The 288,358-nt window shown below is 46.4% G+C and overlaps 4 protein-coding genes across 8 annotated transcripts; 3 read left to right on the top strand and 1 right to left on the bottom strand.

The window, feature by feature from the left end:
- Nucleotides 1-11,852: 11,852 nt before the first annotated feature.
- Nucleotides 11,853-12,680, top strand: LOC119179590 (uncharacterized). The gene has a single exon (XM_037430707.2). It carries the CDS (start codon nt 11,853-11,855, stop codon nt 12,234-12,236), a length of 384 nt encoding a protein of 127 aa, XP_037286604.2. The 3' UTR covers nt 12,237-12,680.
- A 48,757-nt stretch (nt 12,681-61,437) lies between these two features.
- Nucleotides 61,438-66,480, top strand: LOC142767003 (uncharacterized). Its single transcript, XM_075868216.1, has 3 exons — nt 61,438-63,105; nt 64,767-65,039; nt 65,975-66,480. The coding sequence occupies exons 1-3, from the start codon at nt 61,547-61,549 to the stop codon at nt 66,396-66,398; spliced, it is 2,256 nt and encodes a 751-aa protein (XP_075724331.1). The 5' UTR covers nt 61,438-61,546; the 3' UTR covers nt 66,399-66,480.
- A 19,668-nt stretch (nt 66,481-86,148) lies between these two features.
- On the top strand, nt 86,149-231,621 carry LOC119180216 (globin). 3 transcript variants are annotated; one of them, XM_075869410.1, is made up of 3 exons: nt 86,149-86,531; nt 210,267-210,492; nt 217,293-217,921. In XM_075869410.1, the coding sequence occupies exons 1-3, from the start codon at nt 86,383-86,385 to the stop codon at nt 217,656-217,658; spliced, it is 741 nt and encodes a 246-aa protein (XP_075725525.1). In that variant the 5' UTR covers nt 86,149-86,382; the 3' UTR covers nt 217,659-217,921. The 3 variants fall into 3 exon arrangements, with proteins under 3 accessions (XP_075725525.1, XP_037287257.2, XP_075725526.1); XM_037431360.2 differs by lacking the exon at nt 217,293-217,921 and adding an exon at nt 223,091-231,621 and having other exon boundaries at nt 86,260-86,531; XM_075869411.1 differs by lacking the exon at nt 86,149-86,531 and adding an exon at nt 207,630-207,894.
- A 27,283-nt stretch (nt 231,622-258,904) lies between these two features.
- On the bottom strand, nt 258,905-288,050 carry lic (dual specificity mitogen-activated protein kinase kinase lic). Of its 3 annotated transcripts, none has more exons than XM_075869406.1 (9): nt 287,661-288,050; nt 280,305-280,368; nt 278,023-278,188; nt 276,995-277,114; nt 275,287-275,403; nt 274,661-274,840; nt 272,473-272,550; nt 262,592-262,731; nt 258,905-261,688 (listed from the first exon to the last, which is right to left on the bottom strand). In XM_075869406.1, exons 1-9 carry the CDS (start codon nt 287,677-287,679, stop codon nt 261,526-261,528), a joined length of 1,047 nt encoding a protein of 348 aa, XP_075725521.1. In that variant the 5' UTR covers nt 287,680-288,050; the 3' UTR covers nt 258,905-261,525. The 3 variants fall into 3 exon arrangements, with proteins under 3 accessions (XP_075725521.1, XP_037287331.1, XP_075725524.1); XM_037431434.2 differs by lacking the exon at nt 287,661-288,050 and adding an exon at nt 283,623-287,646; XM_075869409.1 differs by lacking the exon at nt 287,661-288,050 and adding an exon at nt 283,374-283,392.
- Between the last annotated feature and the right edge of the window lie 308 nt (nt 288,051-288,358).

The raw sequence follows: 288,358 nt of genomic DNA, 5'->3' as shown, positions 1-288,358 counted from the left end.
AGTGGGTATGCTGTAAATGTCAAAGTGCGACACCCCATAACAATCTGGTAGAAATAACTGCTCTTTAGTCGGTGATTGAACGAGTCTATTAACGAGTGTTTCCTAATTATTCATTACAGTTGCACTTTAACTGTTACGAATTTAGTAAGCTTCATTGTAAAGTTTGTGTGCGAACACGACAGGAGCCCGATAATCACAGAATTTTTATATAAAAAACTCTTATTGTCTAGAAAAGCAAATACCCTGCGTAGTTCACGTTGTGCTGATGGACGCACTGTATAATTTAGCAATGCGGTTGAACTAGCACACTACTCGATTAAGCGCGTGAATGTGTAAGCGCTTCGGGTGCTTTTTTTATATCTGTGTCCAGTGTGCACCTTTTTGGTGGTGTAACAATGCTGTAAATGAAAAATGATGAACCATTTCCATGAAGGAAACCCCGATGGAATGCGAAGCAGTAACAGTGCGCGCGGTGTTGATCCTGTTGAAACGGGCATCGGCGCGGGTGCTGGAAGAATGGTTTGAAGCAAAATTCGATGCAGTGTTTACTCGAGTGAACGTTTGTTTGAAACGCAGACACGAGAGGTGGATTGGGTTTCCTGTAAGTTTCATCGCAGAAAGACTGTTCGCTCGATGTGCTCTCGAACGTTGCGAGTGCTGGAGAGGGGGAAGCGAGAGCGATGACACGCAGCGACATGCTAGGGAGAGAGTGACGTCAACGCGCGTGCACTGTGAGGGAAGGCGTGACCTACTTGGCACCACCCCAACACCTGCGGCCAGGGGAGTGCGGATGGAGGGACAGCGTTACATAGGCTAGTCAAAAAGCTGCTTTGCATCTAAAAAGCTATACCATGTACTCCACCCCTCTCACCCAAATGCATCACGTACTATATTATGCGATGTCCACCCTGGTGACGTATCGATTAAGGTACTTGTTTGCGGACCCGAAGACTACGGGTGCGATGCCGGCCGCGGTGGTCGCATTTCGATGGAGGCGAAATGCTAGCCTATAGGCCCGTGTACTGGGCGATGTCAGCGCAAGCTAAAGAAACCAGATGGTCGAAATTCCTGGGACCTTCTATGTCGCCCTCATATCGTGGTTTCGGGACGCAAACCCCAATTATTATTATTATTATTATTATTATTATTATTATTATTATTATTATTATTATTATTATTAGCTTATGTGCTGTGCTGCTAGTCATCCACGTAGGAAGCTTCAGCCGACTCAACAGCGCAGACAACAGCAAACATGAAGATGACAGCCCTAGTGATAGCGGCTTAATTTGAGAAACGGAAACGAGATAACAAGGAGAAGGCGGCAACTCTAATAAATATATGTCCAACAAATCAAGCATATCTCCCTCTGATAAGACGGCAATTCAGACCAAACCTTCTGCCACCCAGGAAGCCGATTTCACTTAGTGTATTTGTATATCACATGGCTTAAACCAAAGACACCTCTAAGCAACTAGATGAGCATGCTCCAGTAAATGATCAGACAAAAAAAGAGGGGGGGGGGGGGGGGACAAAAATAAGGGTATTGGTACCACATGTTAAGATTTTAATCACAAAAGAGAAAACGAAAACGAGAAGCACAGTAGACAGTGGCAAAAAAGAGCGTCTTGAGTAATAATCATTCTGTGTAGAGAGAGATGTAATGAAAATAAACATTGGTATTGGATATACATTCAGCGGTAATTGCCGGTGAAGTCATGGCTATTTTTTCACGCCTTATAACTCGTAGTAGGACATAAGAATTTCGATCTCAGGTCCACATCTTAGCTTTTCTATATTGCATACTTTGAGAGTTTTTGACCACCTTGGGAGGTATTTGAATCTGAACTTGGCTACCTTCAACGCTAGAACGCTATTTAGTGAAGCTAGTCTAGCTGTCCTATTCGAGGAATCAGAGGGTGTTCAATGGGATATGATAGGGCTCAGCGAAGTTGGGAGGACACGTGAAAGGTACACAGTGCTGAAAAACGGACACGTACTATGCTACCGTGGATTAATTGACAGAAAAGAACCAGGGGTACGGTTTCTTATACACAAGAATATTGCTGGCAACAAAGAGGAATACTATAGCATAGCATCGGTGGGAGGGTGGCAAGTGTCATAATTAAGTTTAACAAAAGTACAAGATGAAGCTGGTACAAGCCTGCGCGCCTACATATCGCCATGATGATCATTTGCTTGAACGCTTTTATGAAGACGTACAGTCATTCATAATTAAACTAAGGTCACAGTATACTCTTCTGAAGGGCAACTTTAATGGCCAAGTAGCCAAGAAACAGGCCAGAGACCATGCAGTGGGGGAGTATGGCATTGGCTCTAAAAATGCCAGAGGCGAGGTATTAGTAGAGTCTGCAGAATGTAATAATTTAGGAATCTTGAATTTTTTTTTCACAAAATGGGCTAACCTTAAGTGGATGTGGCACGGTCCTCATGGCAAAACTAAAAACGGAATAGACTTCATTCTTTGTGTACACCCAGGCATTGTGCATGATGTACAAGTTCTTAGCAAGACCCGTTCCAGTGACCATAGAATGGTAAGCGCTCGTACTCACCTAGATTAAAAAAAACAAACACAAAAACTGATACGCAAAAAGCCAGATAGTGAACTAGGGGTGAGAGCGAAAGTACAGGAATTCAGAGTTTCACTTAAGAATAGATTCGAGGCACTAAATGAGGTAGCCGACATTAGCATTGACACAATGAACGATAACCTTACTAGTATCATCAAAAAGTGTGCTATGAAAGTCGGAGGTACAGTCACTAGACAGGAAATTGGCAAACTATCTCAGGAGACGAAAAATCTTATCAAGAGACGACAAGCCATGAAAGCCTCAAATGCAACCGACAAAATAGAGCTAGTGAAGCTTTCGTTGTTAATAAGCGTAAGGTAGCTGACATCAGAAGGAATAACATGGAGAAAATTGAGCAGGCTGTAAAAAGCGGCAGAAGCCTAAAAGCTGCAAAGGCAAACTTTTCCATCGGCAAAAATCGGATGTATGTGTTACGTAATAAGGAATAAAGCCAATGTCATAAATTCATAACCAATATGGATAGGATAGTCGAGATGGCAGAAGAGTTCTACAGAGAGCTCTACAGAAGTCAAAACAACCAGGCTGATATCGTCAGAAACAATATAGTCCAGAGGGATTCGACATCCTACCAGTACCAACAGGGTAAGTAAGAGCCCTACAAGGAATGCTAAGAGGCAAAGCCACTGGTGACGATCAGGTAACAACGGACCTCCTAAAAGATGGGGGAGAAATTGTGTTAGAAAAAATGGCCACCTTATATACGAAGTGTCTCTTAACGGGAAGGGTACGAGAATCTTGAAAGAATGCCAACATCATCCTAATTCATAAAAAGGAGACGCCAAGAACTTGAAAAATTGCAGGCCGATCAGCTTACTGTCTGTTCTCTACAAACTATTTACATAAAATAATAGCTAATAAAATTAAGATGACAAAGTTCAGTCACCCAAAAAACCAAGCAGGAATTCATACAGGCTACTCCACAATAGACCATATTCATACTATCAATCAGGTAATAGAGAAATGCGTGGAATACAACCAACCCCTACGGCAGTACAACCCAAATGCAGTTCCTACAATATATAAGATAATAGTCACAAAGTATCACAAATCATTATTATTTGTATTCGCTGCTAGTATTTGGGAAAACAAATCACTGCTGTTGTTCGCTCGAGCTGTGTTTGTACTTTGCTATGTACAAGTTTGTAGATGAGTGCTTCGCCCGTGTGGAGTCACTTTAAGGTCAGCGAAAGAAAAAGCAGGAACTTGTTGAAGAATATTTTTTATTTGTCACTAAAGCTCATCATTGGATTTTGTATAGCATCACATGATCGGGTCAGGCCATTTATTGCGAAGGACAGACTGTGGTTATCGGAGTGTCATGAGGCATGCCAAGATATAGAGAACCTGGCCTTGGACAATAATGGGTCAAGAGCAGGTACATGCTCAAGAAATTACAAGGCGCTCACTGGACAGAGCGAATCAGAGATAATTCAAAAAGGTTTTCGTCTTGCAGTGCACACAAGACGTAAACTCATGATCCAAATGTGGACAACGGTAGCCATATTTTACATTCATATTAGCTGTTATCTCTCTATTTAAACAAAATTATGTGTATCCAATGAGACATGCGTGTTTCAAGCAAACAAGCTTCAGCAGCACTAGCGTCATCTGTTTCCACATAAATCCAAATATATGCAAGTTCAGTTTTTAAATAGTTATTTCCGATTTCAAGAACGAATGAATATCATCTGTTGGTCACCATCGTTCTCACTGGGCTGAGCAGACGACTGTGAACGGCTCAGCGAATGAGCAGCTGAATGCCGTATGCTGAGCAGACGACATGAGTCTCTGCATATGCGATGGTGTAGGTGATTAGTCGGTATGATGCAGTAGTTATAAAGCATAGACTAATATGGTCTCTACGAGCAAATACATTTAGTACCCGTAAATGCAATTAAGGTGCACTGTTTTTATCATTTGAAGCTATCACACCAAAACCTCAGGCGGAAATAGCGCTGCACCTCATTTCATAAGTGCTAGCATGTATAGGTGAGCAAAAGGAGTTTCCTGTCGCTCCTTGTTTACATTATTCCGACATTTAGACTGCATAAAGTGGCAAACTATGTGTTTCTGGTGCATGGACTAAACTGACTGGCACCTGAATTAAAGTCATGAGCACTTGGATTAAACTCACTGGCAAGTGACCTAACCGAGTTGGTGCTTGGATTAAATATCTTGGCTCTTCGATCATAAGTTTGGCACATGTTAATTAGCTTGGCGCTTAGATTATTTCAATGACGTGTGGATTATTTAAGCTTGCAATTGGATTAAAGTCAGCAGGAAAAACCTGTAGTGTGTTCATAATTTATGATATCATGAATGAGTCACCTCCTATGCCATCGTGAGTCAAATACTCGACATTTGTGAAACGTATGCTTATAGACTCTAGGGGATCATTTATTCTCATTATGCAGCCGACTCTCCAACGTTTCTATCCACTTATACAAAAAATTACCCTAAGTACCGCTTCAGACATTCTTCATACATTATGCCGATGACCAGAACGAATGAATTATGGACAACAATTAAACTGGCGAATTCCAAGCCTCTAGAATACCCACAAAGATTTATTATCCTGTATCACTACACATCCCGCGATGGCAACATTCCACAAGCAATCCAAAAAATATTTTTTTTTACTGTGATGCTCGTGAACTTTCATGAATACGTTTTTGAATGTTTAGAGCTTCATTTAGTTATGTATTTCTTCGATAATTCTTTGTAATTTGTGCATTGCAATGCTATTATTGTCTCCAAGTCCATTTTCCTAGCATTCCTCCCGTATTAATTGTGTATATCATGTATCTTGTACTAAGTTACAGCCGTATTTTTGTTTCATGATATTTCACCGCTGTTCACAAGTCATTTTTACGGTTTATTTATGCATGCTAGTACTGTTTGATAACTATTTACCACAAGCATGTGATTATTCTGTGCAGTGAGTGCATGTATGGAGCTGGAGGCTTAGTCAGGTGACATTTCTTTCAACGTCGCCTTTCGCCACCAGCACCATGACACTCTTGTGTTGTTGCAAAAATCAAGAAATTAAATAAAAATAAAGAAATTGAAGCTTTATTCCTTCTTTTCCAGTGGCACATCTCTTACAAAAAATTTAAGAGGCGTGACCACGTCTTATCCGTCACCATCACAACACAAGTTACCAACGTCTGATACCAGTAATCTGTGTCGGAATGTTATACGAAGCTACTGTTCCAATAAGGTCAGGACCACCGTGGGCCATCGAGGGCACATCGCGCAGTTCAGAAGCACTGTTTGGTAACTACAGTGGCCACGTAACGCCCTTGGCTTTTCCATGCCATGTACCCAGTCTGCAGCAACAGCCAGGGTCAGTTAGAGGGTGGGGCTTCCCCGTCTTCCGAAGAGTCATTCAGGTCGCCACTGCTGGCGTTCCCAGTTTCCTGGTGAGGCGTGACTTCGTGGGGCTCATTAGCAGCTGCCTCTTCGGCGACCGGCGCAAGTTCTTGGTGGCTCACATTTCGCTCTTCCCCGTCGCCCTCCGCAGCCGGGGCCACTTGGCTGTCCCCGGGTTCCACTGGCACCTCCTGGCTCTCCTCGACATCGCTGGTTGGAAGCGCAACATTATGAACCTAATGCCTGCACTTTCTTTGGCAGTACATCTTGCACCAGCGACATGGCGGAACCGTACAGAAATGCTTTAAATGACCTATGTTATAGCATTTAAAACAGAGTGGCGGTCGCTTTCGAATGTAGACTGGAAACTCTATACGAGTGTCGTGCCTGAGCACGTACGGGAGGTCGGACAAGCTCAGTCCTTTCTTCAGGTACACGTAAGCGTCACGGATAGTGTTCGCGTAGTCACTGTCGTCTTTGTCCGTCTTGTGACACACCACATTCGTTACAACGCCGTACTTTTGAAGCTCCGACCACACGAACATATCCGACACATGGAATGGCACCCGGTGAACAACAACCTTAGTCTTGCGTGGATTGGTTTCAAAGACTGTGCAACGCACTCCTTTCACAGTGATCGCGCCGTCATTTACCAGGTCTTCCTTGGCAGCAGTGGCAAATGGCCTTAGCTTCACGACCCAGGCGTGAGAGTGTGGCACTTGTGTAATGGAAGTAAACAGATCGGAAAGTCCGCGTCGCTGCAGAGCTTCTCCAATATCTAAGTCGTCGGGGTACTCCGGCTGCCAACGGGGGTCGCACCGTAAAACAAGGCACATTTCCCAGTTGTTCGCTTCCACTGGGCCGAAGCACTTTCTCTGACGAGACCACAAAACACCTACGAGACCTTCAAGCAATGTTCAAACTTCAAACCGTTCAAACGTGGGATGATGATGATCTCTGCTGCCCTTTCTTTTTTAGGAGGCGATCAACGCTGTTTCGGATCTTGACCAATAAAAATATTATAATAATAAATAAAAACTCTGTTTAAAGTGACTAAAATGTTCGGTTCTACGGTAGCCACTGTCAAGTCTCGTATAACGCTCTCTAAGGGCCAGCCAACGGGTTCCAAAGCCGGAACCGAAACTCCGATACTGCAGTTCCTTAGTTAGAGTAGTACCTAGAACCGTGGTCACATACGTCACCCATTGTTCGCATAAGGCATAGCCTGCTAGATTTTCTTTGACTGCCGGATTACCGGTGGCCAGCGGTGGTCGTCGGAACTATGGTGGTGGCGTCACTTGAGTAGGAGTGTCTTCAAATAACTTTGGCAGCGTCTCGTGCGCTGGAAAGAAGGCAGGGTGCCAGAGCAGTTGAAGCTGGCCAGCACGATCCTTATTCCTAAGCCAGGAAAGCCCCCTAACTTGGACAACATGAGGCCAATATCCTTGACATCATGTATCGGCAAGGTCGCAGAACATGCGATACTGCACAGGATAAACAAGTACTTGGAAGATAACAACGTATATACACACAATATGGTGGGATTCAGGGCAGGGCTATCCACACAAGATGCATTGAAGCTTATCAAACACCAGGTCATTGACAATGAAACCAGAGACGTGAGAGCCATTCTGTGCCTAGATCTAGAAAAAGTGTTTGACAACATCCACCACTCATTCATACTCGAAGCAATTTCCAAGCTTGGTCTAGGGAAAGCCTTCTATGACTACGTATGGTCCTTACTTACAGATCGCAAAGCCGTGATGAAGATTGCAGATATCGAGACCGCAGCAATCGAACTAGAAGCAAGGGGCACGTTACAAGGGGCAGTGATTTCACCAATGCTGTTCAACATTGCCATGATTGGACTGTCAAAGAAATTATCGAGCATTGAAGGATCGAAGCACAGCATCTACGCAGATGACATTACCGTCTGGTGCACAGGTGGAAGCGAGGGGCAGATTGAGAGCGCTCTGCAAGAGGCGATTGACACCGTAGAAGACTACCTTCGCCCTTCCGGGCTCAAGTGCTCCTCGAGTAAGTCAGAACTTTTGCTTTATCGGACTGCACGCCGGGGACCGAAGCCCAGGGGATGGAAGCCGTTAAACCAGATAAACATCCATCTCCGTACAAATCAAGGGGATGCCATCCAGAGGGTCGACTCCATCAAAGTCCTGGGAATGCTGATAGAGTCTACCGGCGCCAGCAGCAAATCTATAGCCAAGTTAACTCGGAAAACAGGCAGTGCGGTGCACCTCATACGCAGAGTGGCCAACAAAAGAAATGGGATCAAGGAAGACAACCTCATCAGGTTGATGCATGCGTTTGTTCTAAGTCACTTCACATACGAGGCAGCAATGCACAACTGGTCAAGAGCAGAGTCCGAGACACTGAATGTGCTCCTCAGGAAAGTTATCAAGAAGGTCCTGGGCCTACCCATACATACCAGCACCGAGCGTCTGCTTGAGCTTGGCATACACAACACGCTCGAAGAAATAGCAGAAGCCCAAGAGAGAGCACAGTTTGCAAGGTTATCTACTACAAGGTCGGGGAGAATGATCCTGCAGGAGCTGGGCCAACACCCAATAGCAATCAGACGCAATTATAATGATATCCCTGACAACGTCAGGGAGACTATCACGGTATCTCCTATACCGAGAAACATGCATCCAGAACACAATGTCGGAAGAAGAGTAGCGAGGGCCAGGACTATACTTCGTCAAGTCTCAAACGAGGAACGAGGGGTCGTATTTGTTGACGCGGCTTCCTACGCCAATGGGAAAGCGTTTATGGCAGTGGTAGTCGATGGGGCTGGCCATGTCGTCAACTCAGCGACGGTCAGGACGAAAGACCCAATCATTGCGGAACAAGTGGCCATCGCCTTAGCACTCAAGATGGATAACATTGAAGTCGTCTACAGTGATTCCATGGCAGCACTACGGGCGTTCGCCAAGGGGACGGTCTGTGAACAAACGCTGAAAATACTGCAAGGCAAGAACATAACACATCATCTTCTGAGTTGGTTCCCAGCTCACCTTGGACAAATCAACGATTCCACTCCCAATCTCAACGAAGCAGCACACGAGGCGGCGCGAGAACTCTCCAACCGCGCCTCCCCGGGGATGCGTTCTACCGGTGAAGGGGATAACCGGGAAATTCTTACAACATATAACGAGCTCACTAAACATTTCTACCTGTCTAGAAGGATTTTCCCTCCACCTCACAAAAATCTAACCCGGCCCCAAGCACTTACATTAAGGCTTTTGCAAACGCGGATGTACCCTACTTTGAAAATGTTACACATCATGTACCCTGACCTATACCCAAGTAATCTTTGTCCACATTGTGGGGAAATAGCTTCATTAGAACACATGCTCTGGCAGTGCACCAAATTCGCTCATTTATCGCACATCACCTCTGCCAGATGGGAGGCGGCAATCCGCAGCTCGTCCTCGGCAGATCAGCTCTGGGCTGTCCACCAAGCCCGCGAGGCGGCTGAGGAGCTTGGCATCTCAGTCCCCACGTGTGAGCTGCCCGCAACACAGTGATCTGTGTTTTGGAGGACCAAATAAAAGTTTATCCAATCCAATCCAATCTCGTGCACCGCGCGGTGCAGCAGCCATTCCCACACAGGAATGGCTTCTGCACCGCACAAAAGTGACGTCACTTAAAAAAATATTACCTAAAGCTAGTTAAACGTGTAAATTATTCGTGCGTAATGCGTTAAACCTACAAAATTATTACTAAACATGTGTTTAACGAGTTAATTAGCTTAGGTTTGTTATTTAAATACATAATACAAGTATTTTGAATACAGGGGGCGCCATGGGCATTGCGGCTGCTAGAGTGCCTCGATGCATCAAGGCACCCTATGCGGCTGCGAAAGGTGAACACAGCGAGATGGTAGCCGCCTGCGATGTGTTGATGGTGAAAACTCCGATGAAATCGTGGCCATGGCCTAGGCTACTCCCAAGGAGTACTGGAGTGTCGTCGCTGCTTCATGTGATTGCTGGATGCTTAGTTGAACCTGGTGGTTGGAGCTAGCGCGGCCATCCACCGCGCCGCAGCTTCATCTGAGTGTGTGCGCCATAAAGTTTCTCAGTATGATGTGCGGATTACAGTCGTTGGACGTACTGCATTTTCTAGACTGCAATGCCAAGCGTGGTGTTGTCAAAGGAGAAAGTGTTCTTGCTGCCGAGTTTTGCTTGTCGCGAAGGACAAGGTCGACGATGAAATAAATGCTTTCGTAGGGTTCACGTGTGACTGACCGGACGCACATGCATGAAACCCCAGTGCGTCGGCGAAGTGTTCATACGATGAATGAAAACAACTTTATTGTAATGTTCTTACGAAGCCTGTGATCTCCGAAGGCCAGAGCTACTGCATTGCTGTCTGTTTTGTCAAGTGCGAACACGTACGGCCGTTCTCCTCCGTTGCTACGTGAATGCTCCCGTGCTGTCACAGGCCGCGCGGGTTATTGAGCAAGGCAGACAAGCTGTTTTGTAGTTGGATGGGCTAACGCCGTCGGCACTTGCCCTTGGGCATTGTTTATCAAGTGCTGATCGCCTAGAGCATTGCGGTGACACGTCAGTATTTTTAAAGAAAGAGGCTTGCCGGTTACCGTGTTAGGTGATGGTACACTGAGCGACATAAAAAAAGTTGCCCGAGACTACGTTGCAGTGCACCTTTCTGTCATCAAAACTTTGATAAACCGTGGAAATCCACATTCCTGTGCCCAAGAAACCAATGCAGCCAGCTGCATTTGATTTTTTCGAGTTTTTTTTTGCATCTCGCCGATTAAGAGCACTAATTTGCAAAACACTTTATCATAATAAATATAGTCAATCCTGCAAAAGTCATCGAAGATCCAATATTAAAGGGCTTGTGGACGGGACCACCACCACCAGCAGCAGAAGTCGGGCTGATGAGGAGGCGCAAATGTTAAAACATTACATGCGTGAACAAAAAAAAAAAAAGAAAAAGCATCGATAACTGCAAAGGGACTTAAGCCACCGACCTCACCAGTTCATGTGCTGCTTTAACCAACTACGCCACAGCTGCCGATCTGCTCGTGATGACAAACAAGCCGGTTTTGTATTGTTGTCACGCTAAACCTGAATGACATTTTTGTTCAGTTTTTTGTATGAACGTAATTTTAATGGCTTTTATCGTTATGTCTAGACGTACCGCTAGACACTCCCGACTATTCAAACAAAGCGCCTAACCAGAAAATGCACACGTCACTTCCGTGCGGCGCAGCAGCCGTTTTTGTGTGGGAATGGCTCGTGCGCCGCGCGGCGCAGCAGTCTCTGCCAATAACACTTTTTACGTTTGAGAAGCTTATATGCAACAAACATACGGTAGAATAGTTTTTGAAAGGCGTAACCTAAATATAATTATCCCATGTAAGTGCCACTGTTATAAATGACGGGCGTTTTGCGCTCATTCAGCAGGCAACCCCTTTATTACATGGCATAGCATGCAAATCAGCAAACGCCAAAATTGCCAATCTCAAAGGCCACGTACAAAGACCCTTATGTACGTAGCGCTGCCATAGATGACGGGCTTTTCGCGCTCATCCGGCAGGCAAGGGAAATCTAGGAGGCTATGGTGAGGGTGCCAGACTACGGGGATATAATTCTCTCTGTACGGGGCTGCAGTTTCGGTACGGCACGGGCGCGCCGTAAGTTTGACGGCAGCACTGGTAGGTGTTCTGTGACGGCATTCTCACGCAGTGAAGATTTGGAAGCTGAACGAAGGAACGAAACAACTGAAGCCACTAAGCTTTGCTTACTGGAACGAATTTGAACAAACCCGTTGTGGGTGACTACTGGCGGCGACCGGTCGTTGGGTGGATAAGCAGCACAGAACATGGCAGCGCCCGAAGGGGAGTGCAGCACAAGCAGCAGCAGCGGGAACAGTGGCGTCGTAGTGACCGATGTACCGCCCAACGAAAGTGAGACACTGGAGGGTCGAGCTACGGCCATTCAAGGCAAACTGGACAACACTTACCGTCAGATAATGCTCCTCGACCAGCGAATCCGCGACCTCAAACGCCTGTACAAGCGTGCCGAGAAGAACAACAAGTATGCTTTTCGCTACAACATCCGCATGAATGTGTCCATCGCATGCAGCATAAAGATGATGTACTACCACTACGCCAACACCAAAGTGGCTGAGCTGGAGCGCATCACCACACAATTGGAAGAGGCGCGTTCAACGGCCAGTGACACCTCGGATGGCGACAGAGTGTAGTTTTGGTGTGTGGCATGTTTTAAACGTTTCCATTATTGATGTCACGTGTTGCTGAGCAGTGCTGCGCTGGCAAGTGTTGTGTAGACTTCCTGAACTGTAGTTGTTCGTGGGTGTCTTGTGCAGTGTCGATTTCTTTTTCTTTTTTACCGTTTCTGCAAGAGAGCCGAGCCCAGGAAACTTCTTCGGCAACGACGCCACCTGCCTGCTTAATACAACTGGTGACTTACAGGTTAAGCGCACGTGTCGGTGTCTAGGCTGCGTCTACGCATGCTTTTCTCTCGAAGCCTGCTTTATCATGAGCAAGGACAGACCTCGTTATGAACGGCACTGTTTGTGCCACGAGAAGGAGAATCCAGACGAAGCTGTGTGAGCGATCCGAACACCACGCCATTGACCTAGGCATACCGAAGCAGTGTGGTAAAACAGTGACAAAAGTCCATCTGATTTTGTTTGTTTGTCTATTTTATCCTGGCGCAACCCACCACAGGGGATCGGCCATGAAACGAACGGTGCCTTGCTGTTTAAAAGGAAATGTTCCTAATTCCGAAATTATAAATGTTTAATGAATATGCTTGATTTTAGAATTTTTTCAATTATTCTTGTCTACAGAAGGAAATCGCAAGCGCCCCTGTGACTAAAACCCAGCACGGTAGCCCCAAAGAAAAGAAGAACCGGGAGGGATAAATTTAATTTCAACCTACGGAGCGGTTTGTCTAGAAGTCTTTTCGTCTGATTGGTGAATGATCTGCACATTAGAAAGAAATTATCAAGAGATTCACACTCATTGCAATGGAGGCATAAAGGTGACTGTACCAGACCAGGCCTGTGTGGGTAAAAATTCAGTGGGGGGACTCTGCATTGTATTTTGATAACTGCAATCTCTGTCCTCGCAGCAGGGGAGTTTATGACAGACGCCAACAGTTATATATACGAGGCATGAGGTAAATGATGCTAAGCAGACACTACCTACCAAAGCTTCTTTACTGTAGTCAATCGGCAAAGAGCCTCATCACATTGCTTCGGCTCTCATTTGTTATTCGGAGACATCCCATTGTGCAATGTCAACCTTTATATTATTGGCATTTGCTCTTTCAAACGGCCGGCTCGTTATGCTGCAACTTGTTACGCTCGTTATGCAGCGTGCTGGCGGCGGGGTAGTCATTTTTTTTTCTTTTTCTCTCTCGCTCTCGAGCGCAGTTCGTTTGCTTCGTTCGCAGCGTGCGCTGGGGACTATCTGCTCGGTTCACGGCGGGCGTGCAGTGTGCGTTATCTCTTTTGCTTGTTGCCCGAGGGTCAATATGACGATGCACGAGCCTTTTGAACGGCAGAATGTGATCGAGAAGTACCTCCAAGGGTTATATCATCATGAAGACGGCTACCTGAAGTCAGACGATGAGCTTGAGCTTTTCGAGAGTTCACTGGCTGCCGTCAACGAGAGGTATGCTGTGCGGACATCAAGAGACTTTATCAAGTCGTCTAAATGCAAGAATATATCGATTGCTACTTTTTTTTTTTTTAATTCGAAAGGCTATTTTTTGAAATATCAAGCATAGATAAGAATGTCACAAGTTCATTACGCATAAATTTGCTCATACATGAAGTTCAAGGATCGGTGGAAAGGTCCTCTTATCTGCTCTTGTAAGTCCGGAGGGCGACCGGGACGGTGACCCGTTGCTTCTTAATGTATCGCTATGCACTTCGACTCAGCATTCAAAAGCGCAGTAGTAATTTCAACCCGCCATACAAATGTTTACTTAGGGTTGGTGCAACAATAGAGTTGAGGTTAGTGCAACAATTTGGCCTTTTGGAAGATAGGGTTATCGTTATTCTGGTTACGGTTCAGAGTTTTCCTGGCACCTATTTATTTAGGGTTGAGTGCAGAGTTGTTCAGGGTGCAGGTCAATGACCCGAAATTCAAAAATGATGATAAACGTAATTGGAACTTAACTAATGAGTCTATCCATGGGATGTTTACACAAATGCTTTGAATTCTGCGAAGCATGGTCGTTTGTTGTGTATAGGCACCTGTAAATTTTTTTCTTTGCACATTGAAATAGCAATCCTGCGCAACACGGCACACTCTCTGCAGTTGGGCTCAACTTCATGTCGGGCCATGGCCGTGTGTGCCATTGGTCGTCTTGCTTGAAGTGTGAATTAGGCGTCGAGAGCGATGCATAGGCCTGGTGACTATGTATATGAGATGCTGATGTACATGTCACCGACAAGCTTTTTGTTGTATTATGAAGTTCCAAGGCCCAACCAAACTGTAGCATGTTGATGCTGTTTACAAGATGTTCCATCATAAAACCACGCAAAAAAGTTAGCGTGATTTGTAAATATAATGATCAGCCCAGTTGTCGCGTCTCCGCAGGATTCTCAACACACGCGCATGCCAACAATGACTTAAACTCAGATGGGGGCTCTGGCCTGCTTCTTGCCAGACACTCTTCCGGTTAGCCTTCCCTTCTAGTCCCAAACGGGGGCGACCTTGAGGGCTCCGCTCGTGAACCATGTGATTGAAGGAGTCTCCTTTATTTCCCGTGCGCAGGTCTCCGGTGTTCGACATTGTGCAACCGATCGGCTTCGTTAGTTGATGAGTCGGGATCTGGCTCCGCGCTTTGCATCAGCCACAATTATTGCGCTACACACAACACGCCGCTAATGGTTACCTCATACTAACTGCTCCTATGACCATTCGCATGCTGATACCTTCCTCACTGTTTAAAAAAACCTTGGCGAGTTTCCTGGAATTAACCAAACCATGCAAGCTCACTTAGCCAGCAGAATGAAGAATTCGAAAGTTGGTGTGGATGGAAACTTGCCCCTTGAATTAAAAAAAAAATCTGTCTTCCGTAAGTGCGCCACAGTTAACGTGGTAGCAACTTGTCTTAATGGTATTTGTTTAAGAATACTGCTGTCTCAGTTTTCGAGATATTGCAGGTGTAAATACAAATGTTTGGCACCTTTATAATGATGCACATCAACAAAATACACGTTTACGCAATTCTTTCTTCGATTTGCTCAGCATCGAGTCTGCGCAGACACCGTGTGATCAAGCTCACTCCGAAAATGCGCGTTCTGAAAAAACAAAAGAAAATGGAAAGAAATCTGAATTGATCTAACTGGCACGATATTTAGAGAATCAAACTACCGGATACGGTGTGAAGAAGATGCAATGAAGGGTATGGGTGCTAGAACACTTGAACTAGTGTGCCATATCCTGGCACGGTTTTAAGAGCGCCGATGTTCGAGAGGGGCTGCAGTGATAAAACATGCGCGTGCGAAGTAGGCAAGCAACGCTGGTCATAGCGATGAAATGCAAGCAGTATTGCTTAAAAAAACAGATTCTATCATAGGTATGTCACGTTTGTGGTGAGGGAACCAAACAGCCAATGGGTATTCCTGTCTGACCAAAATCTTATGTGCTGTCAGCCAGCATTTTTCTTTTTTTTTTGTGTCGTTTAACATGCTTTGGAGACACCATAGTTATCGAAGTGCTTGTTGCAGATTGTTTCAGCGAGTGTGTTCCATTATAAATTTGTTGTAAGAGTTACGTCAGTCTACTTAAACTACATAACACCTACTGCGCTTACACCGTCATCATTATATGTAAAGTCAAAAGTCTGTTTTCTATTTGAAAATATCGTCATTGCAGTCTTTCAGATGTTTGTAATGTTTCACTCCTGCTTCATACAAGCAAAAAAAAAAAAACTATTCAGTGCATCCTGGCCTTCAGTATTAGAGATAGTTCAACAATGACGCATTCGCCTGCATGTATACATTCTAAGTTTAATTTGAGTATCACCGATAATTTCTTCTCAGTCGTTTATATAACTAGTAATAACCAAAACAGACTAAATAAAAAGCCTTGAGGCCCCTTCCTGATGTGATATTATGTCAGACGACTTCGCCTGATTTAATGCGACAAATTGTGAGTGCGATAGCAAGTAATCTCCTCTGATAAACTAGCTTGTTGTTGCCAAAACAATTTGTGAAAGAGCTAGAAGTTCTGCATGGCAAACCATGTCAAAAAACTTCCAATAGTCAATAAATATGACATCAACCTATATTTAGTCGTTAAGGAAAGAAGCAATGTCGTGCGTAAACTGAAGAAACTGTGTAACAGTAGAATAGTCGGCACGAAAGCCGTGCTGTGATCATGAGAAAGTATGTTGAGAGCATTTAGGTATTTACTATGCACTTGTGAATGATATGCCTCAAAAGTATGGTGCTGGCAGAAAGCAAAAGTATTGACCATAATTTGGTATTATTTGCTTATTCTGGACTTGAATGGGGGCACGACATTTCTTAATTTCCAGAGCTGGGGAACTACTGCAGAGAAAATTGATTGTTTAGAATATTACAATAAGGTAGTCAGAATACCATTCTGAATTGCACTTTAAAAACATATTTGGAAACATATTTGGGCCAGATTGTTTTGACACCTCAACATTTAGTACAAGTTTATCTACTCCAGAGAAGCTCAATTCATGATTACAAAGAGCAGGTAGGTTGCTACATGAGTAAAATGAATTGATGCCGTTATGTGTAGAGAAAGACAGATTTGAAGTAATTATTAAAGGCATTTCATATACGTAGCATTGTGATTTGAGGATTGGTGATCAAGAAGAAATGATGAGACTATAGATGATGCAGGACTATTCAACCACTAGAACCCGAATCAATTTTGTCATAAATTTAGTGAACGCACTGCTAAAGTAGCGCTTCTTGGCCTCTTTAATTTAGCTTCTAAATGAGTTTCTAATTCATTAAATAATAGGCTTTATCAATACTGTTTGAATGGCAATTCTTGCATAAGTGCTTTATTAGACGCTTGAGATGAATTATATTTTTATGGCACTATGGATATTTTGAGTTTCATTTAATATATTTTCGAGGTGCACAGTGTGATTGGCATTCACGCACAATGTTACAAAACTTAATATGAAGCACATCTACATTGCAAAATTTGCTAAAACATTCAAATTTCTCAAAAGATGAGGCTAAAGTACCCAGTACGGAATACTCATCAACTTTAGGAAAGATCGAACCAGTTTTCATTTTGGATCTTTAAAGAGAACACGCTAAGTCTGAGGCGACTTCAACAGTTTTATGTTCAGAAAACCCTTCAACGACTTTGCATTTTACATTGTGCGATAGGAGCACGCAGCCCCATAGCGAACTCGGGATGCAGCTTTTTCTATCTGATCTCGCTAAACTACAAAACGCTGGTGTTTGAGGATATGGCCGCTGTCGGGAAAAGAGCAGTGTTTGTGCAGTGATATCATATCGCGCAGAAGAGTACATGAGCCTCCGACCTGTGTATTTCTTCATCCTCTTTCGTCTTGCAAAAGATTGACAGGGCTTACTTTCCGGTTGAGCAGCAATCGATGACGGGCATCGCGCACGGAGTGATGCTATCGCATGGGTTGTTCGTGCCGTGAATATGGGTAACTTGTTTCATCTATATGCTTCAGGAGTGTTCCTCACTGGCAATCGCGAGATTTCATGCAGGTTTAGCATGCAGTGTGGGGACAAAAGTTATCGATTTGTTCTTTGCACGGAACAAGACAGTGACGATAAAAGCCGGTAGAGAGTGTCCATGTAATTTTTCTCGCAATTAAATTACCTACAAAAACCATTGAAGCGGGCTGGCCTTTTTATAGAGAGCTGCGTCTTCTTCTAACAAATTCGTTGAGATTGAGAATGAAATAATCCGGAGCCTCTTTCTGTGATTTTGTAATACATTACACGCCACTGCACTACCTTCACTACATTTCTTACAGGCTATATCTCTTCCAAATATTATGTCTTCACAAAGAATGTGTGCAGTATGGGTACTAAGCTCAGAGCCATAGAAGGGTAGTTGAGCCGATCAGGATTTTGAGGTTGTGCGCTACTATCTATCATTTCCACTTGTGCAATCGGAAACTCGCAACATACAGTGAAATCAAAAGTTCATCGCGCATGTTATTCACGCGAGACGCGAAAAAAAAATGGGGGGGAGGGGGGGCAATGCATTGCCAATCGGGGTACAAACATTTTACAATTGAAATTACTTATATGTGATTTATTCGAGAGTATGTGCCCTAATAAAACGTAAATTACGGTCTGTTGTCACGAAGAGCTCTAAAAGAATGAAAAACGCCAAAAGGGAATCACACGCTTGATTGCGTATCTTCAAAAGCCGTTCTAGGGTGCTTATTAGACAGGGCATGCAAACACGGAAACAAGTGAGCAGGCAAGAGACCTCAACTGCCACTCCCAGAAGTCTTAAAGCTGCAGAAACTAAGGTGAAGTGATTTAATTTGTGCCCAGATTCCCCGCCCAGGTTAAAGTAAGACAAACGGCGGCGTGCCAGGATCATTGCGCGGCAACGGCGTGGTCTCTCTCGAAACATTGGCGGCGGCGCGAACGGTGTGAGCAAAAATGGGCAGTGGCGCACAGCTCTACTCCATACACGACATCTGCCACCCTGGCATTTGAACTACTCGGTGTCTTCTTACCCAGCGCTATGTGTGGCCGGGTATCAACGGTGATGCGCGTGCTTGGACGCAAACGTGCCTCCCCAAACTTTCCTTCCACCCAGCTGTCGTTTCGACCATGTACATGTAGACATTGTGGGCCCTCTACCAATGTCTCAGGGATACCGTTACATACTTACCATGGTCGATCGTTTCACACGCTGGCCAGAGGCTGTTCTTATTCAAGACATAACAGCCGAGACAGGGGCCCGCGCTTTAATTTCCGTGTGGGTATCTTGTTTTGGATGTCCTCGCATCGTGACAACAGACCGTGGATGTCAATTTGAGTCTACGCTGTTTCGTTGCCTTAATCGCATCCTCGGAGCCAGACATTGCCGTACCACTGCGTATCATCCCTGCGCCAACAGCATTGTGGAACGTGTTCACTGGCAACTAAAGACCGCCCTGACCACACGCATGAATAGGATCACCCGGGTTGATGCCTTGCTAATGGTGCTTGTAGGCGGACCTACAGTGCTCAGCCGCAGAGCTGGTGTATGGTAGTTCTCTGAGACTTCATGGAGATTTCTTCATATCAGCACAGCTACCAGCCCAACCGCAAGAATTTCTACACGGCCTCCTGGACTGCATGCAAAATTTCTGGCCCACACCACCCTGACCTTCTGACAACAAGACAATATTTGTCCATCCAGATCTGGCCACAGCAACACACATTTTCGTGCACCTCGACAAGGTCAAACCTCCTTAAACACCAGTCTACGACAGACCATTCCGCGTCCTTAACCGCACTGAAAAAACCGCCACTCTTCTTCAGAATGGTGGCGGAGAGACGGTTAATTAGCTTGAACGAACTTAAGCCAGCATACCTGGAAACTGTCATAGAAAGTCTTTCATCTACGTCTGGTCTCCCTTTGGACTGCCAAAAGCATGAGACATTTCGATTTCCAGTGTACATGGGGTAAAGCCCCTTGATCTTGGGAAAGTAACGACACTCTCCTCCACAAGCGTGTTTCCTCCTCGGTTCTCCTCACCCGCTTGCCGTACGCGCAGCGCACAACTCCATTTTTCGCCGACGCTCCCGCGGGCAGGTCGCAGAATTCAATGGAGGTGGTTTGTTTGTGGCAACTTGCACGCCACAGTAGTGATGAAATTTTTTAAAATGGTGATAATAAAATTAAGAATGCTGAGGCAACCATTTAATAAAGGACGAGCTTCTTCCAAAGGTCGTATCAGTGGGGCATGCTAATTAAATAAAAAATTTTATGGGGAGCTCTACGATGGGGATGTTTTCTGCCATATGATAAGATGCTGTGCGTTTGCATCTGATGTAGCTTCGCTTGTGGCATGTTCAACTGTGTTCGAAATAATTTTTTTTCGTGCTTGTGCGCCAGTATACAACACATATTGATATCACTTCGCGGATGATGGATCGTTTAGCAATGTGTTTTTCTTCTCGGCGTGAAAGTAGCTTTGCGCTGTGGTCTCCAAGCTGAAGAAGGCCTTTAACCAATGTCAGTACAATTGAGAGTCGCCAACAGTGACTCATCTACTACCACAATAACAGAATTATAAGAAAATGATTAATTAGAACTGTATTTTCACGTTTTTTCAAGCAAACTAGCTATCTGGTTTCCTGTGAGAGGAGAAACACTGCACCAGGATTGTCATCATAATATGCGCGTCCATAGTGACCAAAACATCCTGTTGTCACAGAACGAGCGCTAAAAATGGGCGCGCCGCCAAATTCTTGCGGTAACGCGCGGAAGAGACGCCGGGAGGTCAAAAGAAAAAAAAAGGAAAACAAACATCCAAGGCTCCCCGGACGCGCGCTCTCCCCTTGGAAGCGTGGCTTCGCCGACGAACCTCCTCACCCCACATCGGCGGCCGAGATAGCCCGCGAAAGTTCTAGAAAGAAAGGGGCGTGGTCATACCGAGTTGAGTCATCGGCCGCGGAGGGCATTCCAACCGTCTCGCCCTCTTCCCAGCCTTCGCTGCGTATCGCGCCGACGAAATGACGAGAACCTTCTGGAATGTCGCGCGCAAGGTATTTAACCGAGCAGCCGAGATGAGAGATCAGGAGAAGACGGAATTTAGCGCCAGAGTGCGTAGGGATCCCGCCGTGTAGTCGGCGAAGGTTTTGTCCGTAGGGACGAAGCAGGAGATGAAGAGGATTTCCACCTGAGGGGTGAAGGCTCGAGCTACAGGCAAGAGCGTGTGTCTACCGCTATCGAGCGAGGACGCGTGGCAACAGCTGCGTGTGTGAAGCCGACGTGTTCGGGCGAAGAAGTTTGAAGCTTGGAGAGTGGCCAATTGAAGACGCGAGGTTTCCTGGAAGAGAAACTTCGAGGGCGCGGAACGACAACAACGCTGGACTTTGAGTGAGTGATTCTCGGAAGAGTACCATCCAGACTTTTGATCCAAGAACTTTGGACTGGATAGGTTTTCTATCTCTTTAGTCTTTAAGTGTCTTGGTTGTTCAATGCATGCGACAGCATTGTAGTGCGTATCGTTGTCTGTGTCCGTTGTTTTGAGTGTGGCTGATTGTACTGTGTAGTACGTTGTTTGATTGGTGACGTATTGTATGTAACTATTGTGGAGTGTACATTTTTGTGTATGGTTTTCGATCTGCCATTGTTGAGAATATTATTTTGTTTGTTTATCGACTGTCGGCTCTGACTTGTTCTTTGGGCCACAGCCGGCGTCCGCTGGCGCGCCAAAAAGGACCACTTCTAAATTGTCCACGCTTTCGTGGTGCGGTTTGGGGGGCCGATACTTCGGCCCTTGGAATTAGCCCGGCGATCGCCTCCCTAATTAACGGGACCAGTGTGACAATTAATCTGGCGTCCGCGACACAGGACTTTTTGGTGCACAGTGTGTCCAAGGTAGTGAGAAAGAGCCTCGAGTTGTTGATAGTGCTATCGGAACGATTTTGTGTGTTGTTCAGTGTTCTCGTTAATGAGTGCAGGGGAGTGTTCTGATAGACTGATTTAGGCAGATACTTTTTGCACGCGGCAAGGTTTTATTTGCGAGTTGCGAGACACCATGGATCTCGAAAAGTTAGTCGCCCTTGGTGAGAAGATAGGTCTTTCTGGCGCCGAACTACGGAAGTGGGTCACCCAGAAGGAAAAAGAAGAAAAAGAGAGGGTCAAAGAAGAAAAGGCAGCTGAGCTGGAAAAAGAAAGGCTGGCGGTCGAAAGAGCCAAAGCGGAAAAAGAAGCTGAGTTGGAACGAGAGAGGTTGGCAGCTGAGAGAGCCAAGGAAGAAAGAGAGCAACAATTGAAGTTGGAGTTGGAGAGAGAAAAGCTGGCAGCTGAAAGGGCGAAAGAAGAAAGAGAGGCAAAGGAGCGACAGCTGAAAGAAGAAAGAGAGCAGCAGTTGAAGTTGGAGCTGGAGAGAGAAAAGCTGGCCGCTGAGAGGGCGAGAGAAGAAAGAGAGGCAAAGGAGCGACAGCTGAAAGAAGAAAGAGAGGAAAGGGAACGGCAGCGGCAGCACGAGATGGAACTCGAGCGGCTCCGGTTGCAACAGCGAAGTGAAACTTCCGTCCAACCTAGAGTTGGAAGCAGCGAACGGGAAGATCATGGCTTCCGCTTGAACCCAAGCAAGCTGCTCGTGGCGTTTGATGAAAGGAAGGACGACCTTGACGCGTACCTTCACCGATTCGAGACGATTGCGAAGAGCCAGAATTGGCCGGAACATCAATGGGCAACTGCTTTGAGTACTTGCTTGAGTGGTGAAGCGCTCAGTGTGTATGGTAGGCTGACGCCGACCGATGCAGCCAACTATGCAAAGGTGAAAGCTGCTTTGCTGAAGCGATTTAGATTTACTGTAGAAGGTTTCCGGGACAGATTTCGGACAGGAAAGCCAGCTGATGGTGAGACGGCTACGCAGTATGCCGCCCGACTTTGTCATTATTTCGACAGATGGATTGAACTTTCAGGGACAGCGCAGGAGTACGATGAACTTAGAGAGCTCCTAATTAGAGAACAATTTCTTACTAGTTGCCACCCAAGCCTGTCGCTGTAATTGAAAGAGAGGAAGGCTGAGTCACTTGAAGGAATGCTTGAATTGGCTGATCAATTCTTGGAAGCGCAAGGTGGAACTAATTTGGCCAAAGTCAAGAAGGATTGTCCCGAAGATTCAAAGAAATTGGCTCCCGAAGAAAAGAAGCGTGCACCAGAGAGCATTCGACGATGTTTTCTGTGCAACCGAGTGGGTCATCGCGCGAAAAACTGTCGAACGATCTTTACGAGCCCTACAGCAGTAAAATGTTTCAAGTGTGGTCAGACTGGGCACAAAGCAGACGCATGTCGAAACGGAGCGAGTCAAACTCACCAGGTATCCTGTGTGCTAGCAGCACCGAAATCCGATGATAATGCCGTCACCGACGGATTTGTAGAGTTGAAAAATGGGGAGAAAATTCCTATTGTGAGAGCTGTAATGTCAAAACGGCCAACCGGTGTTACGAAGGGAATGCCAACGCTGCCTGGAAAGGTTGCGGGGAAGAAGATTACGGTTCTTAGAGATACCGGTAGCTCCACGGTTATCGTGCGGAGAAATTTGGTACGGGAAAGTGAGTTGACCGGCAAAACGAAACCGGTTTGCTTAATTGACCGTACAGTTCGGATGCTTCCCGAAGCAGAGATTGAGGTGGAAACCCCGTACTTCAGCGGGAAGGTTACTGCTTTATGCATGACGACCCCCCTTTACGACCTTGTCATCGGAAACATCAACGGGGCGCGAGGGCCGAATGATCCAGAACGTTTGGGGGAAGACCCGAAGATAGAGCCCTCGCCAACCCAGCGGCCGCGAGATACAGTGGAGGAGCATCCCGTGACGGATCTCACTAGAGCCCAAGGTGAAGCCGCGGCGCAAGAGACAGCGAATGAGAAGATGATCGAGTTGAATGAGTTCACGTGCTGGGCAGCTGGACGTACGTCGGCACGACCCCAACCGACAGACAGTGTAAAGGTGACGGAGTCGGCCAGCCAGGTCCAATATCGTGACATGAACAAGCGGGTGACAGGATCTGTTGAGCGTTATGACCCGTTAACGGTGTCGGAAGTGACAACGATGGCTGAGACGCCGCCTCAGATACCGTCGTTGGAAAAGGCTCGCCGAAAAAGAACAAGGAAACACAAGAAGAGATCGAGCGAGCACCGCAAGAAAGGACGCAAGCGCAGCTCGAAATACACAGGATAGGTGCTGAGGTCGAATCAGAATGTGTTTGGCAGTGCTGAGTGCCATATGTTATGTTAATGTTGTGTTATCCTGTGTCACAAGTGTCGAAGTGTTTGTGCTGTGATGTGATGTATAGTGTTGTATAATTGTTGTAATGAGAGAACTTTGTACATTTGTATTATTGGGAATGTGCGGTGGAGTGTTGTACTCATGTGCCTGTGGTTATATTTCATGTGTTGTGTAATTGAATTACAATGTACAATTGTATTGAGTGAACTATTGCGAATGTGACGTGTCATGAGCGACGGACTATGTTACAGTCTTTGAGTGTGTGGGGACTGTTCGCGCTCGTTTGTGTGGTTCTGAATATTATGAGATAATATTCTTAAAGTGGGGGGCAGTGTCACAGAACGAGCGCTAAAAATGGGCGCGCCGCCAAATTCTTGCGGTAACGCGCGGAAGAGACGCCGGGAGGTCAAAAGAAAAAAAAAGGAAAACAAACATCCAACGCTCCCCGGACGCGCGCTCTCCCCTTGGAAGCGTGGCTTCGCCGACGAACCTCCTCACCCCACATCGGCGGCCGAGATAGCCCGCGAAAGTTCTAGAACGAAAGGGGCGTGGTCATACCGAGTTGAGTCATCGGCCGCGGAGGGCATTCCAACCGTCTCGCCCTCTTCCCAGCCTTCGCTGCGTATCGCGCCGACGAAATGACGAGAACCTTCTGGAATGTCGCGCGCAAGGTATTTAACCGAGCAGCCGAGATGAGAGATCAGGAGAAGACGGAATTTAGCGCCAGAGTGCGTAGGGATCCCGCCGTGTAGTCGGCGAAGGTTTTGTCCGTAGGGACGAAGCAGGAGATGAAGAGGATTTCCACCTGAGGGGTGAAGGCTCGAGCTACAGACAAGAGCGTGTGTCTACCGCTATCGAGCGAGGACGCGTGGCAACAGCTACGTGTGTGAAGCCGACGTGTTCGGGCGAAGAAGTTTGAAGCTTGGAGAGTGGCCAATTGAAGACGCGAGGTTTCCTGGAAGAGAAACTTCGAGGGCGCGGAACGACAACAACGCTGGACTTTGAGTGAGTGATTCTCGGAAGAGTATCATCCAGACTTTTGATCCAAGAACTTTGGACTGGATAGGTTTTCTATCTCTTTAGTCTTTAAGTGTCTTGGTTGTTCAATGCATGCGACAGCATTGTAGTGCGTATCGTTGTCCTTGTCCGTTGTTTTGAGTGTGGCTGATTGTACTGTGTAGTACGTTGTTTGATTGGTGACGTATTGTATGTAACTATTGTGGAGTGTGCATTTTTGTGTATGGTTTTCGATCTGCCATTGTTGAGAATATAATTTTGTTTGTTTATCAACTCTCGGCTCTGACTTGTTCTTTGGGCCACAGCCGGCGTCCGCTGGCGCGCCAAAAAGGACCACTTCTAAATTGTCCACGCTTTCGTCGTGCCGTTCGGGGGGCCGATACTTCGGCCCTTGGAATTAGCCCGGCGATCGCCTCCCTAATTAACGGGACCAGTGTGACACCTGTCCAGACTGACAGGATGTTTTGACAGGATGATCCCGGTCAGACGTATCCATGTGACACTGGTATAAAAGATAATATAGTTTTTATTGGCGAATGGAAGACATCCTAATGCAGGCATGACCGAAACGATTGCGGCCACGGTCTCCTTGAAAATGGCTAACTCGCTATCACCGTGCTATACCTTTTTTCTTTTTTGTTGCACCTCTGTATCTCTTAACTTTTTTTTTCGATGAACCGCATCTTTCTCATAGTTTTTGCGTGTTAATTCAACCCTTAAAATTGAATAACAAGATAAATACCCTTATAGAAACGAGCACCAATTAGTGTCATCTCTATTTATCCATTCATTTGTTTTCTCCAACAAACGTTCTTGTAAACGAATCCTAACAGTCACAAAAAGCGCGACCGAGAAGCTGTGTCAATCCACGTAATTGTTCGCAGTGAAACCAGACTTTAGTTGTGCATTTTCAATGATTTGCGAGGTGCGTGCGAGGTGAAGAAGTATGAGGTGAATATTTTTATTTATTTTATTCATTTACCTATTCATACTGAAGACCAGCATTTTGGTCCAGGCAGGAGGGGCATAATAAACATCAAGTGATTTGTAACAGCAAAAACAGAGCATGTATTCATACCCTAACAGAGGTCACATGTCTGTGAAACAGCAACAAAGTTTATAATACATTTGAACATTATAATCACCAAGTAGATAACGTTCAAGCGACATAGCGAAATTGTCAGCCGAAAAATTTTTATGAGGCAGTGTATTGCATTCGTCAAGTGTTCTGGGAAAATAACTGTACTTGAAAGGATTAGTTCGTGAAATTATGGGTAGCAAGAATCGATCACGTTTACGGCAGGTATTCCAAGCAGTGGCTGGCTGAACACAACACGGTACATTTAGGGCAACCTTCCTTGACGTAATTTTGTATAAAAACGTTAAACGATTCAATTTTCTTCTTGTTTATAACAAAAAAATTTAGCATTTTGATGACAACTCAATGCTGAAGCAACACACGAATAGCTGAGAAAAAAATCACAGCATATCCACGGTGGATGATGACGAGTGGGGCGAAGAATGCGGACGGACGGACGAATGGATGTGCACATGGATGCACGGAAGTATAGACGGACTGATGGACGCTTTGTCCCACTCATCACAATTCACTCTGTGGATAACACCGTTTTTATTGACATCCAATGCAATGCAACTGGCTACTACGACGACACGGGACATACGGCCCACGGTGTAAGGAGCTCCGCCCCTAAAAAAATTTATGCTAATGAGCAGGCCGAAAGAATCGTTCAACAATGCTTTGATACAAGCAATAAAAAAGGCGCATTACCTCGCAAGGTACACTGTTCTTTGTCGGAATGAAGTTTTTCAGGCAAGTTGTGCAGCAACTGCTGCTTGCGCAAGCCATCGTGTTCATCTTGGGGTATTATAAAAACTGCGTAACCACTTTCACAATGGTTGTTGCAGTCATAGGTGCTACGAGCGCGCAACGTGGTGGGCGTGCGCCCGCAAATGGCGCAGTAAAATAAAAACGGCGCTTGGCAGTGGCACATGAGGCGAAAGCTCGTTTAGCCTGCTGGCGTCGATTGTCATTCAGGCGCCTCTTTCCTTCGCTCCTGCGGCGTAAGTCTACAGCATAAAGGCACGCCGGGCGTCGCCATTGCTCAAAGCTCCTCTTCGTACACCCGGGTGTAATTGATCATGGCCAACACCATTATCCCTAGGTACTTATAGGTCCCTACCCAAGCAATGATATTGCCCTGCAGCTGCACGGGGGGAATCTGCTTTGCCTCTCCAGATGGGAAATGCATAGCTCCCTACTTCTTTCCACTGAATCTCAGCCCCAGTCTGTTGCCTTCCTCTGTGCATATGTTCAGCAGGGATTGAAGCTGCCATGCTCCCAGCCATTAGCACTATAACATCCGCATAGAAGAGGCCAGGCTGTCTTCTATTGCACGACACCTCCTGTTTCATGTAACTGAGGTTGAAGCCTACGCTGTCCTCTGTGAGACGCTTTTCCATTCCAATTAATTATATCATGAAATGGAGTGGTGACATTGAACAGCCTTGCCATAACCCCAGAGAATCGGTTGGGTGGTCAGGTTCCCCCAGTGAATGACTGCTGTTGTGTCTGCATATAGCCTCTGGAGCAGGCTCAACCATTCTGCTGGCATCATCAGTTCCTGTAGGACATGCCACAGCTTGGCCTGGTCGATGCTGTCATAAGCCTGGCTGATATCCAAGAAGGCTAGCATTAGCGGGTGGTGCTCTTTGCGTGCAATCTCTATCGCTTGTAGAAGCGCGAAAAGGTTGTCCTCGAGGTAGCAGCCGAGTCTGAAGCCGTTTCATAGCTCACAGAGAACTTCCTTTTCGTCCACCTCATCAGTCGTGCCTGCAAGATATGGTCAAATAGCCTATATAAGGCTGATGCGACTGCCATGGGTCAATAGTTGTCCTGTGATGAGCTGTCAGTTCGAGGTTTCTCAATCATTCTCACTCGTGTACATTTCCACATTCATGGTATTGTCGCCATTATCATCACCTCCTTGAGAACCTCGAGTAATATCTGATTTGTGTGCTTTCTTGCACACTTTGGTATGACTGGGTGGACGCCGTCTAATCCAGCAGCCGTGTTGGACAGGTGCTTTAATGCTCGGTCTAGTTCCCTTGGTGTTATGTGCTCACAGTGCGGAAGGGAAATATCTGTTGCTATTGGTCTGCTCTCGACATGGGGTAGTTGCCTCGCCTGCAACTTCTCAGCCATATACTTCTTGATGTAAGGTGTACATTGCCCTGCCTCATTCATATACGACGCCGGTGCTGGGGTCCTGTAGGAAAGTGCTAGCTTGGCTGGCTCCCCTCTGCTGTGCCTTCACATGTCTCCAAAATTTCTTGGCTGCATCTCTTCCTGCCTCCGTGATAGGCCGGAGCAGTTTTTTTGTGCCATTTTTTGTTGCACCATCCCCGCCATTCCTCTCTTGGCCCAAAATCACAGCACCAAAGTCTCTTTTGCATCTGCTTCTTGAGATAGGGCATGGCAATGTTCTCGGTGGCATTGTTTGCAGGCTGCCAAAGTGACTGCCAGCTCAGTGTTCCACAATGCCTTAGGCCACCGTCTTGCCCTACTGCTTGTTGAGTGCGTTCTTCCCGGAGCGCAGCTGTTCAGAGTGCTGCCAGATGGCCCTAAGACGAAATCCATAGCTGGACCCACTACAAATCAGCAGATTAGTAAAAAAGCTGCAGATTCATCAAAAATCAATTTAAGTATGTAAATTCAATTACTTTCGTGTGTTAGCAAAAATTGTAGTAACTTTTATTTATTAATAAAGATTAAGCACTCACAAGAATGTTGCATAAAATAAATATAATGCACCTTGGCACAGAGTGCTGAGGCGCAGTAGCCAGCGCTACACAGAAGTAGCTAGTGCATCGCACGAAAGTTACATCACAAATTACGTCGTTCGGGTCGACCGAATCGGCACATCACTTTCAACTGGCCAACAGACCTACTGTGACGTTCACTTGCTGCTGCTGTTGGAGTATGGCTGGCTACTGCTCATGTGACCTGTGTACAGGCCTTGTTCTGCTACATAATCGCAAGCCTCGGGCATCATCTCCCTCTAAGCTCAACCGCTCATTTGCAATGCTATTTTATACCTACTAGCGTATATTCATCTCAATGCATTTTTTTCTTCGGATCTTTCGCATATAGGCTGATTTAGCAGTATTTGTACGTGGCCCCTTCTTTGGTCATCTGTATTAATGTGTTTTTTATCTGTGGTGTAGTGCATTTGTGCAATTAGCTGCAGTGCCTTAGATTAATTATTTAGTTGTGCATTTCTTTTTTTCATAGTGTAATTCTAGATTGAAAGTGCGCAACATGACGAGTGCATTGGTTGCTGGTGATTCGATGGTGAAATACGTGGACTAGTATTTCCCATCATGCCGTAGCTTGTCTGTCAACGTTGCCACACACAGGGGAATAAGGATCGAGCACTTGCTTTCAATGATTGCTGACTAGCTGGCTAGTTTAGATGTTGTCATTGTATATGTTGGCACGAACAACACTGTTGACAGTGTCGACATGTGCATAGACAAATATCAGCAGCTCGCTTAGGGAATCGCTGAAAGCAACCTTATGTGGCATGTAGCTTTTTCTGCCATTCTTGCTTGGTGGCAGAATCAGTACCGCCCAAAGGAAGAACAGCTGTCTCATGTTGGCCATTTTGATGACGATTACAGGAATGTGAATGCCGCACTGACACAGCTTTGCCTGGAGAGGAGCTTCACTTTCCTGGTTAGTATTGTGGACAGCTGGCCTGGATTCCTGAGCAGGGATGGTGTCCACACCAGCCGTTTCGGCAACAAGGTGCTGGCGGACTTCCAGCACTGGGAGGCTTATGCTTTGTTTATTCATATGAAGATGAGAGGCATCCAGCAGTCCTACAAGGAGTCCAAGGCATCTGCATGGGGTGGGTGGGCTCGACAGGAGAGCTTTGCCATCAACTTGGAAGCAGATTTTCTTGCACTTGGTATTGATGCAGTCCACTGTTCTCCAGCAGCAGATGGACTTTTCACTGCACCAGCTCCTGTCTGGGAAACCAGGATTGTTCTCATGCAGAGACATGACACTGACCAAGTACCTAGAACCTTTCACGGTATTGGCTTTAACGCTCGTTGGCGGTGTCGGCTTCCGCTGCAAGGAAAGCAAGGCTTGGTGGACATGGGACAGCTTTTCTTCCCCTATTTTTCATGTCACAAGTGTACAAAGCAGGGGAAACACTGAGAGGAGGCCTGTTCAGCCAATGGTCCCTGGCTGAGGTGCAAGCACCACTTGTGACAGAAAAATAAGAACCTCACAGGAGCATGACAGTGCTCTTTTTGTGCACTCTTCTCGGGGTGGGGGGGGGGTGGGGGGAAAGAAGCCCGTGCTGGATGAGCAGCTGTGCCACAGGCTGTCGACCAGTGTGGCGACTGTGAGTGGAAACTGGTGCAGTCAAAGAAGAGCTGGCGGAAGGCTGGAGCACTGCGCAAGCAAGAACAGAGCTGTAAACTGTGTGCAGATACTGAAAAGAGGTTCTTAATGTGACAGCTGCCAAGTCCATCATGTCCACTTCACCTATAACAGCAGTAGTAAGCCAGAAAGAGATTCAGTCTGCTTCTTCTGCTGTCTCCGATAGAAAGCCTGAAGGACGAGCCAGTGCCTCGCACAATGTCGTTCGTGATAGTTTTAAAAAGGTGCAGCGAGTTCTTAGCAAGCAATTAAAAGACTGCTCAGTTTCATGACTCACTGTGAATCTTGCATGAATTACGCTGCGATAGAGGTTTCAGTCTGCAAAAGCCATCAACCAGCAGTTACTCAGGATTTAATGCTAATTGAGCGAGATCTTGCAAGGTACAGAGGCTGGTGACCTTAGGGAAGCTGGGTGCACTGCAGCTGTGCAGTACAAGTATTGTGAGGCTGCTTTGACATCCAGCACCACCTGCCATGCCTGGTGTCCGGGAAATTTGTGTAGACACTGGTGCCAACCCAACTGTTTGCAATAACCCTGTAAATATACTTCATGGTGTTTCTTTTAAAGTTCATTTAAATGCAACATTTGAAAACTCTCCTTCTTTTAAGCAAAGCTTTAATGAATTGTTCAGGGAGGGCAGGCATGCAGTCATGATAAACAAGAGTAATAAAAGCTCATTTACGTCAAAAGATAAATATGATGAGTATATTAGGATTAAATATAGCTGCATTCATGGTCGCACTATAAAGTCCAAGGGGTTAGGAAAGCGACCGAAGCAAGTGTACAATGGTACTGAATGTGAAATGACAGTTCTGGTTAGCCTGTTTAAATTGCCTACTCTGCACAGCAAGATAACTAAATTACAAGCTAAGCATAACCATTACACAAATTATGATTTGTATCCTCAAAACAGGCTCCTGAATGATGGGGAAAGAGAAGCATTCTTTCACTTAGCTAATTGTAATATCACGCAAAGGTTTTAAAGACTTTGTCGAGCAGAAAACGGGTAAAAAGTTAAGTACACAGGGCATTAACAACTACAAGCAAATATTTTCTATTCCTAGCCACAATGAGGGAGCTCATAAGGGAATTGTTTTAGAAAAGGTAGAATCGTTGATAAAAAATAATACAAACTGGGTCATTCACTATGAAATCAAAATAGCCTGCAATTCATACTTCTTCAAACAACGCACATGTGCAAGATTTTGTAAAAGTATTCAGAGATTCTATTTTTTGATGGAATCTAAAAGTGAATATTGAAAGCTATGTTATTTACTCTATATTTGTTCAAGATGACCCTGAGAGGCCTGTGTGTTATGCTTTCCTACGAAATAAGATGACTGAAGTTGTTGAGCCCATGTTCACGAAGTTTGTAGATTTTAACCCATTTGTTGTCTGCTTTCAAAGTATGATTGATAAAGATGTGAATCAACTATGCATTTTAACCAGGATTCTTCTCCATTATCACAAATTGTTTTTTGTTGCACGATTTCCAGCAAAAGGTAGATTAAAAAGCTAACCAGCAACGTGATTAGTTGCTTCCTCTCTGAAAAAGTTTAGTTTAATCCCCCACTGCGCAAGGCTGCTCTGACAAGCTTGCTAACCTCCAAGCTATGACTTGCACAGATTTCATTTTTCGCTATATGCCTAACTGGCACTTGTGTATCAAAATACGGGTACATGCATATCGGCAAGCCCTTTCTACATTTGGGTATAATACGAATAAACTCGAGTGTTACAATCGAAAGATTAAAAATTATCTTTCTTCAAGCATGTATTTGGTTCAAGCATAGAAGCATTGTTTGGTTACATTGAATATGATTCTCTTTCTCTACAGTTCTCGAAGCTTAAGAAATGAAGCTGAGTTTTGATGACCGATTTCAGCTAGATTTTATCCGTAATTGCACTTATGAGGCTACAAGTAAAGTACTAGAGCAGTATGAGAAGTTTAAGAATGTAAGCTATCAAGTCACTTCCACTCTTAATTCTTACGTACTAGTTTCAGCAAGATTACAGTACAGTACAGTGTTTCATTATGCTCGACTTCTTGCACATGTGCAACCAATGTAACCAGTACCCAGCCTGTTTTAGCAGTGCGTGACTTTACCAAGCAAGATCTTTTCGGCAAGGCTTGCATACTGGACAGATGGTGCACGGATCATTTCCTGAGTGACAGCTGCACAACGACTAAAGTCACACCAGTGGTAACAAGCAGCATTCAATCGCCACCCTGTGTCAAGTTTGACCCAGCATAAGGGAAGTGTACTTATGCTTATAAGAGTCTTAGTGAAATGTCCAAAACTATAGATAATGTATTATATAATTGTGGTGAGAAGGTGTTAATGAAAAAACTTTCATCCTGCAAGGCTTTCCTCAGAAATTCAACCACATTTCCTTGTAACCAAACTCCAGCACGCGTAAAAGCAGCACCAGCTCAATGAGCACAAACTACAGCCACAAGCTGTCTCGGGCATTCTAACAGTGCAAAACTTGTCCTACCTTTGGTTAAAGCAAGAAGGGGGAGGCCAAAAAAAAGTGAAAGCTGTCAAGCGTAAAGTTTTGTCAAATCAAGTAAATAAGGTAAGCCTTGCGACGGGTAAAGCAGACATGCTGAATGTCTAAAAACTGTATTCTCTTTCAGGTGCAGATTTAAATGTTTCGGTACAGGGCACCTCTATATCAGATAGCGTCATCAATGTCACACAGGGTTTATTTCTGAAAAAAATATCCTACTTGTGTCGGCTTTCAATATGTCTTCCTAGGCCAACATTTACAATTCACTCATATCAATGGCCCTTTCGTTCAAATTTTTTGCCTGTTCGGAACCCGAATCATTAGCATCCAGTTAACAAATGTTGGTGCCGACAAAAACACAGTCTTCATATATGATTCGATTGATCAAGGTACCCCTCCAAATGCTTACAGGTAAATCTATCATATTCTAAAATTACAATCACCAATATTACCTATTCAAACAATAAAGGCACAAAACCAGTGTAACACACCTGACTGTGGCTTGTTTGCAATTGCAAACATGTATTGAAGTGGTCTGCAATAAGCGCAGGAAAGAGGATGAAGTGGAATGAGGAAGTAGTGAAGGAAGAAGTTAGAATAAAATGACAGATGACACCCGTATATCGGGGATTATAGGTGTTTAATGTGTAAGAATGCTACATGTATTCTGTAGCATCAGACAGAAAACCAGAAAGTTTGCTGCTATGCATACAAAATGGTATGATCGAAGACTTTCCTCACATAAACTCTATGGCTGCTCGCCTACAGCCAAGAGATAGTATTTACTAGTTACATTGTGTCTGCCGGAAACCGCTATGTGTTAGCATTGGGCATTACTTGTGCAGATTGTTCAAGAGGATTTCATAGAGCTTGTTTCGACTCTTTAGCAGCCAACTTGGACAAAAAAGTATTCGTGTATTCTAAATCATGTTTTCTGGTTGCCAAGGAAAAGATACATTCTCTTAATAGCATTCCCTTTTCATGTAGAAATGCGGCAACATTTATGACCACCCTCTTGTCTGCTCTTCTAATTTTTGCTGTTCTTTAAGGACTGACTTCAGGTATCGCAAGTATGAAGTTGGGCATGTTGGTCATGCATAAGTGATCACATACGGCAAAAATTTGACCCAGGACAAGAGAAGGAGCAAAGACGAGTGCTCACTTCCAACAAGATTTATTTTGAGGACCGAACACATAGATACTCTTGAAATGGTAAAAACGAACAATTCAAGAAGCCCACAACTGCCATGCGCGAAAATCTTACATTCTCTGGAAAGACAACTTGTTTTGACAAAGCCTGAGAGAGAGTGCTGAAGCAGTTCAGCTCTAGTCTACAAATCCTCTTTGCCTCGGTAATTTTTCTTGTCATTTTCTTTCTGTTTTTTTTCGCCAACAATAATGGTGTCATGCAAAAGCAGTTCGAAACCACACGTGCTGCAATGGATACGTTTGTAACCTCAAGAATGGTTGCGATGGTTTCGTGGCGATAATTGATGGGAAAGCATTTCGGTTCCATGCTCTTCTCATTTTGTGATTTTTAATGCTCAGCCTCTACCTTGCCTTGGAACAAAAACAATGCGAAAATTCTGTCTCCTATGTTAAATAATTGATATATATATATATATATATATATATATATATATATATATATATATATATATATATATATATATATATATATATATATATATATATATATATATATATATATATATATATATATATATATATATATATATATATATATATATATATATATATATATATATATATATATATATATATATATATATATATATATATATATATATATATATATATATAACTCATCCCCTGATGGAGAACCCCTCCCGAAATTGTTGGGAAATAAATATATTTATCCTTGTTGACAACGCTCCCGTTGTGCCATTTCCCAAATATATATATATATATATATATATATATATATATATATATATATATATATATATATATATATATATATATATATATATATATATATATATATATATATATATATATATATATATATATGGACCGCTTGTTCCAAAACAAAAACAAGCATAAACAAGCACGATAAATAAATCTGTAGTGAATTATGATTACCTGCATTTCTATTTCTGTCTATTATAACTTAGTCGAAATAAAAATTATGCCATGACCACAATTCAAATAAACAATTTTGAGCTAGACATAATTGCGAATCGCTAAATCTAAACACTAAGTCGAAACGCCTTGCCTTTTGGGCAGAGAAAAGTGGTCTGAAACCATTAAACTTTGTTTAGCCAAACCTCGGTTGCGCACAACAGTCTGAAATTCACTCCTGTGAAACCGAAATGGGTCACATGCCAGTTGCTGTTGCCAACCACCAGGTGCGCTAGGACCGATTGGGCCGCCGAGTTATGGTGGCTAGAACTTCGGGCACCCTGGCATTCTACCCTAGCAGAGGTCTATTGGAGTGTCTACCCTTAACATGTTTTATTTCTCTATGAGAGAAATGCACAGGGCGTCGACGCGACGGCAACGTTGTTACGCCCCGTGTTCGTGGGCATTTCAGGCAATGAAGTACGGACAGCAGCAGAGAGACTTGATAAAAGATGTGCGATAACGTGCCCCGCATGCGTCGGAGTCTTCGCTTGTTTCATCTGCCTCTCAGCTTGGCTGCTGCTAGGCACGAACGCCATTATTACTTTGTATTGTGTGTATTGCATTCGTCATTGAAGTCTTAAACTAACGTTTCTCGCATTCTGCTGTTCGGCGCAGTGAGCTTTTTTGTGTTCTTCACTTCGCGTATTATTTTGGGAATTTCTTCACAGGGACTCTAACTCTAACCCCCGAATGCAGAGATGTTACTTGACTCGTACTTGACTCGTTCTTGACTCAAGACAGTCTTCCCGGTCACCATAAATCGTTCTCGAACTTGCGGATGACTTGAAGGCGACTTAGCTCGGTCGAAGTCAGGACAAGTTTCAAGTCAGCTGCGGGGCTAGCTTGAAAGCGACTTCACGCGTTATTCCAACATGGCCACCTCTCGAATGGACGTCGCGTGAAAGGTGGCCGCTTTTGAGATTGCTTGCCTCGCCATAAGCGTAGCATTTTTTGAGGCGCACTGCCTGCCGAAGATTCTTGAAACCGCTTTACGTGACCAAGGAAATCCGATGGAGTTGTACTACGAGCAACAATTCCACGCTAGGTACGGATTCATAAAGAACGCCGTGGGGCAGCTGCTCGTTATGTTGCCGCTCCGTGAAAGTGGGGACGACCGAAGACAGCCCGTGCATCCAGTGTTACAGCTACTGATGGCTCTCAGGTTTTACAGCGCTGGCACATAGCAACCAGTCACCGGAAATTTCGTCCGCATTCCGTAGTCGACAGTGTGCCGTGCAGTCGGAAAAGTTACGCTACTCATCGCAAAGCACCTGTACGCGATGCTGGTGTGCTTTCCGCAGCCGGCGGACTGTTATGAAGTGGCTGAGATCCCTTGCGTTACAGGTTGTGTCGACTACCCACACGTGCGTATTAATAGCCCCAGTGTCGACAACGCCGAAGTGTTCCGTAACCGCAAAGGCTATTTCTGTTTTTCTATAACACGACGACATTTTCCGTCTCTTTCGGTAAAAAAAAAAAATTGACTCGGTGCTGTGTCCGTGTGCCTCGTCTATCCTTTCGTCCCGTCTAGGGCACTGTTTCTCGCTCAGAAAGGCATCGCTTGTAGCACAACGCTACGTAAAATTACACACACAAAAAAAAGAGGTGCCCCTATCACGGGTTTTTTTATCCGCATCACCATCATGCAGCGATACATTGCTGCACCCCGCGAGACAGAATTTTGCTGAGGGCAATGTCCTGGCCCCCGCTTTTTCTCTTGTTTACCAAGCTCAACAAAAAGATACGAATCACATTTGTTCCCAGAACTTGTTTTTTTTTTCATATTAACTGCGACCTAGCCCATTACAGGCATGCACACAGGCGAACAGAAAGCCAAATACCGTTAAAATCGCGTCACCTCGTGAGCCAGGTCAGCACAAATACATGCCATGGCGTTCGATTGAGGAAAAAAAAAAAACGACGAAAGAACCCAACGCGATGCTTGTTTCGCCTCCAAACAAGCAACCATGGAGAAACGCACCGCATTTGGGTGGCCACTAAAACCAGCGGACAACGAACGCTTTACAGAAGCAACACTGCGCATCCCTGTGGTGGCAGGCACCACGTGCCGCTCGTTAGCCGTAAAATGGCAAGAATATGCTTGTGGCCCTTCGTTTTTATAGTTATTTTAAAACGTATGGTCTTTTTTGGTGTAATGCATGCCTTACGCGAACAACTTCATTATTACCCTCGTTAGCAGGCAAGCAGCGTGTTTCTGCTTTCAAGCTCGTTCTTGACTTGACCAAGCAAGACAGCCTGAGCATCTATGAAACGCGAAGGCTGACTTGGGCGTTTTGAAGTCCGCTGCTTGCTTCGCGCTGACTTGCTCAAGTTAAGTTGAAGTCGCGAGCCAAGTAACATCTCTGCATTCTTACTTACCCCCGAATGCAGAGATGTTACTTGACTCGTACTTGACTCGTTCTTAACTCAAGACAGTCTTGCCGGTCACCATAAATCGTTCTCGAACTTGCGGATGACTTGAAGGCGACTTGGCTCGGTTAGGGTGGCTAGAATGGGGAGGTGTGATGAGCGGGGCGCCTTTCGCTTGGCGGAGAGGGTCCTTCGGCGCGCCGATGCCGCTAGGGGCGCTGATGGCAGCGGCGCGGGTAGTGAGCGGCGCACTTCGCTGGGTTTGCTTCAGTCGCGCCATAATTTTTTTCGTTAGCAGTCGCACTGTCTTACAAGTATGTCGTCGATCGGTGATTGCGTTGAGTCTCTCTGAAATGTCCGAAGATGTCAACGACAAAAAAGAAGACGCAACGTTGGTGCTTTGTGCCTGGCTGCAACACTGGATATTATAATTCTTCAGGAGAGAAAGTTTCCCTTTTCCGAGCTCCCACGTGTAGTGTGCTGTTCGACAAATGGATTCGTGCTATTCCAAGAGCGGACAAACAGCTTGACGAGAACTCCGCAGTGTGCGAGAAGCACTTCGACCCAAGGTATGTACAAAAAATAGAAGGCACGGTGTTCGCACACCCGAGCAAGAGACCAATTTTGCTTACTTGCGTTCCACGTGTCACATGCTGCATTGCAACATAACCAATTGGCTGTCCTTTTCTCTTTTCTTTTTCACAGATTTGTCGTGCGTACGTTCAAACATAGGATTAATGGTGAAGATGTATACATGCCGCGCGCTGTGCCGACCTTAACAAATGACGCCGTGCCGACGATTTTTCCTAATTTGCCTAAATACTTGACGAAAGCTCTGCCCAAGGAGAGAAAGAGACGGAAAAGCGTGGCTGAAAGTGCTGTTTCGAGTAAAAGAATTAGTGTGAACCACGACAATGTCGAAGAAGGCTCAGCGATTGACCATGACGTGATCGTTTCAGAACAGAACGTCATGTTGACCGAACAGCTGCATTCCTTAAGTGCTATGCTTCACCGTCCTAGCGAGTTGTGGTCGATGCAGAAGTTCGAGCAAACGAATGCATTATGCTACCAGACCGCTAAATTGGACAGAGATTTAACACCTCCTGTTATTCACAACAAGATAGTGTTGTTTGAAGCTGAGGAAGGAGCAGCTGCTCAGTGCAGCATCTTTCTGAACGGGTTCCTATTCAAAAAAAGTGGCTGTCAGACAGTGAGCCAAGCACAGGATCTTCTCAAGTATGCAGACACATTGACACCCTGCGTAGGAATTGGGACAATGGAAGAGTTCCAACCACTGAATTTGGAAAGCAAGGCGAAGCTATCTCAAAATCGTGTCTTCTCCCTTTCTTGCGATGGTTCCTCATCGATTTCGCTACAAGGTATTATGAGATATCGCAGTTGCGCAAACCCTGCCTAAAATATTTTATTTGAGCCTGTAGATACCTGTCCCTGCTTTGGTTAGACTTATCCACCGATTATGGTACACTTTACAGATGGCTCATCTGGACGTTGTACTGCCTGCAGAAAATGCAGAAACCTTCTGAAGGCTCGTCTGCTCCGTCTAAAAAAAAAAAAGACTAAGCGGCCACTTGCAAGAACAGCTGCACAACGACTGAAATGGGCTGTTCGTACGTTGAAGAAAAAGAAAATGAAGCTGCTTACCTTGCAGGATGCCCTGAAGAAGATGCGAGAAAAGACTTCACAAATCATTGCATCTGTGTTAGAGGAAAAGGTACACTGTCCCATTAAGTTGTTATAGATTCATTACTAATAGCTTCTTAATTATTTCAGCTGAAACTTCTTCCAAAAAAGCAACGGGCTGCGGTGCAGGCTTGTTTTGACGCTGCCAAACGAAGGTCCTTGCGCGGATATAACTACAATAAAGAATGGCTCCTTGAGTGCATCATCCTCAGAATGAAAAGTGCACGACTGTATGAGCATCTTAGAGCACACAGAATTCTTGTCCTGCCAAGCCGTGCTTGCCTTCAAAAATACATCAAGGTATGTGATTGCATATGGTGTGCAGTATAGAGATGGTTCCTAATGTTTTTATCTACAGGGATTCGCTGCTGCTTATGGGTTTAATACCAAACTCCTGAGCTGTCTGAAGAAAAAAGTTAAAGACATGGATGAAATGGAGAGGCATGGGGGCATAGTAGTGGATGAAATGAAACTCTCTGCTCATCTGGACTTGCAGTCGTCCAGCAATATTGAAGGCTTTGTCGACCTCGGCAAGTTTACCGATGCCAATGAAAGACACCGCAAAGCTGACCATGGGCTTGTCATAATGTTCCAACCATTTGTGGGGAAATGGACACAAATCATTGGTAATATATTTTTTGCACTGTTAAGGCACATATGCCGAAGCGTTTTGTAATGCTCTATTTCTCTTCAGGTGTGTTTTCATCCAGCGGGAACGTAAAAGCCAGGCTGTTGACAAAACTTTTGGTAGAAGCTACAATTTTGTGTGAGCAAGCCGGCCTCTACGTGGATTACATTTGCTGTGATGGTGCGCCCTGGAACAGATCTATGTGGAACATCCTGGGGATACGCGCCACCCTCAATGACATTCAGTGCAGAGTTGTTCATCCGTGCAACAAACACCGATTTTTGTACTTTATATCGGACTTCCCTCACCTCATGAAGTGCGTGAGAAACACAATGATGAAGCAGGGCTTCAACACCCACAACGGAAGGGCAAGTTGGCTCTAATATTTCTGTGGAATTTTTATGCATAATGCGTACTTCTCAATGCTAATTTGAATCCTTAACAGTTCCTGATGCAATGTGGAAATTTTACAGGCCCACTGGGATCATGTGTCAACCATGTGGAAACTTGACAGCAGTGCCATCACCTTGAAAGTGGCACCAAAGCTGACTCGATCACATATCTTTCCAAATGGATTCGAGAAAATGCGTGTGGACTTAACATTTCATGTTTTCAGTGCCCAAGTGACTCGGTGCTTAGATTTTTACAAAGATCAGATCGAGGAGCAATACACAAATGTTGAGCCAACAAGACTCGTTATTGGTCTCATGGCGGAACTAATCGAGGTGATGACATCCAGGTTTCCAGCAGAAGCTTTACGGTAAGAGTGAAATATTTACCCTGTCGATAATTAGTCCAGACAAAGTTTCTACGCTTCATACATAAACATTATTTCAGGCTTCACAGCCGAAAGGAAGCTGTGCTTGACCAGGCACTAAAGTTCCTCGATTTGTGGGAAGCTCACGCAAGAGGACTTGGCTTTCTAAGCAAAAGTACCGCAGTGGGTTTGCGTGTGACGTTGAAAAGTACGAAGCACCTCCTGGAGTACCTGTGTGAGGAAGTACATTTCAAGTATCTCATGACGGCTCGCCTAAGCCAAGACTGCCTTGAGCGCTGTTTCGGAATCGTGCGGCAGGCAGGTGGTGGCAATGATCACCCAACCCCTGCACAGTTTGTTGTTATCACGAGGTATTTTATTATCAAATTTTACGCCTTATGTTGCATGTCGTATAAACTTGTTACGCATCTGATTATGTTTGACTGCTGTTGTGAGTAAAATATGCATTGTTTATTTATAGATGCCTCAGCTTCTATAGCCTGGCAAAGAGTCCGAAGGGTGGCAATGTAGCTGACGGAGTGGTGGAATCTCTTCTCTCTCTGGAAGAAATGCTGCACGAGGTGGAAGATCACAACGAAGACAACGAAAGACTTTCATCTGACGTGCTAGAAGTGTCTGTAGATCATGCGTCATACACTGTTGAGCGAAGTGACGCCCGCCTTGTGTATTATGTCGCAGGTTATGTCGCAAGAAAGCGTGTACTTCGTAGTAATTGTGATGATTGCAAGAACGCCTGCCTTGCTTCTAAAGAAAATGTGCCAGGAAATCTCCCAGCCCAGGCAAGCAAGCTGTGGGATCTCGGAGGACTTTTGTATCCGTCGAATTCCTTCTATAACCTGATATTATCCCTTGAGAACAAAATCACTCGCTTCTTGAGCACATCACGTCTTCATGCCAAATCGGCCGTTGAGATGATGAAGGGGATAGGCGAGACGCAACAAATTGGTTGCGCAAAGCATGCTGCTTTTTTGACGAAAAGTGTGGTGCGATTTTATTGCCTCACTCGTGTCCACTTTTTTTTGAAAGGGATGAACCAAAAGGAAGACGAAAAGAAAGGGCGGAGAGTAAAGCCATGCGTACTCTAGTGGCAGTGCATGAATGGCATGCGTGGAAATAAAGTTGTGTTTTTGTGAAAAAGTGTCTGCTAAATTTATGCTGCTGGGAACAATTCTCAAGTCACACGCTTAGCGGTATAGGTAAATTTTGGCGCTCTTAATGCGTGACTCATCTGAGTTAATGTATACATTAACTCAGATGAGTTTTAGCTGCCTATAGGCAGCTAAAACTGCTTCGTTTTTCTGCGGCGAGCAGCGCGCTGCGGCGAGCAGCGCGCGCTCATTCGTACATCGCCTGCGAAAGGCTACCCGCGCCGGTGCGTGCAGCGCCCCAAGCGGCATCGGCGCGCCTTGGGGACCGGTTTCTGCGGCCGCTTTTCACACCTCATATTCTAGCCACCCTAGCTCGGTCGAAGTCAGGACAAGTTTCAAGTCAGCCGCGGGGCTAGCTTGAAAGCGACTTCCCACGTTATTCCAACATGGCCGCCTCATGAATGGACGTCGCGTGAAAGGTGGCCGCTTTTGAGTTTGCTTGCCTCGCCATAAGTGTAGCATTTTTTTGAGGCGCACTACCTGCCGAAGATTCTTGGAACCGCTTTACGTGACCAAGGAAATCCGATGGAGTTGTACGACGAGCAACAATTCCACGCTAGGTACAGATTCACGAAGAACGCCGTGGGGCAGCTGCTCGTTATGTTGCCGCTCCGTGAAAGTGGGGACAACCGAAGACAGCCCGTGCATCAAGTGTTACAGCTAATGATGGCTCTCAGGTTTTACAGCGCTAGCACATTCCAACCAGTCACCGGAAATTTCGTCTGCATTCCGTAGTCGACAGTGTGCCGTGCAGTCGGAAAAGTTACGCTACTCATCGCAAAGCACCTGTACGCGATGCTGGTGCGCTTTCCGCAGCCGGCGGACTGTTATGAAGTGGCTGAGTTCCCTTGCGTTACAAGTTGTGTCGACTACACACACGTGCATATTAATAGCCCCGTTGTCGACAACGCCGAAGTGTTCCGTAACCGCAAAGGCTATTTCTGTTTTTCTATAACACGACGACATTTTCCGTCTCTTTCGGTAAAAAAAAACTGACTCGGTGCTGTGTCCGTTAGTTATAACCACAGCATTACTGACACAATAACAGTATACACATTTCTTGAAACACCCTGTATATTAACTTGCATAAGCTTCATTTCACCGCCTTCGGTATATATCGACCTTTTCTGAGCTTGTATATACCTACGTGGGCGCGTGGCTCTGCCAGCCTTCAAGATGTTGTCGTGGTCGGTACAGCCAAAAGTAGGACAAGTCGATACGACCGCGCTTGAATGACACAGCTGAAAACGTTAGTCGATAATGCTTTCGGCGCCTTGTCTTGTCACCTTATACCTGTTTGTTCCGTCGCGCTGATGCGTTTGAATATTCGTACTTTACGGCATGCATAATACAGTGCCTTCTGCAGAACTGTCACCATTGTTATTGTAAAGCCAGCCCCACACATTGACATTATATGGATCGCGTGGCGAGAGGGCGGCGGAATATCAGCCCCACACATTGCCATGATAGGGAGGGGGCTCTGCGAAAAACATTTCGCAAAGCCCCTCTCCGAGGTATTTTTCGCGATAATTTCCAAATGGCGCCGCTCAGTGATTCCAAAAATAATGGCGCGCATGGCGTCACCGCCACTGTGTATGCACAGGCCAGTCTCCCGAAAAAGGCCCTTTGTTCGCCTGATGCTTCTATCACGTGAGTTATTACGTGAGTATCATAACAGTGTGGGCCCTTTTTGAGATACTTAAATAACATGAAACAGACGCGGGAATACAGTTTAGTACACTGATAATCACAACGACAGGATACTATTTTGAGAACGGTTGACTCAGTTGGAACACTACAAAAGAAATTGTGTGCCAATCAGAATAGTAAATACCCATTGTAATTGTTTTTGTTTGTTTGTTTCAGTCATGTGCAGCGCTCTAAATTGGTATGCGAGCTTTTCTTTTTGGGTTTAGTTGTTAATAACTGGTGTGACCAGTCAGACCTGTTGTATTTTTTTTCTGTATAGTGCCCCCCCCCTCTATTATAATTCGCGTATACAATACAAGCAGGAATGGCATACAAATTAACTGCTCATCACACACACACGCACACACACGCATGCACACACGCACACACACGCACACACACACACACACACCTATCTTATTGATCAAAATTGAGCTCCGGAGACATTACGCACCGACTTAAATACTGACCCTGAGAACCTAGTGGACCTCGTACCACTTCTTTGCATGTCGTTGACGGACGACCGATCGAACTGTCATGCCTCCGAGAAAATGTGGCGGTTGGGCTTATACTCTCAGGGGCACAAAGCTTCCTTGCTCCGTATATGCAGGGTCCTTTGAAGGCCTCCACGGGCCTACTTAGGTCGACTCAATCCAATCCGCGGCAGTGCGCTACAAAGACTTGCCGCTGAAAGGGGTACACACCGAATTCGTTGAGTGCGACTGTCGAACGAACGCGTGTGCGCTCACTTGAAAGCGCCGGGATGTCGTAGTTGTACAGAGGAAAGGCAGTGCGACCTCGATGATACTACTTTCGTGCACCGGTGTACGAAGCTTCCGTTTGTGGTCCCGACGAGGAATCTCTGTAGCACGAACACATAAACAATATCCCTATATGTATACATATCCGAGAGCTTTGGAGTGTAGTACGTGGCTGGAGCTCGAAGGGGCCCTGCAGAACTTTTCTACATATATGTAACCATCGAATGGCTTCGAAACGAGTTTATTCACTCACCATTCGACCACAGTGAAAGTTTTCAGAATCCGTCAAGTAAGAACGGACTTAGAGATTACTCTCATGCCATGATCACGTTCTCTTTTCTCGTCACGACAAACGCGTTGGAACCTAAGCAGGGAGGGATGGCAGGGTGGGGAAGAGCTTGCTCGCATCCTGACCTTGAACACTTTTTCTTTCCTTCATCGAGATTGCTAGCATGGGCACGTGGTGGCCTCTTGCGGCGGCCGCAATAACGATGAAGTCAAGGATGCTCAAGTCAAGTGGCCGGAAATATATATCACTCAGTCATTTCAGTATGTCGGAGCTAAAACGAGAAAGATCCAGCCCCGACAGCGTTCAGTGTCCGAACTGATTTTTTTTTATTATCGCGCTGCACCAGCCACGCGGCCCAATGCCCACTTCTTCTTCCTTGACGAGCGCCGTATTCTTAGGCGCTACAATTATATGCCGACATTTGCAGATAGACAGGAGGCGATTTTAGGGGCGAAGCGCCTTAGGGTTTACAGTTGTCCGTTGTCCGGCACATGACATGCAAGGCACCCACCATACGCCCATTATACGACCATCAAGGCACAGCACATGCAACGTATCCTCTATACGCCCACCGTATAACTTTCATGAAGGAAGCACCCATTGTATATGACATTCGTAGTTCTGCTGATCAGCGAGGTACCCGCTACATATTTATGTAAGGCATTATGTGTTCCTTATTTGTGCTATGGCTGCTGGCCATGAAGAATGAGAGCGTTCCAGACCACGCATTCTCTTTCCGCCATGGAGGAAAAAAACGAACGTGAACGAGCTTGCGAAAGGCAACGCCGTCTCGGAAAACAAGCTAGCCCAGAGGCGGCAGTTTGGGAAGCAGCGGCAAAGTGGCAATGCCGACAGCAACAGCGACTGACAAGCGGTGATGCGCGTCGATATTCAAACATATGGCGTCGAATATTCTAGCGTTATCGCTAGAATATTACAGAATAATAGATTACAGAACAATCTGTAATCGCATCGGCAGGTTCAAAGATTATCTCGATAGTTCTTAGTCAATCGGCGCGGTTGGGGCGATAACAAAACTTGAGAAAGACTTGTGGAAACGCTTTTGATTACAAAGGAGATTTAACAAAAGTGAGAGGAAGTACCGACTGCATAGAAGTGGAGCTGGCATGCACTTTTAGGGGCGAAGCTCATTAGGCTGCGGGTCATTCCCTCCTCTGTAGTAGTACTAGTGTTGTAGTAGTATGTAACCACCTTTAGTTTATGAATTGCTCAATCGATGGATTGTGTGTATATGTCCTTGGAAATAATATCACTAGATGGCGTTAGTTGCTTTTGTACAGTTGACGATTTCTCACAGTTGATTGATGAACAGATGGAAGGACGGACGGACGGACAGACAGACAGACATATGGACGGACGAACGGAAAGACGCATGGACGTAGAGACGGACGGACGCTTGGCCTCACTTATCATCATTCACTCCGTGGATTTGCTGTGATTTTTTTAAGAGTGACTGATGCTACGAACACCAGCTGTTGGAGTGATGGCAAATGCATAATAAACAACAGGAATGTCAAAAGAGAAACGAATAGCAGCATAAAAGTAATTAAAGAAATAAGGAGAAATACCAAGCCCGCCAGCTTCACCACGAAGACAATACTATTCGCTCAACTCTTGGTCGATCCTCCTTGTCTAAAGGTATGTAGGTGCCAATCATCCCGGGAGCATCATTAAATCATCATGGTATACTCATGGCATTGAAAAACTAGGATTACAAATAAATGTCGCACTGGTTTTCGCCAGTTAGCAGCACTATATTAAGTTATAGCAACAGAGCCCCGTGGGCCGTAGCTGTCATGATGGTTCATGTTGATTTTGTGGGATATTTGACTATATAGAAATGTTTGACGTTGTGTGATGTATTACGTGAACTAAGCAAGATGGTCAACATGTTAGTGTATATTTATCGTTTTGTATTACTGGTTGCGAAGTGTCGTTATATCTGTCAGAAATTTCAGCCAATATAGTCTGACCATATGTTTTTTTAACATTTTCATTTATTAGTGTCAGATGCAAAACTTTGATTATTCGAGGAACGGTAGGGAAAGACTGCTGAAAACAACGATTTTTTTTTAACCAAAGGGTCAAGTAAAGAAAACTGCTGGGGAGATAAGAATACGGCGTCTCTCCAGTTGTACAGCCATCCCTAGCTCTTCTGCCATCTCCCGGGACCCGCGCACACTCGCATACCCCCACTCACCACAGGCGGTCCACTTCGGTGTACCGTTCCGACCAGCTCGGCTCCCGCAGCGCCATCTTTTGAGTTCCGTCTCGCACAACAAGAGCGCGCACACTACACTTACGGAAAACTTCTCTTGGCAATGAAATGAAGGCTACAAAGCCAAATCAGGTGCATCCTGCCGCTGAATGTTGTTTCACAACTGCGTCCGATTTTTTTTTCTGGTTGGGGTTTCTGAAGTATGCCTTCATTTTCAACATGTAGCTGTTTTAGACATGACGCATCTCACACCAGTGAGATATTTGCTTTTATTTTTGTTTTATCACCGTCACTTTGCATTATCAAACGCATTCGAAAGTCACGTTTTTTTCCTGTTCAGTGTCAATTTTTACGAAAGGGAACACGGTGACGCGTGGCCTGCGCGCTCCGGTGGCTGCTGGCAGCGCGTTCAAGTGGGAGCGAGAGCAACCACATTAGAGGTTTTTAGTTTGACGTTTTTACGCTCCGCTTAGCAGCTAAGCGGAGCGGGAACGCGAGTGCGCATGCGTCCTCCGCTAAGGCCTTAAGCGGGTTACCGGAGCGGGGAATACGGTCCGCTTACGAGCAGCCTAAGCGGAGCGCGGTGCGTCGCTGCCGTTTTTGCAAGCGGAAGGGCGACAACCCGCGCGCCCTCTCTCGTGCGTGCAGCAACTTTGCTCATTTCAAGATGGCTTCCTCCGGAGACGGCACGCTTTCCGCGAGTGCTGCAGCTTCGCCGTCACCTGCCCAGCGCAAGCCGCGAAAACACAGTTTCAACGGTGAAAAATAAAAACGCCGCCACCACACACGCGTCAAATGCGCAAACAACACACAGTGAATGCTTGCAATGGATCTGGAACGGAACCTTGCTGGCTTTTGAGCGGCTACTATCAAGTCAGAGCTTGCTTTTTTGTCAAAAAAAATAGGCAGTTAATACATTGAAAGTGGATATTTAAATATTTCATGAAAAGATCATTTATACGTTATTGTTTTGCTTTGTATGCGTGAAAAAAATGTTTTTTATTTTGTTTATCGACAATAAAAACGACCAGAGGGCGCTGCAACTGCGAAAGGTCCGCTTCGCTGCCGGCAACGAATAACTAAAAGAGGGAAATCGGCCGCCGCTCCGCTGCGGCTTCGCGGGTGCTCCCGGACCGGAGCGGACCACAAAAACGTCAAACTAAAAACCTCTATTCTCTTCTCGCGTCATCCCGCAGCGAGCAAAACAAGATGTCAGTGCTGATGTGAAACCGCTGGCAAGATTGCAACCACCTCCCCGTTTAAGGTGATTACCGGCTCGCGCGTAATCGCATTTAAAGGGTAGGGGGTGGCAATCTTGCCGCCTGTTCCATATCAGCAACGAATGGTTGTTTTTCTCGCCGCAAGATGACGCGACGAGAGTGTGGTTGCTCTCGCTCCCACTTGAACGCGCTGCCAGCAGCTGCCGGAGCGCCCAGGCCACGCGCTCTCATGTTCCCTTTCATAAAAATTGACACTGTACATTTCGAAGTAAACGCCGAGTGGCATCTAGTTCGAAATGCAACGCTGATTGCCCGAAGCCATCACTTTCCATAGCGGTGCGAGAGGCGTGCCAAACTAGACTACTTCGCGTAGTCCAGTTTGGCACGCCCCTGAATTCAGAGCATGTGTAGAAGCTCCACCCCCGTATAGCTTTCTCTCCATTACCAAGAAAATCTGTCCGCGAGTATATATAGCCATTTTTTTCTTTTTATTAGAAATTTCTTTTTGGGTTTACCTTCATATGTTTTAGCTAAAAAATCCTGCAGCCCTATTCTTGGAGCACTCCACATTATGGGTAAGCGCCATCATAATGCGAACACATTCATCGTCATCGTCAATTAAAAGAATCTCAATCATCATCGTCGCAACATACGCGTGCTCACGACCTTCTCGAGCCACTCCTAATTAAGTCAACGGTTTCGCTTAGTGACCTTGCTCGACGATTCCTTGGCTGCACGCTAGAAAGGGACATCTCGATCAAAGCGATGGATTTCGATAACCACGATTTTTGCTCGTCACCCAAAGGCGAAGCTGCAGGTACTCGCGTCGATTCTTTATCACCGCGCTCGCAGTCCTCCTTCTCCGTCGGTTCCGAGACAGATGCATCGACTAGCAAGACAGACGTACGACTCGACTGCGGATGGCCTGTAAATTTGAAGAGCGTTTTAGTATCGTCAACAGACGTACCACCGCCGAAAGGACGACAGTGCGAAACCGTTACTGCGCTGGCGTCTCCAATACCGAGCCACCATTCGCTTGTCGTTCCGGTAGCTCAACGCTCAATCTCGGAAACCGTCGGTTACATGTCCTTGGCTCGCGAGGTTTCAGCGCCGAAGCGAGACCAGTCGGAGACTACGTCAACGCCTTACCCCTCGTGTTTTAGCCAGCCGCAGTCTCCAACCGCCAGCCGAGTTTCCAGCTCGAGCTCGGAGAGCCAGGGGATGCCGCCGCTAGTTGGAACGCGGTGCTCAGATTCTTCCGACGACAATGCGCCACCCGTCAGTCCCCAGGATTCCATAATCAGGTGGCTGCAGTCCAGAGACTTGGAGCAATGGCAGTCCGCTCAACCAACCCCATCACAATCAAGAATCTCGGCAACGTTAATTGCAGGGACTGTACCGCTTGGTCATCAGCCAAACTCCCCGCTATTCGATGATAGCGCCATCCCGATTTCGGAATCACGTGGTACCCTCTTTCCGAGGTCGTTGGGCCCAAGGCGCAAAACTCCTCTGCCAATGCGCGACGAGACCCGCGGAGCACCTACGGACGTCACGTCGGCGGAGAGGTCCGAGTTCGACCCAAGGTCTGTCCCTGCCGACCAGTCCCGCGAACAAAATAGCCCTCGTCCGCCAACATCGGCGTTGACCGATGCCTTCGCCGAAGACCCGTACGCGGCTGCTCGCGTCCCCTGGGCCACTCTGGCAGTACTCTACCTGCAGGCGCAAGCTCACTGGAACTTCCTACACAAGCACTATCCTGAGAGGTGCGCAAGCGTCGACACCATACTGCTGGAACGCCAGTGGCAGCGCCTGATCTTCGCCGCATTCCACCACGTCGACGTCAGTCATCTCTCGTGCGACATGTTCTTCTTCTTCTTTAAGGGTCTCGTGCTCGAGGCCGCACTGGGTCCGGCGCACTTTCTCGCACTCTTGGCCGTGGTCATGCTTCTCGTAGGCCTAGCCGACGTCTTCCTCGTGCTTGTCCTGTGCGAACTTTACGGCGACTCCTCGGTCTGCGGCATATGCATGCACACGTTGGCCGGCGTCGTCGTGGCCTTGGACATGATCATACGCGGGCACCTCGGTGACACGAGGATCTGCTACGGAGACCGCGAGTTTCGCACGAGACCGCGCGTGTGCTCCTTGATCGAGCTCATCGTGATCTGCTCGTTTTCCGAGAAGAACTCAGTGGCGATATCCTGCGGTCTCGTGGTAGGCTCGTTGCTGAGTGGACCGATGCTGGGTAGCCTCATAGTCAGGTGAGACTGTTCTCCCGGCTTTCGTCTTCATCTGTCTCTCTCTCCGAAAGATCGACACTGATAGGTCATTCTTTCTTCCGTGGTCACTTATTTTTGGGGTAAGCTGTCAAAATCATAACTTGCAAATCTTGGATTTGCAACACTATATACTTCCAATGTTTGAAAAAAAAATGTAGACACATGTACACAATGCGTATAAATGCGCTACACGTTACAAGCACATTGTTTGGTTGCAAACAAGAAACTTAAGGACGGAGGCAAAATTTTCTATACAAGGAAGTCGTGGGTTCCAGGAATTATGTGTGAAAATCATACACACTAAATTGAAGAGGTGTGTACACTTGATACAAGCAAATATAGCCGGAAGACTAGTAGGAGGTCATCAAGAGCTCAATAGACAAGTAATAAATGACGCTACTAGAGCCCAGAACGTACCGAGTCTATTTTTTCAGCGTCTCGTTTCCCAAACCCCCAGGCGTGACACCCCTACACAACAGCGCCGTGTGAGGGCGCTGCGTTTTATCTATTAACATTGTGAAAGTAATGTTTGTGCGTAGTGACTGAGTAGTACCATTACAGACGAAGTGTGGAGGGACGGACGTGAGTGCGCCTCGTTGCGAAGCAATAACTCGGTAAACGTTCACGCCGTGGTAAATGTGGCATTTCGACCAAAGCGGTAGATCTGCACAAAAAATAAAGTGTTTCTTACAACTGTTGAAATGATATACGGAAATTTATTTGTGCATAGAAACCGAATACCTGAAGGATGGCGGTCGAGGAAGTAGCATAATGATATCTAAAATGTATGCAATTCAACGCACCGTTTGTGATACACTCGCAAGATAATCAGAGCAAAAGACATATGTCCCCAGGCTCCAATGCCGTAGCCAGGGGTTGGCACACCGGACACATGCCTTTCCTGAATTTTACCTTCCATCGGACACACAACAAAAATTAATATTCGACAACTTTCACCTGCCCAGCCCTAACTTCAGATCGAGGACTTGCACCACCGAAACAAACTTGTGCCTACGCCACTGGCAGACTCACACAGCCTAAGGTTAATTACCATCACAACATAGAGATTTATACGGAAAGTGAATTATAAGGGTATATCGCAGTGACAAACTGTCCGATTATGATACGTGCTACACGCCGTGAATTCAGACCAAAGCATCTTTCTTTCTGAATTTTTCTTCAGGACTCCCAACCCTCCGAGGCATATCTACCTCCGCGTCGTTCCCAACGCGCCAGTAACGTACGTCCTCTTCGTGGCCGTCGTCATCGCCTTTATGTGTGGACCGTACCCCGACACTTCGACCGCGGCTGGGGCTACGTTGACCTTTAGCCACCCGGTCTGGAAGCCACCCGTTTTGTGGGCACTGTACCTAGAAGACACTTACCAGGTGGCCTACATCGGCCTGTCGCTGTTGGCCGTGGGCACGGGTCTCGAACGTGAACTTGGCCATTGCAGGTAAGCCAATCTATACCAGCATAACGCGGTTTGAGACTGTCTACAAAGTATTCGACCGTTTACATGACACACAAGGTGCATAGTAACTAACGTGATCTGCCTCACACGGCAGGTCAGCTAGGCGCCACGCGTTAGAAAATTTCAGCGAGTCTGCGAACATTATGTGCTATTTACGAAATACAACGAGACAGCTAGTCGAGATAGTTATCTGTCCTTCGCGTACATAACTGCAAGTTATATTCCGTCAAAACAAAAATGGCATCGAATCCACAATAGTGAAGGACTGTCCTACAAAAATTGCGTGTAACGCTGAAACTAGTTAATTGGTTCAAGTGTGCATAATTACTACCGATGATCGTCGAGATGAACTTATCCTCACTTCTGTTTTTATAACTTCGTTATATCGTGCAAATATACATTTTTATCAATAGTGATGTCTACGAAGAAATAAGTTCACTCCGTTCATACTCAGTTGACAGGATCGAACCATGAAGTTGGTGAGATAAAATGCATTTAGCTCTTTTATATATCACGATTCGTTATACATCAAGCATACATTTCATTATGTATACCCACACTTTCGGCAATGAAACTATGCCCCCTCGAAGATACGTTATAAGCGGGTTCATTGTAAAGAGGTTCCACAATAGACCAGATAATTGGCTAGAGCGTAAGAACTGGCAGTCTATTATGCGACATGTGCCTCTCATTTGTATCAACGACAACTCAGACTTCACTTCTCGCCAACGTACATCAACCGCAGATTTTTGTGCCTCACCTGCGGGCTTCTTCTCGCGGGTCACGTGTGCCCCAAGGGTCTCTCCTGGATCCTCCAAAACTACGCGCTCGCCCTCGGGGACGGAGTCAAGTTCTCGGTGCCAAGCTCCAGTAGTGTACTGGTCGGCGCATTGCTGGCCCTTAAAACCATCCAGCACGAGAAGCGTCGCTACAATGGCAGCTACCAGGTGGCTCTTTTCAACTTCGCGGTGCCCTTCTGGGCGGGCGTCCTGTTGGAGCTCGTCTACCTTCATTTCCTGATTTTGGACGCCTCCACTGCCATCCACGTCGCGGGTGTATTCGTGGGTCTGATCGCGGCCCACTGCCGCGAGGGGTGCTCATGCTTTCTCGGATGGATTCGGAAGCGGCCTCGACGGCGTTGTTCGAGCTGCAGCGCTCTTTTCGACGAGGAACGAGAGGAGACTCCGGCAACGCCGCAAACTCCGTCGCAGTCGGCTGACATTTGGTGTCAGGTCTGCGCGGCCCGGACCGCGTCGCCGACTGCGTACCGGGTGCCAGAGACGACTGTGCACCGTAGTCCCGAGGTCTCAGCGGAGGATACATCTTCGAAAGACCCACTGTAACGCCCCGCCTCGGCTCGGCCGGTACATCCATCAATCACGTGGTCGTCTCCACGGTGTAAAGGTTGACGAGATTCATGCGCGATGTCTTTGAATGACTGAATGTTTACTTCGTAATCTGTGTCTTGTGCACGTTCAGTGGTTTAGTTGGGTGTGATCCTTATGATCCTTATATGAGAGATGGGGCAGTTGTGCTTTTATTATAAGGTTCGATTGGATTGAGTCACGCACTTGCTTATTAAATTCTTGGGGTATAACCTTATCTCGGCGCGATAAGATTGCGACATTGCACTCGCATTGGTAGCGAGCTCCCGACTAAAGGGTCGCTGCAGATTAATGCCTAGCTTTCGGTTTGTTAGGTTTAATGTCTTAAATTACCTCAGGCTATGAGATCTCGTAGAGATGAGCAGGTTCAATTTCAAAAAGTTAGTTTTGCCGCAAAAGCGCAGCATGAATGCGACAGCGAAAATTAGAATTTAACAAAGAACGACAACCAGCTCAAAGGAGACGCTCAAAAAATAAACGCACAGGACAAGCATGAACTAAAATATCGCAGCATATCCATGTAGTGAATGATGAGTGGGGCGAAGCATCCATCCACCCTTGATTTCGTCAATCCGTCCGTCCATCCGCCCATCCATCCGCCCTCCCGCCTGTCTGTCTGTCTGTCTGTCTGTCTGTCTGTCTGTCTGTCTGTCTGTCTGTCTGTCTGTCTGTCTGTCTGTCTGTCTGTCTGTCTGTCTGTCCGTCTGTTGTTACGAAGCGCGCCTCCGACGACGTTACGAAGGGCGCCACGAATCTAACCGCTGCAACCACTGTTTCGAAAGACGGCGACGCCAACACGGTCCCGAAGGCGCCACTGCTCCGATCTCCGCCGACACGGTCACCAGCCGTATGGTAGCGTAGGTTTCTCAGCTCACGACTGCTTCTGCGCAGAGCTGATAGACGAGCGTACGAGACGACGGTGAGTTAAACAAGGTTTATGTACAGCATATATACAGAGGCATTACAAGTTCGGCACTGGGGCCGACAGCTTAGAGACCAGAAGAGCCGAGCTCTCCACTCTAACACATAGGTCTACTCCTGGCGACGCGCCACAGGGCTTTTTTTATATGCACCGGGTGGATTCTTTGAGTAACCAAATGTCCAACAAGAAGCGCCACTGGTCGTGAAGTCCAAATCCTCCAATGGGGTCGCCGCTGGGCCGCGTCATTCTCATCGAATCTGGAGCCGCTGCGCCGCACGTGGCTGCACCCAAGGACGAGTGACATCGCCACGCATTGCGTCAGACTCGCCAGACAGGAAGTGGCCGATTGCTTCGACGGGCTCGCTGGCTGAGGTGACTCACTGTGCGTGCGCGGCAGAAAGGCACCGCGGCGCGATGACGCCGTTGAGTTGTTCGTGTCAGGCAGGCTCGCGGGCTGGCCTTGACACAGATTGCCTTTTTCAGAGGCATTGACACTCGCTGTGGACTCACAGGCATAACACTGCCTGCCTGCCTGCCTGCCTGCCTGCCTGCCTGCCTGCCTGCCTGCCTGCCTGCCTGCCTGCCTGCCTGCCTGTCTGTCTGTCTGTCTGTCTGTCTGTCTGTCCGTCTGTCTGTCCGTCTGTCTGCCCATCTGTCTGTCTGTCTGTCTGTCTGTCTGTCTGTCTGTCTGTCTGTCTGTCTGTCTTCCGGTATGCCTGCCTGCCTGCCTGCCTGCCTGCCTGCCTGTCTGTCTGTCTACCTGTCTGTCTGTCTGCCTGCCTCTCTGTCTGTCTGTCTGTCTGTCTGCCTGTCTGTCTGTCTGTCTGTCTGTCTGTCTGTCTGTCTGTCTGTCTGTCTGTCTGTCTGTCTGTCTGTCTGCCTGTCGGTCTGTCTGTCTGTCTGTCTGTCTGTCTGTCTTCCGGTATGTCTGTCTGCCTGCCTGCCTGCCTGCCTGCCTGCCTGCCTGCCTGCCTGTCTGTCTGTCTGTCTGTCTGTCTGTCTGTCTGTCTGTCTGTCTGTCTGCCTGCCTGCCTGCCTGCCTGCCTGCGGCATGCCGCATATTCGTATAGTGATTTTGGGACGTTAAGCCCCACATATAAATCAACGAATCAACAAATCATCAAATAATTCGAAGATATTTTACAGAGCCCAAATGTCGTACGTTCTGCAGGTTGCAAGATATTCTAATAGTAACTGGGTTATCCAATAGGAAAACATTCATTAGTGAATATACGTATGAATGTGTACCAGTGTTTGAAGCGAAAGTGCTTCATCTGCATATGCATATGGTTGTACTTCATGACTGGGAATAAGGCTTAGCAATATATTAAAGATAAGAGACGAGGTTACTGGTCGCTGAAGAATTTTGCGTAACTGGGATTGGAGAATGACCTGATAGTGAACAATAAAACTCCCTCCCAGTTAAAAAAAATGTCATTAAACGACCTCGTCATAAACTTTTATTTCATCCAATAATATTTCATGCTCTACGCTATCGTAAGCTTTTGAGATGTCAAAAGTTACCAGAACTGCTATTGCTTGCGGCGGCGCGCTAATTTGATTCGGCTCTCCAAGACCACATGAGCTTGCTAAATGAAACATGGTTAATTAGTTGGTTTGACCTAAGAGGAATGGCTCAACCCATCATGGGGGATCGTCCATGAATTGCGTGGCAGTGGTATTGCGGGAAAAAGGTGGAAAAAAGGAGGGGGATGCCTAAATTTTTTTATATGAACGAAAAGCTTAGTTGTGCTAACAGGCAGTTTTGATTAGTTAAAAAATAAAACAATTGAACAAAAATAATGAACATAAAATACCATAATATATATATATATATATATATATATATATATATATATATATATATATATATATATATATATATATGAAACAGACTAATTACAAAAATAAGTATGAGCATGTATGTACTTGTGAAATTAGCATAGTAGCCGTGTTGACTCTTTTATATAGTTATATATCGCTCCATATATGCCCCTGTTCTAAGGGGCTTAGAACTTTCTCTTTTACCAACTTAATAAGACGATCATGAACAATTCTTCAAATTGACCAGAAAAAATTCTTCCAATTAGCCAGTGCGGACTGATATTTTCGTGCGCGTCTCAAAAGCAGGTTTCCAATGGAAAGAAAATGCAGGAGCGTTGCATGATAGGAAATATACGCTCAAGACAACATATCCTTTCTTGCATGAATTCTCAGGACTATACAGGCCTCACTCGAACAGTACGTCAAATGAAATCACGGCCATTTAATAACGCCCAGATTTATTGCCGTAAAATTGCGATAAAGTGTTGGTGGTGATAATAATAACAGATAAAGAGTCGAAAATGACGCAGCCTGAATCTCATTTTTTTTTTCCTCTGCAGCATGGACTGCGTCATGTATTGTGACAGAGAAGTATAGAAAATAACCACAGACTTCAAGGGCCCGTCACCAGGCGTAATCAACTGAATTTTAATAGCGCCTCGAAGCGCCCAAGCGTCTCAGTTCCAGAACATCGGTGCCAAGTGAGGTGTCACCTAGCATTGTCATAATGAAACTGATACTGGGTGTACAAAGGCATTGGCTGTACAAATACGCAACACAACAGTTTTGTCTCTCATACTGATCGCGCGAGGACACCGGTCTGCGACAATTGGATCGCGCTCTAAATATAAACATCCCACTGACTGATTTACTCGCACAGAAACTTTTCATAAACGTTTTATTATCTCTCTCATACTTTATCACATTGCATTTTTTAAATGCGAAGCATTTCTCAGTGAACTTCGGCGACATTAAGCGTATCTATCTATCTATCTATCTATCTATCTATCTATCTATCTATCTATCTATCTATCTATCTATCTATCTATCTATCTATCTATCTATCTATCTATCTATCTATCTATCTATCTATCTATCTATCTATCTATCTATCTATCTATCTATCTATCTATCTATCTATCTATCTATCTATCTATCTATCTATCTATCTATCTATCTATCTATCTATCTATCTATCTATCTATCTATCTATCTATCTATCTATCTATCTATCTATCTAGCCACCTACGACTTTTAACTCTCCTGGCAGTTTGGATAATGGTATCCATACCGAACTTGGTAAGGCAGAACATGACTGTACGAAGAACATATTTGACTAGTCATAACATGAAAATCATGACATGTATGTCATGAATGTCATGATTTACATTTCATGGTCCTGGAGCACTTGCGGTGGTTTCGTTCACATGGCATTTTGCAAAACTGGTATGGTATGGCATGATTGGATGGCGAACACAAGCGACAGACCCTAACACGAAAATCATGACATGCGTGTCATGTAACAACAGTACTACATGCCACGCTCATGATGCGCTCACGGCCGTTTCGCTAGCTTCACATATGTCAAATATGGTATTACAGTACGTGAATGAATGACGAAGGTATGTGACTGGCGCAAACATGATAATCATGAGATGCGTGTCAAGTAACAGTGACTACATGGCACGCTCATGATGCGCTGGCGGCCGTTTCGCTAGCTTCACTTATACAAAATTTGCTATTACGGGACGTCAATGGATGACGAAGGTATGACACTGGTGCAAACATGATAAACTTAAGATACGTGTCATGTAGAAACATGACTACATGCTACGCTCATGAGGCACTCGCGGCCGTTTCGCTAGCTTCACATGTACCAAACTCGGTATTACGCGACACGAACGGACGACATAGGTAAATGACACATCCAAACATGATAATCCCGACAAGCATGTCATGTGACAACCTCAACCTACTGTATTTCACTGACCTGCCCAGCGAGCGAAGCGTCCAGCACGCCCTCTCTGGTGTTGGCGCTTGCCGCTATGCGCCTTGTGGCGCTGCAACTTACCTCATCCGCACCGGTTGCTGGCGCCCAAAACATGAGCCGCCACGCTTTTTTTTTTTTTTGTCGTCTGCTCGCGCGACGCTGGGAGAAAAGCAGCAATGTTTACGCGTGCAAATACTTTGAACGATTAAGATGAATAAAAGCCTCTTTTTGAATAAACATAAAGTGTAATGACGATCTTTTGCTACCGTCTGCTCGTGCCGAGCTGCGACAGAAGCGTGCAGGTAGGTGCAGTTTGTACACCGGCAAAGCGAGATTTCTTGGTGCAAATTAGCCATCACGATGGTGGTGTGCTACGTGCCTTTCTGCGAATCAAGGAAAGGGAAGGCTCCTGATGTGACTTTTCATGAGTTTCCAGTGACCGAGGTCCGTGAAAAATGGATCAAGATGATTTATATAAAGGGTAAGTCTGCTCAATTAAGGGTTTTTCGGCATGCTGAAAATGAAGTGCGTTGTAAAAGACTACGGGTCTCTAAAAGAGTGAGTTGCTGGGCTGGTTGGTGGTGCATGACAGACGAGACGCATATTAGCACACACAAAAAAAACAACCTCAAAAATGTAAACGACGACGCGCAATACTCACAACTGTTTATTAGCAAAAAAAAAAAAAGGGAGAGATGACAAGAGCGCACATATGGAAGCCATGTCACTACATGTGGTTATGAAACAAGGTTTTGAAACACGTCCATTTTGTGAAGAATTAGTGTTGAATAAGTGATTTTAAGTGCTGTTTCGTTTTAAACCCGTTGCAATGTGTCTTTCATTGATTATTCATGTACCTGCAATCTACACTTGCCATTTTAGACGAAAGTATTTATGCGCAAAATTACCTGTATTGGGTTGTTTTTTATGTGCGCTGGATGCCACGGCTACTGTCAAATGTCATAGCCCTTGCCCTTTCTTGCCCAGACAGTAAATGCAAGCCAGCTGAGTGTACTCCAACGGCAACAAGTCTACTATTGTATACACATATAGCTGGTATCATGAGTTAAATAAACATATGGTGGCCAGCACTTTTTATAACCTGTCTCTGTCGTCATTTTTTCTTGTTTCGCACGCTGACACATGTGTTTGTACCTGATTTGCGATTGTATTTGAAAAATAATGCACTGAAATGTCAACTAAAACGCAAAAGAAGATTCTCAAAGTCACATGAAATAAAATGATTCAATACAGCCGCCTTATTGACTCAATGTGTGATGAAACTCTTATTTACCCGGCGGCAACCCATGCATTTCCATGCATGCACCGGCGCTCAGCTCGGGTAACTCGAGCGTCCCTAGGCGGCGAAGTTTGGAATCTGAGCCGGCGCAGGCAGCTCCGTAGACCGCCGCTAGCTGGGCAGGTCAGCAGTACAGTAGGTCGTGGTAACAACATCACTACCAGCCACACTGATGATGCGCTCGCGGCCGTTTCGCTAGCTTCACATATGCTAAATTTGTTATTACGGGACGCCAATGGATGACGAAGGTTTGTTACTCGTGCAAACATGATAATAATGAAATGTGTGTTATTTGAGAACACGACTACATGCCACAGTCAAGGCGCAAATACATTTCGACGTGTCGTGGTGCGCGTGCTCGCCGGCGTTCATTTCGTCGCGTCACGCCGGCCCTGCCACGCCAGGCGCCGGCCCTGCCACATACTTGCAGGCGCGCGCTGCGCTGCGTTGCTTTGACGCATGCGCGTTTCAGCGTGTCCGGCGTACCTTTGTCACGAAAAGAGGCAGACGCAGCGTTGTCTGGGTAACGCATCGACGCGAAATGCAGCACGTCACATTTCGCGCCGGTTGCCATCGGGCTGCGCCGACGGACGCTGGTCGCGCCTGGCGTCAGACTATTGAGTGCTCGCATTTTGCTAACGTTGTGTCACTGTGCCCAGCGTGCGCGCACGTCAACGCTACATTGGAGTATATTATATATTATATATACAGCAAAACGACGCGCTCGCGGCCGTTTTGCTAGTTCCACATATACCAAATTTGGTGGTACTTGACGTCAATAGATGGCAAAAGCATATGACTGTGCAAACGTGATAATCCTGACACGCGTGTCATGTGAGAACATGACAACATACCAGGCTCATAGCGTGCTCGCGGCCGTTTCGCCAACTCCACATATGATAAATTTGGTATCACGTGACGTGAATAGATGACGAAAGTAAACGACAAATCAAAAATTGATAATCATGACACAGACGTCATGTACGGCCTCATTGACCTCCACCTCGTAATCTTGGGCTGATTTTAAAGCGACTTATCAACATTTCTCATTCGTGCTTCGCATATCATTGATTCCCACTGTACGTGGGACCTGCCAATTTTTCTTCTGTTAATGTTAGAATTGCTCAGACATTTAATATATTTTTGCGCTTTTTCGCGTTTCTGTGTTTATTCTTCATCGGTTCAACAAGTACAAAGGTAACGTGGGAAGAGTAATTCATTCTCGTCGCGTGCAACATGTTATGATCATCATCCTCGTCATCATCGCTCGTGAAGATGATGCACGTTCGGCGACAGAAGCCAGCAGACCAAAAGATTACTTGAATCATCTGTCCATAAACGACATTATTTCGACGGATGCATCCTTATTGAACTAAAAGGCTGGAATAGGCATCTTTTGTACTTCTCTAGACTGGTCTTTCTCAGTTCGATTACCAGATTACACGCCTATATTCATCGCTGAATTATTTGCTATAATTCTAGCGCTTCGTAATCTTCCTGCAAGCGAATCAGAAGCGGTCATACTTACCGATTCTCTCTCAGTATGCACTGCACTATCTACAGCAAAAAAATTTGACATTATTGAGTATGATTAGCAGTTTATTACCAGAAAACCTGAAAAAATTTCACTTGCTATGGATACCTGGCCACTGCGGGATTTATCCAAATGAGATGGCAGACTCGTTAGCCAAAGCATCTTTAAGTGGACCACTCTTACCTATTTTACCAGATTTCGCCTACGTAACAGAACTCAGATATAGAAATTCTTGTTTGCACAAAGAAATAGAAAAATTATCATTGGATAAAGTCAGAGACTTCGTTCATCTAAGATATTGCTGGAACAAACAGTGGTGTGTATCTCGGCAGTTAGAAATTACAATCACCAAATTACGATGCAGAATTCCGCATCTGAATTACTACCTACATAACGCTAGACTAACAGCATCTCCGTTGTGTCTCTTTGGCAAGGAATCGGAATCAATAGATCATTTCTTTTTATCCTGTCAACGTTATGCTTATCAAAGGAAAAGATACCTGGTCTAACCAAATGAGAAGCTAGGTTTAAAAATAAACGTGGAAGTAATTTTATCCTTCGGAGGGATTACATTAGGTTATAGCCACAGGGAAGTTTTCTCTGGTGTGTGCGAGTACATAATGGAAACAAAGAGATTAATTACCCTGTTAGCCTATTATTATCTACGGCTACGAGACTACCCGAATGCCTGACTTAGCACACTTGATGATCCTGCCGCCCGGTTCTTGGCCGATCCCCCTTTGTGGGCGAGTGCCAGCAAAGCTGAAGGTTCATCATCATCATCATCAGACCACGCGAACGACAGCGGCGGCGTCATTAGTGGGGAACATCTCTAAGCCTCATCTCCTGCAGAAGCCAAAGGTCGAACGTGTCCTACCATCACAGCGGACGTCTCCCATGTCACGACAGGGCACTCTAAGGAACAACGAGGCTGAATATGGTGAGAAAGGCGACATCGATTTGTTATGCGAGTGTGCATCCCACGAAAATTCGCAGAAATTAGTTGTCGTCGACTCTGGGGCCCCTGACATTGCCGCGGCAACAGTATCTCCTTTCAGCATGTCCGAGGAACGAAAAAGCTTGGACATCTTGAGCGTCGGTGCGCCCAACCAGTCGCCGAGTTCTCGGGCTATAACCCCATCAAATTCCTGTTCACAAAGTCAGCAAAGGTCGGGATCTCCGTCTGCGAAGGCGACATACCTCAACCCCGAGACCAAGGTGGACTCCCAAGTACCAGAGGCTTCCATCAGTAGCATCAACATTCCCCCTCATTTTGAATTGTCAGCGTCGAATGTAAAACGAGGCGACAAGACGCCAGTGGCGGTGTCAGTAGTAGCAGACAACTTGATAAGTATATTTGAAGCCAGTCACATATCAATCAGTCCGAGGGCACAGGAGTGCCCGCACTCCATAACCACACCTGGGGAAGTCGCAGCTTTTCCCGCGACGCCCTCTTCCACAAGCCTAGACATTCGAAGCCAACATGTGCCAGCTTCAGCAAAACACGCGCACCTCAATGAGTCTGTCGAGCTACCAGAAGCCACCATTCCTGACAAGATGACGCTGTCCGACACTCCCGATGTCGCAAGCCACGCGCGCCAGCGTGCCATGGTAACTGAGCCTTCTTTTGGGTCCGAGTCCACCGAGCCTCGTCACACCAAATTACCCGGAAGGGTCGACTCGAAGCTCGGAGAGAAGACTACAGACAAGACTTGTGAAGCATCCGCCTCTGGCTTCCCCTCCGATTCACTCTCGGCCAAAGCACCAAACGGTGCCGCGCTTCCTGGTAACCAGGAGCTCCCAAGCGATGACCTTTGCACTGACCCGCATGAGCCGCCGGTGGAGCCGACCTTACCTGAAGATGTGACCAGCACACCTCGCTTCCCGTTGGCCACACTGATCGTGATCATGCTGCAAGTTCAGGCTCACTTAAACTTCTTGCGCGAGGACTACCCCGAGCGATGCGCCAGCGTGGCAACCGTGTTTCGCGAAGGTCGCTGGGAGCGGGTGGCGACCGCGGCGTTCCACCACGGCGACGTCGTGCACATTACGGCCAACATCACGTCCTTCTTCTTCAAGGGCCTCGTAATCGAAGCCGCGCTCGGGACTAAGTACTTCGTTGGCGTTCTCCTGATAGTCATCGCGCTGGTGGGCTTGGTGAACGTGCTCCTGCTCCGAGTCGTCTGCGCCGTCGCCGGAACGACCCAGCTGGAAACGAGCTGCATGCACACGTTAGCGGGCGTCGCACTGGCGCTGGAGTTGCTGCACCGCGAGTACTTACGAGGATCGATCATCCACCTCGGCAAGCTGGTGTTCAGGGTGAGGCCGTGGACGTGCGTGCTCCTGGAACTTCTCATTCTGTACGCGTCGTCTGCGAGGAGCTTCGTGCCGATGTTCAGCGGTCTGCTCGTGGGTTTGCTCCTGGCTGAAACGTTGGCGCTGAGCCGAGTGATCAGGTGCGTTTTTTTCTTAATTTTGCGACGTCACTGATTACGCTAAAGCATCGTAGTCGACACAGAAATTTTTGAAGTGATGCTGACTTTGTCTACCCTGTGCCGTCGTCGTTGTAGCAGTAGCCGTAGTTGCACGCAGCTCACGTGACTACAGGATGATGTAAGGATGTAAAAAATTTTAAGGATGATGCATTTGACTTTGCTAGCCAGTTTAGTGTATATTCGTACATTTGCAGCCTCATGACAGTTTTCACAACATGAAACTGGCTGTTTCTTTATTTGTTTTTTTTTTCACAGCTTCTTACGCATGCACAAGCGGATTGGTCATGTTACGTCTGCAGATTGTATGCCTATACCCTGTTGGGGAGCTTTAGAACTTTCTAAACGAAGTTAAACAGAAAAGCTGGTTCTAGAACGTAACTGGAAATAATCTATTCGTTTATTGTGATACGCTTCCACTCATAATAAGCTCGCAATAAGCTCGTAATAAGAACTCGCTCTACGCGACGCCAACAGGCAAAGACTGTGTGTTGCACACTCGCTGTCATGGCAATACACTAGCGGCGCTCACTAAAATTTCCAGATTTAGTCCACTTCTTTTTTTTTTAAATTCACATTATTACTGCTGATAGCTATACTTGGGCGCAATGTCTGTTAGTTATCATTTATACTGTTTAAAGTAGAAAAAAAAGCCCTTAAATTTCCGCTTCTTTCCTATATTCATAGCGAGGACATCGTTCCGACATACTTCATGCATTCAGGTAATATGCGAACGGTTATTATGGTTCAGCTACCAGCTCATAATAAGACCACATGATACGTGGCGTCAACAGACAGAGAAAGTGTGTTCCACACTCGCTGTTTTGACTACTAGGGGCGCCAATAACACTCCCGGTTTAAACATATGTACCTCATCAGGTGGACGAAACGACAACGGACGCTGTAGCTCAGTTGGAGAGCATTGGGCGCGTTTTTCGAAGATGGCAGGTTCGGTCCCCCTGCAAGGCAGCTTATCTTTTCGTCCATATTCTTTCTTCAGATGTTCAATAGTAATTGAGACTCCTTTCCTTGGCGTCATTGTCTGTTCTCGTTAATACTTCCAATTAACCATTTCGTTTCACGTAGGACATAGCCTGTGTGTCGGAACATTTGACCCGTTAATCGGAGTGAACTAATTCACTCACTGTTTATTCAGACGAAAACAAAGATTGCCTAGGTTGAAGTGACTAAAGGCATATTATCTCTGTCTGGCTAAGGTTCCTCCACCCACACATTTGCTCAGGTGAAGTGGAACAAAGATACAAATTTTATTCTGCTTTTAAATGAGGGGACACAAAATTCAAATTCAATAAGTATAACAGATGTCGAAACATACGTTTTAAAGGAACACCTCACAGTTATCACCAAATAGCATTAGCAAGATAAAAGAATATATCTATAAAAAACTGAAACAATAAGAAATTTCTGACAGAATTACTAAGTACCATAAATAAATACATTTGAAAAGAAAGAAATTGTGCAACTAAGACACAAAAGAAATATTTATAATAAATATACAATTATGGCTCCTTACAAGTAAGCAAGTACATCTGCAATTCCGTCAATAAGGTTAATAAGCTCGCATGTCACGTCAACAGCTGGAGACCGTTGCCTTCTTCACGCAGGCTGCCGCGTAAGTCAGGGCGCCTGTACATCTGGGGTGTTCCTGGAACGGCCGTGACTAGCGTGTTCATAGCCTGCGCCTGCTTCGTGCACGCGTCTGGCCCGTACCCCGTGCTTCAGTCCGTCGACCAGAATATGGGGACGTTCAAGCACTCGGTGTGGCAACCATTCGTGGTTTCGTCGGTCTACGTGGGAAACGCTTGTCACCTGGCGTACACCCTGCTGTCTTTGCTGGCTGTCGGCCAGAAGCTAGAACGAGACATTGGGCACTACAGGTGAGGTATGGGCGGTTTTCTGTAAGGCATCTAGGTGCCACCATATTGGGCGGTTAAGCCTGTGGTTTCTTGTTTCTGTATATCGCAACGTGAATGAACAAGGTCATGAAACATTGTATGCATCACGTACCCCAACCGTTTTCATGCGTGTGCGCCTAGTGTAACACTGTTTATGTTTAAAACATAAAGGTTAACAGCCCAGTATGTCGGCACTCACACCCACAATTAGTCTATACAGAGTGGTTCTTCGAAGGGTTACCGAAAGCAGCAAGCAAACTTGGCTTGTTGGATTTTGTTTGCCAATGAGCAAGAAGCACGGCAGAGAAGTGACAACTATCAGTGCGTTAAACCGAGACAGGCACGCGTTGTGCCCATTGACCAACGGAAAGAACTCCTAAATTGCTAGCATAGTTTTACCAGGGGATTTGTTCCTGCATGCGTGTTGAATTAGTTAGCTCTCAAAAGATAACCTCGACAGAATCGAAACCAGCTGCAGCTCGACTCGCGGTGATGCTCGAATTACACTTTAATATCTTTAGAACCCTATCAAGAAAACCCTAGGTCTCCAGCACGCGGCCTACGTACTTTTCAGAGTGGCCGGGCCCCCACATGACTGTCTTCGTTCCATATTTTAGGCCAGGCATCCCAGCCTATCAACACTCGTTCAAAATAACTTGCTCTCGGAAATGAAAATTTGAGCTCGGCCTCCTTTCTGCGTATTCGTGCATATTGCGCTTGTTTCATCATGAACCTGTACCAACATGCCCAACTCGCAATTATCCTAGATCCAGAGGTATGCCTATGCAATTTCTTGACGATGATAGTAGCTAGACCTATTGTGATAAGTACTAGTGTCTCCTAGCTTTATTTCTGGAAAACGGTGGCGATATTTGACTCCATGTAATAGAGCCCACGCTTTTAATCTTGTTCCGCAGGTTTCTAGTCCTGTTTCTCGGACTTCTCAGCGCCGTCACCGTAGTCCGATACAACGTGCCCGCCATCGTTTGGAGGTACGTCCTGCTTCACCGGGACCCTCTTCCCGCCACGTTTTTGGGTCAATCCGGCAGCGACTGCGGAAGCGCCCTGTTCAGCACGGTGCTGGCTATGAAGGCCGTCCAGTACATGGGACGTCCACCTTCACTCTACGAGATGGCCTCGTTCCCGGTGCACGTCCCCTTCTGGCCGGGCCTCGTGCTCGAAATGGCGCTGCTCCATCTACAGTCGGCGCCGGGCTCGAGCTTCGGACACGTCGTCGGCGTTCTCCTCGGACTCGCGGTGGCGCGATTCGGGTGGAAGAGGCTCAGCTGCCCGGATAGGGTGGGAATGCTCACCTCGAGTCTCGGAGGCCGTGTCAGCTAGGCTATGGATCGCCTGGAACGGCCTCAATGCGCAACCATCGCTGCTTATGGCACCGACTGTCGTAACCATGTAATAAATTGATTCTGCGAATTGTAATGGCAATGTGTCAACCAAGCTGCTGCATCGCTACGACGCTTTACTGCCGGCCCGAAAGTAGCGGGATTGAATTCCGGCTGCGACGGCTGCATTTCCGTGCAGACCTAGTGCTAGACGCCCGTGTATTTTAGGTGCACGTTAAATAGCGGGTTGCTGAAGTTTCGAAGCTCTCTATTACGGGGTCTCTCACAATCGTATCGTGGGTTTACGACGTAAAATCCATAAATCATTGCCATCTATGGGGCCAGCTGATGGCTTTCATATACGTCTATTTTTACCTCTGGACAACCACAATATAACCCACAGTTGAAATGGTTGTTAATAAATATCGTTTTATTTACTGCCAAGCCACCGGAAGACATTGCGATAAGCTATTCGCGCCAAAATGTTTTATGCGACGATGAACCTTTTGAACCAGACGCACTGTAGCTTTTTTTTTTCACAGCATGTGACAGCCTCAGGTATATAAAGAACCCTTAAAGCACCCAGAGGTCCGAATTAAGTTTTGGTGTTGCAGTACCGTGCGAGTCTACCACGAACACGTAGCCCGGGCAACGTTTTCGAATCACGCGTTAGGTAATTTTAGGCCAACTGTCCCAACCTCAGCAACTTGCTTCGCAGATGGTCGAGACGAAATCTTTTTCAAAAAAAAAAGCTTCTTATTTACTAGAATAAATTTAGTATAAAGGTTTTCAAAAATCAAACATGTTCATTAAAACAGTCTTTTTTCTTCTTTTATTCTGCAATAATCTAAGAAATTGCGTGAGCACTACCTGTTACTACGGAGGCTAGAAAGTTCCAGCCTCTCTACTGTTACTTAACATGTCGAAATTCTGAACAAATTTTTATGTAGCAAGGCGCCGCTTGTTTCATGAACGATCCCCCATGGTGGGTTGCGCCAGTATAAAGGGGCAACCAGTCAATAGATCGATCTACTAAAAGTGAAAAGCGTTGCCTAAAGAATATTTTTAACGAAAAAAATTTTTTAGTAACACAAGTAGCGTGTGAATTATTTAGGAGAGGTCAAACCATAGCTCGTGAAACGTGTCGTCGAAACATCTCTTGTTCGTAAGTTACATTAGAACCAATTTTTTCTTTAGAATGACGGTATGACGGTAGGATTTTTACTTAACTTTATTAGACATTGGGACATGTCTCAGTTTTCCTTCCTAGTTACCTCACCTATTGAGCGTACTACAAATTCCGACGCATCTTGCCACCGATCAGTTTATCGATGACCGACGCTCTGTGATCCGAATACGCACAGAGCGTGCATTTTTTGCAGTAATTTGAGCTTCCGTTTTACAGCCACGAGTTCGGTGAAGTAATGAGTTTCACACTGAAGACGCCGACTGCCCCCTTTTGTTCACATAACGACCCGTGGCCGTGTATTATATTGCCACACGTGTTATTTGGTGTGCTTGTTTTAAACCCACTGACTGTGAGTAATACTCGGCGCAGATCGCGCCTCGGTATTCGAGAAGCTTCCCGTTTGTAGTAAAGCATTTCGTTAGAATTACGTGCAGGACGTGAACGCTCAAGATTATTCTAGAGGCTGCACAGCTACTAGTAATAAGGCTGTATAAAGTTCGACGCGCGAGGTATAAAAGACGGCCCGTCCCAACGATGGTCAACTAATCAGCCGCGGCCGACGCTCTGTTCGCCACTGCCCGTGCCCATGTGTATCGCTTTAATCTGAGTTTCCGTTCACTGACCTCAAGTTCGGCCAAATAAACAGACTCATCTTGGACATACAGTATGCTCCCTTCGTCCACGTCCTGACCCCGGAACATCTGGTGTAAGTGCTTCCCGTTCTATGTACCGAACACCCTCATCAAGCCGTGAACCCAGCCCACGTTTCAGCATTGTGACCCGAAGTTCTAGAGGCCCTCCACGACAACCCAATGGCTGGCCACCTTGATTTTTCCCGCGCGCTTGCCAGGATACAAGAAAGGCACTATCGACCACGCCTTACTGCCGACGTCAATCATTACGTAAGGACCTGCCGAGATTGCGAATGACGGAAGACACCACCGACTAGGCCAGCTGGACTCCTGCAGCCAATGGAGCCATCTCGCCGGCCATTCCAGCAAATCAGCATGGACTGAGGCCGTTCCTGACGTCGAATTCCTGGAACAAGTAGATCGTTCTAGCTACTGACTACCTCACCCGCTACGCCGAGACAAGGTCATTGCCCAAAGGCAGTGCCGCCGAGGTAGCGAAGCTCTTCGTCGAGAACATCGTCCTACTCATGGCTAACCCAAGCGATCTTGAGATACAGCCAAACAAGCCACCACTGCACCACCGCCTACCACCCACAGACCAATAGTCTCACCGAACGTCTCAACAAGACCATCGCCGACGTGGTGGCCATGTACGTCGAGCACAAGACCGGGACTGCCATCCTTCCGTACGTGACCTTCGCGTACAACACGGCCGTACAAGAAAACAGGCAGATGACGCCTTACAGGTCGTTAATAGAGTTTCTGTATATACTCCCTACGGGAGCAGAGTTGCGTATAGTTCCGCCTTTATGTTCAACGGCTGTGCAGTGAAGCCACTCGTCGCGCGTGCTGGAGACAATTACCTACAGAGCTATATATGTCCCGGCACGGGCGACGTGCTGCGGACTTGTCCACACGCGCTGCGCAGTTTTGCACTTTTGCAGGGAAGCAGTATATTACTGTAGATTCTAACGAATGACGTCCACGAACGAAACGACGCGGCAAACAATATCGGAGCGGTGGGCAGATTGCACCACCAGAGCTCTCAGATGCGTGCTGCAATAAAGCAGCTCAAAAGTTAGTATGACTGACAACTGCATGGGCGAATTGGTATAAATTAGTACTGCTGACACGGCGCCACAAGGTAATATGAATGCACAAGAAATTGATTGATTTGTGGAGTTTAACGTCCCAAAACCACCATATGATTATGAGAGACGGCGTAGTGGAGGGCTCCGGAAATTTCGACCTCCTGGGGTTCTTTAACGTGCACCCAAATCTGAGCACACGGGCCTACAACATTTCCGCCTCCATCGGAGATGCAGCCACCACAGCCGAGATTCGATCGCGCGACCTGCGGGCGAGCAACCGAGTATATACCTTAGCCCCTAGACCATCGCGGCGGGGCGAATGCACAAGAAAGGAACACAAAACACAAGCGCTTGTGTTTCACGTTCGTTTCTTCTGCTTTCGTCGTCACCTTGTTGCGCCTTTCAGTAGTATGAGCTCAAAAGTTCACTTTTCTGCGCAGTAATTTGCAACAGTTTAAGAGCGGTGGGATTACTTTTGATCAGCACGCACACGACTTTATTTTCCCCTGGCCGTAAGGCAAACATTAGTAGTCTTCAAGGGAGTTCTTAATTCACGCACGCATGGTCGACAATGTGAATGCATTTTGACCGCCGATGCCAGCTGACCGGCGGTCGTCGACAAAACATCATTGTACGAGTGGTAACGCTGGCGATCCCTGACAAACTGCGATGAACCATCGTTCACACCTGTTTGACTGTTCTAAAAAGTGGCGCCGAAAGTTAACTTCAAACAAACGTCCACGTGAACCACGCATTTGGTGCAGCACACATTATAATGACCAAAGCGAAAGCCTTATATGTCTTTTGGTGACACTACTAGTACTGCGTCAAATAATACACCAAATATCAATGAAAGCATGCCTAACTCCATTGAAATGGTGTCGAATGAATTTCATTATTTTACCCTCAATCGCACCTAGCTTTGCAGTTTGGGAATCGAGCACACCCTCCCCTACGGCGCCTCGCTCCCGTGAGTGCTGGCCACGTGCGGCTCGAGCGCTGGGAACATGGCCACCGTAGGTCTTTCGTCTGACGCAAGCCGCATGTTAGTTTTCCCCTAGGAGGTTTAAATAAAATTCGCTGGAGTGGAAGCTCCCGCAATATCTTGCCAGCAGAAGTGAAGCCAGCTTTCGCCACTGCCAAGACGGCGGCAACATGCTCTTTTCTTGAAGTGCCCACTTAGAGGTCAAGTGGTTTTTGATATGTTAGTGTAAATGCTACTTTAGTACTATAGTAAAAGATAGTTGTTCCCTACAAAATAACACACAGAAACGAGTATGGGTGACGGAATCTCCAAAGAACTTTGCCTCCAACTAGAGGCTTACTAAGGCAAACTAGTACCACTAAGACGCACTTGCAGCACTATGTGGCCGAAAAAGTTCCCACATTAAACTTGTTGAACGTGCCAGGAAAACACTCCGTTCTTTAGTGAAAGTCACAGCTTTCGCTGATGATATAACCCTGTACCTTTCAGATGAAGATAGCCTTTCACGCAGCCTGCATGTATTTTCCCAGTATGGCGACATTTCAGGTGCAGCGTTGAACATCTCCAAATCCCGGTATTTCTTCATTGGCTCTCCAAACTCCAGGCTTAGCGCCGGTGTTCCCATTCAGCCGGCCGCGTCCCTTCGTATTTTAGGTATTTCATACAATCACGACGGCATTTGCGAATCTGTTTGGTTAAACACTCTCGAGGAAGTAAGACTGAAAATTCAGGATGCACAGGATTTTGACTTCCCGCTTCTTGAGCGGAGGTACCTTGCGCAGACTGTATTTTGCGGTCGCATTTGGTACCTTTCTCACGTCGTGCAACCATCTTTACGTATCGTGCGAACACTACAGTCTGCTTTGTGTTCCTTTTTTTGGTCAGGCGGCACTGAGTTGGTCTCTCGCGCGGCACTGGGACAGCAGCGTGCTCAAGGAGGCTTTGCTTTCCCTTCAGTGTCCATACGCTGTCGGCTGCTGGCACTGCGTTTCCTTTTGCGCCTAGTGCAAGGGGAGGAATCTCCCGCACGAACGCTTGCATACTACTTTCTGGGTACTCACCTTCGCCATTTGATGCCTAATGCGCAACTTAACAGGGGGCCACAGTCAATAACACTTCCTGCGTTTTATGCAACAACTGTTGCATTTTTTCGCCATGTAAAGTCGAGCTGTCCTGGCATAGATGTTTTGAACAACCACATAGTTGAGACAACTGCTGCTTTGTTGCTTCCGTTGGTCCCGCCAGCCCGCCGTGCTCGCTCTAGACGGGTGTCTTGGAGCTCCTTAACGGCTTCTTTTCTGCCTGGACACCTTCGGGACTTCATGTGGCGCCTGGGATGGGGTGTACTTCCCACTCTCGACCGCCTCGAAAGGTGGAGAATAGTCCAGTCAGCAACATGTCCGAACTGCTCCCTTCGGGAAACAAATCAGCATTTTCTGAGGCATTGCATCATTGCTCGCGTTTTTTGGAGAGCCGTACATGCTGGATTTCCCTGCCTCAGAGTAAATCGCTTCCTTTCTTCTGGGCGTTGTTCGCGAGGCCGCTTCGCTTGTCTTCTCATTGTTGCCGGCGCTTTCTGCCTCTGGCGCAACCGCTGCGAGGCGGTTGCAGCGGGCCGCCGCCGCCGCGCGCTCTACCCGATCCTAGAACGATTGTACTCGGAGCTGCTGTCTGTTTTGTCGGAGGAGCTCTTCTTCCTCGGTGAAGAGGAATTTCTTCGGCACTGGTCTTGCCCTTTTGTGTCGGTCTATGACGGACGAGTGAAACTTGTCTTTCGGCCGGCCTGGTATTGGTAGGCTGAACTGTCGATGTGCCGGCAAAAATGGCATGCCAACATGTAAATATGCAAAATGCACATATTTATGTTTTATTTGTCTCTTGTTTACCTTGAAGTATTTTGTGGTTGTGTTTGAGTGAACCATCGAATGTACATGTTTTTTCAACGTCATCTCATATCCATGTTCATGTAAATGACGTCTGTCTTGTCATCATCGTTAGAGTATGTCTAAGACGGAAATGTTCTGTTGAGTGTTATTGACGTTTGTGGCAATAAATTTTTTCTAAACACAGCAGCTAAACAGTGACACTTTACAATGCCTCTAGTAACATGGCCACCACAGCCGCCATCTTGCCATATGCACGGCTTCACTCCTGGGCGATGACGTCCACTCCAGCATTTTTTTTTAGGGGCGAAGCTTCTTATAGCGGCACGCGTTCGTCCCTCGTAGCCGTTGTAGTAGTGTGTAACAAGTATAACATTTTGACCTCCAAGGTGGTGCCGGTGAGAGATTTCTTCTGTGCGTTGTTGAACAATAAAAGATAGTGCTTAATGCACATGTTAATGGCTGCTAAGGGGGAATGAGAGACAGGAGAATTCAGCTTTTAACGCACACGCTGAGAATTTTTTTATTGCTCAACAATGCACAGAAGACAAGAAAGGGTTGCTACGTTATACTCACTGGGCGTAACCTCCTAGGTTTTAGTAAGGTTTAGCGAGCGTTGGGCCGCAGTGCCATAAATACAGTGAACTAGTATATACCATGAACTCGAGGTGGTTAAAGGTGGGAAGTAGACCCGAAGCGCAAGCCGTAAGAAAGTGTGTGTGTGCCACCTCTCGTTCAGTCCTTGGAATGTCCGCTGGATGGCGGTGCTTCTATATGAGGAATATATGATGAAAAGATGCGATATGGTGGTACTTGGAGTGTTGAATAGGTGGACGAACGGACACACAGACAGATGCATGGACGGACGCATAGATGAACGTGCGGACGCTCGAACAGACGCACGCACGGACGAGCGGATGGACGCACGTGCGGCCACACAGACGCACGCAAGGATGGACGGAAGCAAGAACGAATGGACGGACGGATGCTTCGCCCCACTATCCATCATTCACTCCGTGGATATGCTGCCATTTTTTTTAAACCTCCTTGGTTTTTCATGGTCGGAGACGCGTGTCCAAACATGCCCAGACAACCCATCTCCTCCTCCTTGGGTGTCATGAGGGGGGCACGTGCCGGGCGGTGGAATGCGGCACAGGTGCGCGAGACCCTCGACGGTGAGCATACGCGGTACGAGATCATACATGAAGGATCACGTGGCAGCGACCCGAGCCGTAATGGGAAATGCCGGAGGATCAGCTGTTACTGTGCGTCGGGCTTTCGAACTTCGAAGTTAACCCCCGAATTCAGAGATGTTACTTGACTCGTACTTGACTCGTTCTTGACTCAAGACAGTCTTGCCGCTCGCCATAAATCGTTCTCGAACTTGCGGATGACTTCAAGGCGACTTGGCTCGGTCGAAGTCAGGACAAGTTTCAAGTCAGCTGCGGGGCTAGTTTGAAAGCGACTTCACACGTTATTCCAACATGGCCACCTCATGAATGGACGTCGCGTGAAAGGTAGCCGCTTTTGAGTTTGCTTGCCTCGTCATAAGCGTAGCATTTTTTTGAGGCGCACTGCCTGCCGAAGATTCTTGGAACCGCTTTACGTGACCAAGGAAATCCGATGGAGTTGTACGATGAGCAACAATTACACGCTAGGTACAGATTCATGAAGAACGCCGTGGGGAGGCTGCTCGTTATGTTGCCGCTCCGTGAAAGTGGGGACAACCGAAGACAGCCCGTGCATCCAGTGTTACAGCTACTGATGGCTCTCAGGTTTTACAGCGCTGGCACATTCCAACCAGTCACCGGAAATTTCGTCCGCATTCCGTAGTCGACAGTGTGCCGTGCCGTCGGAAAAGCTATGCTACTCATCGCGAAGCACCTGTAACGCGATGCTGGTGCGCTTTCCGCAGCCGGCGGACAGTTATGAAGTGGCTGAGTTTCCTTGCGTTACAAGTTGTGTCGACTACACACACGTGCGTATTAATAGCCCCGGTGTCGACAACGCCGAAGTGTTCCGTAACCGCAAAGGCTATTTCTGTTTTTCTATAACATGACGATATTTTCCGTCTCTTTCGGTAAAAAAAAAATTGACTCTGTGCTGTGTCCGTGTGCCTCGTCTATCCTTTCGTCCCGTCTAGGGCACTGTTTCTCGCTCAGAAAGGCATCGCTTGTAGCACAACGCTACGTAAAATTACACACACACATAAAAAAGAGGTGCCCTTATCACGGGTTTTCTTATCCGCGTCACCATCATGCAGCGATACATTGCTGCACCCCGCGAGACAGAATTCTTCTGAGGGCAATGTCCTGACCCCCGCTTTTTCTCTTGTTTACCAAGCTCAACAAAAGGATACGAATCACATTTGTTTCCAGAACTTGTTTTTTTTTCATAAAAACTGCGACCTAGCCCATTACAGGCCTGCACACAGGTGAACAGAGGCAAATACCGTGAAAATCGCGTCACCTCGTGAGCCAGGTCAGCACAAATACATGCCATGGCGTACGATTGAGAAAAAAAAAGTACAAAAGAACCCAACGCGATGCTTGTTTCTCCTCTAAACAAGCAACCGTGGAGAAACGCACCGCATTTCGGTGGCCACTAAAACCAGCGGGCAACGAACGCTTTACAGAAGCAACACTGCGCATCGCTGTGGTGGCACTGCCATGGCAGGCACCACGTTATAGTGAACTAGAAGTACTCTAGTGGCACGACCGCCAGGCCACGCCGCCTCTCTTGGCGGTCGGAAATACCACGGACCGCCTCTAGGGTTTCTCGTGGCGCTACTGCGCCTTTTCCTAGGCGAGGCGCGGTCACTTGGTGATTCAGCGCGTTAGTTCAGCACGTCTGCCGGTATCCTGCGCATCGCTTTGTCTGCAGCTACTGTACTGCACGTGTACCGGTATACTCTGCTCTGCATTTTCTCGCGCGGACCGTTGTGGAGCAGCTGTCTTTACCTGTTCAGGTATTCCGTACCAACAAAGATGTAGCTCGTGACATGTCGAAGCGGAGGACGGATTCACACTGTTTTGCTCCGGGTTGCCGAAGCGGCTACCCGGGCGCCCCGAAGGCATCGTTGTTTGCAGCTCCTAGAGAAGACGATCTCCGCAGAAAGTGGGAGCGTAACCTCCGGAGGGATGACAAGCCTCTGACCGAAACATCAGCGGTGTGCGAACATCACTTCGAGCCAAGATATATTCTGCGCGAATATGTGCACGTGATAAATGGCTGTGAAGTGCGCACTCCCCGAGGAAAACCGTCATTGGTGCCTGATGCCGTGCCAACGCTTTTGCCAGGTTGTCCAGCGTACCTTTCCGTCGCTGCGCCCAAGCAAAGACCCGAGAGAAGGAAAGCAGCCAAACCTCCTGAAGGCGCAAGCAGAAAACGGCGCAGGCCTGATGCACCTGACGAAGTGTGCGACGGCGGTGAAATGGAAGGCATGGACTTCAATGCTGCCACTAGTGCGCGACTTTCAATTGAAGCTATTCGCACACTTGAAGTTCCTGCAAACTACTGGTGTCGTATAGAAGCAGTTGGCCACTGCGATCTAATATTTGTGACGACAGTGATAAGCAAGCGTACAAAACTGGATATTTTTCATGAAAAAGCTGTGTGCTTTATGTCCACAGAAGGAAAAATTGTAGCCCAAGTTTTCTATCAAGGTGTTTTGTGTCAAGAGAAACCCGTGCAATCCCTTGCTGAGGCCACATCCGTATTGGAAGAAGCTCGAGAAAGCCCTGTCTGCAAGGGAGCAATGTGTAAACAAGAATTCAAGCCGCTTTCCTCTCGGCTGACCGCACATCATCGAGCTGAAGCAAACACTGCTGGACGATCCGTGATCAGCGTACGCTGCTTCGGAAAAGTTTCTTCTGAAGGTAAGTAGACGTAAAGTGCATTAGGATGCCCATAACATTACCACATTGCCTCAGGTATTGAGGGGTGTGATTTTAACGTATGCATTGTTTGTTCATTTGCAGGCTCAAGTTGTGCAGAATGCAAGTCCCTTAGGAAAGCGTTACTGACAAGAAAGTCGTACATTAACTGTCGTGTACACCTGCCTGTAAAGAAAACCCTTTCTTCACGACTGACGCAACAAAAGAAGAAGACGGCACGTCTTCAAAATCAGGCATGTGTGCTTAAGAAAAAGTTGAGTGTCATGCTTGCCAAGAATGTGGCAATCGCAGAAGAAGATTTCAATGCAAAAGTAGCTCTCCTACCAGAGAAGCAGCGTGAGGCAACTCTCCACATATTCAAAGCTTCTTCACGGAAGAGTACTAAAGGCATGATATTTTCAAATGAGTGGGTGCTCGAATGTTTGATTATGAAGCTGAAAAGTGCAAGGTTGTATGAGCACTTGAGAAAAGAAAAAATCTTAGTTCTCCCCAGTAAGACTACGCTTCGCAAATATTTAAAATGCCACAGAACTGGGTTTGGATTTAGCAATAAAATCTTTGATGTGCTGAAGCAAAAGACTTGCACTATGGACGAGTTTTTATGCCATGGAGGATTCATCGTGGATGAACTGAAACTCTCGGAGCACCTCTCAGTGAACAGTGAAGGCCGCATTGATGGCTTCGTTGACTTGGGACAGTTTACGTCTGACACAGTGTCTGTGATAAGCACAGTGTCTGTGATCACGGCATGGTGATAATTTTTGTGCCCTTTGTTGGCAAATGGACGCAAATACTCGCTGCATTTGCGACTCATGGAAACATAAATGGGAACCTGCTGACGAAGATAATGCTTGAAGCCGTCATTTTAGCTGAGAAGGCCGGACTCAAGGTTGATTTCATTACGTCTGATGGTGCCACTTGGAATCGGAAAATGTGGTCTGTGATGGGCATCAAAGCATCACTGACAGAAACGAAATGCAGCACATTGCATCCAGTGGACCCAACGCGCAAACTAGATTTTCTGTCGGACTTTCCTCACTTAATTAAGTGCCTGAGGAATGGACTACTAAGGTTGGACTACGAAACACCTGAGGGCCGGGTAAGTTGTTTTTGATCACCAAGCATGCTGTACAACTTTATTGATACAATCTGTTTGTTTCTAACAGTTTCTCACTTTGGTATTCCTTTCAGGTATCTTTACAATTCGTACGCAAAGCTTTGGAACTGGATGGTTGCAGTGTCACATTGCAGGCAATGCATGGAATCACCGGAAGCCACACGAACCCCAACAATTTTGAAAAGATGAGAGTATCTTTAGCTTTTCAGCTCTTCGGAGAAAAAGTGATTCATGGTCTGCAGCTGTACAAGTCAGGAATTGAAGATACCTGTGGTGACATCACAGCTACACTAAAGTTTTTCAAGTAAGTGTCATCACATTGTGGTTTTATTGCGATTGCACCTTTCACCTTGCATATGACAGTCTGACTCTTGCTCACAAACACAGATTCATCCTGCTTTTGTTCATTCCACAGGATCATCCATGACCTTGTGCAAATGATGACTTCACGATTTCCAGCTGAAGCGCTGCGCCCAAGTTCAGCAAGTGTTGAGAAGCTGCGATCGTTTCAGGAGTATCTTTCATCATGGGAAGACCACACGAAGGGGCAGAAAGGATTCCTGAGCCAGTCAACAGCAGCTGGGCTGCGAGTGACAGTGTCAAGTGTGCTTTCTTTGCTTCAGTATCTCACTGAGAAACTAGGCTACAGGTACCTAATGACATCTAGAGTAAGCCAAGATCCTGTTGAGCATGTTTTTGGCATTGTCAGGCAGTCGTCTGGATGTAACACGCACCCAACACCACAGCAGTTTATTAGCACTATCAACTGCTTGAGCTTCAACAATCTTGCTCACTCAGCTTCAAAGGGAAACTGTGAGCCTGCAGTGCTCCATGCCCTTCTACCCGCAAATTCAGGTGCTGAAAATGTTCCATCTGGTAAACAGCGCTTAATGGACAAGTTTATAAACAGTGACAATGTAGCTGCCGTGCAGAGCTCGCTCCCACAGAGTGCGCCAGACCATGCGTCATGCATTATATCTGCCAGAGACAACCGGCTAACATATTATATAGCAGGATATGTAGCTAGAAAATGCCTACTGAAGTCTTGCTGCGAAGAGTGCCGTAAACTTCTTCTAATGCAAAAGGAGTCTGCTGAAAGTCTCAAACACCTTGCGCAATTGACACACATGAAAGACAGAGGTGGCCTGCTTTATCCGTCTAGCCTGTTGTTTAGGTTGTTCATGATTTAGAAAAAAGCCTTCACAACGTGTTTCAGTTTGCTGGAGCTGCACGCTGATAGCATACTCGACATTTTAAGCGAAGTTAAGGCAAAGCAAAAAAATGGGCTTGGTTGTCGTGACCATTCTGAAGGCATTGCAGCTGAGGTCATCGTTTTTTACATCACTACTCGTCTGCGTTTCCTAACTAAACGCGTGAACCAGAATAGTGCTAAAAAACGAGAATCAGCCAAGCACCTAAAGCTCAGTAGATGTTAAGTTCTGCACATGTCCATCTCACGTGTCTTCTTTTTTGGGAATCCTCGTAATAGTTTTGAAAAGCTGTTAAACTAGTGAAATTTATTTTGTTATCTTGTATTTTTTGTACTCTTCCAACCATCACAATAAATAAAAAGATGTTCCTGTTTTCATTTTCGATGCTGAGCACTGTGTCCTTACCATGACCTTCTATGTAATAAGCCAGCACCAAAACTATAGTGGAAGCGCGCCGTAAGCTTGTGATGGTGATGAGCAATCGCTTTGTAGCGAATGTTATTAGCGCGTGTGGTAAATATGAATATATATATATATATATATATATATATATATATATATATATATATATATTCTTAGCCAAACTATGTATATACAAACCGCTGAGCCACGCAATAACTAACCTAGCAATTTTACGTTTGCATGAGCCAGGAAGCAAACACGCGCGTTAGAATTGACCATAGCTGCAACTCAGAAGGAGCCAGCGACGGCCGGTCAACGCAGCCGAAGCTCCTAGGAAATGGAGCAGTAGCGCCACCTCGCGCCATCCGTGTGAAAGGCTGGCGCCAGAGCCTGGCCGGTCGCACCACTAAAGTACTTCTAGTTCACTATAACCACGTGCCGCTCGTTAGCCGTAAAATGGCAAGAATATGCTTGTGGCCCTTCGTTTTTATAGTTATCTTAAAACGTAGGGTCTTTTTTTGGTGTAATGCATGCCTTACGCGAACAACTTCATTATTACCCTCGTTAGCAGGCGAGCAGCGTGTTTCTGCTTTGAAGCTCGTTCTTGACTTGACCAAGCAAGACAGCCTGAGCATCTATGAAACGCGAAGGCTGACTTGGGCGTTTTGAAGTCCGCTGCTTGCTTCGCGCCGGCTTGCTCAAGTTAAGTTGAAGTCGCGAGCCAAGTAACATCTCTGCATTCTTACTTACCCCCGAATGCAGAGATGTTACTTGACTCGTACTTGACTCGTTCTTAACTCAAGACACTCTTGCCGGTCACCATAAATCGTTCTCGAACTTGCGGATGACTTGAAGGCGACTTGGCTCGGTCGAAGTCAGGACAAGTTTCAAGTCAGCTGCGGGGCTTGCTTGAAAGCGACTTCATGCGTTATTCCAACATGGCCACCACTCGAATGGACGTCGCGTGAAAGGTGGCCGCTTTTGAGTTTGCTTGCCTCGCCATAAGCGTAGCATTTTTTGAGGCGCACTGCCTGCCGAAGATTCTTGGAACCGCTTTACGTGACCAAGGAAATCCGATGGAGTTGTACGACGAGCAACAATTCCACGCTAGGTACAGATTCATGAAGAACGCCGTGGGGCAGCTGCTCGTTATGTTGCCGCTCCGTGAAAGTGGCGACAACCGAAGACAGCCCCTGCATCCAGTGTTACAGCTACTGATGGCTCTCAGGTTTTACAGCGCTGGCACGTTCCAACCAGTGACCGGAAATTTCGTCTGCATTCCGTAGTCGACAGTGTGCCGTGCAGTCGGAAAAGTTACGCTACTCATCGCAAAGCACCTGTACGTGATGCTGGTGCGCTTTCCGCATCCGGCGGACTGTTATGAAGTGGCTGAGTTCCCTTGCGTTACAGGTTGTGTCGACTACACACACGTGCGTATTAATAGCCCCGGTGTCGACAACGCTGAAGTGTTCCGTAACCGCAAAGGCTATTTCTGTTTTTCTATAACACGACGACACTTTCCGTCTCTTTCGGTAAGAAAAAAATGACTCGGTGCTGTGTCCGTGTGCCTCGTCTATTCTTTCGTCCCGTCTAGGGCGCTGTTTCTCGCTCAGAAAGGCATCGCTTGTAGCACAACGCTACGTAAAATTACACACACACAAAAAAGAGATGCCCCTATCACGGGTTTTTTTATCCACGTCATCATCATGCAGCGATACATTGCTGCACCCCGCGAGACAGAATTCTGCTGAGGGCAATGTCTTTGACCCCCGCTTTTTCTCTTGTTTACCAAGCTCAACAAAAGGATACGAATCACATTTGTTCCCAGAACTAGTTTTTTTTTCATAATAACTGCGACCTAGCCCATTACAGGAATGCACACAGGCGAACACAGGCAAATACCGTGAAAATCGCGTCACCTCGTGAGCCAGGTCAGCACAAATACATGCCATGGCGTTCGATTGAGAAAAAAAAACGACGAAAGAACCCAACGCGATGCTTGTTTCTCCTCCAAACAAGCAACCGTGGAGAAACGCACCGCATTTGGGTGGCCACTAAAACCAGCGGGCAACGAACGCTTTACAGAAGCAACACTGCGCATCGCTGTGGTGGCAGGCACCACGTGCCGCTCGTTAGCCGTAAAATGGCAAGAATATGCTTGTGGCCCTTCGTTTTTATAGTTATTTTAAAACGTAGGGTCTTTTTTTGGTGTAATGCATGCCTTACGCGAACAACTTCATTATTACCCTCGTTAGCAGGCGAGCAGCGTGTTTCTGCTTTTAAGCTCGTTCTTGACTTGACCAAGCAAGACAGCCTGAGCATCTATGAAACGCGAAGGCTGACTTGGGCGTTTTGAAGTCCGCTGCTTGCTTCGCGCCGACTTGCTCAAGTTAAGTTGAAGTCGCGAGCCAAGTAACATCTCTGCAACCCTTGTTATCGTGAATTCAAACCAACTAGCCCAAATCGCCATTCTTCTTCAATGATACACTCGGACTGAGAAGAAAAGATACGCCGCGTGGAGTGGCGACTGGTTTGGTGCCCCGGTAGGGCGTAGTCGGGTCCTACAAAAAGGGACTACGAGACCATACGAGGGAGTCAGAGATACGATGCGAAGAGAGTCGGAGAGATAGGATGCGATGAGCTTGAGAGTCAGAGAGACGGAGCGTTGAGATTGAGATGGTAGAGAGACGGAATGGAAAAGGAAGATAACGGTGCGAAGAGATAGCGATGAGAGGCGATGAGATGATGACTGGGGCAAGGACGGTACGATGTGGAATGAAAGTAAGGGATAGGAGGCGAGTGAATGGAGCGTTACGAAAGAGGACTAAGATGCAAATCACTGAGAGGAACGACGAAGGCGACGATGACGAAGACGATGAAGACGCCGACTAATTGGACAATGACCCCAGGAAGAAGCCCTGAGCCCCGACTCGAACAGCCAGCTCCGGGGCCCCCGTCAACATGGACCTTTCGTGAGACGGACTTTGTGCATCTTATTTAGATTAGCTTTGCGGAAAGGGAGGTGGCGTGTTGAGACATTGCGGGGTTTTATTCATTAATGACTTTACCATTTGTGTCGTGATGCGTCTACTTTGTATCGTCGCACCATTTTATTGTCCAAGTTGTTTCCCTTATGTATCCTGCGTCGCACTTCGCGAGTGTGTAAACCATGTGTAATAATTTTGTGTAGTGGTTGATGTACGCGCGTATACGATGTTTGCAGTTAGTAATATATTAAATGAATCAGTAAACAGGTACAGGGCGTGGTGTCTCTTACTTCCCGGCCCCAGCCCGAATCCCTGTATGTAGAAAGTGATTGAGACACGTAGCGAAGAGGGAACCGGATAGAAAAAGGGTTGTTATCTTCCCTCTCTTTGGCGATCGGTGGCGTAGTGGGGGACGTCTCAACTATAAGACTCAGATGATGTTCAGTACAATTGGGGAACAGTCAAGCCGATCACGCTACAAATTCAATCTCGTGCATTACGAACTCTTTCGATCACTTAAGGTCTTGAAATATATTCACCAACCATGCATGCCGGCCTACAAATACTCGAACAGAGTCCGGACCGTTTCTCGAAGACTACAGCGCTTGTTCCCTCCATCGTGGGCTCGTTCCTTCTTGCAGCTCTTCACCGCTGTCTGTCCGTCGCCACTCGCTTATACCAGGCAGCCGTCCAGTTCGAAAACACTTCACACCGCTCACGTATACGCGCAGCACACTGAAAGCCAGGGAACGTATATCTTTCTAGTATATTCTACAGTGCTCACGGACGCGCCGCCGGTGGCAGCTGCGTCGGCTTCTCGAGTTCTCTCGATATTGCCCGGTGATCGCTTTCACTTTGTGATTTCTTTTTCTCTCTATTTTTTTTTTTGTGTGTGGACGAGCTGTAGGCGGTGCACGCCGTGGAGAAGCGACCGTTGCTGGCGCCTCGAATGGCGGCGCCTGATTGGCCGGCGCCTTCTGTTTTGATGCACACTGGAGGTGCATGGAGTGCTCGTTTGTGACGTATTGAAAAATTAAAGAAAAGAGGCGTACTACCTACGGCGTTCCCTTTACCGGGCAGAAGGCATATAGACGTCAGTATAGACATCAACTACGACAGTTATTATAAAAAAATAGCGCAATTAACGTTTTAACCAGTGGAAATGGGCGGGCGAGTCGAATGGGCGAATTCGACTCCTTGCTGCGAATAGCGCATAGCCACCTTGAAAAGTTTCGAAAAACGGCCACTGTGTCGTGGTAATCACGGAGGGGCTATGAAATCTGGCTAACTTAGCAGGCGAAATCGAAACCGACGCACCAAGCCGCGTAGCTGTCGAGTCAAAAACGCCCTCAACGACGGCAACGCTTCCCTCGGATCGGATTGATTGATTGATTTCTGGGGTTTAACGTCCCAAAACCACCGTATGGTTATGAGAGACGCCGTAGTGGAGGGCTCCGGAAATTTCGACCACCTGGGGTTCTTTAACGTGCACCCAAATATGAGCACACATGTCTACAACATTTCCGCCTCCATCAGAAATGCAGCCGCTACAGCCGGGATTTGATCCCGCGACCTGCGGGTGAGCAGCCAAGTACCTTAGCCACTAAACCACCGTGGCGGGGCTCCCTCGCACCGGAGTAATATGATTAGTGAGGGTTGATAAGCGGCCATGCGACAGGAAAGCGCTGCCTCGATACGAAGTGTGCATAGATTGGCGGTTGATAACGGTGGGGGTTGTAGTGGTTAGAAGAGGAGAAAGGCACCTCATTTCTGCAGCCCTGTCGGGAGCACGGCGCAGTGCCTATAATAACGGCGAGGGAAACAGTGTCGTCATTGAAGGTGTTGTTAAGTGAATGGCAAATGCATCGTTTCGTGCGTCGGTTTTTGGTTTCGCGTGCTAAATTAGCCAGATTTCATCGCCCCGCCTGGATCACCGGTGGCCGCCTTTGAGGAATTCGAAAGTGGCCTTGGACTAGTCGCAGGAATGAGTAGAAGTCATTCATTTGACTCACCTGCTTATTTGGGCTGGTTAAAAAGGTTAAACGTGCTAACGTTTATAATCACTACCGTAATTAATGTTTGTACGCATCTCTAGACGCCTTCTGCCACGTTAGAGGGAACGCCGCAGGTAGCAAGCCTCTTTTCTGTAATTTTTCTATAATACTGGACACATTTCTTGAAACAGATGTATAAATGGTTCTCAACAAATTTTTCGATGTAGACGTAGTAAGAATCGGGGGCAGGGGAAGTTTAAGAGTTATCTAGTTTTCAAGTTGTCTCGTTTTTAAAGAGCCACATTTTTCGTGGTCGCACATTCCCGGCATCTATCATTGATTAATTGTAGTCGGAAGCTCTCACTTCACCGGGATCACTTAAAAAATATAGCACTCATGGAGCCCATAGTGTGGCACTGTGGCACATGTAGCTTAATTTATGCTGGTCCCTGTTTTTGATAATATTGCTGTATTAGACGTCATGCATTGAGGTTTCACTCGAACATCAATTGTTGTTTGTCTTTATTGTCCATTTAAGGGAAGGCTTCTTTGTAAACTATGTACTTTTGTGAGCAATATGAGCTCGACCACACTAGCACGTGGCGAATCGCCTCGAAATCGAGATAACACGATGTGTGGATGGCGCTGCCGAAACAGTAGGGGGGGCGAGGAAGGCGCTCTTCCAATGACTGGTGGCACTCCCGCTTGATTGTTGCTGTGAAACCACAGCTGATTGCGTGCCATCGGCTGCTAGCCTTGATAACACACACACAAAAAAATAATGTACCGAAAGCAAAAGTGAAAGATGCGCGTCAAACTGTTCAGCTAACACCAGTGTTCGGGCTCATAATGATCGCGATAGTGTAAGAGCGGCATGGTTAAAATGCGATAAAGCTATATCAACACTTCAAAACTTAACAAAGAACGTTTAATAAAGAACAGTGACACAACAAGCCTGAAAGACTTCTGCGCGTTTTGCCGTATTGCCGGAAGGCTGCCTTTCTTGCACTATCGTGAAACAATGTTGTGAAGCCAACTGGCGCACATAAACTCGCGTTGAGATTAGGCAAGTTTTTTAACATACAGATACCGAATTATGCGATATATCGAACTAATTCTCTATTGATTCTGAGTTCGTTATGTGTGGGTTCGACTTGTGCCTACAATTGGGACGAAATTAAGTTTTGAATCACTAATTCGCTATTGGCGAATCAGTTTAAATTATGAGACTTGTGAAAGCCACATCAGGATCAGAAGCTATGCCATGTAGTTGAAGCAGGCCCGTAGCCAGAAATTTTTGTTCGGGGAGAAGGAGGAGGGAGGCGCCTGCTGAAGGCCTTCAAAAACACCCATTTTTTAAAAAGTAAACGCCCTCAATAAAGCACACACCTCCTTCTGAATTTCGTGGCGGAAGTGCTTGGGCCCCCTCCCTCTTGCTACGGGCCTGAGTAAAAGACATCTAATTCATAATGACCATCAGATATTCTCTAATGCGCATGCAAAACCTTACTGGGTCCACCCGTGCCACTGCGTCTAATCTTTCGAATCGAACGGCGCGCCTTCTACCCACGGCCACCGGAGGACGCATAAGTTGGAATGGCGTCACTCCACCCGGTGATGACGTAACATCTAGGTAGAAGAGATGACAAAAAAGAAACGAAAAATATACAGAGAGGAGGAGCGAGCGATGTAGAGAGGAGCGCAGCAGTAGAGCGCGTTAACACGCGGCCGGCAATGTAGATCGAAACTCGGCGATCGGAAGAAACAACAACAACAAAAAAAAAAAAAAGCCGGCACTCAACAGGCGTCGGCCGTGACTTCGCGCTTTCGCCGGGGTCGCTAGGTCTCGCTGCACCCGAAATAAAGAAACTCTCGCTAACGCACCACTCGACTAGCGCGCGCGCCTCATTGCGTCATAGTCACGTGCCGTGTACGTCACGTTGGAGTCACGAACCAATGGCTGGTCACTCGACTCTGTTTCGACGTGCTCACGAAACTCCCGCGTAAGCTTGCTGTGTCACAATCCAAACCTGCATTTGCATAATTTGCTTAATTTCTCTAATATTGGCGTCATCTGTAGGCGCAAAGACAAGCTATCAGTATCACTTACCAGTGTTGCGGTGCTGAAACCTTCAAGGGATGACATAATGATAATGGGAGCAGGGTTCCGACGCTTGCGGCTCACGTATTGAGGATAATACAGCGCCTGTAACTCATCAAAATTTTTCGAAAGCACTTAATTTAAATCTTGTTCCAGTAAATCACGCTAGAACTTTAAAGACTGCCGCTGCTTCGGCAATGATTTAAGTTTTTTATTGTCGCTTTCAGATGGCGCCACTAACTGCATGTTTCCAAAAACTCAGTCATAAACGCGTCAAGGTTTCGGGACGTAGTTCCGCAGCTACTACGATTGATGAACCCCGCTTTCCAAACCGAGTCGAGTGCGGCCGCCCTGCGCGAGGCGGCGCTGGCTTCGTCTGCTGCATCGCCCCTCGCTCGGCGTCGTCTGCTTCTCCGATATAACCCGGGCCCGCGATCCCGGGCGTTTCATGGAGTACGCTCGCGCTTGGTACGAGTGGTGGTGCGACGTAGAGCAGCATGGGCAGCATCGTGTCGAGTCAGCAGCAGCAGCTGGACGTGGCCGACCCCAAGACGGGCCTGACTCCGCGCGAGAAGGGCCTAGTGCGTGACACCTGGGCACTGGTGCGCAAGGACATCAAGGCTAACGCTATTGCCATCTTCCTCACGTAAGCTACCTCCGTGGCGCGCAGCGCGCGCCGTTCTTTCACGCGTGCCTTCGGGCGATCCTTCGTGCTCGTTTGTGAGCCGCCAGGAATCTCGATTTCTCTTTTTTTTCTCTTATTCTCGCTGCAAAAGTTGCGTTCAATGCTGGCGAGAGGGGGCGGGGAGGGCTGCAACGGGGATGCTCTGTCAACCGAGGGTGGCTTTATTTTTTATTTTTATTTTTTTTGCTTTCGTGCTTACTTCTGTAAGGGGCCGAGTTCTTTTGCAATATCGGCAACCTCTGGGGAGCGTGCGGGATTCCTTTGGCTCACCATCGCGACGAACTCTTGCTCGGAGGCGTTTATTATTTTTTCTTTTTTCCGCGCTTCACTTTCCGTTTCTGTATCTTACGCGCGTCTTCAGCGTGTACAGCGTGCAACATAGTCGCGCGCGCGTTTTTCTTTTCCTTTATTTCGATGCGTTTACCGACCTTTGAGAGTGTCAAGATACGCCGGGAGCGAGTTTACGTTTGCAGCGCGTGCTATGCGTACGTCGTGCGTTCCTCAGGAACTCCTAATCTTTAGTAGGCGTCGCTTTCTTCTTATCTTATTATTCTTTCTATCTCGAGCATACGACACAAGTTGTCTAGCGCGCACGTATACCAGTGTGATATCATTGTGTACAATCGACTCCCGATGCTTCTTGCGACAGCGAAATTCTCCGCGAAACGCGTCCAGAACGTAATACCGCGCGCAGTACACATTCCAAACACGAGCTCTTCTACTAGAAGTCTTTTATATTTCATAAAAAATTTGATCCGAAAACGAACGTGCTTTCGGCGCCCGGGTACGCACGTTATCTCAGCGCGCGCCTTAGCCAGACTACGAAACACCTCGCACAGTGAAAACCTTTTTTTTTTCCTTCTGAATGGCAAGTATAACCAACACTGTTCCGTCTTTTAGAGTCGCATGATTTACATCCACCATCGGTTTGCAAGTTTGTCACTGGTCCGCGTTGCATGGTTCACTTCGCAAAAAGGTTTGATTACTGACAGGTCGAACTTGATGTTGTTAAGAGGTTATTTCTTCAAGGGCCACCCTTGATATCGTTCACTAAATTCCTCATGACCTGTCCTACTTCACCGCGACTGCTGCACAGTTTTAATACAGCTTCGCTGTATTCTATGATGGGTTTCCTTGGGTGCGGCGTATTTGTCGAAGTTGATTATCGTTGCCTCTAAAGCTACATCTCATAATGCCCTCGTGTCGGGGCGGTCGCTGAACGCAACTAAGTTCTTCGTAATCCAGCTGTCATCGCGAAGCGAAACCCCGGCTGGATAGCTTTACTCGCCGTGTCACTTGTCGAGACGCTCGCGAAGCAATTTTTATTATTATTTTTTTTTTCTGATGACGAGCGGCCGTTTTTTGCCGAGGCTGCGATAATAACCGAGCGATATCGAACGGTTTCGATTTGCAGTAAACGCGGTGTGATTATCTCTGATAATATAGCGAAGCCCGGCTTGCACGCTTTCGTGCCTTCTGATAGTGACTTTGAAGATGAGGGCTCGCCGTATATTCGTATAGCATGCAGTGACAGACCATTTGCTTTTAGCACATACAATGGCGTGGAGGAGGGGGGTTGAAAAGCTCGTTAATTTGACACCCGTTAATTTCGGAAAACCGGATAATTCCGACGGGGTCTCTGGTCCTGCCCAGCGTGCGCTTTGGTTAGTGGCGTCAAACTGTCGTTATTTCGGTCATATTTGATCGAGACCCCGTTGATTCGGACGATCCAAGGAGCCCGCCAAATCCCGTAAATTATCCACGTCAACGAATGAAAACTGCATTCGCAGACAACTGTAACAACCGCGGGTTTCCAAAAAAAAAAAAAAAAACTGCGGTCTTCATTTACAATAGCGTCGTTTGTACGCAATAAGGGGTGGGTCTAGAGCTCGTTGCTGGTCGAGTCACGGGGGCCCTGACCGGCGTTTATTGTGTGAAAGAACCAGAAAGAACTGAGCATTGGTGTAGTGCAAAATAATTGTTAAACATTTGCGTATTCCTCGAGCTAATGAAAGAGCGTTGATGTAATAGACATGCGTTTAAGGTTTTCGCGCTATTTTAAATATAATTCGGCTAATTCTGACATTTGTTTTTATGATCCCGTGAAATCCGCATTACCTATTGTTTACTGTACGACGGAGATGGTTTGTCTCAGATTCAATAACTCGTTGCAAATGGTATTTTCTGTGGCTGACTGTATTAAATTTCATAATGACCATATGTTGCTGATGAAAATACATGAAAGAAGGAACCCTTCGTACGAGGGTGCATACACCGTTTCTTGGATAAAGCCGCTGTAAGATTTTCAATCAGAAGCCGGAAAGTACCGTTTAACTTGTTATAAAGAAGCGTGTACGTAAATGTGCGAGATATGCCCTGAAGCACTTTTGCGTTCGTATTTGTTTCCTTATCAACTGACTTATTTATTCATTATAAAGTTTGGTTGCTTAAAGAATAAGCACATTTCTTTATTTCTGTTTCTCTAGTGATCAAACTGAGTATAGCTCATTTGTACAGCGCCTTTGATCGATTGTGCTTCGATGTTCGATAGTAACTTTAGCAAATATAACCTGACTTCGTAGAAATAATGTTACTCCTTACGATCAGTCGTCGTCACGATATCGCGACAATTGCTTTCAGCGGACTTGTTCACTCGTGGATTACTTTGTGGCATGCGTAAATACGACTGGGCCGCAAATTCAGCGTACGTATGGCCACGTTTCCAAGCTATACCGGCTGTTCAAAGTTAAGCGTTATGCTTTCTTAAAATTCGGCACTAGGAGTCTATAGGAGGTGCGTGAAAACCACGTTTTCAGGTAACTTTTGTATAAAAGAGTGACACAAAGCTTACCAAGTAACATAAGCGTAACAATGAACCTTTACCGGCTGCAGAAAGCGGGTATGTTTCTGTTTTAAAGCTGGAGGCAATCGAGCTCCTATACACAGTTCCGCTTCGAAGAATTCCATCGTGTCTGAGTTTCCAGATATCCCGCTACAAAGCTTTATTGTGGTGTGTATGATTGCGTATATGCCAGGCGCTGAGTTTCGGCGCTATTTTTGCCCCTGCTGTGACGAATGGTCATTACTTGCTATTTATTGCCAGCCGGTAGTAAAAGAGTCGCCACCAGCGTAGTCGTGTATGCCTGCGACCCGTTGTCTGAGTCAAACGCCGTAAGTAACTGTCGCGATTGCTGCATTTCTAAGGATAATGTTTGCTTCGGCATATATATATATATATATATATATATATATATATATATATATATATATATATATATATATATATATATATATATATATATATATATATATATATATATATATTTTACGCGGAAGGCATAAATTTTCATTAATATTTGTATATTAATTATTATTAGTAGTAGTATTTTAGTTACGTAAGGTTCCAGCTTATCCACGTACAATATTATTTTAACGCACTATTATTCATAAATTTTTCCCATGTGTTATACGATGGCGTACACTTGTATGGTTTTTTTTTGTGTTTATTTATTTTTGATTTTGCCTGGATGTGTTTCGAACAACTATCGCCTAATTCTTCCATATTGTCACTTGACCAACTACGACGTAGTGTGAATAAAACAAGGTTTATTGGGGTGAACTCGTGCTCCTCAACATACGAAAAAAAAAAAAGAAAACGGCGAGACATTGATTGATTGATTGATATGCGGGGTTTAACGTCCCAAAAGCACCATATGATGATGAGAGACGCCGTAGTGGAGGGCTCCGGAAATTTCGACCACCTGGGGTTCTTTAACGTGCACCCAAATCTGAGCACACGGGCCTACAACATTTCCGCCTCCATCGGAAAAAAACGGCGAGACAGCAGCCAACGAAGCGAAGTGCTCATTTGAGCGTCGGCGTAAAAACCCGACAGTTGCGGCGTTAGTCTATCCACAACCATTGGGTTAGACTGACGACCATATATAGTCTGATGGCGACAGGGAGAAATACTACCCGCATCAAAATAGGATAGCTATAGTGTGGCAATCAAGAGAAAAGTGGAAACTCGCACTTTTCTGCAACCAAGGGAAAGAAAACCAGGTGGGGCCATACGTTGGCCTCGAAACAGCTTCGAGAAACTTTTCAGGCGTTTATCGTGGTTATACTATTACTGTATCCAATTGCGTGGAGCAAAATTTAGAAACGTTTCATCAACCTTTGACACGACAAGGACGCGTATATCGTTACTATGACGCGCGTGCTGCGTCCCACGTAAAGAGCTATATTACCGAGAAAACGTGAATATAGGCCGGGAGTGTACGAGATTCATCCCGATCCCACTGCATTGATAATTCCTCCACGCCTGCTCACCGGGACAGGACCTTTGCCGTCATTCGGTGCGAACATTTAGTCGCACGTTGCTGTGTTTGTTCTGTCGTGTATCGTATACGTACTCCGCAAGCAGTCCGATATGATCGTGAACCGTGGGCGTAATATTACAGAAACAACGTAGGACGATGACACCGATGTTAAAAAATGAATCGTAATGAGTGAACACACAGATTGATTGTCGTATCCTCGGTGATTCTTGAATCGGCGCGCGTCCGTGTGCAATACCGTGCAACACTTCGTATTATTTATTGTGAATGGCGCATTTCCAGCAAGAAAGCACCAACTGAAACTTATTTAGCTACCAAGGATGGCACCAGTGAGTGAGTGAGTGAGTGAGCGAGTGAGTGAGTGAATGCGAACAACTTTATTATGGTCCAGTGCAGACGCTGAGGTTGCAACGCGTCACCCGGCTACTCCCACGTGGGGGCCGGCAGGACATAGCCTGACGGCCCTGTCGCGGGCACACTGGACGGCCAGGATTTGGTCCTGCAGTTCTGGGCTGTGCAGAAGCGTATCCCACTCGGGTTTGCTATAAGTCGGTCCAAGCGACCCGCACTCCCAAAGCATGTGTGCTAACGTAGCGGTCTGCCCGCGAGTGGCGCAGGCGGCATCGGGGAATTTGTGTGGATAAATTGCATTTAGGTATGCTAACGACGGGTACGAATGGGTTTGAAGTAAGCGCAACGAGACGGCCTGTGCTCTATTGAGTTTTGAATGGGGCATTGGGAATGCCAGCCTCGCCATGTAGTAATACTTAAATTCTCGTTGTGTGTAGTAGGTGTGTCTTTATATCCCACGTCGTCGGCACTGGAGCCGTTGCCCAAATCGAGAGCAGCGCGGTCAGTGAGCACGCGCTTTGCCCCCACTTTTTTGCCTGCTGCCCCCCCCCCCCCCCCCCACTTTGCCCGCCAAGAAAAAATATTCTGGTGCTGTCCCAGGTAACTACTTATTAGGACAATCGGCTCCTCCTGGGCTGTTGGAGGAGAGCACAAAGCCGCGGTAGTCTATTTGGAAGGGGGAGGGGGGGGGGGCTCACGCACGTTAGCAACAGATCGGAGAGCACAATGGCGTGGCGTTTCCCAAGCGGGAACCTTCGTTGTCAGCAGCTATCGAAATGTCGGAAAGGTGTTTTACTTCAACGCCTGTTCTTTGAAGAATCGTGAACTCTGTCATTCGATTCAGCATAGCGACCACTTCTTGAGCTTCATTGATGTTGTAGACCCGTGTGCTCAGATTTGGGTGCACGTTAAAGAACCCCAGGTGGTCGATATTTCCAGAGCCCTCCACTACGGCGTCTCTCATAATCATATAGTGGTTTTGGGACGTTAAACCCCACATATCATCATCATCATCATCATCATCATCATCATCATCATCATCATCATCACGAGCTTCATTGAAGAAAACGAAGCACTTCGTTGAGACAACGCCGCCAGAATACGAACTGTCAGCGGTGCAGTGCCGACGGACTGCCTTCGCGATCTTAAAGATGGCAACAGTTGGGGGGCGTCACGTGGTACTCGAGAGGATTGCGTGTGACGCGCAGTCGTGTCCTTCCGACACGCCACTCGTTTGTGCCGGCTCGTATCTGCCTGTGTTGTGACATGCATGTCAATAGACGCGTCTAAGATACACGTTATAACACTGTGAGGTACGCCCACAGACACCCTTGAAAGGGTCATGGAGTGTGTACACAGAATGAGTCGTTCGTGCATTTGCTATAGGTAGTCCTCGTAATCCAGGATTCCTTATGTTTTGATACACCACGCAGACAGTTATGACACCTTTTAGGTACACTACATTCATTCATCGAATAATTTTACACTGATAAAATTTTATTTATGCACACTCCGCGGTCGTTAATTATTCTAAAAAAGAAAAAAAGGAAGTTACAAGTTGCATTTCTGAATTAAGCCTTCAGGCTTAGGTGCCCGAATGTCACTGTGATGCAACAGATTACGATGTGCGTTATTATTATTATTAATATTATTATTCTTTTGGGGGCATTGGCTAATGTAGTGTACTCTGCCTAGTTCATGACTTTGGCTCGCTTAGAGCACAGTGTATAGTTCATATTTCAACATCACCAGCCTGACCGCTGCCACTGCCGGTCAAAACGTTATCCCCGCAAACTTATTCGTGCCATAAACCTACCATTGCATCGAGGAAATAAACCAGGCGTAACGGTCCTCATAAAGGAGTATGATTGCGCCATCGTGGCGGAATGACGTCAACAATGTTGCTTTATAGACCACCTGGTTCAAAAACGAACGTCGTGCCATCCGAAGCAACGGGGCTTCTTACGTACTACGAAATTTCATTTTGACATCGCCCTTGGCCGCCAGACGAGATAAGATGACTCATGCGCGAGAGCGACATTGGGGTATTTTAGTGTTTCTCTTTATTCGCTACATATAGTCATTAATGGCTATATATGAATTCACTATACCAAACCATAGTGCTTCATAAGGAAAGCAACAGAATACCAATCAAGAAGGCTGTAAGGCAGGGGGACACAATCTCCCCGCGTGCTTACAGGAGGTTTTCAGATGCCTAGAATGGGAACAGTTAGGGATAAGGGTTAATGGAGAATACCTTAGTAACCTGCGCTTCGCCGATGACACTGCGTTTCTGAGTATCTCAGGGGACGAATTGCAACTCATGATTACGGAGTTAGACAAGGAGAGCAGAAAGGTGGGTCTTAAAATGAATCTGGAGAAAACGAAAGTAATGTAAAACAACCTCGGAAAAGAGCAGCGCTTCGAGATCGGTAATAGTGCACTTCAAGTTGTAAAAGACTATGTCTACTTAGGGCAGGTAATAACCGCAGAGCCGAACCACGAGAGTGAAGTAACTAGAAGAATAAGAATGGGGTGGAGCACATTTGGCAAGCACTCTCAAATTATGACAGGTAGATTGATACTATCCCTCAAGAGAAAGGTATATAACAGCTGTATCTTGCCGGTACTTAGCTACGGAGCAGAAACCTGGAGACTTACAAAGAGGGTTCAGCTTAAATTGAGGACGACGTAGCGAGCAATGGAAAGAAAAATGGTAGGTGTAACCTTAAGAGACAAGAAGAGAGCAGAGTGGATTAGGGAACAAACGGTGGTTAAGGATATCATAGCTGAAATGAAGAAGAAGAAATGGACATGGGCCGGGCATGTCGCGTGTAGACAGGATAACCGCTGGTCGTTAAGGGTAACTAACTGGATTCCCAGAGAAGGCAAGCGGGTTAAGGGGAGACAGAAGGTTAGGTGGGCAGATGAGATTAAGAAGTTTGCGGGTATAAATTGGCAGCAGCAAGCACAGGACCGGGTTAACTGGCGGAATATGGGAGAGGCCTTTGTCTTGCAGTGGACATAGTCAGGCTGATGATGGTTATATATATATATATATATATATATATATATATATATATATATATATATATATATATATATATATATATAAGATCTAACAGACAATAAAGCCAAGGAAGGTATAGGGATAGTTATTTGAACCAATGTAATGTAGGTAAGAAGAAAGAAAAGTGGGTGAACAAAATAACTTGCTGAGAGCAGGAATCAAACCTACGACCTTCGAATATAGCACGTTAGATGCATCGAACGCGTTATTCGAAGGTGGACGATAAAGGTTGATCGAAGGTGGATTCGAAGGCGGATCGATAAAAGTGGACGAAAGCGCACCTTTACGCCGTACGGATCTGAATGCGCGTGAATTGAGGTACGTGGTTTCGGTGCCGCTATATGCATAGGTTCTTCCAGTGGAGAGAGGGAGCACCTCCATTCTGAACTGCATGCCCAGGAGTATAAAGGTTGACGTCACTCATTCGACGTCACTGCCTCGGCAGGGCACATTTGGGGGCTCGCCAGAGCTTAAACGTCCGTTTTGAATAGGCCGATTTGGGTCTTTTTTTTTTTTCTCGCCGAGTCACTCTTACAATTTTCCGGTCGTTTGCAGCGTTTTTTTTTTTCCTCGCCTATTTCCATTTTTTTCCAGCAAACATAGTTATGTTAGTAACTAATATACGTTTACCGTTCACTAATTGCACGCTTGACGATGACTTTGTGCGGTTGAGTGTCGAAGTCAAACGCACTTTGGTGGTATACAACAGGTAACGATCGGTATCCCCAGGCGAACGTCCGTTCAGCCCTGCGGAGACTGCCACCTGGGGGCTTTATTTATTTATTCATTTATTTATTATTTATTTATTTATTTATTTATTTATTTACCTATTTATTTATTTAAAAATGTTTAGTTATATGAACTGCGATCTGGTACCGTATTTTTGCAGGGTGGTTACACATGAAAAGCTTCAAGTATTTAAGCACAAAAAAAGTTCATAGCGATTACAGGCATTTTTTTTTTTACACCGACTTGCCCAACAGCGGATATCAATAAATAATGTTCCCTCTTGACTTCGCTGCTTGTTGGTTGAATTAGAGGTCCTGTCTAACACAGAAAAGAGCCGTTGGTGCATTCCCATTCGAGTGAAGCTGTATTCACGCGACGGACCAAATCGCGTTTCTAACCCGCTGATTGCTTACTATACGCCACCATATGTCAGCCGTTCCCGCTTCGGTCTGCGCGGAGCGATTTGTGAAAGGACCGAAACGCGAGTCACACTCGGGATGCCCAGAGAGCAATTCGGAAGTCCTCGCCCGTAGCGTGAATTCTCCCCAGTCGCGTGGGATGCTCCAACAGTGGGGAGCTCCGAAGCACACCGCATGTCACCTGACTCATTCGTCCGCGATCACGTTCGTCACTTGTATACGGCTTTAAGGGACGCTGTAGCGAAACAATGACTTGCTCTAGATCGATAAACTACCGTTCGAGGACTTTACTGTCACAAGTCTCACAATCATAAGTTCGCTATCAGCGTAAAAAAAAGCGTTTAAGTTTCATTTTTCAAAATTTCGCGCTGAAATTTCTTTGCGTGACCTAACAAATTTCAAAGTGTAATTTTTCATATTTTCACGACCGCTCAATAACATTTTTATAAAATTTCGCATGCTAGGTCTATGGCGCCTATCTGATGACAATTTACGCCTTTTTTATCGATTAGACGATGCGTATAGGACCCAGCGTAGACGCCTTCAAAATCTATGACGTCACGGTGTTTGGAACGGGAATCTCAAGGTGGCGTCTCCATCTGCAACTCCTTTGCGAGCGTTTTCTCTCTTAATAACCGTCGTTTCGCGGTAAGAGTGCTATTTTGGGGATTGTGAAATAATACTTTACTAATACAGGCGAAAAATGGTTTTCGTCACTTGTGCCCTCTCAAGGAACGGGAGACGACGTTTTGCTGAAAGGAGACTCGTGCCTCCTGTGCGCGGGTGAATGCGGCACTCTTTGGGGCTGGGTGGCTCTTAGCTGAAAGGGCTTCTGGCCTCGTCGTCGTCGATCGGGGCTGCCCGGCGCAGCCGTCGGCAGCCCGCTCCGCAACAGTTGGTCCCCATCGACGGACTGCATTGAGCGGTGGCGCGCGCACGCGATCACTTTTGTAGTAGTGGCAGTACATATACGAGAGCTCTGCGGTGGACCGTGCCTGAAGCGGCAATTAAGGGTTGCGCGACCACGTGACATGCTTGTGCGTCGTTCAGAAAGTTGGGGCCGCGCTGTTGGGTGCCACATGTTGATTGCGATGTGATTGGATAAACTTTTATTTGGTCATCCAAAACACAGCTCACTTGGTGCAGAAGACTGAGGCGCAATAAAACATATCGTGAAGCTGGAGAGAAGACAGAACAGCTCCACTGTCGGTTTATTTTTTGCGCCTGTCTTCTGCACCTAGTATGCACCAACTAGCCCAAAAACAAGTCATTCTGGAGAACAGCTCACTGTGTTGCGGGCGATAGGTTCCGTGCAACAACGGTGCACTATAATTGTATCTCCAACCATCGCGCGCGCGCATTTGTGTGTGCGTGTGTGTGTGCGCGTGTGTGGTGCATGGGGTTTTTCTCAGTGCAGTCTTGCGAAATTGGGGTCCTTTGATCTTTCACGTACACAATTAACGCGGACGTATTGAAATGCGAGAACTCGGCGCTTTGTACTTTGTTCGTTTTCAGCGTGTCTTCAGTTGCTGTCATGTCGGCGTAAATTTTTATTGGAGCGCCTATGTAAGAGCCGATACCATTCGCGGCCATATTAGTCCCCACCTGTCGAGCTTATCTCGAGCGATTGCTGACGGCAGTTGTTACAATAAAAAAAATCAAAACGCCACGTTTGTGCGCGGGGTACCCATACGTTATAAAGATATTTTTGTGTATTCGCTATGGCATTCACTATGCTATCCTTCATCATTCTTCGGAGAAGAGTGGTATCCGCTACACACTTGCTAGGAATATTGCGCGATAATTTTATGCAGGGGCTGACGACGATGAAGCATTACGTCTGAAGTGGGTATGCGCCACAGTTAAGAGGCGATCAAGAACAAGCTCTTGTAATGTGTTGGAACATTAGACGACCCACTCGTTGCGCAATTCGTATTGTGTGAAGCCTGGTTGGTCCCTTGATGTTCTAAAAACTCTTTATTACTCATATTAGCGCGATCCCTTTCCTGACATCAAGCCTGTCTAATGCCAGTATCGAAACGCGTTTCAAGCGACGCCGTGGGCGCACCACCAGCGTTTCATGCATAGACGCAGAAAAAGGTGGCACTTTCTCGCGTGCTCAGAAACGTGAAGTCAGTACGAGTACAATGAAATACGAATATCTTACTGGGGTAAGCTGCGCCGTGTCTCAAAAGCTTCACGTAGAAAGTAAATGAGGAACATTTATATTTCACGTTCAAAGTACGGGTGCTATTGTGGAACTACATTAAGTGGCAGTAGGATGCACGTGATTCAGTTCTGTAGCCTCCTCTCCAATGCCAGGAGAAGTTGTGGCCGAGTAGCATGTTTTCCTCCACGTCCCCTCCTCCTCATTCACAGCGACCGGCGCATCTTCGACGGCCACATTTCAGTGTCAGAGATGCATATACGCTGTGTATTGAAACTCGGACAGCTTATTGCTCTCCCATTGAAGAGCACAATCTTACTCTAAATCATCGAACTCATTCCGAAACTCTCTTCTATGGACGCTGCACCGGGCTCCCTGAATAACTGCAGATATAAGAGTCTTCTACATCTAACCACCACCACCATTGCGGTTCCATTTCGGTGCGCTCGCCAGCGACGAGCTTTTCGCGCCTTAACGCATCCGCACAAATCTGCGGCTTAACCTACATATCGCCCGTCGTTCGATAGCGCAGAGTTGATAGAGATATCCCAACAGTGGACCAATGCCAACGCGTCTCTCGTCTGGCATCCTCCACGACCGCGTAGTGTGCCCCACGTATACTTCATATACACAGTCCGACAGTCGCTCCATTGTGCGCGCCGCGTAACAGGGCGTGATAAATTGCATCTCCCTCGCGGGGCGGAAGGAGGGAACTCGTCCGTCCCTCTTGAGAGGCCCACCGCACACTCCTCTCCAAATCACGCGCCGCATCGCTCTCCTCGGGCAGTTTTTCGTCACTACTGAGATTCCGGGAAGCGCCTGTTTTGCTCGAGCAAGTTGTTTTGCTCGAGTGTGTACCGTTACTCTATTCACTGCCGGTTAGATCGTGACCCTATGAAGAGACAGAAGCTGCAAACAGAAGACGAGAGACTCCGCATCCGACGCGAAAGGTATCGGGTTCGAATCTCAGTGTCAGCGTGCGCCCACACTCGATGTAAAGACGGATAGATCGGGGAGCGGTGCATGGGAAGAGGGATTATTCCACAGGTCGGCAATACAAGGTGGAGCTCACCCAGACTCGCCCCCCCCCCCCCCCCCAAAAAAATGTTTTTTTTTTTTACGGTTAGGGCTCACTTGCACTGACTCGTCATACACGGCCTGTTCCGTGTCTTAGATCCGACTCGGAAGTGAGCTTGTCGACCTATGATTGTTTCGTTCAGTTACTGTTACCACAATACTTTCACATTAACACGTGTACTGTCAATATTTGCTACAGCAGTCGCCCTACTCATACATTCTTTCGTGTGTCAAAAAGCTACCACGGCGAAGGGCGCGGACGGCACGAATAGAGGGGTTGGTGGCACCGTCTTTACACACGGTCCCCGCCTTCAGATTCGTCGCTTCCCAAAGCATATATCGTACACACTTCGTCTAAATCCCGATGGGAGTCGACGGCTTAAGGTTGGAATCTAGGAAATCGCGAGTGTTTCAGCAAGGGCTCTCGCTGTTGTCAGAAGGAAGATGACAGGCAGCCGAGAATCTTTGGAGTGACGACTGTGGACCCTCTCGAGAGCTGGACAAACTCTCGGCTAAGCGCGCTCTTGGGTATACGCCTTTCGAGAGACTGCGTAGAGGTCCCAACTTTTGTGTGTTTGTGTGTGCTACTTTCCCCTTTGGGCCTCCGTTTATTTTCGCGCGAGGAATGTTTAAACTCTTCGTCGCCGAGGACAACTCAACTTGCCGCATGTGTTCCACTGTTCGTGAGCTCATTAGCTTCTCTTGGCTGTTTATATCTCCGAGGTTCGCATAGGACGACCCTTAGACCACTCGGAGTTCACAGACGAGAGAGCGATTTTTTGCTCCTTTTCACTGCCTTTGCAGCGGGCGCGACCTCCTGCTTATTTCTGCATACAACACGTGGAGAATGTCAGCTCGTTGATCCCGTAGCGGACAAGCTGAGGAAGAAGGGTGCTGCTACATCGAATGACAAAAAGCGAACAGTTTTGTTTCACGGCCTCTTTGCACCCGCATCGTTTTCATTCTCGTCGCTGCGTAGGCAAGCGACAAGCCTGTCTGGAATTTTAGGGGCTCCTGAAGGCATTGGTGCTTGGTCATTTTCCCTGAAGGCATGGGTTGGTCGCCACCTGTGTGTATCCAGTAAAGCTCGCAGCATATCCACGGAGTGAATGATGATGAGTGGGTCGAAGCTTCGGAGGGTTTTATTGGCGAACTGTGAATCATCTGCCGGCCGCGTCCGACCGTCGTCTGTCTGTCCATTTGACGCACGGATTAACGAACGCTCGGACGAACGCAGGGACGGACGCACGGACGCACAGACGGACGCTTCGCCCCCACTCATCATCATACACTCCGTGGATGTGCTGCGGTTTTTTGCTTTTAGTGTATCGGAGACCGATAACGGCAGAAACCATTCCGGAATGTCGACCTGAGAGCTCATCGCGGGTGAAGGCGACGAAGGCGTTGCCTGACTTCTTGAAGGCAACAAACTTGCACCGGCGATTATAAACTCAATGTGTTATGATGACTGTGAAGAGTGACTTTGTTTGCGCTCTCTCTCTCTCTCACTCTCTTCATCTTTGAATCTCCCCCACCCCTTTCCCCGGTATGGAACAGTATTCCAGTCCTCCTAAATTGGTTGAAATCCCTGCGTTTCCTTTCGTTCTTGTTCCATCCTGCCTTCGCTTTTAGGCTAGATGCTGTCATCTCCGCTTGTATACAGTCTAAAACGTGCATCACGAAGTGAAAAAAATAGTTGGTCGCGCGCGATAGTCGTAGAAGAGAAGGCGGAACGCGTGTGCGAGTGCATAGCAAAGCAGGGCAGGAGCCAGTTCACAACTGATATCATTTGTATATGGACCAATCAAGAGTTTATTTGTCGTGACGTCATTTGAGCAGACTGTAGACGTCTCGAATTGTGCCGAAAAGAGGGAAAGGCGACGGTATATATATATGGTTTCTTTTTTTTAAGCAATACACATTTTTCCTTTAAAATAAAGCTATGAGAGGTAGGCCCTTGTCGTCTACGCAGTCAATTTCTAGGCCGAGGCGGAAAAATTTTGCCACTGATTAGATCACTCGGGAATGAATAATTGACAAAAATATTGATTTTTTTTCAATTTCAGGGTGCTTAATTATACGGCGAAGTTCTTAATCGTCACAAATTATGGTGAGCCTAGCTTTAAAGAAATGAAAATACCACGCGTACTTTCAGAGATTTATCGTCGAATTTTAAGACCGCGCTGCCGGAAAAACCCAAACTAACGCATCGAATGCGTTAGTTTCATAAATAACCACCCTAAAATTGATAATTAGGAAGTTAATTAATAATATTTTGTTGATTAACAATTTCTAAGTTATCTATAATCTAATTAGCTGCAAAATATTTCCACCTCGGCCTAGAAATTGGCTGCGAGGACGAGAAGGGCCTACTTAGTATAGCTTTTTAAAGAAAAAAAATCGGCACTTCTTAAAAAAAAATCCTGCATATATATTATTCATCATGCTGCGGCTGCCACTGTATGCGGCACACGAATGTTTTTTTATGCAGTGGAATGCACATATCCGATTAGCCAGGTCGTAAAAAATTTGTAGCGATGGTCCACGCAATACTGCGTCTAACTGTCCAAAGTTACGACGGCCGTTTTCTGCTGCACGCCGCAGCGGTATACGTCGCATAACTGATTTGGATTGGATTGGATAAACTTTTATTATCGCATAATTGATGACCTTGGAGATATTACAACGGTTGGAACATTCCGGTTGTAAGCCGGCAAGAAAAACAAAATATTTATCAAAGTGCACTGGGAGGGCGCACTTATTCTTTTATTGAGCTATGCGAAAAAGTATTCGTATATTGCGCAAGATATAGTTGGGTAACTTCGTCAATCGTTGCTGAGAGAATAAAATTTACCGCATTCGGCAGCGCGCTTGGAGAAAAGTCCACGCAAGTGTTCACTTTTCACGCTCAAAAAAAAAAAAAAAAACATGTGCGAGAACGCTCGAAGTATTCGTGCGAGTTTTCGATACATGATCACGTCTAATATTTCGAGTTAGCTCGTGTATCTGAAGGCTGTTTCCACAACTCGTTTTTGAATTTGATATATAGGGTGTCCCAGCTAACTCTAGCCAACATTTGAAGGTATTCCTGCGCTATTGTCGACACAACCGAATGCATCTTGTTTGTTCTTGCATGGAGTAAGTTGCACTATTTCTCTCTGTTCGGGTTGTATTATCAATTAGCCAACTATAATGAACTAATGTCTAGTTTAATGAAGCTGGGCAAGAAATTATTACTAGAAAAGTTGTATACATCGGTTTGTAACACGTCCGAATAGACAATATCAACTTTATATATGTTAAACACTGGTGTTTTTATGCTTCACGTATATGTTCATTAATTATGTATTGGTTGAAGCGTGAGCAGCTTTTGCCTCTGTGCGAGCAATGCATCCTATTTTTGCCGCTTCTACGTCCTTAACCACTCCAGAACAACGCGCAATTTCGAAAAAAAAAAAGAAAATTAAAAGAGGGATATGATTTCTCGCATCCCGCCAGCAACAGAATCTTCAAGAGACATTATTGACGGAGCAACAAACAAACAAAAGATCGACATAGGATGATGCGAACCCACAAGAAGGAAAAAAAGGGACAGTTTATGGAACCTGTCATTTTCAATTAACAATTTAGCTCAATGTTCTGAAGGCAATGCGGGAAACAACACTCTTTCTGCAGTTCTTTCGACAGGTGGGAAAGTTCGCAGATGTCTCGCTCATGATTGTACTTTTTTTGATAATTAAAAAATCTACGATTCTCGTAGCGACTCATGACGTAAATTGGTAACGTAACATGCGGAACATCGTACCCACTGATCGCCGTTTTTTTTTTATTTTTTACATGTAGAAAGCATACCTAAGCATTCGTCACACGATTAATTGCAAAAAGCGGAGCTCCCCTCCCCCATTTCACCCCCCCCCCCAAATCGTTCCACCTGTTCACTTATAAACTTTTGTATATAAAGATAGACACGAGGTATAAGACAAATTCGCAAAAAAAAATGTGCTTGGACCCGGTGTAGCTTCGCTGATAATCCAATAATTCATTTTACCAACAAAACGAAACACAAAAAGATGAAGCACAGGTGAGAACTTCTTTAGCCTATGCACCCGCTGCTACTGTTCTGCTCGACAGGCGAGCTTACGAAAACGCACGATCTTCGAAACACACCTGAAAGTAAACGTTACAAAGTAAACGTACAATATAACAAAGGAAAGAAATAGATGCAAGGTTGCAATAGCATACGAAACAGCGAGCGGGGAAAAATCTCGAGTTCTCAAAGCTGGGAACGACGAGTGGTTGAATAATTTAATATCATTTATGATAAATTTTTCCCACATATATAGTTTTATGTAGTGACGCAAGACATAGAAGCAGGGGGGGGGGGGCACTTTCGAGAAACACTTGTTGTAGGTGGTTTAGAATGTTTTTGGGGATACGAAAATGAGAAAATGTTTTCTCAATTAGGTTTTTTTTTTCAACCGAATCCGCATGCAGAAAAATTGTATATGAGAAAACGCACACACAATTACACCACGAAAGAGGAACGAACGTTTTGTTATGTCCACTTTCGTAATTTTTTCTCTGTGCACAAATAACAACAACAAAAAAAAAACGGTAGAGGGAGTTGTATATACGCTTGAATATGCAGCAGCGCATTTACGTTCATTCCGTGCTCTTCGTCGTTTGGAAGAACAAAAATATAAAGAAGAAAATACAGGATGGAACACACCGTGACTTGGTCGGGCATAAAAGAAACGAGCATCATATTATAATGCATAAGCGTAGGATCTCGTTGTTTGTGGATGTATGCACGCATTTTCTGCTAAAAACTACTCGCAGTATCTCTGAGACGCCGCGCGTATAGGCTGTGCACGAGTGCTGTGTGGCGTTATTTTACAATTACATGGGTGATGTTTCCAATTTCGGGAGTAAGAACGGAAGCCCCTATTTGAGTCTTTTCCCTTTCTTTCTACCACTGCTTGTTTTTTCGATCTAATGGGGAGTGCACAATCTGCGCATGCCGCTTGGCTTATGAGACAGCCTATTGAGTCTCTACAGGGCATGAATAAGCAATGCGTGCCAAATAAGGTGTCTACAGTATATTATGTTCTGCAGATTGTCTTGTTCTGCTTTTTTCCCTTTTAAAATTCTACATTTGTAGGATGAGCTCAGAGGCCGCCCCGCCGCGGTGGTCTGCTAACGTACTCGGCTGCTGACCCGCAGGTCGCGGGATTGAATCCCAGCTGCGGCGGCTGCATTTTAGATGGAGGCGGAAAATGCTGCAGGCCCGTGTGCTCATATTTGGGTGCACGTTAAAGAACCCCAGGTGGTCGAAACTGCCGGAGCCCTTCACTATCGCGTCTCATAATCACATGATTGTGTTGGCACGTTAAACCCCCCATGTTGATCAATCAAGTCTGGAAGCCGCCTATGACGAGCTTCATACGCTAACAATCTAAGATAAGGAAGAAGTTTCTAGTCGTTGCGGTCGTTTATCCTTTATGTTGATATGGAGTATTTATTATGGTTATTTCTTACGGTCTTGCGTGTAGTCATCATTAAGCGATAATAATATTAGTTCTTATGGTGGATAGGGCTCGGTGGTGTGGTGTTTATCGTTCCCTATAAGCTATGTTTCGCTCTTTGTTTTATGTTTCTTTTACGAATATGAACGGACGAAAGAGAGAGAAATAAAGGTTTACTTCGAAACAGCGTTTCTAGCGATGCCTGGTATCGCCATAAGGTGGGAGGGAACCCTAGTCCGGGAATCCTCTGGCTTCGACTTCCCTTTTGGTCCTAGGGACGAGTTGTCGCTGGTCTTCCAGGTCCTCGAGGACGGAAGAAGAAACGAAAATTTTAGGGTACCCTGAAGCTTCGCCTTTGTGAAGGCACGCTTCACTTTCGTGCCGCCATACAGATTCCTGGGAGAGAGATAAACCACATTGTTTAACGTGAATCTCTACCTGGAAGCTCAGAATTCTGTTATCTTTACTTGCTTTACCGCTGTTCTTTTTAAATACAAGCTGCTGATTTATTTATATCTGTGATTTCTTGGGTGGGTTATGCGTTCTATAATTTTTGAGCGAACAGTGAGATTCGCAGCTGGTGACACCGACACACATACACATTCTTTGTAGTATAATTACCTGTATTTTAATGGCATGCTGTTGTTGATGCTTTTCTTCCCCCCTTCCCCCATCATGTAATACCCTATAAAAAGGGCTTCGAAGAATAAATAAATCCCGATGATAAAAAAAGCGATTGCATACTGTTACCTACCCTACAGCACACACAAATACATGTGCATACTCCACAAACACAGCAGTTCATAAGGCGGACAGATACCAAAAGATGTCATCAAGGCAAGAAAAACCAATATTTTCCCGCGTATACGGGGCCTTTGATAGACGGAAGTGCATGCCTGTAGTGTCATATAAAAGCACTTCAACTTGCACACGCCCCCAAGTCGCGCTCCTGCAGTGGTGCTATTCAAAATAAAATACAAAATTTAAGCCACAATATAACAAAAGAAACAGCCATATTTGGGGAGCACGATTGCCGCACAACTACTTTCATCTTTACATCGTGCGCTTTTCCAGCGTTATCGCCACAGTCCCGGCACTCCTCGGGACAGCTAACAGCACAACTGCACTAGCAGCATGACTCGGCATTCTTGAATAGAATGTCGAAAGCCGGTTTTTCAAGAGAAGAAACGCGGCCAAGCCAGAAGGTTTTATACATCTGTGTAGCAAGAATACTTCCCAAATACTCGATTTCTAGGGATGAAGCACCTAAGCGCCTATGTGCTTGTTCGTTGACCGAGGTGACGCTGATGACGATGCAAGGTACCCACTATACGCAGGCACGTAGCCTAAATCTTTTCGGGATGGGGGGGGGGGGGACATCCTTAAAATGACGAATTTTCGCTCTCTATGCCATGGCGTAAAAATTTCGGGGGGGGGGCACGTGCCAGGTGTGCCACCCCCCTGGCTATACACCCCTGACTATACGTCACGATGATGAAGATGACGCTGATGGGCTTCTTCGTTGTTCTGCGACTGTCCGTACTCACGGTGACGATGACGCTGATGACGAATAAAAATAAGCGTGTTTCAGAATATACATTCCATTTCTGCCATGTATGACAACGAACGTGAACGCGCTGTCACCTTCGAAAAACAATGTAGGCGCAGACAGTCAACTATCCCAGAGGTGAGAGCTCGCGAATGAGCGGCAACGCCGACAACGAGCTGCTACTCCGGCGACAAGAGCGAGGCACGCGGCGGCTCAACGTCAAAGCATTAAAGCAAGCTAACCCGCTGGTGCGATCTCGAGAAGCGGCACCAGAACAGCAACACCGACAGCAAGCTGCTGTACCTCGAGGTTGAAGGCGTGGCTCAATGACACAAACACATTGTATATGCATGCATGCACATGCGTTGTCACTCATTTACACGCGCGAGGTGGGAAACGTCATAGGTGATATGGGTAGGACGATCCCTAGCGCTTTGCCTATTCGGCATGATTCACTTGGTGTAGATGCGTGGATTTTTTTTGTCGTTTTTAGATGAAGTAGTAAGTCAACATGCTTCGCGCCTCAGAAATAAGCGAACACCGTTGTTTATACTGCTGACAATAGGTTATTCTGGATCGCTTAGGGTCTCTCTATTTTCGTACCGTGACTTTTGTGATTAGTTCCGGTAGCAGGCAGCCGGAGTCAATCGCGGAGGCCACGTCTACAGCGACGCAATGCAAGCGCGAGACTTGCACATTTGCTGACAGAACTTTCAAAGTGCCACGGCGTTGAACTTTACGTATGAAACGGAGTATTAAAACGGTTCAACTTCTCGGGCTGCATTTATTTAGACAGTGCAGTAATTGTAACGCGACTTGCTTTCGTTTCTTCTCTACAAAACATAGCGCCCACTAATTTCGTATCGTCAATATATCATACTGACAAGCGCTAATACGCTCGTGACCTGAAGTTACGAGACCCACGGTGTAGAAGGAAGGAGAAGTACGTGGCACATACGACGATTGTTGTTGCGCAAAAGTGACGCCCGACAGAGAGTGAACTGGTGTTCTGTGCATCTGGGACTTCACCGCCGCTTCTGCTGGTATAGCGCCTAAATGCAATGTTTGCTGAATCGCATCAACTCGGCGAAGAAGCTTTATTAGCAATAAACTTCTTTCAGAGTGAGGTCCTCCGATGCAAATGACTTCTTACGAGGACTATTATAGCAGTGAATACACCTCCAGAGACTGCCGTGGTGGTGCGGCTATATACTTGTTGATGAGTTTCCCATCTTTTTATCGAATTTTGAGTCAAATCTATTCCCATACAAATACCAGACCGCCTTTTACTTCTATCTGCTGTTTTTCGCGTTTCTTAGCCTCTCTTAGAAACTAATTTCAAAACCACTGTAGTAGCTACCGACATCACTATAAGTCTGCACGTCGCACGTTACACTGTACGTTGGTCTCTACGTTATCAGTGTTACACGGTAGTATCTTTATATGCATACGGTAGAAGTTTGGGTAATAAAATATGTGTTCGGCCATGTGCCCTGTCCGTCGGCGTGACACACTATGAATATCCATATAAGTATCCATATACATATGGATTGTAGGGATGACATGGATCACGTGGGTATCCATATACATATACCGTGTGCGCATTGTGATGCAAAAAAACATGGCAGCATATCCACGGAGTGAATGATGAAGAGTGGGGCGAAACATCCGTCCGTCCATTCGTTTTTGCTTCCGTCCGTGCGTGCGTCTGTTCGTGCGTCAGCACGTCCATCTGTGCGTCCGCCCCTGCGTTCGTCCATGCATCCACTCCTGCGTCCGTCCATGCGTCCTTCCGTCCGTGCAGCCATCCGTGCGTCCATCCATGCATCTGTCTGTGTGTCCGTTCGTCCATCTATTCAACACTTCAAGTATTACCATTTCGCATCTTTTCATCATATATTCCCCATATAGAAGCACCGCCATCCAGCGGACATTGCAAGGACTAAACGAGAGGTGGCCCACGCACACTTTTTTACGGCTTGCGCTTCGTGTCTACTTCCCACCTTTAACCACCTCGAGTTCATGGTATATACTAGTTCACTGAATTCGTGGCACTGCGGCCGAACGCTCGCTAAACCTTTCCAAAACAAAAAGGTTATGCCCAGCGAGTATAACGTAGCAACCTTTTCTTGTCAGATAGCGCTCAATGTACATGCGAAGGGCTGCTAAGGGGGAATGAGAGACAGGAGAATTCGGCTTTTAGTTAACGCGCACGCTGCGAATTTTCGTTGTTCAGCAACGCACAGAAGGAATCTCCCACCGGCACCACCTTGGAGGTCCAAATGTAAGACTGGTTACACACTACTACTACGACTGCGAGGGACGAACGGGTGCTGCTATAAGGAGCTTCGCCCCTAAAAAAAACATCTGTTGCGTAAGATCGCAAGAAAGTTCGAATAAATAAAGATGAAGCAACGGCGGCGGATGCACGTGATGAGAAGGATACCGGCCGTTTCCGTGTTTGCGCATCGCGCCCACAATCCATCTTGTGCGCGTACGAAGCCGCGTCCGTTTGAGGAGTGCGGGAGAGATAATTAAAGGAGAAAGCCGCATCCCTTGCGGTGCCTGTGTGTGTCTATCTGCGCGTCGTTCTAACTTGGGCTGAGCTCTCTCTCCCTTGATGGATGGCCACACCGAAGGCATGCATTCAGCATATGAAAAAAAAAAAATCTGAGCTTGTCTGTCTTTTGTTTAAAACTTTCGAGTCGTTTTCTCTCTTGTTATTTTTTTGTCCGTCTGATGCAGTTCTGCTGTGGCTACGCTCTTTTCCTTCCGCTGCAACGTTTCGCTGTGCCGCGCTTCGCCTTCCAAACTAACGTGGCATGCAGACGTTGTAGAAGCTTCGATCTATTTCAAGTTAGGATTGCACACAAAACCGCGAACATTTGTGGACGACGGCCGCATGCGCGTTGCGTTACATGATGTTGAAACGAAGTACACGGTGAGCAACTCGTAGCGTGAAATTTAGCTTCGTAAATAATTGCTCTTGCTACTGAGTAAAGGCGTCGTTGGTGCCCCGCCGTGGTGGTCTAGTGGCTAAGGTACTCGGCTGCTGACCCGCAGGTCGCGGGCTCGAATCCCGGCTGCAGCGGCTGCATTTCCGATGGAGGCGGAAATGTTGTAGGCCCGTGTGCTCAGATTTGGGTGCACGTTAAAGAACCCCAGGTGGTCAAATTTCCGGAGCCCTCCACTATACGGCGTCTCTCATAATCATGTGGTGGTTTTGGGACGTTAAACCCAACATATCAATCAGAGGCGTCGTTGGTTTGTATTCCTTTTCGCACTGGTTTTCAAGTGCCTTCACTTGCATTATTAAAGATGAGACTCTGGAACGGAGAGGGTTTGCAACCCCTAACATTGGACTAAACACAGCACAAGTGATCACAGTTGGAGCACTACATGTACAGACTTATTTCTCACCGGCACGTACAAAATGATGCTATATATATATATGGCATAAAATACACTAATGCTATTTTGTAGGGCATGCAAGGAAGAAATAGGCGCGCTTGAGCTTATCTTCATCTTCTGGCAGTGTGGGTCGCTTGGCCCTGGTGTTTCCGGGGAATGGCTTACAGGGATGATGAAATCACACGACCGCATCCCCCCCCCCCCCCAAGTAGTCTTTGTCCAGTACGCCTGTGGCAGGGCGAAGCTAGAAGGCTGGAACTCCCGGTCTGGACAGGAGATTAGGTGACAACACAGGACGTAAAGTTCTTTCCACCCATTCAATCCTGCTTGCAAGGCAGAACACGCACACACACACATAGTCTTTATATCACGTACGTATACTACGTGTGACTCGCCAACAAATTTTGACGTTGCAGACTTTGCCGATAATATTGGCGGCATCGCATAGAGCCTGCGTTTTCAACTTCGTTGATATAATCGAGCATAGATCGCCTGAATCAAGCTGCAGAGTCGCCTGAACAGAAAACGAACATCAGACGTGATTCACACACACACAACGACACACACACGCACTCAAACAGAAAATCCCTGCCTGATGTGTCAGTCATGTTTGGGTGTTTTGTGTTGCTACTATAGAGCCAGCATGAGCGCCCTGATGAATTGGAACGTGACGACAAAATCAACATATAGCAGCTTGGTGAATACTGGCGCGCACTTAACGCATGATGACTCGCGAAACGTATGTTAGGCTACGATGGATTCATGGGCGTGGTTTCGAAATTCTCTGAAGTCAGTCGCGCTGCTATTCAGCGAAGGCTTCTATTTTTTCTTTTTTTCTTTTTGTTCTTATGAGCGACGCCGGACAATGAGGCTTAAACTTCCTTTTCGCGGGATGCAGTCATCGCCCCGCCGGCAGCGCCACCGGCCGCCTCTTTGAAGACGTGAAAGAAAACAAAAAAGCAACTTTTATTCTCTGGCGCAGCCTAAAGCTTCCTCGAGTGCGCAAAATACAATTTAAAGTTACACGTGTTTGTCTTTAAGCAAAACGAGGAGACTTGCAAGGATTTTCTTGTCCTGCCAGTGGACAACCTCATCGCTGTTGAGTGACGCTATTATTGTTAGGCGGCTTTCAATATCGAATTAAAAAAATATAATTCAGAACTATAATTCATTTTTACGATATTAAAACATGCAGGTTGCCACCGGTTGGATGAACAATCTCCTCATTTTCGTCACAACCGGGAAAGTTTTTTTCGAGTGGTAGACAATCCTTTAAAACGAAAGCGTAAAAAGATGGCTGCGACTTCGTGGGAGCAGGCGACCTCACCGAGAATATTTGAACTATACTCTATGATTTTAACCTTATGCCCTGCCGCCATCTTGTTTGAACAGCGAAGTAACCCGCGTCATTCTATACTACCCCGACGCTGTCTTCGGGAGGCTGTCTGATTCACCGCGCTGTTCAGACTCAGAATCAGACTTAATATAGACATCTTTCCGCTAAACTGTCTGTTTAGCTGTCTACGCTGAGTGTCCACCTGTTTCGGACGGTATACAGACTATACATTTTACAGATTGGTCTGAGTGCCGCCGTATCGGGATGTCAAAGTTGGTCGTTTGCATCGTTAACTCCTAAACGAATGGCGTTACGATAGTGGCACACACTTGAAGGCGGCTGGGGTTGGTGTACATGCAATGTTTTGTGGTCTTATTTATTCGCGTAGCGGCATGCACAAACACGAACACATCGGTACAACAGCAAAACCTGGCGGCACCCGGATGTCTTACGGAAAATAGTCTATACGGGCTCGTCGCATGATTTACAGGTCTATAGCTATATGGTGAGTTCTCTTCTTCTCTATCCCTCCTCATAGTCTGCTATCACAGCCGGCATCGTTAGCCCGAATAAAAAAAGAAGAGAAAAGCAAGAAGGAAGTTCAAACAAGGCAGCCTCGTCTATCACTCGAGTATAACGACATCGGTGCGTGTACATAGAGGATATCCGAGGGAAAGGTGCACGATGTTTGATTTGGCACGAGCCGAGACTTCATGAACCGAACGCGGCTTGAGGAGCTCTTCAATTAGGGCCTGTGCAAACGAGCGCTGAAAGGGACCTCCTATATAGTTGTAATACCGTCGGATGACGTGCTTGACCGTTGTCCCTCAAGGTCGGCTCTTCATTCGTAGTCCCTCTTATCTGTTAAAGCTGAAAGACCGAGCGACTGTGTTTGCCTCGCGCAGTGTTTCGTAGCGTAACGTATAAAGCGAGCGCGCGCTAGAGCGCGGGACTGGAGCAAATTAGTCCAGAACACGTGAGCGTAGGCAATTGTTTTCTTAGGGTAGGTTTACCAGGCTGTCATGGAAGTACTTTGCAAGAAAGAATAGGTGATAGCAAGCACCCCCCCCCCATCCCCCCCAAATATAGAAAGACCTGGTCGCAAAAAGATGTACGGAACCATCCTTGAAACCGTGAAAATATTTTAATTAAACCTGGGTTTACTTACCGTGTGTGTAAGGACACGTTGTAGTAGTGTACTGGGAGCGTACTCTTGTTTGTTCTTCTTTTCTTTTTTTGTGTTTGCATTTCCCCGTGCATTTCCGTGAGCATTGTCACCGGACGTGATTTTTAGTGATGTATTTACTAGTTAATTAAGCATTTCGTATTCGTTAATTGTGGCGTGACTCAATACAAACGCTGGGACGGCAGCTATGCCTTGGGTTGCATTGTTGTATAAAAAAAAGAAGAGTAAAACAAGTTGCTTCGGCAGTTCAATAGTGCTGACAGGTTTTTCGCTCGTTCCTTTTTTTTTTTTTTGAGGAAAGTTCGTCACGGTAGTTGCCTGCCTCAGAACTGACATTAGCTGTCGCAGCTAATGTCAGTTCTGAGGCAGGCAACTACCGTCGCCAAAAAATGCGAGTGCTGGTGATGATGCTGTAAGGAATATTGACACATATAGAACATTTTTTTACGTAAAACATCTGGGAGCCGCCATCTTGCGTTGTTAAAGGGACTGTCTACCGTTTTCCATTGCTTTTCTGCTTTGTGTCGCAACAGAAAGCGTACCGTCTGAAGTGTCCAACCTTTCAACGGGTTCTCTGGAAAACGTGTAGAAAACTTTAAAGCGGATTTTTTCGACCTGCGTTTGGTATCCTTCCATCGGTGGGATGAATGCCCGTAACACTGGCCAGTGGAGACGATCGTATACTGCCGATGAAAGTTGGAAACTGAAACAACGCAAGGTTTTGAAGGCTTCAGTTGTTTTTGTTTAATAATGAAACAAATATTTTAGGGGTCGTTTAAAGCACGCAGACATTATTTTTTTTTTTCGTTTTTATGAGCGGTGGTGGAAACGGTGCTCGCGTTTTTCCGCCGTTTGCAGGAAGGCAAAACACACTGCCGACAGCGCCACCAGGCGCCTCTTTGAACGCGTAGGGGAAAAGAAAAAGAAGCAAAAGCTCACTCGGGCCTCACTTATTTATTTAGTATAGTTTTATTTATTGGTGCTGCAATGCCTTCAGGAGGTTTAGCAGGGTGGGATACAATCAATGCATGAACGAAAATACACTATAAGATTTATGTACAGGGATATTGCAATAATAATAATAATAATGATGATAATAATAATAATAATAATAATAATAATAATAATAATAATAATAATAATAATAATAATAATAATAATAATAATAATAATAATAATAATAATAATAATAATAATAATAATAATAATAATAATAATTTAATAATAATAATAATAATAATTTTAATAATAATAATAATTTTAATAATAAACAAAGAGAAAACACGCACATTTTTTGAAGATAACAAGTGTATGCTCGCTGACCCAGCAAAGCATTTAGCATAGGGTGCAAATGAAACAAAGCAACAGGCAACGCATATGGAAACAGTCTGTAACTATAAAAAAATAACTCGTCATGTTTTCAGTCATCAAGAAACAACGAAAATGCTGAGAAAGAAGGTGTTTGAACAATGTTGCTTCTAAGGTTATTCCAATGTGTGACTGTTCTAAAAAAAAAAAGGAATACTTGAAGCAGTTATTATGAGAATGGAGTGATTGCCTCAAGTGTTTAAAAGGCAATTTCAAGTGATGCATGCATGTTTATTCTTAAGCAAATCGAGTCTACCTGCGAGGACTTTCGCTCCACTAGTAGATTGAACCACATTGCTGTTGGGTGACGCTAGCAGTCATTCTTTGTTGACTTTCAACATCAGATTACAATTATAATTCCTTTTTATGAAACAACAGCACAATCGTTGCCGACGATGTGATGAGCCATCTTCTCATTTTCGCAAAAAATGGGAAGACAGTCCCTATAAGCCAATGTTTTTGTGTATCTTGACTTGAATTATTAAGGCCATGAAACATTGTATGTCCTAACCCTACCACTTTCACGTGTATGCGTCTACGGTAACACCTTTTGTTCAATCATTAAATATTTTAAGCACAAACGTTAACAGCCCGATATGACGGAACTCAACCTATTCGTAAAGTAGTCTATACCAACTCAGGAGGACAGGCCGATAGTCGGGCAGATTTCCTTTTCTTAAGCATCTTCATTAGTCTTGTAGTTTATGAATAATTAAAACGCCTTCGCTGTCCTCTTTCATTCTTCGAGTGAAAGCAAGAGCAGCGGCAATCACGCTCAATAGTTTCTTGGGTGTCGCCCCCGCGATTACCTTCGACAACGCGCCGTTACTTGGCACATTGTCGGAGCTAATCCCGGAGGCCACGCATGTCTGATTCTTGACCGTAAATACAAGGTCCATTTAGAGTTACGCTATAGGCTACCCGTTTAGCATATTACATGTATTATACAGTAACTATAGCACCATCCTGAAAGTAGCGCAGTCTATCGGAGCGCCTCTCCAATCACGTGTCTTGAACTAGCATATGTTCATGCATAATACCAGCGCTCGTTGAACAGTTGAGGGAATAAGTCTGCCCATGGATGCGCCCAAAATCAAACTGACTGTATCGACATCACACATAGATTCATGGTGTTTATAGCAAACTAGGTGAACGATGTGGAACACAGTTAAGCAAGGTTTTTGTTAAGAAAAAATATACTTACACTATGTATAGAGCATAAATTATGCATGAGAAATTGGTGTTCAGAGATGCATTCACATTTTCACTATTGTACATCACAAAAAGCAACACTTTTGCACAGGGCGAACAGTAGGTCTGATCGACATCAAAACAAACGCACATAACTCATAATTGATACAATAGAGGTTGAATGAGTTGTTTAGAAAAAGTAATAAACGACTTCAAACTACTTAATACTCTATAATGGCGTATTATGAAGCCGTTCCTTGGTCCTTATGCTTGATGAGGCCGTGCTGACTGCGGCAGATTGTGTTTAGAAAGTGTGGGTAACAATTTAGAGTGCTCGGTACTCTAGTACGGGAGAGCACAAAGCCGTCCCTTGGGCCTCCCACTTGACAACATGGTGTCAACATTAGCGAATGTGTTTAGAAAAAAGTGGTTAACGATTTCGAGTACTTGGTAGTGAACTATGAGAGAGCATAAAGCCGTGTATAGCGTGGGCGTCCAATGATGCAAGTGCCGAGTAAAAGGTCATAGTTTCTAGCGGCAGCGTAATTCGCGAAAAAAAAAAAAAAACTGGTTCACATCAAGGAGGATTATAAGAAAAATTGCTGGAGTGGAAGCTCCCGCAATGCCTTGCCAGCAGAAGTGAAGCCAGCCTTTGCCACTGCCAATATGGCGGACACATGTTCTTCTCTGACAGTGGCCACTTAAAGATCAAGTGGCTTTGATATGTTTGCCACTGCCAATATGGCGGAAACATGTTCTTTTCTGATAGTGGCCACTTAAAGATCAAGTGGCTTTGATATTTTGGTGCAAACTCTACGTTAGTTTTATATTAAAAGACAGTTGTTCCCGATGAAATAACACACAGGAATGAGTATGGGTGACTGAATTTCCCAAGTACTTCGACTCCAATTGGAGGCTCACTAAGGAAAACTAGTAACACTAAGGCGCTCTTGGAGCCCTATGTAACATGATAATCCATGACACATGATAATCCTGACCCTCGTGTTATGTAAGAACATCACAACAGACCACGCTCATAGCGTGCTCGCGGTCGTTTCGCTAGCTATACTAAATACTAAATATACATATACTAAATTGGTATACATATACTAAATTTACTAGCTATACATATACTAAATTTGGTATCACGTGACGTGGATGAATGTGTCGTTTACCTTCATAATCTAAACATGATAACCATGACACGGTAGTCATGTACGGCATCATTTACCTCCACCTCGTAACGCTGTGCTTTTAAAATGACATATCAACCTTTCTCAATATGGCTTCGCATATCATCGATTCCCACTGTACGTGGGATCTGCCAATTTTTTGGTAGTTTACATAATGTAGCCTATGTAAGATAACATTTATTTTAGTTCGCGTTCGAACGCTATATAGTAACTGATAATTATAAAGGTTAAACACGCGAAACATATTTGCTTTTAAAAATAAATCTGACAGGGGGAGGGGGCTGTCACAATGAAATGTGATCGTAAAAACATTTTCTGTAGTACGTGAAGTCTTTTCAATATTAGTTTGTGTTGTCGTACCCCATACGACAAAAACAATAGTATAAAGAAAAATAGGTGTGCATGTGTTGTAGACAAGAAGTTTTATTTTAAAAGATAAGGTACACCTGTGACGTACCCTCATACCGACCACTCGAGATAATTTGGGATAAAACTGATTCGACGTGCAGATCCCAAAGCATATTTTGTGTAAATGTGACTCCCACTGTTTTTACATTACAATTTCGATATTTTCAAGTGCACAGAGAAGGTTGATGTTATTGCAGCTTATCTGCTTGGATTTTGGACTGAATATCATGGCGTTAGTCGTTTTTGTATTGCTTTGAAGAACGTTTGCTGCTGACCATTCCTGGAGGATTTTCATAGCGGCGTTGGCTTTCTTCTGAAGGCTACTAAGTTCAGGTGAGGGAAAAAAATAAAGATAACGTCGTCAGGGTACATGGCGCATTTCGCATCAGCGTATATATTTACTAGGTCATTTATGTAAGCTATAAAGAGAAATGGGAAATATTGCCTTGAGGAATGTCTCTACTGATACGTTCCAGATCTCAGCGTCAATCTTCAATTTGTACGTATTGATAACGACTATCAACGTAAGACTTCGATTGATTGATCGATATGTGATATTTAACGTCCCAAAACCACCTTATGATTATGAGAGACGCCGTAGTGGAGGGCTCCGGAAATTTCGACCAACTAGGGTTCTTCAACGTGCACTCAAATCTGAACACACGGGCATACAGCATTTTTGCCTCCATCGAAAATGCAGCCACCGCAGCCGGGATTCGACCGCGCGACTTGTGGGTCAGCAGCCGAGTACCTTAGCCGCTAGACCACCGCGGAGGGGCAACGTAAAACGTCACAAGGTTTAGACTGCGCCCGCAAATACGATACGTTTCAAGCTATCTAAGTAATATAGAATGAATGCAATAAAATGCTTTAGTGAAATCAATGTAAAGGCCTAGCACGAGATTTTTGCTTTCGAATAGTGATAAAATGAATTGCTTTTGTTGAAGTGGGGCTAATTCAGTGGACAAGCGTTTCCTAAATTCAAATTGTGTTGTAGAGATGAGATTATTCTTATAAAAAAACTTGGACATCTGCACATGTCTCTCCAGCTTTTTGGATAATGGCAGTATTGAAATAGCTAGGTCTATAATTTTTATATCGTTTACGTCACCTTTTTTATAAAGAGCAGAAACTCTTAATATCTGCAAGGAAGATAGCGCTCGCCAAAGACAGATAAAATTATGGTTGGCATAGGGGAAAAGAATATAAAGCACATACTTCATTGGGCGAATCTGCAAGCCGTAAACATTGCAACTCGAGCTATTTTTATGTGAACGAAATACGGACAGTACTTGAGACTCTGTAAATGGGGGAAGGAAAATAGGAGGATGGATTGCTGTCTGGCAGGAATATTGAAAATCAGCAATGAAAAATTGTTACTGTTGCTTTCAAAATAATCATTAAATATAATTGCCGAATCATTACCAATATATCGCAGCCGTCAATGAGTAGCTTTTCTACACGTGGATATGATTTACGGCCATACAAGGCGGTCACAGCATGTCGGGTTTATTCAAGCAGCTGTCAAACTCGGATTGAAGATAACATTTCTTGGTTGATTTTAGTGCTCCATTTAGTTTGTTTCTAATTCTTTCAATAACCTTGGAGCTTCAGTCTTGATGAACTTGTGATAAGGCGCGTTTTTGCGATGAATTTGTTTTACGAAATCGGGGGTTATCCGTGACTTTCTTATTTTTTTACCTAATTTAAACTTCTCTTGTGGGAAGTGACGTTTATATAGGGGAGAGATCTCATCAATAAGTGTAAGTTAAGATTGAGAGAGTAATCGTTTATTAGCAATTCGTTAAACATTATAATTTTAACCATCCCTCTAGTGTTTCCCACTGGCTAATGTGGTTCACCGGGCCTGCTCCAGGCTTGCAAGTTGGCTTTTCAAGGCCTTTTCCTTTAAAGTCGTGCCGTGAAGAGCGTTGAAGTGTGTGTGAGAAAGGGGGAGGGGGAGATGGAAGGGCTTGATGTTGAAATAAGTGTCAATTAACGTTGCCATTTAAATGAATTAAGGCCATTCTCGTACGTCATATGTGGATCATTTCTGACGGCGATTCGGCGTCAGCTCTTGAGAAAAAATAATTCAAAATGGGACACGACAACGATATTTCGTGTGTAGGGCGTACTTAAACACGCAGTGCATAAAATTTTTTCGAACTTGCTATGCACCCGATACGTGAGCTAAAGAGTGCACTAACGTGTGTGCCTTTTGTAGTGGGTGACTGTCTTTTAAACTACTAAGTAATTATGATAATCCCATATTCTGACGCCCGATGACAATATACGCCTGTGCCACGAATTATTGCTGCAATATTTCATGTTGCGTTGTGAAGCATGTATACAGGACGGCGTGTTTTTGACGAAGCATGAAAGTTACTTTCATTGCAGTTCCAAGCAGAGGAAGTTGTTTTCACTGTATTCACACGCATAGGGTGTGGCTGTGTGACCCTTACGTGTACGCAAACGATTTTCGAGTGTAACGAAAACCAGAAACGGAAGCGAAAAAAAAAAAACATATTTGTGACCGCTACTAAAATGTAAGCGAAACGTAATCTGTTGTTTAGTTCAGAAGTGAAACCGAAATATTTTTTTACCGGTTCCCGGTTCAAGAGGAGAGTTGGCAATCCGTAACAATCCAGGTCATGTAACGTTAGCATCGATGCGTATCGCTGGGGACAGCATAAGCGGGTATCTGTGGCAATGACTCCAAAGCACGGAGGTCTTGAGATTTCCGCGGAAAACGAAAGGACTGGCATACGGAGATGTTTATGGACGCTGTGTGCCATTCACGCGGGACATTTTGCGGAGGGCATTACCGGCGCGGAGGTTTATTCTATTAGAACAGAGCTTCTCAGGTCATTCTCGCTCCATTCACAAAAAGCGTGATCAATTAATTCGTAGTTTACTTATCACAAAATGAAATAGTAAGTTTTTCTTATTACACTTTATGCGATTTTTTTACGAAAAAACGAAAGCGTTACCTGCCCATAAGGAACATTGCGTTTTTCGTGCGGGAGCAGAAATGGAACGGAACTTACTTCGGTAAAACGAAACTAAAACAAAAAAAAACACCTTGTTATCACTCCCTGCTGGTGGGTGATAAGTGCCATGTGTGCAGAGATAAACACATAACCAGTGCGCGTGCTCGCGATCACACGTGCACACGTGGCACGGAAAAACGTCAGGTGCGCTATGGCTCGACGCAGGTGTCGTGTTGCCATCGGCCCAGAGTATGCCTCAGTGCTAAGCAGTGGCATACCTGTCCTACGGTATATGCATCTACGTTGTCGCCGTTAGTACAGCGCACCTCTAAGCTTCAGACCGGGACGTGCCCTTTTGGCGTGCGGCTCTGTTGACGCTCGAGAGCTCTCTTAATGAGCTCGGCGCTAATTGAAAGTGTCGTGTCGCCTGCTGCTCCCGGCCCCTTCTGCCCGACGCTCGCGACATTTAATTGCATTTTTTTTTCTCTTCCAGTTTCGTGCTTCGAATAGTTTCGCGCGTAGGCCTTTCTCACGCTGTGATGTGCCTCGAAAAAAAAAAAAAGATGTCTTCGTGTATTTTCACCCCTCTCTTTTCTCTTTCGTTACGTCGACTCTGTATTGCACTGTCTCTGCCGTCAAACAAGTACACGGCTGTTGTTAAACCGACGCTGCTGGAACCGTCCAGAAGGGTAGGGGCAGGGGGGGGGGGGTGATGTATAGTCTGCACGTATTCAGAGACACTGTTAACGTGGCGTTTAATCTCTTGCTTCCGGCCCTGTCGTCATGTCTATGGCCGAGAGTGTTGTGCGAACATTGTTTTATGCTCTATATTTGGCTGTATACTTTTCTGATGTTTTTTTTTCTTTCCCATACCCTTTCTGTGTGATGGTCAATGTCTATTTTGTTGTGAATGAGCCAGTTATGTGCGTCTTCATTCATTCACTCACTCACTCACTCACCTGCCAGTCATTTCCAATGTCAGGCTCATTTGAATGAATGCTCATCTAAACCTTCCCATATTTTCAGCGCGCGGACCACCAACCTATATATATATATATATATATATATATATATATATATATATATATATATATATATATATATATATATATATATACTTCTTGTCAGGGATGATGGCGCTTCTTTGCCGAGTGCCAAATCCAAGTCTGTAGCACTGTGAAGCCCGATGCCTATACGAAGCCGCTGCCGCTGATTTCTCCATGGTACGCACCTGGCTCTCGAGTGTCCCCCAATTCTCTGTCATCCTTATAAACTCGATGCTCGAACACGTTCGAAACAGTGGCTTGTGTCGCGGAAACTACCGACGATGGCAATCGAACCCGAGTACTTTATGAGTAGTTGCGAAATTCAAAGAGCGTGTGCTTGTGCACGTTAAAGAGTCCTCAGTTACCTAAACTAGCGCGCAGTCCTCTCGCTGTATGGCGTGCCTCAAATTAAATTGTGATTTTGGCGCGTGCAACCCCAACAGCTTTTATATTATTGGCGTTGCACGATAGCCTTGACCTGTCTGTTGTAAAAAGTTTGGCGAGAGCGTTAACCGTCGCCCGTTCGCGATAAAGGATAATTATCGAAAACGCCCGAATATTAATTAATAGGAAAAGATGAGAAAAAGCGAACGAAGACAAAAAGCTATTGCAGCAAGCGTCATTATAAGCATAGACTGATCGCGTGAGATTTAGCGATGCTGCGTATCTGCGACCCGCTATCCGGACCGCTGTTTTTACGCGCTATTCTTAATAATTTTGGGGGAAAAAAAAGAGATAAGGATGTTTCTTTAAACGGAGAGGTAATACGAGGAAGAGGGATAACCACAACACGGACAGTCGTATTAAGCGCGAGGTTTTATCGTTACGGGGCGGGATTTAATTAATCGCCCATTACCGATCAGCGATCGAGGTAATTGCTCCACGTACCTGGAGGTCTCCGCACGTGTATGTGTACATATATTTTGCATGCGGAAAGGCTTCAGGGCGTGGTTAAGTTCATATCGGCTCTTTGGCTTGTACCGCTTGGTTTTTATTTATTTCGCCGCACGTTTGGAGCTGCGCTTGGTATACATTCTTTGAACGAAGCTGTATACTGGTGAGATATCATCGCATTTTCGTGCAGGCAAACGGGCTTTTAAGAGAGGGCTTAGTCGAATTAAGGCGAAGCCAGGCCTTGCGGTCGGGAGATCAGTTGGAAAAGAGCGCTTTCTTCTACTGTGTCACATTTTTAACAGCGAAGTTTTGGCCTTCAGGACAGAGAGAGAGTGACAGAGATAAATGTTTATTGCGGCAAAAAAGCTGAGTGTTCGGCCTAAACCTGCTTGCGGGCAGCTACTCCACTCTAATAAAAGAGCGAGTAAAAAGGGTGTCTTTTTGTCCCACAACAATAATCTTCATCTATATCGTGTTCCATCCTTGCACTATTGCCCCGCGCCCGGTACATTCCGGTCACGATCGATATGCCCATTATCAGGGTTACATTGCATTCTCGATAGCAAAGTGGCCAGCGCCGAGTTTTCAAGAAAGGAAGGGCACGCAAGCCTGATGACGATTATTGTTGTGGGACAAAACCCTTTTTACTCGATATTCTCTTAGAGTGTCCACATTAGGAAAGGGGAAGAAGTAAAAAAGAAAGGAGAGAGAGAGAAGGTGTCGTTGATGATGATGATGATGATGATGATGATGATGATGATAAAAGTGGTGATGAAGCAAAACCTTGCGTCAATTTATAGTCTCTTGTCGAGTTCTGTCGCGAGTAAAAACTTGTTCGGTGCTTTCAGAATATCACGCCGATACACGAGGTGGTGGTGCTAAGAGAACTTTTTTCGGAAAGTTGTTGCGTCGTACGTTTCAGCAAGACGGTGGCCATCGAATTTTTCGGGGCGATGAATCGCGGCCAGCCGCACGAGATGTGTTCATTTGTCTCAGGGGTGCCACGGGCCTCACAATCGGGACTGTCGGCACCGGGGCGATAAAGTGTATAGCTAACAACGAGTGAGCGCCACACCTGAACAAGAACCATTTGTCGACCACAAAAAACGTGGAGTGGAGGAAAGCCTAATATAGCTACGCAATGTAATGGTAAGAGATGAGGAGATTAAATGTGTAATAAAGCACAATGTAGTGTGGCAAAGCGGTAGGGAAGTAAGGAAGGAAAATAGGAGGAAAAGAACGGCAGGGAGGTTAACCAGCCTGTAGGCAGCCGGTTTGCTACCCTGCGCATGGGAGCGGGATGGGGGAGATGAAAGAGAGCGGAGAGGGAAGATAGAAACAGCACATTCGGCAGCACACGCGCGCGCACTCAGTCAGAGTACAGTCTCGTCTTTCGCGGTGCGTGACATTGCTGTTACAGTCGCTTGTTCAAGTCCGTGTCGCGGAAGAATTTCAACAGAGCTTTTGTCACCTTCTGTTGCAATGTCTTCTCTCGGGCACTTGACAGAATAGTGTCCACAGACATTTGGCTGTTGTCGATGCGTGCGAGAACGGACGCCAGTGACTGTCTCTGGATGTCACACAACCGATAGTCGCACAGGATGTGGTGTAGCGTCTCTTCGCAATGACAGGCATCGCAGAGGGCGTTGTCGGCCATTCCTATGACAAAGGAATAAGATTTTGTAAATGCCACTCCTAGCCATAATCGATGAAGAAGGGTGGTAGGGAAGGGGTATACGAAAGAGTAGGGAAGGAGTAGGCAAAGAGGTAAGGAAGGAGTAGTCGAAGAAGTATGCTCACCATGGCATATTCATGTAGAGTATGATATAGCAACGGGGTTGGAAAGAGAAGGCAGAGTGAGGAGTATCGATTTGAGGGTGAGGTGGACGGAAGAAGGAAGAGGGGTAAGGCATAGCATAGCCACGGCCGCTCGATCTTCTGCGGCCGTACCATAGCCATGTATAGCATACTGAGGCAAGTGGTTGATAAATTGAAATGACAGTGAGAAAGAGAAAGAGGGCGAGAGCCATCATTGCCATGTATGATACAGGGGTGGAAAAGAGGTGAGTAAACTGAGCGTGAGGAGGATGGAATGATGAGAGGGGCCGAGAAAGCATCGCATAGCCACGTGTATTATAGCAAGGGGTAGGGAAGTAAGTGTGAGGAGAAGGTAGAGCATGGGGAGGAGGTGGAGCAGTAGAGGAAGAGCATCACCTCCTGCGCAATCAATTTGTTTCCTCGCACGTTGGCTCTTTCACTGTGAACTACGGGACGTCGAACAAGCGCCCCGCCGCGGTGGTCTAGTGGCTAAGGTACTCGGCTGCTGATCCGCAGGTCGCGGGTTCGATTCCCGGCTGCGGCGGCTGCATTTCCGATGGAGGCGGAGATGTTGTAGGCCCGTGTACTCAGATTTGGGTGCACGTTAAAGAACCCCAGGTGGTCAAAATTTCCGGAGCCCTCCACTACGCGTCTCTCATAATCAAATGGTGGTTTTGGAACGTTAAACCCCCACAAATCAATCAAATCAATCAATCGACGTCGAACAAGCGTTTTCGCACAGCGAACTTCCTTTTCTTGCTACTTGTTGTGGTTTATGCGTGTACGCATGCGCGCGCACGTGCTCTCCTCCGGAACGAGAAACGCGGTCCTTCTTACGTAAGCGCGCACACGTGACACGCGCGTTCGCTTCGAGAGACTGCGAGAATCGAGAATGTGTTGTGCGCGAGCGGGAACGCGCGGAAAGGGGCCGCCAACCAGCAAACGGACCCGTAGTGCATGCACTGCGCAACGCCCGAGCTTTCCCGCAAGGCCCGTCAAGGAAAAGTGGGGGAGAGGAGGAATGTGAAAGATGAGAGAGGGGGCGCACTCTTCTACCTCTCTGTCTTTTGTATACTTTCGGTTGACGCGTTTGGTAGGAGTAGAGAGGCGCTACAGGTAATGGCACGCGCGTTCAAGATCGGCTGGAGTGGATTTTCGAGGCGGCGCACCGCGGGATCGATAGTGGAATTCTCTTTTAGCCGACGCCTGCCCGAGAGCAGCGTGGCCAGGTTGCGGCGGGTTCTAATTTAAACCTTTCCGCGCACTTAGGAGACACCGTGGCACGCGGCTCTATAGTGTCCGCGCTGCAGTCGTCAACACGCTAACTCCGCCAATGCGGAGCTAGCGTGTTGTATAGTTGCGAGCAGCACGAAATATAAAATGCGAGACCATTTTTTTGTATCTTTAGATCTTTCGCCGTCGGAGAAAACAGCTGAGAGTGAGAATAGGTTTGACTTTGGTTTGGTCTGGTTTATTCGAAGTGTAATTGTTACGAAATTGGCCTTGGAGACATGGAAAAAAGTCTGAGCAATTGCCTGACCTTGATCGCGCCACACTGACTTCAAAGCACTAGGAAGCGACCAGTAGCACAATAAGCAGAAAACAGAACAGTACGAAAGCATATTTAAAGATGGCTTCAATAATATGAAAAAAAAACGAAAGTACGCCGCGACAAGTGACGAAATTTTGTATAGACAGTTTCAAAGTCACAAGCGCTGTACCGAAAAAACTTGCGGTCACTTCATTTACCAGCTCCTAAAGTCGAAACCGAAAGCACGTTTTCAGGTTTCTTTTAACTGTAAGAACTTTAGTTTTTCAGATAAAAGGTGCGTGCATAATGTTCAAGAGAATCTCCAACAATTTTTATGTAGCTCAAAAGAACATTTATTTGAAAATATTTTGCCAACTGAGAGAAAGAAATTGCAGAAAATAAGCGGGCTATTTATTTCATAAAGCTCTTCTTGCCCACCGATGTTACCTGGACGAAACCGGATGTCATCAAGGGGCTGTGTTTGTAAACATCTTCACCAAGCCTTGTAAATTCTGTACATATATCATCATGTACATTGTCCATGTTGTGATTATAGTGTATATATGTAGTGTATGTAGTCATTAGTAACGTGGACTAGGACTTGGACACTTCTGTTTAAATGTGTCATGTATGTTGTGCTTTGCCATTTGTTTGTTATTGTGCTTGTTGTATAGACGCTCGTTCCGTAGGTTTGTTGCGTCCCACGATAGAATAAACTTTTTCTGAACACAAATGGGGAACGCTTGTGCATAGGCGTTTATGTGACAAGTTGCGAGAAAAAGAAAAAAAAAATGGCCCCGTATCTGCATGTTCATCTGCAAATGTCGTCGAAAGACGATAGTATTGTGTGTGGAGAGAGTGAACAACAACTTTATTTGATGTTCTGCGCAAGAAAATCGGTGAATGGTATTCTGGAGGCGCTGCGTTAGAGTGCCTCGAGCGTGCAGCGGAGGCGAACGAGCACACCAAGTCATGTCACACATGAGACATTAGTACTATCTGGCAGTTTTCTTAGAAAACGAAACGCGCGACTCCGAGATGGGCGTGCGCGCCCGTCTCAGAGGAGATAAGCTGTGAAACGCAAGGCGACGGGTAGGTGCCACCACCGTGTCATCTCAGCAAAGCGTTAGAAACACTCGCCCTTTTGTGTCAGCGTTGCATGGTCAGCGCAGCGTGATAAACGCTATGGTCCTTAGAATTACTTGTGTATTCCTTTCCTAGTAAAAGACGCACATACAGTATATATACGTGTTGTTATGGTGCCTCAGATATGCGCAATAATTGCTTTTTAATGGGCATTCGCACATGTATGAATGCTGAATCTTAAGCAACATTGGCGGGCGCTGCGGATGGGGTCGACCATTTGGGATAACGGCTGGTGCTGGTTAAAGTACCCGGAACCGCTAAGGGCGGACAAACAGACAGACCAAATTTTTGCGTTGAAGGTCCGCAAAAATACTTCTGTCTTTAAAGTTCTGCATCTAAACAACGCGATGACGCTTCATTAGGTTTGATTCTACCCGTGCCACTTCAGCCATGCGTATACCATACAGTTTGGCAAGCGATTACAGATACATGTAGCGGATGCGGAATCCATGGCCGGCGTTATGCGCATTTCGTCGTTTATATTTCGACGGCACCACTCCAGCCTTTCGCTTATATTGCAGTCATTTGGTTAAATGCTAAAAATGAGATATAACTTCTTCTTTACAGGACGTATTATTGCTCACTTTATCCATAAATCTGTTTTTATAGGGTGCAGAATTCTGTAATATAACTGGGTCTAGCAAGGAGGTTTTTCTGGACTATTTAAGGGAAGCCTCCTGTTCCGCATTTGGTTGCATTGTGTACGGTTATTTCAGACATTTCGTTTGGATTTGCATGGAGGCACCCTTTTAGTCATGATAAGCCACTGACGGGACGGCTTTATGCGCTCCCATTGTAGAGTACCTCGTACTCTAAAGCGTTAACAACTTTTTCTAAGAAACACATCGGGACGGCTCATGGCTCTCCCATAGTTGAGTACAAAGTACTCGAAATTGTTACACTTTGTCACACCTCGCTAGTCAAGCTCAGCTGGCTGCGGAGAAAAAGTCGCAGCATATCCACGAAGTTCATGACGAGTGGGGCGAAGCGTCCATCAGTCCGTCCGCGCTTCCATCTGTCTGCTTGGCCGTCTTTCTGCCCGTCCGTCTGTCCGTCCATCTAGTGAACACCAAGTGTCGCCATCTCGCATCTTTTCATCATATAGAAGTACCGCCATCGAGCGGACATTCCAAGACTAAATGAGAGGTGGCTGCCTACTACTACTACTACTACTACTACTACTACTACTAGTACTACTACTAGTACTACTACTAGTACTAATACTAGTACTACTACTAGTACTACTACTAGTAGTACTACTAGTAGTACTACTAGTAGTAGTACCATCGTGAACTTTCTTACAGCGCAACACCAGAAAAAACACAGGACAGGGAAGGAGTAGAACAGAAAGAAAAGACGGCGCTGTTCTACTCCTTCCGTGTCCTGTGTTTTTTCTGGTGTTGCGCTGTAAGAAAGTTCACGATGGATCCTAACCAACTGGCCCGACTTACCGTCTTACTACAATATACTACTAGTAGTAGTACTACTAGTAGTAGCACTACTACTAGTACTACTACTACTAGTACTACTACTAGTAGTATAACTACTAGTAGTACTACTACTAGTACTACTACTACTACTACTACTACTACTACTACTACTAGTACTACAACAACAACAACAACATACATCGTGGGCGCACGACCCACGGCTTAAGGAGCTTCGCCCCTAATATGGGCCAAAGGGAACCCTGATGGGATGCGAAGCGTTTGTGGCCTGAATATCCAACGAGACAGAATGTCCACCGAGACGGAATGTCTCATAGTGGACATTCCGTCTCGATGGACATCGTCTCGGTTCGACATTCCGTCTCGATGGACATCGTCTCGGTTCGACATTCCGTCTCAGTTCGACATTCCGTCTCGATGGACATCGTCTCGGTTAGACATACAGTTTCGTTGGACATACAGTTTCGTTGGACATGCAGTCGCGTTGGACATGCAGTCGCGTTGGACATTCCGCCTCGTTGGACATTCAGGCTCTGAATCGATGCGAAGCAGCAGCGTGCGCACGGCGTTGACCCGGTTGAAACGGGCATCGACGCGTGTGCTGGAAGAACAGCTTGAAACGAAACAACGGAACTCGGCGTCGCGTTTACTGGAGTACGCGTTTGTTTGAAACGCAAAGACGTAGGAGGTGGGAGTGCTTTTGTGTAAGTTTAATAAAGCGTTTTGAAAGACTTCGTAGTCATCGTTTCTTCAAAGTGGACACGGGTGCTGGACCGGAGCTGGCGCGCATGTCGCCTTGACTACCGCCTCCTGTGATCGGTGAAGTGCATGCTGAGAGGTTCTTGCAGACACGCGACGTCGAAGTAGCAGCTGCGGGCGCTGCGGTGAGCGTGCTGCGGGGGAGGAAGAGTGTGACGTCAGTGCACACCGGGGAGGGAAGCGTGCAAGAGGGGGAGTGTGACGTCATGTGCCGCTGCGGCGTGACCTACTTGTCACCGCTCCAACACCTGCGGCGAGGTGCGTTAGTATGGACGTACGCGCCCAGGGCGTTACAACGTAAGTCAAAGAGCTGCTTCACATCTGAAAAAAAAATAGAAAGTGCCAGCGCAAAGCGATTGAGAGGTGTACAAGCCGGTAGGCTGCGAAGAGCGAACGCTCAGGATATATTCACGAATGTGCAACCGGACTAACTGTGCGTTCAGAGATGTGAACATCAAGTAAGTTATGCCATTTTTTTGTGATAGAAATGTGCAAAACCGTTTACGCAAGGCTCATTCGAATGGTATACAGTGTTGCTATAGTCAAATACAATCTTAGAAGTCTGCAGAATTCGCTTCCGACAGGTACACGCACGCAAAAGTGCCCCCAATAAGTGCCCACTTCCGAATGACGTCGTGGTCCGAGCGGCTGGTGACTACGCCTTCAGGAAACATTGATTAGCGCATGAGTGGTACATTTTATTTATAAGAGGAGGCCATCGGCTGCAGTGCGCCTGTCTTCCTTATTAACGGTTGTATCCGACTATAGAACGAGGTGCTATCGCTCATTAGTGTCCATGACTAAGGTATAATACCCAGACTGAAAGAGGAATTAGGGACACCAAGGATTTGTACGCACGATCCTAACCGCCTCCCTCCATTGCGCCCTGTCCCCCTCTCCCGAAGCACCCCTACTATATAGCTCTCTCACGCTTTGACCAGCCATGATGGTCTAGTGGATAAGGAACTCGGCTGCTGACGCGCAGGTCGCGGGATCAAATCGCGGCTGCGGCGGCTGCATTTTTGATGGAGACTAATATTCCTGAGGCCCGCGTGCTTAGATTTAGGTTGGTTGGTTGCGAAAATTTATCGTGGTCCTGCAAGGCGCGCGTCAGCGCGCAGCGAGTCACTCCCACGTCGGGACCGTTAGGCCAAGCCTATCGGCCGCCCCGCGGGCCTGCTGGACGGCCCAAAGTTGGGCGGCCAGGAGGGAGCTGCGCAGGGCCGCCCCCCACCTGACCGATGTAGTGTTGGGGTTAGTGTACATTGCTTTGCACTCCCAGAGCATGTGTGCCAGTGTGGATACATCCCCACATGCGAGGCAAGCGTCATTAGGGAACACGTTAGGGAACATTAGGGACAAATAGCGTGAAGGGATCTCAGGTCAGGGTACGTGTCGGTCTGCAGTAGGCTGAGCGTAAGGGTCGGTGGCCTATTAAGTTGTGGATGAGGGAGTGGATATAGTCTTCTGTGTGCGTTAAAAAAAACACCAGGAGGTCAAAATTTCCGGAGCCCTGCACCACGGCGTCTAGCTCCCACAATCATATCGTGGTTTGGAACGTTAAACCCTTATTTTATAGATACTATATTAAACCCTTAAACCCTTTTATAGATACTATATTATCTGTCTCGATTCCCAGAAAATATATTCCAGACAAAGTTTGCATGAACCATGGGCGTCACTTTCTTGTGGATAATATAAGTGCAGTAAGGCTTAGTGGACCTTTCCACACCCCTTCACGTTTACCGGACGCAACTGACTTCGGTAAATAAATGGGTATGTTCGACTCGTACTTCGTGGGGAGATAGCTTAAGCATTTCAAAACATGCACACAGAAGCGATTTAGACAACCCATACCCTCTTCCACTCTGACCTCAATTGTAAAGCAGCTTATTTTCTTCAGCAGGATAAATCCCTGCCAACTATGAGTCTGATCATATATATACATATATACACTATCTGTCGGTTAAACCTGCTGTTATTCAAACACGTAGCTCGAGAGTACACTTCAGCAGTTGTGGCTAAGCGGGGCGCGAGCTTCCGTTGGTTTTCCACAGCCGTGACCGCGTTCGTGATTGGCACATTACGCGCGTTTCTCTTCGACAGTCATTCGAACATCGTTACACTCACTACCGCCGTCAATAATTGCACTCTCAACTTGTTATTCCTCCCCCTCCCCTGAGGCGTGAGCGGCATGCTTTCGGGGAGTCATTGACATGATTTTGATAGCACGTGTGTCTTCTAACTCAGGCACATACTTACGCTTTCAAAGTGTGCAGATTGAGACATTGGCGCTAACTTAAATACTATTCAGTGGTTTCGCAAGACAAAAACCACAATATGATTATGAAGCAAGGCATAGTGGGGCAGCCCACAACGTTTTAATTTGAAGGTTTCGGGCTCTGACACCGCCCACTCAAGGGTTTTTTTTCATCCACTTTAATTGATTTGCAATCATGCCGTAATTAATACAGTACACTTAAAAAAGAAACAACCAATCACGGTGTTCTAGCGCTTGTGATACTTGACTGCTGACCCGAAAGGTGGCGAATCGAATGGAATTCTGGCTGTGGTGACCGCGTTTTTGATGGAGGGGAAAATTCTTGTGGCCCGTGTGCTCAGACACCCGAGGTGGTTGACATTTGTGGAGCCTCCCACAATGTCATCGGTCAAAATTGTATCGCGGTTTTGTTACTTTAAACCTGCAAAAATTATTCTTAGAGAACAACTCATTCTATTATTGTTTCGTTTTCTGTCGGGTTCGATGTGTTGTCAAAGAAACGAGCTCCCAGAACAATTCCCGCGATTTTCCTCTGTGAGGTGCAGTCAGCGCCAGAAGTTTACGCACCGCGAGATGCAAGATCATGGTGAATCTTCCCGTTCCTTTGGCAGGCGTCCTTGAACTTAAATTTCCGGCGTGTTCTAGAACTCGATAACAAGATCCGTTGCACTGTTCGAGTGAGTGCAGTCGCACTTGTACATTCTAAATTAACATATTGTATTGTAATATAGGGAACCTGTGATACAGTAGTGATGCAGGCTCTTCTCACATTCTGTAATATAGAAAAAATACTACTAACTATCAGAAACTACTATAGTACTTCAATAAAGGGCTTCGCGGTGCATTCATGGATACTGTGGCGCAGACCCAACGATTTTTACACGTTGCATTGTTTCGTAGTTGCGACCTGCTTAAAGCGATCAAAGTCTAGCTTTTTCATCTCTTGCGTGAAGCCAGTCAATTTCACTCTCACAATAATAATTTGTCTACCCCTTTCGAAAATAAATCCACCGAATCCCGAAGACGCGTTTTAACTACGATAAACAAAAAAATAAAATTATCAGGTAGCTGCGGCTATTTAAAAGTGTCGACAAATATTGTTCTAATGTTTCATTTAAAGTATTTGAAAAGGATAACAGAGAAATATTTACTCGACTCTGATTTTTGTGATAACACCTTTTTCACTGTTGCATGCATAATACTGTATTGTGTCACAATTACAAGTGCAGCTAATTTTGCATTTATTGTGTTATTGTTTTAGTTATATGTTTGTGTCTACTGACGTCAGACTGTTAAAGTGTGCCGAGGCAGTCGTCAGGCATTCCAGATTTTAACCTCAGGTACCTGCTAATAATAATAATAATAATAATAATAATAATAATAATAATAATAATAATAATAATAATAATAATAATGGAAGAAGAATTGCTGGAAAACATCAGCCCTATTTGGTCATTAAACTTTTGACGCGCACTGTACATGTGAGGCATGGTACTCGCACAGGTGCCTATAGGAAATAAAGTAAGCACTGGATACGCTGTAGTTCGCCTTGTTTCGCCGGCACCTCGACATTACTTTCGCGCCGTTTTGTATTTCCCCTATGCACGGCATTGCAGCGACCACCGCCACGCCGAAGTTTGCAAGCGGCTGCTGCACGTCGAGAACAGACACGGCTCCGAAGCGATGAAAGCGGTAGGCAGGCTTTTCGTTGTCTTTGCGTTCTCGAAGTATATATACGCAGGTGTGCGTGTATATACTTACCACATCGGCTGTCGACGCCATTATTATTCTCATCTCTATGTACGTGCTGCGATACTTGCGTATATTAGCGCGATAGCGGGGCTGTAATTCAGGGAGGCGGTTCTATACAGCCGGCGCATTGTGGTGGATCCAAATACCTCTGCGCACCTTACGACCGATTACCTACGGAGGGCGCTTTGTGGGGACGGCGCCATTTCCATATGCGTTCCTCGGCATATTATCTGCTTCTTTTTTTTTTATTTGCTGCCCAATGAAAATGTACATAGCCTTGTGAACTTCGGACATTTTCCGCTTGGGGTAGCTCGGGTTCTGTCGCGAAAACGATTTGTGGCGGCATCCTCGCGTTCGCGCCTTCCGATTATCAATGCACGTATACAGTGTGCGCACACTTCTGCTGCCAGGATTTCTGAGTATTACTTGCCGTGCCTACTGCAGAAACTGCTCGCGGGTGCCTTAAAAATGACTGGATGCAAAGTAATCTCACGAGATATGCAGAAACTGCATCTGGTGTAACATTTTTGGACATATATAGTCGCAGCTCTGTATGATGAATTGAAATAAGTGCATTTCACGGCGTCTTTGCTCGGCGTATATAGCTGCTAAGCTGTAGCGTAACTACCGTATTTCTCGCTGCGTACTTGAAGCGATGTATATTGACTCTACAAGCGGGTATATCTATCTATCTATCTATCTATCTATCTATCTATCTATCTATCTATCTATCTATCTATCTATCTATCTATCTATCTATCTATCTATCTATCTATCTATCTATCTATCTATCTATCTATCTATCTATCTATCTATCTATCTATCTATCTATCTATCTATCTATCTATCTATCTATCTATCTATCTATCTATCTATCTATCTATCTATCTATCTATCTATCTATCTATCTGTCTGTCTGTCTGTCTGTCTGTCTGTCTGTCTGTCTGTCTGTCTGTCTGTCTGTCTGTCTGTCTGTCTGTCTGTCTGTCTGTCTGTCTGTCTGTCTGTCTGTCTGTCTGTCTGTCTGTCTGTCTGTCTGTCTGTCTGTCTGTCTGTCTGTCTGTCTGTCTGTCTGCGACATTTAGCTCTCCTTGTCGTTTACATCATCATCATCATCATCATCAGCCTGACTATGTCCACTGCAGGACAAAGGCCTCTCCCATGTTCCGCCAGTTAACCCGGTCCTGTGCTTGCTGCTGCCAATTTATACCCGCAAACTTCTTAATCTCATCTGCCCACCTAACCTTCTGTCTCCCCCTAACCCGCTTCCCTTCTCTGGGAATCCAGTCAGTTACCCTTAATGACCAGCGGTTATCCTGTCTACGCGCTACATGCCCTGCCCATGTCCATTTCTTCTTCTTGATTTCAGCTATGATATCCTTAACCCCCGTTTGTTCCCTAATCCACTCTGCTCTCTTCATGTCTCTTAAGGTTACACCTACCATTTTTCTTTCCATTGCTCGCTGCGTCGTCCTCAATTTAAGCTGAACCCTCTTTGTAAGTCTCCAGGTTTCTGCTCCGTAGCTAAGTACCGGCAAGATACAGCTGTTATATACCTTCCTCTTGAGGGATAGTGGCAAACTACCTGTCATAATTTGAGAGTGCTTGCCAAATGTGCTCCACCCCATTCTTATTCTTCTAGTTACTTCAGTCTCGTGGTTCGGCTCTGCGGTTATTACCTGCCCTAAGTAGAGATAGTCTTTTACAACTTCAAGTGCACTATTACCTATCTCGAAGCGCTGCTCCTTGCCGAGGTTGTTGTACATTACTTTCGTTTTCTGCAGATTAATTTTAAGACCCACCTTTCTGCTCTCCTTGTCTAGCTCCGTAATCATGAGTTGCAATTCGTCCCCCGAGTTACTCAGCAATGCAATGTCATCGGCGAAGCGCAGGTTACTAAGGTATTCTCCATTGACTCTTATCCCTAACTGTTCCCATTCTAGGCTTCTGAAAACCTCCTGTAAGCACGCGGTAAATAGCATTGGGGAAATTGTGTCCCCCTGCCTTACACCCTTCTTGATTGGTATTCTGTTGCTTTCTTTATGAAGCACTATGGTAGCAGTTGATCCCCTGTAGATTTCTTCCAGAATGTTTATATATACTTCATCTACGCCCTGATTCCGCAGTGTTTGCATGACGGCTGATATTTCTACTGAATCAAACGCTTTCTCGTAATCTATGAAGGCTATGTATAGGGGTTGGTTATACTCTGAGCATTTCTCTATTACCTGATTGATAGTATGAATGTGGTCAATTGTTGAGTAGCCTGTTCGAAATCCTGCTTGTTCCTTTGGTTGATTGAATTCTAATGTTTTCTTTACTCTGTTAGCAATTACCTTTGTAAATAGCTTGTATACTACAGAGAGCAAGCTGATCGGCCTGTAATTCTTCAAGTCCTTGTCATCTCCTTTCTTATGTATTAAGATGATGCTAGCGTTCTTCCAAGACTCTGGTACTCTTCCCGTCAGGAGACACCTCGTAAACAGGGTGGCTAGTTTTTCTAACACAATCTGTCCTCCATCTTTCAGCAGATCTGATGTTACCTGATCCTCACCAGCAGTTTTGCCCCTTTGCATGCTCTCCAAAGCTTTCCTGACTTCTTCTATCATTACTGGTGGGGTGTAATCTGGGTTACTGCTAGTTCTTATAGTATTAAGGCCGTGGTTGTCACGGCTACTGTACAGATCTCTGTAAAACTCCTCTGCTATTTTAACTATCCTATCCATATTGGTAGTTATTTTGCCTTCTTTGTCCCTTAGTGCATACATCCGACTTTTGCCTATCCCAAGTTTCCTCTTCAATGCTTTGACACTTCCTCCGTTTTTCAGAGCGTGTTCAATTCTCTCCATGTTATACCTTCTTACATCGCATACCTTACGTCTATTAATCAACTTCGAAAGCTCTGCCAGTTCTATTTTGTCTGTTGTACTTGACACTTTCATGATTTGACGCTTCTTAATTAGGTTCTTCGTTTCCTGGGAAAGCTTGCCAGTGTCTTGTCTAACTACCCTGCCTCCAACTTCCACTGCACACTCCGTAATGATACTCGTTAGATTATCATTCATTGTATCTACGCTAAGGTTCGTTTCCTCACTAAGAGCCGAGTACCTGTTCTGCAGCGACACTCTGAATTCCTGTACTTTCCCTCTCAGTGCTAGCTGATTGATTGGCTTCTTGCGTATCAGTTTCTGTCGTTCCTTCTTCAAGTCTAGGCGAATTCGAGACCGTACTATTCTATGGTCACTGCATCGTACCTTGCCAATCACTTCCACATCCTGCACGATTCCAGGTTGTGCACTCATTATAAAGTCTATTTCGTTCTTATTTTCGCCATTAGGGCTCCTCCATGTCCACTTGCGGTTTTCTCGTTTTCGGTAGAAGGTATTCAAAATCCGTAAATTATTGCGTTCTGCGAATTCTACTAGTAGCTCTCCTCTGGCGTTTCTAGTACCGATGCCATAATCTCCTACTGCCTGGTCTCCAGCCTGCTTCTTCCCTACCTTTGCATTAAAGTCGCCCATCACTATAGTATACTGTGTTTTTACCTTACTCATTGCCGATTCCACGTCTTCATAGAAGCTTTCAACTGAAGCGTCATCATGGCTGGATGTAGGCGCGTAAGCCTGTACTACCTTCATCTTGTATCTTTTATTCAGTTTAATTACGATACCTACCACCCTTTCATTAATGCTATAGTATTCCTCTATGTTGCCAGCTATGTTTCTGTGAATTAGGAACCCCACTCCCAGTTCTCTTCGGTCTGCCAAGCCCCTGTAGCAAAGGACGTGCCCATTCTGTAGCACCGTATAGGCCTCATCTGTCCTCCTAACCTCTCTGAGCCCTATTATATCCCATTTAACACCCTCTAGCTCCTCGAATAGTACAGCTAGACTTCCCTCACTAGATAAGGTTCTAGCATTAAACGTTGCCAAGTTCAGGTTCCAATGGCGGCCTGTCCGGATCCAGAGATTCTTAGCACCCTCTGCTGCGTTGCAGATCTGACCGCCGCCATGGTCAGTTGCTTCGCAGCTGCTGGGGACTGAGGGCCGTGAGTTATTTGACGTAAGCATGTGGGAGGTAGTGGCCAGATACTGCACCAGGGTGGCCAATCCTTCTCTGGTGAGGGAGTGCGTTCTCGGCGGTGTTTGCCGGTGAGGCCGCACCCCAGGCCTCTTAATGCAGTTCCATCAACACGCGGATTTTTTTTTTTTAATCCGGTTGGGAACTGCGCGGTACCGGGATTTGAACCACGGACCTCTTGCATGCGAGGCGGATGCTCTAACCACTACGCCATCGCCGCAACTGTCGTTTACATAATGGTATATATATACCAAAATTGGTATGACATAACGTGACTGCATGACGAGCATAAGTGACTAGTCATAATATGAAAATCATAACATGTATGTCATGTGAGTCATCACTACACGCCGCGCTCATGGTGCGCTCAAGGTCGTTTCGCTAGCCTCACATATATTAAATTCGGCTTTACGGGAGATGGATGACGAAAGTATGTGAGTGGTGCAAAAAATGACACTCATGAGATGCGTCTCATGTAAGAACGTCACCGCATGTCACGCTCATGATGCGGTCGCGGCCGTTTCGCTAGCTTCACATATCCGAAACTTGGTGTTTCGTGACGTGAACAAGGATGAACAGATCTACCCATGGTTGGACGGACGGATTGATAGACGCTTCGCCCCACTCATCATCATTCAGTCCGTGGATATACTGTAATTGTAGCTTAAGCTCGCGTATAATTAAGCACGTTCCCGCCACACCCTCAGCGCAGACATCGAGTTCATTTAAACTTTCCTTCTCACACGTCACGTGAGGGAGCTGCAGGCGTGAGCCAACCTTCGCGACGCGTGGCCACGCCCACAATGTACGCTTTATGTTCGGGCGGCAGGTGATGACAACAGCGTCGCCGCGGGGAAGTGCGACTTTTCTCGCTGGGAGAATGGCCCTTATTAGCACGAGAAGGTGCCAGACAAGACGTTGGCCAATACAAGAAAAGGCGCGATAAGGTAACCTAAGAGAGGGACAGATTCCATTCGGTCTCACACGAGGCGCTGTTATCGCGCTTTCTGCATCAGCGCGCGCGCGCGTAATTATACCTCGATGGATTAGATTCGCGAAGGATGAATGGGTGTAGCACGTGTACGTATATATGTGGTGCACTGGGCACGCACGCTCACTCTCTCTCTTTGACCGCAAGTTCGCCACTTGTGTCGACAGAGGCGACGACGGCCTGTAACAAAGTGCGCGTGCGTTTTTAGGTCGATAACAGAAACAGCCGACGGGCGATGAAGCACAAACTTTACTTGCCGATTCAAGCGCAGTGACAGTCGGGAAGATAAACGGACACAAGTTGCAATGACCCCTTAAACATGGAACCCGTGTTAGGTGCATTCCATGCAAGAACGGTTTATTTGTCCCCTCTAACCCTGGAAGGTGAAGGCAGAAAAGGGAGTTGAGCACGTGAAAGCTTTATTTTCATTTTAGGGGTGAAGCTCCTTATAGGGTCGAGCCATGTCCGCCGTCGTCCCTTGATGACGATGACGCTGATGAAGGCACAAGCGCGTACCAGACTACACATTCTCTTTCTGCCATCACGCCACAGCGAAAAGAAAAATTCACAGCATATCCACGAACGGAATGTTGATAAGTGGGGCCAAGCGTCCGTCCGTTTGTTCTTGCTTCCGTCCGTCCGTATTTGTGTTCTTCCATCCGTCTATGCGTCCGTCGATCCGTCCGTGCTTCTGTCTGTCCGTCAGACCGTCCGTCCATCTACTCAACACTCCAAGTACCGCAATCTCGCATCTTTTCAACATATGTTCATCATGAAGAAGTACCGCCATCCGGCGGACATTCCAAGGGCTAAACGAGAGGTGGCTACCAACTATACCACCACGGCGACTACTACGCACATCGCGGACGCACGACCCACGGCATATGGAACTTCGCCCCTGAACAAATGTAACTTGCAGTGCCAGTGCTCGGGGCGCGCCGCTTTTTCGCCTTGGTTCGAGACGTTCCACGGCGGCGGAAGCGCGTATTTTGGCATGCTTCGCGCAGTAGATATCAATGCGCGGAAATTGGTCAACTAAAAAATTTAAAAAAAAAACTGACGCAATGTGTGTGTTTTTGCCGCCGCGTAGCATCTGGAAGCATGGCACCGATGCACACCAAGCACTACAGGTTACGTACTTGAATTGTTTTTATTTGTTCTCTTTACAACGGAAAGGAAGCAGCAGCTAAAGGCCATGTGGCCCGACAAAGGCTTCTGATTTTTGTCGCGACATCACCGCTCGGTTCTACCGCGGCGACTGCAAGAAGTGACACTTTGCGATTCTTCTGCATGGCGTTCCAGTGGGCGCGCAGTTGAAGGGAGCGAAAGCGCAGGCTGGCAGGCAGAAAAAGATGCACGTGCGCAATACGCGCTCTGGAGCTTTTCAGCGGGGCGATGCTGTTCGCCAGGTGCTCGCGTGGTCCCTCAAATTTCGATCGCCACTGTACGTATGGCGTTACACACGTGAGTAAAAAAAGCTGCTTCGCATCCGAAAAAAAGAAAAAAAAAACAGATCAGAAGCAGTGATAGAAACAGTGCTACGAGTTTAACCATTTTGGACATAAACAGTGACGTGCTATACACTATACGGTACAACCGTGGGATTCCAGCATTTTATTTAAGCTATATAGCTAGGCGCTACAACGTTTGTGTGTGTGTCCAGAATAAATTCATTAGGGCCGGGATCCGTACACGTACATGCGCAGATACTCGGGGCTAATTTCACTCGAGAAAAATGCACAACACAAAATACGCACAGCCAGACACACAAGCAAACAAACACATTCAAGGTTGTGGGGTCTCGATGCAGAGAGAGCACCACCATGCTCTTTGAGTGAACGGAGACACGGTCAGAACAAACAAAGACATCATACACATTTATTTAACTGCTTTTAGAACGACGATATCGTCAGCCGAATAATTATAACACCAATCGTGATCAACACGCTAAGGCATCCTTACGCAATATTAAACAACACTCAACAACATGACGAACAAGGCGGTGTCGCTAACGCCTGCCTCACCACGTGGGCCCACCGCAGACAGCCGCAATGCCGTGAACGGCAGACCCACCGCGAAAGACAACCGGTCGCGCCACACGCCACCAGCCCAAGAGACTCGCTCAACTCTCTCTGCCGCCACCAAGGCTTGTTACCACCATCGCTACCAATCTGACCATGATGATGATAGTGGTGTTCAACGCTCGCGCACACAACGCCACCTACCGCTAAACAGTTGTGACCACGAAATAAGTATTCTGCGCGAGACACGTGCGCCACGCGGCGCAAATAACTTTACAAGGGGTATCAGCACCCCCACAAGGTTCAACAGCGCGAAAAAAAAAAAGCACGATCGACAGGAAAAGGACAGGACCTGTTCCGTCCTTTTTCTTACACATTCATGCACAACGCTACGTAGTATGAATACGCGGCTGACGTGCGCGTACTTCCGTACTACTTAAGCCGCTATATTTAACCTCAATGGGCTTTCGATTGGGAAGGATTGCCCAATCGAAATACTTGCTAATCCCACGTGGCCTATGGGTGCCCTCCAAATTAAGCTAATGAAGACAGCTATAAGTTCAAAACAGGTTTGCTTGTCGATATATAAAATCGCGATAGCATCAGCCCATTACGTGCAGGCGTACAATCAATGCCACCCGCCCCACTGCACAACTGCAGTGAACGTTTCTCCATGGTGTCGCTTGCGTAGATACGGCTTCCCGCCATAAGCCTCCATTTAGTGACCCTGATTGGCTCTGGACGGTGACGTTGCGAGCAAACTCTATAGCCTTACAGCGAAGGTGCGAAGGTGCAGCGAATGCAAGGCTCGTTGAAACAGTCGCTCCGAGTATATATATAGAACATGGCAGAGCGGGGCAATCGCCCACGGGGTTTGACGATGTTTTCTATTTCTGCATCGCCGCGTTCCCTTTAGACACGTGTAGTACTATGTATATCGAGTGGGTGGGCTTTGCAGGGGTGGCGTATGCCGGTCGTGCGTGTATATATATGACACAGAGATACGGACCTAAGCACGGCATTGAACGAGTCCACCATCCGCTAATGACCGCTCTGCCAAGCACTGCTGTCACCGATATTGTGCGGACGCCAACTCCGAGTCACCTCCTCGCAGGCACGCGTAAGATGTTGTAGAGGTGTGTGTGTGCGTGTTTGTTTGCTTGTTTGCTTGTGTGTGTGTGTGCACGCGGGGGTAGCGGGGTTAAGGGGGGCATTTATCTGATGCTGTTCTATACCGAGACTTCTACAGCAAACTTCGTCGCCAGCAGAAGCTTAAGAAGTGTCAAATGCGTGGGCGTATATGCGCAAGTTCAAGGCGAGTCAGAGACGTTTTCACCAATACAAGAAAAATAACGCAAAAATAAACAAAACAAAAGATGTCAAAAGAAAGCAATGCAAAGAAGGCGGGGACCTTGTAAAGTTGCGAACATGATATTTTACACCTGACGGCGAATGAACACTGGCAGCCGACACGTGCATTTCGCTTCCGTGCGTGCATGCAACGAAAGACTCTCGTATAAAGGAGCACTGACTCGCAAACGCCTGCCTATATATACGAAAGCAGGTGCGTACAGATGCATAAAAGACGTCCGTGGCGTAGGCGGGGTGAGTAAGTGAGATGAATGAGGGGCTCAGCGCGCCGTGGTGTGCGAAAATTGCGCAATTGTGCAACAAAGGTGTGAAAATGACTTCGCATATATGCACAAGCCCTGGAATAGAGTTTGTAAGAGCGAGCGCTGACAGTGGTTTTGGAGAGTGCGGACAAAAAAAAAAAGGCAGCATATCCACAGAGTGAATGATGGATAGTGGGGCGAAGCATCCGTCCGTCCATGCGTGCGTCTGTGTGGCCGTCCGTGCGTGCGTCTGTTCGTGCGTCCGCACGTTCACCTGTGCGCCCGTCCCTGCTTTCGTCCATGCATCCGCTCTCGCGTCCGTCCATGCGTCTATCCGTCCGTTCAGCCATCCGTGCGTCCGTCCATGCACCTGTCTGTGTGTCCGTTCGTCCACCTATTCAACACTCCAAGTACCACCATCTCTCATCTTTTCATCACATGTTCCGCATATAGAGGCACCGCCATCTAGCGGACATTCCAAGGACTAAACGAGAGGTGGCACACACACACTTCCTTACGGCTTGCGCTTCGGGTCTACTTCCCACGTTTAACCACTTCGAGTTTATGGTATATACTAGTTCACTGTATTCATGGCACTGCGGCCCAACGGTCGCTAAACCTTACTAAAACCTAGGAGGTTACGCCCAGTGAGTATAACGTAGCAACCCTTTCTTGTCTTCCGTGCGTTGTTGAGCAATAAGAAAAATTCCCAGTGTGTGCGTTAAAAGCTGAATTCTCCTGTCTCTCATTCCCGCTTAGCAGTCATTGGCATGTACATTGAGCACTATCTTTTATTGTTCAACAACGCACAGAAGAAATCTCTCACCGGCAGCACCTTGGAGGTCAAAATGTTGTGCTTGTTACACACTACAACGACTACGAGGGACGAACGGGTGCCGCTATAAGGAGCTTCGCCCCTAAAAACTGATGGCTATGCTTAGATGTAAATTAGATGAACCAAATGGTCTGAGCTGCTGTGCACACACACACACACACACACACACACACACACACACACACACACACACACACACACACACACACACACACACACACACACACACACACACACACACACACACACACACACACACACACACACACACACACACATACATACATACATATATATATATATATATATATATATATATATATATATATATATATATATATATATATATATATATAGCGCCAGAAAGGTCTAGTTCAACTGAAACGGATTGTGCCAGAGAACATTGCTGGGCTTGTGTGGCTACTCAGTACTGTGTGTCTTTATACACGTTCTGATTGATTGATTGATTGATTGCTTGATTGATATGTGGTGCTTAACCTCTCGAAACCATCATATGATTATGAGAGACGGCGTAGTGAAGGGCTCCGCGAATTTCGAACACCTGGGGTTCTTTAACGTGCACCCAACTCTGAGTACATAGGCCTACAGCATTTCGGCCTCCATTGGAAATGCAGCCGCCGCAGCCACCGCGGCGGGGCTACGCACATTCTATATTAAGCGGCACGAAGCACGAAGTACCAGCAAGCACGAGAGGACAAACGGGGAAGACGGAATAGTAGAAGGGCATTCGTGACCTTTGCAGTGTAAATTGAGGCCTCTTTTAACTCCGACAGAATGGAGTTATTCCGTGGCTACTCCAAGCCACAGGAGCATATGCAGTTGTTTCCTGCTTATGGCGACCATTTAGTGTTTGTCATTGAGGTAAACCTGTCTTTCTTTGTTTCTTTTCACTCTTCACTCACATTCTGCATCAAAACACTTGTCCTTGCGTCTTTCTATCTGGTTGTTGTATTTTGTTCTTTATGTAAGAGCTATGAATGTGTATGGATACTGATCTCTTTATGCTCACACGAAACTGTGTGGAAAGGAATCCCCGAATCTCCTATAGATCTTCGTTCCGTGCGCAATATATATCCCGCTTGTATGTGCTGTTCAGATGAAAATAACCTGGCAGCATACTCTTAATGTCGTTTTTTTATTTGTTTACACTTTAAAGGCGCCCTGTTTGACGAGCACAGCGATTTTGTACCGTTACAACAAAGCTTGTTCTAAATGAAAAACGCCAGACAGCGCGGACTCGACGCGTGAATGCCGCGCGCCAGCGAGCGTTTGCGCCCTCTGGAGGCTGCATCGTAATATCTTTCAGCTTTGCCGCCTCGTTCACGGCACTAGGAAAACCTTTAGTCTTCTTGGTCATTTAGTGGTGCTAAGGTTTCAGCGCCGACTTCACCGTTTTAGTTACTTACGATGTCGACTGAAAGTCTGGAGCACACGTTAGCAAAATGCTTTTCTATGGGTTCCTGCCGCCTTCACTGCACACATGCAGCAACGTCCACGTCATTGCCGTTTTCGGGCTTCAGTATGTATAAAAGAGACTGCAGAAAAAAAAAGTTCCTTCTGTGATCGACAATGCCTGCTTAATGTGACCAGACGAGGACAACACATTCGCATTTCCATGAGCACTGCGTCGTCTGTACGGTTAGGCTTGCGCAGTGACGGACGATTCAAATAGAAACAATCAAGTTGGGGCTAACCAAAGCGTGTTCTGTTGTTTTCCGCTTTCTCTGGAACCCCTGATATGGGCATTATTTCGCCTAGCTAAGTTAGTATTGGGCTCTAACAATGCTTTGCCACCGAGTAATTGAATGGATGGATGGATGAACTCTATGTAGTCCTTCGGGACGTGCTTTAGGTGTCCGCTTCCTCGTCGGGACAGAAAGACCATGTATTTCTGCTGCGTCGCGGGCCGGTGGACTGCCCGTAACTGTTGTTCGAGTCTGGATCTTGTAATAGCAGCCTCCCATTTGGACAGCGTGATGACTTCTCCACAGCGTAACGTGGGGCACCGTCGCCAGTGCATATGTTCCAAGTTAGCGTAATCGCCTATGCGAGATTCTTTTCTCGAGTTGTCGCTTACGGAAGCTGCCTTAGGGCCAAACCTCATAAGCGCGAAAATGCACGCGACAGCGACGAGCGACGAAACAGGGCGTTCGCGCGACGTGTCGCGTGCTCGTTTTCGCGCGATCGCTCGGTTCTCCAGATTTGGAAACCGTCGCTCATCGCCCGGAAGTGCTGGGCTCAAGCAGCCAATAGGGAAATACCGGAAAAGACAAAGACTATACATAGGTGCACGTGAGCCTGCCCGAGTCACGTATGCGCAACAAGAAATAACGCAATGTTTATTACGCATGTGCATATAAAAAAGTGCTGCAAGGCAATAATAAACACTTTCTGTTCTATTACACAACAATATATCTTATTTTTTAATTGGAAACCACTCGCTACGCGGTTTTCTTGGTGCGAGTAGACGGCCTCATGCCAGCAACAGTGGAATTCGCTCGCCGAAGCCGTCGCGTGAATGAGGTTTGCGTGCGCTAGCGACTGATCGCGCGAAGCCGATCTACGTCGCGTCGCTCGTCGCTGTCGCGTGCATTTTCGCGCTTATGAGGTTTGGCCCTTACATTTAAGTTTCTTGTTCGAGCTTGACTTATGGATGATTGACATGGCAGTCACGTTCATAAACAATAATTCGCCCGGAACACAACAAGAATGACGAAACATTTTTTTAGCTGTATTTGCCGGTGGTCCCAGGCGTGGTGGTCCCATAGACGGCACCCATTGTGCACGAGTCTTGAATGCGCCGGAAGCCGTACCAGCTCCACCCATCAAAGAAGGTGCGCAGAAATCCAGGAATGGCTTCTTGCGCAGGAACTTCGGTGACTGCGCATATATGCATGCATCTGGATGTAAAGAGAGCAGGAAGGGGGGAGGCGGGGGGGGGGGGTAATAGGCTCGCTTCTTTGTGGACCAGAAAATGGACGAGGTGGGTAATACGTGCGCCTGTCTATGGTAATGAGGGCCCCGAATCAAAAGGAAGCGTTCGCAGCCTGGCCGAAAAAAAAGAACAACAAAAAAGAAAGGCTTGATCAAGCGCGCATGCTTCTGATGTCAACAGAAGGAACAACCACGCGCAAAAAAAGGAAGCTAAACAAAGCGTTCCGCCAGGCGGACTAAAGGCACGCGCACTGCACGCCTATTAGTCCCGGGCCACTCCAGTCCACGCACGCGCATCGTGGAGCCGACTGCACGTCAAGCGACCCGCGTAACTTGGTTTGCACACGTGGTTGGCTGCGTGATTAGTGGAGAGAGGTCGCTAGTGGGGCGGGCGGGGTAGAAGATGGCGGAGCGACTGCGGAGGAGGCCATTTTTCTTCATTCTGCGACACGGTTGCTCATCTGTTGTCGGCCCGCCCTTTCTTTTTCTCTCTTTTTTTTTTGCGCTACGTCTTCTTTTCGTGCTTCGTTTAGTCCGATTGTTGGCGTCCTCTCGTGCGTTGTATTTTTTCTCTCCCTTCTTTGCATACATACACATGCCAGTTCTTAATTGTATACTACGTGGTAGTGTGTCTCTTGCTGAAAGTTTGTATCTTATTTCAACTCGCGTTCCTGCCAGCGCAGAAGCTTGTGTGCAGATCGCCTTCTTTGAAAATGTACACACGTGCACACCGCTTATATACTTGTAGCAGCCGACAAGCAGGCAGGCTTTCTGAGTGGTCCCCCAGAGAACTCCTTGTTTATCGAGCACGTAGCCACGCTTTCCGAATGTCGTGGCGGTAGAGGGAAGTAAACGCTGCCGTTAGCGCTGCGAGGTTTAATCTGAGATTAGTGAGATAACAGAGTCCTCGGGGTGGTCCAGCCGAGGACGTAATCGAGACTGGTGGCACTGCGTGGTTGGGACAACGTTGTTGCGCGAAAAGTGAGTTATCGGGAAGAATACAGCAGCGACAAATGCGTCGAAAACGAAACGCAGATTTCGTTTACGTTCCATTAGTTTATATACGGCTTGCAGCGACGTCATCTTAGCCGCCATGTTGGAGGACCAGCGAAAATGTCGGAAATTTCGATTTTTAGGGGCCGGGTGACGTGCTCCTGCTGCGACCAACGCCGACAGCGTTCCAACTGCGTTTCGGTAGCATTGAAGGAAATTGCTTATGACATTGAATATGATACGCTGCCACCATGTTGGGGTTCCAGTAAGGTCATGCGTTCTGTCAGACATTACATGCGCGGCACCTATGTTCAAGTTGCAATTACGAAGAAATCCACTGTGTTCACATGACTGCACAACAGCAGTCATGTGAGCATGTCATACAAAGGGCTGCAGCCCCGGTCGTGACGATTACTTCTCTTCATTTGTGGTACAAGAACACTGCACTACGTGAACGCCACTGCGCATAGGACTGCCAGTCACAGGTACTGTGCAAAAAAAAAAAACGTCGCATTTGTGGTTGTGATCCTCAGGCAGACGAGCTGTATTTAACTCTGCGAGGTTTGTCAGGAGCTCCATTGCGACATTAGTTTTGTTTCTAATACTTGGCTGAACAATCACCTTGTCTCGCAAGGCCATGTGATCCACAGAGGGATCATGACTATCATGACTTAAGGCTACAGGGGTCAAAATCGGTGTCAGTTCACGCTCCAGCATTAATAGTTGCGATGATGTCAGGCACTAAATCAATACGACCAGTTGTGCGTCACTCGTGGAGTCACGGAGGGGAAGGGTCGTGGACAAGAAGCTCGTACCATGTGCGGGTGTGGGGGGGGGGGCTATCACGTGATCCCCGGTAAAGCACGGCGCACACGTGTCCCGCTGATAAGCCGTGCTTAGGGATGATTGACAGCCACCCAGGTGGCGCAGCGCTCGCACGCAATCTTCACCACCATTATCATCATTAGGCTTAGCGCCGTAGTGCCAGCAGTGACCGCCTGGTGGCGCGGTTAGGTGGACGGAGAGAATAGATTGGCGGTTCTCCTTGGCGTCAACGGCGTGCGGCGGCTGGCATGAGCGGTCGTGTCTCGCGGAGGGCCCGTGAAGCACCGCGTGTCGTCGCTCGTGAGCCATTTTGTTTATTTATTTACACATACTGCAGCGCTAAGTGCGCTATGGCAGGAGTGGGTGTACAAAATACGCGGAATTTTAACAGACAGGAATGAAAATTATGTAAACAGGTAACATGATACAGATGTGTGGTTATACAAGGTCAAAAGTGCACAAACATGTGATTAACATGAATCAAAATAGAATAAAGAAACAATGCAACTCAAGAGCTAACACCAATGGCGAATAGATGAAGCTATGTTACAGACGCATGTCATGGATGTCGGCTTGAAAATTGGATGATGGGATCGTGGTGAATCGAGCGTTGGCGACGCCGCCTTGTGTTTGTGATGTTGTCGAGTGTCGTGGATTATTGTGTAAGGCTTTTCTATAGCGTGTTGAGCACAACGGATGTATTTCGATTCGGCGGACGATGTCGTCGTTCTAAGTGTAATTGAATAAATGGGTGTCTTGGTTCGTTTCGGCCGCGTCTGCCGTGTCCGTTCGCTCCGAGAGCACGTGCTGCGATCAGAGACCACCACACTCGTCATGACGTCAGGGTACAGTAGGAACCGAGACAAAGCTTTTGTAAAACATCATGCAAATAATTTTTTTAGTGCGCACTCACGTTTACCCGGTACCATTTCCGAGGCTCTTGACGGCTTGTCTTCTCATTTGACTCTTAAAAAATAAACAGCAAGCTTTCCCGCCAATATTCCACGAAAGCATTGCCAATTGTGCAGCGCACTTTGGCCCTTCAAGTGCAGCAGACAGTAACACATGGAGACATGTTTTTCCCACATAAAAGTACTAGGTGTAGCTGAAAGTACGAACGCGGAGCAAAGGGGAATCGATGCGAAAATGAAATCCCTTAACCCTGCATAAGAAACCGACTACGTTTTCCTCTCCCGTCCTCGTAACCCGCAGTATCTTCGTATGACTTCGCTATCAGTGTATTTACGATCGGGCTGTGTCGTCTCCGGGGGTCATTTAGGGCTTTCTTTTGCTTTTACGGTCACTCCTCCACCCCTCTCTAAGCAACGCACGCACAGACACAACAAAGGGCTTTAGCTCCGGCTTGTTCGTGGTGTTGTCATGCGGGTTCGAGCCTGGGGATAAACGAGGCGTCGTTCGTTCATTATCGCTGGGCCCTTAGACCGAGGGTTTCCATTCCAGCGTTCGATAGCATCGGCCACGTTGTATCGAAGTTCAAAAAGCACTTTATATATGTGTGTGTGTGTGGGGGGGGGGGGCAGGTGGTGGTGGTGAGGGGGGGGTGATTGGCATCACGCCACTTGTTATTGCTACCGTCGCGGCCTAACAGTGAGTGTGCACACGTCCACACTGTTGAGAAATGCGCCAGGCGAAAATTTTTTGTATCGATCGAGTCCTGCAGGCTTTTCATTTTTTTTTATTTTTGTACCCTCTTCTCGACTACAGCGAACATAAGAGGTTCGAAGAGAGGAGCTTGTTCGCCATGCAGTCATGTCATGCCATGCCAATTTTGCAACATGTCTTGTGAACGAAACCACCGCAAGAGCAGCAAGACCACGAAAAGTAAATCATGACATTCATGACATACTTGTCGTGATAGTCATGTTAAAACTGGTCAGTTATGCTCGTCATACAGTCAAGTTATGCCATACCACATTTGGTTTTGATACCGTTAACGAAACGGCCAGGAAATCTAAAAGTCGTAGGTGGTTAGACAGACAGACAGACAGACAGGCAGACAGACAGACAGACAGACAGACAGACAGACAGACAGACAGACAGACAGACAGACAGACAGACAGACAGACAGACAGACAGACAGACAGAGACAGGCACAAACAGACACAGACAGACACAGACAGGCACAAACAGACACAGACAGGCACAAACAGACAGACAGGCACAAACAGACAGACAGACACAGACAGACACAGACACAGACAGACAGACATGCCCTATGAAACTCGAGCCGTGCTGAAAAAAAAATAAATTACAGAGCCGCTGTGACCTTACCATTATGAATCCACAAATATGACGAAATTGCTACGTTATCTTTCCAAGGCGACTCGAAGGAAGAAAGAGAGAGAGATAGAGACAGTGATAGAAAGAAAGCTAAACAAGTAGAGAGAAATACATAAAAAACGCAGAAAGACATAGAACAAATAGGCAGCTAGATGGGGAAATAAGTTTAAGAAAATAAAGAAAAAATTAAGTAGAAAAAAGGCGCCCTTCTTTCAAACATGCCACCATTACCGAGATGTGTATGTAAACTGATCGCGTAATTTCCATAAAAGCCCATGTAGGTGGCGGCTCGTTGCCACCGTCGGGGACGACTAGAAGCAAACAAAATATGACGTCTCAACCGGAAGCGGCAGTGACGCAGTGCATTTGCCCATATACATGGCGCGAAATGGAAATTTTTCCTTAGTTGCTGACCTTTCACGTGCCGTTATAAAAGCTCGATTTTATTGCGCCTTATGGCTCGCTGATTGCGTACGCGAGAGAAAAGGAATTAAGACCAACAAGGAAGATTGAGGAAGCAAGGTTAATTTATTAGCCAAGCGGTGTACTTGCAATTTACACTGAAAACTTTGCAGATGAAATTGCGACACATCAGTTCACGAGCATAATAGTTTAAAAACTCAATTTAATTCACGCGAACGCCGATCGCGCTGAACAAGTTGCTGTAGCACTGGCTCTTGCTACCACCAAGCGCACACCTGTTCACAGAGCCTTCACAATGGGTTCGGCATGTCAGGAAGCCGCCCGAGTTCTCACTGCTGGCATGTTTTTACAGACAAAAAGCACATCATCTGGTTGCCAGCACACGTTGGCTGACACATACATGGAACCATTGTTAATGCTATCGTGACCTTTCGTTAAATTAGCTGGCACTATCAGTTAGAACGGCGGTAGTTCCCCCTCCCGCATGCAACCCTTAACAGAGCTCAGTCTGTTGATGATTGATTGATAGGGGGGTTTAACGTCCTAAAACCACCATATGATTATGATAGACGCCGTAGTGGAGGGCTCCGGAAATTTCGACCACCTGAGGTTCTGCACCCGAATCACTTTACGCCTGTTACGGACTCAGGTGTACGTTTGTCTCCGTAAATGCTCTGAATATCATGTGACATAGAGTCAGGTTGCCCTCGTTTTGGTAACCGTAGTTGCACTTTACAACATACGCTGTGGCAGTGTCCTGCACTGCTCATGAGCCCCGGGTATCCCTCTACGGAGGAGGGATGGTGATCTCTTCTCACTAGCGACGCAAAAAAAAAATATCTACGGACTATCTAGAAAGCCCATGACATGGCCTTAGAAGATGCATCTCCCCGCGTCATCGTGGTTGCGGCCCGCTCTTTTTATTTTATTCAAACTTTATACAAATTATTCAAGTAAAAGTTCTTGGCCGGCATGCCTGCTTAGCGTGTCGCATTCGCCATCACCATAGGCGAGGGCACAGCGGCCGTGTGCCAGCGAAGGCAGTCACAAAAGCGCCAGCTACACATTCTGTGAGCTAGTTCTACTCTAAAATGTCACACTAATGAACAGCACATACCTAAATACATACACCACAGAAGGTACGCAGGAAAGCACCACGCAAAAGCGAGCGATGCCTCATTGACCCGGCATCGTGCCGCACTAAACACAAGCCCTCATAACAGATTACCTAGATACGCCCCCAATTTACGCCAGTCGACTGAAAAATGAGGAAATCAACCATTTAGCCAACCGTCAGATAAGTTGTGTAGTAAATTTATAGTTAATATTGACATATATAAAATTACCATTTGAAAAAAAAAGTGTTGATGGTTTTGGTTATTTTTCCCCTCGTCACCAAGTCGTGCTTCAATCGTCGGTGGGTGTTGATGACTGTGGCGATAGGTTTCCGACACTTCTGTTTCCAAGTTTCGCGACCTATATAATTTGACCATCCCATTACTGCGTAACCTTCGTATTTTTTTTAAAATTTTGTTATTCCCTAAGGTTTCACTGTTCGGGTACTAAGTTCCGTAGCAGCTCGCGAAATGACGAGTTTTTGATGCATTCGGGACCAGTTAGCGCCGTACTTAAGAAAAGGCCGCCCGAATGCTGTGACCCCATTGCCCGTTTCTTTCGTATATCCATTTACATGTATGGGTTGCTGGGCGAGTTGGTAATTCATTCAGAGGAAGCGCTAAAAGTGAGCGCCAGGAAACAAGTTTGGGCAACAGCTCAACCAATCGCACTGTTTCCTCCTGGTGCGTTGTCACTCGCTCCGAGCGATTTCTCGTTTGGTCGTTTACACTGTACGTACAATTATTTAGGCAGCCCAAATTCAATTATTAACCTTTCTTTCGCCCCTCGGTTACACCAGCTCTCTTGTTCCACTTCTCGCGATGTGTACCGCGAAGTCATTCGCAAGCCGATCTCGCGGAATAGGGGCGTGTTTGCCCGATGATGTCGTCCAGCGGGCGTATACATACATGGATGCGATTCGCCCACCTGCAACAACAGCGCCCCCGTACGCCCAGCGGGCGTCAAAGATTCAAACGGTACCGCACCCGCCGGCACCGCCCTCTCGATGCCCTAACAATGTCTAGCCTCTACAAATGCACAGAGCGACGCACAAAAAAAAGCGTCACTAATGGCCCACCTGTTAACTACGCAATGAGATCCGCGGAACAACAGCAACAACAACAAAAAAGGCGTCAGGTCGTCATAGTCTACTTGAGGTCGTTGCAACAGGTGGTGCCATGCGTCACTCTATAATAGATGGCGCTACGATAGTCAGGTCGACCGGGCGCCGTCGCGTCCTAATGAAACGTTTTAGAGGAAAGGCCCGCAATGTACAGATCAGGGATGAATTGCTGCGTGTGACGTCACGAAAATGAGGTGGCCAGTGCTGTTTCTGCACACCGCAACGGAGCGCTGAAGCCCTCGTATATTATGGTGTTTCACGTGACTACCTTTGTCCGAAGTGGTGGATCAGTGGTTATGGTGCCCAGCTGCGGACTCCAAGGTCGCCGATTTCATTTCGGCCACCGCGGTCACATCTCAATGGATGCGAAATGGTAGCGGCCCGTCTACTATGTGATGTCAGCGCAAGTTAATTAAAAGCACCAGTTAGTCATAATTTCTGGAGCGCTCTGCTATGGCGCCTCTCATAAAGATTGGAATATCTCCCCGAAGGGAACCCTGATGGGACGCGAAGCAGCAGCGGTGTGCACGGCGTCGACCCTGTTGAAACGGGCGTCGACGCGGCTGCTGGAAAAACGGTTTAAAGTGAAACTCGGTGTAGTGTTTACTCGAGTAAACGTTTGTTGGAAACGCAAAGGCACGGGAGGCTGGTTGGGTTTCGTGTAAGTTTCATTAAAGCTTTTGGCAAAGCTTCGCTGCCCTCGTTTCTTCAGAGTGGAGGACACGGGCGCTGGACTGGAGCTGGCGCCCGTTTCGCCTCGACTACCACGGCCTTGTGATTGGAGAAGTGCCCGCTGGAAGGTTTCTGCAGACATTCGAAGTTGTGATGACTAGATCGGTGTGCACGTTTCCCTATCGCGGTGGCTAGTTTAGCGGTGGTGTTGTGGGCGAACGGTCGAGGCGCCGGCTGCGGGCGTTGCGGCGAGCGCACGGCAGGCGAGAAAAAGAGTGACGTCAGCGTGCACTGCGAGAGGAACGTGACGTCAGCACGTAGCTGTTTCCTACTTGGCACCGCTCCAACACCTGCATTGAATGGAACGCGTTGCCATGCGTTCGTACGCATGCAAGTACGTACGGAGTTACACATTTGAGTCAAAGAGCTGATTCGCATCTAATAGTGTCATGCTTTTGGAAGGTAAAACCCCGAATATTACTAGCAATTACTCACGCTAAATAGCCGCGATATTGTCAGACTGCGCTCGGCATCAGCTGTACCAAAATGTGCGGGTTCGACACCTGTCGCGGTAGTCACGTTTAGATACAGGCGAAATTTTATATGAGTTGATGGACGGAGAAACTTTATGGAGGCCCTTTAGGCAGGCCCGCAATATAGTATTCTAGCCCGAAGCAGGTTTCTCCCAAGTTGAGACCTAAAGGCCTATATAGCGTGTGGCAGCTTGGGCTAGTTGGTATGGCATGACGATAGTTATAACGCGAGAACAAAACGACGACACAGACAAGAGGGACACTCGTGTCTTTCGTGTCCTTGTCTCTGTGTCATCGTTTGGTTCTCGCGCTATAACTATCGTCATGCCTATATAGCCTTTCGACCGCTTCGTGGGTCTGTTCGTCTACTCGTAGTTTTCTTAGGAAAGTATGCGTCCTCCGTCCCGTTATTCCTATATAGTGTCGTCCCTGTTGCTGCGCAACGCGGAGCAACGCCAGAGCTTATGACTGAAATGTACGGTGTCGTTGCATCACCCACACGTTTTCGGAGTACAGAACTTCGGATTCATTTCACTGATTATTACCGGGTTTTGATAGGTCCTCGTTTACAAGAGTAATAATGCGTCCTGACTTCAGCTACATGAAACATCAGGCGGTTAAAATTTGTCGAGCTCTTGAACAGGGCGTCCTTCATGGCCAGGGTCACTTTACGACGTTAAGCTTCATGAAACAAAATAAAACGCTACTTGTACCAAAGTTTCAAATTATGTGAGTGCCGCGTACCAGGATAGATCATGAGCTGTAGTCATTCGTGTATACGCTTGTAACAAGTCGGACTTTTCCCTGCAATCCTCTTAATTACAGTTTGTCATTAGTAATTATTTCATTATTAATAATAAGCTTTTCAAGCGTTTTAATAGAAGAAAAGTGTCGATTAGGTTATTGTACAGCTTCCTGTTTTCTGTTCCTCTGTATGCGCTACACACTCAAACGTTTTTGGTCTGTCTGAAATTCAGTTATGTAATTCGGCGGCTTTGCTAACACTCTGTGTTTCTTCTGAAACGCACACAGCGTGGTGTGTTTTATTTAGTTATTCTGTCTTCTAGCGCTGGTAAATATTTCCTTATATGTGAAAAACGTATATGTTATGTGGAAACAAAACAAGTTGCGAACATATTCTGCTGCTCCATTTCTAGGCCAGTGTTCTTAAATTCTATTCATGCGAAACACGAGAATTCTCGCAGAAATGGTGGACGGTTATTGTACATCATCTGCAGCAGTGGGCGAGGACGACAAGCGGCGCAAAGTGATGAATGAAAATACTACACATCGGCGTGCTATATTGTGGATCCTTCAACGAAAATATCTAAAGGCCACCCCGCCGCGGTGGTCTAGTGGCTAAGGTGCTCCGCTGTTGACCCGCAGGTCGCGGGATCAAATCCCGGCTGCGGCGGCTGCATTTTCGATGGAGGCGAAAATGCTGTACGGGCCTGTGTGCTCGGATTGCCAGAGCCTTCCACTAAGGCGTCTCTCATAATCATGTGGTGGTTTTGGGACGTTCAGCCCCGCATGTGAATATCTAAAAGTCGCTTCAAGTGAAACAGCTATGGCAGCCGCACTGCTTAGAACGTGTGAACATGATTGATAATAGTTTTCGCGGTTTCACGTGCCGATACCACCGCCCATGAGGAAGGCTACTGAAGTTGCGACCGTTAGGCGTTCTTTGACGTGCCCTAAAGTTCAAGTACACGAGCCTGAATCATTTCCGCCTCCATAAAAATGCGCTTGGCGTGACCGGTATTCGATCCCGCGCCCTTGGGATCATCGAGAACAGTAACCATTACACAACCACGGCGAGCACAGAGGAACAATGAAGCCAGTGCGAATAAAAAAAAAAACTGCAGTCCGTTTCACGCTGCCACGATTATTAACGTGTAGTGAAGCTGCAAGAGCATGGGTGACTGTGAGTGGCTACACAGCTTATACTCTCAATTCGAGCATCATCGTTTAGCATGATCATCTCGAAAACCATAACCATCGTCGCTTCGAGCATCATCATGACCACCATCACGAGCATCATAATGGTGAGCATCGCCAGCTAGCGTCCCCATTTCGAGCATTGACACTATACCACCACCGTGTCGAACATCATCATAATTTACAGCATCAATGTCGTTCTGTTTTATCGATTTACTTACTACCCACCCACCTCCTCGTTTCGCGTGACGTGGAGCCGGAGGGTGCAGGCTTGACTTGGGGCAGCTCCACTGCCGAAATTTTAGATGGTAGTATTCGCGACGGCTCATGCCATCATGAGCATGTAAGTGACACGCCGCGACTGCTAACCTACGGCGCATTATACGTTACATATGCATTACGGAGAGTAGCAGCTAGTTCTCGCCGAATTGACCCTTCCCCCCCCCCCCCCCCTGTTATTATTGCATATATAATACCTCGAACAGTGGTCGCTTACTGCGTTTGTGTTCACCTTGTTTCCCACTCGGTATAGCACTGTAATGCGATCAGGCGCTGCACGCTGCGGTCTGCCTGGATTTCGAGTTGTGAAAAAGTGCTGGGTAAACATATATACGGAACGTGGCGCGAAAGAAAAGCAAGTGGACGGTGTAAGTAATTATTTCTTTGTTTTTATCTTATCTATATAGCTGAACGGCATCCACAGTTTGGTTCGAGCGTGAACACGGGGGCGCTTGCGTGTGCGTATACACGCACGCACGCGGAGCATCTGGTGACCTGTGGCAACCTGTTCCTGTTCGCTTCACGTCCGTGGTGTTGTCCCGGACGATTTTCGCGGAGGCAGGAACGATTGCCTACCTGTACAAGATAAACAGGATCATCGCTTTGGCCAGTCAAAGATACCGCCTCTATCTCTCATCTCCTCAGCCCCGAGCAGCACACATCTGATGGAGATAGGAAGCGTGCGATAATAACATTGGGTGGGGAGAGAGGCGGGGGGGGGGGGCTGTCACGTCCCTAAACCAAGATATGATAACGAAAGACGCAGCCCTGGAGAGCTTCAGAAGCCTTTAGCCTCCTTCGAGATGCGGCTCCCGAGAGCGGTATGCGATCCCGCGACCTTGGGGTCTGCAGTCGAGCATCACGACAGGCCACCGTGGCGATCGAGTGAGTGTTTGCTTTGTGCGTGGTTTTCCCGCGTCAGTGGCGTTTTTTTTTTAATGAGAAAATAGAGGCTTAAAGGGGACACTAAAGGCAACTATTAAGTCAACTGATTGTTGAAATAGCAGCACAGAAACTTCGTAGTACTGCTTTTGTGCCGAGGAAGGGCTTATCTTGAAATAAAATCACTTTTTAATTGTCCTTATTGGATTAGCGCTCTTCGAATTACCCACCTTTACGTAACGTATGACGTCATTGTTGCCGAGCGTAATGGTTCTAGGCTTTAACGAGCGGCCGCCGATAGCAGAGGGAAAGTGCCGGGAGTCACAGCAAAAACAATGGCTCTCATTGGCTCCGAGATGGCACATGCCTTTTGGTTCAACTGGTCCCCGCTGGATGGCACGACCTGTTCTGTTTAACTCTACGCGAAAATGGAATTTTTGAACCACTCACGCCGTTCCGCGTCTATAGTAACGTCCGCTGGTTCTTTTTTACATGAATAAAATGGAAATGAACAAGCAGCATTTCATTATGTCTCTCGATTCAGGGAAGATTCTTTATATAGTGCAGCCAGATCGATTACTAGTAATTAATTGTACGCGGCTAACTGACGTCATCGGGATCACTTTGAGAATGTCCTACTGTGGCGCATGTATTCTTGTGCAATTACTTAAATTTCTCGGTAAGTAGGGCACTGCTGCTGATAGTAGGGTTGTTTTAGAAGTAGTCATACATTAACCTTTCACTTTGACGTAAATTGTTTCTTGACTTTAGTGTCCCTTTAAATTAAATATTGCTGGCAACGAAAAAAAGAGAGGGATTGATTGAAAGCTCATTTGTTTTCTTAGACGAACCAACGAAAACGAGTGACAATCAAGTTAGAAAAGGTACAGGCGACATTATTTGCATGTGTGAACTGTGGTGTGGGAACCACGACATGAATGAAAGCAGAACTAAAGCCGATGAAACATCAACTTTCCTCCGTTAGGGGCCGAAGCTACATTCTTTGGATAACGCATCGATGAAATATTGTGGATAAGACGTGAGCAGTTCACTATAAAAAAAAAGGGAGCGCCAAAAAATTGTGTGCCGTGTTTACGGCTATAATCATCGTCTGGCTTGCTTGCGTATTTTCTTTCGCGTACTCTTTTATAAATCAATCAATCAATCAATCAATCAATAGCTCAAGCTTGGCGCGAGCCTTGACGGCGCTAAATGACGACAGAGACGGAGCTTTGTTGAATAGGTCACGTGAACCCACGCGCACGTGCTATCGATACGCACGTGAATGCTCCACGAGCTCGTATGCAAATCGGGATGGTCGTGGCGCGCACCCTCTGCGGTGTCTTTTTTTTTTCTCTTTTCGTCACGGATGGGCGAGGTGTCGACTTCTTCACAGTCATCTTGACACGCATGCGTGAACACACGTGCGGCAAAGGTGTGTGTACAGTGTGCTTGCTCAATGCCTCCTAGAAAAATTCATGCCTGGAACGTGAGCCGCGAACGCGCTGCCGTGCCCTTGGATTTTACCCTCCCCCTCTGGTACGAAGGCGAACGCCTTTGGCTGCCGCCCCTTGCGGACGCAGCAATGCTCTCACAGTTGCCTTCGAGCAGCTGTGATGTCACGTGACAGAGCGGTGAGTAAGATCACGTGACTGAGTGGTACAGAGGCCAGCGGTTCCACGCGGCGGGCGGTTGCAACACGCGGCAGGAGGCATGGCCTACGAGATTTGGCGCTGACAGGAAGCTCCCCATTGGAACGAGAGCGACGTTCCAGGCATAGCTTTTCTAGGAGGCGTTGGTACAGAGTGCTTGCTGCATTCATGAAGCATGCGTCGGGATGCTCCGGCGTGCTCTTGATTTGGAGACGCCGTCAGACGAGCACCTACTCAGCTGTGTGCTCGTGAGAAATGTAGTCGAGAGTTCTTGAGGAAATGAAGACGCAGCAAGCACGTGCAAAGTTCTCGACATGGAGCAGTTAAGCCGATGGGTCTATAGCGTGTACGTCTTTATAATACCGTATACGGCTGGATGAACCTGCTATCCCACAGATACGGCTATCATTGTCGACGCCCCAAAACACTACCGTAATGGTGCGAACTGTTTTTAGAATGTACCTGATTTCTTTTCTTCCCGGGAAGGCGTATATGGATCGTTTATCTACACCACACAACACTAATGCTTATCAGTTCCGAGCGCTTTCCTTGCGCTATCAGCGCCTGCGCGATACTTTACGATCTCGAATGGCATGTGGTTATCAGCAGGGTGGTCTCTTGATGGCAAAGTATAGCGAGTGCACTACTCTCTCGAAAAAGCAAACGCAAGAAAGCCGCATAACAATTGTTTCGTGGCAAGACGCGTTCCCAAGCACATCATTTTGACTATAGCACTGTTGAAAAAAATCGAGTACTTGTTCTTTATGCCACACGACTATAATGAACCGTTACCTCGCGTATACTTTGCCTGCGTCGTTTACCACGTGCCCGGAGCTTCCAGGTCGATGGAATGCGCGTTATCCGGTGGTTATTGTGTAAGCATTTTGTGATCTAACGGGAAGAAACGTCACGAGCTGTATACAGGCAAGTTGAGCGAATTCACGAGCTCTTTTAACGCACGAATAAATATAGAAATATTATTCTTCAACATCAATATTGGCAGCCGTCAGGGGGAGGGAGTTCTTACCATACTTCTTAGAAGTTCGTGCGTAGAACGGGTTGCCCATATAACAATTTATTGGTATTTATGTCTTGAGTGGGCATACGGCTTGGTTTATGAAGGGGTCTTCGCACAGGTGGCGGCTGCGGTCTTGGCTCGCTTCCACGCTTTTTTACACTTCTCCATAGCCTGCTGATCTGCGCACTGTTTACTCCGGTGGTTTAAGCGGCAATTCTGCCCTCGCTTGAGATTCGGCAGCCTGCTGTCTGCATTTATCTGTCGTATGACTGGACTGCTCATGTCGCTTGAGCTGACACGCGCGCACAGACGGCCCGATCAGCGCGCCATCTATGGCGAGACCTGAGAAACCAAGACCTAGTCACGTGGTGCCAAGTCACGTCAAGTGACCGAGTCACGTGATCAGCCGCATGTGCGAGGAAATAGTGTAGACAAGGACCGCACACGTCCATAACCACACTTTACTGATGATGTGGTTGTTACACGACAGGGTATGTTTTCGCATATACAATTAGCGAACACTTTCATTGATCTGGGGGGTTTAACGTCCCAAAACCACCATACGATTATAAGAAACGCTGTAGTGGAGGGCTCCGCAAGTTTCTACCAGCTGGGGTTCGTTAACGTGCACCCAAATCTGAGCACAGGGGCCTACACCCTTTCAGCCTCCACCGAAAATGCAGCCACCACAGCCGGGATTCGATCCCGCGACCTGCGGGTCAGCAGCCGAGTACCTTGGCCACTGGATCACCACAGCGGGGCTAGACAATGAACAAAGAAGGCCGGCTTCTACGCTCTTAATCAGGTCCCGGGCAAAAGTACTAGCTATAACCAGGAGACCAGGCGGATAAGGCCTAGTGTCCTGCCCATATTTGTATCTCTTCTTTACACGGGGCAGAATTACTAAATACGTCGTATACCCGATGAGTGACCGAGACACACGCGTCTCCATTTCACGAGCGAGCCGCGCACAAGCCGCTATAACGGGAAGGGAAGCGCATGCGCTGATGCGGAAAAAAGGAACGAGCGGAGGAGCGCGCAGATCGCGCCTCGCACGGATGAAGTGTTCCGGCCTTGGGCGCTGACACACGCACGCACACATGGCCTGCTGAACGAGTCGTCGTCGGTTGTGTACACCGCCTTACGCAACGCTCGGCGCTGGCGCCCTCCTTCGAGAGGAGGATCGTGGTTGACGTCGAAGAAGGCGTGCGCGCCATGTGTCTCTTCGGAGGCGTGTACACAGGGTGTGTGTAGGTCGTGCGAAGTCACGTATGCGTGTCGTGCTGAGATAAGAAGACCTTGGTTCGCTTCTCTTGTCGGCCTCTTCTTCTTTTCTCGGCTCTCCACGTCGTTGCTCACGTGTGTAAACGTCTGATCTGGCGAAATGGCCGGGGGCTCCGCGACTTCGTATACCGCGGCATGTGTACGTGCGTGCGTGCGTTCGCTAGGCGGCCACGCGTTCCATTCGAAGGCGGAGACGTCTACAAGAGTGTAAAAGACGTGCCTGTAACGAGATTGCATCGCCCACATAACATTTAAGGTGCTAAATACATCCTGGACGAGCTGAATAACAGTGCCATGTATAAGTCGGGTGAGGCATGACGTGCTTTCGGATGTCGCTTTACTTTTATTTATTTTTCAAACTTACTGCATATGCATAAACAACAGGGTGGACCCAACTAGCCAGTTCACCACCGACTGCAACGATGGGCCGGTAGCGCAACCACACCCGGACAGAGTGAAGAAGTTTCACGAAACACGGCGCTGACTCACAACTATTTTTTTTATTTCAGAAACGAGAATTTTAGGGCAGCACTCCTAAGTTTCCCGCTGGCGCAAACTGAAGCAATGCAAAAATAAATGAGAATAATGACCAATTTGTAAGTGAGGCGTTCTTCATAAGGAAACAATCAGATCCGTGTATCAGTTAACCATTGGTGACGTTACATAATTGAGACTTAGTATCAGCGCTGGGCAGTATCGCGATACAAGAGTATTGCGATATATATGTTAGAGATACTTTTGAGTATCTGTATTTCTGTGTCGAGATACATTTGAAAACTGTATTTGTATTGCAGTAGAGAAATACTTTTACGGTGTGTTGGACGTCGTGTTCACATAATGGAAGCAAATACTTTTCTTTTACTAAGTCAAGAAAAGGTCTCAAAGGTCGGCAACGCAGGCACAGAATGACGTCCTTGCACCGTCTTTGCCGGCCGCACCTGTCTGTGTCCTTTCGGTGCGCTTCGACTAAATTTTCAAACATGAACGCCGTCCAACAGGCCGAACTTGCCATCTTGCCAGAATGATCCACGTGGTAAAGCGCTCGACGCCGCAAACGACAAAAACACAGAGGCAGTATTTTGCGCCTTGCCGACAGTGTCGCCATCTTTTACGGCAAATGCAGCAGCCCCCTAATTTTGTTTGTGGACCGGCCATTTGGAGAGTTTGCGAGTCTTGTAGAGAAGTTGAACCCATGCTCTAAAGGAGACAGCATATCGAAGAAGCTCTTGATGCCTAAGTGCAGTTAAAGGAACAACTTCTTCCGCAAAACAGAGTTTCTGCGCAAAATAGCTGTATGCTTTCTCTTCATCCACCCACGTTTGTTAGTGAATGGAGCAATATGTTTTAATGTCAAGTCGTCCCCCGAGGTGGGAGACTATCCACCCAACGAGACCGTGGGCCTCATCCTTTGCCTAATGATGGACCGATGGTAAGTGACCACGTACTCGCATCCGCTCCTTGTGAGGATTCCACCGATTGCTCATCAGTGGAAGAGATGCAATCGGAAGCCGACTTTAGGAGATCTACAACTTACCGGTTGAAAAGAGGGCTTCACAGGACGTCATAAACAGCAGAGTCGCAACGGGCGCTGTACAAAGGCAAGCGGTGTTTAAGTATCTTGTATGTACCCACCTCTACATTAGACAACCTCAACTCACTTTACAGGCAGTGATTTACTGAATATTTCGAGCTAGTTGCACCTTCTGAAGTGATTGAAATTCGCATAAATAGCAGGAAAAACATATTGTCAATTGATGTTACGGACAAGACCATTCTTGACAGACTGAAGGCCGTCGCGCTGCTCGGAAGTATATCAGTTCGTGCGTTCTTCGCTCATGGGAAAGGAACGACTGGCGTCATAAATGAGGTCCACGTTAACATCACGGACACTGACCTTCAGAATCTTGTGGCGTCGACAGTCAGAATCGTGTCCATACGCCGCTTCGGGCAGGCTTGCTGCATCAGGCGGTAGTATTTGACTCTGAGACTCTGCCTCGTAGCGTGAAGGATACGTGAGACGTTCCGTGCGTGCCACGGTCTTTGCAGTGTCACAAGTGCTGCAAGTTGGGACACGTCAGCGCAGTGTGCAAAAGTGAGACAACTTGCCAGCGGTGCGGCGGGTCTCGTAAGGTGGAAAACTGTGATACTGCTGTTCCATTGAAATGTCCAAACTGCTCTGGTGCACATGAAGCAGCATCGAAGGAGTGCCCGAAGATGAAAGAAATTCATGTCCTGCGTAAGATGGTCAGACAAAACTCGACACACAGAGGCTGTCACGTCCATCCGCCGACACAGACGTCGTTCAAAACGTAGGCACCAGCGAAATAGCAGTGCACATAGGACTGATGCATCACCATCAGCAGCAGATGAACATACGCGTGCGCATTATCAGGCTGCTACACCCATGTTGTACGCACCACGTCCCAGGGATGCAGAAAGGGGGTCAGCGCCGGCGTTGCATGCCGGTGCTTCAGATGTTGAGTGGCCTTCGCTACCGTCCGGAGCAATAAAAAAGACCACAGCATGGGCTGCAACTTCAAAAAGCGTGGAAAATGAAAGTTAAGACTCTGAGAAGACCCACAGTACGCTGAAGCATCTGCTAAGTAAGGTCTATTCGTGCGATTATCAAGGAGCTACAGATGCCAGGTGCGAAGGCAGCAATGCAAATGCTCAAGGTGCTGGAACCGCTCCTGGTATCCATTCCAATAACAATACGGCGAATTTATTCGACAAACATGTGCGCACCTCTGCTATAATGCAGTAGAATGCAAGAAATTTGCGAAACCGGTTGTCTGACTTTCGACAACGGATGTTTACTTACAAATTCCTAGATTGTTATATGTGAGTCGAATGTGATGACGTTTCGAATTTTTGACTACGTGACTTTGCGGTCTCGCGATGATCGAAATGCGAGCAAAGTAATTATATGCGTACGTCGGGATTGAACGTACGTGAGGCACGCCGTGGCTTTTGATGCTTTCAATGTCTATATCTGCCTATCTATAAAGCACAAGAGACGTTGATTGTCTGTCATAGGTGAATATATCCCTTCCAGCAGCCACGTGGACTGTTCCCAACTCTTGTCCGTGCTCCAAGCTTGCCCAGGACTACATGTATTAGTTGGTGATTTTAATGCGCACCATGCCATATGGGGCTCTGCTTCAATGAACAGTCGCGTGTAGGCACAGTGCTAGTTTTGCGCTCAGTCAGGGCCTGATGTCCCTCAACGGTGGCTCACCTGCTTACCTCCGTAGCGCATAGTACAGCAGCTGTCTGGACGTACCTTTTGTGAGCCGAAGTATCTTGTCTACCACCTGTTCATTCGTAGACGTTGAAGCACATGAAAGTGACTATCTCCCTAAATACATAAGCTAAAGATATTCCGTCTTTCGGCTCCCTTCCCTGTGAGAAGCGTGGACTGGCAAGGATTCCAGACGTTTGTAAACAGTCAGTGCAGAAACATTCAACCCATTTCTGAAATAGAAAGCGTTATAGCATCAGCCTTAACAACAAATACAAGACTTGTGAGTGTGTCACAACCAAGATCACAGCTTTACGCACAACATGAATACGTTCGTGCAATTCGTCGCCGCGCAGAGAGAAAATACAGGGGGACGAAATCACCATCTGACCTGCCTACATCTCGCCGAGCACAACGATATGTACTGCGACACCCTGATAAGCTTAACAGGCAACAGTGGAGGTCCTTTTGTGGTTCTCTTGTTCTCAGGAAACCCCTATCTCGAATATGGCAATGGCAAATTGTCCGCAGTCTTCAGCTGCCCACGCAACAGTTGTTCCCGTTCCGAGATTTGGCTCTAAAGCAAGGTCGAACAGAAATAGAGGTTGCAAAGATTATACTGGCACTTACTCGTATAGGTGTGTCCTCCTCACCGATATCCCCTTCATGTTGCACCTCACCATATTGCGACGATCATCTCGATTTACCAATACAATGCACAAACTCGACGATGCGATTTCCGCTTCCTGACGCTCGTCCGCACCAGGGCCTGATGAAATTATCTATTTGGCTCTTTATCACCTCAGCCAAAAAGCGAGGTAAGTTCTCTTGTTCTGCCCCGACGTGGTGGTCTAGTGGCTAAGGTACTCGGCTGTTGACGCACAGGCTGTGGGATTGAATACCTGCTGCGGCAGCTGCATTTTTGGTGGAGGCGAAAAAATGCAGTAAGCCCGTGTGCTCAGATTTCGGTGCACGTTAAAGAACCCCAGGAGGTACAAATTTCGGAGCCCTTCATTACGGCGTCTCTCATAATCATATGGTGGTTTTGGGGACGTTGAAGCCGACATATGAATCAATCAATGTCTTGTTGTTCTGTACCTCTACGTGCGAAACGGCCGGTCACCCACTAGGAATGGCACCAACAAAACGCAAGTTCGAAAAGTTTTCATGCACTAATATTTGACGTACGCACTAAGAACAAGATATCGCTATCGCGCTCGACTCGTAAAGGATTGGTCCCCTGTCCTGGTCCAAGCATGTGATTGCGCTGTGAAACAAACGAATATGTTTTGTGTATGTTCCTTGTGTTATAACAGGACTCAGACGAGGCCGTTTAGAAAAAAAGCCTTCCGCATTTGTACGAGGTATTGTTTGCAGGCCATATACGGTACAGCTCACCTGTACTTTGCAGCATGCGCGCAACCTGCCTCCGTATACTTTGGAGAGTCTTCAGGCTCGAGCACTGTTACTAGCTGCATAACAGAGTACGGCGCCCGTTAATTGTCGTGACACCAGGTCGCAAAAATGGCAGTCCGTGACAAGCACTGACAACATACCTAGGCGTGACACGGTGCACGTCAACCTCTGGCGCTATATAGAGGAGTCCTGCATCTATACCACATATACTGGTGTACCCGTCCGGTGAGCCTCTTCAGGTGCACCACCGTCTGTTGTCCTGACATGCACAGCATCCGTTACCTTCGCTACAAGCGGACTGTACAGGCTGTACCTATGTTCACGATGCCTATAGACTTATGTTCCCTTCAGACTTCGCCCCTGCCGTAACCTTCGGAGTGCCTCCATGGAACATTGACTAAACCACTGGTGTGCCTTCACACAGGTGTAATTTCTAGAATAACTTGCGGGTACCTTATGTTGCCCGCAAGCAACTTAACTTGGCAAGTTTAGCTGACCGATACAACGACTCTGTGCACATCTACACCTATGAATCCTTAACTTCGTCCGCCTCAGCTGCGGCATTTGGGATCCCTCAACTCGGTGTTGCCCGGCACTCTTCGACAGCTACGGAACTTGCTGATATACAGGAAGTTATACAATTTTTAAATGGTCAAGCACCCCTGAAATGGACGATTCTGTCCGATGCAAAATCTGCGCTTCAAGCCATCAATTCTTGTTCAAGAAGTAGCCAATATTACGCATTATATAGCGTTAGGAATCGTCCAAGCATTAGACATAACACACAGAAGTGGTCACTTGGTTACACTCGAATAGGTTCCTGGACACTGTGGCCTGGTTAGCAACAAACTAACCGATAGCGAAGCATTAGCGGCAGTATACTACGCACCCATGAACGTGAAAGTGCCGTATTCACGAAGTCACGAGAACACATTATTGAGATCACTCACGCAGCGAAAGCGCTGCCACTTACTGGTCGCAACCAGATCATCGGCCCCGCCACGATGGTCTAGTGGCTAAGGTACTCGGCTGCTGACCCGCAGGTCGCCGGCTCAAATCCCGGCTGCGGCGGTTGCATTTCCGATGGAGGCGGAAATGTTGTAGGCCCGTGTGCTCAGATTTGGGTGCACTTTAAAGAACCCCAGGTGGTCGAAATTTCCGGAGCCCTCCACTACGGCGTCTCTCATAATCATATGGTGAGTTTGGGAAGTTAAACCCCACATATCAATCAATCAATCAAACCAGATCATCGGAACAAACTTCTGCGGGAAAGGGACCCCCATATGACTTTTCTCTTTCCTGATAAAATCAGCCGAAGACATGCTAGTGTGCTGGCCTGAATTCGCCTGGGCGATGCCTTCACTCGACACCGTACGCCCACCTAATTGGCCGTGCGGACACCTGATGATTGTGAGCGCTGCCAAGTGCACAATCCTTTAACCCATAATATATTTTGTGACTGCTCATTATCTGTGACACAAAGGAAGATGCTAACGTCAACGTTGGCGAGCATATAGGATGAACGCCCATGATCGCCAACACAACACGCGTTCAGAGTTTAAACATTGTCTGTTACCATTACAACGCCGTCATCAGCACTTGCCTTATATATAAGGGGCAATATGGCATGCAAGCTTCTTTTGAAGAGTAACAGCTCAGTTCATTAGGGGGCCATCCTAAATCACACGCGTGAGTGAAACATAGTCAGTTGACCCCGCGAAAATAGATTTCAAATTGTCAGTTGTCCATTTTATTGGATTTTGAATTTTCTATAACTTTGAACTGCGTGCCCCTATCGTTGCTTTAATCTATTTATACTTCAGTCTACACAACTCGCTAGTAAAAAGTTTCCTAAAGTTAACTAGTGGGGACTCTGGCGCTGAGATCGTTCAGCGACCATGGGAATGATGGGTAGTACACGGATTTGCCTATAGTCTACGTACTTGCGGGTGGGGGGGGGAGATCGTACTTGTGGCTTGTTTATCGCTGTGTTTCGGTGTTGTTTCAAAGAAAAGAACGAACACATTTGAGCTTTGTGACCCGATTTGACAATGTAAGCCTAAAAGAATAAGACGTTAAAGCGTAACCGCTGAACATTTGCTGATTTTTGTTTTGTGAGAAAACAGCTTCAAGCCACACGAACACACACAGAGCCAGAAGTACGAAAATTAGACTAATCCGTGTACTACCAATCATTCTCATGCTCTCTGAGGCGCCGTGCGTTGCAGCTGCCATAGAAACGAGCGCCAGAGTTCCCTCTAGTGTATATTTGCGAAACTCTATGTTTGGAAGTGTTGGAGGGTCCGTTTAAAAACGGTGATTGAGTCACACTATTGTCGCGTAGATATAGATGTAGCTATTTTCTTTCAACTTTTGGCTCGTTCTAATGTCGCGGGTTTGCCCAGGAGCAGGGTTTGCGGTGGTGTCCTTGAGTGGCTCACCGGCTTTGTTGTACGAGCGCGTTATCTTCCTCCCTGCGAGGGTTTGTTTCCCATTTAGGGGACCGCAGACGGCTTTGCATCCGCGGCGCCTGAAGGTATGCGGGGTGAGCTGTACGGTGGAAGCCTAACGGATGTCGCGGTAGCTTGTGTATGTTTTTACTTTAGTTTAGGTCATTTTGTGTTTAGGCGGACGGCGGTCATCGAGTTCAAACTCGGTGGAGACCGCCCGCTATTAGGTGTACCTGTTTGAATTCGTGACACCCGATTGGGTGTGGTGAACGGATACTTCTGAGTGGTCCTTTTTGTTTGTCTCGGGGGTCGCTTCGGGACGCTTCCAGGGGAGCCGAGGGAGAATCGCACCGGAGACGCCACGAGAGCAGGTTGCAGCGGGTGCTGCTCCGAGTTGTTAGAGTTACGCAGCGTACAAGTGTGTACGACGTCTATTATGAACACCAAGCCAAATAAATTGGTTTAGGAGCAACTCTATGGATCTGCTGTGTGTACGTGTCATCTCTCCGGCGGTGACCAAGTAGCGACCAGAACACTACGCTACACTATATAGAGCACAGTACTCTTCCAGGGTCGCGTATTCTAGTGACCATAACTGTGTTTAAAATAAGTGGTTAACAATTTGGAGTACTTAGTAATCGACTATGGGAGAGCATATCCCGTGATTCTCACATTCGATGAGGCCGTGTTGACGAAAATTACTCCTTCCACTAGTTGAAGTGCGTAAACTGCATCGTTCACAAGGCTATACCAACAGTCAGCCCAGTGCCACGGCCGCTGGATTTTTATCCAGCGGCCGTGCCAGTGCTTGCCGAGAAGAGAATACGCTGTGTGTTTAGAGAAAGCGGTCAACGACTTCGAGCACTTCGTACTCTACTATTGGCGAGCATAAAGTCATCCCGTCGACCTCGCACTTGATAAGGCCGTGTTGACAAAAATTGCACGTGTAGTAATCTCGCTACTCCACGTTGACGGTTCACCAACCTACATGTCTCTACGATACGTGTGTTTAGAGCAAATGTACGACAATTTAGAGTACTATGTACTCTACAGTGGGAGAGCGATAAGCTGTCCCGGTTTCTAAACACATGTGTTTAGAAAAATTGCCCGCAGCTTCCCTCGGGGGAACACTGAGCAGGATGCGGAGCATATAATTGGTTAACGGGGTGTTAAAGTGCGACTTACTTGGGTCGATGGCTAAATTGGTTAACGTGGTTGTAGGAGGGGGTGTTAAATGAGTGAACACGTACACACGTATGCGAAAGGGCGGCGCTGGTCGAAGGGACGTCGATCATTGTGTTTGTGGATTCGTTGGAATTCATTTCACCGCGACCTTGGACGTCGACGCGCCGTACAAACCAACCGACGAGCGGCAACTGAGCGAGCGAGCGCCGACCTTGAGTATATATACAGCGCGACGGCGCATGCACTGTCAGCTGTCGAATGTTCGAGAAGGGAGAGAAGCGCGACGGCGCATGCGCGCGCGTCAGCTGCCGATGTTCTCGAAGCGTGACGGCGCATGCGCGCTACATTATACAGCTAGCGAATGTTCGTGAAGAGGAGAAGCGCACGCGGTGTGTAGAGGAGGAAGGCTGCACAGATGGTGGAGGAGTGAAGCGCGCGCGGTGTGTAGAGGAGGAAGGGATGCACAGATGATGGAAGAAGGAGGAGGAAGCTTGCGGACGGCGCCGCACTACAAGCCTCGAGTATTAGATGCTCCGCATCTAAAAGTGGTCAACTATTTAGAGTACCATGTACTCTACTATGGGAAAACATAAAGCCGTCCCGGGGGCCTCACACTTGATTAGCAGCTCACAGCGTTTGTCGCGTGTCTGATGCTCCACGTGTGTTTAGAAAAAGTGGTTAACGATTTAGAGTACTCGGTACAATGTGTTTAGAAAAAAGTGTTTAACGATTTCGAGTACTTCGTACTCAGTTATGGGAGAGCACTGAGCCGTCCTGCTGAAAGAATTAAGTGTCTAAAGAGGGGGGGGGGGGGTAGAGAAAGTGGGTAACGATTTAGAGTACTTGGTACCCTACTATAGAACTCCGTACAGGTAAAAACAGACTGCGCAAGTAGAGCCAAAGAGGTCGACAATGCTAGCATTTTGTTGTCCATGAAAGGCTTCCGCGTTTGCGCTGCTTAAATCTCTCGTTTTGCTTGAATATATGTCTGCCATTGCGTGTAACTTCAACACAAATGAATACAAATGAAATAACTCACCCTTTTTTTATATCCGTTAATGTATACAAATATGAGAGCCACGCTCTTTTAGTGAAACTGCAATATTTATTAGTAATAACACTGATAAATACTGGTGATATGTAATTCCGTGTTGTTGACTGCTTTTATTCGAGCACGCCCTCTGCTTTTATTGTGCCAGGCAAGATGCTTTCGATAAAAGAAAAATCACAACATATCCACGGAGTGAATGATGATAAGTTGGGCGAAGCGTCCGTCCGTGCGTCTGTCCGTCCGATGCGTGCTCTAGTATGATAGAAGCGGACGGACAGGCAGACGGATGGACACGGCCGCTTCGGCTCACTCATCATCATTCACTTCGTGTATATGCTGTGAATTTTTCAAAAACTTCCGCTTATGCTGTCATGTCATAAAACCAGTTTAAAAAAAGTTTTAAAAAATTGCTGGAGTGGAAATTCTTGCCCCCAAGTGAAGCCGTGCCAACCGTAAAATGCCGGCTGCGACATCCATCTTACTAGGCGCATGATGAGCTTTTAGCGTTCGACGATTGAGACGAAGCGTTTTATCTCACACGCCCAACGAGTTTACCGTGGTAACCTTTTCGGGTCAGATAGTGCTGAAAGTGCATCCTTGTGTTACGTAATTTTCTTCAGTAAGCCTCGAATTTCAGGCAAATTATATTGAAAATTAAGTCGGCAATGCTACAGTCTATGCAGATTATTTTTTCCAAAACAACCATCTGTTAATTTACCCTAACGCAGCCTTTAGACTAACAAATCAAAGCTACTTGATTTCTAAGTGGGCACCACCAGAAAATAGCATGTTTTTGATATCTTTGGAGGGCAAAAGATGGCTTCACTGCGGCTGGCAAAGCATTGCGGCATCTTCCACTCCAGCAACTCTTTTCTAAACCTCCTTGACCAGTTCCAAGTTAATCTATTAAAAAGTGAAATATATGTCCGAATCACAGAAATTGATAATATTGTAATGTCCCGGTTTCGTGTCTTAAGGCCACGATGTGATTATGAATAACGCCGTAGTCGAGTCGTGCGGAAGTTTCGACTGTCGGGTGCTCTTGAACGTGCGGTGACATAGCGCATCGCGTGGACTATAGCATTTAGCTTCCAGGTAAATGCGACCCCCTGGGCGAGGATGAAGCCTGCGACCGTCGGATCAGCACCACAGCAGCGTAACCACCACTGCACTAAGGCGAACCAATTACAATAGCCGTCTACCGTAAAAAAGTGTCTGGCGTCGAGGCTACGCATTTCGTCCGAAATCGAATGCGAATACACTTCGGGAACTGATTCACACACAAAAAAAGTTGTTTTCATCGAATGACGTTAGTGTACTCTCGTTACAGCAGACAAACTTCGAGAGAAAGGTTCAGTCGCTTTGCACATCGATCCACACTGCCCCGAGTGCCATAAAGAGTTATTGCTCGTTAGCTCACATGCTCTGGCAATGTTCGGCGTTACACAATGTCTTTTTTAATGAACAAGAGGACTGGAAGGAAGCCCTCGGAAGCGGCGATCTCGATAAACAACTAAGGGCTGTCCGAATGGTCCGTGAACGGGTGGAGGACCATGGTCTTTCGGCCACAACGTGGGCGCGGCACGTAACTACGACTCTGCACTTCCTTAGGACCCGAAGAAAGTTTAGTGACTGGCTGACTGACACAAATGACATCACAAACGAATGACCTTCGCTGTAAATGAAATTAGATTTGCCGTGTTATGTGAGTATAAACACTGCCATGCATACTTTGGCACAGGTGTTGGTGAAACCCAAAGAGCGCACACCTGCGGACGATTAGTGTGACATCATCTAACAAGTATGAAGCAAGGATTGTGAAGGAACATAACTCTTCATCGGCGAAATGGGCAGGGAGGGATTACGAATAGAAACGTTGCTAAACTCAACCGCGCAACGCATTGTGAAACGGAGCTTGAACTCTGGTGGACAGGGCATTTTGTAAACGTAACGTGCGCAATCGTACGCACTACGTTGTTATGATATACTTACCTAACGTTTACACGTGCCCACGGGTGAATAAATTTTCTTCGGGTATTTTTTTTTTCATTTTCCATCCTGAACAGCAGTCGTCGTAAAGGTGTATATATACTATACATACGCAGGTATAGAGGTAAAAAAATTTTCCAGTACTTTGTACATACTTATTAAGAGAAAATATTGTTAATAGGGCAGCGCAAAATAACAAAAATAAACTTATTAAAATTATCAGTTATGGAAATTACTTGTGTTATAATACTTGTTGGGCCCTTGAGAGTCAAAATCAAGATTCAGTTATGAGCGAAGCTGTGGGGAACTCAATATTGATTTCGTCCATCTGTTTATGTACAAGGGCGTCGTTTTTTGCATTTCAACCTTCGTCGAAATTCGGCAGCCGTGGTCTTACTTGGCTACCTCGTGGGGGGAGGGGGAGGAGTCCGTTAAGCTTAATACATCTAGTTAGCTACCATGCAATGATTTAAAGGGAAATGAGGAATAGGAACAAGGGAATAAAACAGAAATAATAAACAAAGCCACCAGAGCGTACGAAGCCATAGGCACAAAGACAAGACAAATCCGTGCGCTTACCCGAACGATCGCAACGCCAGAGCTGGCCAGAGTTCCAACTTCCCACAAGTAAATATTGTACAACCAGTACGCACCCCTAAGAGCGCTTTGCATGTCTCTTACATCCGACTATAAGGGTGCTAGTTATGGACGCGGCAAGCACGCTTAAGGGTGCTAACTGGTTTACAGTGTAGCAGCACTGCTACACTGTAGGGCCAGTCGCGGTGCGTCGCATCACTTTGCTTGGATGGTCGCAAAGCTGTGTCAGGTGACGTGTTTTATTGCGAAATGCTCATTGTGGAAGCGAGTATCTCAACTTGCATTGCGTAATCGCGTGGACGCGGTTCAGTCGGCCGTGTGGCGAAGAAGCAAAGTCGGCGTGAGTAACTCGTGGCTGATTTATTTGTTACTTTAAACGTGCGAAAGTCGTACCCCTGTCACACGTGACAACTGAAGTGCACTCTGAGCGAGTACGCTTCGCCCCAAATGTCATTTGCGCGCTGTCACACGTGGAAGTTTCGTGTCATCCGCTGCAAAGTACACTTGCCGGCAAGTGCGTTCCCCAACCTCACTTCTGCGCGACGAAGTGTGTAGCCTCGGTACCACATCGGTGCACAGAAATAGTATGAGCACCGCTTTAGGCAACAGCATATTTTTATACTATTGTTTTCATTACGAGGGATGCTGTTATATAATAAAACAATTCATAAATCAACGAAAATTCTCGCTACTCTCACCCTCGGTCTGTTTGTGGCCACGTCCGCTAGAGGGATGCGGGAGCACAAGCTGTGCAATGGCTGCGTCCGTCGCGTCGTTTGCTTCCAGGCACACTTACACATGTGTGGGCGAGTCGCTCTTTAGTCGTTCACGATGGCGTCTACCACTGGGGCTACTTCCACGAAGACAACGTGGTCCAACGATGAGACATGGGTGCGAAAGTAACAGATATATATTGGGCTACAAACCAACAATTGCCACTGCCATAATTTTCAAAATACACTTCGCTTTCTCGTGTAGCAGCACACCATCATAATGACACTTTGTGAGCGTAAGTACACTCGCACAAAGTGCACTTAAGTTGCCACTTTGCAAGGCAGATTCTTTTTTAGGGGCGAAGCTCCTTAAGGCGTGGGTCTGTACATTCTCCGATGTTGTTGTACGTAATCAACAGTGGCACATACCCGCTCTAGAGCAGGTATGTGCCACAGAAAATGTGAGATGTAGTGGTATTTGGAGTGTTCACTAGATGGAAGCGCGGACGGACGCATGGACGGATGGACAGACAGACTAGCATACGGAGATGCGGATGGACGGACGTGCGGAGTGGGTATGTGCCACAGGAGATGCGAGATAGTGGTACTTGGAGTGTTCACTAGATGGACGCACGGACGGATGGACAGACAGACAGACCAGAAGATGGACGCGCGGACAGACGGAAGCATGGACGGGCTGACGGACGCTTCGTCCCACTCATCATCATTCACTCCGTGGATATGCTGTGATTTCTTTTTTTTTTTTCAATCAATAGGCTTCGTTAGCTTGACACATCTCGACGATGGTGACGAAAGCTCACTGCGTCATGCTATCAGCAGACGTATTCCCGTCTCAGGTTTACGCAAGCGGCAAGGGAAGAAACTCTGTCGTGCCACAGGAACATCACGGCAGCGTTTTCTCTAGGGAGAGTGCAAATAATCTGAACACATATCTGTCACGCCTAAGATAGAGTTACCCACTCGAAGTTCAAGGTGAACAGTTCGACATAAACAGCTCGCTTACGAAAACGCTTTGTCTATAGCGCACATCTTTCACTTGTCATACTGCGGCTTCGCCTTGCTTAAGGACGAAGCAATAGCAAGATTTGGTCCAAATTCACCCATAAATATTCACCCAATGAAGTTTTAGCTCTGCTTGTCAACACGTTTCATGGTTTATGTGCGTAGTTGTAACACAGTGGCTGAAAGTAAGCCATTGTCGTTTGGCGGATGGAGCCAATCTGTAGTATCCACCGGGCAATTCCGAGTGCCAGGTTTGATTTCTGTTCTCACAATGTATCTACAAGCTTGGAACATTTCCGGCTAGCACCTCCGACGCCTTCCGATAGCACGAGCCAAGTGTGGCGGCCGAAACCTCAACAAGTAATGCAGTTAATACTGCATACGTGAATTGGGAAGACATCGAAAGCCTGGACAGACAGTGAAGTCCATTCGCAAGCATACATATGTGTTTTATATTCTTCGTAATACCAGGTGCTGGGTGCGTAAGCAGAAATATTTCGACTGGGAGGGCGGTAGGGAATAGAGCCCCTATTGATATCCGTGCAAGGGGGAAGGGTGAAGGGGTCTCTGGCTGCACCCTCCTCCTTACTTGTTCAAGGTACTATGCTGTTCGCAAATCACTGGCCTATAACTGGCCACTGTGCTTGGAACGTTAAGAACATCAACAAACCACGCCTCGTTTAGTCCTGCATTTTCTGTGGATTGTCAACATGTAATCACCACGCACGTTTCACTGAAAGTAATACTAGCTGGGCTTTATTGGAATAGGACACACATCTCACGTGTAACTATCCGCTCGCGAAAGGAGAACAAGCAGCTCATACATGATAAATGACGTCAACCAATATAGTAGTATCGCACATTATGTGACCTCATGTCGAAACACAGATGTAAATATTTGCGTGTAGAATAGAAGCTGCGTACACCTGTACACATCCCTGTCATTTTGGGGATCTATTGCCGACCTTCCACAGTGATTCTAGGGTTTTTTTCCTCTTTTCTTTTTTTGTCCCCTAATCTGGGCTTCCGAATCGGTTTTGCACACTGCTGACTTTTTGTCGTTGCTGTGACGTTTGTAATATTTCGTGGTTGATGCAAAATAGCTGAACGCATTCGCGCCAGTAAGCCCAATTTCATTGTCACTTTTTCTCGCTGTCTCTCAGGGGACACTTTTATCCACCTGAACCTCGCCTTCAACTTAATCCCATCTCGGACAGAATAAGACGCGCGTAGATCTTACGCAAGTCGGGCAGGTTAAGGCAAATTTGAATTTATGCGCGCGATTTCTTCTCGCCCGCTGGCGTTATCGCAATGTGAACGAATTCCACAGAATGACCGTTTAGTTTCACTGAATTTCTTCCTTACCACCGTGCAGCCAGCGCAGGAAGCTGCTGGGTAGACATTCCTGCACCGCATCGACAAATGGCGCTGATCAGTTCAGTGGGCATCTCCGACGTAGCTGGACGCAGCAACACACTTTTGAGCTCAGCTTTTGATATGACAATCGTCGTAGTGCGAGCTGCTATCTTCAAGATAACTCACGTGGCTGCCTGCGAGCTGCAGTAACCAAGGAGTTTCATTCAATAATACCTATGGCAGTAACGATAGCATTCACGTTTTCTCTGCCTTCGCTAACCACTTTCTTATTAGAGAGTTTGAGAATTGGGGCACCATGGAGCTTGGGGACCCAAGAAGCTTGCGATGCGCCAGCGCGCATGCGCAGAACCCAAGCCAATCTTGGGCTCTTGCGTTCGTGTTGACCCAAGTCCCAAAATTAAAAAACTATCGCGGACCCCCAAGGCGTCTTGGGTCGCCATCGAGACGGAGCAGACGCAGCGCGAGCCACATGGCCGTACGGCCCGCGTCTACCATAATTTTCAACTTGGCCATGGCGCCCCGTGCTTTTGACGTACCCTATGCAGCCTGCGTTTGACCCTATTCTTAAACTGCCCCACCGCGGTGGTCTAGTGGCTAAGGTACTCGGCTGCTGACCCGCAGGTCGCGGGTTCGTATCCCGGCTGCGGCGGCTGCATTTCCGATGGAGGCGAAACTATTGTAGGCACGTGTGCTCAGATTTGGGCGCACGTTAAAGAACCCCAGGTGGTCGAAATTTCCGGAGGCTTCCACTACGGCGTCTCTCATAATCATATGGTGGTTTTGGGACGTTAAACCCCACATATCAATCAATCAATTCTTAAACTGCTTATACCCAGAACGCAAGAGCAGCCTACGCAACACTGCTTGGGGACTCAGTGTCTTGTGCCCCGAATTCTCAAACTCTCCATTGGCATGGTGCATTTATGGCTCCGTAGATGTGAACTCGCCACACGCGCGCTCAGAAACGCCGCTAACAACGCACGTGCACGAAGTACCCTTTCCGAAACGCGCGCTCGCGCTGTTAGCGCTGTTCACCCGACCTGGTTCACCTGCCGGCGGCCACGGGATTTGCTGGCTCGTGTCATGTGATCCGTCCTTCCGGTCAGATCGCGCCACGCTCTCATTTCGAAGCCAGGCTGTGCTCCAATTCTTAGACAGCATGTAGACAGTCTATGCAAACTGCTCAGAAGACAGCACCGAGCCCATGCTGTCCGACTATCGGAACACGTCAGGGCGGCTTTTTTACGCGACGAGGTGCCACCTCGCGTCGAGATGAAAAAGCCGAAATAAACAAACGTAACAGTTGTATTTTCTGGCTTCGCGTCGAAGTCTAGAAAAATTAAACTACACTCACGTTGAACGTCTGGAGAAGCATCTGCTTGTGTGCAGACGACGATTCTGGCGAGATCCGATCTATCTGAGCGAGTCGCTGAGCCGCCATCTTGTTTAGGCAGCAAAGTAGCCTGCATCGTATTCGTCTACAATGTGGTCTTCTCGTAGCTGTCTTTTTTAATGGCTACGTTAGAATTAGAATTGGACTTAAGATGGCCGCCGTCCATTTGTCTATTTAGCCGTCTACGGTGAGTATTGGAACACACCTCTCGTTGCGCAACGCTTCCAAAATGTCTTCTTTACTCCATGCCGTGATTAACACATCTATCCACGCGCTCGGCAGCGTTACACTTGTGTTGATAAAGGTGCGAACGACGGGTGTGCATGTGAAACGAGGAAATGCAACAAATAAATACCGCAACGCGTAATAACAGATCGCCCCGATAAAAGATCGCTTTTAAATATCAGGCAAGTATGACTTCTGACTAACTTCCGGTCGATACGGCATCAGTTGTTTGAAAACGGCACGTATGAGTACGCACATCACCGGCGCACTTTTGGGGAACTGATTTGTGCAGCACGCTCGGCGAGTCGCCAATCCACTTCACCACCTCAGAAACCTTGATTATGCCGTTGTCTCGGGCACTGAGGCCCACGGGACGGCTTAGGCTCTGCCATAGTAGAGTACCCTGTACTCTAAATCGTTACCAACTATTTTTCTAACTCACACGCCAGCGGCAATGGGATCAAATACTTGTTGGCAATCACGTGCTGAGGCCCACGGGACAGCTTTAAGCTCTCCCATAGTAGAGTACCAAGCGCTCTAAATCGTTAACCACTTTTTTCTGAACACACCCTTACGAAAGCCCATGGGATAGCCCACGGGACGGTTCACGAGACGGCCTAGTGCTCTCCCATAGTAGAGTACCAACTACTCTAAATCGTTCACCAGTTTTTCTTTTTAACACGAAGTGTGAAGCCCACAGGACAGCTATTCTCTCTTCCATAGTAGAGTATTAAGAACTCTAAATTGTTAACCACTTTTTAAACACAGGTGCAAAACCCCGTGGTGTTGGGAATAATTGTTTAACGGAACGGCTTTATGCTCTTCCATAGTAGAGTATTACTATGTACCCGAAATCGTAAATTCCTTTTTCTAAACACAACAGGGCTGCCCCTTTCGTTCCCTCATAGGGACGGCTTTCCCATAGTACCTGCCGAGTACTCAAATCTTTAAACACTTTTTTCTAAACACGCACACAACAGGGCCTCTTCAAGTGTGAGGCCCATGGCCTTATGCTCTCCCATAGTAGAGAAACTAGTAATCTAAATCGTTACCCTCTTTTTTTGAACACAACAATGGCATGATGTTAATGTGAGGATCACCGGACGGCTTTATGCTCTGCCACAGTAGAGTACCTCGTACACAAAATCGTTGAACACTTTTTTTTTTTCTAAACACACAACAACGATCGACACGATTTAGTGTTCGTTTACCGGGACAGCTCAATGCTTTCCCATAGTAGAGTACAAGGCACTCTGAATCATCAAACATTTTTTTTTTCTAATCACACAGAAGTGCTGGGACGCGCTTTATGCCTTCCCATGGTATAGTACCACGTACTCCAAGGCGTTAAACACTTTTTATAAACACACAGTGGTAGCCTCGCAGTCGGGATGGCTCGCTGCTCTCACATAGTTGAGTTTACATAATGGAACAATGAAAACAAGTGTTACAGTGATACATGTTGGAATGTGACCAATAATTCGGTGTAACTTCTTATTTCGGCAGTGTAGTGAGGCAGATTGTTCCAGTCTGTGGCCGCTGGAGGGGAAAAAACGAGGCTTGAAATGTTACTGTTCGTTTTCGTGGACGGGTTGTTTGCAGTTGATGGCTAGTGCGCTGTGACGTGCGTGACGATAATGACGTGATGGGAGGTGGTTGCTTCAGCGAGCTGTGAAAGAAATTGTGAAAGAGAAAGAGAGTGGCTACACGACTACAGAAAGCGAGGGATGACAAGTTTGAGCAACGCCGACTAAATTTCAAGGCCGAAAGGCTGCCGCAGTGACGTCAGAGGTTGGGGGCCCAGTTGCCCAACTGAGCATGCTCAGTAAGACTTTTTTTCCACATCTTTCATTCGGCCCAATCAAGCCGCAGCAGCTGCGAGAGCGGGAGCGTTGGTTCTCCTAAAACGTGAACGAAACACAGGCTTTCCGCCGCGTTCGCGGCGTAACTGGGCCTCCACCCTCTGACGTCACTGCGGCAGCCTTTTGGCCTTGAAACTTAGTCGGCGTTGGTTTGAGTCGGCCTTTACGAGGGAAATGCTGACGTTATATGAATATGAAGAATGGATTGATCTTGTGGCACGGTACTGAAGTGATTCGAGCGCACTGATATTGTATGCTTGATTAGGATTCCAGATTGCAGCAGCATATTCTAATTTTAATCGGAGCCCCACCGCGGTGTTCTAGTGGCAAAGGTACTCTGCTGCTGACCCGCAGGTCGCGGGATCGAATCCCGGCTGCGGCGGCTGCATTTCCAACGGAGGCGGAAATGTTGTAGGCCTGTGGGCTCAGATTTGGATGAACGTTAAAGAACCCCAGGTGGTGGGAACTTCCGGAGTCATCCACTACGGCGTCTCTCATAATCATATGGTGATTTTGGGACGTTAAATCCCACGAATCGTAATTTTCGTCGAACAAATTATGTGTATGCAAGTAATTTGACTTGTGGTGCATGACGAAGGTGGCGTTTTGTGAATCCTAAAGTCTTGCTTGCTGATGGAATGAAGTTCATCGCGTGCACAGTATATACTAGAAAGGTCATGGGATAAAGTTAATCTTGTGTACTTATAAGTGAGAACTGATTCATCCGGGGATGTTTTCGATTGAGTAGGTTGAAAGGAATGGATCACGCCTGCAAGAAATCGAAAGAAATTTGAATTTTTTAGGGTTAATGGACATTTGCCGTGAATGTACCAGTTATATACGTTGTCAAGGTTGTTCTGAAGTGATTTTTGATTTGGAATGTTAGTTACAGTACGATAAATGACACAGTCGTCGGCGAATATACGAATATGACATGATACATGCTATGGCAGATAGTTGATGTATATGAGGAAAAGAAGTGTTCCTAAGAATTAGCCTTGGAGGACGCTGGAGGTGACGGGAAGGGGCTTGGACGAGTGGTTATTTACAACAACAAACTAGGAACTGTTAGTTTAAAATTAATTTATCCATTGTATTACATAGGCGTCTAAGTTCACCAGGGATAATTTCATTAGTAGACAGTTATGAGGTACTCTATCAAAGACTTAAGAGTAGTCTAGAAAAGTAACACCTGTTTGGAGATTGTTATCAATATTAGTATGGGGTCATGAAGGAAGATGGCTAGTTGTGTCTCATAAGAAAGTTCATTGCGAGAACCATGTTGTGAAGTTTAATGGATCTAAAAGTGCCATGGCATGCGAGTACATGATATGTTCCATGAACTTACAAGGAGCGCTAGTTAATCAAATGGGGCGGTAGTTTAAAGAGGAGTCTTTGTCACCTCTTTCGAAGACTGGAACGACCTTTCCTACTTTCCAATCACGTGGTAAAGTACCCGTAGACAATGAATGTGAAAACACAAGGGTCAGACATGGTGCAGATATGTACGCGGTATTTTTTTTAGAATCTTCGAGTTAATTTCGCCTTCACATGATGAAGTACAGAGCTTGCTTTTTACAATTATGGTAGTATGCCATAAGTAGGAAATATTACTGGCGGCATGTGTGTTACTATGTTAGTAGGTAGCGGAATGACCGAAGTGGAAGTTTGTTTTGTGAACACCGAAAAAAATGGTTCATTATATATACAAGCCCATTCGTCATCGATGGCTGTTTCGCCTTATGCATTCGTTATGCTGATAGAGCGTGTTTCTTTGGAATTGAAGAGGCGCCAGATCTGCCGGGGATTACGAGAAAGCAGTTGGGGTAGGTCAATGCTACAAAAGTCTTTTTTCTTTTAGCATTGCGAACAGCACTTAAGTAAGCGTTCTCTGCAAAATAATTATTCGACTATGCCTCAGAGCTTCTAAAATGCGTGGTTAACCAGAATCAAGGTTTCTTTTTGTTCTTTAATCTTTTTATAGCTTTCGTGAACCATGGTTTGTTGTGAGTTGTGTGCATTGTTTGTTTTGACATATACTTGTTTACGAGTTCGTTCATCTTGTTTCGACATAGCCTCCTGTTCTCCTGAACTGTATGCATGGCAAATAATGATTCGAAGGTTGATAAGAAATCGCTGAATGCATTGTTCATGGCTTCGTCATTGTCCTTGTCATACAGGCGTACAGTTTTGTTTGACTGTAGTTTTCGTATCGGTTGGAAGGTGAAGGCGACATGTATTACTTTATGGTCACTTTCTTCGCGGAGGTAATTCAACGATGATGGACTACCAGGGTGGCTAGTTAGTATAAGGTAAAGTATACTAGCGGTGTCGCTTGTAACTCGCGTGTGCTCCATTACAAGTTCAGTTAGTGTGATGATGACACACAATAGCAAAATCTTCAGCGGCATCATTCCCCGTGACTAAAGCAAAATTGCTACTCCAGTTTATTGCGGGAAATTGAAATCCCCAAAAAGCATGATATCTGTTTTTGGGTTGTTGCTTTTTTTTGCCACGACCAGACGTGACGTTATTAAGTTCAAGTGCAAAATCAAGAATGTTATGTCACTGGTGGCCTGTAGCAAACGATCAAAAGGGCCCATACTAGACCTGGTCCATTACCAGAACCTGTAACCCACAAAAGCTTAGCTTAAGTGTTGTACGAATGCCCCGCCGCGGTGGTCTATGGTACTCGGTTGCTGATCTGCAGGTCGCGGGACCTAATCACGGCTCCAGGGGCTGCATTTTTCATGGACGTGAAAATGCTGTAGGTCCGTGTGCTTAGATTTGGGTGCGCGCACGTTAAAAAACCCCAGGTGGTCGAACTTTTTCGGAGTCCTCCACTACGGCTCTCTCATAATCATATGGTGATTTTCGGACGTTAAACTCCACATATCAATCAATCAATGAAGTGTTGCACGAATAACTCATGGGATCGTCGGCTGTGACCGCAAGCGTGGCGAATCGAATGCCCTGACGTAATATCGCTGTTCATAGAAACTGAAAAAGGAAAAAAAAGCACCGTTGACGTAGATGAGGGAGGAGGTGATGGAAGTCCGCGCCCGCTTTGCATACTTATTGATTTCGCCGCGGCAGCAGTCGCCGAGAAGCACCACCTGCTGCGTGCGACACTTTGCATACGCGGTTGAGCCAGTTCGGGCCCACAGCGCCAGGCTGTCCACGGTGTCACTTCGAATGACGCGCCCGACACTGGACACAAGGAGCGACATCGACCCCCGCTGTCGAGGGCAAGGCGGCCGCGCTCGCACTGTTGACGCGCTAATAACGCCACCGTTGCTACCAGTGTTCGTACTGTTGTGGTGAAAGAGTTGCACGAACGATTCCTCGAATGCACTTACCGATTCCACCCTCGCTTGCACGTCTCTGAGTGGTAGTCGTTGTAGCAGTGGTAGCAGTATAGATAGTAGTCGTAGTAGTAACAATACTAATTTCTGGGGTTTAACGCCTCAAAGCCACGGTGCGACTATGAGGTACGCCATATTGGAGGGCTCCAGAAGTTTAGACCATTATTATATATATATATATATATATATATATATATATATATATATATATATATATATATATATATATATATATATATATATATTCTCAGGGGTAACGTGCCCGAGACTAAAACACAACACCGGGTTGTGTGGCGAAGCACGGAAGGAACATCACCCCTGTCAGTATGATGATAATTAAATGTGACAGTTCGTCACCGTATGTAGCTGACCTGCGCAGAAAGGAACACACCAAATAGTGTATAATAAAAATAAAGGCTGGTTATATATGTTGTAGTTTGCGTTCGCTCGTATCGCACTCCGAGTGCAAACTGCTGTATCATCCGGGGGCTCACAAAAGTAGGAATGACAGGTCTATTGCCGGAGGTGCCTACCGAAGGAAAATGGAAGAGGTTGGGCTTGACAGTAACCGGCGGGGGCGACGCGGTATCGACGCATAATTACGAGTCATATACTCGAGCGCCGGTTGCCCTGCTGGTCGACAGCTTTGCTGGTCGATCACGTCAGCAGCAATGAGCACCAATCATTCTTTTTTTTTCTTTTTTGTGGAAGCTTTCGTTTCTCGGGAATGATATACTTGATTTCTTCGGTGGTTTAGTCGAAACTGTTTTTTGTCACTTATGCGGGTACGTGAAACTTCGTCTGTCTGGCTTGTAGATATTGGTATATGCAGACTCACGTACCTAATAACTCGCCATTGTGATTTTCAAACGGCTGTGGGGCATTGTGAAAATCGATTCTTCCGCAAATCATCGCGATACGAAAACGAGGATTTGCAGAAAAAAAAAAGGGACAACCTAACGTGTTCTCTTACGCACTCTTCTTAAGAGGACTTGAAGGCGGCAGTCGTCCTCACCTTTTCGCAGCGAAAGCTGTTATGAGATCGCAACAAGGGTGGTGTCCGTAACCATTATCGCATGAAATGTGCTAACTTGCCTTATAGGCAGGCTTGATGTCGGTGAAGGAATTGCGTTACTATGAGTAATGAAGCCTTTTAGAACGGCAGAGGAGCAAGCAGCCGTCACACAATGGGAATGGCGGAACGAGTGGGTCGTCCAACGCTCCAACCCATTACAAAAGCTAGTTCTCGATCACCTATTATGTCGATGTAGATGTAGATCCAAAACTTGTCGCTCACACCCTCCCTGGGGGATCGGCCAAGAATTGGGTAGGTTACCAAAAAAAAAAGAAAAACGAATCTATATATTTAAATACTGGCGAAGAGAAATTTAACTGAAATATTGATTTTTTTTGTAAATTATTTTTGAGAAAAATTTAGGTGAATTAGTTCCGACTGACTGAGCAATAAATTAATATCAAAGAAAATTTTTATATCCTACATGGGTTAACTGAGAAGCTTTAGGTATTGAGGTTATTAAGTAAATCTCTCAGACTGTACAATGAAATCTTGCACGGCCGCGCACACTTTCCCGTAGCTGTGCCCTAAAGTAAGTGCACCTAGGGATAGTAAATTTGACGTTGTCAAAGCTAAGCCAAGAATTTGTAACGGTATTTCCGGTGATACCTTTCTCAATGTTGAAAACTTTCTACAACAGATCAAAGAGTGCTCTACAGTTTTCTCTTCTCCACAAAAAGAACAAAGTGGGGAGGGAGTCAAGCATGCTCTAAACAAATAAAAATTTAACGGAGGAATACGACAGCGTAATTGAGTGATTAAAACTTCCACGCATCGGTTACATGAAGTTTTCCAGGGTGTCATTAGATGGTTGAAATGCAGAGAATTTTTCAAAAATGGTGTAGAGAATTCTCGCATCATCATTTGCCTCCGAATTCGAGACGCTACTATAAAGGTTGTTGTAGAGTTAATATTATTATTAACTGTAGCGCATACCCAATTCTGGCATAATTCGTCGTCATTAAACACTGCATAAAAAATGGACATGAAATCTCTTGCAGGTGTGTAGAGGATACCACGATTCTCCGAGGAATGAGGAAGGGTAGCTTAGTGAATGTTAGCATACTACGCGAAATTTATGATTATGTATGGCGTATTGGGTACCCAGAAAGTGTGCTTGTAGCAGTCAACCAAAGATTGTTAAGAAAAGGCTCTGAAAGGCCTTTTCTTAGCACTTTTCCGGCTTTCGCTGTGACTGTGCGGCGCGTTCGACGCAGACCTGGTTGGTTTTCTTATTTCGGCACCTGACGGGGTTTAGCGTTGCCTCCGAGATCAGGGGTATTGCGCGCTTTTTTTCACCTCACAAGGTTTTCGCAAAGCCTCCGTGATCAGCCCGCCACTGATGGATAGAGGATGGCGAGTGATGTGTCACATCACGCGACATCACTGGGACGTCGTGAGGACGTCACGCGTGACAAATTCTGGCGATGGGTGTCGTCATGTAGTGGTGGCGTCACGTGATGATTATTATTTTTTGTCACCCGTGTTGGATCCAGTGCTGCTGGTGGTAAATGTCAGCCTTTAATGAGGCATATAAAACTTTTGCCTTTGTAGTGGTACACGCGTTAAAATGCGCACGCGCTGAAAGTAGACCATCTCCTTGCTAACACTATGACACACATGTAACGCGACGAAGAAGTCCTGAAGCCAATTGGGTGCCGCGAAGATTAGACAAACCCATAGATCTTGTCTATCGTCCCCACGTTAACGCCCCGCTTCTGTATATACATCGATCTCGTAGTTCTCATCCTTAAAGCCAGCTCCTTTCCCCAGGACCACGTCGACTGTGTTGGGACGAAATTAGGAAGGGAGAGGGCGACAAACCCTGGCGGAATATGCATCGCCGAGTTTTCGTCGAGGGAAAAGCTGGATTACGAAAGAGCTTAATTCGTCGTCGCGGTAGCTGCTGCGCAGAGAGGGGCGGAGGATTAATTACGAGCTCCGCGCCCCGTGCCAGCACACTTTGCGCCGTCGGACCGTCTTACGCACTCTGCGTCGCGCGCTTCCATTATAACCCGCGGCTCGCATCGGTGCTTCCGTTTCTTTTTTTGCGCAGCTGCGCTATAGAGTTCCTTGCTTTGCCTGCAGTTTTCGAGACTATCTAACGAAACGGCCGGAAAACGTGCTATTTAGAGCCTCCGTTTTATACATAGTGGATACTGCAAAAAGTTGGGTAAGGAAAATGTCTCGCTCCGCGCGGCTCGTATATATAGCGGCGCTTCGTCGTCGGCGCAAGTGTTCGTGCGAACTCACGGGCGTCAAGCGACGCAACGCTTAACATGAAATGTAATCAGTCAACCCCAAGAGATATAGGACAACATACTCACAGCCATGTTACTCCGTTGTTTATCTCTAAGGAATTATGGTAGGCATCAATACGGTGTAGCGAGCATGGAGAAAAAAGCTTTTTGTTTTTCTCATACGGCTGATGCGCAATAAAGGTAGACGAAGTAGACCACGAGAGCAAGCGCTTGTCCTCGTTGTCCCTTTCGTCCATTGTCTTCGTTTATTGCGCTTCTGCTGTGAAAGACATTCGATATCAACTATAGACTGGTCCAACACCTTGATGAAGAAAGAGCGGCTCCTTCAAGTGTTAAACATTCTCACGGGCTCTTATGCGTAGGGAGGCTCGCCCGATTTCTGTGGTGCTTAGCAGCCCGAGGCTTTTTTTAGTTATCTTTAATATTGTGATAGCAATTCCATGGACACTCTCAGCTGGATTTTCTCACCGGTGTCACTGTCATTCACCGCATATATATATATATATATATATATATATATATATATATATATATATATATATATATATATATATATATATATATATATATATATATATATATATGTGTGTGTGTGTGTGTGTGTGTGTCGCTATGATGACTGGGAGACGTGACCTGGCTCATAGACCATGTTTATTCTATTCGGCACTTCTTCCTTCTCGGCTTCTACCAATCATCGCTTCATACGTCACACGATTCCCACTCCCCCCGAAAGAAGGCATGGATTACGAACAAGAAAAAGTAAACAAGGAGAGGTTGAGAAGTCACAATTGTCAAAATGCACAATTGGTTTCATGACCCCGTGGTGTTCCGTAAACTCGAAAAACTTCAGAAAAGAGTGCAGCAGTCCGGTAAATGGTGGAGTTCTGGTGGGCGAGGCTGGCTGTAACGTTCTGGAGAAGGTAATCGCATCTTGCAAAACTGCACTGACCATGACACGACTTCAGGAGCTGCGAGGAACAAACAAGGTTGGAAGTACTTGTAGCATTTGAAGGTCGAATGCCGCAGGCGCCGAATTATCCGTCGTACGCGCTGTATTTTGTGTCGTGGCTGAGACAGAATCGGTGCTTGCAGCCTTAGTGTAAGAGAACTGAAGTTCAACGAAATATGTCCATGTTCGTGCGTTGTACAAATGATAACGTTCAGTCTTTTTCGTAGTTTTCTGTGGCATTGGCTCCATTGATCGCATCGTGGACGATGTTTGGATATCTGGTGTAGAAGACTTCCTTGACGTTTCCTTCTGCGGAGATAGCTCGAATGTTGACTTTGTCCTTCCTTTGTTGGTGTCGTTTCTGACGACCTTCCTCAAGTCGTAACTGTGCTTGTGATGTCATTTTAGTTCGCCATCGTCCTGCTAGTTCACGTAACTGCTGCAGTTGTGGAATCTGACGAGGTAGTTTTCCTTTAGTAACATGAGCCTTCTTGTTTTTCCAACTTGATGTGACCAGTAAATAGTGGGTACTCATTGAGTCCTCATGATTCTTGTCAGGCAAAGAAGATTTCGGGGTAGACCCAACAGAAAGATTTTCGGAGGATTTCGCAACGCCGTTGTTAACGGACGCTTTTGGTTCACGGCAATGCCTGAAAGGTGATGCCTCTGAGCCTCCTGTGTTGTTTGCACTCTCAGCTGGCTGGACGCTGGAAAGCGACACTGTGACAGGCGTTATTTGGTCAGTTATTACTTGTAAATGTCGGTCAGTCTGCGCAGCTAAGGAGTTGAGCTCGTCTATTGCGTGAATATGTATTCAGTCTGGGCTCGGTCGAGTACCTGCCGAATTCCTTTGCTCTATTCCGACTGTATAGTGAGCGTGTTGGGCATGAGGTGGGCGAAGTCAGCAACCAAGGGGTCAAGTGACGGAAGACCAGATGGAAGGTTGGGAAAACGTCCACGTGGTCTTTGTGAGCATGTGGCTAACTTCACCTGACGGCAATTGTAAATTCATGCTCTGCGCTTGAATGCGTGAAGGCTGTTTATGACTGCGATGACTGAGTTCGAACGTACTGATAGTGTGTGTTCTAATTGAACCTTCATTATTGTCTTGAAACCAGACGATAATTTCTTCTTTTATCTTTTCCCAAGACTCGTCGTTGTAGAATATGTGGGTGAGTTAAAATTTAAATGCCTCACCGGTGACGTAGTCGCTGAAGTTCGTAACCATCTCCCGTTCCGACCAAGATGCTTCGGTAGCGTGGAACTCGAGCACGTCGAAGCAGTCTTGTACGGGTCCATCGTCCGCTGCTCCGGTGTACTTGGGGATTGGAAGGTCAGTAGATGCCTCTGACGTGATGCTGGTCGATGCGTAATGCTAGGCGCTTGTACGGTAGTCCATGTATGCTCATGACTGCATAGATGATGAACGACTGATAAAGGGACTGGCAAGTCTTCATCCCGCCGACTCGTGTGACGCTATGATGACTGGGAGACGTGGTCTGGCTCATACACCATGTTTATTCCATTCTGCACTTCTTCCTCTTCTCGCCTTCTACCAATCATCGCTTCATACGTCACACACGCACAAACACACACACACACACACACACACACACACACATATATATATATATATATATATATATATATATATATATATATATACGCCGTAAAGAAAAATAATTTAGCAAAAGACTCCGACGCGCGGTATCGAACGTCCGACCTCTTCTTGCTGGCGAGTGCGAGGCGTTATTCACTGAGCCACAAAGGAGCACCTCCTTCAACATCGAAACGGCAAGCTATTTATATCTACCACTTACTGCTGGCGATGGTCATCTCGGGGGAACTATCGTGTTTTCAGAATTGCCAGCGAGACGGCGCAATGAGCACGCGTCGGCATATTGTCACGACGCGCAAGCGCGCGCGTCCCACGCGCACTTTGCCTCGCTGAGAGAGGGGAGGAGGGAGGAGTTAGACGCTCACGCGTGCGTGCGCTTATCTCGCCATGGCAAGAATCGTGCTTCTTAGGTTTTCACCAGAACGATTCTGTTGTATAGTTACCGGGCGCACTAAGGTCACTGCACTTGTTGCACAGTTTCCGTTCGCGAAAAGGTCACGCTTTTCAGACACAGCGAAGTAACAACTGAGACGCTTATTCGCGTTCACCTCTACCTGCGAGTACGTTTCGTGCGTCATTTGTGAGCGAGAAACGCAAGACGTGTTTCGATTTGCTTTCCCTTATTCGCGTAACCTTCCAATTCGTTGCTGTCGCGTTCATTGCTTCGCCTTTGCGGCAAAGCTGTGACTTTTTAATTTATTTCGGGGGCGAAGCTCCCTATGCCGTGGGTCGTGCGTCCGCGATGTATGTAGTTGTCGTCGTAGTTGTAGGAAGCCAACTGCACGGCCGGACTAGAGGAGCGGCACGCACGCATCCTGTTCAATTATAAGGAAGAAGCCCGCGCACGTTAACCATAACTAGGAAGATAGTTGTTTCTGATTAAATGACTTACAGAGACGAGTGTTGCTGGCTTAATCTCCAATACTACAATAAAATTTGCCTTGCATTTGATGCTTGCTAGAAAAATGTATCAGAAAGACGCACTTTGAGCACATTCTGACCCGAAATGGTTGCCCCTTTAAACTCGCTGGGCGTAACCTCCTTGGTTTTAGCAAGGTTTATCGAGGGATTGGCCGCAGTGTCATGAGTATATAAACTTGTATATAGCCATGAAATAGAGGCGGTGAAAGGTGGGAAGCAGACACGAAGCGCAAGCCGTAAGACAGTGTGCGAGTGCCACCTCCAGTTTAGTACTTGGAATGTCCACCGGATGGCGGTACTTCTATATGCTGAATATATGATGAAAAGATGCGAGACGGTGTTACTTGGGGTGTTCGCTCTAAGATAAACGGACGGATGGATGGACGGACAGACAGAGACAGATGCACGAACGGACGCACGGATGGATGGGTGGACGGATGCATGCATGGAAGGACAGACGCGTGTAAGGGCGCATGGATTAACGCAGGGACGGGCGCACGGATGAACACATGGACGCACGTACAGATGGAAGCAAGAACGAAGGGAAGGATGAACGCTTCGCCCCACTCATCATCATGCACTCCGTGGATATGCTGTGATTTTTTTTTCGTGTTTGACAGAACAAGGCCGCGTTAAACAGCTCTCATTTTAAAAATTGCAATTTACTACATCGCATTACAGTGAAAGGAATAACGCTGCGAGCGCGAAACAGAACGATTTTCGGGTAGGTGGCTCGCTATAACCTCCGCAGTGTTGGCTGCTATGTTCTCGACAAAAAAGTAATAATACCGAAATTACTGTGCATGGAAGTTCTTCCTTACACTCCAGACGTCCATGAATTGCTGACGTAAGATGTCTTGATGAAGGAAGTAAGGACCTTGGATGGACGTCGATGGTCAGGACGTAATTTTGTCCGGACGTGCCGCAGGCGAGCGCGGGTGATTCGGAAGCCGGGGGCGCTCTCGAATTGTGTAATAACCGCGTTCAAGCTGCCGCGCTTTCCCGGCCGCCACTTGCACGCGTGGCAAATCGAGGTTTATTACTTTGCTGCCTCTGCGGAGAAACCGCACAGTGGCGTCCAAGTAGGGCTAGTGTTATACAGTCGTATATATAGGCACATACGAAATCTTGCTCCATCTATATATCTGGGAGTGCGTATATCTCTGCAGGGTCACTGGCCGGCAGTTGGTGCGGGCCTTTCTTCGACGGCGAATTTTGCTTTTGCTCTTCTTACAGTTATTGGGTGAATGTTCTGGTTGGTCCTGTCTCGATTATATCACACAGTCAGGCTCTGGCGCGTTGTGTCTGTAAGGCGCGCCGACACCGCTAGATGGTGTAGCGTGGGCGGAGGAAATGTATCATCATCATTATCAAAGCGCGAGTGACTAAATCCAGAAGGTCATCTCCGGTCGTCTCTGCGAACAGCAATAGAACGCGGAGGGGCCCAGACGCACCGAATAAATTGCGTCAAAAATGCATTTTTATAACTTAGCGGACGTAAATGAGTGAATAAATATTATACAATAAGCGATCAGTGGAAGCACGTGCACGCTGTCTTTGTTAAGCGCGCGAAAACCGAAAGATTCCATTCGGTGTTCTGGTAACGGACATGCTATAGAAACTCCATTACTGCTGATTGCGATAGCGAGCTCACTGGTATACCAACAGAAGCGTGCCCACAGTTCTACGCCCGAAATACGAATATTGTGTCGAGTTTACGCTGCATGGCGCCGTAGCAACGCCGCAAATTATAGTTTGCGTGCTCTTTTTGTAGCATAACATCTCTGAACAGCGATTCAGAGAGACTTGTATATTTTTTTTTGTTCTCAATTTTATAGCGACAGATTGAAGACGACAAGAAAAAAGGAACACAAATGAAGTAAGACGAATGCGTATTTTTATATGCTATTGATGACACATTGATATATTGTTTTTTAAATTTTATTGTTACTCTCTGGACATACATTTTACTTGCATGTGCAGTCGTCAGTAAGCTTAAAACGAACGCTCTGCAGCGTGACCTCAAACAGTTTGATCGATGCCTAGCGCCACGTAGCTTTGGGTTCTGTTACCGAGATGTTACCCGTGCACGCCCATATCGAAGCAAACCGAGGCATTTATTTCGACAACAGAGCCCAGAACATCGCGGCTCGTATCAGTCAAGGTAGTCCAGGTCATGCGTCGAATCGTTCGTGTTAAGCTTGCTGACGACTGTACATCCACTCCAGCCATGTCCCTTTAATGGGTATGTGTATAACTATAAAATAGAATACTTCTTAACCTTGTGCTTTATTAGGGACGTACGTGAGGCAGTGATCCCCGAGACACCCGGAAAAGCTTCTGGATAAGAATATCAAACATAACAAGAAAATATAGTCATGCAGCATTGGGCATAACACACTCTGACATCAATCATGGCTCTAATTGGGCTTTATCGACCCCCTCTAGTCTTTCTCACTTCATCTGCTGAAGTGTAGATACTTCTGCGCACACTATACACATATATGTAGTTTATTTTAAGCGCCAAGGCTATAGGATAAGCACGCCCGTGACTGTCACATTTGATGCAACATTCATTTGTGTCAACACCTAAATATAACACTAAAATAACCAATTATGCCACTTTTTTCAAAAGAAAATAAATAATTGGTTTTAGCGTCCGTAAACCACGATATGATAATGGGGAATGCCGAAGTAGAGTCCTCCGGAAATTTCGATCATCTGATGTTTTTTTCACGTGCACTGACATGGCAACGTACACCATTTCGCCTCTATCGAAGTTCCAAAAAAATAAGAGTTTACCAGCTTCTTCATACGTACGCCAGCCACCTTGACTTGCAATGCCCTAACGGTTTTTTTTTCAGCTGTTTTTTGTTTGTTTCAGTAGCTCGGCGTTTTTCTTTCTTTTTCGGCGATGGGAGCAGTTTCGCGCGAGCGAGCGTCATACTGCACTTTCGTGGCCTTTATCTGACAGGAACTCCCCGGAGTCTCGCACTACTCTCTTCGGTTTTAACCGAAAGAGAGAAAAAAGAAAAAAAAAAACACCATCAAAGTGCGCGTGCATCTGACGACCGCAGAGAGAAAGACGCTGGCGTGTGTAAGTATAAAACATCGCCGGATTTCCATGCCAGATGCAGAAACCAGACAGGAACTGTTCGCAAACTTGCATACGAAAGCAGCTTCGAAAGTAAACACGGGCGGCTCACTTTTCACGCGGTCTCGTCGCGGGGCCGTCACTTTGCATCGCTTTGTGCGCCAGCGCTGTCGACGCGAATTCGAGGCGAGCGAAGCAACCTTGGCGGCGCCTGACGTCAACTAGAGTTACTCTATATGCTGCCTAAAGGTGGCGTATACAGTAACTCTAGCGTCAAGGTGACGCGAGCGCCGCGTTTGAGCCGCCGAGGAGTTGATTGTGCGGTGCTGGAGACCGCGTGGAGGGGCCGTACCGTCATAGTGGGTGAACAACGCCGTGCACGGTATGCGTGCGTTAATCGGGGAGTGCTAAGCTTTCGCATATCGGTGTTTACGTTCAACATGTGTCAGCGTGCTTGCCCGTTTCGATGTTACTTTACCGGCTCGCTCGAAGCCGGACTCTAGTTCCATAAATATTCCAGGAGCCGTGCCCGCGGTGCCGCGGGGTGGGGAGGCTTCACAGTGAGGGTACCTTCCTGAATTTGTTTCAAGCTTCCCCCAGCCCCGCCACAATGCTCAACCATATACCTGTAGTTCATTCAGAGCCACTCCTTCCTGCTGGTGTGACCCCCAGAACAGTGTTGTTTCCTTGTTGCTTGCAAATCGACACTTCACTGTCTTCCTAACGGTTCAACAGGACAGAAAACACGGTCTTTTTGTGATTTCGACATATCTTTGCAGGAGAACAGGGAGCGATAATTGAACAACAAAAAAAAAGGGGGGGGGGAGGTCTCGCTGTCGGAACGTAATTTTTAGGATCACCCAATAATAGAACGTAAATCATACATGTGTGCGTTCTGCACGTAGAAAGAATACGTGGTTATGTATTTTTCTTTCAGAAAAAAAATTAGATGTTTAACTTTTGTAAACCCAGTTATAACGAGCTTTGCCAAGACCGAAAAGACGTGCCTTGCGTTGCGCGCCGAAGGTTGAAGGTCAATGAGACGCGATGAATAACTTTGAGGAACATGTAAAAGGGTTGAGGGCTGTGGCCAAGAATTTTTTGCGTGGCAGTTCCATTTGTTGAAAACCTTAAATGAAAAACACCTATTTCTTGCATTTCTTGTTTTTTGAACGGGGGGGGGGGGGGGGAATAGTTCTCCTCCACTTTTGCTACGGGCCTGGGTAAAGCTTTCACTCTAACAAAAATTATTCCCACGAGAACACCGTGGACATTGAGGTAAAGGGCCTGTTTGGTGTAATGGGAGATTGTTTAAATTATGGGTCTCAACTTACTTCAGCCAGCCGGCCGCAGTCATGCGATTTAGCCCGACAAGAGCAGGGGTAGCACTGGAGAAAATAGTAGGGAAGGGGGGTCACAATTTGTCAGAAAGCGTTGCCATTTCAAAGAGAACTTTCCGAATATCTCTTATAGGAGTCATTCCTGAAGGAGGTTTGGTTTGGTTCCAGGATTCCAGCAAAATACCGATATCGATCTCCAAAACGACTGACATCTGCACGCTCATTATGAAATGTAGTTTTAGGGGTGAAGCTCCTTAAAGCAACACCCGTTCGTCCCTCGTAGAAGTGCGTAACGAGACTTACGCTTTGACCTGCAAGGTGGTGCCGGTGGGAGATTTCTCCCGTGCGTTGTTGAACAATAAAAAATTCGCAGCGTGCGCAATAACTAAAAGCCTAATTCTCCTGTCTGTCATTCCCCATTAGCAGCCATTGGCATGTACATTGAGCGCTATCTGACAAGGAAAGGTTGCAACGTTATACTCGCTGGGCGTAACCTCCTTGGTTTTAAAAAGGTTTAGCGAGCGTTGGGTCGCAGTGCCATGAATACAGTGGACTAGTATATACCATGAACTCGAGATGGTTAAAGGTGGGAAGTAGACACGAAGCGCAAGCCGTAAGAAAGTGTGTGTGTGTCACTTCTCGTTTAGTCTTTGGAATTCCCGCTGGATGGCGGTGCTTCTATATGCGGAATATAGGATGAGAGGATGCGAGATCTTGGTACTTGGAGTGTTGACTAGATGGACGAACGGACACACAGACAGATGCATGGATGGACACACGGATGGCTGCATGGACGGGTGGACGCATGGACGGACACAGGGACGGACGCACGGATGGACGTGCGGACGCACGAACAGACGCACGCATGGACGGTCACACAGACGGACGCAAGGACGGACGGAAGCAAGAACGAATGGACGGACGGATGCTTGCCCCACCCTCCATCATTGACCCCGTGGATATGCTGTCATTTTTTTGTTTCACGGTTATGTTTCACTACTAGGTGACCACATCAGGCGTGCCTCGCGAAAACTCTGTTTTAGCTCACGCAAACGTACCTGTTGAGGAAATAAAACGTGTGGGGCGAAGACGGTCATGTGAGGGACGACTGTTTGATAACCCTGGTTTAGATCGATATGTAGGTCACTGTGGAATAAAAATTGGGAATGAACATACAATAGCTTGAGAACCATATACCATGCTAAGAAGTTTATTCCACCGTAGTACCAACGCAAACAAGAGTGTTTAGAATGAATCGTGCACGATTTAGGGTATTGTACGCACTCGACCATGGCAGAGTTATAAGCTCTCCCGTTCTATGTACTCAGCTATTGGCCGCGAGGGCCTCCACTAAAGAGGGCAGCGCTGCGATCGTTTTGACGTCACCGATAGGATGCGTGCGCTCGCCTTGCTGAGCTCGCCTTGCTGCGTAGTTCTTGCTGCGTAGTTCTTCTTTGCTTTCGCGACACCATTTGCGTCGTTCCCCATGGCTGCACCGGTTCTTAGTCGCCATTTTACGATGCAGATAGGACACGAGAGTACCACCGGGGGCACCGATCTCTTGTTTGCTTGCCCGTACTATAAGGTCTTATCGCTTCTTTAAGCAAAGAGCTTCTAAACAAAGGAAAGCACGCACCGAGTCCACAGCAAAAGCGCAGGAAATGCGGTGTTCCAGCAGACAGCACAACACGACATCCTACGAGTGACGTCACCACGTAAGTGGCGCCACGGTATGTCCTCGAGGCCGTGTCTTTAGAAAAAAATAGAGTGCTTGGTACTCTACTGTGAGAGAGCATGAAGCCGTCCCGTGGGCCTCGCACTTGATGAGTCCGTGGCGACAAAAAAATTACGATGTCATACAGCAGTGGCAAAGAAAGCTCGCACTTGTTTAGAGAAATTTATTCTCACGGACAGTGAACATCAATTACAATCCAACAGAACATCGCGACTGAACACAACATCCACAGACACACCAAAAGTTGTTACAAAACGATATGTTTACATATGTACACGGAACACAACATACACAAATGCACAAGAATTGTTACAAAAAATATGTCTACATATGCATGGTTAATGAAGAACACACAAATGAAATGTAAAGATCTATATATGTCAGATATTTACATACTTTTTACAAGGTATTTGTGTGAGTACTAAACAAGGATTAACCTACCAATACCAGGCAGGTCTGAAAACAAGCCTTACACGTCTCTCGCTGACGAACACAAAAGGGCAGGAACAGTGTCCAGAAGAATTCCTCCTCACTTAGAAAAAAGAGTTCCTCCGACAAAACAGATAGTCTTTATTATTATTATTTATTAATACTGTAACCCCCACTTGATGGTCATTACAGGGAGGAATATAAACACAAAACAAAAACAATACACAATGACAAAACAGACATTACGTTTCATGTTGCCGGTAGTACAATTCTAGCGAACACTCAAACGCTTTGACATTTGCGCTAGTAACAGCATACTCTGGAAGTCTATTCCACACTTCTATACTATACGGAAAAAAAGAATTTTTAAAGCCATGCAGGCGCGCCCAAAAAGGCCTTATTTGGTGACTATGGTTCAACCTAGCTACTCGTTTGGGTGCAGGTTGTATGTATGTGTCTTTATTTATTTTCATTTCGCCTCTTATAATTTCAAACAGGAGTTTTAACCTTTGCTTTTCGCGGCGCACTTGCAAGGTTTCTAGCGCACATGATTTTAACAAATTTGTGACGGATTCTGTCCTCCGGTACCGCGAGCAAATGAAGCGCACTGCTAGCCTTTGAATTTTTTCTATTTTATCTCTCAGTGACTGCTGATGAGGACTCCATACAGAAGACGCATACTCCAAAATAGGGCGAACAAATGTCTTATATGAAAGTAATTTGACATCTCTAGGGGCATGTTCGAGTTTTTTCCTCAAGTAAAACAACTTCCTGTAGGCCTTTGAACACACCTCCTCAACATAAGCGTGCCACCCCAAATCGCTGGTAATAGTCACCCCCAGGTATTTAAAGCTGTGTGTTCTGGTCAGAAGGCTATTTCCGATTTTATAATCATATGCGAGTACGGATTTTTTCATGGTTATATGGGTGAACGTAGTATTTGAAAAGTTAATTTCCATCCCCCACTGCGTGCACCAATTATGCAAGGCTTGCAGACAACGATTAATTTTGATTTGGTCGTTTGCGTTAGTTACAGGAGCGTAAATTGAACAATCGTCTGCAAAAAGTTTGATTTTAACCGGGCTTTCGACAACTGCGGAAATATCATTTATAAAAATTAAAAACAACAAGGGACCCAACACAGACCCCTGTGGGACACCAGACAGTACTTTCAATGAACTAGATGTGCAATCATCTACACGTACTTTTTGTTGACGGTTCTCCAAATACGCGGCTATCCAATTTAGTATATCTGAGCTAAGTCCTAATTGCTGAAGCTTAAAAATTAATTTGCTATGAAGAACTTTATCAAATGCTTTGGCGAAATCTACACAAATGACGTCTATTTGTTGTTGACCTTGGAGAGATAAATAAAAATCATGAACTGTTTCTACCAGTTGAGTAACAGTTGACAACGCCTTCCTGAATCCGTATTGATGGGGATAAAAAAACTCTTTTGACTCAAAAAAAAAAATAATAATGTGCCTTGCTATGAAATGTTCTATGATTTTGCATCACACAGAGGTCAGTGAAACGGGGCGATAATTGTTCACATGAAGCCGATTGCCAGCTTCGTATATAGGCTTTACAATTGCAGTGCGCCAGTCTTGCGGTAATGAGGACGTTTCAAGAGATTTTCTGAAAATGATTGTTAAATAAAAGGACGACCATTCGGCATACCGTCGTAAGAATTCACTGGGAATTTTGTCTGGTCCGGTTGCCTTTTTAGTGTGAAGCCCTAGCAAGTGACTGAACACCTCTTCTTGCATGATAGCTAAGGGCTCCATTGCGCAGGCGCGCGGGCAGGCCTGGTCAGCATTCACCTGATTGGTTTCATCTCTAGTGAAGACCGACTGAAAAAACTGGTTGAAAGAATTTGCTATCTGCAGTTTTTGCCTCTCTGTCTCGGGTCCAATTTTTATCTGTTCAATTTCTTCTTTTTTCTTCCTCAAGTGAAGCCAAAATTTTTTAGGGGAAGACTTAATGAAGTCAGCAAGGGTTTCGGTATAAAACTTTCGTTTGGATTCTTTTGATGCTGTCTTTAACTGTCCAAGCGATGGTACGATTGCTACCGAGTTGGTTTTGTTTTTCCGCATGCGTTTTATTTTTCGTTTGACATGGACGATTTCCCGGGTTATCCACGGACTGCGCTGTTTCGTTTTCTTTTTACGAGTTGGAACAAATTTATCCGTACAATGCTTTATAATGATTTTGAAACGTTGCCATAACTCTTCTACAGATTCTGAGACAGAAGCAAGTTCAAACTCCTGAAGGGACAATTCTAGATAATCAAGTATAGACGTGTCATCGGCCCGTGCAAAATTTTTAATCTGAACCGGGATAAAGTTGTACAGTTGCTCCAAAATTGGGAAGAGAGCACAGCGGCGACGACCTGCTGCAACAGCTTCACAACGGTTACGCCAAAGACAGTAGGCACCAGCAACAATAAGAAGGCAGGCAAAGCGGCCTCGAGAACAACGTCCAGAAGAAACAAAGCGGTTTACTCCGAGGCCACGGAATCCTACATGCACAGCCCTCCAGAAGACACGAGCGACGACGCATTGCCTTAAAACATGCTGATTTGTTTCCCGTAGGGAGCAGTTAGGACATGTTGCTGACTGGACCATTCTCCACCTTTCTAGGTGGTCAAGGGTAGGAAGAACGCCCCACCCAAGCCACCACATGAAGTCCCGGAGGTGGCCAGGTAGAAATGATGCCGTCAGCGTGCTCCAAGACACACGACTAGAGCGGATGCGGCGTGCCGGAGGAACTAACGGGAGCTACAAAGCGGCTGTTGTGTCAACGATAGGATCCTCCAACACATCTAAATCAGGGCAAGTCGACTGGATATGACGAAAAAACGCGACAGCTGGTGCATAAAACGAAGGAAGATTGTGGGCCCTGATTAAGGCGCACATTAGGCATTAAATACCGAAGGTGATTGTTTAGAAAATAATGTGCCAGAGTTCGGGCGGGGGATTCCTCTCCTTGTACGAGGCGCAACAGGAAGCGCAGGGCCAATAGCCGGCAGCGTATTGATACCGAAGGGAAAGCAAAACCTCCCTGGGAACTAAGCTGTCCTAACGCCGCACGAGATACCAACTCAGTGCCACCAGACCAAAAGAAGGAACCCAAGGCAGACTGCAATGACCTTACGATGCGTAAAGGCGGCTGTTTCACGTGAGAAAGGTACCAAATACGACCGCAGAACACAGTCTGCGCAAGGTACCTCCGCTCAAGAAGAGGGAAGTCGAATTCCCGGGCGTTCTCAATTTTTTTGTTTTACTTCATCCAGGGCGTTTGACCAAACGGAGTTACAAACGCCGTAGTGGTTGTAAAGGGTTCCTAAAATGCGAAGAGACGCAGCCGGCTGAAGGAGAAATGTGGAGCTAAGTCTAGAGTTAGGATAGCCGATGAACAAATACCGGAATTTAGAGAGGTTTAGCGTGGCACCTGAAATGCCACCATACTGAAAGAATAAACGCAGGCCATGTGAAAGACTATCTTCATCTGAAGGATACAAAGTCATGTCGTCAGCAAAAGCTGTGACTTTCACGGCAAGCTGCCGGGAAGCACAGGACCCCGGACATGCGAATCCGCTTCTAGAGCACACAAAAATGGCTCAAGGCTGAGGACAAATAGAACTGGAGAGAAGGAGCATCCCTGACGGACCCCACGTGTAATAGGGTGATTCCACGAGAGATCGACACGGGTCCAAAAGTTGATATTTTAGATTTCATTGAGTATTTTACATTTTGTGCACCTCTCACCAGGTAGCCCGAAAGTCAACTTCGTTTTATGATTAACGGCATAACTTACGAGAAAAAAAATATCAAACTTCACCAACACGGAGGCACCAATTTCGTCACCTGTCATTTTCGAAAATTGCAGATGCTATAAAAAGACAAATATTTTTGTTTCAAGGAAGATATTTTTTACCTGAAATGCATGTCTAATGAAGAATGAATTCATTCGGTTTCAAGTTTGTAGACCTCAAGAAAATAGCTTTTCAAAATGTCTAATTTTGCGACAGTTTAAAATAAGGTACGTATTCCCCATTTTTTTTCTCCGAAAGTAATGCAAGAAGCGTTTTCAAACTTGACACGTTTTAAGGATATAGTGTGTTCATTCGGTACATTAATTATTGATGCCGTAAGGCAAATGTAAATTTTTATATATTGCCTCAAAATTCTCATATTGGCAAAAGTGTACTCCACTGAAATTTGAATAATAGAAAAACCATCTTCGATTTTCCTTAAAATCTGGTAAATAGACAACCGAAGGCCATCATACAGCAATATAGAAAAACATGTTGCATTATTTTGTTTTTAGCGACAGTATTCGTGGTACAAATCAGAGCTTTGCGAGAAGGCAATCATAAGTTGAGAAATCTAGAAATCGGAACGGAAAAGCGGCAATGAGCTTCAAACGCGAGTAAACGTGACCGCATTTGGTAAAGAAAGACTAGACCTCATCCTGACGTCCAGTCAGGATGAGGCCTAGTCTGTCATAATCCAACAGACTTGACAAGATGGTTTCAGATGTGTGTTCCATAGGAATATTACGGATGACCCCTCGGAAGGTACTGGATGGATCGGTAATGTGGGGGACCACTTCAAAGCGGCGCTCGTCCATCTTGACGGATTTGATACGGTGGTATGCTTCGGTGCGTGCCGAGTCCGGTGTGCTTATGAGCAAAATGTTGCTTACAGAGTTGATGCGGTATTGGTCATGTAGGGAGCTTGTGAGCGCTGCCACTTTTAGGACGGAATGGATGAGCTTCGGAAGTGGAGTGTCAGCACAACTAATAGTTGTGTCAGCACAACTATTTTACAGTCATCCGCTGTAAGTGGAGGGGGTCTGGGGACACTACGACGAGTCGATGGGAGAGCTTTCTGTGACTCTTCTTGCGGAGTGTTGATGTCAGGCGTCGTTTTCTTCGGGGATGAAGCGGGCTTTCTGGCCCTGGCATACACTTGACGCCAGCTGCCTTCATCATCGTCGAGAGCTTCGGCGGAGGGAAGCTTCTCTCCCTCTGTTTCGTGGATGACCATGTTGGTAGGCCTAGCCGGTAGGCCTAGCCGGTAGGCCCACCGAGGTAGTCGAACGCCGCCAAAAAGTCGATCTTCGTGGATGCGAACTGCGAAGCACTCACTTGAAATCACTTCAGATGGTGCGGTCGATTCCGTAGAAAGCTTCACATTTGTTCAAGTTGCCTTTGAATGACTTAAACACTCAGAAACAGCAGTTTTGCCGGAGCGCTTGCGAAACGCGGCCGCTCCCGGTAGCGTCTATGGCGCGTCCTCCGTTCGGCGATTGAGACGAAGCGTTTTTGTCGCACGCCCAGCGAGTTTAACATGGCAACCTTTTCGAGTCAGATAGTGCTCTAAGTGCGCCATTGTATTACTAATTTTCTTTAGTAAGCCTTGAATTCAAGGCAAATTCTATTGGAAACTAAGTCACCGATACTAAAAGTCTGTGCGGATTATTTCTTCGGAAACAACTATCTGTGACTTTATAGCCTTTAGACAAACTAATCAAAACCACTTGATGTCTAAGTGGGCACCACCAGAAAATAGCATGTTTCTGATATCTTTGGAGGGCAACAGCTGGATTCGGTACTGTTGGTAAAGCATTGCGGTATCTTCCTCTCCAGCTATTCTTTTTTAAACCTCTTTGGTCGAGACCCTGTTCGCGTAAGGTGGCCATGTGGCGTTGACACATCGCATTGCTTTAGGTCAGGATTCGGATCGGTTGTCGCATAGAGTTTTCTAAAATTAACTAGAGCGGACTCTGACACTGCCATCGTTCAGCGAACATGGGAACGATGGGTAGTAGACGGATTTACCTAGCCTTCGTACTTGCGGATGGTGAATCACACTTGTGGCTTCGTTTATTGCTGTATTTCGGTTTTGTTTCGAAGGAAGGAACGAACCCTTTTGAACTTTGTGACCCGATTTGAAATGGTAAGCCTAAGCGATTCAGGTGGTGAAGTGCAACTGCCGAAAATTCGTCGATTGTTGTTTCGTGACAAAACAGATCCAAGTCACACACACACATAGAGCCAGAGGTACGAAGATTAGGCAAATCCGTGTACTACCCATCATTCGCATGCTCGCTAAAGCACCGTGCGTTGCAGCTCACATAGCTAGTAGCGCCAGAGTTCCTTCTAGTGTATATTTATCTCTATGGGTTATCGGGGCAGCCATCTTTGACCAGGGGTCTGTGGGCATGGTGAAAGGAAGGCCCACAATGTTGCGCCCGACCGGTTTGTCCTTATCGCTTGCTTATCTCCACGTGGTCGCTCACCATCGGCTGGGATGTAACCAAGACACTGTTTTTGTGCCTGCTGCAGTAACGGGATGTTTTCGGAAAAACGCGTCTCCGAATAACGAATAATGGCTAGTGGGTGCCATGCAAGTGTGCCTGTAGTAGTTGCTCCAAGAGTGTTTAAAAAATTCCCTAAACAGCTTTTCCAGATTTCGCTGCGATTGTGCGGCGTGTGCCGCGTAGACTTGGCGTTTTCTTTTTTTTTTTTGAGTATGGGATCAGCTTTAGTGAAGTGTGGAAACACCTCATCACTCCTCTTTTATGGTTTTAAAGTAGGTTTAAAAAAGAATTTAAAACCTCCTTGGCTGTGCTACATATCCACAAATTAAGGAATCATATCCGTAACCGCACGCTCTAGACCCGCCCGTGGGTAAAATAGAATATAAAACAAGGAGATTTGTCCGGACATGAAATCTATTTTTTTTAAGTAGCCAGGAAAGCAAGAAGCGTGCGATTTGCGTTTATTTATGCAGTGATGGAGTCTCGAACATGTTTGGTCGTCGTTAGGTTTCGAACGTTCCCCTTTCCGTTCGTGCAAATGGCGCGAAGCCTTCAGCTGTTCGCCGACGTCCGCTGACCTCTTGCCCAAGGGACTTGGTCGCAACTGAAATGTTCGAAAAGCGAGCGAAGACTGAACGTGTGCAGGATTTCGGCCCGGGAGACCCCGGAGCATGTGAGCCAATATACGAAAGTGACCCTTGATGGCCTGACCGTGGACTACATCGAAGTGTTTCGCATTGCTATCTGACGCGGAGGTAGCATATGCACAGAATTAAAAATTGATGACGTAGCGTTTCAGTTATTCCCACGCTGCCGTAGAGGACTCGCGCCTTGTGCCCGAGGAAAAAAAAAAGAAAAGAAAGGCAGATAAAAAAGAACTCTTGTCGATTGAGAAATAAGTTACGGAAAAAACAGTGAGTGAAAACGTCACGTTGCATGAATTTCGAGCGCACATATAGCGTTGGAAATGATGCATTCTGAATAAGCCCTCGCCTGTTGTGAGCGAACGAAACAGGTCGACGAAGTACGATAAAAAAAATTACATCATCTCCCCGAAGGGGCGCATGGGGTGATGCGGAGCATCGCGGCTGTGCAGCGAGAGCAGTCGGCCTTTTCAATCAAGAAACCCCCTGGCAGACGCTGCCTGCGTCGGCTTTGCAAAACGTCGCGGGGAGGAATGCCTAGTGGAGAGGAGATGGGGAGTGAACGTAGGCTAGCAAACGCTGTCTGCGTCGGCGTAGCGAGGCAGGAGAAGACGACGTAGGAGAGGAGAAAGGGAAGGAGACGTGCATGCGCAATAGGGGAGTGAGTGCAAGCATGTGGGAGAGAAGTGGAGAAAGTAACGCAGATATGTTGGAGAGAGGGAAGGAGGAGAGTCGCGCATGCGTAGTGCCAGTGTGGACGCTGGACGCGTGACCGACCCGCGAACTCCGCATCTAAAGATCGTTCCACGTAATGCACGGCAGCAACTTACAATGGCATACCAATTCGTCTACGTTATCCGTCGGCGCTTCGTCCCGTCTGCATGCGCCGCCAGTGCACTTGTGTCATTAACCTCATTACAACTGGGCTTTAGTGGCTTTCTCATTACTCTTTAGAACTAGTTGAGGCTTTCGGTTGAAGCAACCATAATGACCACTCCTTCTCGGTGTGCGTCGACTCCAATTACTCATCTGCATTAACGCTCTCCTGTGCTGGCGCTAACCAGTAATCACTCCTTTCTGTCTGTTGAGTATCCATTCATATCCTTTAGGCCGTCTTAGACACGGGCCACATGGGCACTAGAGATGGCATTCATAAGTTACAACACTGCGTGAACAAACGTCTCTTCCTTTCGGCATTGTTGAAGGTGATACAGACGGGACCTCATAACGATATTGCGATCTGCAGCACTGAAGGCGGAGCTCGATGGTCCTCCGAGTTACTTGAAAATACATAGATACGCAATGCTAAAGACCCTAGTGCAAAGTGGCAAACCGGACGTGTGTCTGGTTGGCCTCCCTGGCTTTCATTTCTTCCATTCCTACTTCTCCTGCTCTTAGTGTTTGTTGTGCTATGCACGAAAAAGTGGGTGTTTCTTACGTTGCGCTGACAATGCAACGCTATGCACGAAACACGAAAAAAAAAAATGTCTGCCGATGATATGGTGCTGCCACCTGTCAGTGGACCTGGTCTCTACACAAGCTCATGTTTCACGACGGCGCTGCCAGGTGGTGTCCACATATCTCACGCAGTGCCTCCTCTAATTTATCAGTGCGAGCCAGATGCGGCCGATTGAACGTAGAGGAGGCGCTGTTTGATGCAAGGCAAAACTCAAATAGCCGCTTGACCGGCAAAAGACTATCTTCAATTGCAATGAAGCACTTAAACCCACGGCCATCTTTTTTTTTTTTGTGCCACTTCATTCACCAGCCGTGTTTCGCTCAAAAAGTCTAATAAAGAGACCTTCAGCATTTCTTATTAACAAACAAATGAATGCATCAGCCTCCTCATTCCTTTCAAATTTCTGGCTACTCTTTTGATGGCCGGTCAGTTTCGCAAATCGCGCGATCACACGCCGTTCCTCGCAAGGCGTACATCTATCTACCACGCGAGCGACGCCTACATTCGGCCTCTGAATTATTCATCCGCGCGCGCTATACTTGGTGGTTTACGTGTTTTGAAGTGAAAAAAAAAAAGTTCGCACCGCGCGCCTTAGGCGTGTACATATAGAAGATCGCTCGAAGGAGGACTCGGAAAAGAGTCGAGTCTTATGACCAAGTAGGCGGCGAAATCTTTCCGAAGCGCATCTACATAATACACACATGCAATTGCGGGCGCGTACCACACTTCATAGGGAAAAGGGGTTCTCCATTCGCAACAGATGCCGCTTCGATCATCGCATCTGTCTGGTGTGTGTGCGTGACTGGCCGTAGAAGCAAGCGGCATCCGGACTCCACCGGCTGAGATTTGTGATGCGGTTTCTGCTGTAGCCGCCAGCTTGGAGCGGTCGTCGAGCGCAGCTGCGCGAGTGGTCGCCAAATGTTTCGCCCCAGGTCTTTTTTTTTTTTTGTCGTCTCTAGCCAGAAGCATAAACGGGAATGGGCGTAAACTTTCGTCAGATTCGAAATTTCCTTTTTGTGAGTACTGAGTTTTGTGAAACACGTTTTTATTTATTTATTTATTTGTTTGTTTTTGCCTTATTTTTAGACGCTGCCGGTAGGGTTTTTATGTGACGACGCTTGTAGGGACCATTCAAGTGCTCCAATAATTTTTCGTCTGCAATTTTCACTACTTATCATATCCACACGAGTGTGTAGGTCGACTTATTTTTATCTAAATTTGAAATCCTAAGTTGGAGGTTTAGACTTCCAGTCGAAACTAGTTACCGAAACAAACGTGAAGTGAGGCGCGCCATGGCATGGCTGCAACATCATGTTTGCGTTCCGGGCCTTCCTGTAACGTATTATATACCATTTTTTTTTCTATATAACCCGCACCCTCAGCAACGGTTCGCGGAATTTTTCTCTAAAAACAACTAGGGCGTAGAACCACGAAGCTAGCTTTTTCGCATAGCTTTATACACTGCCGTGAAGCCACCTTTGCACACGTGAACACCATTTTTTTTTTTCAGCATCATCGTAAAAGGTTTTTTTTAATGAAATGCATTCGCTTTTGTTTTCTTTTTTTGCCGGGCTATTTCAGGAGCTTGGCATACATAACGGAGTCGACGATATTGTAGGGGGTTGACGTGCGAAATGTATGCAGAAAACAAAGCAATGCTGTGGAGCCGTGCTCCTCACTACGGTATGACATTAGGTACCTGGCTTCGTGGGATAACGGTGGAAAGTTAAGCAAAACGCCACATCACGTGTGCTCTCAGGCCATGGACATAGGTCGGGGAACTCGCTCTCGAGTCGACTCACTTGAACTCTCACTTGAATCCAGCCGTGAATCCGAGCGAGTCGGGATGAAGAAGATTGTCGTGAATGTAAGTCGGAGTGAGTTCAGCTCAGAAAAAAAATATTGACAAGTTTGAGTTCGAGCGAGTCGGGATGAAGAAGATTGTCGTGAATGTAAGTCGGAGTGAGTTCAGCTCAGAAAAAAAATATTGACAAGTTTGAGTTTGAGCGAGTCCAGATCACAAGAAATATTTCACCAGCGACCCTTAATGAGCTCCACAGCTTTTGCCGACCTGCGGCCATCACCGTCAAAAAATCTCATGTCCATGGAGGTCGGGTGCGGCGGCCCCTTTACGCCCTGTTTACCTATGCTGCTACGTGGTTGCGTATAACCTACTGAGTAAACTTACAGTATGCGTTAGAAGTTTAGCGACGACTGTGTGTGAGAAAATTTTGGATTGCTCAGCACAATAGGGACATGTATTGGGTCGCGCTGCGCAGTGAATGTCAGTCCGTTTTAGAACAGACAGGAAATTTAGATTGAAGGCTCTCTGCCATGTCGTGATTCCTGAACCTCGCGGCGCTGACTGTACAATGCATAAATTTGTTTAGGATACAAGATTCAACTTAATTAACGACAATGTGCATAGTCTAACATTATCCGCTCCTCACTTGTCCATACCCTTCGGTACCAAGGAAAGATAAACTATAAGCAATAAATGCAAAACTAAAGCAAAAAAATTAATGCAACGGGCAATATGCCTTAGCAACACGCTAAGTACGATGTGGTAGAAGGCTGATCTGTCCGTATGAAAGAATGTCTGTTTTTCCAGTGGTCTTCCATAATATTCGCAAGCTTGCATACTCAGGGCCATTTCCATACCGTGCATCGTTTTCCCCTATAGGCACCTGACAGTGGACCAGAGGGCGCGACGAAGCTTTTCGGGCCGCCTCAGCATTGTTGGTATACCGACCGCCAGGGATACTAAGAAAATGAAACGCTCGCTGAACACAGTGACCCGCTGAAATGGCAATTCCTTTTTTGGCACGTTTTCAAAGGACGCTTCCTGGGCGCTTACATAAGCAGTTGTGACCCCTCTGCTCACAACTAAAAAAAAATTATATGCGTGTGCAAGTCCGGTTTCGCTGCGTCTACTCGCTAGGCTACGCATTGGAAAACTCGGTTTTGCTGCGCCTAATCGCTAGACAGCTGTGTGTTCTGGCGATACCATCAGATCTCGTAAACTGCATTGCCGAATGCCTATAGGTTTACTGTCTCACGATCACCGAGCGCGCGCCGCCGTCCAACTCGTAGCTTGCGAAAACAAACCAGGCGGGTGCTCACGCGCTGAAGTATTGTATCATTCCACGAAAGTTCACGTTGTTCTCTTTTTTTTTTTCGGCGCTCGTGTCCTTTGACATACGACAGCCGCGTGGGCCTGGATTTGTGCCAGTAAATTATTTCACGGCGCACCTACGTAAACAAGATGGCCAGCCGTTGCCTCAGCTGTGTAGCTGTCCTACTCATGCCACTGACCACTCTCGGCAATCAGAGTTGTTGGGGAATGCGGTGGACAATGTGTTTAGGCGTAAAGGTGTTAAGGACTAGAACGGTGCGGACGAATTCTGTGGTTTGTATAAAAGGAGGGTGCAAGTGGGAGCGGGGAGGGGGGCATCTTTGTGTGTGTTTTCTGGGTGCACCTATGAAAAACATATAAAACTTAATAGCTACGAACCAGAGAGCAGTGGCAAATTCGCTGGAATAAAATCGTTATACAGTGGCAGATTTTATTTCGTAGTAAAAGACACGAGCTTTCGTGCAGCCAGGAGTGCCTCCATGATTTCTTTACTGGGGGAAACCCTCGACCAGTGAATTGCTTCCGGGTGGCAGGTAGGCGGGAAACATATGCGTTGTGTTTTGACGGCGTTTGCTCTTTGTGGGTGCACGTTTTCAGATTAGTCTAGTTGGTAATCTACCTTCAATGGCCAGCTCAGGAGCTGACAACTGTTCTTCCTTTTTGCCTTGTCCGCTCCTGCGCTGGTCACTTAATATGGACTGGGGGCGAAGGGGCGATGATTTCGAAGGAGCCATCTGTTCCGTCCTGTTCTTGTCATTTTCGTGTTTCGTGCTCTGAAATTTTCCATAAGCTCCAATGCTCCATCTCGCCGAATTTCAAGTTTTGTTTAAAAAAATAAATATAACGTATAATCGTGTTACACATAAGTCAGAACGCCATGACTGTGATGTAAGGCACTTTAGAAGTTAATTTAGTATTCTCGGGGAACCTAAATATATCTTTATTTTGATGCTTCACCGCTTACGTTGTCCACAGTGGCATGCTTTCTTCAGGCTGCGTAGTGATACATAATGTATCTGCCATATCCATTAATTAAGGTAGCAAATCGAGCCATTCCTAAAATGCTGACGGAACCCTTATGTACTCACTGACCAAGGAGAAAGTTATTTTATTTTGACCTGTCGAGGTATTGATCCTGAGACTCCTGCCTCGCCATCGTCCGAAAGCTTTCTGTACCCAACGTGGTAATCTACAGCCTCCAGGATCAGAGACACGTCGTTTACATTGATTTGAATTGCCGCCTTGATCCGCCCAACGCTGGCGAAGTTACGATGCCGTGTGATGGCATCACTATCTCGCGTGACGTTACTGTAACGTCACGGTGGCGTAGTAACGTCACTAATGCGATAATGTGTGACGTCGTGATGCCGTCTGGTGACCAGAGTTATTGAATCATACGAGTTTCGGAACTCCCCATGAGTTCCATGTATCAAAATCCGTGCACAACATTGGCCCAGATGGCGGGAGTGCGAAGACTGTCGCGCACGGAGGAAGGAAAAAGGTAAGGAGAGGGCATGCTCAGCCGGCGCTGGGTGTAAAAAATGTGGCGGAAATGACATCATGGCGGCCATGTTCGCTAGGCACAATGGCGGCGTTGTTATGGTTACGTGTTGCGCAGTGGAGCTGGTCTAGCAGTGAGCGGCCGCGGCTGGCTGCGGAATGTGTGCCTCCCCAGGTCTCGTGCTGAGCCGTGGCGGACAATATCTGTGCTCTGCGCCGCGTTATTGGTTACGCAGTGTTCTCCTGGCTGTTACATTACTCTTAGCAACGTTTACAAATCCCTTTGTCCATCACGGGGTTTCAACAGTGCGTAGAACAAGTGCATATCCATGTGTCGTGCGGCGGATGACGTGGAGGAAGCAGTTAGTGTTCAGCGAAATTGCGTTGGGCACCATGACGAAGCTGAATGACGACGAACGCCTTGCAGGTCAGTGACGGTTGAGCAGTGCTCCTGCTTGTGACAACGGACGACGCTGTTGAGCCCAGCAAGACGCCGTGAGGACCATGTGTACATACGTAGTTTCGTGTTGTGTATGTACAGTAACTACTTGCATGTGCGTATTAAAACAGCTTTTCTGTTCCGCTTGGTACACTCTCCACCAGCATTGCATGTAATCTCAACGTAACAATAACCACGTTCAACTGTCACTAGCACCGTGCTCAAAGTCACCACGGTCGCAGAATGCTGACGCCGGTGAGTTTCACGCGGGACACGTACACAGTGGCCGGAAGCTGCGTCGGCCGCGTGGCGGAATGCAATCGTAGAAGGCGCACGACCGATCGTGTTGTCTGTACAGTTGCTGAATTAATGACGTGAAAATACTCGCCGTTGTCAGTGCATCTAGCGCGCGTTCTCTCGAAGTTGCTTCGTTGTCGGCAAGCTGTTACTCCCTGTTATTACTCGGACGAAGCGATTTCGCTGAAGATGTCCCGCTGGCTCAGAGTTATGAGCCCAGTTCCATTAGTTTCGGATCGTCACGACACACGCGCTGCGCAGCTCACGTGCTTTCCGAGCCGGAGAGAGAGTCGTGCCGTCTGCTTTACATTCGGATGTAAACAAGCGAGGAGAATTTGCCTAGTCAATATGGCCGACTTCCGGCTTCATCCCGGCTTCACAACGAGTGACGTCAGGGCCTCTCCTTACCTTTTTTCTTCCTCCGTGCTGTCGCGTGACCTGTTGGCCGGAACACCGACTATTAAACGCATTATTTTGTTGCTCCAAGATGGCGCGACAGGCTGCCAATTTTTCGGAACGCAGTTTCGCAACTGGTATGATTAAATAACTGTGATGGTGACGTCATCGCGTGTAGCTGATTCTCTTCATAACTCGTATTTGACGCCGCCAGCGCGGGACTCCGGTCAATTTTTACGTTTATTGGGGCATATCTGGCTTTCGCTTCTATACACTCGTCACGGCTAGCGCAAAGTGTCGTTTTTTTTGCGCTGGCTGTCGTAAGTGGCTTTATATGTGCGGTCCCGGTAAACAGACACCACAACTATTTATTTCAAATGCGTGCTTACAGAATAAACACGCACGCCACGTGCGGCCTTATACGTATATTATGCCATGTGCTGCACCCGAACGCGCTGCTCTATAAACGAAGAGACAGTCCCACGAATGCGAGCGTCCTGTGCTCCCGAATGGTGACACGTACAGGCCTCTACTTGTCAACGCGCGAGGAGCTCTGAATGGTGGTGAGCACGCATTCACGGCCGCACTCCTTGCTCGCCTCTCTTGCGGTGACCCTGTCGCACGAGGGCCCTCTTTCGCGCCTAACCTTCAATCTTCGCCTCCTTCCGGCCGCTGCTCGTGCTGGCCGCTATGGGCGTCAACGGATGCCATTCCACCCGAGAACGCTTCCTCCACGTTGAATGCTCGCGCATTCAAATTCAAGTAGAGTGGTATGCGCAGTCCCAGAGTACGCTGCAAAGCACTTATTTTGCACCATAATGAGATTACAAGCGAGCAAAACACGTTTTTTTTGTCATAACCATAATTAGGCTGCAAAGTTATAGAGGTGTGAGTTTGTTTTGCTTCCCCATGCATATAGCATTTTTTAGGTTTGCGTAAGTGCTAATGTTTCACTTCGCGCACCCTTTGGGAACTTAAGGGTGTTATGACTAATAGGAGCACCTGTGGTCTATATGACAGACTGCCAGTTCGTAATTTGAACACTCGCTAATTAAGATAGAGTTGAATATTGAATGCCTTTTTACAGGTCTTTGGCTCTCTCTCTCTCTCTCTCTCTCTCTCTCTCTCTCTCTATATATATATATATATATATATATATATATATATATATATATATATATATATATATATATATATATATATATATATATATATATATATATATATATATATATATATATATATCAGCGAAGAACGAAGTCAGACAAGCACAGCCGGCTTAACATACAATCATGTCTCATTTCTATGTATATATATATATATATGTATGTATGTGTAGATAGATTAGATAGATAGGTAGATAGGTAGATACACTGTTACTTGTATTTTATACTTTGGTATTTGTTAATTAGAGCCAGAAAGGTTACGCTGTTTGCATTCCCACATGTATATTTCTGTTGTTAATTCATGCGGCATCCTGCCTCTCATTCAACTCTATTATGGCACAATCGAAAACATTGTGCTGTTTCTTTATCTTACAGTCTTGTTTTTCGCGTTTTCTACCCCTCCCTTCTACCATGCCTGTTGACCCTGAGGGTATAATTATCAAAGACCGCGTTCGCGCGGATGAGTGAGCTTTTCCTTCTTCTTCCTTATCCGTCACGCAGGCTGTTCCAGCGGCACCCCGAGTACCAGAAGCTGTTCTCCGGGTTCGCGGAGGTCCCGCCCGAGGCGCTGTCTACCAACCCTCGGCTGGGCGCGCATGCCATGTCCGTGGCGTACGCCATCACGTCGCTGGTGGACAGCCTCGACGACGCCGAGTGCCTGGTGGAGCTGGTGCGCAAGATCGCCATCAGCCACACCCGACGGCCGGTCACCGTCGCAAACTTCGAGGTGCGTAAATCGGCACAGTCGTTCGTCCATCACGCCTAGTATCCTTTTCACACGTCCCATAATCCGCCGTTCATTCATTTGGCGTTTTATTATCAGTCGCCACAACGAGAAATGTCCCCAACATTTTGTACGATGCTGCGGCTATCAGTGTCATAGACGCTTTATGCCGCACAGATGTGCGCACCTTAATCGTAAGCCGGAAGCACTGAGAGTACTGCGTCGGAGGACGCTTAGTGGGTCCATATACTTGTAACTTATTGCTACAAAACCTTATCTTTGCTAAAAATTTTGTAATACGCTGAACTAAGGGGTACAAAGGTTAGGGCGAAGTTCAATTTTCCAAATTTTTGTGCCAGAAAGCATGCAGCAATGCGTGATGGGCGGCCATATACGACAGATTTTGTATACATGTCGTGTTCTTGTACGGAATTTTGCTGAGTCTGGGTAGATATTAATAACAACAATAAATGTTGAGGTTTAACGTCCGAAAGCTAAGATATGAGTACGATGGACGCCGTAGCGGGAGGCTCTGGAAATTCAGACCAACCTGGATAGGCCGACTCCGGCGATTTTTCGACCATGTCAAAGTAATGGTGTTTCTATGTTTCTGAGACACTCTTGTCACGAGCCCAATAGTTTAAATGCTCTGAAAATTTGAAAAAAAAAGATTTCAATAAGCGAACAGGCGCAATGCCGAAAACCAACCAAGAGCACTGTCTACGTATGACGTACTATTTGGTAAGAACCGGAATTGGTATGCTGGTCCCGCCGGCGCGGAGTTTGAAAACTGCAAGAGCCAGACTAGCAATGCGCAGACAAAAACACTGCAGTGGAATGAAGGAAGCCTTTCCGCGCCAAACACCGCCGCCTTGTGGGCCGCAGAATAAACGCTGTCGTGACTAAAGTAGCGATGCGGTCGGCTGCGTCAGTTCCGTTGACATGCCAAACATGACGTCACACAGACAGTGTTGCCAATAATTTTTTACAAGCCAGGTGAGCGTTTCGAGGCAATCCTTGAAATTTTATTTGCAAACAATCAGCGCATCTCTCAAGCCTGCAATTTGGCCTGAATGACGGAAATGTGCAAAGGAACGTACCCAGCGAATTTAATTGAGATCCATTGGCCTCGAAAAAATCGCAGGAGTTGGCCTTTAACGTGCACCTAAGTAGAATTTTTGCACCCATCGAAAATGACACTAGACGCCGAGCCCGAGCCGCCCCTATATCCTCGAAAATCATCAACACGACAGCGAAGCCTGTTTCGTAGTCGCCGCCTCGTATCGAATCGGTTTCAAATTCACCGCGGTTGTTATTAACCACAAAGGAGAGCTGACTAACTGTACCTCGCTCTATACCAAGAACCCGCTCATGGCCGAGCAGGCTGCTATTGCACTGGCTATAGTAGACGACAATGCGGAAGTCATTTTAGTGACCCTAGATCTTCAACCTGGTCCTTCGCTAATGGCAGAATTTCCCCGCAGGCGGAGGAAGACGAAGTGATTCTCTTGGGGAACACATCTTTCGGTCTGTGCTGTATTTTCTGCGTTCCACAGCGCAACAGCGGGGTCTCCAGCCCCCTACATCGCGGTCATGGATGTACAATCCCCGGAGATCCCGCCCGGTACCAGTTCATCCACGGGCATTGCTTCAAGAAAGCGTGGTAATACATCTAGTGAGAGCGAGGACACCGAGCCGTACTCTGCATCAGACTACGAGTCCTCGGAAGACGGCTTCGAACCTGTGCTCTACCGCAAGGCCAAACGAAGAATCATGAACGCATCATCGGCATCAAGTACAGCCACTGTGAGGACAGCGCCTCAGCGATGGCCTCACTCCATTCTGTTTGTGCCGCAGACTACTACTGCCAATCTACGCTTCCTCAACAGGCAAGCACTGTCCTTGTACCTTGAAAACATTGTGCCTAACGAGATTAAGGACATCAGGATAAACACGAGGAAGAATATTTTAGCAATCGACGTGAGGAACCCGAGTGCACTGAACACGCTACAGCATGTGTCGGAGCTGGGAAACATCAAAGTCCGATCCATCATACCAGCGAATGGTGACACCGTAACAGGAGTTATCTATGACATAGACACTGAAATCACCAATGAAGATCTTCCTGTACTGATAAAACCAGTGAGCGAAAACAACGTCATTGTGCATGCTGGTCGCCTAGGCAACTCTCGTTGTGTGCGAATAACATTCAAGGGTGACTGTCTTCCCTCTTACGTGAAGGTTGGCCATTTCCGTCACCAGGTTCGCCTATTTATTCCGAAGCCTATGCAGTGTTTCAAGTGCCAGAAGATTGGCCACGTGCAGGGCGTTTGCAGAAATTCCGCAGTGTGCCCCCGATGCGCTGAACACCACTCAGAAGACGACTGTAATGCAACTACGTTGAAATGCCCCAACTGCCAAGGCGCTCACAGTGCTTCCTCCAAGGACTGTCCTCAGATTAAGAAAGAGATTTATATTCTGAGGCAAATGGTGCGAGACAACTCGACTCACAGAGAAGCTGCGCAAAAAGTAAGGCGAAGGCGCCGCCATCGTCGAAGGTCCTCACGAAGGACAGTGCAAAATCTGACGACAAAGTCAGAAACTCAGGTGAAATCGACAGGAGCGGCTCCTAGCACGGCAAACATCTGCGCTGAAAGAGAAGATGCCGGAAGATCTCTCTCTGCAAAGGAATGGCCACTCCTTCAGCCTAGACGATCTGTTGAGCCTCAACAGAAGCCGCCTACACGACTTGTTGAGCCTTAACAGAAGCCGCCTCAAGAACAAGCACAAAATGCTGCAACAGCCGGGAAGCCAGATCATCGCGTGATGGTGATGCTAAGATCATTAGTGGACACCATTCGCATGTTGTTAAACGACATGAATACACCGTCAGCCAAAAGTGCCCTTCAAGTACTGGACGCGCTTAGTCCAGTGCTAGCAGCCCTAAAGTAGACCATGGCTAACGCACCACTGTCTTTCAGGGAGGAGGTTCGTAAAGCAGCAATACTGCAGTGGAACGCCAGGGGACTGAGATCGCGCATTGGTGACTTTCGTCAATTTGTGTACGTCAATATGTTTCCCGTAATCGTCATCTGTGAGCCGAACTTATCGAGTGCAATATGACTCTCGGGATACGAACCTTTTATGTCGTCTACTGTTACTGAAAGCAGCAAAGTTCTGGTGTACATTCGCCGAGACCTCACTTACATCTTTCAACCTGTACCACCTCATGACGGAAACCAATACGTATGCTTAAGAGTGAAAAAGAGGAGGCTCAACATCACGGTGGTTGGCGCATACCTATCACCATCAAGCCGTTTCGATCAAAAAAGACTACGAGACATCATAGCGTTAACTCCTGACCCGTGTGTTATCATCGGAGATTTTAACGCTCATCATACATTATGGGGAAGTCAAAATACCAACATGAAGGGCAGGAGCTTGGTGTCTTTTGCCTCCGACAACCAACTTTGGTTACTGAACGACGGCAGTCCTACATTTTTACGTGGCTCCACATACAGTAGCTGTCTCGACTTGGCTTTTGTTTCGCGAAGCCTAGTGAAACATACTGAATGGTTCACGGATATAGAAACGCACAGGAGTGATCACATTCCAACATACGTCAAGATCAGAGGATTGTCGCCTCCTAAAGTGCGCGACATGGTTAAAAGAGTGGACTGGAAAAAATTTCAGTCTCGTATGGAAGACCAATGCCAAAAACACATATCCGATTTACAAGAGGCCATCCAGACCACTGTAAAAGAGACTGTGTGTACGATCCCATGCCCTGCAAGATTCATGGACATCGACATAGAGCTGGAGCGGCTTCGAGCCTTGCGACGACGAGCTGAAAGAAGGTACCGGCGCACGAAGAACATAGAAGATTTACGGACTGCTAGACGTATGCAGAAGAAGATCAAACGTCGGTTGGACAAGCTAGCATTCCAACGCTGGATTACTTTCTGCGAGTCACTCGACCCTCGTAAGCCTTTATCGCACATATGAACGACGGTTAGAGGTTTGCGGTCATCGCCCATTCAGAAGTCACCATTCAAGGCCTTAGCCCTTCACCAAAATCGGCCAGGTGTGGACGTTGCTGAAGAGTTCTGTGCCGGATTATCAGGGCAAACTACAGCCATCAGCAGCTCACCACTTTCGAGCAGTTGTCCGCCACCACGTGATTCCTCTATGGACTTCCCGTTCACCATTCAGGAGCTCAAAGCAGCACTCGCTTCATGCAAACGTACCTCTGCACCAGGACCTGACGGAATCTCCTACAGAGCCCTGTGTCATCTGGGTGAGCGCGCGAGAACAGCTCTACTTCAGCTTTATAATGATTGTTGGCTAGAGGGCACTGTCCCCTCAAGTTGGAAAACAAGTCGTCTAGTACCATTACTGAAACCTGGCAAATCACCATTGGTACTCTCCTCCTATCGCCCGATCGCATTGGCCAGTTGCGTGGGTAAAGCGATGGAGAGAATGATTCTCGGCCGACTCGAGTGGTACTTGGAGTATCATCAGATCTACCCAAATGCCATGGCTGGCTTTCGACGTGGTCGATCATCGATCGATAACGTCGTCGACCTAGTCACGTACGTTGAACGCGAGAAAGGCCATAAGCGTCTTTGCGCCTCTCTGTTCCTTGACGTCAAAGGAGCCTATGATAACGTGACACATGAATCCGTCCTTGCCGCGCTAGAAAAGATTGGAGTGGGTGGCCGAATGTTTAAGTGGATACGCAGTTATCTCCAAATGCGATCCTATTTTGTGAGTACAGAGACTGGGAACACGTCTACACATTTCAGTTGTCGTGGCGTCCCTCAGGGTGGTGTACTGAGCCCCATGCTATTCAATATAACACTAATTGCTCTCCATACGCACCTACCAAACAATATTTATCTATCAACATACGCTGATGACATCTGCATATGGACATCTGCGGTAACTCGCCTGCAGTTACGAGCGAGAATACAGAGAGCTGCTACTTCAACTGCTTTGTATCTACGCAATCGAGGCCTGGAAATTTCCTCCGGAAAGTGCGCTCTTCTGGCATTTACGCGCAAACCCATGTCGAATTACAGAGTGTCAATTAATGGTCAAAATATACCATATCGTCGATCTCACAAATTTCTGGGTGTCATAGTCGACAGAGACTTATCATGGAGCCCTCATGTGTCGTATTTGAAAAAGCGATTGACAGGCATATGCCATCTTTTCAAGTTTCTCGCTGGAAAGACTTGGGGAATGCAGCCTAATGCTATGTTACGACTGTACAGGGTGCTTTTCCTTGGCTTTTTACGATACAGCCTGCCTGCGTTATCTAACGCCAGCAAAACAAGTCGACGCATGATACAAAGCGTTCAGGCACAGGCGCTTCGAATATGTCTAGGTCTGCCTCAGGGTGCCTCAACAATGGCGACTATAGCTATAGCCAAAGACCACCTCGTGCAGACCCATATTGAAATTGAAGCTTTGAGGATACACATAAGGCATGTGGGCCGGACTCCTCATCACCGCCTAGCCTCTCTACCAGTGGATAGACCTCATACTTTCTTTTGTCGAACAATAACTACACGTGGCGACTCCCTACCAACTGATTTTACGCCCGTGGCGAGACCTTCGATTCCTCCATGGTTCCTCAAACAGCCAGTCATCAACCTGACAATACCAGGCATCCAGAAGAAACGAAATTTCTCAATACCAGCCCTCAAGCAGCTCGCATTACTTCTGCTTTACGAGAAGTACCAAGACTGCACCCACGTCTACACCGACGGCTCCGTCCTGCCAAACAGCTCAACTGCGGCGGTCGTTATTCCAACGCACGACACAACCATCAAATTCAGGACAGCTCATGCAACCACAACAACGGCAGCAGAGCTTGCAGCGCTTCGCGCTGCGCTGCGTTTCATTAACGACCAAAGCACGCAACGGTGGACGATTTTTTGCGACTGCAAGGCGGCACTGCAGTCACTTCTGTCAAATCTACGCCGTGGTCCACACGAGCAGTTGGTATTTGAAACAGCAGAAATGCTACACCACATAACAGAGAAAGGGCACCACATTATATTTCAGTGGTTGCCAAGCCACTGTGGAATTATCTGTAACGAACGAGCTGATCAAGCAGCCCGTTCAGCCCATACAGAAGACAACGACCAGTCAATACCTCTCTCAAGAACGGACGCTGCTAGGAGGCTCCGAATGCTTGCTCGCCAACGCTTCATGGCTCTTTGGAATGAGCCTCTCTTTACGCATGCAAGATTACGATCCCTTGATCCAACGTTAGAGCATGCAGCTTCCAACAAAAATTCGACGAGGCGACGCTACTGCTCTGTGCAGACTATGGTTGGGAGTCGCGTTTACCCGTGCGTACGCGTTCCGCATAGGTATGGCCGACACCGCCGACTGTGCACACTGCGGAGATGATGAAACAATTCGACATATCCTGTGTGACTGCCCGAAATACAACCTGGAAAGACAACACCTTTCTAATAAACTGAACAGGTTAGATGACCAGCCGCTGTCAGAAGAAAGGATACTGCGCCATCTTCATGACTCATCGTCACAGAAGAAAGCCGTGCAAGCGCTACTGGGCTTCTTACGAACTACTGGCCTGTCGGAACGCCTCTGTGTGGACTGATTTTGTGTGTGCGTGTGTGTCGGTGTTTTTCTTTTATTTTTTTAACTCTCCCTTTCTCTTTCAACCCCCTATTCCCCAACCCCAGTGTAGGGTAGCATACCGGATACTAGCATCTGGTTAACCTCCCTGCCTTCCTCTTTTCTCGTTTCTCTCTCTCTCCCCGCAGGCCCTACGCATCCTCCAGAACAGTCCTAAAGAACTCTGTCATCATACGCCTATTAGGTTCCCTGCTCACGTCGGACAGATCTCTGGCTGCCTCGTCAACCTCAATGAATTCGCTCGCAGTGCTGCGCGCGTATTGACTGACCGCGCAGATACTGGCCGATTCGAGGCCGTGGAAAACTGGGACGCGCCATCCACCTATAATGAAATTACCAAGCACTTCTACCTCTCGCGTCGGGTCTTCCCGCCACCTAGCCCTAAGCTAAGTCGGCCTCAAGCCCTCACATCAGCCCTATTGCAAACGGAGTCATACCAAAATCCACACGTCCTCCACGCCATATACCCGGGACTTGACGATAATATATGCTAACGATGCAAACTCACCCCGGTTCCGGTTAAACAAATGCTCGGGGAGTGCACTACAATGTGTAACTATGCTAACCCCGATGCTACTTCGGCAAGGTAGGCGACCAGTGCCTTGCGCAGTTCCAGCCTAGCCGACCAGAAATGGGCCGTCCAGCAAGCCCGCGATGCGGCTGTTAGGCTAGGCCTCTCAGTCCCAACGTGGATAGCCCTGAGCGTGTTCGCGTGCTTCTTGCAGGACATTAATAAATTTTATTCCATCCATTGAAAGTGTTGCCGAGATTTTATTTGGCGGGTCACCAGTCGGGTAACTGAACTACTAGCCTCCATGGCTGGTTACAAAAGTGTTCCATCTTTCCAGTGGACGGGCACCCTCAGCTTGCCAACTCGGTGAAAGTCAGAAACGTTCGGTGCAAAGAGGGTGGGATTGGAGGAAAGCAGACAAGCGCTATGGCCGGCTACATGTTGCGTTTTGTTGCAAAGCACCGCCTTTTGGGTGTTGTTGACCATGGGAGAGTCTTTCTGCACATAGACAGCTCACAACTATGTGAACTCGGCAGGAGCGCCGCGTGTGACGTCATTGACGGAGCAGCACATCGCTGTCGATCCTGTCGGTAGTGACGCTGGCAAAATATTGAGCACCACGAAGTTGGCGTGGCTCAGGTGATGGCCCCACAGTAAGCACCCAACCACAAGCACTGAAAAAATAGCGATGTTTTTGCAACGCTGGGCAGAACCTCGCTTTTTATTAACAGATAAGCTGTTTGTGCTGGTCGTGATCTGTCCAACGCGAACAAAACAAAAAAATCGCGCTGGTATGCGCGACAGAAATTAGCCTATCCCCCTTTCCGAGTACGAGCGTTAAATGAAATTGGACACGCGAAAAAGAGAGAGAGAGAAAGCGAAAAACAGAGCTAGTATACATTGTGGCTCTCCTTCAGTCCGTGGGTTGAAGTGTTGCTTTGGAGGCACATTCGTCCTCCAGGATTGTGCGACAAGTTTCAGTCACGCTTCATTGGACCATATAAAACGAATGAACAAACGTCACCAGTGAACTATCGTGTCACTCCCACCGACCTTTCTTCGGATCGTCGCTGTCGTGGTTCGGAGATTGTCCACGTATCGCATCTGAAGCCATTCGTTCGACGTTCCGTTTCCGTCTAAGACGCCTCCGGGCTGGCCACTCACGCATGGGGGGGGGGGGGGAGATAAGTGTGAGCATTATTCATACGCGTCATCTTACCATATGTACATAGTCATCATCATCAGTATGACCTGTGTTGCGGGGCAGAGGCTCGGCGAGCCAAAACGTTGCCTTACAATATATATATATATATATATATATATATATATATATATATATATATATATATCACTCGAGAAAGCGCGCGTCAGTGCGTACGATGATTCTAGTGCTCCCTACCGTTCCGCGTACAAACGACACGCTTCTCTAGCCGGTTCACGACAGCGATAAGCTGTCACAGCGGTTATTGTTTTTGTGGCCGATAGCAAAACGTGTTCATCGTAAAGCCACCGCCATCGTTGTGGAGATAGTACAGTGAGGACAATGTTATGGTCTTTCGTGCGCGGAACGTTAGAGAGCACTAGAATCACCGTGCGCACTGGCGCACGAACGGTTTTGTCACGTGGTACTTTTTGTATTTCGCGGGCATTTGTAATTAGAAGAACAACACTTATACTTAACAGATATAAAGTTCGAAGCTATTTATTTGGACGTTTCGCAAACTAGTCTACAACTTTCTCATCGGAATTCTTTATCAATCTTCGTTTCTTCAAAAGTTAGGTGATTAAACAAATCTAATTAAACAATATTTGAGGACACAAAAAAAACTGTCTGACTAAATCTAGGCAACAGTGAGCAACATGCAGTTGGTCGCGTCGTAATTACGTGTTTTGGCATATTGTTTAACTCTGGCTAAAGTTACGTGGGACACCCTGTAAATAGTGCAAAGCTGCATCAATTTTTTCGAGTTGTACGGCGGCATTACGACGTCACGCGCGACGTTTTTTGCTCAAGTCACATGACCTCTGGTTGTTTATGAGCACTACGCTTCCAATCGTTACAAGCATCTCTCGCCATGCTGCGATAGTGATAAAGGATGCTGCGTTGCGCTGTCATTTCGTAGCTAGGTGCTCATCGATCCGCAACTCTGATTGATTTGTAGAGTTTAACGTCCCAAAACAACCATATGATTATGAGAGACGCCGTAGTGGAAGGCTCCAGAAATTTCGCTCACCTGGGGTTTTTTAACGTGCACCCAAATCTGAGCACACGGGCCTACAACAATTTCCGCCTCCATCGAAAATGCAGCCGCCGCAGCCGGGAATCGACCCGCGACCTGCGGGTCAGCAGCCGAGTACCTTAACCACTATAGACCGCCGCGGTGGGGCCATCGATCCCCAACTCTTCGACTTCACCGCAATATGCAGCGGGAACAACGTCGGCATTCTGTCTTTCGTCGAACTCTACTATGACTGCGGTGAAATAAGGTGCAATTTGATTTCCCCGAGCATTCGAGCGCTTGTAGAAGCAGATGTGCGACGTGTGATGCAGCACTCTACGTATGTACCATTACGATAAACGGAGACGCAAACCGCGGAAAGCGTCTTTTTCGAAACAGTTCCAACTCCGGCATGCTGTCGGGTATATCCGAGTATGTGCCTCCAGCCGCGGCGTCACAGTAGCGCCGTATAATCTTTCCCCGGCATGCGCTATCGCACCGCGTGTGCTTATCAAATCTTCCAGCCGTGCTTACCCCTCGGAGCGCACGTGCGGTGCGATAGTGCCAGCCTGAGCGAGATTGCTGCGCTACCGCTACGGCGATACCAGCTGACAGCTCTTATTCGGCTGGGGACAGCAAGGCATGTCGGAGTTGGGCTGCGCCGAAAGCGTGCACGCTTTTTGCGTTTCGCATTTATTACTGCGGATCTGTTCGAACCTCGCGCAGTTTCTCGTGTCTTCGTGCTTAGCTTTGGCAAAGCTGAAGACGGGGACGCGTTATTCATTCAATAAAAAAAGGGAAAAAAACAAGTATGTTGTAGGGAAAGGTGTGCGGAAATGTGGGAGGAGTTCACGATAACTGTCTCGGTGAGGACACCTTAACCGAAACACTCATCGCGGCGTTGCGCTAACGTTGCGCAGGAAAAAAACCTCAGGCGCAACTAATGTAGTGATGTACCGTTGTTTCTTACTGGAACATGTCAATTGCTGCTAATGGGCAATGAGAGACAGAAAACTCCCGTTGGACACATATATTGACAGCGCGCTTTTGGTTAACGCGCACGCTGCGAAGTTTTACTGTTCAACAACGAACAGGAGAAATCTCCCACCGCCGCTACCGTGGAGGTTAAGGTTCCAGCGCCCATACATACGGGGTGGCCAGTGAACACTTGTGAAACGGGAGAAGTTGTTTTTTTAGATGCGAAGCAGCTCTTTGACTAGCCCGATTGATTGATATGTGAGGTTTAACGTCCCAAAAGCACCATATGATTATGAGAGACGCCGTAGTGGAGGGCGCCGGAAATTTAGACCACCTGGGGTTCTTTAACGTGCACCCAAATCTGAGCACACAGGCCCACAGCATTTTCGCCTCCATTGAAAATGCAGCTGCCGCAGCCGGGATTCGATCCCACGACCTGCGGGTCAGCAGCCGAGTACCTTAGCTACTCTTTGACTAGCCTGTGTAACGCTGTCCCGTGAGACCGCATTGAGGGAATTCGTAATGCCCTCTATGCAGATGACATCACGGTCCGGGCAACACAAGAGAACTTGGGTGCGACTGAGCCTGCACCAAGCTACAGAAATTGTGCGCACCGACGAGGTGCGCTTAACTCCAATGCGCACCCAACAAGTCTTAATTCAAAAAGAGAAAAAAGACAACCACCAGTTTGTAGCACGAAACTACAAAGAAATCCGCACGGATTTCTCAGAAAGGAAAGTTTCTTGACAGCCGGAAAATTCATCCTGGTCCAGCGTTCTTAACCCCTACGCGACCTTGCGGGTTTCAGCAAAACTCATTTAAATGTAAGCCTTAATTCAGACACATCTGAGACATGTCTAAAGACGACAAAGATATCTCCATCACGCTTCATGCGTTTCCCCATCGGATGTGCGAAGGAGATCAGGGTCTTGTTCTTACGCGTGCACAAACAGCTCCGCATCGACCCAACACTGACTTAAATCAGGAAGATAGGTGACCAAGAGGCGGGTCGCATGATGCGAAGGAACTCCAACAAGGAGGCAGGGGTCGTCGGTGCAAAGATGCGTTGCGGCTGGCGCACGCTTCCGTAACCAACAGGATCATGTATACTCCGTCCTTCACCCCTACCTCCGCAAACATGAATAAATCGAAGCGTGTCATTAGAAAGATGTAAAGACCGGAAGATCAAGAGCCCAAGCTCTAACGTCTAACAGCCGTCTGAATGCTTCTGGCGCGATTAACTCATATCAAGAGCTCAAAAAATGCGGCTCATCATCTCAACCAGTGCTCATGGTTGGCGCACACAAATTCCGGCCATAATATGCTAGCGCGACTGCATATGCACCACGGCGTCCACCAACAGGAGCGGGTGGTGATGGCAGAACCATGGTGCATAGCCCTTATGTCCACTGAAATGAACAGGGATGAACACACTGCATGACGTCGTGTGGGAGCTCGGGCGCTGTAGCTATACGATATGGACAGAATACATGTGTCTACTACTTGGAAGTTGCTGGCCTACAACACCAGGAGTGGTACAATGCCGCTGCTATTCACGCAGGAACACAAGTGGATCGGCTAACCGTTTGGACGCATACTACAACACCAGCTTTCCCGGTGCCGGGGACAATTTTTGTTTGCACAATGATATAAACCCTCAGGCGACGTGCAAGACTCGACAGAAACGAAATTTCCTTAGACTCGTGCGTCCGCGGCCGCATACGCTGTAGTGCATATGACTAAAAAAACACCCTTTAGTTGAAACTCTTGCCGATTTGGCCCGTTCCTTCGTGTTTTTTTTTGTTTTTTTGAGCGGCAACTCTCGGACAAGTTGTGTGCATGTCGCACTCTTTATCACAAAGGCGGAAATGTTGTATAGGCCCATGTGCTCAGATTTGGGTGCAAGTTAAAGAACTTCCAGGTGGTCGAAATTTCCGAAGCCCTCCACTACGGCGTCTCTCATAGTCATATGGTGGTTTGGGGACGTTAAACCCTACTTATCAATCAATCAGTCAATTACTCCTAATCACGCGTTGCGTCGCAAAAAAAAATTTCGGAGGCCACGTTCTTACCCCTTAAGCTTGACCATTTGCAGACAAAGTCACAAACAGCACTCCTGTGGACTGCATACTCTGTAACACACGCTTATCTAATGGAAATATCTGTTTATTCTAAAAGTGAAAGAAATGTTGAAAAATGGTGTTTCTCTCTCCCACAGCACACGATGGTCGTGATCGTGGACACGCTGAAGGAGCGGTTAGGAGGCAAGATGACGCCGGCCGCCGTGACCGCGTGGGAGAAGACCCTCAGGCTGGTGGTCACCGTCGTCGCAGACGTCTACAAGGACGCCCGCAAGAAATAGGCTGCCGCTGCCTCCCTTCGGCTCGCACGCCGAGGACACACCGCGAAGAGCATGCGACGGTCCAATTGTGTGCACACTGCTTCGAGCGCCGGCTGCAGGCGACGGCTTCTATACTTGGTTGCGAGGACTCTTCGTCGGTGGAGATACGTTACGTCGTGCGCTTATACGCTTTACGTGTTCGGGCGTGCTTTCATCCCCGCTGGAAATAACGCGCGCGGATTAGTCAAATGGTGCAGCTAGTTGTGCTCGTTCGCTGGACCAAGTGGCTTCAGGCACTTTGATACGTTCGACTGAAAGCGAATTCGGCAGTGGTACGCCATTATATTTTTGTCCGGACTGAGAAACAGTTTCTTTTTTTTTCGGGGTTGGGAGGCGCGTTTTGAATACCGCCTTTGTATGACACCTGAGGGTGAGAGAAAAAAAAATATGGCGGGCGCTAGTGGCACGTACAGCGTAGCGGGGCGGAGTTACCGCAACCGGTGCATGCGCACTCGATTCGGAACGCTGTGGCATGGATGGCAACGTGAAGAGAGCGGTCGCTATGTGTTGTTAGTGTAACTTTTGTACACTGAAAGAAAAAGAGAAACAGTCATCTAACTCTCTTCTTACAGTTCTGGCTTGCCGTGTAAATGACTCTCTTCAAACAAGCACGTTAACTGTCTTGGTGGTCACAAGGCTACCTGAATAGAGTATAATGACCCTACATAGAGATTTGACGTGTCTCTTTACACATGACAAGTCAAGGCTTTCCAAAAGGAGTCAAATGATTTTTTTCCCTCTTAGAATGTAAGAGTGCTCGCTTTTATCATCACTGGTGGCAAATGCACATTGTTGAAGTGGCTGTTTTCTGGGGATGTCCGGCTTTATTGGAGCTACTGAAAGATACTGAGGCACACACATCTTAAATACCGTATGCTATGCTGCGAGCGTACAATTATTTCATTCCGCTTAGCATTTTGCTTGGTATACGTTGCGTACGTCGCGTAAGCCAATTGTCTCAAAGGGCGTTCATGGCTGGTGTTCGAGAGTGTGTTTTGGAGAACTGGAAGTCCGGGTATCGCGATTTACAAGCGCGCATACAAGCAACTTTCAGTGTGCAATATCAGCTGCATGAAGGTTTCCAAGTCAGTGTTCTTTCGCCATGACACCTTTACTTTTAAGAAAGAGAATCCATGCCAAATGTACGTTTCATTTCTTTTTGTTTCGACACACAGCATGGTCGCCGTATGCGACACAGTTATGACGATTCACTCGCTGCTCGAGCAAAGGACACGCTTGTCTGCGAGACATCTTCTCGTAGCTCTTCGGTGCGATTGTATCATCCCATCCATCAAAATGAGGCTGCGCGCAGTTTTACAGCGTAATTTTTTTCATCCGTCGATATATCCGGAATGGAAGCTGCAGAGGCCGTTGAGGACAGCACATCACGTGGTGAAAAGGACAAATCTGAATTGGAGATGGATAAAAGAAGGACAGAAAAGTTAACCAAGAGATAGACTGCCCTGCACAGGGAAATGGGAATAAAGGCGACAGAAGAGAAGAGAAAGACCACTGCTGTCGCCGACAAAACCACATCTGCATTTGCACACTGTCGTCCTTTATGCAAGGGAACACGCGAACACGTGGCCTGCTCTCTGCGGTGGTAGAGTCACTGGAAAAATTTTGAAAATTTTCCAGTGACTCCGTGTGGTGGCTGCCTACAGAACCATCAACCGTCAGCAAAAGGATACACGTTCGCTTTCAGCGTCATGTCTTGCGAAAAAAAAATTACGGCATATTCACGGGGTGAATGATGATGAGTGGGCGAAGCTCCGGAGGGATTCATCGGTAAACTGTGAATCTTCCGTGTAATTCGCCCAGTCGATCATCATGTAAAGACGTGAGAAACGCTGTCTGTGTATATACACAAATCAACTTTTATTTGTTCTTAGACGATGGATGGCTTGCGATGTCCCTTCATTATGACGGCTTTATGGTCTGTGAAATGAAGGGAGAGCGGTTCCTGTATGGGTTGCAGTGGGCAATTTGCAAATACTAGGTCTATGCATGTTCCTCGGATCGTGGTAGGTTTCATATGGTCAAACGATATACGTCTGAGTGCATATCTAGAAGCCATATGTTGGATAAGCCAATTATTGTCTATGATAGCCACGTTAAAGTCTCCAAGTAGTACAAATGGTCCATTCTTGTATTTGTTCTCATAATTTCGTAACGCAGTGTCTGTCTATGAATGAAGTCGCGCTTGAAACGCGCGTCGGCACCTTCGTGTTCTTTCTTGGCGCGTTTTGCAGAAGCCTCTCGAACTCTCGCTTCGGGGTTCGCCTGTCGATACGCACGCTTTCTCGCCGCTTCCCGTTGTGTGGCGTTCGGCAGGTCCTGTTCACGCCGCAGCCGTGCCGCTGCGGCCTCTTTTTCACGTGCTGCAGGATCTTGGCGAGTTTATAACATCTTGCATCTTTTCATCATCAGCTACAAGTACCACCATCTAGTAAACACTACAAGAACTAAACGAGAGGTGGCTACATACAGGAGACGGTACCGCCATCTAGTGAACACTGCAAGAACTAAACTAGAGGTGGCTACATACAGGGGACGGTACCGCCATCTAGTGAACACTGCAAGAACTAAACTAGAGGTGGCTACATACAGGCTACAGGGGACGCACAGCCCACACCCTAAGGAGCTTCGCCCCTAAAACATAATAACCAGTTATGGCCGGTAGACAAGCGCTGCTAGATTGCACTCCCTCGCTGCTCAAGCCTGCAGTGCGTAGTCCCTTGCCAACATATCAGACGTTGTTCGCGATTATGGTGCAAGCTGCAGTAATCGCCCGATATCGCCTGCCGCGCGAGTGATGAGGGAAACTAATCTAGCAGCGCTTGTCTACCGGCCATAACACGTTAGCTTTCTTGGCCATAGATGACGCCAAAAGCGAACGTGCTTTCTGCTTTTGTCGGTTGATGGTACTGTAGGCAGTCTCCGCAGAGCGCAGGCCACGCGTTCGCGTGTTCCCTTTCATAAAAAACGACAGTGCACATCAATCTGCAGACATATCAATAAGAGAAATTGCGTGGTGAGGGCAGTTAGGTTACCGATTCGCCGCACTTGTCACTTTCTTAACGCACATACTATTGCTTATTTAAATGAGATGCTTGCTTTGACTTCCTAATCTTTTCGCGCCATCGCTGGGTATAAGCCGCTTTTTTTTTTTTTTGAAACGCATAAGCACGCGCTGTTTTGACATTTACACCAAGGTGTATCGCAAGAGATCAAACGACTGTGTAGTCACTGTGAGATAAAGTGTCCCACTTGATGCTCTGTGTTCTCAGCGCTCTGACACGTGATTCTTGAATGTATATGCTTCACTGAAATGGTTACGTACAGGAAATTAGAAGTATCACTCATGAAACGATTGAGGGAGTTTTTCCGCTATCTTCTTACAGGCTCCACGTTAGCTTGGTACCTAATGTTAATGTCGCCTTAGTGTCGTACCTAATGAAGTGTGAAGTGATGGGCGACAATTGCTAGTTGAAAATGCTACACGCTTTAGTAAAAAACCTTGAGGTAAACTTGACGACAGGAACACAAAGATGTGCGCCGCTCGAGGATTGGTTAGGTATGCCTAGCTTCTTTAAAACATATGTTAATTTGTGCTTGTCGTATCGAATCGTACAAATCGTAGACAGCGAAAAGCTTGCAGTGAAACGTATACAACGCCGGCGAGACCACATTCACTTTTGCACCTGATCTTTAAAATCGATGTGCGATTCCTGTTGTCAGGTTCAGCCGTACAGTGCAGTATATTGTGCAAGTCATCCAATATTAAGAAAAAAGGCATTGTTGCTATTTCAGCGATTGTATTGGCCTTTACATTAATAACTGGAGGCAAATCTTTCAATAATAAAGTATTGATAATACTTTCTGCTTACGGGCTTAATCTGGGACAAGGATAGCGGTACCTTGACTGCGAAGCGCTAAAAGAGACGTGAGCCTTTTGACACATGCATTTCTCGTTTCTTTCAAGGTCATATGCACCAAAACTTCAATTTTGAGCTATCCTTGCCACGGTAACTGACGTAATAACGGCCGGATGGTATATAGCCTATTTGGACGTTGCTTCAAGCAGCTTGTACGATCCTGTACGTAACCGTGGCTCGTGATTACTCATAAGCATAGCTACCTCGGCTGTCGTTTCGCCTTGGCTGCACGGAGATGGACAACTGATTTCGGCCATACAACATGAAATCCTTCACATGCATGAAAAGTGAGACAGACATATGGATGAGCAGTACGAAGTCTTGTTAGCGTGAGCACCACTTTTCGTCGGCCGCAGTGCAGCGCCATCTGTTGTTACTTTGCCTTGCGAGCTTGACTTTGGTGTTCGACGGGGTACGATATCTATACATATTAAAGGAAGTTAAGCCCTCATGCGTGAAAAACTGCCTGGCTTTTCGGTCGAGGCGAGCTGCCAGTCATCTCTTTCAGTCGAAACGAAGTGTGAGAGGTTAACGTTTTCCCTTCGATGCCGCCGCCACCTGGCGGACGGTTGCACAGACGAGGGCGCCGACTAAATGGGGAAAGAAAAAGAAAGTATGTCACGCATAAGACGCAGACCAAAGTTTATGGGATCAATTTTTCGTTTTCTCGCACCCTCACTGTCCAGACTTGATGGCGTTATTAGCCACGGCCGGCTGGGAAGGCGAAGACATGGCCGCGAGCGAAGAACTAATTTGCTACGTGACGCCATGCGTGAATTCTCACAGCTGGCAGAGAATTACAGAAAGAGCCACAAGACGGTCTCTTACAGAAACCGCACGGCCGGGGTCTATAGAAGATGCATTCGTCGGGCTCTCCGCCGTCATTTTTCTCGTGCTTACGAATCTGTGAATGATTTAATTATTTCGACGCGGAATGGAACTACGTTTCCACTGCGAATAGCGTATAACCGTTGCTACGAGTATAATTTGACAGCCTGTTTCATACGACATTGTTTTTTCTTTAAACGTGTGTGGCCGTCGGTAATGTGTTCCAGTTAGCTGCCTGAAAGCTTACATTTGGTACGGTAAAATTATTGGCGCGTTATAAGTTATAACCAACCAAGTGTCCCTTTATCTGACTTGCCACGGTCAGATTTATTACGCGGCAAGTACCCTACAGGCTCAATTTAAAAAGAAAAGTCGTTTCATACACGCGGACTTGTGCAGCCCTGGTAAGCCTCGACAGGTAGAGAATGTCAGTAATGGCGCTTATCAGGGTAGTGAAAATTCTCTTTTTAACAAGGACAGTAATGCAATGAAATAAGCGTCTGTAATTAAGTAATCGTGTTTCAGCGAATCACTGTAAGGGGTCGGTGTGCCTGCGCCACTGCTGCCGCCTGCGAAGTTTCTCGTCTAACAGATCTGTGTTTGTTTTCAGCGTAAGAGGAGGGAGAACGCAATTCAGGGACTTCGCAGTCTGTTTCCTCCGAGATCGCTGTGGCCGTCGGGTATAGACAGGTTTGTACGTGGCTCTGTGCGCTGCTGAATGACGTCACTGCGAGGTGCTTCTGACGTCACGGCTACGCGACGCCTGTGAGCGACTCGGCATGCACCAATAACGGGTGGAAATGAGTATAACCGCAGCATCCGACGTCATGGCGCACCGCGTTCACAGCATTTCTTACCAGCATCACAAACCACGTTGTTACATAAGACTGACGTGGGGCGCTGTTAACTTTATCGCAAACGGAAGCTACGCGTTAAACATCGTAGCCACAGTGACGCATTTGTGCTCACACTGTGGCAAGCAGGAACATACAAAATGGAACTCAATAAACAATTGTATCGGGCCAGTTGGTAAGGATCCATCTTGCTAGAAAGCGCAGCCACTATTACAAAGAACACTAAGTTGAAGTTAAGCGCTTGTGTTGTGTGTTCTTGTAATAGTGGCTGCGCTTCCTAGCAAGATACAAAATCACTGATCGTGTGGTGCGAAATAAGCTAAGGACCTTTCTATTTATCCCCCCCCCCCCCCCCCCACCGCCTCATATTTGGATCATAATCCGTCGAACCGGAAGTTTCGTAATTCTGGGGCCAACTGTACACACACCGCAACGCGCACCAATTCGCGCTGCAACTCTTCTGTATTCAGAGACAAACTTCGTACCGTCGGCAAACATACTTTTTCCCCGAATGCTTGCTTTGTGTTTGCACGCGACCGCTGATTTAGTTGGAAAGGACCTGCGTCAGCGGTCCATTTCATATTACACTACTAAAGGCCTGACCTCACGTATCCGTCGCAGCGCGTCAGCAAGAGGCTTCTTGACGCGGCTGATGCTAGTGGTTAGAAAAGAAAGAAGGCACCTAATTTCAGCAGCCCGGTAGGGGGCACGGCACAGTGCCTATTCGCCGCGAGATCGGGCTATAGGTGGCAGCACCGTCTCCGCGAAAGTGTGGATAGCCGGTCTGTGCCATGTATACAAATACACGGAGCGGCGTTTCGTTGCGTGCGGTCTGGGCCAATTGTCGCCGGATAGAATGCGTTGACTACAGTTTACTGTTGATATCTACGCTCTTCTCTACTGAATCTGTGCATGGCGCCTATGCAATGTTGACAAAGCGAATTCTACTTTTTGTGGGGATGCTTGCCCTTGGTGACTCTCTTCACGCTTTCGCACTTAATCACGCCTTTGCCGTGTTTGTACGTGGTTAGCTTGTGTTCCGCCTCCTACGCACTGCTGTAGCGTAACTGAACTACTTATTTATATCTTTGTCATCTGCGCACTACAAAAAAGAGAGAAAGATCGTAGAAAGCCCGCATATCTGTACGATTAGTTCAGTACCACCATTCGCACTTTATACGCATATGATTTTTTGTTCTCTCTCATTCTGTTCACCATGAAATGTGGGACAGTCAATATGTCTAGTCGGGAAAGCTTAGAGGATCATGGCGCTTCGCGCTACACTAAGTGTACTACGGGTACCACATGTTCTTGCACCAGTAAAAATATAAAAACCTTCTATAGGAGTTCAACAGAAAGCTTTCATCGATGGATTACGTGCATGACAGTGCTACAAGAAAGGCCTGGTTAATTGGACAAGCATATTTTTTTTCAGACAAAAAATAAACGCTGCCCTCCATCGGTCACTATCAATGTCATACAAACAGAAGACAATGTAAAAAAAAGATCACATTTTCATTGAAATAATGCATTATTATATATGAGGTAAGCCGTCTGAATCAACTTTGAACGTCTGGGCCTTTTAAGGCGTTCTTAGGTCTAAGCAGACGGTTGCGCACGGTAACTCTGTTTTAAGTACAGTTTAAGTACCGACGTGTCACAGTTTATGTGATTATAATATATTTATGTAGTGGTACCACGGCCAAATAAACACTACTAAGGCTCCTCTCATGATCGATAAACTACAGTGCCTTAGCTGTACACCTACTAACAGAGCGCGGGTGCATGACCTAGAGCCTGTTTTTTTTTTGTTTACAACCGAATCACTACAAAGCTCACTACAAACGAATCACTACAAACTTTTTTGTTTACAACCGAATCACGACACCATTTAATTGTGCTCATATTTGGGAAGACGCCAAGAGCATTTTGCGTTGTGCTTGAAACAAAAAGCGGTGCCCACTCTGAAATTATTCTGGTGAATTGAGGATACGACGACAATAAACAGCACCCTGGAAAGTTGCACTCGCCGATCTTATTACAAGGCATTAGCAGCCGAGCAAGACCAAATGTTTTCTGTACGTCGTTTCAGGCATTCGTAGAAGCAGTTACACTCACACTAACACGATCGGACAGACTGCACTGAAAGAACGTGCATGATCTACGCTCACATAAAAACACGACGTAGCTAGCAGACGACGCACGGAGCGATCCACGCTTCGCCCCTTCGGGCAATTGCCGCCAGGCGGCGACTCCGCTCAATCTCGCGGCCAATAGAGGGAGGGGGCGTGGCTAGGTGACGGCGCGCTCTCTCTCTCTCTCCATATGGAGAAGGGTTCAACGCCGCGTCAGAAAAACGCACGCCGACGCGCTGCGACGGATATGTGGGGTCAGGCCTTTGGGATTTATACGGTGATTCAAAAAACCAGAGGAAGACCCACAGTAAGGTTTTGTGTTTAGATTAACGGTTGTATGTTTGTTCGTGGAGCTGTCGTAACTAACGGCTTCTCTGGGGCATTAATGAGTACAAATTAGGCACGCGTTGTTCTGCTGAGCGTCATACGCACTTTGTTTGTCGCGCATTTCTTGTTGTTTGGTTTTGTGCTTACGCCTGGTACGTTTATTCATCCTGCAAAAAAAAATATGTGTTGTATAAATTTACCAAGACCTGTCTATACATAAAACTGCTCTATACTTGGAATAAATTAATGTTTTTGAAGAAAAAGAAGCTCTCGTGTGTTCGTGTTCTTTGGCGTGAATGAGCGCAATTCGCGAAAGGAAGTTCACGGCCTGGAATTCATTTGGAGCATTCCTGAGTTGTGCTCTCAAGACACATCCTTGACACGTCTATAACACGTACGTGACACACTCCATGAGACGTTATTCTTCATTGTATCTAAGCAGAATGAACGCTTCCGCAATCGATGAACGGTCATGTTGAATAATTCTTAGCCATATGTGACTTATCCGCACTTCAAACGTTAACTACATGTACTGTCTGCACATTCACACTGCATGGGTGTTCTGCGACACTCGCGCACAGGCCCGTAGACAGGAATTATTTAAAGGGGGGGGGGGGGGAGGGGGGAAGACTATCTGTTGAAGGCCTTGAAAAAACAGCACCCTGAGGGAGCGCAGATCTCCTGCTAAGCAAGCACACCATTCAACGTGGTCACCCGTGCAGAGCAGACCTGCATTAGTACACTGTAACTGCATGCTTGTAAGACCACGCATGCACGCGACGTCACAACCCGCATCGGCCGCAAGGTGTCGCGCCGCAGAGCAAGGCCGGCTGCTCGCGTGCTATAGACCTTTGCATCAAGCGAGGAGGTCCAGTCTGGCAACCAACGCATTCCTCCTCTCTGGCGCGCGGGCAACGGCTTGGAGTGTGGGTTGATGCTGGTGTGCGTGGCGTTATCGAGAAATTTGCTGTGCGCTAAAGCCAACCTGCGGATTTCGTTCTTCTTTATTGCTATGACGCCCAAGAATTGGTCATCGGGGAACCACTGCGCTGTTTTTGGGTGCAGTAACAACTACAGAAAAAAGAAACTGCTGTCGGAAGAAATATGCCATGCGCATCCCCAGACGTGGAGTTTTCGTGGCTGTAGACTCTTCAAGATGCATCGTTTTCCTGTTAACGAGGAGCAGCGACTTCTATGGGTTGCAAACTTAAATAGGAAATACTTTGCACCATCCGCGGGTACACGCGTATGTTAAGAGCACTTTTCAGGCGAACGAACCGCAACGACTTCGACACCGATGTTCAACCTCGGCTACGAACGGAAGGTACGCAGACTACAGATTCCAACGATGACAATATTTCCTGGATAAACAGTCCCACGTAACATTTTTTTTTTCTATCGTCGGTCAAAGTACCGCGGCACAGAGAGTCGCTCAAATACCGCGATAAAAAAGATAAAAGGGGTAAGCGCAGACACGTCAGCATCGTTTGCTGTAAGAGCTGTTCTCAAGTTCACACCTTGCCCCGCCACGGTGGTCTAGTGGCTAAGGTACTCGGCTGCTGACCCGCAGGTAGCGTGATCAAATATCGGCTGTGGCGGCTGTATTTCCGATGGAGGCGGAAATGTTGTAGGCCCGTGTACTCAGATTTGGGTGCCCGTTAAAGAACCCCAGGTGGTCAAAATTTCCGGAGCTCTCCACTACGGCGTCTCTCATAATCATATGGTGGTTTTGGGACGTTAAACCCCACAAATCAATCAAATCAATCAATCAAGTGCACACCTGTAAAAAACAAACGAGCGAGTAAGATACGGTCACTCCTTCAGAGTTGAGAAACAACTTAAACAAGGGTTAGTGCGCAGTTAACAAAAACCGTCAGTGCCAAGAAATAAAGACCAGCCACTACACTCAAACGCATGGCTTCATGCAAGAGCGGTAGCCGATGCGGCGGCGTGGCGTAAAGAAAGCTTTTTTAGAAAGGCGGATGACTACAGCTCAAGAAAGATATTCACTATTCTCTCGAAGTGCTGTTGCTCATTCTGGAAAAGAAAGACCTGAAAATGCCGCGCATTTTTTGAGCGTAAAGTCGGTGCATCAACAGAGGCGGACCCGTTCGTGGTACTGTGTAATACAACAATTGACCCTTAACGACTTGAACCTTGTCGGAACGTCTCATAGACTCATTTTCTAAAAATCCTGCATCACTTCTGTCGAGATTAACCGCGCAAAAACTAGAAAAGAACGATAAAACCGCAGCCGCACGCTTACCTCCAATGCAAACAGCGAGCTTCCCGCATGCCAGTTGGGTGGCCAGACCAGAAAAAGGCCGCCCGCTAGCAAGATGGCGGCGCCAACGAAAAAAAAAAAAAACGTTTCTACACAGACGTGGTTGCGGCTGTACTCAAGGTTTTCTTGAATTTATCGGAGGACTGTCGTCCAAGCAAATGATATTTCTTGCACTAACTTATCTGATTTTGCTTCGCCCAAAGACAAGTAAATGAGACGTTTGCTTTTTAGATGTATTTACTGAGAATCTAAACTTGTTATACACGTACATGCATGTGAGATTTGCAAAAGACGTCGATGTTGAACTAGGACACCCAGACCTAATTCGTGCTGAAGTCAACACGTCTTACAAGAACACCAGCGTCGCGCCCACGACTGCACAGGCGACATCTACAGATAAGACGTGGTTTGAGATATCCGAGTACGCGTCGCCTGCTCCAATGGCACGCCTACCCTGTTTATCGCCACGGCGGCCACAAGGACTGCCTTGGACCATCAGAAGCGTTGTCCGTGGTGTTGCGGCACAGAAAAAAAAAAAATAAAACGAGGAAAATCGCACTGTCTTGCGTCCGATGCTGTCATCCACTTTTTTTTTTCCATCAATTATACAGCCGCAAGATTCATGGCCAATTCACCCGGGTGGGTTGAGTCATTATTCTAAGAACCAATAAACCAACAGATTCACGCTATGCTGAAAGATTATCTTCGGTTAAAATTGTCAAAGAAAGAAGGAAAGAAAGAAAGAAAGAAAGAAAGAAAGAAAGAAAGAAAGAAAGAAAGAAAGAAAGAAAGAAAGAAAGAAAGAAAGAAAGAAAGAAAGACGAGCACACAGTCCAAGTGTTGCTTGGTTGCTTGCCGCCATATTGCCGGTTGGGGAAGGGCTTCTGAAATTATTTGTCAAGGCCAGCGGACATCGTACATTTTAGCCAAAAATAATATTTAAAGCAATTTTCTTGATGTAACTCGATCATTGCATTGGTAAACTACCCGCCCCCTGTAGTAGTAATTCATTATATTACCACTACTATCTGTAGGCTCTCATTATGTTGTGTCTAATAAGGAAAACGAACCCTTAAATGTGCATTTTCCTTCAAAATATTACTCGTAACACACAAAAAACTATCTTCAGAGCAATTTTATTATTACCCAGTCTGCTCTGCAGCCACTGTGCCTGCCAGCTGCCATGTACTCGCACGGATGCCGTAATAAAATTTTGTAAGTTTCTGCAATGCTTACTCCGGAGTTGCACCGCATGGGCACAACAAAATGTAGCCGCTCATCATGGCCGCTAATGTCTGCGGCCCGAGAAGGGCGTAGCTAACGCAACACCGTGTAACTACATGCCGCGTATGAACAATGTGTCACCAACCACATGTAACAGCATTCACGGATATCATTAGAGATGTGGCCCGTCAGGTGGCGCGACCGTTCACACCACTTAGTGTTACTGTAGGGAGCATGTACAGTAACTCCATGAACGGAGGTTACACATATGTGGCGGTTAGCTACAGCTTCGCGCCAACTGCGCGGCAAATCATGCGGAGGTTATCGCTATCGCGTCACTCTGCCACAAGATCGAGAAGTGGCAAGGCAAGTGTTCTGCGAGTACGACCGATAAACGTCCGCTTAGCACCGCCTTTTTCTGTGTGAAACGAGTTCACCTACTTCCCACCTACAGCACCCGTGACAAAGCAGCATTCAGGGTAGCGATCCACACATGTATTCTTGTAACGCAGTGAGTTTCATTATATCACGTGAAGAAATAACTTGCTACGCCTTCACGAAGTATGATCCGCAAAAATAGTCTTGAATCACATAAGGGTGTAACATGGGTGTTACCGCCAGTTATGCGCTAACAAAACTGCCTGTGTTACGGGTGTGTCAAAGGCATTTTGTATGAGATTTACACTCGCACCAGCGGCATATAGACCAGCGGATACACGGGTCCATAAATGGGTGTTTCCAAAAAAAAATGGCAGTAGCTTAGCTCAGCTATGCCAGGATATACGTAGCGTTAGCAAAGGTTCAGCTTATTATTCTTAGTTTTCCAGATATCATGCTTACAGCTGTTCCAATGACACACACACACGGTATACGTATTATCTAACACATGTATATTTATTTTGCCGGGCAACTAATTCGTGATCCGATGAGTTAAGCTTCTCCGCTCTACTGCACCGTTGAGCAGCATTTGCACTCTCCTTCTCCATGGCTACAACACAGTGGCAAACGCCAGCCAGAGGCGCTATCAAGCGGCTCCAGCGCAGTGTCAGATGGCGACTGCACAGGGAAGGCGCGCGCGTCGGCGTCCATATGTCTACCAAGGCTATGACGGCACTCCTCTGGAAAGCGCACACCGGCCGCGGCCGAGTGCGAGGGAGTTGCCGGCTCCGGTGCGTGACACCACTGATCGTCTGCGCAGCGCATCGAATTGCGCGCACGGCGGCGGCGGAGTATCATTGCGCATGCGCAGACCACTGCCACGCTAAATTGGCTCCGCGAGGCCAGTGTAGCTAACGCTACAAAAGCCGAAGGCAGATACAGTTTCAGTGACGTGCGTGCTCTGTTATATAATGTTTGTTTTCTCAGGCGCTCATCAGTACTCAAAGCAAAGCAATGCGACTGGAACAATTTATTTACCATTCAAGAATCGTTGCGAGGCGCCTTTTAAAAAAGTCCTTTTAATAATTCATCGGAGATCACTCGAGCCCTTTTACATATTTACAAGTGTTGCGCTGGCGTGGACAACACGTTTGAAGCGCAAGTGGCTCGCAAACAGAATGCACACAAATTTAACACAATTGTTTTTCGCTCTTGTCACATGAACCAATAAAAATATCAGACAAGAAATAAAGATCAACATTTCTACTAATTTTCAACTACATGCAACAGCACTGCAATGACAATGAGATCATTGAGTTTAAAAAAAGTTGCTGGCCCTATATTGTTGGTTAGTTTTGGGTAATCCTAAGAAATTGTTAATCGATGACCTGACTGCGAGTCTTTGCATGCAAATAAACTTTTTCATCGACAAATAATTAGGCAGGCCCGAGCACACAGTAAAAACCCACCACAAAACACAAGAAAAAGCAGAAAAAGGGAACGTGAGGAGGTGATTACATCATTCAACATTAACACATCGCGCTTCAACAATATTACAAATTTCGACGTCATTTAGTTCGTATATTAGGGGCCAGTTCAGTGACTAAAGTAAAACTTACATTGCAGGTGAAAATAAACAAGACATACAACATTATTTATTTGTCTCTTTATCTGAGACAAAAAAAAGCAAAAAAAAAATCGACGACTTCAAGCAGCGTCTTGAGAAGGCTCGTTACTTCCTACCCAACAATGTGCTCTTTCAGCCCAGAGAATTCGGTAACAAATTTCAATTCACAGAGTACCAGTCTAGGCTTATTCACTCACTGCCATGATGTTATATGAATGATATCTAAAAACCTTTAACGTAAGCTCTATAAGGATTATTGGTACTGGCAAGCATTAATTTCAATGTTAAACTTCACTTACTAGCACTGACACATGAAGACATGGTGGAACATAATAGGTGTGTGGAGAATGGCTCGTCATGATGAACAATGTTCTCGCCATCAGTTAGCATTGCCCGTACATAAAAAAAAAACATCAACACTTCTTCAAACAGAATATTTTTTTCGGGGGGGGGGGGGGGGGGGGTGTAGAGCTGCTCAATATTTCACGGCCATGCGTACCAAGGTTGCCGATGGGTAGACTCGAAAAGGAACCAGAACTCAAGCTAAAAGCAGTCAAAATAGCCTAGCCATTTGACCATATCGCTAAAGTTGTAGCCAAATGGTAGAAAAGCGGTATCATGAAAAGAGTTTTCACCGTTGACACAGAATAAATATCACCTTGAATCAACAATAAAGTATAATTTGGAGCACAGATCTTTTTTTCTTCTTGCTTGGTCTTCATGCCATGAGCAAATTGCTAATAAATGAACAAATAAGTTCCATGCACTAGCAATGAGTCTATAGATTAGAATCATTGCCACATGCAGGAAAATTGCGGTATGCGAGGTATTCTTGGTCAGCTGCCATCTCGTAATTGATTGATATGTGGGGTTTAACGTCCCGAAACCACTATATGATTATGAAAGACGCCGTAGTGGAGGGCTCCAGAAATTTCGACCACCTGGGGTTCTTTAACGTGCACCCAAATATGAGCACACGGGCCTACAACATTTCCGCCTCCATCGGAAATGCAGCCGCCGCAGCCGGGATTCGAACCCGCGACCTGCGGGTCAGCAGCCGAGTACCTTAGCCACTAGACCACCGCGGCGGGGCGCCATCTCGTAATAAGGTCAAGTACTATGTGACGCAAAACAGGCAGAAAAGTGTGTTCCACACTCGCCGTAATGGCAACAGGTGGCGCTGAATGACGCTCGCGCGTCTATAAATGCACATATATAGTGGACGGGGGTGGGGAGGGGGAAGGAGGGGGATGACCGCCACCATAGCTCAGTGGCGGAGCATCGAACGCCTGATTCGAAGATCGCAGGTTCGGATCCTGCCGGTGACAAGTTATCTTTTCTTTGTTCACACTTCTATTACAATTACTTCTAACAACATCCCCGACAATTTACTTGGCATAATTGTGTGTTAGTTCCCATTAATATTGTCACATACAGAGTAAGATCAGAACATTTCAGCCAATCAGTCAGTGGGAAAATCAATCGTAGAAGCAGGTCGTGTTTTTCTCTGTTTTTGTTAAGTTGAAACTAGAACCCGCCCTGTGCGTCAGCATTAGAAACTGGCTCGCTGAGTCGGTATCGATTGCAGGCAGTGTGCTGGCCTTGCGCGTAACTTCGTCGATTGAATAGGCGCGCTTAAATTTCATATTCAATGAGCACAAGTTATTTTTGCACTTTGTCAGTTATAGTGGATGTCTTTTCCATTTTAAGTTCTCATTTAAGTTTATGAAAACATCGAATTCTCGGTCAGTTCTCCACACTAGGCGTGAATCGATTAACTAGGCGAACAAAAACATTGTCACTCCGTCTCGGCCGGCGCACTTGCATGGCGTTGTGGTGAGGTGCCTCAATGAGCCCCAGAGTGCTAATGGCTGGATGACAAGCGCATGCATCAGCCGACACGTCAGAAAAGATTTAAAAAAACAAAAGGTAGTCGTTAAGCTCGATTGGCATTTTATATGCAAATATTAAAAAAGTGGCTACCTAATGCGCCAAAATAGGACTCTAATGTAGCCAGATTGTAGCCATGGCACAAATGTGAAATTTTTGTCGCCAGATGGGGGTCGTAAAGTGGCCAGTTTGGCGCAGAGTAGCCATCAACGGGGACCTGATGCGGACATTACTAGGTGGCTTAAAAGGAAACTGCCCCCATTTCCACCATTGCATTTTTCAGCCAAACTCTGCGCGAAATCAATGGTCTACAGCTTTCATTAGATAAGCCATCCTCACGCGTTTTCCGATCCACCAGTCACGTATCCAGAGGAGGAGGGAGGCACCGTAGGGTCGATCGGTCCCCGCCCCCCTCCGAAGTCTGTGTCAGCACCCTCCCTCACTTCAGTTGCTTTTAGTCCGCCTCCTATCACCATTTAGGACAAATGAGTGAAACCACCATGGACACACATTAACAGTATTTGTGCTCTGAAAGGGGTTTTTCTGCAAGTAAAAACAAGAAATCATGACCACGCCCCCCTACAGTGTTACTTCAGGCGACTTCCCCCCATAAAATGAGTGGTTTGATCCACCCCTGGTGCACCACATTTTTTTTCTTTGCTTTTGATGTCAGTGTCTGATACAAGTTGAGCAAAGCACTGAAATAGAGTAGCTGCTCCGGCTGTTTAGTAGTGCATCCTTTTAAAAAAAGAAAGCTTGTTTTGTGCGCAAGACTTAAAAAAAAAAGTCTGAGACAGGACAGAGCGCTCTGTCCTACCTGAAGTTTTTTCCCAAAACGTTTTGCACACAAAACAAGGGTGTTGCATTAAGAATAGAGGGCATTGAGCCTTTGGAGATTCAGCATGTTTTTGACTAGATTAAATGAAGCATAGGTCTTACAGACACAGTGCTTCGGAGATTTGTGTATATAAAAACACATTTTTCTTTCCTTCAACTTCGGCCAAACAAACATAGCGACCCTTTTTTGGACGCTAGGCGTAACTGCCGTTAGAAACTAGAGAGCTTTCGCGCTATAGCACTTCCTAGTGAGATAACTAGACATTAGTAAACACGCGACTTTTAGTCAGTGTGAGAGAGAGTCTTGCCTCGTGACGCCCTTTGCGGTTCTACTCCACTGACGTGGATGTTGCACTAGAAGTGAAGCGCACAGTACGTACTCTACTATGCAGTCATTCGTTTGTTTTCGCTCTAGAAAGCAAAATCATCCCTTAGTGACCAGACTGTCATGGCCTAAGCTGCATCCTCATGGCCAGGGGCAAGCGGGTGAGGGGGCTCTGACACTCCCTGAAATTTTTTTCATGCTTTAACATTTCAAGTGATACTGATGTATTTGCACGCCGTCACGTCTACCACCAGTTGCCAAAGTTAACTGCTATACACAAGAACAACATCGAAAAAAAGTTCATGGTTACGGCCTCGATAATCGTCTTTTAGCGCACCTTGCATCCACTAAAGGAAGAAGGCATTTCCCAATGATCTCCAATTTGTCACATTCTGTGAGACCTGGTTCCGTTTCGTGCCTGCGAACTTGCCGATTTCATCGCTTTCGTCCTCGGCCACACCTTCCGTAACAAATTAAATTAATCCAAGCATTCGCGGCATCACACAGAGGTGGCTATATAGAGGGAAGCATGACCCGTTATCCTCAGCACCTGTGAATACGGGGGTTCGTGCGTGCCTCGGAATTATAGTCCACTTTGAGAAAAATATCCCCTACGTACACAAACAGACGATATCCGGCAAGGGAACATCATGCTTGTTTTCTGCTGCGACAGCCAGCAAACGGAGGCTTGCTTGGCATAAAATTTTAATAAAACTGCCCGCTATACCACCAGGCTGCGTGTAATGAAATGTTGAAGTTTCCATTGAACTGTAATTACTCATCATACAAAATACATATTGTCGCAAGAGGAAACGAGAGACAGGAACTCGAAGTGGAGGACTGTTTACTGAGCCACAGCAGCCATTCACTTTCTCGCTCTCTTCTTCTGCAACCAACACAGCGTGGCATTACCCTCTCCCCAAAGAAAAAAAAAAGAAGCAGCATCGCATGAATGCCGCGGCTCCGAAAAACAACGAAAGGTCGTCAAAAATGTTTGTGTCCATTTACAAGAAAAAGGGCGACTTGAGTAAAAGAAAAAGAAACCAGAAACGTACAATTGTCTTGAAGGCAAGTGCCACATCACAAATTTCTTGCAGTCAACGCGAATATTAATGCTTCATCCTGGAAACGTGAACCACATCCGAGGAGCGTGGTCTACGAGAAAGGTGCGACGTGTCTGCTGGGACAACTTCATAGCTCGCTTCCCTGAGGCGATGAAGAACTCGTTCGGGTTCAAAATAGCGACATAACAATTTTTCTGAGCGTCCACGTTGACGTGTGGGAGTCCAAACCCAGACTAGGTCACCCGGTTCATATATTACTGCTCTGTGGTGGGTGTTGTGCCGGCTAGCATCTCTCGACTTAGCCGCGATAAAATGCGAAAGCGCACCAGCTGCCGGGCGTCTTCGGCACGCTGAACAAATACGTCTGAGTCCGGGGTAATCATGTCCGGCAGAGTTGGTTGCAGCATAGTGTCAAGCATCGCGGTGACGTCGCGGCCATAAATCAGACGAAAAGGAGCAAAGCCGGTGGTTTCCTGCAGGGCCGTATTGTAGGTGAATGTTATATACGGGAGGATTTCGTCCCAATTCTTGTGATCCCTGGAGACATACATCGAAAGCATACCTGCAATCGTTTTTGTTAAGGCGTTCGGTTAACCCGTTAGTCTGCGGGTATATTGCTGTTCGGTGCGTCGTGCTGCTCAGCAACAAGATCTCTCGCAGCAACTGTGCCGTAAAAGCAGTACCACGATATGTGCTGACGACAGCGGGAGCACCGTGGCGGAGAACGATGTTCTTGTTAAAAAAGTCAGCCACATCGGAAGCAGTTGCTTGCTGTGCGGCTTGTGTTTCGCAGTACCTTGTCAAGTAGTCAGTGGCAGCCACAATCCAGCGGTTACCAAACGTAGATTTCGGAAATGGGCCGAGTAAATCCATTCCGGCCTTTTCAAAAGGTGCCTGAGGGGGTCGTAAAGGCTGAAGCAGACCGGTTGGTTTCGTCGTTGAATTTTTGCGGCGCTGGCAAGCTGTGCATGTCTTGACGTACTGCCAGACGGTTTTCGCAAGTTTCCGCCAGTAGCATTTGTCCTTGATCCGCGCAGGAGTGCGCGCGAAGCTAAGATGCCCTGACGACGGCTCGTCGTGACAAGCACGCAAAAGATCATCGCGGAGAGCAGCAGGAACGACGAGGAGGTAAGCAGTTTTCGTTGGATGAAAGTTGCGCTTGTAGAGGATGTCTTGGCGAAAACAGAAAGACGACAAATCACGCGCAAACTGACGTGGGGGTTGTGGGCGACATCCCTGAAGGTATCCGATCTGTGGGTGATGTTCTAAGTCTTCGCGTTGCGGCTCAGCCACGTTTAACGATGCGAGAATAACAAGGCAGCTGAAGTCTCCATCCTGGTCTTCTGCAGCGATCTCAACGGGTGCGCGGGAAAGACAGTAAGCGTCGGTGTGTTTCTGACCAAACTTGTAAACCATCGTTACATCGAATTCCTGAAGCCGAATGCTCCATCTTGCGAGACGGCCCGAAGGATCTTTCAGATTCGCTAGCCAGCAGAGAGAGGGGTGGTCACTGACAATTCGGAAGGGGCGTCCGTACAAGTAGGGCCTGAATTTCGGTATACCCCATACAACCGCCACACATTCTTTTTCAGTTGTCGAGTATAGTTCTTCTCCGCAGATGACAACGTGCGGCTAGCGTAGGCGATGACGCGTTCCACGTCATCTTGATATTGCACGAAAATACCTCCGAGGCCAAGGTTACTAGCGTCAGTGCGGACTTCTGTGCCTGCTTCGGTGCTGAAGCGACCAAGGATCGGCGGCGTTTGCAGGCGTTGTTGAAAGTCGCAGAAAGCGTCGGATTGTTTGGGACCCCAGACGAAAGCGACATCGTCCTTGACGAGTTGTTGCAGAGGGTCGGCGATTTTCGAAAAATTCGGCACGAAGCGGCGGTAATAAGCACAAAGGCCCAGAAAGCGGCATACATCGGGCTTTGTCCTCGGTATCGGGAACAAACCAACTGCCATAGCCTTCTCAGGGTCAGGGCGAACATCACTGCTGCTGACAATGTGGCCAAGAAATTTGAGTTTCCCATATCCAAAATAACACTTGCGGTTTCAGAGAGAGGCCGGCAGTGCGAATAGCCAGAAAAACCGCCTCAAGCCGCTCAATCTGTTGTTCAAAACGACTATGTCGTTCGAATACACTAAACAAGAAAGCTACTTCAGGTCACATAAAACTGTGTCCATCATTCGTTGGAATGTGGCTGGAGCGGAGCACAGGCCAAAAGGGAGAACATTAAATTCATAGAGACCGTCAGGTGTAATAAACGCAGTTTTTTCTCTCTCCCGTTCATCTACTTCGATCTGCCAATATCTGATACGGAGATCCATGGAAGAGAAGTAACGGGCGTGTAGCAGGCGATCCAAGGAGTCATCAATGCGAGGAAGAGGCTATACGTTTTTTTTCGTTATCTTGTTTAGTTAGCGGTAGTCGACGCAGAATCGTAGTGAACCATCTTTCGTTTTAACCAGAACAACTGGAGACGCCCAAGGAGTAGTCGATAATTGAATTACGTCGTTGTCGAGCATTTGTTTCACTTGATGACGGATAGCATCTTGCTCCTTCTGCGACACGCGGTAAGCATGTTGGCGCACGGGTTGTACGTTGGTCTCAGTGATAATTCTGTGCTTCATTAGAGGAGTCTGCCGGACTTTCGAAGTAGTGGCAAAACAGTCACTAAAGGATGAGAGGAGACTGAGGGGCTTTGCCCTCTTAGGTTCTTCTAACTGGCGATTGACGTTGAGGCGACTAGTCACGTCAGTATCGCAGCTGTTCTCAGTCGAGATCGTCGTAATCAAAGGGAAAGCGTCCAAATCATCCAATGCCTCTAAGTGAGCTATGGTTGTGCGTTTCGCAAAATGTCTGTGTTCGCCACCGAAGTTCGTAACTAAAACCGTAGTCTGGCCATTTTGGAGTTGAACGAGACTTCGACCAATGGCCACTTCCCGATCAAGCAATAACGTCAGGTTACTTTCGGCGATGCCCGTAATCGACTGCTTTTGTGGACACTCAACAAGCACGAAGATACTACTGTGAGGTGGCAACGTGACGCAATCATAGACTACGCGTAAGGCCACGCCACGATGTTTGTTCTCGATGTCGGAATCTGGAGAAACACAGTTAACAAAACTGACGAACAAATCGCGCAGATTAATTATCGCTCCATACTCTTGCAGAAAATCCATGCCCAAAATGACCGGCCGAGAACAATTGGGCAGTACAAGGAATGACGCTACAAAAGCCGACGCACAAATCTCAAGCCTGGCGGTGCACCTTCCTATAGGGGATACCAGGTGTCGTCCTCCAGCGGTGATTAGTTGAGGGCCGTCCCACGTTGTCAGCACCTTGTGTAGACGGGTGGCCAATGAAGCACTCATCACCGAGTAATCGGCTCCCGTGTCGACAGGCGCAGTCACCGGATAACAGTCAACGGAAACGGTAATGGTAGCGGACGTTCTGTTGGCGGTTTCAGAAACAGACTTTAACGGTACGTCGTAAGGCAGCGGCGGAGGGTATTTGTCGGTTCGTGTGACAGCAGCCTCACCTCCGGAGGTCGCCGTTTTCAGTTTCCCCGGCATGGGCTTGCGCCACTGACACCAGGAGACCCAAAGACGGGTCGGCCGCGGTGCGTTGATGCGGACGGACGGGGTGATGATGACTGTGACTGTCGTCGCGGCGGGACAGGAGTGTGATGGCTACCTTCCAAGTAATCCGCCATTTATTGCGGGCGCTCACCATAGCGTGGACAACGGGCATCTGGGTGAAATCCGCGTAGACCTATTCGTCGGTAGTAACAGTCGCGGTCCAACTTCGCCACAATGGTAGCACAAAGGACGATTGTCGGGTGCACACCAGACGTCGGACTTCCGGAGGCAAGGTCGAAAATCGACCTGAGAAGGCGGGCGATGGGCTGAACTTCTGGGGGTCCCAGCAGGTGGATGAGCAAAATGTTCCGTCGACGGCGTATACGCGTAGGGAATCTGCGTAGGAAAGCGTTCGGCTTGCGATGGTGGTGAGGAATGAACGAACTGCCCGATTTCGTCATGAACGACGTCCGTAAGAGCAATGATACTCGGAGGGGACGCTACATGAGATTTTTGAAGTTCTTCCCGTATATACAACCTGCCGTATGAGTTCTGTGAGGACCTCCCTGTTATCACCTCCTGGTACAAGCGAGCACGCAGCGGACATGGCCGTCTGACGCTCATACTGCGACAACCGCTCCCGAAGCATGTGCTCCATAATTGTGGCCTCACGTATGAACTACGACACAGTCGTAGGAGGGTTGCGCACAAGGCCCGCGAAAAGTTGCTCCATTATGCCTCGCATCAGCAGGCGCACCTTCTTGTCATCTGGCATTTGGGGGTCAGCCCGTCGAAACAATCGCGATATCTCTTCGACAAACATGACGACGCTTTCGTTCGGCATGTGAAACCGTGAAAAAAAGTGCATTTGAAACCGTGAGAAAAAGTGCCTGCTCCGCTCTCTTTTTCCGTTCGGGGTTACTGAACGCCTCGCGAAGCTGCTGTTGAAATTTCCGCCAACTCGTGAATGAAACTTAGTGGTTCTCGTACCACACTCTCGCCGCGCCTAAGAGGGAGATGTACACGTTCTTCAACTTACGGCGATTGTCCCAATCGTTGATGGCTGCGACCCGATCGAAATGGTCAAGCGCAGTCTTCGACATCCTCATGGGCATCGCTGTGGAATGGGCTGGGTGTGCGAGGCGTGTTGATGACGCAGGGTAGCGAATGGGTCATACTCGGTTTGGGTTGCGGATGTGGCAAACATTGTCCTCACGGAACTTGCCAAGGAGCCGTACTGTGGTGTTAGTCCTTGAAGTTGGCGGCTGCTTCGATTAATATCAGCAGACCCTGGTGCACTGGCGGTGGTTGCTTCTGGTTCAGGACCAGCAGGCATAAGACGTTGCAGTACAGTACCCAGCACGTCCACCAGGCAGTCGCGAGAGGAAACGATAGACAGGAACTCAAAGTTGGTTGGTTGGTTGGTTGGTTCCTCAACACCTTGGCGCAACCCACCTAGGAAGATAGGCCATGAATGGGACGGTGCCTTGTTTTTTTTTAATTAATTCACTTCTTGAAAGAGAGGGTTGGAATAATGAGGTAATATAGGTAATAATTTCCGGGTGTTAGATTTCTACACAAACAAAAAAAAACCCTGAAAAGAAAAACGTAATAAAGACACAAAAATAAAAAAATGTATACATAAAACAACTGAAGTTATCTATTTTTAGCATTCCATTCTTTTCTATTCTCGTAAGAAATTTGTAACAACGGTAAAAACGCTCCTGTGGCTGAAACCAAATGCGACTGCACCAAACGAAAGAATCACCGGAAGTGTCAAGTTTAAGTCCAACTTTCGTAGGGATTCTTCGAGTAGATTTTTCCTTTGACTTTTCAATTTTCGGCGTGACAAAAATAGGGAAGAAAGGAATAAACTTCATTTTGTATCCAGCGTGTTAGCGGGCTGGGCTTCCGCCTAGGTGTCGGCTAGTCTTGCCTCCTAGCAGCTTCCTCGGCCCGCTGGATTGCCCATGACAAAAAGAAGTGCTCCAAAGATTCACTCTCATTACAAAAAAAAAAAAGGCACAAAGACGACTGTGCCAGACACGACCTGTGAAGGTAAAAGTTCAATGAAAGGACTCGACAATGCAGCCTTGTAATTACTATTTCTTCCTTCCTTGATGAACACCACTTGTTCTTCCAAGGGAACTTTAACTATAAATAGTCTGATAGAAACAAAGGAGATTTTTCAAAGTTATTGGCTGTTGTGCGTTTTTCAAAGCATGCTGCTGTGATTTATTCCGAAGTAGGCAAAATAGGTAAAACAGGACAATCAAGGGCAGATACAGCTAGTGCATCTGCATGCTCATTGAGAGCTAAACTTCTATGGCCTGGTACCCAAACTAGTCGAACGAGTCGCACATGTCTAGGAATGAGTGAGTAGAAAGTTTCTAAGGTACGCGTGAAAGTTGGTGAGCTTAAGGCAGTACAGACCGAGAGACAGTCTGTTAGAACAATCACCGCTGATAGATCTTTGGGCACTTTACACAATGCTAGGACTATTGCCAGTAGCTCAGCTTGGTAAATAGGGGTAAAGTCGGGTGATCGAATTGAGAAAGCCAGAGAGAATGATACGATTCCTACGCCAGCCTTCTCTTCATAAACAGAAGCGTCAGTCACTATCAAAATGAATGTTTCTAGATTGGCCAAATGATCTTCCAAGATGCCATTTATATACTGATACGGTATTTTTTTGCATTCTTGGGATATATATCATCAGATTCAATCCTATTGTATCTACAGTGTTGAATACAAGTATTTCCCAAAGGTTAACTCTTAAGGGGTCCAAAAGTTTCTGTGTAAATATTACTTGAGGACACCGTAATTCAGACTACTGGTGGTTGAAAAATGAGGTCTGCTGATTATTCAACGCATACTGTGACCTCTGAAGTGAACAACTGTTTACTCAGCCACAGCAGCCACTCACTTTCTTGCTCTCTTCTTCTGCCACCAACACAGCGTGGTAATATAATGCATAATATAATACGATACATATAATACAATACAGGTGGCGGCGATGGCGTAGTGGTTAGAGCATCCGCCTCGCATGCAAGAGGTCCGTGGTTCAAATCCCAGTACCGCGCAGTTCTCAACCGCATTAAAAAAAAATCTGCGTGTAGATGGAACTGCATTAAAAGGCCTGGGGTGCGGCCTCACCAGCAAAACACCGCCGAGAACGCACTCCCTCACCAGAGAAGGATTGGCCACCCTGGTGCAGTATCTGGCCACTACCTCCCACATGCTTACGTCAAATAACTCACGGCCCTCAGTCCCCAGCAGCTGCGAAGCAACTGACCACGGCGGCGGTCAGATCTGCAACGCAGCAGAGGGTGCTAAGAATCTCTGGATCCGGACAGGCCGCCATCGGAACCTGAACTTGGCAACGTTTAACGCTAGAACCTTATCTAGTAAGAGAAGTCTAGCTGTACTATTCGAGGAGCTAGAGGGTGTTAAATAGGATATAATAGGGCTCAGTGAGGTTAGGAAGACAGATGAAGCCTATACTGTGCTACAGAATGGGCACGTCCTTTGCTATCGGGGCTTGGCAGACACAAGAGAACTGGGAGTGGGGTTCCTAACTCACAGAAACATAGCTGGCAACATAGAGGAATACTATAGCATTAATGAAAGGGTGGTAGGTATCGTAATTAAACTGAATAAAAGATACAAGATGAAGGTAGTACAGGCTTACACGCCTACATCCAGCCATCATGACGCTTCAGTTGAAAGCTTCTATGAAGACGTGGAATCGGCAATGAGTAAGGTAAAAACACAGTATACTATAGTGAAGGGCGACTTTAATGCAAAAGTAGGGAAGAAGCAGGCTGGAGACCAGGCAGTAGGAGATTATGGCATCGGTACTAGAAACGCCAGAGGAGAGCTACTAGTAGAATTCACAGAACGCAATAATTTACGGATTTTGAATACCTTCTACCGAAAACGAGAAAACCGCAAGTGGACATGGAGGAGCCCTAATGGCGAAAGTAAGAACGAAATAGACTTTATAATGAGTGCACACCCTGGAATCGTGCAGGATGTGGAAGTGATTGGCAAGGTACGATGCAGTGACCATAGAATGATACGGTCTCGAATTCGCCTAGACTTGAAGAAGGAACGACAGAAACTGATACGCAAGAAGCCAATCAATCAGCTAGCACTGAAAGGGAAAGTACAGGAATTCAGAGTGTCGCTGTAGAACAGGTACTCGGCTCTTAGTGAGGAAACCAACCTTAGCGTAGATACAATGAATGATAATCTGACGAGTATCATTACGGAGTGTGCAGTGGAAGTTGGAGGCAGGGTAGTTAGACAGGACACTGGCAAGCTTTCCCAGGAAACAAAGAACCTAATTAAGAAGCGTCAAAGCATGAAAGTGTCAAGTACAACAGACAAAATAGAACTGGCAGAGCTTTCGAAGATGATTAATAGACGTAAAGTATGCGATGTAAGAAGGTATAACATGGAGAGAATTCAACATGCTCTGAAAAACGGAGGAAGTGTCAAAGCATTGAAGAGGAAACTTGGGATAGGCAAAAGTCGGATGTATGCACTAAGGGACAAAGAAGGCAAAATAACTACCAATATGGATAGGATAGTTAAAATAGCGGAGGAGTTTTACAGAGATCTGTACAGTAGCCAAGACAACTACGACCTTAATACTATAAGAACTAGCAGTAACCCAGATTACACCCCACCAGTAATGATAGAAGAAGTCAGAAAAGCTTTGGAGAGCATGCAAAGGGGCAAAGCTGCTGGTGAGGATCAGGTAACATCAGATCTGCTGAAAGATGGAGGACAGATTGTGTTAGAAAAACTAGCCACCCTGTTTACGAGGTGTCTCCTGACGGGAAGAGTACCAGAGTCTTGGAAGAACGCTAACATCATCTTAATACATAAGAAAGGAGATGACAAGGACTTGAAGAATTACAGGCCGATAAGCTTGCTCTCTGTAGTATACAAGCTATTTACAAAGGTAATTGCTAACAGAGTAAACAAAACATTAGAATTCAATCAACCAAAGGAACAAGCAGGATTTCGAACAGGCTACTCAACAATTGACCACATTCATACTATAAATCAGGTAATAGAGAAATGCTCAGAGTATAACCAACCACTATACATAGCCTTCATAGATTACGAGAAGGCGTTTGATTCAGTAGAAATATCAGCCGTCATGCAAACACTGCAGAATCAGGGCGTAGATGAAGTATATATAAACATTCTGGAAGAAATCTACAGGGGATCAACTGCTACCATAGTGCTTCATAGAGAAAGCAACAAAATACCAATCAAGAAAGGTGTAAGGCAGGGGGACACAATTTCCCCAATGCTATTTACCGCGTGCTTACAGGAGGTTTTCAGAAGCCTAGAATGGGAACAGTTAGGAATAAGAGTCAATGAAGAATACCTTAGTAACTGCACTTCGCCGATGACATTGCATTGCTGAGTAACTCGGGGGACGAATTGCAACTCAAGATTACGGAGTTAGACAAGGAGAGCAGAAAGGTGGGTCTTAAAATTAATCTGCAGAAAACGAAAGTGATGTACAACAACCTCGGCAAGGAGCAGCGCTTCGAGATAGGTAATAGTGCACTTGAAGTTGTAAAAGACTATGTCTACTTAGGGCAGGTAATAACCGTAGAGCCGAACCACGAGATTGAAGTAACTAGAAGAATAAGAATGGGGTGGAGCACATTTGCCAAGCACTCTCAAATTACGACAGGTAGATTGCCACTATCCCTCAAGAGGAAGGTATATAACAGCTGTATCTTGCCGGTACTTAGCTACGGAGCAGAAACCTGGAGACTTACAAATAGGGTTCAGCTTAAATTAAGGACGACGCAGCGAGCAATGGAAAGAAAAATGGTAGGTGTAACCTTAAGAGACAAGAAGAGAGCAGAGTGGATTAGGGAACAAACGGGCGTTAAGGATATCATAGCTGAAATCAAGAAGAAGAAATGGACATGGGCAGGGCATGTAGCGCGTAGACAAGATAACCGCTGGTTATTAAGGGTAACTGACTGGATTCCCAGAGAAGGGAAGCGGGTTAGGGGGAGACAGAAGGTTAGGTGGGCAGATGAGATTAAGAAGTTTGCGGGTATAAATTGGCAGCAGCAAGCACAGGACCGGGTTAACTGGCCGAACATGGGAGAGGCCTTTGTCCTGCAGTGGACGTAGTCAGGCTGATGATGATGATGATATAATACAAAAGTTATGTATTGGAGTTTCACGTCCCAGAACCACAACACGATGGAGAGACACCGAAGGGGAGGGCTCCCGAAATTCCAACATCCTGGTGTTTTGTCATGCACCTTAATCTATATCCACAGGCCTATGTCCTCCTGGGCCGGAATTGGATGCCGTGACCTTCGAGGCACCGTAACTGGACCAACGCCGCCGTGGGTGATACAAAAAATAGCTCGCGGTAATTTAATGTAACCGGAAAATCGGTGTCCTTACTTAAGTAGACAACTTATTCAAGCACTTTTTTTAGCCAGTAAACCACACACTTTTTGCTTCATATAGGCCATTTCTCTTGCTGCACAGTTGATGCTACTGAAGAGTTCACCCGGCTGAGGCCATGAAAGTAGACTCCACATGACTAAGTGACAAGGACGTGAGTGATCGTCACTTCAAACACTACGCGTATGCAAGAAGTAATTTATGAAAATTATGTATGACACTAATAGTGCCTCAAGTTGTTCAAATCAAGTACTTATTAAAGGTAGAGATGTTCATACCATAATTATAAAAGTGTTAATATCCTTGAGTTAATAACTTTAACAGCTTTGTCATTAAGTAGTTGGTGGTCAATATTACCCGCTTTGTATCATCCCATATTAGCCGCTTTGTTAGTCATGAAAGCTTTGTTCTCATTGATGTCAATACGATACTAATTCTTTTAGCTTGAACTAGACTGTCTTGAAATGCTCCCCAGGACGACAATATCATGTAAGGAAGATGCACTCACTGTGGCCGCTTAGCAGGTTAGGTGCTAGTAATGCTAGTATTGAAAATGGCGATTTTATTTCCATATGCCATTGTCTCATCTCGATGGGGGCAAAATGCAAGATCACGAGAACTCTACATTTAGATTCCAATTAAAGAACCTCCGGCGGTCAAAATTAATACACATGCCCCCATTACGATATTCCTCATAATGATATGATAGTTCTGGCATGTAAAAACGTGGAAATGATTAAAACTAGCAGTGTTATGCACACATAAATTGTTTGCACGTACATCAAATAAAACATGCATTGAATTTTCAAATTGCTGCTTTCAGCATCCCCGTGTCTTTGTTCTCTAATATATGCTTCTCCCCTTGACATCATAGAGCTGCATCCAACAAAAGCAGGCCCCTGCTGAATCCATTTTTCTTTTATTTTTGTTCGTATCGCGACAAAGCAAACTTGATGCCTTTATGAAGTGCAAAAGTTTCTTGGTTGATTTATCAGCTCCGAGCACATAGAGCTCCTCTACTGTGTCACACAACCAAGCCAAAGGAATGTTCTGCATTTGCAGTCATTGCTGTGTTTGGCAACTACGAACACTGCCACGGTGTATGTGTGCCCAAAGAATGGCCGCTATTGCAACTCGACTGGTATTGCTCAATGTACTGCTAAGTCTGTGTGGACTCATTACAGTGGCAACAAGTTTTGTCCCCTCGCACTTGTAATTCCCAAGCATCAAATAAAGGTGACAAATGATGCTCCCCACATTTGCTTCATTCAGTCACATCTAATCAAGACGGGCACCTCAATCCATCACACGTCTTTGGCCTTCTGCGCCAGGCCTGCGTGGACCACGCAGCACAGTCGCCGTCAAAGCTGGAAGAGCGTGCTTCCTAGCACCTGTTTCAAAGACTCTTTGGGTAATTGTTTGCAGGGTACCACGACGCCATAAATAAAAATTTTTGCGTAGTATGGATGATGATCCTTTCATAATGTTGGTATTCGCCCACAAAGAAGGACCCACTATGCCATTCCTCATCGCTCTTCAGAGAAGCATGGTACCAGCAACACACTAGAAAGGATTTATGTGCATTTTGTAGAATCTGACTGATGAGGATGAATTATGCCCGAGGCTTTTGTAATGGGTTGGAGCATTCGATGACCCACTCGTTATGTAATTCGCATTGTGTTATGCCTGATCGTTCTTTTGCCGTACTTAAACACTTTATTAAACATATTACCGCAATTCTCTACCCTACATGAGGACTGCTTAGGGTCAGTTTGCAACGGAGTTTCAAGGATCAGCACAGCTACAGAGTACAATACTGGGCTAGCATGCGGGGAGGTCCGGGTTCAAATACTCTTCTGTTTTCTGCATTTTTTGTTTTGTTTTTCTTATTTTGCACAATAGTAGTTACAGACACCAGCGGGGACGACAGACAACTACATCGCCAAAAACTATCTTTGTGATCTCATAATAGCTTTCGCTGCAATACCCCAACAGGTCCTAGGCAAGAAAGGTCCATGCACCGAACTAATTACTCGATGTTACCACAAAAAACATCTATGTGAAGCTGTAGTGGGTGATAATGATGATGGCCAAATATTTAAGCATTATACCAAACATTATTGTTAACCAAGACATTGCATTTATTACACTCAAGACTCAATAACCAATGTTTCCTAAGGGCATGCATGGCGGCAGTTGTACTACATAAAGGGGCAAACTCGGAGCAATCGGTGACGGCGTGTTTCTCCACCACACTCTAAACCATTCACAAATGTCCTAAGAGACATGTATGCTATGTCGGTTGGGGTCAGTGTTCACATATATCAGCGACCCAGGTTGGAAAACCAAGAGACATGAGGTGTATAATCTACACGAAGTCCAATTAGTGTGCTTGCCCTCATGTTCTCAGTGCATCTACGTTGACAACGGCAACACAACTTTCTAAAGATAAATAATGAAAAGCCTGCAACACAGGAAAAGGCTGCTAGTTCTCTTTGGTGAGCATTGTCAGAAAGAGTGAATACATTGATGGGTCATCACAGCTCCCTATGACATTTACGTTTTTAAAGGGACACTAAATTGAAATAATGAGTTTTAGATTGATAAACTGCACTCTGAGAACTCTAATGTCCTGAATTTCACTGCCATAAGTTCATTATTAGTGGAGAAAATCAAGGTTTTAAGTTCTACTTTTTAAATGTCGCGCCATAGTATCCGCGTGTGACGTATGAAACTCCACAATGTATCTTTCGTATTTTTGCAACATTAACCGGATGAAATTTTTGAGACTTCTTATGCTAAGTCTATGACACCCACAGGTTACAATGTACTTCAATTTCTTCGATTAGAAGCTTCATAGGAACCAGTAGACGCTTTCAGAAATTGATGATGTCGCAGTGTTTAGTGCGAGAATCTCAATGTGGAGTCTCGATTGATATGTGGGGTTAAACGTCCCAAAACCACGATATTATGAGAGTCAATGTGGAGTCCCCGCTCGCAGTTTTTTCTCGCGCATTTTCTTGCTAACAAAGTTTCGTGTCACAGTGTTTTTGGGATTGTGAAATTGCACGCGAAAAAACGCTTTGCTCTTTAGTGTCCCTTAAACATGAATGAGAGAGCAGTATTACAAACAGGTCATGAGAACAGGCTAGCTGCATTACACTCACATCATTTATGCATGCATACAGCACCTCTGCAACCAAGAACACACAGAAACCTTTTTGTCAAGCAAGAAGCATAACATCAGTCTTACATTACTGCACCACAGATAATGGCATTGCCGTTTCAATTCCGGCAGTCGGAATCTTGTCTGGACGTGTCGTTGGAATGAGAAACAAATTAGGCACACTGACCTTATCGACAATGTGAAGACGACTTTCACACCACACTGTTCTTAAAATATACCCTGTTCAAACCATCAAGAAATGGTGAAGTCCTCCTCAGCACAATACCTGATCAGAAAAGATCGAGCTGGTGGTCTCAGCAAAACAAGGAGCTAACGTTTTTAATGTGACAGTCTTTCCGTTCCCTCGGCTTTTTGTGGTCGAGCTGGCTAATTTTTTCCGTGTCCATTTCATAACTTCAATGTTTCAGCTTTTACCCTGCTCCTTGTACCATGTTTTTTTTGCTGCTGCAATTTCGACTTGTCTATTGTAGATGTTGTGGGTGGGTTAAAAGGGTTCGGTAAGCTAGCGCAAAACTTGCAGAGTGTCTCACCACCGTAGAGGAGAAGTGGGCACCGGTCGTGCCTCCAGACGCCAGTTTTGTCCAGCCAAGCTCGTTCAAAGCGTGCACCAGGTAGGTCTTTGCGGGCCAGCCCTCCCCGGCATACAGTCCTGGAGTTAAAGTCTTGCAGCGTCTCGGCGATTTCTTCCACCGTCGGGGCCGGCGCACCCGTCGGCAGGTCGGTGACTTCTACTTCGCGGTCGAGGACGTAGCATTTTATGCTGTAGTTGCTTGTCGCCGACTGGACGATCTGCAGGATGCGGCGAGTGAATGGAGGGCCCGACGTCGGGTTGCACTGAAGTTCTACAAAGCACAGGCTGCGCGAATTCGTCGAATCGATGTCAACGTCATGGTGGTTCCACGCGGGACTCGGCAAAAGCACCTGGTCCGCTCCAAGGGCCATGCTCAGGGGCAACCGAACGGCACCCGAATTTGCCTCTTCTGCTTTAGACAATGTCCTTGCAGAAGTCATTTTCTTAGCCGTTGATGTGGGTTCTGCAATTCCACCGCCATCATCAGACGATCCACCAGGGCTGTCCCCAGACTCCTCGGACAGGACTTCGTCCTTGACCATGAAGTCATTGGTTTTTTGCTGCTGGCTATTTCTGCGTTTGGCGGGAGGGGCAGCGGGGACCGCTACTGGTTTTTTCATCACCGCGGGCGTAGGAGCAGTCAACCTGAATGCCAGAGTAGTCGTCATCTTTCCAGGTGGGTGGTTCGTGGCCATCTGCGCGTTCCCGGGCACCACGCGCATCGCGACGCCAGCGGGGCTGTTGCTGTCCCCCGGTTTCGGAATCAACGCGACCGGCATGAGCAACAGCGTAGACGGCGAGCTGTTCAGGGCCATGGGAGGTAAGGTACGGTTGAGAGTCAACGTGGACGGGGCACCGATGTGAGAAAACGGAGTCGACGTTCTCTGGAGCATTATTTGTGGGGACCCAGTCATCGGAGAGACAGCGGACATTGCGCTCGACAGCGTGAAACGCGCGGGTGCAGTCGTCTGCATCAGAAAAGGCGACGGGCTATTCAACGCCACAGAGGACGGCATAGTACTCATTGGCGTCGAAGTCAGTGGCGCGTTCTTTGGTACAGTTGACATGGACGACTTCTCGCCCAGTGCTCCAGCAGCTAACTCTTGTTGGGTATCCGGAGCACCGGTTCCAGAAGCATCTGAATTCTTAACTGGCTGTCCCGTCTTCTTTATAACAGGAGATGTAGCGCCGTCGACTCTTGCAGCTTTCTCGGGAGACCCTTCACCGTCATCTTGTGACTGATCGCTGCTTGCGGCCGACATGTCACTTGGCTTATCAACGATCATCGAGCTCCAAGTCTCTGTCGTCGTATCCGTGGCTGGGGACAGCTTAAGAGACGGCACTGCGTTCTCCTCCAGGACTGACCTCTTCGGATGTTCAAGCAGTATGTTCCCTTTGTATTCACCGAAGTACTTCTGCTTTTTGACGGCGCTACTGGGAAAATGCTCCTCGCACACGTAGCAGTCCGGCGTGAGCGGCTTGTCAGTGCGCCCGATGGCTTTCGCCCAAGCCTTCAGCCGCTTCGGATCCCTCGGCGCCTTGAAGGATCGTACCCGCTTATCGCTGGACGCATAACCGCTTCTGCAGGTGGGCACGAAACACTTGCGGCCCATGTCATGTCCACGAACGGCGACGGAGAATCGCTAAGTGATCGGCAACACACGATTCAAAAGTCCCGCCAAAAGCAGTACATAGAATGGTGGCACCATCTATCGTGTGGCGCCCGAAATGGCAGTGCTCCTACGCGGAACACCATAGCACAAAAAGCCGATAATGCACGCGCGGCTCAACCGCTATGCCGTTTCACTCGGGGAAAGGTGGACGAACACTGCTGGCAAAATCAACACGACAAGATCCGAGACGTATATCCGCAGAACTCCGAGCAGCAAGCGTTAACCATTCGCAACAAGATCCCGGCTGTGGTTAGACGCGTGGGTTAGTTAGCGCGCCGATCGATGCGATTCGTCGTCCAACTCACGCTACACGCGGGTTCCTTATTTTCGTCGTGGCCAGCGATGCCTGTGCCAGCTTTGTCTTCTCATGGCCAAGTTCCACGACGCTTCGTCGCTCCTAATCGCCAGCAACGCTTGGCAGAAAGATAACCCAACTGTGGTCTTCGTCCATTCACTGGTCTATCTGCACGCCGCAAGAGACCGCAACCAGTGTTTACAGCGTTGCCAGAGAGACAGAGCTTTGTCGCGCTAAACAGTCTTGTCGCACAGCGTTTGTTTCCCTATGCGATGCTTTCCGGAAAGAATCATTTATCAAGTGTGGAATAGTGAAATGATGCCCTTTCCTATGTCAATGCTTTTCGCGCTTGGTTAGTAATCGATGGTCCGCCCGCAGCCGTTGATAATGCAGGCACACTGTCACCACTATCGGTATGAACACTGACGCACGTGGTTGATTTTGCTTTAATCTGCAAAGCATACTGGTCAGGGAGATGACAGAAGCTCCGTAGATTAATCAACCTTGTGCGTCAGTGTTCCCTCGGTACATGCCTTGTAGGCTTTTTTATCTGCCAGTTTTATCAGGGTGGCCAATAATCAGATTGGATAACCTTTCTGTTGGTTGTAATTCGTGCTCTCGTGTGAGAAAACTCCTGTGAAACCAGCGTTGTATGTAAGTGCTATATCAAGTAATTCTCTTTTCCTGCTGTTTGTTCGCGCCAACTGGCCCAGCATACCAACGATTCAACCTACCGACAAACTAAGTAAAAAAAAAAAAAAAAACTCCAGTTTCGGTTTTTGTTGCCCTGGCGCATGCTTAATGGCCCTTACTTTTCCCCCTTTCCTAGGTCACGCTCTCGTCAGCACTCTCCCGCATCCTTACGCCCAGTCATGCCAGCACTCGCGAACTTACTTGCTCACTCTCCGCGGCATCCACAGGTTAACTCCTTTGCGCTCCCGCGTACTTGCTTACATGCTCGCACTCGCGTTCGTGCTCACGTCCGCTAACACTTCATCAACTGGTAGGTGTTCTGTGACTTCATCTCATGGGCGTCGGCAGGAGTGTGCAAGAGGGGCACTTGCCTCCCCTCAAGCTTCACAAGCACGTGCTCTCTTCCTCCCCCAAGCACGAAGAAACACTGAAAATCGAAGATCCCCACCGGTTTGCATTAAGGCGTCGCATCTGCATCAGGCACCCTAGGCTGCTTCGCATTCTACTCATGTCTCAAAAATGGATGCCTCGATGCCCCTAGTAGGATTCGAGGCAGGCTGGTGCGCCTTAGGGAGCCTTCATGTGACAGAAACGCGTGCAGGCTCCCTAGGTGTTCCAGTGACTCTAGGTGTGCCTCGATGCGCGCGCCCCCGCCCTGGCGCAAACCAGTGGAGATCTTCGGTGAGTAGCATCAGATATTTAAACTGCTTTTAAATGTCACAGAACACCACAACTTGGTATTGGAAGAGCCTTGAGCTGCACTATAGAGTTTGCTGCATGTTATCCGATGTTTTTTATGTGTACGATAATTAGTGCTGAAAATTAGAGGGTATTATCAATACCTACTCTATTTCACGCTGCTTACCACCTAAAATGAGTTGCCCTTGAGATGAAGCGCTGCCCCTGCAGCAATCAGTGGAGCCACAGCTAACCGCAGCACACAAACATGAATTGCTGCCACGCTCACCTCCCACTGTTTGTAGCATGCTCTATACTACTTTCCAGTCGCCACCAGATTAAAAAATTCTCATCTCTCACAGCATTTTCTGCACTACCATTTCATGATTAGACACTCTGCCCAGTAAGCTTTCCGCTGTACTAAAGAAAACAGGTAAGGTAAAGAAACATGAATAGCATATAGCATCCCCTGTACTTTCCTTTGCATGATTGTCTGACAGACCTCATTAATAGTGTGTCTAACGAAAAGAATGAAGCCTTAAAATGTACACTTCTTTTCTTCATTCATAAGGTAACATAGATAGCATAAAAGCGGTTGATAGTCAGAGCTCGTGCATGTATCTTCTTTTTTTTTTTTTGTGGGGCATGTTGTGTGTTTGTGCTGGTAATTTTAATTCAGAGCTAACATAAAAACTGGTTCTTTGTCCCATTAAAAGTCTAAAAGAAAGGTCCACTGTTTGCAGTTGTCAATGAAGTTGATATATTGAGAAAACAAGATTTTCTAACAAGTATGACTTTGATGCTTTATTGCCATAAAGCAAGTCAATGGTGGAAGTCACTAGAAGTATTTCCTTATTAAAAACAACTCCTGAACAAGCAGCAAAAGAAAAAAAAGAGATTGTAAATATACAGGCACTTTTGAAGAGGCTGAAAAGCAGACATCTATCGGAAGCAGCACGCACATGGTAAGCTCCCGAAAGTCACACATGGGGTAATTTTGCTGCCGAGAGATGAAGGCGAGCTCAATTTCACCTGCCATAAAAAGTGCTCTGCAAAAGTGAGAACAATCTTCAAACGCAGTCGTTCATACACCAGACACCGGGCGGTACATTAAGCCTAGTCATCGGTGAAATTTTCATTGACACCGACCAAAAATCACCGTAAGCATTCCTCGACATTAAAAACAGGAATATAATGCATTTCTAGACACAGTTTTATAATATAGTTGATCATGCTTTCAAGTTCAATGAGTATTCCATTTAAAAGAGAAACAGAAAACTTCGAATTAAACATGGCATCAGTTACAGTGAAAAACTTTTTCTTTGTACTACACTCGAACTGTGATTCAACAACAAAGTGTTAAACCTCTGACGAATATATCTTCAAATCCGCTCCTCTAGAAAGGCAATCTTTTTTTTACATCTGTCAGCACTTATCAAAATATCAGAGCTATCGGTGTACCTAAAACTAGGCCTGGGCAAAGCACCTTGTTAACAATCTCGTCACTGAGGCAGAAATATGATGTTATTTCCTGAACAAATACTGCAAAAAACAAAATGATATACATTAAGCCTAGCGATAATACATACATATAAAGGCAATGTTTTCACTCCATCATTTTTTTACCCAGCAACTTCGGGAAATTTACAGCACGTATTCTGAACAACAATTCCTTAGCGTTGCATCGCATTAGTAAATAATTGCACTGTAGCTTCTATCGCAATTTTGCCTGTGTCAACTCTTGTTCACTGTTTTGATATATAACGAACAAAACACTTCCCAAAATACAACTTTCATTATTGTCAATGATTACTGGCACCATCAAAAAAATGCATGCATTATGGCGAGCCGCAGTAAGCGATTACGCTTAGCATTTCAGACCAGATTAGTTACGTTACTGGACACCTTAATGGCCATCACCATTAGGCTTGCCATCGTAGGAAAACGGCATTTGCACCGTTCCTGTTGGCACGATTAGTGCTTTCATTTTTGCCAGCAGAGGCACTTCAGAACCTTGTACGTGCTACATTCATCGCTACACGCATGACGAAAGCTAAGCAAGAATCCATGACGCCAGCGCAGTGCAGAGTCGAAGGAAAGCTGCACAATGACTCATAAAGCACAGCACTACTGTGCGACGCTTCAAGGCAAATTCATGTAATATTGGCATCCACTGCATTGACAGGTTTCCAAGTGAAAGAATAATTGCAGACTCGCTCTGCACTTAGGTGAGTACGTACCAAGTTACGGACGGGGCACGGTTCTTCTGCTTCACGTGGCTTTCGAGCCGCATGAAACGGTCTGTCCACACTTATAACTCGCAGAAGGTACACACAATTTCTCTCAGATCTACTAAGCTACAACTTCGATCCTTCACCGGATGAGATGAGGTTCACTAAATAGTCTTTTTCCTCTCCTACAAAAAAAAAATGTTGACAGAGAAGAACATGAGCAGGAGAACAGAAAACAAGTGCAAAAACGAGACATGCTTCAAAGGTCTGTTAAGGTACACGAGACCATAGGCCAACAGTATTTGAACTGCGTTAGGCCATGAGTGAAACTTCACTGGTACGATGCACTGTTGCGGATGCGCACACGAAAGTTTAGCTCCATTCTAGGCTCACACATCTTTCTCGCTTACTTAGCGAGGCAGACTTCTATCTTTGACTACAAGCCACTTTTTATGCCTAGCAAAAAATTGCTTTCGGCACTATCGTTCGGGCCACCGTCGACGCTGCACCAAAAACCAGCTACACTCCACTGGAAGCGCGGTACCGTCTTCTGTACAGTAGTTTGGTTCGATTCGGCACATTGGCATTTTACGGTCCCTCTTGACTGACCGTGATTCACTGGTCACTGGAGCTTGTCCGGTGTGTCTTGGTAAATCAAGATGCACCCCCAAAAAGAGAGCAGTGTAAGGTGATTGCACACGGTCACAACTCGGTCCTGTTACATCACCGAAGAAGGGCGATTTGTCTCGGAGATAAGAGTGCTTGGACATCTGAAAGCCAATTTTCACGATGACACATCGTATAGTGCAACAGGAACGTTGCGCCGTGCCCCAGGCACATGGAGTTTGGGCACATCGAGACTGCAAGCGATGCTGAGAGATGCCAAAGGCTGCCAAAAGCCCATGAGACTCGCCGTTTTTCGCAGCAGTGGCAGGCTTCCTTTCGAGGTTTCAGACTTGCTAAACTTGAGGACCACTCCTTGCTGGACACTGGCGAGCCCAGCGACTCGTCGTGATAAGCTTTGGCGAGATCTGCTGGGACTGCCGGCATGCAACGACAACCTGGGTTACGAGAGAGACCTGGGTGAACAGCCGGTTTCAGCATGGGCACCCAGCAGCTGAAGTTAAGCGGTAGCCGAGCCTCCCCAATTGGCTAGGAGCAGTGCGGCTATGGCTCTTCGGATGGCGAGGACTCTTTCTTGACCTCGGTGCCGTCGAGAATAGCGGCAATGAATTCGGAGATCTCCTCTGAGCCTTGAGAGTGATGCTGAAGAAACGGCATGTTGAGCAGCTGCGGATAAGTCGGCCTCTTCGTCGGGTGCTTTTGTAGGCTGAAAGACACACACACAAAAAAGAAGGAACACATATGAAAGCAGGTCACTTTATGCTACTAGCCAGGTGACAGTGTTATGATATGGCAACACTACAGCTGACTCTCAAAAAATGAATATTTCCCAAACAGCATTGCTCCTTAAATGGAACGACTGCTTCCATTGTGATTGCTTTTAGACTTCAAATCTGCACACTTTTTCACTTCTCAAAAACAGGACTCCCATGAAATAGAAATATTTTGACTGCCACCTTCAGGTTCTCTTTACAAGAGTACCGTGTATTGAAAACTATTGCAATTGCAGAGGCAGCCTACAGGATTACATATGAGAAGTGACATAGATATCGGACAGAATGTGGAGTTTTTAGAATTACCTAAATATAACTGAATCAGCTGAAGAACTCAGGGTTAAACGCAAGTTTTACGCAGCTCTGCCTGAGCAGACCTTCAAAGCTAGAAACCTCTATAGACAGACAGATATAACGAGTGCTTTGAAATTTTTTAATCGTCATTATGTTTCGTGCAATTTAAAACAATGGCCAACTTAGGTAGCGACAGTGATACAGCACCCTGCTTTATAATCAGCACAATATATGTGTGACAAGCAAAAATTGTGCTTCTCATGAAATATTCATAGTATGTTAGTGGGAGTATTGGCTGCCATTATGCATTTGTTCTGTTATAGTTCGACCCCTCCCCCTTTTTTTTTAACCTGTCCCACTAAGGCTCTTATGATTATAACGCAGTGCAAAGACAAAGCATTAGAGGGGGAGGGGGGGCACTGCACACATGCCTATGGCAATAGCTTTTTCTTGTATTTTGTGACACTGAGTTAGAGAAGCCTTACAGTACGATAATCAAGAACAGAACCAAACTGTGCTATCGGCATTAGACTACTACTCACCAGGCATCAATGAAATCTTCGTATTCTGGCGAGAACTGTCCAGTCGGCAGTCTAGGAGGGTCGTCTTCGACCACATGCTTCAGCTGCTCAAACGGGGTTCGGAAGGTGGGATACGGGAACTTGCCTATGGACAGTTCGATCTGCGAGGCATCAAAGGAAAACGAAACGAATGTATGCACGAGTAACATGAATGACACGTTGTTCATGTTGAGCGGGTGCTGCGAAATGATCCCACAGCTTTCGAGCTCCACCGCTGCAAAAACGCATAGAGCTGGCCAAAATAATGATTTCACCCATTATCCCGGATCGCTGATAACGTGTGCATTTCATTTACTTATTTAGAAATTTCGACAATATTCGGATTTACAATTTCTATGGCACTCGAACTAAAGGCAAAGAAACACGCCTTACTGGGGTCTTAACGCCATAGTTACTACAGCCAGTCAATAGTAAATGCTAAAGTTTGCAATGTGCATTAAGAATGACGTAAGAGATGTGCATTTGCATTAATTGATTTGACTATATTAAAGGTGATGCTCAAGGTTTTATGTGCCAAAGGTGCAATATTAGGGGCAAGCGAATATTCCGACTTTTGAATACAGTGGACTCCCCATAAACGAAACTCGCTTAAACGAAAATGCCTCATTAACGGAACCAAAAGGGCTCATATGGCCGGATTTCTATGTGTTGTGCAGTAAAATTCATCAGTTAATCGAAACAGTGCTTATCGGTCACCTACGAATAAACAGCACAAACTCTTAACACAGCATAGACTCTCTCATGCCAAAGATAGTCTCACAGCCATGGCAACACCTCGAGATCGAGACAAGTCAATCCAGTAGCCATTGTTGCTTGTGGCTGTGGGAGCAGAGTCTGCAAATCAATAGTGCGTTAGGCCTACTTGTGCGGTCAAGTGCGGTGGATCACGGCGTTATTTCAGCCCGATAAAAAGGAAGGGGCCGCACCATGCACTCTCGCTTGAAAAAAAAAAAAAAAGCTGCAAATTCTTCAGGACCTCGATCGAAGAGGCCTGCCCACGACAGAGGTGGCGAAAAAAAAATCCCAAAATCGACGCTGCCGCGGATCTGGAAAGACAGAGAAATGATTGAAGGCGCTGTTTAGAACGGGACCTTTACATCTTAAACAGATGTGGATGCGGACGACGCCTTATGAACAACAAGAAAAAGTTCTTTTTTTTGTGGTTCAAGTGTGCATGGAGTTCCCATTTGCCCATAAAGAACCGATTCTTGAGCAGAAAGCTCGAGAGATCGCCATGCAAGTGGGTGTTAAGAAATTTGTCCTAAGCAACGGATGGCTCAGCCGAATCCAAACACGCCATGGCCTAGTCTTCAAAGCAATCTCAGGGGAGAATGGTGCAGTCAACAGGGACATTTGCATCGACTGGCAACAGGGGCGGCTTAAGGAAATTTTGATGAGCTTTGAGCCACGAGACGCCTTCACTGTCGACGAGATAAGTCTTTTTTATAAGACGCTTTCATCAAAGACTCTCACCTTCAAAGGCGAAGCCTGTAGTGGAAGAAAACGCATTAAAGATTGCATCACTGTGCTTGTGGGTGCAAACATGGCAGGAGATGCGAAATTAAAGCTGTTGATAATAGAAAAATCAAGGCACCCACGTTGTGTTAAAGGCGTTCGACACCTTCCTGTTCCGTACCATGGGATCTGAACAGCGTAGATGACCATGGCCAATTTCCAAAACTGGCTCCGGTAGTAAGACGCTAGATTTACGAGGAAAGGCAGGAAGGTTGTCTTCATCGTGGATAATTGCCCAGCCCACGGTCAAGTTCAAGGCCTCCAAGTTATCACTCTGGAGTTCTTGCCAGTCAATGCAACGGCAGTGTTCCAGCCGATGGATCAAGGGGTTATTCAGAACATTAAGTTCATTACTACAGACAATTGCTCCATCAAATGCTGCCTATAGCAAGCAGCCAGAAATTCTACAGCATAGATTTATTGGCAGCCATCCACATTTTGGCTTGTGCCTGGGAGCAAGTGAAGGCAACAATACACAGATGCTTTCAACATGCTGGCTTTCAAGCGCAAGAAAGCAATACTTGATGAAGAAGAAAGCCCTGCTGATGCAGACATTGAGACAGTATTCAGTCAGGTCGTGCCCTCTGCCCCTTTCACGCTGCAGGACTACGAATCAATTGATGAAAATGTTCGTGCCTGTCATGAAGAAACTGTCAAGGAAATGATTGCCAAAGTGCAAGATGAACATCAATATTCCAGCTATGAATGTGACGACAATACTGCCTGCGCAGTCGTGCCACCAGGCCGATCAGCTAAAGAGGCTGTTGAACTTTTGCAGCGCTATTTTGAGCATGAGACTTGTCCAGAATTTCTAGCTAGTTTGTCAGGCATGGGTGCGTACCTTATGAAAAAACAACTCAAGCTTGCCAAACAAACCACTCTTCACTCTTTTTTTTTCTCCTACTCATCCTCGTGAGTAAGGTGGGGTTTGCGCATTTTAGATGAAGGTCTTATTTCACTAAATTAGTGTACTTTGCTTAAATGAAACTTCCGATAATGGAACAGTTTTATGGCTCCCTTTTGAGTTTCGTTTAGGAGGAGTCGACTGTACTTTTCTCATAGGCTTTTTATTTTATTTGCACTGGTATATTACTATTCAAAGTATGAGGTCTGTTATAAAAATAATGTGCATTTTCTGGGAATAACATATTAACAGTGGGCATGTCGGCTGACCTCGCGTCGACATCATGTCAAATCCGTTTATTTTCTTCATGCAGGTTAGTGATGTTTCATCTGTCAAATGTGATGACCCTTTCTTTGTCCAGCTGACATGCCCATGTAGCTTAAGCAGAATCTGTTCTAGTGTACGCAAAATGCTTCTCTCTTTGCTTTCGTTGTGTGGCGACGTCGAACCGAATCCCGGCCCTGACGTTCAAAAGTTGCTTGCTGAGCTTTTGGATGGTCAGAAAAGCATTCGGGAAAGGCTGGATGGCATTGAGCTGAAGTTAAAAAAAAGGGGAAGAAGTTGCTACGGCTGTAAATGAGGTGAAAACAATGGCGTATAAGTTGGAAAAAAGGGTCATAAGCTTGGAAAGCAAGCTAGCTGATCTTGAAGATAGAAATAGGCAGAACAACTTGATTGTCTTCGGTATACCGGAAACAACTAATGAAAGTTTCGATGAACTCAGCGAAAGTGTGTTGAAGGGTGTGTTTACCGATATCCTGGAAATACAAGTGTCGTCTGCGGAAAGAATTCACAGAATTGGGCGCAAACAACTACGTAAGCCTCGCCCTATAATTCTAAAGTTTATTGATTACCGTGACAAGGTTGCTGTGCTTAAAAATTGCTTCAAACTAAAGGGTACAGGTTTTTCGATTTCTGACGACTTCTCGGAAGCTAAACGACATAAAAGAAGAAAAGTTTGGGAAAGCACGGCGGAAAATCGAAGGGCAGGCGAAAAGGTGAAATTAATCTACGACAAAATCCGAGTTAACAGTGTTCTGCTCGTTTGGGATGCAGACCGTAACGAATGAGTGCCACTTCCAGGTAATGTCGTTAAGGAATCTCAGCAGTGAACCGAAGCACAATCAGGCAATTCACTTCGCTGCATTCAGTTTAACGCCCGCAGCATAATAAACTTGATGACCTGGAAAGTATCACAATAGCGCATGCACCCCATCTGATCGTAATAACAGAAACCTGGCTACATTCAGATATTAAGGACGACGAAATAGCGCCCCCAGGATGTGGCATTTATAGGAAAGACAGACCATCTCGTGGTGGTGGTGTGGCCATCCTGTTTAAAAACTACCTCCATGTGACTAGGCTTTCCGATAGAGACGGTATTGAAGGTGTCATTATTAAAATACACCTTGAGGAAATGAACCTGGTTGTGGGTGCATTTTACCACCTTCCGTACGCCGAGAAGGCGTTTTTTGATGGTATTAATGATTTTCTTTGTTCTTGCAACACAAGCACTTCTAATATATTGTTAGCTGGCGATTTTAATATTCCTCAAGTTAATTGGGACGCGGACTTCCCGGAACCGCTTTCTAGTGCTGCTGAGCCCTTGGTCGACATTGTTCTTTTTCATGACTTAACACAGCTAGTAAAACAACCCACCCGTGTTCAAAGTAACGCACAATCTATTTTGGATCTTTTTCTTGTGAGTGACAGAATCCTTCGTCGAAATCCTGCTTTGTGCGTCTATGACGGTGTATCCGACCATCGATTGTTATCTTCAAGCATTCCACTCCACGTAAGGAAAGAAGTGAAGGAAAAACGCGTAGAGCCAAATTTCACTCGTGCTGATGACGTCGCCGTTCTTGACCTGTTAAATATATCGTTTGCTGATTTCGGTGATATGTATGAATCAAGTAGTTGCTCTGTCGAAGATTGGTGGGGTTTCTTCAAGAATCTTGTTATGAAATTCGTCTCAAGTCGTGTCCCCTCAAAGATTATCAGAACGCAATCGGCTCGCCCTTGGACGACAAGGGAAGTAGTGCGAGCGGGACGCAAACTAAAGAAGATGCGCAAAATACTGCGCCAGAACCCGTCATCTTCTCATGTATCAAAATTTTCTAATATGCGTTTGCAGTTAAATGAAACCATAAAGAAGGCAAAAGACTACCGTATTTACTCGATTCTACCGCGGCCTCGATTGTAACGCGCACCCGATTTCCACCGCGAAAAAAAACAAAAAAACGTAAGACATCGATTGCAACGCGCACCCATTTTTTTTCGCTGACCCGCACGATCACACCACTCGAAAAAACGATTCCTTTCGGGATTGTCTTCCATCTAAATATGAGGTACGGGCGAAGCTTGTGCCCATCTGACGTGTAACAGAGCATTGCCGTCACTGTAGTTTTACCGTGGACCGATGTCAGCACGCGAACTTGCTTTGCCCCCTTCTTCTCGACAGTTGTGGTGCCAGGCATGTCGAAGTAAAGAGGCGTCTGATCGGCATTCCAGATTTGCCCAAGCAGGTAGCCGTTGTTGCGCCGCAAGTTTAGGACGAACCTTTGAAAACTGTAAAGCTTTTCATCGTACTTCTCCGCAAAAGTTTTCGCATATGCATGTTCCCCTTCGAAGGGAAGAGCCTTTCCTCTTCATATAGTTAATTAGCCAGCACCTGCTCGCTTTAAACTGGCTCGGCATTAGACTTTTTTCTAAGACTAATAGCATAGCCCGCACTTGGAGCAGTTCTGTCGTCACGGGTCGCTGTGCGACTCGCTGCTCAAGCACATACTCGCCGAGCAGCTCTTTGATGTGCGGAGACCGACCCTGCTGTGGTTCACTGAAGCCTTTGCGTGAAGCTTTGCTGTCGACAATCTTCTGCTTTTGTTTCCGCCGGTCCCGCACGCACGTTTCGGGAACGACCGCGATGCGGCCCGACTTCCGTCCGTTTCTGCACACGCGATGACTTTTCTTTTAAAAGCGGCATCGTGGTGCACTTGAGTTTTTGGAGTCGGCCCTTTCACGTCGTCGATGCTAATGCACTACTAGATGACGAACTCCTCAGCACACGTACGAAGTGCCGCACATGGTAAACACATAGGCAGAAATAGCCGACGCAGCATGCCGACGCACGTAGGGGGCGGCCATTTTGGATTTGCGATGGCAATAGATTGACCGTAATTTTTTGTTCGTACTCGATTCTAACGCGCATGCGATTTATGAACTCGCTTAACCGGAAAAAAGGTGCGCGTTAGATTCGAGTAATTACGGTACTTTTTCAACATATCTTTGAAAAACTTCTTGCTTTCTGCTCCTGCGAAGTTCTGGCGACACTTGTCACCTAGGAAGCAACAGGCATATAAAATCCTCGTTGATGGAGAATTGGTAACTGATGAATCACTCCTTGCGTCATCGTTTAACAAGTTCTTCTGTTCAGTCTACACAAATGACGATGGGAAACAACCAAATTTTGCGATTTCTCAGGACGTACCCAAAATTTCCGACTTAATGATAACTGAAGAGGGTGTCTTATCACTGCTGCTTAAAATCAATATAAAGAAATCACCAGGAATTGATTGCATACCGAACGCATTTCTAGTAACGTATGCAGAATGGTGTTCGAAGTATTTATCTATTATATTCAAAAAAACATTGTCCACTGCAGAACTCCCGAGAGATTGGAAGCGCGTGAAGGTTGTTGCTATCCCTAAGGCGGAAGATCCTTCACTAATTACGTCATACAGACCAATATCTTTACTGTGTACCTGCTCAAAATAGCTAGAACATATTATTTTTACGCACTTGTCAAACTTTCTGCAACAAAATAAATTGATTGATTGCCGCCAACATGGTTTCTGTAAGGAAATGTCGACGGTTACCCAACTCCTTGAAACAATACACGAGTTTGCCTCAGCCTTAGATAAACAGAGTCAAATCGATATAACTTTTTGGACTTCCAGAAGGCGTTTGATCGCGTCTTGCACCATAAGCTTTTGTTAAAATTAAAACCCATATTACAAAATAACTCGCTTCTCTCATGGATAGAGTCATACTTATCGTCTAGGAGTCAATGCAAATCAGTTGGCGGCTCGTGTTCACGCCCGGCGCCCGTGCAATCAGGCATTCCCCAAGGGTCGGTTCTCGGGCCACTATTCTTTTTAATTTTTATATATAAGATAACGTAAACGATATACCTGTCAAAATCAAACTGTTCGCGGACGATTGCATCCTTTATCAGGAAGTAAACACACCTGCCAACCAGGCATTATTAAGTAGTGCCCTGGACAAACTGCATATTTGGTGTGAAAAATGGCAGATGAGCATCAATACTACAAAAACCGTCTCAATGACAATTTCAAGAAAGAAGGCACCACTTACTTTCCAGTATTCAATAAATGGTCGCTCTCTTAGTGCTGTAAATCGCTATAAATACTTAGGTTTAATAATCACTTCAGAACTCCGGAGGAATGAACATATCACTTTTCTAGAAAAGAAAGCCATGAGAAAGCTTGGATATTTTAGAAGATCGTTATGACAGTCAACGCAAGATATAAAACTATTAGCATATAAAACCTACATTCGTCCCCTTTTGGAATATGCCTGCGTGGTCTGGGACCCATACACAAAGAAAAATATTGATAAACTAGAAAACCTAGAAAGAAAATCTGCTCGATTTATCTTTCGCTCATACAATCCCCTTACGTCAGTCACTGCTTTGCTTCAGACAGTGAACTTGGAAGCTTTACATTTGCGGCGATATCGCGAAAGACTAAAATATATGTATCTGCTCTACCACGATAAGCTTGGCATTGATTCAAGTGCATATATAGAAAAAGTTGTGCGACGACCCTTGCGGGCGGATAACTCAAAACAATTACAGGAATTTTCTTGCAGAACGAACTTGTACATGGGCTCTTTTTTCCCACGAACTTTACGCGAGTGGAATCGCCTCCCTGGTGGGATTGTGGAGGCGGCGACAGTGGCGTCATTCTTATCGGAGCTAAAAAACTTATAGCATGTCTTCCTGCCATTATTGTACTCTTTGTTTTGCGACGTTGCGTTGTTAGTACACAAGTGATGTTAGTACGCACTTATATAGGTATTATACTATGCACAATTGCATGTCATGCACTGTATATTTTTCTTTTTACCGCGTTAAAACCTGTGTGTCCGCGACACACTCTGTGCGTAATATATTGTGAAAATGTTCAGCGTGCTATAATTATATGTTACCCACTCCTGCTTATGGCTTCACTTTGAAGCCAGCAGAAATCCTGTAAATAAATAAATAAAATAATGGAACCTGCACAAATGGCTAAATTCTTCAAAATACTCTCTCCCTGAAACACTCTCTCAAGTAACCATGAAATGAATTCCCTGGAAGAGCTTATTGCCTCACAAATTCAATGCCACAAAAAAATTTTAAGAATCCGCCCGTTTTTCAGTGTAATTGTGCGTGCACGCGTGGACAAGTAGCGTCCTCCTGCAGCGATCACTGAAACGAGCGAGCGCGCCATGTTCAAATCCGCCAATGGCTGATAGATGTGTCATTGACGTGTGGTTTATGGGCATGTAACGTGATTTTTCAAGAGAAAAGAAAGCAATATTTAGCTGACTTTGATAACTTATTGTGAATTCCAGGCCGTGTGCTGTGCTATATTATCGGCAGCGTTTTCTGACCATGCTCAGAAAGTGCTGCAGCGCCCCTTTAAGCAGGTGCAGTGCCTGCTACTCGAGATCCAGTTTATATGGCAGGCCCATAGCCAGAAATATTTGGGGGGGGAGGGGGGGCGAGTTCACTTGTTGAATGCATTGGAAACAAAAAAAACCCTGTCTTCATTAATTATTCTCGGTAAAACAACCCCCTCAGTACGAATATCAAGGTAGGGGGCGGGCTAGAGTCACTTTTACCCCTGGCTATGGGCCTGTCATGAGATGCTGCCCGTCACAAATTGTTTCGGCACTGCCGAAATCCGAAAAAGTGCTCTCTAGATTGTATAAAGTTAGTTTTCTTAAAACCCGATTCTGGCATTTGGTCTGGCTTAGTGGAAGCCTGCGGGTTTTCGGCAGCAGTGCAGTATATGACCCAGTGCACAGCGCAGTCAAGCCTCTCGGATTATCCGGGAAGCTCCTAATTTTTGACCATTTTTTACGATTATATGGTTGTGAGGAAAATCTCCCGCAAATCGAAATTTCTGTGCGGGATCTGGCCACACTAACAAAAATCCAACCCAAATCGATTCAGGCTTTTTACGAACCATCACATTGTAAGGTGAATGAACGTAGAAAGGGTGCATGTAAACTGTACCACAGAACGTCAGTGACACGAGACTGGCAGACACAAATTCGTGAGATTCCCCAACCGCACTCTGCTGTGTCCACTGGGCCGAAGTTCGGATGTTCGGAACACTTTTTTTCATCATGGTAATACGAACTTTGGTACTGAAACTGTTGAGCGAAAACCGAGAGCAACATGCTGGAGCTTCAAAAGTACACGTGTGGCCAGCGCACGCACTTTCGTAACTTTGGTTATCGTGTTTGCCACGACAGCTGTAGACGAAACTGCGTACCCTCTTGACACAGTCGTGAATAGCTGGGCTCTCAAATGCACGGCGGCATGCAGCCCGCGAGGCTCTCGCTTGCGGCCCGCACATGACTGTCTGCACCACATTGTTTTTCTTTTCTTACTTAAGGAAAGCGTTCGGGAAAGCGTGACAAAATCCAAGAGAATGTTGGAAGGTTCCCGACAGACATTCCAGCTGAGGATTTCTAGGGTGCCTTCCAGGTATCACAGACACGTTTTTGCAAGTCTGTTAATGCAGCAGGAGAGTATTCTGAAGAACTTTAACCATTTGTATTGGTTCTTTTGATAAATCTTCTTTTCCCATGAAAATGTCCATTACTTTTACAACAGAGATTGCACTGTGAATAGTAAAAAACCAGTGTATATCAAATGAAAAGCACTATTAAAAATTATTAATAAGTTTGAATATTCGCATGCACGTAATATTGTGCCTTTGGCCCATAAAGCCTCGAGTATTACTATTAATATTGTAAAATCAATAAATGTGAATGCACATCAATTGGATCATCCTTAGTGCACATTGCAAATTTAAGCACAGACTATTAACTGACAAGCCGTCTTTCCTATTCTCGCAGTGTGTTCCGTTTCTGCTGGCTATCCCGACTACAAGGACTTGTTCATCACCAGTTATGTGCACACCGATTCACCCTGACGTTTCCCATTCCTCTTCTTTACGTCCAGGATGCATCTGCAATTAACCTCCACACGATTCCCTCTCCATAACATTTGTCTCTCACTCATAATAGAACAGCGCTGCATCTCTCTGTACCAACAAGAAATTCGCACAGACAACTTTCGCACAAATTCGCACAAAAACAATGGCTGCACTACGCCAGCCCTCACCATGGTAATGCCCAAGCTCCAAACGTCGGACTTGACGTCATAGCCCATGTCCGAGCGCTCTGGGTTGATCCGTTCGGGCTGCACAGATTCAAGACACCGTAGTAAGCACACAGATGCTGAAATCTTAACTGACGCTTGAGGAAAAATAACTACAGTAAAAAACGCAAACATAAGTGTTTCGCCGTGACTTAGGCATGCCGTCTGCAAGGTGAAATGCACAAGGCTGACTGATATTTCAGACACAAAAAAATAGAACCCGTTTGCTTATTTGGATACTTGCTCTAAAAATGTGTACAGTCAAACATGGATATACAGTCGCCGACCGATTTATCGGACCTGGCGGGGACTGAAAAAAAGTTCGAAAAATCGAACAGTCCGACAAATTCGTTTTTGTCAGAAATATGAACTTTATTGCATCAGGGAGGCTTAAAAAAGTCCATGATTCTGCCCTGCCTCATACTACGCTTGGAAGCAATTCGGTTCTCCCGTAATTGCGCCAAGGTGATATTGTCACCGTAAATGCTTGACAAAAATGTCACCGTGGTGGGAATCTCCCCCGCCAATGGCTGCGGGCGATCATCATCATCATCATCCAAACCGCTCTCCAGCTGCAGCATAACCAGGCGAAGAATTTCTTCATCTATGGGCTCTGCGCATGAAATTGTCATCGTACGCACGAGCGAAAAATGTCATCGTGGCGGGCACATTCACTATTCTAGGAACCATACTACAACCATCCATTCACTTCACCACTTCGCAGCTCCGCCTTTCCCTGTACGGTGCTATGATGACAGTGCTGACCACTATGGCTGACCGAAGACGAAAAAATGGTCCCGTGCTGCGTTTTCTAAAGTAGACACGGCCTCCGAAACTTGAAATATGACGTTCGCTTTCCAATCTCGGAGGCAGAAAAGCCATTTTAAAATTAAACCACTAAGCTTAGTCAGCCGGCGGAAGATCCAACATGGCGGCGTCCGAAATATTCCATGGCGCGGCTCAAAACAAGCGATTTAGTCCCAAAAATCCAACTTTTAGGGTCTCATTTGTCCGAAAAATATGTCGAAAAAATGCGTTAGCCCTATGGGTACCCTGATTGTACACTTTTTAAGTCCAAAATATCAAACAAGTCCAAATTTTCGGAGTTTGAAAAATCGGTTGGCGAATGTACCACACTTGATGCAGATCACAATCAAGTCCTATATGTAGGTATTTCAATATACAAGATCTTGAAAATATTTTTGGTAGATCTTAAAACGGCTAGATGTACCTAATGAGCCATTGTACGTGGGTTCAATATATGCAGGCTTGACTGCAGCACAAGATTTGAGATCCTGCAGCACAAGATTTGAGGCCTGTATCGACCCACATAGACAACATGTGTTTTGTGCTACAAGTGCTGCAAAATTGCTGCGGCGAAGCTTAGGAGCAAAGAGCAGTTTACCTCAAATCATCCATTTCTGACAATAAACTGTAGCTGCCACTGAAACTTGTACCGCATCGACACACACACAAATAGTCTAGGTTATACTTTTTTAAAGGGGTGTTAGAAATAAAAACAATTTGTCTCATATTAGTATATTACTCTCTAAAAATATAAAGATCACTATGATTGCTGCTAAAAGACCTTTGGCATGATAGAAAATGTTACAAGAGAAAATGTGCAAGGTGATGCCACCATGAAATTCTTACAACAATCACCGTGACGGTGTTCATTTTGACCGCGCATGCTAGGACTTATGTAGTTCCTAATCAGTAATAATTAAGTGCATTGTGATGAGCGGGCCAGAACTTAAACATATCAAGTTTCCAAAAATTTCACTGAGCCAATATTTCCAAAAAACGAGAAATACACTTTGAAAAGCATGGCATGAAACGTGCAGCTTTTGGCACAATATTTAAAAATGACACTTTGATCTTCATTTACTCCTCTATCAACGAATCTGTAATGGTGAAATGAATTACATCAGAGTAATCAGAGCACAATTTATCAATATAAACTGATTCATTCTTTTAAATCATTGTGTCTTCAAAATAGAAGCTATGCAACATCAATCAGCCAAAGCTCCTACAGTATTGAGGATAAATGCAGCGACTAAAAAAAGGCCTTCAACAACCGACTGCACACTTGCTGGCACCAAGAATGTTGCAGAGGCAACGGCACGTTTAAATGGGCAGGCAAGTCACTCACGGCCATGTATGGCTTGCAGCCGGCGTTGACCGTCTTGGCCACCGAGTCGACCAGGTAGCCGGAAATGCCGAAATCGCACATCTTCACCTCTCCACGCCGGTTCAGCAGGATATTGGACGGTTTCACGTCCCGGTGGATCACGTGCAGTTGGCTCTGGAGGTAGTGCAGGGCACTCACCACCTGGACGGCAATGACGAGAGCAAACATTTAAAAGAGTTGAATATACGAAGAGCGCAACCTAGAAGCAGTTGCAGGATAACTAGGGAATCAATAAACAAGGACAGAAAAGAGCGCTGCAGATATTACAGTAGTCACACTTTCTAGAATTTTCCGAGGTGAGCCTGCCAAAACAATACAGTGACCATAGGTGGACTTTGGGCACATTCAGGTCCATACATCCACTCCACATATCTCCGTACGCAGCACACATGCATGCACTCAGCAAATATGTACTGGCCGCAAGCTTATCACAGCTACCGCTCCTAAAATAGGCTGATACAACCACTGTTGCGGCTTTCATGCAAGCAATAATCACTGTCGATGGAAAACAAACCGTGAGGTGTCTGCATCCAGGGCTGCAGTCGTACAGCCACCACCACGACACCTAGCGAGACATGACTACTCACCGAAAAGGCAATAGTCCCCAGAATGCTCTCTGGGATGGTCTTTCCTTTGCTGAACACCTTGTGGTAGAACTTGTCCAGTGACACGTCCATCACCTCCATACAGATCCATACATCACCCTGTAGTGACATCATCGTACACATAAGCATCGTTTCATACTGTGAGAACCACTCTTGATTGAACTTTGTGCCAACAGACAGACAAAGAACTTTATTGGGTCCTGAGAAACGCTACTTCTTTAGAGCAACGTTGCAGGCCGCTCCCACGTAGGAACGGGGAGGCCTAGCCTCACCGCCACTTCGTGCAACCATCTTTTTGTTCATCTTCCGTAATCTCACCACGGGCAGCGGTACTATATGGTACAAATGGTTCACAGCTCTTTCGTGGCAGGCGTGATTTATTGTAATGAGGTTCAAGTGTATTCCACAAGTATGTCACACACATGATACAAAAACGAACAATGCCTTAGCATTTGGTTCCTTATGCATGATACGAGTGTCTGTTGTTGCATTAGTAAACGTGAATTTCACCAATGATCAGCATTGCTGGAAATGAAGCTGATCATTGCAAAAAACAACAAGTCGGCAAAGAGTGCAGGACATTCACAACTTCAATTGGCACAGCAGCAGCAAATCCTGGCTACCTAAACTTCCACAAGTGCCACATGAAAAGGTGCCACTAGTGAAGAAGAATGCATGCTCACAATACCAGGCTGCAAAGCAATGACAACACTGTCTGAAAGATGGTGGTTCCTTTTTTTTTTTTCAAGAATTTCGGTGAACAAAAGTGTTCTCTACGTAGCCCTATTTTAGAAAATCTGAGTGCACAAAATGCCACTAAAACGTATTGCCTTAAATTTTTGCTGGTATGCTCTCACTCTTCTTGTCAAACAAGCAGCGAACAAAAATAGGTAAGCCTGTGATATGGAAATCACAAACCCCAAACGCACACAGATTATGATGAACAATGAGAAACAAACTTGAAAATGTGTGGAATATAGCTGCCAACACCCTCATTCCGAAACGTTACAACAATAAAGTGAACGTCATTCTGAAAAAAGCGAGACATCTTGACGGGCCAGAATACGGCTAGGCAAAATCTAATCATAGACTAATAAAATCATTCTTGCTGCCAGCTACAACCACACAGAACCAGACAAATTGTTGGGCAGCCAATTTTCCGTTTTGTTCTAGCCTTCTCAAAAACTTTCAATTTTGTTTGCCATTTTAACAAACAAGCATTTTCTTGCCCTTTCGTGCACCCTTCAGCAAACAAAACAGGAAAAGTGGGCATGGCCCAAAAGACTTAGAGCAATCGTAGAGTTCTAAATGTGGGTAAGGAACACAATGGAATTGTCTCACATTATTGCGCGGATGGCGTCTGTTAAAGAACTGTTTGTAGCAACGTACTACAACAACCTGCAGCGGTGAATCAAGTGTCCACGGTAAAGAGTTTGCATTGCACCCCGCTACCACACTGGAGATCAACACTGTACACATTGTGACAGGATTATGTGCACGGAGCAAAACTCAAACTGATTAATCCCGACCTGAAGCCTTAGTTCCCATCATTGCCATGGCGATCAAACAATTACAGCACCAGATTGCACCCTCACTTTTACAGTATGAAGCTCAATAGCTTACGGCATTCTGAATCTGAGCGTAGCATCCCAGGTTCTATTCCTACTACTACAGTCGGGAAAATGCCCACCTCTCGAAACAGCGCCCCGTAGAACTGTACTGTGTTGGGGTAGTCACTGGTGCGCATGGAGACGTCGAGGTCCATCAGCAGGCGCTTCTGCTCCTGGTTGCACTCTGTGAAAGTTATCCTCTGGAACACCCCAGCAGACAGAATGAGGTTAAGAAGTTGAGAACAATGGCATTGTATAAGCCATCAATGGAAAAAGATACTATGACTACAAAGTAGACATTGGTCAAGCAATCAATATAAAGTTTGCATATTACATTATCAAGAAACATTTACAAAGAGTCAAAAGAACCCACAGCCTAAACAAATAAAGATGTGTCCTGTGCAAACATTGTCAAGTCATAAAGTACGAACATTCACACTCAAAGAATGCCACTTTAACTTAGAAATAGTGTAGGCATCTATTATGCACTTCATCCTCACATGTTGTTAGAGTTTTCTGGAATAACTAAGAGGCAGAAAGCAGAGACCGTGACATAGAAGTGGCTTACTCATATTTTCCTATTTACATGATTTAGTGGCTTCTCTCGAGTGTAATTGTGCACCCACTTGCCCAAAAAGCAACTCTCTTGAACAAACATTTACCAAGAACCTGCAAATCATACATTAGAATTACAGTAAAGCCTCATGAACATGGATAGACAAATTAACAGGGAGAACAAAGCAAACATAAAGTTTTTCTCATTGACAATACAGTTTCACAATTATTGCGACAAAATAATTTTTATTCAGGACACAGCTTAATTATGCATAACAAGGTTTCACCTTCATATGACTAATACGAGATTACTAGTCAGTGAATAGTATTTCTTTATTATACGTGCCTCAAAACAAAGAGCACAGGGCTCACTTCACCAAATAGGTAATGCCTTGTATCTTGAGACCAACTAACACACATGCATCCATTGCTGTGTAGAGTGGCCCCTTCTTCAATGAGATTAAATCAATAAGCAAGCCATCATATCCCATTTACTGCTCCGTGGGTCGTGATTAACGTCCTTTCTTATCAACATCAATGAAAGAAGTCTGACCTTTACAGCCATGATAGTACCACTAGGTACATGGACCATTTTCTCAACGACCCCGTAGGCGCCTCGCCCGAGCTCCTCGATGACCTGGAGGTCGTCCGTGGAGACCTCGATTTCCTGGCCCTCCACAACGAGCCTCGCGTGGGAGTCCAGGTTACGTGGAGGGGTGCTGCGTGCGTAACGCATACAGTCTTGAAAATGTCTCACGGCATCTTGCCAAGTCCCACGCACTCCCACCAGCCTGTGCCAGATCTAGCAAGGTCGTGCCAAGTCTCATAGTATTGTTGAGTCCCCTCCGATGGCTACTACGAACCGTATGCACTACAGCTGCGTGCTTTCTCCGCAACAGCAGCTTTCTCCGCAACACCAGCAAAAAGTCAGCAAAAAGTCTTGTCAGAGGACATTGTCCATGAAGGTCATGCTAGCTGCCTACTGAATTTTTAAAGGCACACTATAGAGATAAACTAAGTAGATTGCAATCAGTAGATTGCAATTTCACAAACCTGAAGACATCCCTGCCACTGTGAGAAGATACTTCGTAAGCAAGAAAAAGCATGAAGAGAAAACGTGGGTGGCAACGCCATCTTGAGATTCCAACGCTAAACGCCGTGAAGTCGTAGATTTTGAAAAATGATGTACATTGTCCTCTAAGGGGACCACAGACTTAGCATACAAAGTTTCAGAAAATTTTGGTAGGCCGATGTTGCCAAACACAATTGACCTATAAAGCTGCGAGGTCCAGCATGAATATTTTGGCATGAAATGTAAAAATAAAACTTTGACCTTGATTTTCTCCTGTAATGATAAACATACGATAGTGAAACGAATGTCATTATATTTCTCGGAGGAACATTTATCAATCTTGACGAATTTGTGCAACTTTAGTGCTCCTTTGAATGTTTCTTTCTGCTGACAAATAAAAAAATGTACATTTTAATTATGTGACCCTATTTGGCAAAAACTGAGACAAGAGATTTCTGCATACTGCATAAGTTGCACATTTATCTTGAAGTGATGAAAATCTTAAGATGAGGCACTGGTGCCTATAAATGATGAGCTGTTTCTTATGTGAATCAGCTTCAATTGACCTTTAGGAAAATAGCGTATGCTGTGTATATTGATGAGGTTTTACCATCATGTAGCAGAGGCAGCAAATCCCTGGTTTCTTTTTCTTTACTGCTTGTTCAATCAAATTAATAGCAAGACAGCTCTGGCCAAATGCCTCGACACAATTCTGGCATAATTAAGTAGACAGGGCGTGTCCTTAAAGAGACACTAATGTTGAAACACTCATCAGTTAATACTTCTAAATAATTCTTTCAAAACTAACTCTGAACACTTAATTTTGCCACCATAGGTTTGTCCCAATATCAATGTGACATTATAGATTTTAGTCTACCTTTTCATCTTCTGGCCACATCAGCTCAGTAAAATTTTTTTGAATTTACTACGTTAGGTCAATAGATCCATAGAACACACTGCGGTTCACTCTTCCTGCTGGAGAATTATGTAGGTGCAGCAGACACTGCCAGAATCTACGACATCCCGATAAGCTGGCAAGGAAAACTTCCAGCCAGTGTCACCATCTTTATTTTCCCCCCGCACATTGTACGTCTTGTCAGGTGCCTCTTTGCAATGATGCTTTTTGTAATAAGGAGTCAATTGCCATTGCAAAAAAAAAAAAAAACATTATGTTATCTCGAGTGTCTCTTTTATTTTTAAAGCGAAGTTTTGTTCATCGTGCCTCCCCAATTTCAGAAGTGCCGGCTGTCATCTAGCCAAGCAGAAACAGACTGACTAACCATTTATATTTGCTTCTACCCAACACCTGGAACCCATAGATAGTGCTACAAAAACATGTATCAGTGACATGCAGTCACTTTTCATCATGATAGCATTTTATAATTGTGAGTGTCCCCTCTACATGAGTCTCAGAAGAGAGCCAACCTCTCCTGAGAAATTAGATGCTAACCGGGCTCGATCGCAATGAGCAGTGCACCCTATAACATCTGTATTATCCAAACTATGGTGACAGATGGAATAATATTTATCAGAAGCTTCTGTGCTCTAGCCACCTTAGATTATCGCCAATAGGAAGCTCTAACTTCGCAGTATTTCAATGTATACAACGGCCCCACTTTCACCCTACAGATAACTAATAAAAACTCTACTACACCCAAATTAATTTACAAACAGATAGACAGGTTGGATTTACCTGAGAGGGTGAAACGGTCAGGTCATTTAAGAAAGGACAAACATAAAAAATAAATTCAAGCAGATCTTACACTCTTTGTTGAAGGTTCTGGTTGGGCTCTGGCATGATGATCTTTCCCAACGTCCTTTTTCCAGCTATATAAAAAAGATACAAAAGAACAGCATTTGAAGTAAAATGAGAATTTAGTGAGGTGCTTCCAAACAATGCACAACCGAGGCTATAAAATAAAAGCCATAGACAAGATTAAAAAATATAGATGAAATAGCACACCCCCAACACAATCCTTCGCTAGGCTAACTGGCAAGTGACCACAACAGTTGCCCTGTTTGGTCTTGTAACAATGGTTTTGCAAGCAGCAAATGGAAGCTCATATATCTCCATTGACGTGACAACAATGAGAACTCAAAACATTGCCTGCGTTCAGATTGCATTGTACAAGAGCCTAGCAACCCTTGGCTGTGGTACTTGCATGTAGTGTTTCTATTGTAGCAAAATGTAGGGTTTAAATCCATACTCCATTAGAGGTAAACTGTGAGGTTTTCAAGAAATGAACTTCCTTCTTTTTGTGTATGTACCAACAAGCAGTGGGGAGTGTCCTCTGATTCAGAAGTCGCACGAGCCCGTGTATTTTGTAATTCTACACAAGCTTATCCTCAAAGCTTGCGACAAACGAAACTTAACTCTTTGCGACGCACGTTATGGTTTAATGTTTTATTAGAAAGTTAAATTTACACAATTTGATTCCAAGGCTCCAAAGATGAAATTTAAGGAAAGTGAAAGCGTGAAACAAATTGTAGCATACCTCGTGGCAATCATTTGCCATTACAATGTAAATAATTATACAATTACTGAACAGCCAAATAAGCTTTATTTCTTTATAAACCAAACTTCACATCCCTAAAAAGATAAAAACATGCCTTATTAAAAATTCCTGCTGTCACGTCCCTTAACCCACTTATTGTTAAACATGGCACTACTCTCACTAAAGTGATCATGTATAGAAAAATATGTAAAACAAAAGTGATCTATAGGAACTTTAGGCAGCACGACTGATTGATTTACTATCAGCTCTGTGTTCGCGGTCATTTCCTTGCCAACGGTGCACACAAATAGCAAATATAAGTGATGTCTTCAAATGAAAACACGTGTCACAAAGGGCTAATGATGCAACAATGTTATCTCCACCCAATAATCATGGCAAAACATACACGAACACGAATGGCCGGGTTGTTGCTGTTGGCGCATGTTGACACAGTGCAAGAAAAAAATCCTGCCAAAACTTGAGCTAATTAGGTGATTGTTTCCAGGGCTACGCGGGTCCCCACTATTACACGCAACAATGGATGTCACTTATTTGAAGAGAAAAAGCAATGACACTTCACCATGTATGAGCCGACAGAATTGGAGAGACAAAAAAAAGGATGAAAAGTCGACACAGATAACATACTCGAGATATGGCGTACAGAAGTGGCTCTGACACAGCCTTATCGGCAAAACAGCCGACAGCCAAACATTCTCCGCGAACCTTTACGACTGCATGAAACCGCTACGGACAATTGCCCCGTGGTGTGACGTTTTGAAACACGAACTCTCCTTGCGGGACTCAGGTGACCGCAAAGGGTGCATTGTGTATGCAACAATTTGGTACCCAGAACAATGTGGAGCCAAATCATCTGCACATTGTCCATGCTCCAAAGTCTTCGTCAGAGACCGGGATCCAAAGCATCATCTTTGTTAGCAGAAATGTTATCTATGCTAAGTATTTTATATCTTGAATGCGTGTTTACATTTGCTCATGTATTGAGAACTACGCATTTTAATGTTGCAGCCCAATAAAATTTGTTCGATATTTCGTTCATCAGGCTTTCAGCTAGCTTCTGGTCACAGGTGCTTGTGCTTACATAACTATTTTAATTTTTTTACCTAATGACAAAACAAAAAGAGCATATAATTCCAAAAACTTCTCTATGTTTCTGAATGCACCTAAGTGTTCCTCTAAACAGGATTTCGTATATACCAGCAGAACGGCAAAAAGCTGAAGTCAGTAAGTTAGTAGCTCTTCTCTAGAGCTCAAGGCTACGATACGAAATCCCAACATGCACGTGATGCTCGTGCATAGAGTACCACAAAGCTGTTCACATGCCCCAAGATGCAACATAAAAGTTGCATAAAGTTTTAATGACATACACCAAGGATAAAACTAACGGCTATGCGCCAGGTGTGCACATTCTAGTTTGTATTCTAATCTGATGCATTCATGAAAGGCGAGCCTCCCTTTTTGAGACAAAAAGTATAATGTAACAATTTATACTTGTGCATGAGGTTATAGCATTTGCAACACCCCTAAAATGTGAATGTGCACATTCCTCACAGCGGGCCATACGTACATGCCTCTGCAAATGAAAAAAAAAAAAAAAACTGCTATGCGCAGCCTAGCACAGCAATACCAAAAGCTGTTACAAAACTTCTACTACCGGTGTTCATCAATTTCACCCGAAATAGCTCCTGAAATCGACGGAGTACCACTGTATCTCAAACTGTGTGAAAAACAGCAGACATGCAATGCCATGGCAAATTTTTCAAGCTACCGATGTTAACCATACGTTCATATCGGGCCATGTTGCCCAATTTATGCTTAGCTTTCCTTGAAGTGCTGAACATCAGAAAGACTTCTCGGAGATTTTTCCTTTGGCAATAAAAATTGCGAAGCACAAGTGTGCTCTGTCACCCAAGAGTAGCTGGCAAAGTCCAACTTCTAAGTTACAAGATGGAGCCATTCTTTCAAAATCAAATGGCTTCTCGAGCCCTAATCAGATTTAGCAAATTAGATTCGGAGATGAATCGTCACGGTTTTGCAGACATAACAAAGCGACATCAGCACATTGTTTGCCACATCGGGCTCCAGTTCGACAGATTGTGTTACACAGTTTTACAGTGCTCGTTTTTGCATGTATGCACTTAAACTCAGCCACTAAGTTAGCACCTCTTGTTTTTTCACGCTCGTACGCTCAGGCGCTGAAAAGCGTTACAGATGGCGCACACATGCTGTGAAGCACGCACTGAAAAGAAATAAGAGAAAAAAGTGGTTCTCTGCCAAAGTCAAGCATCTCGTCTAGAATGACTGATTGGCAACACTAACGTCACAAAGTCGGCGTTCTTTTCCACATGAATCCGCGCCTCGCATCGGTTACCAAACGACGATCGGCTACGATTTCACACACTGCGCCTTTACAGCTAGTGCATTACGAAGAACCGGGAATAATGGTTAGAACACGACATGGAAAAAAGACGGTAGATGACACGAATGCACAATCTATAAGTACAGCGACGAGACCGGGGCAACAACAACAAAAAAGATTGATTGCTATCGCTGCATTATTTCACTCACCTAATCGCTTCATTTTTCCAAATTAACACCAAGAAACACGCGTGCAAAGGAAAGCGTCGCGTCGAGGCACCCGGAGAACTTCAGGGAGGGTCCAGGTTCACCCCCACAAGTCCCAAATATCACCACCGCCTGCCAGTGAAGCAGCAAACGAACACTTCGCTCGAGTTTCGCCACAAACACGCACGTACGTGCACCCGTAGCGGAGCGGACATACACACGCACAGCTTACAGTCTCACGTTCACACGAGCACACCCCACGCACAGCGCGATCGTAGTAGCCGATCGGAGCTGCTGATCACTTCGTCTCTCCTTTCAGGTGTTTCCACTTTTTCCGTTCTTTTTCGCGCAACACGCTGAAGCGACAACGCCACACAACACCTCTTGCTCACTCCTGGAAACACACCGGGCTTGAATTCGCACAGAACCGCAGCTACCCGAACGAGCAGCGATCTCCAACTAGGCCTAACCTATTTCTCTCGCTCTCTTCCTCTCGTACCGCAGTTGATCGCAGTAGCGATGAAGAATTTCGGTTTCGGCCGTCAGCTGGTCGCTAGCTTGGCGGGCACTGCCCGACGAATGCGGTAGTCGGTAGCCGCCGTGCTCCGAACGACGGAGTTGCCATGGCCATGCTGGTCTCTCCCTCTTGCTTTTTTTTCTTCAAGTTGCCCGCGGCGAACTCCTCCCGCCACTTTGGCAGCCGATTACTACGAGCTCCCCGATGCTACGCACGCACACACCCAACGCCGCTGTCGATGCGTCGAAGGGCAGCGTAGCAGCAGCGAATGCGTTCCTGTGCTCCGCCTGCCGTTCGCAGCGGCGACACATTCGCGATGAGCCGCTGTTGTAGCGTGTAGCCGGATGCTGCAGCTCCCGTTTCGTTTCGCCTCGACCTAGCCACAGAACACCTATATACCAGCGCCGTGTACGCTTAATCAGCGCGCATGATTCACGTACGCGCGGACAACAACCGAATGACCGCAACTGCGGGACCACACTCTCTCCGCTCTATCTGTTCGAGAACAAACATTCGCGCACTCTACGCTCGCAAGTACAACTATGTGCGCTTTTTTTTATATTATAAAATCAAAACATGGTTTATGATTTTACATATAGATGTCACCTAAAGCTGTCAAAAACTACAATTTTAAAGGTTTGAAAATGTGAATGGCGATGTTCCCGTTGCAAGCCTCTAGCGAGTTTTTGGCGCTCAACGTGGCGCGTATGGCGCATTTTCGGCTTTAAGAAGCATTTGCTGCGGCCTCAATTTACTGACGCTGCAAATGATCGAAGTCGAGTACCTGAAAGGCGAACGGCTGAATAAAGAAAGTTTTCACGACGTTTATGTGTGACGTTGCGTTCGGGGTATTGCGCGAAATTCAAGAGCACACAACACTATAGATTGATCTAAACTATATGTTATCAAGACTAACTTATTCTCCACGCCCATAAAGCAATATAAAGAGGTACGGGACCGACTGCACGGGCCCTATTCAAGCTGCTCAGGCGGCTCTGCAGTTCAGAAATTGACGCGCTTCCTCTCCGCCTCTATCTCCATGCGGGTGCCGCTGTGAGAATCGAACCCGCAACTTCGGAATCGTAGCACCACATACCACTGTGGAGATATTTCCGCAGTGAATACACTGCATTGAACTGTATCACTGTGATTTGTCCAGTACGTGGTGTCTTGCGGCAGCAATCAATATTGCTATGTATACAGGCTGTCGAAATTTTGCTTATTTACATCAGTAACGTTTACTGACAGGCTAGGTTTTGTAGATATAATAACACAAGCACGTTACAAAAAAATAGCACCCCAGTGGGCTTATAAGCGCTCCTTTGGTCTTACTAACAAAAATGAACATTTATTGTTCTTTTCGTGTGTGGAGGTGGATTCGTTGCTATGGAAGCTAGTCGATGACACACTGGCACACGTGCTTGTAGAGGCTCTTAATGTTATACCTCTTTTTTGATATTTCGGTGACATCCTGTCTGATATCCAAGAATAGTCCTAAAAGTATGCTAATTAACCCAAATAAATAAACTATTCGTTCATGTCAGCACTTTGCCCTGCACACTTCCAGATTTTTTTCCTGTTCGCCGTGTTTGTGTTGTTATACATACGAACTGTGTTTATTTAGGCGCATTATAGAGATCTCAAGGCGATAATTAATCCACAGTCTCCCTTGCCGGCTTGTCGAATGAGCCACGTATATCTTGGCTTCGGCACGATCCAGAACCTCACGATTTCCTTGACATATGCAATATTACATATTCAGAAAACTTTTTTTTTACTGTAGTTTAGGCGTATCTGCTTGATTCCGTCATGATTATGCAGTCAGCACTCTAGCCCGCGTTGCAGACCCGCCACGGCTGGCGGTCTAGTGGTTATCGTGTTCGACTACTGACCCGCAGGTCGCGGGATCGAATCCAGGCTGCGCCGGCCGCACTTCCAATGGAGGCGAAAATACTCCTGGTCCATGTAAGAACCGCAGGGGGCCAACCGGCGTTTCTCGCAATCATATTGTGGTTTTGGGGCGTTAAACCCTATCAATTATAGGGTGTTTTGTAGACAGTTCAAAGACCTTCACCAAAGAAGCACTCATTGCATGACCCCTTGAAATAAGTTGCAGGTGTCATCATGCTGCGAACAAGTTGCCACATATGCAACACTAAACGCGTGTTAATTCTGTTTTGGTGGGAGCGGAGAAAGAGTCTGAATTAACCGAATGCCAAATTATCAAAAGGACCAAGAAAACGATTGAATTCCTATTACATGATTGCACTTTCATTTTTTTTGGGGGGGGGGGATTCATATATCCAATAATTATTTGGCACAAGAGCGGTGCCATTTACGATTAACTGGATGACGAGTTTCACACCAGTTCACATTAACTGTTTCACCATTTGGGCACCAGCTCCAGCTGGATGACCGATTGGGCCCCAGTCTACATCAACTGGTCAACCGATTAACCTTAAGTTCTGCCTAAATGGTTGAACAATGGGACATGGACCGGTTTACCAAGTGGTACGTTCCCAATGGTGTGTGAAAATCCAAATGGTCGAAAAACCAATTGATGCGAAGTGGTATTTATCTAATTAGACCACTTGAAGTTTTCTCTACTGATTAACGTGATCTACTGACCACGCCTCCCTGAAAGTACGCGGCTGTTCGCATTGTCGGCGAACGCCATTTTTATTCCTCGCGCACACTGCAGAGACGGCGTGAAGATTTTTTTTTTTTTTTTTTTTTTTTTTTTTTTTTTTTTTTTTTTTTACTGGAGGGGCACCAACGACAAATGAGTTCCTTCAGGGGGCACGGAGGATTGGAACATAAGCCTTGTGTTTTGACTGTGCTTGCTGTTGGGGGAGGGCGAGCAAAGGGCGGGAGGCAGAATTTACGAGGGGGGGGGGGGGGCTACAGTCTTTCACCATACCCCACGCTGGCGCCGCCCCTGATTCCTCTGCATCGCGCACTGTTTGCGGCCCTTTGAGCTCGGTGCAGCTCCGAGGATAATGTCCGAATCAGCCGGGTTGTGGTGGCCGAACTGATGAGAGTTTGGTGCTTAAATAAAGTACGCGTGTTTTCCGGGACTAGAGTACACGTGTGAATAAGTAGCCTATTTTCTGCCAAGAGCGTCATGTCACGAACCTTTAGAAAGGAACGCCGGCGTATCAGTGACTCAGAAGCTCAGTACCAGGCGCTCGGCTATAATAATATGTGGGGCTTTACGTTCCATAACCGCGATATGATTATGAGAGACGCCGTAGTGGAGTGCTCCAGAAATTCGGACCATCTCGCACCCTTTAACGAGCACTGACTTCACCCAGCACACGTGTAGAGTGACCTCAACAGTTTCGCCCCCTTCGAAATGCAGCGGCCGGGATCGGGCCAGCAGCCGAGCACCCTAGCCACTCATCCACCGCGGCGGACGAGGATATATTGCAAGCAAAGCCACGCGAGATGCATGACGATTGTTGTTGAATGACATACCGACACCACAAATACGCCTTCTTCACCCCTTAATGTGCGTTTCTCACCTTCCAACTGCCCGCGCATGCGCAGTGTGCACTGAGGACGATGTGCCGGTCGAGCCGCTCCCACTGAGCTGCTCCGATAAACACGGCTCTGGCACTCATCGGAAAAAAAGATACCAGTCCAGCCAAAGCGGCGTCACACATCACACTATACCGTAACAGAGTCTGCACACATTCACCACATGTCGGCGCAGTTGGTCACGCAAGCGCAGCACGAGGAATATCCGTCTGCTCAAGACGGCTCGGGCGTCTGCTATCGGCTCGTGAAGCGATGATGCCCATCTGCCGCGCAGTTCTCTGCGACTCAACGCCAACTTTGCGAGTGCCTTCCTCTTCTCCAGCTTACACATAGTCGGCGCCCGTTCACTGGTTTCGCTTCTCGTTCCTCTCGCTGCCCCCTTTTTTTTTACGCTTTCCTCGAGAGCGCGTTGTGTACGTAAGGAAATCCGGAGACGGGATTGCCTCGGTGAGTGCAAGGGAATCGAGGCTGAAAACACGACGATTACGAACCCGGTACGCAATCTGCGCTCACTCGCTTCGGACGCGCACGCTCATTGCGTTGATTTCTTTCGGCCGAGAAAGAGCGAAAAGAGAGCGAGAGAGAGAGACGACATGTACCAGCCAGAAAGATTACGGCGAAACTTTTTCGTTTAAACACAATTGAGTCCATATAAACGCCGTGTACAAAACCCTTGTCTTCC

Source organism: Rhipicephalus microplus, chromosome 7 (assembly GCF_043290135.1).
Source record: "Rhipicephalus microplus isolate Deutch F79 chromosome 7, USDA_Rmic, whole genome shotgun sequence".
NCBI classification, from domain to species: Eukaryota; Metazoa; Arthropoda; class Arachnida; order Ixodida; family Ixodidae; genus Rhipicephalus; species Rhipicephalus microplus.
The sequence above is the reverse complement of the archived record's forward strand: the minus strand, read 5'-3'. Positions and strand labels throughout refer to the sequence as shown.

Coding starts and splice junctions, on each gene's coding strand:
- lic (XM_075869406.1), bottom strand. Junction 275,404..276,994: donor ACGGGGCGCTGTTTCGAGAG/GTGGGCATTTTC, acceptor ATGTCACTACAG/GGTGATGTATGGATCTGTAT. Junction 272,551..274,660: donor GCTGCAAGCCATACATGGCC/GTGAGTGACTTG, acceptor GAATCTGTGCAG/CCCGAACGGATCAACCCAGA.
- LOC119179590 (XM_037430707.2), top strand. CDS start 11,853: ATGGCAGCGCCCGAAGGGGAGTGCAGCACAAGCAGCAGCAGCGGGAAC.
- LOC142767003 (XM_075868216.1), top strand. CDS start 61,547: ATGTCACGACAGGGCACTCTAAGGAACAACGAGGCTGAATATGGTGAG. Junction 63,106..64,766: donor GCGCTGAGCCGAGTGATCAG/GTGCGTTTTTTT, acceptor TTCTTCACGCAG/GCTGCCGCGTAAGTCAGGGC. Junction 65,040..65,974: donor CGAGACATTGGGCACTACAG/GTGAGGTATGGG, acceptor CTTGTTCCGCAG/GTTTCTAGTCCTGTTTCTCG.
- LOC119180216 (XM_075869410.1), top strand. CDS start 86,383: ATGGGCAGCATCGTGTCGAGTCAGCAGCAGCAGCTGGACGTGGCCGAC. Junction 86,532..210,266: donor GCTATTGCCATCTTCCTCAC/GTAAGCTACCTC, acceptor TCCGTCACGCAG/GCTGTTCCAGCGGCACCCCG. Junction 210,493..217,292: donor TCACCGTCGCAAACTTCGAG/GTGCGTAAATCG, acceptor CTCTCCCCGCAG/GCCCTACGCATCCTCCAGAA.